The 241,488-nt window shown below is 35.6% G+C and overlaps 1 protein-coding gene and 1 pseudogene across 9 annotated transcripts; both read left to right on the plus strand.

Moving 5' to 3' along the window:
• Positions 1–7,959: 7,959 nt before the first annotated feature.
• On the plus strand, positions 7,960–235,069 carry BIRC6 (baculoviral IAP repeat containing 6). Of its 9 annotated transcripts, none has more exons than XM_055327045.1 (74): positions 7,960–8,293; positions 31,913–32,094; positions 34,543–34,680; positions 42,036–42,229; positions 44,773–44,884; positions 46,755–46,837; positions 51,405–51,627; positions 51,705–51,865; positions 57,557–57,615; positions 62,456–63,850; positions 69,213–69,362; positions 71,927–72,152; positions 73,598–73,758; positions 74,852–74,941; positions 75,409–75,540; positions 78,305–78,483; positions 79,463–79,596; positions 80,141–80,302; positions 80,397–80,528; positions 81,390–81,487; positions 83,562–83,709; positions 84,521–84,654; positions 90,246–90,392; positions 98,761–98,948; positions 99,758–100,081; positions 100,317–100,416; positions 102,553–102,767; positions 102,955–103,163; positions 103,588–103,934; positions 104,578–104,797; positions 105,483–105,616; positions 106,333–106,470; positions 107,997–108,124; positions 112,019–112,150; positions 113,159–113,374; positions 114,182–114,365; positions 114,625–114,780; positions 117,609–117,742; positions 118,385–118,538; positions 119,937–120,053; positions 122,796–122,950; positions 123,460–123,586; positions 125,825–125,935; positions 127,349–127,482; positions 130,081–130,208; positions 134,623–135,185; positions 136,350–136,525; positions 137,987–138,083; positions 138,223–138,417; positions 139,196–139,396; positions 142,828–143,107; positions 143,975–144,231; positions 144,478–144,586; positions 147,590–147,811; positions 148,989–149,769; positions 151,484–151,627; positions 152,067–152,196; positions 156,407–156,538; positions 157,735–157,902; positions 158,996–159,169; positions 160,079–160,275; positions 161,695–161,995; positions 164,130–164,347; positions 168,851–169,015; positions 169,885–170,053; positions 194,894–195,104; positions 208,958–209,103; positions 209,741–209,851; positions 212,294–212,511; positions 214,149–214,310; positions 217,271–217,348; positions 223,073–223,261; positions 228,285–228,419; positions 234,204–235,069. In XM_055327045.1, exons 1-74 carry the CDS (start codon positions 7,960–7,962, stop codon positions 234,381–234,383), a joined length of 14,634 nt encoding a protein of 4,877 aa, XP_055183020.1. In that variant the 3' UTR covers positions 234,384–235,069. The 9 variants fall into 9 exon arrangements, 8 of the variants coding, with proteins under 8 accessions (XP_055183020.1, XP_055183021.1, XP_055183022.1 ...); XM_055327046.1 differs by having other exon boundaries at positions 106,333–106,443; XM_055327047.1 differs by having other exon boundaries at positions 90,246–90,380; positions 106,333–106,443.
• Positions 115,800–117,171, plus strand: LOC129510799 (60S ribosomal protein L4-like; annotated as a pseudogene).
• Positions 235,070–241,488: the final 6,419 nt, after the last annotated feature.

Genomic DNA, 241,488 nt, shown 5'->3' on the forward strand with positions numbered 1-241,488 from the left:
ACTAAGGAGAGTAATTTTTTAAAAACAGTACCTACAAGTATGTATTTACTTCACGGAGTCTGGTCTTTGGCACTAGAAGCAATATTTGGAGTGGTATTATTATTATACCGATGACAATATTTCTCTAATATAAATCATCATTTTCACATTCCACATATACACATGTGTAACAGTCCTATCTCTGGCCTTTTTCCAGACACTAGCATACCACTAATGTGAAACAAAACCATCTGGAAAAACTGGGGGGACTCTAATCACTTCTCAGTGTTGAGAAGCAAATGTAGAATATTTTCTCCTTACAGTGAATGTCTTTTATCTTTAAAAAACTGTAATAAGGGGCACCTGGGTAGCTCAGTGGTTGAGCGTCTGCCTTTGGCTCAGGTTGTGATTCTGGGGTCCTGGGATCCAGCCCCACATCAGGCTCCCCACAGGGAGCCTGCTTCTCCCTCTGCCTATGTTTCTGTCTCTCTCTCTGTCTCTCATGAATAAATAAACATCTTTAAAAAAACTATAATAAAATGCACATGAAACTCATTTTAAAGCTTTAAAATAGGGGATCCCTGGGTGGCTCAGTGGTTTGGCGCCTGCCTTTGGCCCGGGGCGCGATCCTGGAGACCCGGGATCGAATCCCACGTCAGGCTCCCGGTGCATGGAGCCTGCTTCTCCCTCTGCCTGTGTCTCTGCCTCTCTCTCTCTCTCTCTCTCTCTCTCTCTGTGACTATCATAAATAAATAAAAATTTAAAAAAAATAAAAACACCATTTAAAAAAATAAATAAATAAAACTTTAAAATAAAAAATAAAAGTTTAAAATAATATACTTTTTTATTTTTTTATTTTTTAATTTTTTTAAAAAAGATTTTATTTATTTATTCATGAGAGACACAGAGAGAGAGGGGCAGAGACACAGGCAGAGGGAGAAGCAGGCTTCATGCAGGAAGCCTGACATGGGACTCAATCCCAGGTCTCCAGGATCACTACCTGGACTGAAGGCAGTGCTAAACTGCTGAGCCACCTGGGCTGCCCAATTTTTATTTATTTTTAAAAGATTTTATTTATTTGAGAGAGAGCGTGCAGAGGGAGGACACGAGGGGCAGAGGGAGAGGGAGAAGTAAGCTCCTTGCCAAGCAGAGCAGGCATGGGGCTCCATCTCAGGAACCCGGGATCATGACCTGAGCTGAAGGCAGATGCTTAACCAAGTGAGCCACCCAGGTGCCCCAGACTTTAATTTTTAGAACTGTTCTAGATTTACAGAATTGAGCAGAGAATCCTCATATATCTCCTCCCTAGCATTCAGTTTCTCCTATTGTTAACATCTTGAATTAGTATGGCATATTTGTTGTAGTAAATGAACCAATACTGGTACATTATTATTAACATAAAGTCCATGGTTTACAGTAATGTTCCCTCTCTGTGTTGTATAGTTCTATGGATTTTGACAAATGCATAATGTCTTTCATCCACCATTACAGTATGGTTTAGTTTATGAATGCATAAAGTAAGGGAGTGAATCAGTTTCTTGTTTATATTTTTTTCACCTTTTACACAAAAAAATTCTTAAAAATATTTTAATGCATTATTTTGAAGAGATAGATATTTGGTACATTTTATGGCTCCCAGAGCATATATTTAATTGGCGCATGTTATGGAAGGGGGAATTGGAAATTGAATGAAAATATATGACTTTTGGTCATGTCAATCTGTAAGACACACAGTAAAAGGATATTATGCTCTGGTTTTTTTTTGTTTGTTTCATTTTTGTTTTGTTGTATTTTTGTTTTGTTGTGTTTTTTGTTCTTTTTTGGTGATGTGGCTTAAATGCAATAGTTTCTTTTTGGGGACATATTTCTGCCAATTAAAGACTAGAAGCACACAATTTTTTTTAATACCATAGAGAAGATGCATAAAAAAAATCTTCTGATGTTTTGTAGCCATAACTAAATTATGGTTAAAATGTGCACTATTGTGAAAAGGAGCAAAGTAGGTTTGATTTTTTTTTGTCATTGTTTGTTTTGCTTTGTTTTTTTAAGAGATTAAAATGTTTCTGGATAAGGAAAAAAAAAAGGTAGTTTCATCATCCTAAAATCCCATCATCCACCTAATCACCCCTCCCTCTTCCCCATAAATCACTGGCAACCACTTATCTTTTTATTGTTTCCCTGGCTTTACCTTTTCTAGAATGTCATTTAAGTTGGATCATACAATTTATAGTCTTTTCAGTTTGGTTTCTTCCACATAGTAATATTCAGTTAAGGTTCTTTCACATCTCTCATAGCTTGCTAGTATACTTCTTTTTAGCATTGAACAACAATCCATCATATGGATGTATCACAGTTTGTTTATCCATTAACTTGTGGAAGGACATCTTAGTTGCTTCCAGGTTTTGGCAATTATGAATAAAGCTGGTATAAATATTCATGTGTAGGCTTTGTGTACACTTAAAGTTTCAACTCAATTGGGTAAATACCTAGGGTGTGATTGCTTCATTATAGGGTAAAACTATGTTTAGCTTTGTAAGTAACTGCCAAACTGTCTTCCAAAGGGGTTTTGCCATTTTGAATTCTTACCAGTAATAAGTGAGTGTTCCATACCCATACCAGCATTTGGTATGGTCAGTTTTTTGGAGTTTAGCCATTCTAATAGGGGTGTGGTGGTACCATCTTAACTATTTTTAAGTGCATAGTTCACTGGCATTAAGTACATTCATGCTGTTGTACAACCATCACCAGTGTCCATCCACAGAATTCCTGTCATTTAGCAAAACTGAAACTCTGTACCTATTAAACAGTGCCTTGTTCCCATTATGCCTTGTCCCTAGCCTCTGGTTTTCTAACTCCATGAATTCTACATTCTATCTTTACAAATTTGACCACTCTAAATACCTCATGTAAATGGAATCATATAGTATTTGTCTTTTTGTGACTGGCTTATTTCACTTAGCATAATGTCCTCAAGGTTCATCCATATCTTAGCATGTCATTCCTTTCTTTTACCGGCTGAATAATGTTCCATTATTATTTATCCATTCATCATCACAGATAGACACTTGGGTTCTTACCACACTTTAGCTATTGTGAATAATACTGCTGTGAACATGGGTTTACAAATATATATGAGACCTTATTTTCAGTTATTTTGGGTATATACCCATAAGTGGAATTGCTGGATTATATGGTAACTCTTTTAATTTTTTGAGGATCCTCCATACTGTTTTCCACAGTGGTTGTACCATTTCACATTCCTACCAAGAGTGTACAATGGTTCCAATTTTTTCCTTCCTTCCTTCCTTCCTTCCTTCCTTCCTTCCTTCCTTCCTTCCTTCCTTCCTTCCTTCCTTTCTTCCTTCCTTCCTTCCTTCCTTCCTTTTCTTCTGAACGTGTGAAGGCTTTATTAGGAGATACAATCTTAGGGCAGCAAGAGTGAGGGGAAAAGGAACAAGAGGCAGGAGAGTAGAGAAAGCAAATATAAATTGTTGCATTAGCAGGCTGTTAGTTTCATAAGGAAACATAGATGACTTGTCATTCACATAGTATATGTTTCAAATGGGTTCTTTGGAACCAGGGCGTTTTCAAACAGTCCATTAAGGAGAGGAATTATCAGCCAACCCCTTTCCATCTTCTATGCCTTAATGGTCAAAGTCGGCCACGTGGTACATTAACTCCCCTGCACTTCTTGGTGGTGGAGTGTAGCTTGCCCAGGCAGCTACTGCAGAAACCAAATACCACACCTTACATTAAGATGCTTCATTACAAAGGTTCCAATTTCTTCACATCCTTATCAATACTTACTTTCTGGTTTTCAATTTTTTCCTTTTCATAGTTGCCATCCTAATGAGTGTGAAGTTGTATCTCGTTGTTTTGTCAGAGAGTAAATTTTAATGATACATATGGGCTGTCAGTATCAGCCTTTCCATTAGAAATCATTAGAACTTCATAATTTTCTGCATTGAGATAAAGCAAATCTGCCTATAAACTTCTGGGCATTAGGGTGATAATTTCTTTTTCTTTTCTTTTTTTCTTTTTTTTTTTTAGTTTAGAGATTCTGTTATTATCAACAAACTTTTATTCCCTCTAAATTTAGATTCCTTTATTACATCAGGCATTTGTTTTAGGCAACGTTTGTATATGGCTCAGTTGTGTGTGTGTTGTGAGTTTTACTAGCGTGTGTTATAAATGTGCCCAAATTTTATATTTGGCATGACCTCAGTTACCCATTCAGTGTCCCCTTAGTATTTACCAGGGAATCATTAGGGAGAGTGTTTATTCTGTAAGCTCCAGAATCAGTTTTGGTCTCTCTCTGCTCTTATGGAGCTGCAGACACACACAGGCTTCTGTTCAGCCAATCATCACCTGTAGTTGTGGGTCAGTCAGGCCCTTTGAGACTTTAGTTTCTACTCTTCTTCATAGACTGCCTCCCACCACCAATGGCTGCCCAAGGTAAAGATGGGTGGGTCTGAGAAACTGCTCTCTATGCTTTTTATTTCTTTTTCTTGCCTTGTTGCAAGACTTCTGGACTTATAAGTTCCAGAGTTTTTAGTTCTTTGAAAAGTAGTAGTGAAAATAGATGTCCTTGACTTGTCCTTGATTTTAGAGGGAAAGCATTCAGTCTGTTAAGTATGCTGTTAGCTGTAGGTTTTTGTTTTGGTAGATGCTTTTTACCAAGTTGAGGGAATTTTCCTTTATTTTTAGTTGGCTGTTTAGTTGGCTGTTTTTTTTTTTTTCTTTGGATGGATGCAGGGTTTTGTCAAATGCTTTTTCTGTATTGGGCCCCCTTTCCAAGTCCACATTTGTGATTCCAGCAAATTCCTCTTTCTAAATGACTGTCATTGGGAATTTCTACTTTCTTTTTTTTTTAAGATTTTATTTATTCATAGAGATGCAGAGAGAGAGGGAGAGAGGCAGAGACACAGGCAGAGGGAGAAGCAGGCTTCATGCAGGGAGCCTGACGTGGGACTCAATCCAGGGTCTCCAGGATCATGCCCTGGGTTGCAGGCAGCGCTAAACTGCTGCGCCACTGGGGCTGCCCTCTACTTTCTTTAAGCAATCACCACCTATGCCCAAAATGGTTTGGCTGGAAGCCCTCAAAGTCCATCACTTCAAAATAGACTATTCATAAAAATCAGTGTATTTTTCAAAGTTAGAAGTATTCATTCTCAATTCCACATGCAGAAAGAAATCAACACAGTTGATGCTGAACTTCACTCAGCTTTTCCAGTTTTTATGGTAATTTCAATTTAAGGAATCTTAACCTGAGTCCTGAAACACTAAACTGCAGGTTTTTTTTTTTTTTTTTAAGATTTATTTATTTATTCATGAGAGAGAAAAAGAGAGAGAGAGAGGCAGAGAAACAGGCAGAGGGAGAAACAGGCTCCACACAGGGAGCCCGATGTGGGACTCGATCCTGGGACTCCAGGATCACGCCCCAGGCTAAAGGCAGGTGCTAAACTGCTGAGCCACCCAGGGATCCCCTAAACTGCAGTTTTTTGAGATCTCAGTAAGCACTCAACAAAAATATGTATTCACAAAAACAAGCAACAAGTTACACTACAGAGTGCTCTTTGAAACACTGTTTTTTCAGGAATCTATGGTCATAGGAGTTTGTGAAATATTGGTTAAGGAAGGTTAAATAGGATTTTTTTTTATCATAGAAGGTCTCAGAGCTTTTGGTATGCTTATGTGTATTATAAATCTCCAAGAGGAGAAATATAGGGCTAGTTGTTTCCTACATTTGATTATGGTAGTGTTTTATTTCAGAACATCTTCTGGGTAGCTTTGGAAAATGCTGGTTTACAAGTGAGAGCAGTCTAAATTCATAGAGAGAAAAGACAGATATTTTTTTCCTAATTAAAAAAAATGTATCACGGGCTAACAGATAAAACTGCTTCAATTCTTTTCAATATGGTATAACATTGAAGTATACTAAGTTTAAATTTAGTGTTCAGGTTATTAGTTTGTTTTCTCTATCAATACAATGGGGGACTTGATTTGCATTTAAGGCCTATTCAGGTACCCTTTCAGATTAATGAAAAAGTTTGGCTCAACTTTAAATAGTAGTTTTTAGTTTCTGCTTGTGTCCTAAGATGTAAAACACTTTTAGAATGACACCTCCAGTTACATTTAGATTTGATTATTTGCATACTTTATTTACCTCAAGGCACTGAAGTTTTGAGCAGGAGGGTTAAGTTAGAAGTCTGGATTCTAGAGTCAAACTGTCTGAGTTCAAACTCTAGCTTGCTGTTAACCCTTCCTCCTAAGCTGGGAGACCTTGGACAAACCTTAACCTCTCAATGTGTCCATTTTTAGTTTTCAAGTACTTTGATAAGTTTTACAATTTACAAGTCTTGTAACAAACCTAAGTAGGGCAAATAATTTTATCATTTCCAATTGACACTTGGTGGAACATTCTCAGGATGTGTAAGTAACTTGCTCAGGTTCATAGATAGAACTGATAAATGAAGCCGCAGTGACTCAAAATCAGATATTCATGTTGACTTTAATACTTGGGTATTTTTCCACTTTATTATATGTTGCCACCCAACATCAGATAAAAATGGCATATTTGCCATTCCAAAGTGGAATGGATAGATTAGATAAATACAACTTTACATACAAAAAAAAAAAACAGGTTTAGGAGGTAGTTGGGATAATGTATATGAAGACTCCTGAAGGAAGTGTGCAGGAATGTGGGTGGACAATTAACTTTCATTGAGCACCTACTGTGTATCACATGCTACTCTACACATTTTACATGACTTTTAATCCTCTCAACGGTACGTTAGTTGTGTGTTGTTGTTGTTGTTTTTTAAATATTTTACTTAAATTCAATTTGCCAACAGGACTTTAGGTTTTAAGGAAGAAAAATTTAGGCTTTTCAAGATAATCAAATGATCCCCAGAACATACAGTTCTGTATCCTGATTGTGGTGCAGCAATCCACACATGAGAAGAGGACAGAATTATATCCACAATACATAAATGTCAAATCCCTGCTTTTGATATTGTACTAAACTTATGTAACATATAACTGTTGGGGAACCTGGGTAAATTGGACCTGTCTGTTCCAACTGTGAGGAGCACGGGTCAGGTATTTTATAGACGTCCTTCAATTTGAGTTTGTCCATGTTTTTTTTTTTTTTTTTTTTTGATAGTTGGATAGGGATTATGGTTTTGGGGGAGGCAGACCACAGAGGTCTGTACTGTCTTTGCAAGTGTGACTCTAATAACTACTTTTAAATACAAAGATTGAAAACGCATTGCTATTCTTCAAAGGCGCACGACTAGTAAATTTACTTGACTACAGTCCTTTCTGCCCCCCCCCCCCACCTATTCACAATCCACAAACTTGAATGGGATGCGGATAAGGACACTAAGCTAAATGATATGCTTCCAGCACCTCTTCTCTGGCCCTTCTGCTCGACAAAAAAACCCAGATCTGGGTATGACGTTGTGCATCGTCGTCTGGTTTCTCCCAGTCCAGACCACAGGTTTCCGTCCGCGGTCCTGCAGACCAGGGCCGCGGCCCAAAGCCCGGGGTCTCCCTCCGGCCGCAGCCAAGCAGCTGCGCGGCGCCCGCAGGGCACCGTCCCGGCGCAGCTGGAACCGCCGCAAGGGCGCCCACGCCAGCCGGCTCCGCGCGCGGGGCTCCCACGGAGCCCAACCCCCACCGCCGGGAGCGAGGGCGCGAGGCGGGGCCCCGGCGGCGGCCACGCCCCAGGCTCGCGGGGGGACGGCGGGCGGGAACTGGGACCTTGCGGACGCGGAGCCGGCGGGACCGGAGGCGCGTGGCACGCGCGAGCCCTCCCGCGCATGCTCCAGCCGCCCGCTGCCCGCCCCCCTCCGCGGGCCCCGCCTCCTGCGCGCCCTCCGAGCGCGGCCCCTCCGGGCGCGCGGCCGACGTCCCGCGTGCGTGCCGGCGCCTGACCTCACTTCCGGCTAACGCGCTCCGCTTGCCCCCTGGCCCCGGATGGTGACTGGCGGCGGCGCTGCACCTCCCGGGACTGTCACTGAGCCGCTTCCCAGTGTGATTGTGCTGAGCGCAGGCCGGAAGATGGCGGCTGCGGCTGCGGCGGCCTCGGGCCCGGGCTGCTCCTCGGCGGCGGCGGCGGCGGCGGCGGCGGCGGCCGGGGTCTCCGAGTGGCTGGTGCTGCGGGACGGCTGCATGCGCTGCGACGCCGACGGGCTGCACAGCCTCTCCTACCACCCGGCGCTCAACGCCATCCTGGCCGTCACCAGTCGCGGGACCATCAAAGTCATCGACGGCACCTCGGGGGCCACCCTGCAGGCCTCGGCGCTCAGCGGTGAGTGTGCGGCACGCCGGGCGGGGGCCGGGCCGCCGCGGGAGGAGCCGGGCCCGCGGGATGCCGGGGAAGGAAGCCGCCCAGCCCCGGGGCCCGGCCTCCGGAGGAGGGGAAGCGGCGTGACGGGCGTGGGGTGGCGAGCGCAGGGCTGGGGGCTCGGGCCCGGAAGCCGATGGACGAGGGCCGTGGGGCTCGTGGGGCTTTCTCAGCGGCTGCAGCTGGGAAGAAACGCCTGGCGAGTCGGGGAGTGGTGGGAGTCGCCTTTCGGGCCTTGAGCGTCCGGTGTAGGTTGGTCCTCCGGGGGAGGTGGGGAGGCCTCGGAGCTCGGCACCCGAGCAGGCCGGGCCCCCGTGTGGGTCCTGCGGAAGGGGCCGCTGCTGCCCTCTACTAGGTCGGAGAGCTTGGGCCCGACGGGGAGCCCGGTGGCCGGAGGCGAGCGGCGGAGCCGGCAGCCAAGCCCTTCCGTCTGGGGCGGAGAAGCGGGTACTCGGCTGTTCCAGGACCCGCAGGTGCAGGGATGTACCGCGGGCTTCGCGCGGGGGGTGGGGGCGGGGGTGCCCCTGGAGTGGGGGTGGGGAGGGAAGTAGGCGGGCCGGCTGCCTGAACTGTTGGTCGACGGCTTTAGGACTGGCGGACGCCGTGGAAGACTAGACCTTGTCCCCTAGCTCGGGGCTTCCAACTTCTGCCCCCCGGTGATGAGAAACTGAGGGCCCGCGCGGTGTACGAAACGTAGATTCCCTCGGGTTCCTGGTGAGGTCGAACTTACGGCCCTCTCTCCTTGTTTTACCACAGCGAGCCGAAAAGTTAGGATTCGGAGGTATGGGAGTCTCTCCGGTGGAGGAGAGCACTTCGGGGAGGCGTGAACGCTGTTCCAGGACGGGACTTGATGCATTAGGTGAACGCTCTGTGTACTGGAGTGCAGTGCTTTGGAATTGCCCTGGCCAGGTTTTCTTGGGCCGAAGATGACATTTCATTTGCGGTTAAACGATGTGTAGCTGGACTTAGACGTTCTAAGTTGAGATTGAAAAGTTAATATAGTTGTTAGACTCGTGCACAGAGATCTATAGGACTGCCCGCATTTGGCCAAGTAAGCTAGTTCTGTGGCTTACCAGTTCGCTTATATGTTAACGTACACAGATACAGGTCGCGATTCTAGTTGACTGTGTAATCAGGCATGTCAGAGTTGACAGCACTGTAGGGATACAAGGATAAAATAAGGAATTTAACTTTTGTTGATGTGAGAGTTGTGAAAGAAATGGGTTGTCGATAGCTACAGAATGTAAACCTGGATCATATCTAAGATAAGTCTAAGAGAAAGTTTCGGATTGTAGACTTGTACTTTTTCTTTTCTTGGTTTAGTAAAGGTCGGGGCGAGTGGGGGGGGGGCGGGGGGCGGGGTGGTGTCCCAGATGTAACAATGAGCGGAAACTACAATTTGGACGTAACAACTTGTCACTATGTATGAGAGGGAGATACTGATTGGTAATTGGATATCTTTCTTCTTAAACTCACCTAAAATATTTCAAATACAGAAAGGTGTTAAAGAATAAGATGAAAAAACATGTAACTCTGACTGTGAAATAAGACATTAGAAAGTTAAAGCCTTCTCTGTAATTCTTGGATGGCAGTCCTCCAGTCCTCTCTCCCTCTCCCCCATGAGCATTCCCCTTAATTTGGTTTTATTGTTTTCACACATTTTATGTTTTTCGTGTATGCTTGTATCTTTAAACAGTATCTAATACTGTCTTTCATGATTTTAAACTTTGACTAATTGGTACCATAGTATATGTATTTGAGTTTTTTGTAAAAAGCTATATTAATGGAAGTTTTAAAATGTTTTTGATAGAAAGGAGTCTACCGGAGTGTTTATGCTTGGAGCCTATGAGAGAAATAATGTGTTTTAGAGTTATAAGTGGTTGGGGAAATTGGACATGTATGAATGTGTCTGTTGTGAAAGGGAAGAAAACAGTCACTCTAGTGGTAGATTTCTAAAAGAGAAGGTTTTAGGGTTTTAATACGAGTTTCAAGGTACATGCATAGGACATCATTGATTTGGGATAACTTGCCTGGGATATGTTGTGGAATTTGTTAACTAGAAAAGTATGGGATGGAATACGATTGCAGATGCCCATGCACTGATGTTTGAATGTGTGATTAACAATATGTAGGAGTGATACTGTACATAGAAAACCCAAAAGCCTCAACCCCAAGATTGCTAGAACTCATACAGCAATTTGGTAGCATGGCAGGATACAAAATCAATGCCCAGAAGTCAATGGCATTTCTATACACTAACAATGAGACTGAAGAAAGAGAAATTAAGGAGTCAATCCCATTTACAATTGCACCCAAAAGCATAAGATACCTAGGAATAAACCTAACCAAAGAGGTAAAGGATCTATACCCTAAAAACTATAGAACACTTCTGAAAGAAACTGAGGAAGACACAAAGAGTTGGAAAAATATTTCATGCTCATGGATTGGCAGAATTAATATTGTGAAAATGTCAATGTTACCAAGGGCAATTTACACGTTTAATGCAATCCCTATCAAAATACCATGGACTTTCTTCAGAGAGTTAGAACAAATTATTTTAAGATTTGTGTGGAATCAGAAAAGACCCCGAATAGCCAGGGGAATTTTAAAAAAGAAAACCATATCTGGGGGCATCACAATGCCAGATTTCAGGTTGTACTACAGAGCTGTGGTCATCAAGACAGTGTGGTACTGGCACAAAAACAGACACATAGATCAATGGAACAGAATAGAGAACCCAGAAGTGGACCCTTAACTTTATGGTCAACTAATATTCGATAAAGGAGGAAAGACTATCCACTGGAAGAAAGACAGTCTCTTCAGTAAATGGTGCTGGGAAAATTGGACATCCACATGCAGAAGAATGAAACTAGACCACTCTCTTGCACCATACACAAAGATAAACTCAAAATGGATGAAAGATCTAAATGTGAGACAAGATTCCATCAAAATCCTAGAGGAGAACACAGGCAACGCCCTTTTTGAACTTGGCCACAGTAACTTCTTGCAAGATACATCCACGAAAGCAAAAGAAACAAAAGCAAAAATGAACTATTGGGACTTCATCAAGATAAGAAGCTTTTGCACAGCAAAGGATACAGTCAACAGAACTAAAAGACAACCTACAGAATGGGAGAAGATATTTGCAAATAACATATCAGATAAAGGGCTAGTTCCCAAAATCTATAAAGAACTTATTAAACTCAACAGCAAAGAAACAAACAATCCAATCATGAAATGGGCAAAGGACATGAAGAGAAATCTCACAGAGGAAGACATAGACATGGCCAACATGAATATGAGAAAATGCTCCGCATCACTTGCCATCAGGGAAATACAAATCAAAACCACAATGAGATACCACCTCACACCAGTGAGAATGGGGAAAATTAACAAGGCAGGAAACCACAAATGTTGGAGAGGATGCGGAGAAAAGGGAACCCTCTTACACTGTTGGTGGGAATGTGAACTGGTGCAGCCACTCTGGAAAACTGTGTGGAGGTTCCTCAAAGAGTTAAAAATAGACCTGCCCTACGACCCAGCAATTGCACTGTTAGGGATTTACCCCAAAGATTCAGATGCAATGAAACGCCGGGACACCTGCACCCCGATGTTTCTAGCAGCCATGTCCACAATAGCCAAACTGTGGAAGGAGCCTCGGTGTCCATCGAAAGATGAATGGATAAAGAAGATGTGGTTTATGTATACAATGGAATATTACTCAGCCATTAGAAACGACAAATACCCACCATTTGCTTCAACGTGGATGGAACTGGAGGGTATTATGCTGAGTGAAGTAAGTCAATTGGAGAAGGACAAACAGTGTATGTTCTCATTCATTTGGGGAATATGAATAATAGTGAAAGGGAATATAAGGGAAGGGAGAAGAAATGTGTGAGAAATATCAGAAAGGGAGACAGAACATGAAGACTCCTAACTCTGGGAAACGAACTAGGGGTGGTGGAAGGGGAGGAGGGCGGGGGGTGGGGGTGAATGGGTGACGGGCACTGAGGGGGACACTTGACGGGATGAGCACTGGGTGTTATTCTGTATGTTGATAAATTGAACACCAATAAAAATTAATTTATTAAAAAAAAACAATATGTAGGAGGGTTTATGGTAAACAAAAGGATTACAGAAAAGGTTTGAAACTAGCAATGGACAAAATCTGAAATGTCTTCATTTATGAGACTCACAGCTATTAATAATAACTATCAGAGGTTTTATAGAGTTTTGTATATGTCATCTATTCAGGTGATTGGGGAGGAAGTGCTGCTTTTTTTTTTTTTTTTTTTTTTGGTCTTGTCTGGAATACGTATGTATTTTATATATTTGTTGAGGTTTGCTCTTAATTAATAGAGGGTGACAGTCCTATAAATAGAATGAGAAGGTGCCAGTAGTGACCATGGCTCTAATGTGACCCCTCTTTCCAGTTAAGGGGGCAAGGAGCAACTTTTTTAATACTCCAGAGGAAAGACATCTTTGTGTAAAGGGAAAAAGCATGGTATAACCATAATAGTTTTAATGGGTGATAGTGTGTCTTCTGAATGGGTTCAGGTTTTAGGGTTTTGGGTAGCTTTTTAGTGTAGATTGGACATTGAAGGGTGGGAGCAGGACTTGTGTGTGTATATATTCAATTGGGTGGAAAAGGTGAATTTTTGACTGTCCACTAGTGTGTGTCTTCACAGTATCTGTATCTGTTACAAAATGTTTGTAAATATACTTTCATTAGATTAAAAGCTATCAGTACAACATTGGCTAGGCAGTATTTGTTCCCTTTTAGCCTTTAAGAGTTAAGATTTCTGAGTCTCTAGGCTGATTCTGTGGCCTGGCATTCTTTGACTTCCATGATTTGGTCTCTACCAGTCTCTCTAGTCTTATCACCCTATTTAGTTTTGTGAACTGGTTCATTTAATTTCCTTTCCTAGCTCAGTAGTTTTGCTCATTCTTGGAATGCACCAATTCCCTCCAGACATATCTTAGCTATTTTTCAGGACCTAGAGCAGATCTTAACTTCCTGATTCTTTTAGTCTGAAGTGATCCACTGAACCCCTACGCACATATTGTCCTCTTAACGTCTATTTTGGTAATTTGGCAGCTTAGTGTGTTTGGTATATTTTCTTTCTTGAACTATTTAAATTCCATTTTGTTTAGCTTTTTGTGAATATACAGTGTCCGTTTAACTATATTTAAAATTCCTTGTGGGAAGAAACCTGTCCCCTTGCTTATATCCCCTTATTTTCCCTAGTACAAAATATTAATAAATATTTTTGATTTGTGTATATGTGCTAGTGAGTATGTTAAATAGATGCTTCTTTACATCCTGCCTGCTAAATACACCTTTGTTTTTTTCCCCTTTCTTTTCTTAAATAGATTGTATTTTTAGAGCAGTTTCAAGTTCACGGTAAAATTGAGCAGAAAGTAGAGTTTCTACATACCTCCTGCTCCCTGTGCACACACAATCTCCTTTCACTATCAATGTGTTTGTTACAGTCAGTGAACTTGCATTAACACATCATTATCCCCCAAGTCCATAGTTGACATTAGGGTTCACTCTTCGTCTTGCACATCCTATGGGTTCTGACAAATTGATATACAGAATAGTTTCACTTTCATAAAAATCCTCTTTGTTCTGCCTGTTAATCTGTCTCTCTCTCCCACCCCCTGCCATTCCCTGATCTTTTTGACTGTCTCTATAGTTTGGCCTTTTCTGGAATGTCATATAGTTGGAGTTATACAGTATGTAGCCTTTTCAGTTTGGCTTCTTTCACTTAGGAATATGCATTTAAGTTCTTGCAGGTCTCTTCATGGCTTTCTAACTTATTGCTTTTTAGCATTGAATAATATTCCATTGTCTGGATGTACCACAGTTCATTTACCCATTCACCTGAAAGACATTTTGGTTGCTTCCAGGTTGTGGCAGTTATGAATAAAGCTGCTATAAATATTTGTGTGCAGATTTTTGTGTGGACATGACTTTTTAGTTTATCTGGGTAAATACCAAGGAGCACGAATGTCAGATCATGTGTTAGGAGTATGTTTAGTTTTTTTTTTTTTTTTTAAAGATTTTATTTATTCATGAGAGACACAGAGATGCAGAGAGAGAAGCAGAGACACAGGCAGAGGGAGAAGCAGGCGCCATGTAGGGAGCCGTTGTAGGACTCGATCCCGGGCCTCCAGGATCATGTCCTCGGGCTGAAGGCAGCGCCAAAATGCTGAGCCACCTGTCTGACCTATGTTTAGTTTTTTTTTTTTTAAAGATTTATTTATTTATTTATTTATTTATTTATTTATTTATTTGAGAGAGAGAGAGAGAGAGAGAGAGAGAGAGAGAGGCAGAGACACAGGCAGAGGGAGAAGCAGGCTCCATGCTGAGAGCCCAACGCGGGACTCGATCCCGGGACTCCAGGATCGCGTCCTGGGCCAAATGCAGGTGCCAAACCGCTGAGCCACCCAGGGATCCCCCTATGTTTAGTTTTATAAGAAGTCTTCCAAAGCAGCTGTGCTATTTTGTTTTCCCAGTGGTAGTGAGAGTTCCTATTGCTTCTCATCCTTCTCAGCGTTTTATGCTTTTGGTTTTGGATTGTGGCCATTCTAATAGGTGTGTAGTGGTATCTCATTGTTTTAATTTGCAATTCCCTAATGACATTTGATGCTGGACATCTTTTCATAGGCTAATATGTGCACTTTGGATTTTTAAAAATTATTTATTTATTTATTCATGAGAGATACAGAGAGGGAGAGGCAGAGACACAGGCAGACGGAGAAGCAGGCTCCATGCAGGGAGCCGGACGTGGGACTCGATCCCGGGTCTCCAGGATCACACCTTAGGCTGAAGGTGGCACTAAACCGCTGAGCCACCAGGGCTGCCTGTGCGCTTTGGATTTTAAAAATCAAAATAGTTCTACATACACCTCTTGACCATATTGTTGATATTACTAGGTCTGTTCCTCTCTTTAGCTATTGTTTGTGCCTGCAATTTAGCATAATTGGAAGGAGCCTGGTTTTGGAGACAGTTGGCTCAGGTGAGGATTCCAATATCTTCTTTGCCTCACCTCCCGATTTAAATGTGTAGCCTTGCCTGGATTCCTTAACATTTCTGTTCGTTTCCCTATTTGCAAAATGGGGATGATAATTATACTAATTGTGAGGATTAAGTGTTAATACACAGTTCTTAGAACTGTGTGTTCAGTGTTCAAAAATATTTCTTCTATTGTAAATCTTTGTAAATACTTTTTGTTTACTTAAACCTTTTTGATATTCTGTGTTAAATCTTTTGAACTTAATCCTAAATTTGAACTAAGGAATTTTTCCTATTTGGATCTAGTTTTTGCTTCGATGTAAGGGTAAAGTATTGCTAATTTGTTCAGTCCTTCCGTTTTTGATTTAAGTGATCTCTACACCCAACATGGGGCTTGAACTCATGGCCCCGATATCAAGAGTTGAATGCTCTACTTACTGAGCCAGCTAGGCTCCCTTGTTAAGTAGTTTCTTATTTAATTATTGGTAGTAGTGTTTTCTCTTACTTTCTGAAATAGTGCCCTCCTCCCCAAATGTAGTACATTTTGTATTTGCTTTTTTAATAAACTGTTTTGAGGGCATGTGGAAAGAGAATGGGTATTTATATTTTAAATATTTCTGAATTTTGAATTTTAGTTCACTTACTAATTCACTCTCTAAACTTCCTGAACTTCAGCTTCTTCATCTGTAAATTACGATTAACATTTAATAGGATGGTTGTGTAGATTAGGTGGTAAATGTGTTAAAGTGCTTTAATGCTGCTTGGCATATGTACACAGTGAATGTTCTCTTAACCCTCATGGGTACTTACTATTGCCATGCTCCTCACTGTTACTTTATTTTTTTATTTTTTACTTTCTTAGATTTTTATTTATTCATCAGAGACACAGGGAGAGAAAGGAGGCAGAGACAAAGGCAGAGGGAGAAGCAGGCTCCTCGCAGGGAGCCCACTGCGGGACTCAGTCCCCAGACCTGGGAGTCACACCTTGAGCCAAAGACAGGCGCTCAACCGCTGAGCCACCCACGCATCCCACCTCACTATTACTTTAAAAAAAATGTTCACTGACTTAGTGTGTTTATATGCAGAGGACAGATAATCATTGAAATGCACATGGAAATGGAAATGTTGGTGACAAATACTATCTCTATTTGGATAAATGTCTTTCAGTGTATTGGGTAGCTAAATGTCAGAATGATGTTAAGGCTGTTGTATTACTAGTTCTATGTATATACGGACTGTTTATGTAGTATGTGTACGTAAATAACTGAGGATGTATATGTGTGGATATTAATCAGTAGATGTTGTAGCATATGTGTAAAAGGAAATCATGTCTCTTCAGTTTCTGAAGTGGCTTCCAGATTTCTGTCACTGTGAAGAAACTCCAAAGCTTCTCAGTGTTTATAGAGAATTATTCTGGTTTCATATTTTTTTATGAATATTTCCCTTTGACATTGATTTGATTTGAGTAATTTCCACGATGGTCACTGTATTTATTCCATTCCAGTTGCAGGAAAGTTCACTTTCGGTGGATTTTTACTATTTTTTGATATGAACTTTTTGTACAGACTTAAAGCCCAGAGCCGCCTGCTCCAAGAAGTCTTGGGAGTATAAAAACTTGTTAGGTTAGACTGCATAATTTCCAAAAAATATTTTTTTGGGGGATAAAACTCATTTATTATCACTTTGTTAGAGGTATAAAAAATATGTTTTTACTGCTTCTGAATTAGGCATGCATTAATTTGGATAAAATGTAAAATCTTCCTCTAGGTCTCAGTTTTGAATTTTTTTTTTAATTTTTATTTATTTATGATAGTCACAGAGAGAGAGAGAGAGAGAGAGAGAGAGAGAGAGAGAGGCAGAGACACAGGCAGAGGGAGAAGCAGGCTCCATGCACCGGGAGCCCGACGTGGGATCCGATCCCGGGTCTCCAGGATCGCGCCCTGGGCCAAAGGCAGGCGCCAAACCGCTGCGCCACCCAGGGATCAGTTTTGGAAATTGTAAATGATTCAGACCACTTCTTATTTCCTGACTTACCTTGGTTCAGGCAGCCTTCCTAGTCTCAATTATTCTTTTATGATAGATGATAAACACCATATAGAGTTGGGATTTCAGTAGTCCTAGAAGATAGCTGTCTCCTCAGTGCATCTGAGTTCTTTATAAAAACTTAATTGGGCAAATCTCTTTGTGGGCTGAGTATAAACTATGTTGCAGTTGACAGATTTTAGTAATACTATGTGTTGACTTATGTCAAAGATTTGCTGTTTTACTTTTTAAGATTTTATTTTTTAATTACTTTTAAAGATAGGTTTATTTATTTGAGGTGGGGGAAGGGTACAGAGAGGAAGGGACAGTCTGAAACAGACTGCTCGCTGAGTATGGAGCTTGGCTCATCCTCATGATCCGGAGATCACTACCTGAGCTGAAAGCAAGAGTTAGACGCTTAACAAACTGCACAGGTTCCTCTTAATATTTTATTTTTAAGTAATCCCTACACCCAACGTGGGGCTTGAACTTGTAACCCAAAGATCAAGAGTCTTGTGCTCTACCAACTAAGCCAGCCAGGGCCCAATTTGCTGTTTTATTAGCAGAACGTTGTCCCACAGTTAATTAGAGTGAATTTGTATTAAAATTAAAAAAATATTTTGCTTTTTTTTTTTAAGATTTTATTTATTTGAGAGTGAGATAGAGCAGTGAGCACTGGGAGAAGCAGAGAGAGGAAGAAGCAAACACCCTGCTAAGCAGGGAGTCCCACTGGATTTATCTTGGTCCGAACATCAAGGCCTGAGCTGAAGACTGTCGCTTAACCAACTGAGCCACCCAGGCACCCCTATTTTGCTATGTTTTTAAGATTCTCAAGATTTTCCAAAAAAAAATTTTTTTTTACATTTACCTCTCCAAGTTTTACTATTACCTGTTCAAAGATAGTGTTTTTTTCTTTTTTCTTTTTTTTTTTTTTTAGTATTTTATTTATTTATTCATGAGAGACACAGAGAGAGGGAGGCCGAGACACAGGCAGAGGGAGAAGCTCCCTGTAGGGAGCCTGATGTGGGACTCGATCCTAGGACCCTGGGATCCCGCCCGACCTGAGCTGAAGGCAGATGCTCAACCACTGAGCCACCCAGGCATCCTGAAATGGCAGTATTCATACAGTTTTCCATGTATGTGGAAATGTGACTGGGTAAAATCTAATGGACATACATAATACTTTTGTATTATAGGAGAAATATAAACTATGTAAGTTAATTGATTTTGAACTTAAATTGTTAAAAGCAAGGTAATGAGCTAGTTGATTGCTATTTATACATTTATTGAACATTTGCTAGGCACAGGGGGACAAAGTAAGGCAACATTTTGGCTCTTGAATGTGCTTAGCGATGTGTCTAGGTAAATCATTTTAGCATAATGTTACAAGTACTGTAATTCAGATAGGCAGAAAGCTGTGTGAATAGAAGAGGTAGTTTCTTCAATCAATCTGAGGGAAATAGAAGACTTCTCAAAGGAGGTTTTTTTTTTTTTTTAAATTTTTTATTTAGTTATTCACAAGAGACACAGAGACAGAGGCAGAGAGACACAGGTAGAGGGAGGAGAAGCAGGCTCCATGCAGTGATCCTGATGTGGGACTAGATCCTGGGACTCCAGGATCACCGCTGAGCCACCAGGCGTCCCAAGGCAGTTGCTTTTATGGTTTATTTTGAAAGATGAGATGGTGGGAGGGAATGTTACTGGGGATCATCATCTTAAGATAGGGTACTTGCTGGGCAGCCCCGGTGGCCCAGCAGTTTGGCGCCGCCTTCAGCCCGGGACCTGATCCTGGAGACCCGGGATCAAGTCCCACGTCGGGCTCCCTGCATGGAGCCTGCTTCTCCCTCTGCCCCCCTCCCCCTGTCGTGAATAAATAAATAGAATCTTTAAAAAAAAAGATAGGGTACTTGCTTGTGTGGAGACATTTTAGTCTTTTCAAAACATGGTGAATTTAAGGAACAAAGAGAAGTTTTTCAAGGAAACCAGTTGGGGTTTAGGGTGTATGAGGGGATGGTTAGAGTTGAAGCTGAGAGATAAGCAAGGACAAGATCATAATATGTTTTGTTAAGAAATTTGACTTGATGTCAATGGTAGGGAGCCATTGTAGGTAATTACATCATCAAATTTGTTTTTAGAGAGGTTTGAAGCTAATGCCCAGGTGTGAGAAGTGATGAGAGCTTTGTGTAAGTTAGTTTGAAAGATAGGAACAACATAATTTTTAGTGAGTATGGGGTTGAGAAAGATTGACAAGGTGAAAAGTACTCATGTGTGGGTTCTTACTTTGGGTAACTGGGTGAATGGTGTTTATTAACTGAAATAAGTAATATAAGAAGGTGTGGTGAGTAGTTATTGTTGGAGAAGTTGGAGCAAGAGGGAGATAGTGATGTTGGTCCTGGATTTTAAGATTAATTTTAAGATTCTTGAAGGACATCCAAGGAGAGATGTCCAGAAGGCATTGGGAATTCAGAGTTGAAGCTTGAGGATTTGGGAACACAAATTAGGAAGGCATTGGCAATTATAGAGAATGCTGAGCCTAGTGGTTAAGGATATTGGTTCTGGAACCAGACTGCATTTCATTTCATGATTCACCACTTATTTGTGCCTTTAGGCAAGATGTTTAACTTTTCTTTGCACACCTAACTTGTTGGGATATTGGAAAGTTTAAATAAGCTGATAGGGATCCCTGGGTGGTGCAGCGGTTTGGCGCCTGCCTTTGGCCCAGGGCGTGATCCAGGAGACCCCGGATCGAATCCCACGTCGGGCTCCCGGTGCATGGAGCCTGCTTCTCCCTCTGCCTGTGTCTCTGCCTCTATCTCTCTCTCTGTGTGTGACTATCATAAATAAATAAAAATTAAAAAAAATAAGCTGATAGACATAGGTACTGCTGAATCTACCATAGGCACTCAAGAAGTGTTACTTTTGGTTTGGTGTTCTTAATTATTTTTTTGTGTGTGTTCTTAATTATATAGTTCAATTCAACAAATGTTTATTTGCTATGTGAAGATAATAAGATGAATTTGAAATCCTCCCTGCCTCCCAATTTGAAAAGTTTTCTAGAAGAGGTGACACCTTGGATCTTGGAAGAAAAGGAGTTAGCCAGGATACCTGGGTGGATCAGTGGTTAAGCGCATCTGCCTTTGGCTCAGGGCGTGATCCTGGAGTACCTAGATCCAGTCCCACATTGGGCTCCCTGCATGGAGTCTGCTTCTCCCTCTGTCTGTGTTTCTGCCTCTCTCTCTCTCTCTCTCTCTCTCTCTCTCTCTCTGTTTCTCATGAATAAATAAATAAAATCTTAAAAAAAGAAAAAAAGAAAAGGAGTTAGCCAGGCAGAGGGAACAGCATGAGCAAGAGTAGAGGCATGAAGCAGGTAGTATTTGTTATAAGCATGTTGGTATTAGAATTCAGAGTACAAGGATGGGAGTGATGAGGTAGCCTGAAGATCTTGGATTTGGTCCCTCTGATCTATGGCTCACATATATATATTCCAGGGCAAGAACTCTTAGTTTAAGGTAAAAAATTTAGGGACCCATTATTACAAATGAGCTTTGTTCTTAGTGTCAGTTAGTTGGAAAAATATTGTGAAAGGCTACTACTTTGAAGTAATTTTTGTTTTAGACTTATTACTACGTAATTTGCAAAACACTACAACACCAGGGGCACCTGAGTGGCCCAGTTGGTTAAACATCCAACTCTTGGTTTCAGCTCAGGTCATAATCTCATGGGTTGTGAGATGGAGCCCCATGTCTCTCGGGCTCCCCTCTCAGTGGAGAGCCTGCTTGAAAAATTCTCTCCCTCTTCCCCTCTCCCCACTTGTATGCCCACACACACTATCTCATTCTCTTTCTAAAATAAATAAATAAATAAATCTTAAAAAAAAAAAAAAAAACATAGGGTGCCTGGGTGGCTCAGTTGGTTGAGCATCTGTCTTAGGCTCAGGTCATGATCCTGAAGTTCTGAGATCCTTACTCAGCAGGGAGCCTACTTCTTTCTCCCTCTGCTTGCAGCTCCCCCTGCTTGCTTGTGCTGTCAGATAAAGAAATAAAATCTTAAAAAAAAAAAAAAAAAAAAAAAAAAGCAAAAACCCACTACAACACAGTGGGTTGGCATTTCCTCCTGCTGGTTTAGCTTTGATATTTTTACAGGGCAAATCAGTCTGTTAAGGCCCTTCCATCTGTCCTCCAACTTCAAAAATTTTTTTGCTATCCTCTCCTCACTTGTTCTTTTTGCCTTTGTGGGTTTATTTAATGCCCTCTTTGTTTCTTTATTATCTTTTTAGTGAGACTTGGGAGGAAGTAGAAGTACATGTGCACCCTTTATAACCTTGTTGTTTAACTGGCAATTTGTAGTTACAACTATACTTAAGGTGTTGAAAATTTGGTACTTTGTCTTTAGAGGTGTTGGTTGTAACTAACTACAAATAGACTATAAACAATAATAGAGTTCTGTAATATAGTTTAAAAGAACAGTGGGGAGTGGGTGGGAGGTACCTTTCTGATGTGTGCATTATACTGTTCATAGCCTCATGCCTTTGGCAAGGTAAGTTTGCAGAGTTACTTCTTTAAAATGGACTGGTAATTCTTGCTTTAAAAAATAATTTTAATTAATTAATTAATTAATTAATTAATTAATTACTTTTTTTGGTAAAGTAGGCTCCACGTCCAGTGTGGGGCTTGAACTCACAACTCTGAGATCAAGAGTTGAATGCTTTGTTGACTGAACCAGCCAAGTGCCCAGACTGGGTAATTTTTGTTTTTTTAAAGATTTTATTTATCTATTCATGAGAGAGAGACAGAGGGAGAAGCAGGTTCCCCGCGGGGAGCCCTATGTGGGACTCGATCCCAGGACCCTAGGATCACGCTCTGAGCCAAAGGCAGATGCTCAACCACTGAGCCACCCAGGCATCCCTCCAGACTGGGCAAATTTTTGCCCAGACTACTTAATCACTTGATAATGAATATAGAAATATCTTTTTAAAGTGTAGGACCTCAAATGTGAAGGAAATGAAAAAGTTAAGATAAACTCCTTGGGTATAAAAAAGAAGATAATAGGGATCCCTGGGTGACGCAGCGGTTTGGTGCCTGCCTTTCGCCCAGGGCGCGATCCTGGGGACCCGGGATTGAATCCCACGTTGGGCTCCCAGTGCATGGAGCCTGCTTCTCCCTCTGCCTTTGTCTCTGCCTCTCTCTCTCTCTGTGTGACTATCATAAATAAATAAAAATTAAAAAAAGAGATAATAGAGTTACAAATAAAAAGAATGAAGTAATTGCCATATAAAATAGTTTGTGACAAGGGTAGTCCTCAACGGAAGTAATTGTCTCATTTGAGTATGTTAAATCAGGGATGTATTTTAGGGGAGATAAATATGCTTACTCTTTGGTGGAAATGATAGGAATATTAGAATGGGGCAGATAGGAGTGTTTTCTTTGACATTTATTATGTGTGCCAAGAATTTAAGTCCTCATGATTTATTTCTGTACTTTGTTATGAAGTAGGAGAGTAGTAAGACTGGGGAGATGCAAAGGGCTTAGGTTCTCAGCCTCGGTTGCTCATTAGAACTTCAAAAAAAATTCTGCTTGAGTCCCAGTATTTTTTTTTTTTTTTTTTTTTTTTTTTTAGATTTTACTTATTTATTTGAGAGAAAAAGAGAAAAGGATTAAGTGCACACGTGCTTGAAAACAAGGAGAGGAGCAGCACAGGAAGAGGGAGTGAGGAGTCCCATGTAGGGCTCGATCTCATGACCCTGAGATCATGACTGGGAGCTGAACTCAAGAGTTGGCTGCTTAACTGACTTAGCCACCCAGGCACCCTTTGGGTCCCAGTGTTGTTCTGACTTAAGTGATTTGGAGTAGAGCCCAGGCATACCTTTTTTTTTTTGGAAAGTATTACATCATGCTGGATGATTCTAATGTTCAGTTAGGTTTAGAGGTTCAAACTTCATGACTAAGTTTGTTTGGTAAGTCTGGGATAAATGAGAGAGTAATTTGATTTGAATTGAGTAGTATTCTATATAGCCTTATTTTTTTTTGGTAAGAGAAACCTCTGAAGTTAGTCTGCTACTAAAATCTACCCCAGTGTGTGTGTGTGTGTGTGTGTGTGTGTGTGTGTGTGTGTGTGTGTTTTGTGTGTGTGTTTTAAAGATTTTGTTTATTTAAGAGAGAGGGTGCTAGAAAGCACAAGCAATGGGAGTTATGGGGGAGAGGGAGAAGCAGGCTCCTGCTTGGCAGGAATCCTGACGTGGGGCTTTATCCTAGGACCATAGGATGACCTGAGCCAAAGGCAGATTCTTAATGGACTGAGCCATCCATGCACCACTCCCTCCCCCATGCGTTTTAAATTTTATTTAGTGAATATATATAATGAAATATACTTGTAAGCAGCAGGGATATATCAAGGACCAAATTGCTGCTGCTTTCTAGTTTGTCCCTTTCTGCTATAATTCAGTTTTGGTTGATTTTTGAACCAGCTAAGTGCTCTGATACTTGTTCACCAAAATGCCACTATAGCCAAGGACAGTGATCTCATACTGGGTGCAAGAGTAAGGTAGTGGAAAATGGGACTATGAAGGCTAGAGATGGCTGGAGTTTTCTGTACCAGATCAAAAGTAGTTTCATGCTTGAACTGTCTTGTTGTGTCAGCAGATAAAGCTGTGAAAATACTGTATTTTATCACATTATAGTTTAAAAACATTAAAAAGTTCTTCAAAACTATAGAAAATGATTCTTTTATTCAAAACTATTTATTGTGTGTCAAGCACTGGTGATACAGCAGTTAACAAAGTCCTTGCTTTCCTAAAGCTCATGCTTTAGTGGGAAGAGCTAGATGTATTACACACTAATATTAAGTGGTGATCAATGCCATAAGAAATTAGAGCTGGTATGAGATGGTAATGGGTAAATTTTTGAGGTGGTCTGGGAGAGTCTCTCTGAAGTGGTCCTTGAGCAAAGATGTGAGGAAGCAGCAGGGCAGATACCCAGGGAAGTTTCTGTTGGAACTGTTATTGTATCTTGCAAAAACAGCTAGATGGATTTCCATCATATTTGGATGGAATTTGACTTGGACTGACTTAAAATGTAGGCTATGTGAGGAATGATGAAAGGTCTGTGTGACTGCTAGTCTGGGTATATGTGCCATCGGTATTCAACAGAGAACAGTAGTTTCAAACATGAGCTCCAGATAGAAAATCATGGATTATGTGCTTCATATTATAGAACTGTATTCCTTTATGGCTGAGTTCCTTCTCTCATGAACAACTTTGTGTAGCACCAAATTTGTGTATAGATGGTTAGGGTTATCTTGAACAACATCAGATGGGGAAGGTAGCTTCCAAATTTTACTTAATTATAGCCAGCTCAGAATCCTGAAGGAAGAATGTAGCTTTTGTGTTCCAAGGTGTTTGAGAGATTTAACTGTGACAAATTGAATAATATATGTGAAATAGGCCTCAAAATTTCTTGCAGGGAGTAGGTCCTTAAAGATTGAGTCCCATCCATGGAAACTTCATGATGATTATGTTCATCAGTTGATGTCAGATGCTTAAGATTATAGTAAAATAGGTGATTTGGTGGAACTTTCAGATGCAGTGAATAGAGGGAATTGGAACTTGCAACTCTGTCTCTTTTTTTAAGATTTTTTTTTACGTAATCTTTACCTTTAATGTGGGGCTTGAACTCATGCTCAAGATTAAGAGCCATGTGCTCCAATGATTGAGCCAGCCAGATACCCTGGAACTGGAACTCTTTAATTCCAAGAAGTGTCTTGTCTTTTGGAGACCTTCTTTCATGGCTGGACAGATGTTAGTTCTCGTGCCTGGAATAATACTATCCCCTGCTTCGCATTTCATCCATGTGTTACCCTTTTTTTGTGGCCTAGCTCCTGAACTTTCCCATACTTTGCTTTGCTTTGCACTGAGTTTTGTTTTATAGTAATACTTGCTTTGACTTTGAGTAATATAGTGTACTTAACAACTTTTTTTTTTTTAAAGATTTTATTTGTTTATTCATGAGAGACAGAGGCAGAGCAGAGGAAGCAGGCTCCCTGTGGGGAGCCCGATACAGGACTCGGTTGGAGGACCCCAGGATCATGACCCGAGCTGAAGGCAGATGCGACCACTAAAGCCACCTAGGTGTCCCCCAACTTTTGTTAAGTGATTTTTAAATCTCTCTTTTTTTAAATTTTTATTTATTTATGATAGTCACACACACACACACACACAGAGAGAGAGAGAGAGAGAGAGAGAGAGAGAGAGAGAGAGAGAGAGGCAGAGACACAGGCAGAGGGAGAAGCAGGCTCCATGCACCGGGAGCCTGATATGGGATTCGATCCTGGGTCTCCAGGATCGCGCCCTGGGCCAAAGGCAGGTGCTAAACCGCTGCGCCACCCAGGGATCCCTTGTTAAGTGATTTTATTTTGGTTACTTTATTTGTATTTTGGTTACTTTATTTGTATTTATTTGGTTACTTTATTGTATTTTAAAAACTTTGTATGAACACTAATTTTGCACCCTCTTTATTGACCTTTTTTTTTAAAGAATTTATTTATTTATTTATTCATGAGAGAGAGAGAGAGAGAGAGAGAGAGAGAGAGAGAGAGAGAGAGGCAGATTCAGGAAGAGAGAGAAGCAGGCTGATCCTGGGACTTCAGGGTCACGCCCTGGGCCAAAGTCTGGCGCTCAACTGCTGAGCCACCCAGGCGTCCCCTCTTTATTGACTTTGAATGATGTTTGTATATACTGTGTTTTAGGAAAGTATTTTAAGAATTGAACTCTAATGTTATCTCTGTGGAAATGGAATTTTATAGTGTGTCCTTTCAGTTTGCAGAGATAATGTAATTCTGATAATGTTTTTGCAACTTTTGTTAGGATAGCACATGAATGGTGACTTGATAAAGAATTGACTATTTCCTGAAGTGGTTATTAGAATTAGCTGATTTTAAAAAAACACAGCTTCTTACCTTTGAAAATCTCCGTTTAAAAAGTGATTTACCAGTGGTTGAGCAGACATCTGCCTTTGGCTCAGATTGTGATCTTGGGATCGAGTCCTGCATCAGCTTCCCTGTGGGGAGCCTGCTTCTCCCTCTGTCTGTGTCTCTGCCTCTCTCTCTGTGTCTCTCATGGATAAATAAATAAAATCTTAAAAAAAATTTTGATTTACCTTATAATAGGACATCAGATAGACCAAGGAAAAGAATAGTCACCTATGATTTGGTTACTTAAGTAGTCATTGTTAGCATTTTGGTGTGTAATAATTTATTTTCCTTTTTTTCTATTGTTTAATTGATTTTCTTTAAGAAGATTTTTTAAAAGATTTTATTTATTTGAGAGAGAAAGAGCATGAGCATTTATTTGAGAGAGACTGTGCTCGTGCCCGTGCACTAATGGGGGAGAGAGAGACAGAGGAAGAGGAAGAAGCAGGTTCCTTGCTGAGCAGGGAGTCCCAACACAGGGCTTGATCCCAGATCCCTGAGTTTGTGACTGGAGCTGAAGGCAGATACTTAACCTATTGAGCCACCTGGGCGCCCCATTGTTAAATATATTTTTATAGAATATATAAAAAAAGAAAAAAATATTTTTATAGAATATGGATTACAGGGCAGCCCTGGTGGCTCAGTGATTTAGCGCCGCCTTTGGCCGGGGCGTGATCCTGGAGACCTTGGATCGAGTCCCACCCCGGACTGAGTCCCATGTTGGGCTCCCTGCATGGAGCCTGTTTCTTCCTCTGCCTGTGTCTCTGCCTCTCTCTGTCTCTCATGAATAAATAAAATCTTAAAAAAAAAAAAAGAATATGGATTACAGTGATATTTTATAAACTGTTTTCCTCATACTTCGTTAATAGGGTATTATGGATATTTTCCCATGTGTTCTTTCTTTTATAATATTTTATATTATTTATTTATTTTTTAGATTTGAATTCAATCTGCCAACATATAGTATAACACCCAGTGCTCATCCCATCAAGTGCCCTCCTCTGTGCCGGTCACCCAGTTACCCCATCCCACCACCCACCTCCTCTTCCGCAACCCTTTGTTTCCCAGAGTTAGGAATCTCTCAGGGTTTTTCTCCCTCTCTAATTTTTCCCACTCAGTTCCCCTACTTTCCCTTTTAATCCCTTTCACTATTTCTTATATTCCCCATGTGAGTGAAACCATATGACAAATACTATGACTCCACTTATCTGTGGTACTTAGAAACAGTTTCATAGAAACAAAGTAGAGTCTACTTTGCTGGATGCTGGGGATTATGGAAATGGGAAGGAGGAGTTAGTGCCTAATGGTTATAGTATTTAAGTTATGCAAGTTTTATCATTCTATGGATGGATAGTGGTGGTGGTTGCACAAATGTGTAAATGTACTTAATGCCATTGAACTGTGCACTTTAAAAATGGTTAAAATGCTGAATTTTATGTTATGTTAATCTACCATAATTAAAAATAATTCAAAAAATCAAATGGCCATGTTTATTGGGGCCTGTCTCTGGATTCTCTTCTGCTCCACAGATCGGTATGTTTATCCATTTGCCACTACCACACTTCCTGGTGGTACTATAAGTTTTATAGTAGGTCTTAAAAATCACATAATGTAATTTGTCCACCTTTATCAGAATTGTTTTGGATATTCCAATTCTTTTTTGTCTTTTCAAATAAATTTTAGAATTACTTTATATCTAAAAAATCCTGCTGGGATTTTCTCTTTCTCTCTTTTGTTCTTTTCTTCCTTCCTTCCTTTCTTTTTTTTAAAAGTAGACACCGCATCCAGTGTGGAGCCTGATGCAGGGTTTGAACTCACAACCCTGAGATCAGTAGCTGAGCCGAGATCAATACTTAACCAACTGAGCCACCCAGATACCCCTCCTGCTGGGATTTTGATTGAAATTGCACTAAATCTGTAGAGTAATTTGGGGATTATTGTCATCTTTCCTATATTGACTCTTCCAATCCCTGACCATGGTTTCATTAGGTCTTTGATTTCTTTCACCAGCCTTTCATACTTTTCAGCATACATACTCTATACCTTTTCTTAGATATGTAAGTATTTTGTTTTTAGAGGTATTGTAAACTTGTTTTTACAGATTTCAGATTTCTAGTATATAGAAGTACAATTGATTGATTTTTGTGTTTTGATTTTACTATAACCTTTTTTTAAAAAGATTTTATTTATTGAGAGAGAGAGAGCGCAAGAGCGAGCACGAGGGGGGAAGAGGGGGCAGAGGGAGATGGAGAAGCAGACTCGTTTGGCTCAGGTCATGGTCCCCGGGTCCTGGGATCAAGCCCTGCATCAGGCTCCCTACTCAGGAGACAGTCTTCTTCTTCCTCTGTCTTCCTCAGGAGACAGTCTTCTTCCATCTATTAATTTTATGCAGTTTTTCTACTCTAAGCTGTTAATATGGTAGTTTATATTGATTAATTCTTGAATATTGAACCAGTTTTATAGTCTTGGGATAACTTTACTTGGTCCTGCTGTATCATTCTTTTTATATTTGCTAAATTCATTTTACTTTTATTTTGTGGAGGATTTTGCATCGATATGCATGAGGGATGATGGTATGTAGTTTTTATGTGCTACCTTTTTTTTTTTTAAAGATTTTATTTATTTATGATAGTCACAGAGAGAGAGAGAGACAGACAGAGACACAGGCAGAGGGAGAAGCAGACTCCATGCAGGGAACCCGACGTGGGATTCGATCCTGGGTCTCCAAGATCGTGCCCTGGGCCAAAGGCAGGCACCAAACCGCTGCGCCACCCAGGGATCCCTATGTGCTACTTTTTTCTAAATTTGGCATCAGGTTAATGCTGGTCTCATAAAATGAGTTTGGAGGTATTCCCTTTTCTGTTTCTTGGAGAATTATGTAGAATTGATGTTACTTCTTTCTTAAATGTTTGATAAAATTCACTCCAATTAAAAATACTTTCTGAATTATCTGCACCTTGTTTATTGACCTATGGATTATTTAGGAGTATCTTGTTTATCTTCCAGTATTTCCTGTTATATTTCTGTAACTGATTTTTACATCACGGTCAGAGAACATACTTCTAATTTTAAGGTCTGTTTTATGATGCAGGATATGATCTATTTTGATGAATGTTCTCTGTATATTTGAAAAGGATTTGTATTCTGTTGGTGGTGGAATATTCTAAAAATCGTATTCCTTGATGGTGGTGTTCAGTTTCTCTATAATTGCTGGTTTTTTATCTGCTAGTTCTCTTAGTTACTGAGAGAGGAATGTTGAAGTCTCCAGCTGTAATTTGGATGCCTATTTCTTCTCAGTTCTATAATTTTTGGTGTGTGTGTGTGTGTGTGTGTGTGTGTTGAAGGAGTGGCACAGGGAGAGAAAGAAAGAATCTTAATTAAGCAGGCAGCCTTCACCACTTGGGGCTTGATCTCAGGAACATGAGATCATGATCTGAGCTGAAATTAAGAGTTGGAGACCCAGGCACCCAGCTGTATGTGTTTTGAAGTTATTTTTTAGTTGTATACATATTTAGGATTGTTTTTTCTTCTTTGTGAACTGGCCCTTTTATCATGTAATGACCTCATTTATCCATGGTGATTTTCTTTGCTCTGATCTTTGTCTAATATAAATATAGCTACTTCATCTGTTCTTTGATTAACATTTGCCTGAAATATCTTTTTTCCATCCTCTTTACGCTTTTATTTATTTTCAATTTTTTTAATTTTAATTTTTAAAAGATTTTATTTATTTGAGAGAGCGTGCACGCATGAGTTCTGGAAGATGCAGATGGAGAGAGAATCTGAAGCAGACTACTTGCTGAGCACAGAGCCTGTCTCAGGGTTTGATTCCATGACCCTAGCTGAAACCAAGAGTCAGATGCTCAACTGACTGAGTGACTCAGGGGCCCCTAATCTTTTTTTTTTTTTTTTAAAGTAGGCTCCACACCCAATGTGGGGCTTGAATGTACAACCCTGAGATCAGGACCTTGAGATGAAATCAAGAGTTGGACACTTAACTGACTGAGCCACTTAGGTGCCCTTATTTTTAAATATTTTTGAAAAGATTTTATTTATTTATTTAGAGAGAGTGTGTGTACAAGCAAGAGAGGAGGGACAGAAGGAGAGGGAGAAAGAATCTCAAGGAGACTCCGTGCTGAGCATGGAGCCTGTCTTTTGGGCTCAGTCCCATGACCCTGAGATCATGACCCCAGCTAAAATCAAGAGTTAGATGCTGAGCCTACCCATACATCCTGTATTTTGTTTGTTTTTAAATAATCTCTACACCCAGTATGGTGTTTGAACTTACAGTCAGGAAATCAAGAGTCACACACTACCTACTGAGCAGCCAGGTGCCCCTTACTTTTGTCTTTAGAAGGGTAAAAGTTTCTTGAAGACATCATAGAATTGGATTGTATATGTGTTTTTCAATTCATTCTGACAGTTGGTCTTTTAATTGGCATACATATCTAGACTCTTTAAATTGTTGATATTTTGAATTAGCTTCTTGTCTGTTACTGTTTTTTTATAAGACTTCTGAAATTCCACTTTAACTTATTCTGAGAAATTTTATGGTTTGTATATTCACTGACTTTCTCCATTAAGATACTATTCTGATACTGACTCAGCAGAAACTTCAAGGAACATTGATCTTCAGTGACAGTTGACTGCTTTCTCAGTGGGGATTCAACTAGGGGCTTTACTAGTTCTCCTAGGTTATAAACATTTTCCATAATTTTATCTCAGACATAAAAGCCCTCAAAACTTGTGTGGTAATTACCTAGAAATTGGCCATAGTGACTTTATTGTATTTTCAGAAAATGACAAGTACTGAATTATTTAAAATTTTTTCCCCGAACACTTTAATTTTGAAATAGTATAGAACAAAGAACTTCCCTATACCTTCTACCCAGTTCTACTAATTTTAAATTTAAATACTTTACCACATTTGCTTATCATTCCCACATATATACACACATATTACTTTTGCTCTATTGAGTATAGGTTATATATATCATACCCCTTTACCATCTCTGTTTCTTTTTTTTTTAAGTTTTATGTACTTAAGTAATCTCTACACCTAACGTGGGGCTCAAACTCAAGACCCCGATATCAAGCATCCCATGATCTTCCACCTGAGCCAGCCAAATGCCCCTGTTTATTTTTGAGAACAATTATATTCTCTTCCTTTTTTTGAAAAAGGTTTATTTATTATTTGAGAGAGAGAAAGAGAGCAGGGGAGGTGCAGAGGAAGAGAGAATCCTGAAGCACAGAGTGTGATGAAGGGCTCTATCCCAGGACCCCACGATCATGACCTGAGTAGAAACCAAGAGTTGGCCACTCTATTGACTAAGCCACCTGGGCGCCCCTATATTCTCTTTTCAAGCAGCTCTATAGTTGTTAAGTTCTGACAGTTTGACAATAATACTTTAATCTGATCTATAATACATATTACAAGTTTATCAGTTCTAATAATGTTCTTTGGAGCAACTTTTTCCATTGCAGGATTAAATACTGTATTTAGCTTCCATGAAAACATTTATTTTTAATGGACTATTTGTCTTTAAATCTTAAGTGTTGAATTTTTGTTCTTTTAACAGCTAAACCAGGTGGACAGGTGAAATGTCAGTATATATCTGCGGTGGATAAAGTTATATTTGTGGATGATTATGCAGTAGGGTGTAGGAAGGACCTTAATGGAATCTTGTTGTTAGACACTGCTCTGCAAACGCCAGTTTCAAAGCAGGATGATGTGGTTCAGCTTGAATTACCTGTTACAGAGGTAAGTTGAAATAAATCAATGTACTTTTTTACTTAATATAATCTCAGACCTATTAGGTTGTCCTTTCAGGACATTTTATATGTACCCCTATAAAAATGGAGAATTGAGGATTGACTTATTGATCACATTTAATTCCTCTGTATTGATGCTTATTGAAGTGGTTTTAAAGTGTGAACCGTATAGGTCGAACTGTAACAGAGATACCAAAATATAATGGCTTCAACAATATAGTTTTTTTCAGTAATAGTACAGGGCTAAGTGTAGGGGTAACTCTGATTATTTCAACACTTAGCTTCCATCTCATAAATGCATGACAGCTGTTCCAAGTGTCATTAGTATTTCCCAGTTATAGTGAAAGGGGAGGCAAAAATCCAGGGGAGCACACTGGTATGACCCCTCCCTCTCTCTCTTGTTTTGTTTTTCTCTTGTATTCTCTCCTGTCTCTCCTTCCTTTCCACTTTCCTTCTCTCCCTTCAGTCCTTCTTGCTGTCTCACAAAGTTTCATATACACTCTTTTCATGTTCATCCCATTGGCTAGAATTTAGTCACATAGTCACGTCAAGCTGAGAAGATTGGAAAAGAGGTAGTTCTTTTTTTAAAAAATATTGGATGGAAGGGAGGAATGAAAATCAGTGGAGACCAGTAATCTTTGGTATGTATCATGTCTTTTAACAATCCCAGTTTAAAATTTTAGTTATATATATGTTTCTATAGTGTTACATATTCTTTACTTAATTCATAGTTCCACTCTAATTTAAAATCTTTAAGTGTGCGTTGATGTTCATATAGTGTAATTTGAAAGTACGTTTTTCAAAGTTACTGAATTTTAAATCATCCTAAATAAAATATAAAAGATTATAATGCTGTGCTCTCTAATAAAGTGAGATATTCTTTTGTCTTCGTACCAAATTGTTAATTATGAATTGTTTTGGATTTGGTGGTATGGTTAGTTGATAAAATCAGCATAGCATATTTCTCATTTTTAGGACATGAAGATTGTCAGTGTGTAAATATAAAGTGCAGTATAAATGTTTTTATTTTCTTTTTTGGAAGGCTATATAAGAAAAAATGATACTGACATAGATCCATTTAGATTTCACATTTAGTGTCTTATCAGAGTTGTCTGTTATATGTTATTGTTCAAAGTATCTTGCTGGAAGTTTGAGTTCTGAAAAGAGAGAGAGTAGCCCTCTTTTTGTCTTCAGAATATTTGGATCTGGGGTCATGTCTAAAATTTTTGGATAGGGAATTAGTTTTAGTTGTAGTGAACATTTTTTCCTCCTAATATGAGGAATATATACTGGCTGATAATTTAATCAGGCTGATATTTTTTTTTTTAAAAGATTTATTTACTCATGAGAGACACACAGAGAAAGAGGCAGAGACATAGGCAGAGGAAGAAGCACGCTCCTCACAGGAGCTCGATGCGGGACTTGATACCAGATACCAGATCCGGGGATGATGACCTGAGCCGAAGGCAGGCGCGCCCAGCCACTGAGCCACCCAGGCATCCCAATCAGGCTGATATCTTAATAAAGGATATATATATATATATATATACATATATACACATACACACACACACACACACACATACATATGTATATATGTATATATATATTCTACAATGAAAGATGGTTCAAACTATTCAAGTTTTAAAAACTACAGAATTACAATAAGATATTGGAATATTTATGATGAAATAGACTCTCATGAAGTATTCTACTGTCTGAAATTTTAGGTTTTTACCTGGCTTCTACTACCTTCTCTACCTTGTTGGCCATTAACATCTGTTGTTGATTTTCTGTTTACGTAAATAATTACAATTCTTTTTGTTCACATAACATTATTTGTGGACCTTCCACCATCCCAAACATCCTTTACTGTACCACATAGTTTGTCATTGTCTTGATTGAAGTATGAGGTCCTAGGTTTGGTTGGATCAGTATGGATGTATTCTTTTCCAAATGTTAACCATGCATTTCTGTTAAGGTAGTTCTTTCTGAATATCTGGGTAATAATACAGAGGGCTCTTTTATATTACCTGCTGACTTAGTGAACCTCTTATGGTTTTGCATAATTTGAGTTTTTAAAACTCATTGAAGGATTTCACATTTATCTCTTCAGAGTTTTACCTTTCGTTTTTGTTCCAGGTATTAGCTTGTCCTGTTTTTTCTATCTTGCTTTGGTTTATAATAGCTTCCATGTATTAAAACTTAACTCGGTGGTACTACACTGAATATGTTGCTTTATCTCATTTAATTTTGTAACAGCCCTTTCAAATCAATATATAATTAATTATATATGACTAAGTTTGATTAAAAAAGTAAAAGTAAACTTTAGTTATAATACCTGTCAGAGCCATTACAATTTAAAGTATTTGAATAAGTATCTGAATGTAAGAGTTTTTGTTGTGTTTAATTTTCTGTGATCATCTTTTTTATTTAGGCACAACAGCTCTTATCAGCATGTTTAGAAAAGGTAGATATTTCTAGTACGGAGGGTTATGATTTGTTCATCACACAGCTCAAAGATGGTTTAAAAAATACATCTCATGAGACTGCAGCCAACCACAAAGTTGCTAAGGTAAGAAGTTTAAAAAAAATTACCTTGTTTGGATTTTAATAGAAAGAACAACTCCATACTTTCACTTTTCTCCTTTCCCCATTCTTGACCTGCCCTGGGAAATATCGTACTTCTAGATTTTTCTCTTTTAGAGAACAAAATGTGTTTATAAGTCACCTAAAAGTTGAAACTATTTTTACTGAAATCTAACTTCAGTTTGTGGGAACTATTTGCTTACTTTGTTCCTAAAGCTTCTGTACTTGGTGGTTCTGTATTGGTCGAGACGCTGTTGAAAGAACTTCCTTGTCAGGTGATGAACTTCATGAGAAATGGAACATATCGTTGGAAATGGGACCATTTGGGCTTATGTTGAAATAATGTTTTGGCGGGCATGACTAGGATGTCTGTGTGAGATGGTGCTTTGAATTAAATCCTTGGATATTTTTTATTGATTTTTCTTTCTTTTCTAAATGTAATAAAACATATGGAATTTTTATACCAAAGGATGTAAGGTAGAAGGTAAACCATCTTCCTAAAAATAATTTTTGATTTTATAGCTTTTTTCTTTTTCTCTCTCTCTCTTTTTTTTAAGACTATTCACTCATTCATGAGACACACACACACACACACACACACAGAGGCAGAGACACAGGCAGAGGGAGAAGCAGGCTCCACGCAGGGAGCCCGACATGGGACTCGATTCCAGGTCTCCAGCATCACGCCCCGGGCTGAAGGTGGCACTAAACCACTGAACCACCTGGGCTGCCTGCTCTCTTTTTTCTTAAGTACAAATTGTAACTATACTAAAATGTGATGTAGTGTCATCTGTTTGGACTGCTATAACAGAATACCACTGACCGGGTAGCTTATATACAACAGAAGTTTATTGTTCATAGTTCTAAGGCAGGGAAGGCCAAGATCAAGGTGCCAGAATGGTTGTTTTCTGGTGAAGTCCTTCTTCCTGGTTCCTACTTGGCTCCTTCTCACTGTGTCCTGACATGATGGGAAAGTCAGGGGATCTTTCTGTAGCCTCTTTTATAAAGGCATTCATTCCATTCAGAGAGCTCTATTCTCATGACTTAAGTACTTCCCAGAAGCTCTGCCTACTAGTACCCGTCACCTTTGAGGGTTAGGATTTCTACAGATGAATTTGGAGTGTGGGACACACACATTCAGACTTACAGCACATTCCTAGCTTTATCTCTTAAGAATGTATCTTGAGTGTCTTTCATATTAATCCTCAGATCAGCTGTATCCTTCCTAATACTGAATTTTTAAACATAGATTTACCATGATATTAACTATTCTCTTAATGGGACATTTTATTTAGTAAAACAGAAACCATACTATGCTTTCCAACAAAGAGAATTTATTGTAAGGAATTGATTTTAACATACGTTTGAGAACTGAAGAAGTGGAAAGGAAGCCCTGAGGAAGCACAGAGATATTAAGCCTAGGAAGCAGCTGTCACCTAGGTCTGCAGAGCAAGAGCTTAGGGTTGTCAGCACCAACAAACTTAGTAGGCTCTGTGAGTCTGGGCTTCTCAGGGAGCTCCTCAGGCTTCTCGGGGAGCTACTGTCTAGCTGGAGCTTGGGGCTCGGAGCTTGAGCTGAGACATGGATCTCTGAAGAGAGATGCTGCGTGGCTGGTGTTAATAATACCTCTGAGGAGCTGTACGAGACTGGTTCTGGGAATGCTAAGTAAATAAAACATGGAAGACTAGAAGAATCAGCTGCTACCACCAGGTCCTGTGCTGAATCAGCATTGACAGCAGTGATGAGTAATAGCTGGGAGAAGTCTTTTCTGCCCTCATCATGCTTTCCAATTTTCATCCTGTGTTCCTTTTGTTGGAACTGACAGCCAGGAAACTGGCTGGCAAAGAAGTAGTACAGTTTGCAGAGTCCCAGCCATAACATGATAGGGAAGAGAAACAAAGGATCAGTTTGGAGCTGGGAGAGAATAGTTTTTTAATTGGCGCAGCGTACCCTTTGGCTACTCAGCATCTCCATACATACTTTCTGTGCATATTTGAACTTTTTATACAACAAAAATACTATGTTTTCATGTTTTACAAATGAAGATTCCCTCTCCCCATCCCCCAAAATGAAAGATGAATAGTTCTAATAGGTATTTTATCTATCCATAGCTAATACTAATTACTGAAATTTAGTTATTTTTAGGTTTCATTGTTTAGATAATAGAACTGTGCTACTTAAAGATTAACTACATCCAAAATTCTTGCATAAAATAAGTCTGTATGTCTGTCTGCATCTGTGTGTCTGGATCTAAATCTACATCCTCCATCATGTGTAATAAGAAGAGAAGAAAATATTCATAGCTACTATATCCCTCAGTTCTATAATGGTCAAAAGGATATACTTGATAATTTATAGCTTCCCTCTACTTCCAACTTCATATTTGTCCTCAGCACCTCAGCTGTCAGATGTCTGCATGGTGGGGTGACCCACCCAAGTCTTCACTTTTGCAGGATCTAAATCCTCAGTGATGCTGTTTTAATTTTTGTAATCACCCATTTACTGTTACTATTGGACATGGGAGGACTTAGAGGCACCGTAGAGAATCCCTTGGTTTCTTTTTTTTTTTTTTAAAGCTTTTATTTGAGAGAAAGAGTGTGTGCGCACAAGCAGGGGGAGGGGCGGAGGAAGAGGGAGAAGCAGACTCTCCGCTGAGTGGGAGCCCAACATGGGACTCTGAGGACCCTGAGATCATAACCTGAGCCAAAGGCACACGCTTAACTGACTGAGGCACCCAGGCACTCCCTTCATTTCTTATTAAGTTCTCCTTGCCCCTGTCAGTTAGCATCAATCCATTTTCCTCTTGTTTGTCAGTTTTAATCATACCAAGCAGTAGAATAACTGCTTTCTTTGCGTGATGATTCAGTGACAAGAGGAGCCCAATATTGCTGGGTAGCAGCTTCAACACATAATTCAATGGAACCATTGTACTCCTGATAGAACACTCTCCCTTGGGATGTAGGACTGCTAGGGCTTAAAGCTTGGGGAAAAAAAAAATCTTTGAATGGAGTATTAAATATAATAGCGACCCTTTTGGGAGAAACCATTAAGTGATTTGTGTTGAGTCTAAGCATATTCATCATTCTGTAAGGTAGAACCTCTCTTCCAGTTAGTACTGAAAATGAGACTTCAGTAGGGCACTACACTTTTTCGTCAGGCTCGTTGGATGATAACCGGTTAAGACCAATCAGCTTCATGGACAGAATTCCATTGCTGTGTTTTTCTTGTTTTGTTTAGTTTTGTTTTTTGCTGTGAAGCGCTTTCTTGGTTAGAAGCAAAGTTGTGTGGAATACCATCATAGTGCATAAGCCATTCTCTTAGTTCACAGGCAGTGGTTTAATAGTATCGCAGAAGTGTTGTAGACAGAACAGGTAAATGCATACATAGAACACATATTTATTATAGTGAATGCAAGTTGATGCCCAATCCATGGCTGAAAGAACCCAGTATAATCAACTTGTAATTAGATAGCCGTCTGTTCCCCCTGGAAAACTGTGTCATATTAGTGGCTCAGCTTTATTATCTGCTATTGATAGATTAGGCAATCAGTAACAGCTGTAGCCTGATTAGTCTTGGTGACGGGAAGTTTGTGTTATTGGACCTGTACATACCTCCATCTCTGTTTCCATGGCACTTTGCATACAGGTCCATTGAGCAAAGCATTGGTGTAGCTATGGAGAGGGTAAGTGACACTCATACAATGTGTATAATTTGTCCATTTCCTTGGAAGTAGATGGCTTTTGATGAGCATTTGTGTATCTTGTGAAAAATATTTTCACATACCTTGTTTATTTTGTGAGGTCTGTCCTTAGACCTTTACCCTTAACTGCAATCCTAATCTTTCCAAATGCCTGACCATCTGGCCAAAATACTAGATACTGTCTGTTTATCAGTGAAGATCTTCATTTATGGGCAATTCTCAACCCAGACAAAGAGAACAGCCTCATATACTGGTTAAAGTTCTGCCCACTGAGATTTACCTTCACCACTGTCCTGATTGGGATTGTAATGGTTGAAGCCATCACTCTAGGGTGGTACCAGCCAAATGTGCAGAACCATTTGTAAATCAGAGCCATGGATTTTCTTCTACAATTACCTCGTAAGGAGTTCTCTGTGAAGCCGTCAATGCAGAATGAGAAAGAGGAATTATTACAATAGTAGGTATTACAGAAGTCTGAGTTACATGCTTATTCAACTTGTCCAAAACTTACCTTTTGGACTTTCTCAAGATTTATCTCTTGTAAACCACTCAGTGAAAGAGACTTGTCTTTTGTTCCCAGGATTACGGTTTGGTATGTCATATAACATCTTGTTTCTGACAGACAGCTCTGATTGCACAGGTGTTTTTTTTTTTTAATTTTTTTTGTAAAGATTTAATTTATTCATGAGAGAGAGAGAGAGAGAGGCAGAGACACAGGCAGAGGGAGATGCAGGCTCCATGCAGGGAGCCTGATGTGGGACTCAATCCCGGGTCTCCAGGATCATGCTCTGGACCAAAGGCAGGCGCTAAACCACTGAGCCACCCAGGCATCCCCTGCACACATGTTTTTTAAAAAAGATTTATTTGTTTTAGAGAGAGTGAGAAAGAGAGTGGGAGAGGGAGAGAAGCAGACCTCCCTAATGAGCACCCAGCCTAACATGGGGCTCTGTCTCATGACCGTTAGATCGTGACCGGAGCTGAAACCAAATCGGATGCTTAACTGACCAAGACACCCAGGCGACTCTGATCACACAGACATTTATCTCATGGATTGGTACTAATTTCTGTCGGGTAAGAAGAAGCCAGAAACTTTCTCAACAGTTATTTACAGGGGAGGGCATGGTTTTACCCTAGTATTGTGCTAGTGATTGTCCCAGTTCAGCTTGCCAGACAGGCCTTTCAGCATCTTTACCTACTGTACACACTTCTGGTGTCATTGCCTATGCTCACTGGTAAAAGTGGCAGAATGTCTTGTGGTTGAGCCAGGTCCTACTGCAGAGCTTCCTGTTCTGTGCCTGGATTCTTTGATAATGGAGTTAGAATAGCATACTCAGATATGCTAGATATTGGGTCCAGAATCCAACTAGGCCCACCAAGCATTGTGCTTCTCTTTTTCATTGTTTGCCTTTATAAGTCATAGCAACTTGTCTTGCTGCTGACATGCTCAGACCAAAAGACTTCCAGAAACTTCACAGCTATTGTGGGACTCTTAGTTTTTCTGGGCATTATTGATGCTCTCTGGCTTGCATATGTCTTACTAAGCAATGTAAGTACCTTGCTACTTCCTCCTCATCTGGACCAGTCAGAGTAATGTTGTAGAGCAGTGTGGTGATCTACAGGATATTAAGTTGATCAAGCTGTCTCCAGAATAGATATGGTAAAGAGCATGAACAATAATCCCAGGGTAGGACTGAAGATTGATTGTTACAGCCAGATAAAAGCAGTCTACTTTTGGATGGTTGTTAAAAATTAGCATCGAGAAAAAAGTATTTCACAGAACTGTAACTGCCTACCAGAAACCAAGGGATTTGTTAATTTGCTTTAGTAAAGAAACCTCATCTGAAATAGCAGCTGCACTTGAAGTCACCTAATAGGTTATAATCCACAGTTTTTCTTTCGGATCCATTCACATTTTGCATAGACCAGACAGGCCAATTAAATTAAGGTGAGGTAGTTTGAATTCCTCTATCTTTCAGGTCTCTTAGCATGACATTAATCTCAGAAATTTCCTCAGAAGTGTGGTATTGCTCTGGTTTAGTAGGTTTGTAGAGAATGGAAATTCTGGGGGCTTCTACTTGACCTTTCTTCCTTTAATAATTCCTAAAGAGGACCAGAGAAGCAATGTGGAAATTTTTGTAGTTGCCTGTTTTATATCTCTTTCAATTATGCCTTTTGGAACTTGACAAATAACTACAAGATAGGTACAGGGATCCACAAAGCTCACTGATACAACTTTGGCCCAAAACTCTATTATTAATCACTTGACCATCCTAAGTCTGCACTTTAACTAGTGAACCACAGTGATTTTTTTACATCAGTTTCAATGCTACTACTTTGTAAAGCCTGAAAGATCACAATATTTCCTATTTCCCAGTGGACAATGACCGTAGTGAATGTCTGCAGGTGCCTTTGGGGACGGCTTGGAGTATGGTTTACAGTGTATAATGGGGCATTTATTGTAGTACTACCCTTTCTCAAGTGGATTCAGGTAAGAGTCTTTGGATCTATGAATGGGTTATTTCTAGAAACAAAGAGGATTTTATTTTTCTCTTTATCTCTTTCTCTTTAGCAATTCAAGTTATGCTTCTGTCCAAAAGTTTTTCTAGTTAGGTGGATAGATAATAATTTAGTAGGCTGCCTAGAATGTGCTAGACAGATTAGAAAACCATAGGTGAGCAGGGACAGTATACAAAAATGAAATTATTTTATAAACTTATTTTCTCTGGTAGAATAATACTTAGCATATTTGCTTTCTAACTTTAAAAATAATTTTAATGCTAAATAATTGTAGTTCATATTTGTTGAATGCTTACTGTATGAAACATTGTACCAATTTTCACTTTAATTTTCATAAGAACATTATGTCAGTAGGTGTATTGTTTTTCCTCATATTACAGAAGTGGGAGACTGAAGTTAATTTGAGCAGGGTCGGGATCCCTGGGTGGCGCAGCGGTTTGGCGCCTGCCTTTGGCCCAGGGCGCGATCCTGGAGACCCGGGATCGAATCCCGCGTCAGGCTCCCGGTGCATGGAGCCTGCTTCTCCCTCTGCCTGTGTCTCTGCCTCTCTCTCTCTCTCTCTCTGTGTGTGTGACTGTCATAAATAAATAAAAATTAAAAAAAATATATTTAATTTGAGCAGGGTCACATTGTTGGTGGTGAAGATGGTCTTGAAATCCAAGTCTGTGTGACTACAAGATCTGTACTTCTAGTTACTTTGTATATAGCAACAACAGCAAATACATAAGACTCTGCTAAACTGAAGTAAATCTTCATATGCCTATGAGTATGTACAGTATCACTACATTGTACAAGCAAATTATGTTGAGGGGAGAGATTTGAGTGCCTAGTTTGTGCTTTCTATTGTAAGTGTGCTGGAGGAATATGAAAAATAACAGGTGATTTTCGTTATCCTAAATTGTTGATGCATCTGTGAGAGGATGTCTACCATCAGGTTCTAAACTGTCTTTTTCTAATTGAGGTTTCATTTTTCATATAATTGCAAGTTCCTGCCTTACATGGTAAATTAATGGAGTAAATGGACGCAGGCCTGATAAATAGCTTTTTATTTTATGATGTATAAGTTATACTTTTGGTTTAAACTGTTGACATTTTCCTTTGCTTACACTCCCAATTTATTTCAGTGGGCCACGGTTACATTTCATCTTCCTCATCACGTGTTGAAGTCCATTGCCAGTGCCATTGTGAATGAACTCAAGAAAATAAATCAAAATGTTGCTGCCTTACCTGTGGCATCCTCAGTGATGGACAGATTGTCTTACCTCTTACCTAGTGCTCGTCCAGAACTTGGAGTGGGGCCAGGCCGTTCTGTGGACAGGTATAACCTTTCTTATAAGGAGATGTGACAATGAAATGGAATTGATTAGGTTTTTGGATTAACCAAGAGTAACAAAAATTTAATTATGATTAAAAATGTATTTCAGAATGTTTTTGAAAACCATCCAGATTCTCATATCAAAATATTGAAGTGAATTAGTACTTGAATTCCTGTTAAACAATTTCTCTTGGTGCTTGGAAGGGACTTAAAGGGGTCATAAAACTATTTTGAAAATTCCAGCTCTGTACTCAGTCAATATTTGAGTCCACTTAAAAATGTAATTATTCAATAGATAAGAATTATTTTGCCTTGATGAAATTTTGTGATCTTTGAGATGAATTTTCATAAATTGAAAAGCCATGCCAGAACCTATTTATAAGAGCCATGTATTATTTCCCACTTAAAAAAGGAAAAGAGTTAAAAAATCATTTAGGGCAATTTTGAATTAAGATTTTTATGCTGCCCACCCTGGATTTAAACAGTGTATCACAGTAATCATACCTCAACCATTATTTTCTTCAGTAGAGATTCATTGAAGTCCTGCTTCGTGTAAAACTGATGAAAAAGCCAAATAATACGTTTATTTAAAAACTGAAATGATTTGCCATTTGAAATAATATTTACCAGATCCTTACTAAAAGTATTGAAGTTTAGAAATGCTTATGAGGAAATATTAAATTTAGCAGTTTTGATTCAGTTCACTTTTGCCTTCCCATGTAGCATTTCATATTTTCAGTGGATGTGAATTATAACTTCTGTGCTTTTTTTCTGAATTACATTTATAAATAGTACATACTGATGTTAGCAAAGCCCCTACTGAATAAATAAAGTTCTATTAAGTATGGCTCATCTATTAGTTTGCAATATTTATTGGCTTAGTGCTGGGTAAACTGAGACTTTTGCTTAATCAGTTGCCTATTTGTTGTTGAGTGACTTCTATAATTATATAAATATTTGGGAAGGGTTTTTAATATTCTGTAGTTATATTGCATTGTCTGTCTTTTGGGTAAAATGTAGAGACTATAATTTTTAATCTGAACAGCAATCACGTGATATGTGGTATGACTGTCATTAAAATATTCCCTAGTATATGTCTGGAGAGGGGGAAAAATGTACCTGAAATAAGTATTTCTTTTCCTAGAGCTATGCCTATCTTGAGATTATAAAACAGCCCTTCAGAGCTATTTTCTTTGCAAATAGTAGCTGGGTTTCTAAAGAAATCTCTGCAATCTGTTGTAAATGTCTTATTTTAGGATACATTTACTGGATAGGATATTGTGTTTCTGGAGGTGTTTAAATATCTCAAAATACTAATTTTGGTATAGACTTTGGTATTTGTTTCATTAAAAGTGAATTTGGGAACCTCATTAGGACATTTATGAACTCAGGTTTGTTAGAGGTTTGAGTTAGGGTCTGTTCGATGCTATTGCTTTTTTGTTTAGTAATTTAAGTAAGTGGACAATTGTCTGTTTCACACAGATCCTGAAGATGTCTATAGCCTGTAAACAGATAAGGCTTTTCTTACCCAAATATTTTGTTCTTTTCAAACCAGAACACAACTATGAATTAAACTAAGCTCGCTAGCAGTATTATAGGAAATTGTGTGCTAATTAAGGGAAGAATTTAGAGAAAAGTATTTTTTTGGTCTCACTGTGATGACCTTTACCACTTTCTCCCCCTGCTGCCTCCGCCCCCCCACTTCCTATTATTGATAATTTGCACTTTTGTGTTAGGAAGAGTAACCTTTGTTTACTGGTCCTTTCTTTCTTGAAGCCATTTGGACTTTTTCTAAATTTGGTATCATTCTTTAAAAAAATACTCTAGGTCGAGAACCTAGCTGGCTGGGTTGGTAGAACATGAGAGTCTTGATCTTGTGGTTGTGAATTCAAGCCTCACTTTGGTCATAGAGCTTACTTAAAAAAGTAAATAAAAAAATTTTTTTTAAAAAGCAACTCATTTAAAGAAATACTCTGTAGGTTTACTCAGAGAGTGCTAATGTATTTTATATTTTAATATGAAAACATATGAAGATTTCCCTTTTTGATAATTCCCTGGAAGGTACACCTTTTTTAGAAAAGGATTTCTCTGGAGAAAGAACAGAAAGAAGATTGCGTTCTACTTAAAAAAAAAAAAAATTAAACTGGAAAATACTTTCTCATCATGGTTTAGATAAAACCACTGTTCCTTTGATTGTGGTTTTATTCATTTATGCAAAACTTGGCACATGATGAAAGCATATGACTCTCTGTCTTTATGTCTACAGATTTTCTGTTCTTTGCTTGGTAATTATGCAACATTCCTTAATTTAATCTACCCCTGGAATTATCAGTTTGAGCCATCAATCAGGTTTCTTTTTCTCTACAGTGTGTAAGAGAAATTCCTAAAAGTGATCCTTCTTAGTTTAAAATACATATTTGAACTCAATCATTAGACCATTCTCAATTTTTGTTGATAATCCAGTAAAATTTTTCTTGACTGTTAAGTAAGAGTGTCACTATAATTTGATGCCTAACTTTGATTACATAAAGTATGTTTACTTTTAGATCGTTGATGTATAGTGAAGCTAACAGACGGGAGACATTTACCTCATGGCCTCATGTAGGCTATAGATGGGCACAACCAGATCCCATGGCTCAAGCTGGATTTTATCATCAGGTAGAAAAAACTCAAAAAACATTTTTTTTTTCAGTGTGCTTTTATAGTCTTAAGTAAAATCATCAACATTTTAATACTTTCTCAAAAACTTATGCAGCCTTGCTATGTGCTTGTGTGTATGCATTTATGTGAGTTTTGTTTTATTCTTATATTTTTAAATACTGACTGGGTATTTCCTATAGCATGTATTATGTCCAGAAAGGAAAAAAAAATGTTATAAGTAACTAACCACTGAGTTAGTGCTTCATAACTATTTTCTTTCAGAAACAAGGGAGTATTCTTTACATTTGCTTTTGAAAAGTGTTAGTTTTGGATGTGTGTTAATTTCCACTTCATAACAGAGTAGTAAATTCTGAGGGTAATGCAACAAAAGTAACACATTGCAGTTACTCCTGAAACTCTAATTTTGGTTGGGATACAATTTACCCACATACTTCTGTATAACTATAGAAGCAACATTGCAGGTGGTACAGGGCAACCTGAATATATACACTTTGAAGATCTGATTAAGAAATTGCACAGAGGGATGCCTGGGTGGCTCAGTGGTTGAGCGTAGGCCTTTGACTCAGGGCATGATCCCAAGATCTAGGATCGAGTCCCACATCTGGCTCCCTGCGAAGAGCCTGCTTCTCCGTCTGCCTATGTCTCTGTCTCTGTCTCTGTCTCTGTCTGTGTCTCATGAATAAATAAATAAATCTTAAAAAAAAAAGAAATTGCACAGAAAGAGGAATGATTACTCAAGGAAAATATATTTATCTAAGAAAAGAGAGCGTTAGAGTATAGGGATTTGTGTGACCAAAAGATGAGAGAGAGACATTATAGAGAGCTTCATTGAGCTAAAAATGATTTCAGATGGGTATAATATACTAATTAAAGGAGGCTTTGCCTGGGTAATATAGAATGGCTTACCAGTAAAAATCTAGGAAATTTAATATTTACATATCAGTTTATATAAAGCATGCTTATTTAACTTTCAATCCAACTAAACTGAAATATATTGAAGTAACTATTGTAAAGAATCCACAGAGTGATTATTCCTTAGTTAATCTTGAAGTGTTTGGAATATCTTAACTAAAATTAATTCAGAAACTCATAATATTTGACTATTTTATTCATAGTTTGTCAGATGTCCAGTTTTAATTAGGTTTGTTTGGAGGCTGGCTAATACTAGAATTATTAGTATTTTTTATTTTCCTGACTTTAAAGTTTGAATATGGACCCTTTTCCTACTAATTTATCTTCATTGCTATTTGATATTTGCTACAACAGTCTCTGTGAAGTGACGCCTCAGTATCTTTTCTGTTGTTCATTGTATTCCGTCTTTGCAAAGAGATAAAATCAATCAGATTTCCTGGAATCTTCTGCCCGCATGAGGGGCTGATTATTCTTAATTTTAAAAAATATATAGTGAATTTATATCTATAGGCATAGTTGGTGCTAAGTCCTCAAAAATATTAATGTTTCAGAGCTATATTTTGGTTCAGATTTGGTATGTTATTTTACATATTTTATGACATTTTGTCACATGTGTTTTAAGATTACATGAATTAGGTTCACTAGTTTGCTTTTCCTTTTTACTTGACTTTCTCGTTTGGTTGTATGAGATTCACTTTTGTTTTGTTTTTAAAAGATGTTACTTATTTATTCATGAGAGAGGCAGAGACATAGGCAGAAGGAGAAGCAGGCTTCCCACAGGGAGCCCGACTTGGGACTTGGTCTCGGGTCTCCAGGATCAGGCCCTGGGCTGAAGGTGGCTCTAAACCGCTGAGCCCCCGGGCAGCCCTATGAACTTTTTTTAGAATACTTTTTGTTAAGAGTAAAAGATTTCTTTAACATTAACCTTTTCTGTCTTTATGAATTTTCATTGCAGCCTGCCTCATCTGGAGATGATAGAGCCATGTGCTTTACTTGTAGTGTATGTCTCGTTTGTTGGGAACCTACTGATGAACCTTGGTAAGTTTTTATTTTTTTTGGAGGTAATAGCCTAAGTTAATCCTATAAGTAGCTTTCTAAATTCTCATCTAGATATAATAATATTCTTGCCTTTTTACTATCTGTAGTTTTGTCTTTGTGCTAAGAGATTGAGATAGCACTATGTTGTCGCATCACTTGGCATAGGAACTAAGGTCTTTGACCTCCTAAAATCTATATAGGAGAAATGCCAAAGAATAGAATTAGGTCCTGAAACCAGAAGGCTATGATGAGTAAGTTGATACAGCATGATTAACTTCAGCAGTTTAATCTTGGTCTATTGCCTGTCTGTAGGGAATCCACAGACAGAGCCTTACGATTTACGTTTTTAACTTTGAAGTAATTTTAAGGAGTGTGTGGTAATTTTGAATTCTAATGGGTGAAAGTTCAGAATTTGCTTTTTTTTAAAAAATTATTTATTTATTTATGATAGTCACACAGACAGAGAGAGAGAGAGAGGCAGAGACACAGGCAGAGGGAGAAACAGGCTCCATGCACTGGGAGCCCAATGTGGGATTCGATCCCGGGTCTCCAGGATCGCGCCCTGGGCCAAAGGCAGGCAGGCGCCAAACCACTGCGCCACCCAGGGATCCCTAGGATTTGGATAAACATTAGAGATCATGTATTGAAACGTAATTTTTACAAATAACTGAGACCTTATTAATAAAAACAGTAATAATAATAGTGAATATTTGTTTAATGCTATTTATCATGTAGCATCCTAAGCATTTTATTTATTTTTAACTCATTTAATTCTCACATTAGCCCTATGAAATAGGTATTATTATCTTCATTTAATAAGAGGGAATGGAGAATATTCCCAGTTTAATCCTTATAGTCACTCAGTGAGATAGGAATTACTATCCTATTGTAAATAAAGAAAAAATTTGCCAAAGGTCATATGGCTAGTCAGTGATGGAACCAGGGTTTGCTTTTAAGATATATCCATAATTTATTTTGCAGTAAAATTAGTTTCAGGTCTTTGAATGTTAATCAGCTGATCGTGAATGGGGTGAACTAGCTGAAGCCGATTTAGTATGCACGTGGATCCCACTTAGAGTGGGGTTTACTGTATGAAAAATTGAACTTGTGTCCCTCTGAACTGAGAGTTGAACATGTGCAATTTCCAGTTTAGGTGAAGGTTCTGTTTGGAACTCACTCTTTTCCCCTAGAAACTATTTGTATATATAGAAATCATTTTAATTTGTATCTTTTAGTTTCTCAGACTGATCCTCAAACAGTTATTTAACCCATCCCTGAAAAAGTATACCATGATATTACAGAATGTAACTTTTTTCAGAAGTTTTTTTTTATGTGTGTGGGAAATTGATTCAAATATTCAACTTGGGCTGTTCAGAACCTATCTTTTCTTGACATGGTCAGGGAATCAAGAATTCTCTTCTTGCCCTAGGATTCAGGATTCTTCAGATTTAATTAAGCAATTGGTAGCATCTCTGAGGGCTTGAGAACAGTGTTCTAAGTGGATAGGAGGAAACTGAATTGAAGAGAGCTGGGGAGCTGAGCCTAGGTACCTTCTGAATCTGTAAGGGGGAAAAGAAGGAACCCTTGGAAGTGGACAATGGAACTCTCCTATTTTGATGATGGGAGTCGATAGAGCTACTTTGGAGGGGTATTGAAGATTTTAAAAAAATAAAATGAACACGTAGTATTATCTGGCAATTCCACTAGTATTTATTTACCTGAGGGAATGAATTCCTCTTGTATGCTAAGAGGCATAAAATGGACGGTAACTTCAATGAAAAACTGGAATCATCTTAAATGTTTGTCAGGATGGAATAGTCAAATAAAATTTGGTATGCTCATATAATCTATTATCCAACAATTAAAAGGAGTCAGTAGTTTGCTGTCTATTATTCACTGTCAGTAACATTTGGTAATGTTATTAAGAAATCTCTTGTAGGGATCCCTAGGTGGCGCAGCGGTTTGGCGCCTGCCTTTGGCCCAGGGCGCGATCCTGGAGACCCGGGATCGAGTCCCACATCGGGCTCCCGGTGCATGGAGCCTGCTTCTCCCTCTATGTCTCTGCGCCTCTCTCTCTCTCTCTCTCTCTGTGACTATCATAAATAAATAAAAATTTAAAAAAAAAAAAAAAAAAAAAGAAATCTCTTGTAGAATGACTCATATAGTAGTACTTTTATTTAAAATGAAAAAATCTGTATTTTCTTATATGTACATATATATAAACTTAGAAAAATATCTTAGAAGTATATGATTTAAATTTATAAAAGGTATTTGGAGGTGGGAAAAGAGATTACTGGGATTGGATATCATAATTGAGTGGTATTTAGCTTTATTTTATATAGTTGTGTGTCACTTATGTAAATAACATTTTAATTAAAAAGTTAAAACTCAGGGAAGAAAGAAGGACGGAAAGAGGAAAATAGCCTAGAATTTAGTTGGGAGAGAAACCAGTCAAAATATGTGCTTGGGATGCCATTTAAAAGCAATTATGTAACACATCTGCATATTGCAGATTGTCCAGGGTTTATATGGGTACAGGGTAAGTTGTAGGTGCTTGTAAAAAGAAAGACGTACACCCTAAGGAATGGCATTTTTTTAAAGATTATTTATTTATTCATGACAACACAAAGAGAGGCAAAGACATAGGCAGAGGGAGAAGCAGGCTTCCTGCGAGGATCCTGATGCAGAACTCAATTCGAGGACCCCAGGATCACAACCTGAGCCAAAGGCAGAAGCTCAACCACTGAGCCACCCACGTGCCCCCAGGAATGGCATATTTTATAAGCATAGTTTCCCTTTCTTTGCCGTGGCAATACACAAAAAAGGGCTCTTTTTTTTTTTTTTGTAGCAGCATCCTGACTTCAGATAATGCCTTATAATAACAGTTAGTGAGAGTAAAAAAAGAGAATAACCAGAAAGAAAAAAAAGTCACAGAGTTGGAGAGATAATTTTTAAGTGTTGATCCTGCTTTCAGTATTTGAGATTATTATTTTTTTTTGTAGCAGCATCCTGACTTCAGATAATGCCTTATAATTACAGTTAGTGAGAGTAAAAAAAGAGAATAACCAGAAAGAAAAAAAAGTCACAGAATTGGAGAGAGAATTTTTTTTAAACTTTTATTTTATTTATTTATTTTTAAATTTTTATTTATTTATGATAGTCACAGAGAGGGGAGGGGGCAGAGACATAGGCAGAGGAAGAAGCAGGCTCCATGCACCGGGAGCCCGATGTGGGATTCGATCCCGGGTCTCCAGGATCGCGCCCTGGGCCAAAGGCAGGCGCCAAACCGCTGCGCCACCCAGGGATCCCTGGAGAGATAATTTTTAAGTGTTGATCCTGCTTTCAGTATTTGAGATTCTTTTTTTTTTTTTTTAAAGTTTTTATTTATTCATAGAGACACAGAAAGAGAGAGGCGCAGAGGCACAGGCAGAGGGAGAAGCAGGCTCCATGAGGGAGCCTGACGTGGGACTCGATCCAGGGTCCCCAGGGTCAAACCCCGGGCTGCAGGCGGCACTAAACTGCTGCGCCACCGGGGCTGCCCTGAGAAGATTCTTAAAGTCATTATACTAGTTTTGATCTTGATGAGAAGTCCTAGTGTTTTATTTTTATTAAACATATTAGAATTTTCTAAGTAAAATTTAACATTTCTTTTTGCTCAATAAGTGTTTATATGAAAGAAATAATGTACAGTCTATGAATATTATCTTGCTGCATTTCTTTGAAAAGAAATTTTGTTTAGAAGTTTTTGTCTGGTCCTGTAGTGAATGTATAAGATGTATTTCTTTGTTCATAATATAGGTCATTTTATACATACTTTATAGATCTTTTGCTTCCAGATCTATACTAAAATTATTTTGTGGTATGAATGACATATTGAGTTTTCCTAGATGTTATTTATAATTGTGCCTTTCATAAATATCGATATGCATATAATTATATAGGATTAATTTTTAAAAGCTGTATTGAAAAAAACTATTGAGGTATCTTTGACATGTAAAAATTATAAATATTTAAGGTATGCACTTCATATTTTTGTATATATACACACTAAAAAGACCACCAAAATGAAGTCAATTAATATATCCATCCACCTCTACACAGTTATTATTTAGTGTGTGTACATGTGTTAAGGTCTAATTTAAGATATGTCCTCTTCTCAAATTTCAGGTATGTAATACATTATTACCTGTTGTCACCATGTGTTGTATCTTTATGGAGAATTTTAAACTGAAACCAAGTAGCTATTTATAGTTGTAGGAATCAGTGTGAGGGAATATCAGGGCTTTACACAATTTTATCAGTATGTGAATATAGTGTAAGTCCTACTACAGTACTTCTGTTTCATCAGAGACTGATTTTATGTGTGGTCCGCTAAAGGGAATAAAAACTACTAAAGTGAGTGGTTGAATATGTTAGAGTGATTTTGGTGAGATTGAATGGTGTGGAGTCTTTTTCATAAAGCATACTTTGTTTTTTAAAAAAATAAAAGACGATCCTGAAGTTCTGTCTTGATCTACAGATTTAACAGGTTTGTTGTTCAGTAAACTTTTCCTTAATCTATGTAAAGGTCTGAACACGAGAGACACTCCCCGAACTGCCCATTTGTGAAGGGTGAGCACACACAGAATGTGCCGTTGTCCGTCACTCTTGCCACAAGTCCTGCACAGTTTCCCTGTACGGACGGAACTGATAGAATATCTTGCTTTGGGTCAGGGAGCTGCCCTCACTTTCTCGCTGCTGCAACAAAACGAGGAAAGATCTGCATATGGGATGTTTCCAAACTTATGAAGGTACATTTTAGTTTTAAGTAACAGGTTAGTAATTGAGGAAAAAATCTGTCTTAAACTTAGGCTTTTCATTTGTTTAGGTGCACTTAAAGTTTGAAATTAATGCATATGACCCAGCAATTGTACAGCAGCTTATTCTGTCGGGAGAACCAAGCTCAGCAGTTGACTCAAGGAGACCAACTTTGGCGTGGCTGGAAGACTCCTCTAGCTGCTCAGACATACCAAAATTGGAAGGAGATAGGTGTGTGAATTTTTTTTAGTTGCATTTATAAAAGTTATGTGTTTTTCTAAATTTTATATTCTCTTAATTCTACTTAAAGAAGCAGAAAAAATTACTAGGTGAAGAGAGTAGAGAATAAATATTTCGTTATAAAATCTGAAAGAGCTGTGTGATACTTGAAAAATTTTTATTCAGCAATGCCATCGTCTGTAAGATGTACTTTATTTTCTGTCTCAGTCTTTGCCAATTGGAAAGAATTGCTGCACTGAAAAATAAAGTCTAAATAAGGAAACAAAATCCCTGGATTAAATTTACCGTTTGCCTTCTTCTAAATCTTTTCCTAGAGCAGTTGAACCAAGTGATTTTGGTTTCCACTCAAATTGTAGTGGAATTACAATTTTTTGTAATTAGCACCTCAAATTGTAGAAGTGTTGAATAGTGGAATAACCCATGACTAGGGAAGATGACCTGATGATTTAGAGCAGTTTATCTGTAGTCATCAGTGAGTTGAGGCATGATGATTACTGCTGTAGAGATATTTTGGTAAGCCATCTTTCATTCAGCTTGTCTGACAATCTTGATTTTTGTAGCTGTATTTGATCTTTGTGGGGGCAAGAAGGTCAACGTATAATTTTACTTTAACGACTCGTCTCCCAAGACACTGCAGTTATAACTCTGAACTGGGCTAGGATTACAGAGCAATATATGCAGTATTCTCAACAGATAGAATGAAGGGTTCCATAAGCCACTCAACTTGTCTTAAGCAGTAGAAACTACTCCCTTTGAAGATTCTGAAAGTAACAGTGTGAAATGGAGCCTACTTAACTGTGATCAGATGTCCTGATGCTGAGATTATCATTTCAGTTGCATGGGCTTCCTATGTTCTGATGTGTGATAGACGCTATACCACAGTCAGTAACTTAATACTGTTTTACTTCACAGTCCCTTTGGTGGCATGTACTTTCATTGAGAACTAATGTAAAACTTGATTAGTGCAATTTAATTCATTAATGGAAATAATGGAGAATTCACAGATTAATTGGAAAGTTCATTTCTGTCTAGTCTTTCTTGGTTAATGATATGTATAAATTACGAGTAGGTAAATGAATGTGGTCTCAGTTCTGGAACAGACTGAATTAAAACTTCATGGCTGTTCTTATTATAAATCCCTGTGAGAGCTTGATGAAAAAGCTGCTGAGCTGCTGTTGTCTGAGTTTTGACCACATTTGTCAATAGGACTAGAATGTAAGTGTGCTTGAGCTCTGTGATTTTCTTAGAAGTTAGTGGAAAATTAATAGAAGATAATGAAATTGGTTTGTGCTTCTGAACACTGATTTTATTTTTTTAAGGATCTATTTATTTTAGAAGGAGCACGAACGGGAAGGGGAGAGGGAGAGAGAATCTGAAGCAGACTATGCTGAGAGCAGAGCCCACCATGGGGCTCAATCTCATGACCCTGAGATCATGACCTGAGCCGAAACCAAGAGTTGGTGCTTAACTGACTGAGCCTTCCAGGCCACCCCTGAACACTGTAATTTTTAAAAAAGATTTTATTTATTTATTTGACAGAGAGGGAGCATAAGCGGGGCAGCTGGAGAAGCAGGCTCCCCGCCGAGCAGGGAGCCCTATGTGGGGCTGATCCCAGGAACCTGGGATCATGACCTGAGCTGAAGGTAGATGCTTAACTGACTTGAGCCACCCATGTGCCCCCTGAACACTGATTTTGTTTTTGTTTTTTTTTTTTTTTTAATTTTTATTTATTTATGATAGTCACAGAGAGAGAGAGAGGCAGAGACACAGGCAGAGGGAGAAGCAGGCTCCATGCACCGGGAGCCCGACGTGGGACTCGATCCCGGGTCTCCAGGATCGCGCCCTGGGCCAAAGGCAGGCGCCAAACCGCTGCGCCACCCAGGGATCCCTGAACACTGATTTTGATTAGAACTTTTGTCTTGGAGTTTAGTATTAGTGGATTAAAAATTAAATCATGACATACTTTTAAGATTACACACATATCACACACACACAGGTAAAATGTACCCAGTGTTTCAGGTGGACAGGTATTATATGGGAAAGTGTGCTGGAGCTGAGATACGAATCTCTGCATACTCTTAAGAGGTAGTCTTTCTAGGGTAGAAGGACCCTTTTCTCCTAAGTAAATGATGTCAATCATACAGAAACAGTACTCTTAAATTGGAGTGATAGAAGGAAGCTAAAGAGTGGAAGTACCATCTCTAACCTCAGTCTCCCTCTCTGGCTTTTCCCTCCCCCAAAGGTAGCAGGATTTCTGCAGTGAATATAGTGAACCAAACTAATATGATTTTGTGGCACAAGATGCAACATAACTTGTTTTAAAATATACTGTGTGGGTTTCATTAGCTTGAATAATAATAGGTTAATTGAACAAATTAAAGCTTAGCCAAGAAATTTATTTATTTATTTATTTATTTATTTATTTATTTATTTATTTATTTATTTATTTATTTATTTTCAGCCAGGAAGTTTAATTAGCAGCATAGTATGCTTATGGATTGTTTATGATCGTTTCTACTTGAAAGGCAACATTTGTTGTTGTGTTGAATTTATTCAGGGAATAATAGTTATTTGAGAAGGAAGATTATTTGGGAACACATTTCATTTTAGGAAATTAACATTTTTATCTATTTGTATGTTTTTCAAATTGGTAAAAATTTCCTGTATTAAAGTTTGAAATTGTTTATAGTATTGATACATCAAAGCTAAAGTATCCCTGTAATACTAGTATCTTCAGTTTTCAAAAACAGATAATCCTAAATAACCATTTAAAATTTATTTGTAATACCTTGTTTATTTTGCATGATTATTACTCTGCAAAAGGTCTTGCACATGTAAAAGGCTTTAGTAAATCTGGAGTCTATTAAATACCTAATGCATGCTTAATGTAGAAAAATTGGACAATACAGAGAAGTGAAGAAACATAAGAGTATCCATAATCACATCCAGTTAACATATATATAAATTTTTAAATATGTATTTGTTTTTAAATTCATATTTAAGTTTTATTAAGGTATAGTTACATATCATAAAATTCACCCTTTTAGCATACAATTCAATCATTTCACTCATGATTTTATTATGAAATGGTATGAGAATTGTTCTATCATTAATTTTTTGAAAAAAGATTATAGTTTGAAAAACTTTAGAAAGAGGTGTTTTTTTTTTTTTTTTTGTCTTCTGCCCGTTAAGGTGATTACTGGCAACCTTTTGTAACATTATTTGTAATTTCATATCAAGATACCTAGAATCCTACTTTAAAATACACAACTAGTTGGGGCGCTCTGGTGGCTCAGTTAATTAAGCATCTGCCTTGGGTTCAGGTTGCGATTGATGGAGCCCTGAGCCCTGAATCTGACTCCCTGCTCAGTGGGGAGCCTGTTACTCCCTCTCCATCTACCTGCCATCCACCCTGCCTGTGCTCTTTTTCTCTCTCTGTCAAATAAATAGATAAAATACACAACTTCCTGGTGTGCCTGGGTGGCTCAGTTAAGTGTCCAACTCTTTTTTTTTTTTAATATTTTATTTATTCATTAGCGAGAGAGAGAGGTAGAGATGCAGGCAGAGGGAGAAGCAGGCTCCATGCAGGAGCCTCATGTGGGACTTGATCCCGGGACTCCAGGACTATACTCTAGGCCAAAGGCAGGCGCTAAACCGTTGAGCCACCCAGGGATCCCTAAGTGTCCAACTTTTTTTTTTTTTTTTAATTTATTTATTCATTCAGAGAGAGAGAGGCAGAGAGAGAAGCGGGCTCCATGCAGGGAGCCCGACGTGGGACTCGATCCCGGGTCTCCAGGATCACGCCCTGGGCTGCAGGCGGCGCTAAACCGCTGCGCCACCGGGGCCGCCCCTAAGTGTCCAACTCTTGATCTCAGTTCAGGTTTTGATCTTAGGGTTGTGAGTTCAAGCCCCATGCTGGGTTCTACATTGGGTGTGAGGTATACATACATACATACATACATACACACATAAAGAGAGAGAGAGAGAGAGAGAGAGAGAGAGAGAGAGAGAGAGAGAAAGAAAAAGAAAGAAAGAAAGAAAAGAAAGAAAAGAAAGAAGAAGGAAAAAGATATACAAAAAGAAAGAAAGAAAAAAAGAAAAAAAAAGAAAAAGACAAAATGACAGAAAGAATAAAAAATATATAGTTATTTTATTTAAACCTTTTTAAAAAAAAAAACAAACCCTTTTTTTCTTAGATTCTGGGTAATGTTTGATTTTTTCTTAAAGTGAAAACCCTCCCATACTTGAGGTCTGTTTTGTCTTCTTGGTTTGGAGTTTGTCATTCTGGATAATTCCCAGTGTTTAATATTTCCTGTTGGGTTTTTTTTTTTTTTTTGGTTTATTTTTCCTCATATCTTTATTATTTCTCTGAAATCAACTAATTAGCATTTAAATAGCTTAAGGCTACTTCGCAGTGAATCTTGAACTTTTGCACATTTTTTTTGTTTTAAATTATAGCACAGAATAGTTTTATGAAGTTATTTCCACCTGAAAAATTTAGTTTTTAAAAGATTTTATTTTTTTGAGAGAGTGAGAGAGCACAAGCAGGGGGAGCACAGGAGAGGGAGAAGCAGGCTCCTCTCTAAGCAGGGAGCCCAATGTGGGGCTCAATACTAGGACCTTGGGATCATGACCTGAGGTAAAAACGGATGCTTAACCGGCTGAGGCACCTAGGTGCCCCTCCATTTGAAAAATTTAAAACAGCAGTTTGTCCAAAATGTCCAACTGAGTCCTGTCCCTGCCCTTGCTCTATATTCCAGTATTCCAGACATTTTTTTTTTTAACAGAGATTACTAACTTATATTTCATTTAAAATTGCATCAGTGCCTGGTTATTTCAGTTGTAAATGAAATATGTTGTTTCAGAACAGGAGAGTTAATACTACTTTCCCTCAAAGTGCATCTTTTTATTTTTTTAATTGAGGTCATCAGAACATTAGAACTGCTGTAGAATGCTGTAGAAGTGTTGATTGTTAGAATACAGACACAGCTTAATATTATATATTAATATTAATAATATAGAGTAATTTTTTTTTCTTGTCTGATAACAGAGAATGAGGATAAAGATGGATGCAAAGACAGAGGCTGGCAATTTCTTGACTAAGTGAAGAGAAAAGGAGGGACTTCCGTCTCTTTAACCTCCTCTTGTAATAGTTTCCCTGCTTGTCAAGGAGTTATCAGCCCTTCCAAAACAAACAAATAAAACCCAAAACGAAAATGAAATGTGTGTATGTGTATGTGAGAGAGTATATGTACATATACACATTTATTTGATTTTAGGACAACTTTCCTGAATTCAGTAATAGTTATTACAGTTTTACTACCTGAAGCTTTTACTTGATTTTATTAGCTGACAGTCTCTTTTATCCATTTATTTACCCAGACTATTCCCAGTCATACCTTAAGAGTCTTTAAATCTCTGCAAATTTTATTATAGATTCTTAGAGGTTTCCACACTCTATTTCAGATAGATAATTATTTTATGATTTTAAGTTAATTGATTACAAGCATTACCAGTCAGTTACGATCTGACTATATGTTATTTAAGCTAGTTTTAATAATTTTATATGGTACTTACATATGACATGCAGAGCAGTGGTTTTTATAACATACTTTTTTCCTTGTCTCATAATATGCGTATGTTTTTTTTGAAATTCAAATTATTTTTTACTTTGTCTTTAAGTGATGATTTACTGGAGGATTCAGACAGCGAAGAGCATTCCAGATCAGATTCTGTGACAGGTATGTTAAAAATGTTAGATACTCTGTTTTTTTAAATCCTTGCATTTATACAGTTACAGGTAAGGCTAAATATTACTTTAGTTCTGAAGTTCTTAGTTAATGCAAACTCTACATTTTTACTAAAACACAGAGAAAACTCAAATGTTAAATGTTAGAGATCTTGAATTAGTATATGTAGAGTCCCATACTTAAATTTTAAGTGGTACTTATTTGAGCCAAACAAGTGAAGTGACAGTTTTACTAAGTTTTTGTCACAAATGTCAAGAAATTGACATTAAGCCCTTCAGAATGTGTTCAGTATATTTGCGTGATTTATTCTATTATTAAATAAAAGTATTATTGAAATTAAAGTTCTTTATTCCCAAAATAAAACAGGTGAAGAGAGAAAAAATTTTATTTTATTTATTTTTTTTTGAGAAAAAATTTTAAAGTATAAAATCAGACATTAAGGCATCAAGTAAGTGCTGCCTTACTCATTATCTTAAATGTTAAAATGAAAGCATGTATTTCATATTTTAATGTACTTATGTAATAGGCAAGGCTAATCGTACATCTCAAAATAGTTTTTCTATATCAGAATTCAAATTCTGCATTTATTATAGGCAAAATGCATTTCCCAGTACATAAGAGTTATGTTAACCTCTGTGAATTAGAATTTTGGGGACTGATTAAGATAAAAAAGCACAGTACCTGGGAAGTAGCCATATTTTTAAAAAGTGACTGTTATTAAATTGTGGCAATTTTGTAATGTCATATCTCATGAACTGAGGACATATATAACTTGTTAAATCTCTGGGGGAGAAACACACATGGCTTTGTGTGGTAGAGTTTTCAAAAATTAGAGTATAGAATAGCAGGTGCTCTCTAAATTCTAAAATGTCCTGAAATTTTTTTAAAGCCCCCAAACAACGCTGGAGTGATTTGGGGTTAAACCTTGTTGTCTTTTGAAGTAGTTTTTAGCAAAGAAAAAAAAATTAAGTAGGAAAATACCCTGAAAATATACAGATGTATAATTAGCTCTAGAAAAAGAAAAAATAGATTCATTAAAAAAATTAGTCTGATGAAGAGAATACTCTTTTGCCATTTTGCTGTCCTTTTGCAAAAACAGAAAGGGGCTACATTTGTATTTCTTAATCTGAGAAAGAATAATAAACTGGTCACAGGTTACCTGGAGACCTATTTAGAGCTTGAACTCTTCAGCTAACCTACTCTTTGGTCTTGTCACTTAAACTCTCTGGGCCTCAGTTTTTCTTAGTAAAGTGTTTGAACTAAATGTTTCTTTTTCTGCTCTTAAAGTTTTTGATTCTAACCATAACCTTGTATGCTGTAGTTTTGCTCTTTTTTCTGGGTCCAGTGATCTCAGTAGGTATTTTTTGTAATTATACCTATTTCTTGTCAACTTCCTTATCCCTTTTCTAAGGAATGTTGGAAAATGTTAGATACTCTGTCTTTTTCATCTATGCCTAGTTGCTTTTCACATTCCTTTAGATACTATAGTCCTGTTTACCTCACTTCCCTGTTTCTAGAAAGTCACCATGTATTTTTGTTGATGTTTTCTGTGATACCTCATTTAGGGTTGGGATTGTTGTCCTTATGTAGTATTAAAAGATGGCTATGGAAAGAAGAAAATCCTCTGGTTCAAAATTTTTAATTCCTTCCTTTTAGGATTTAGAAGTAGTTCATTCATTTGTAGTAAAATATGTACGGTAGTCCACCCCACCCAGTGGGGTTTCACTTTCCACAGTTTCAGTTACCTCCGGTCCCCTGTTATCCTGAGCAGATGACCTTCCTTCTGACATGTGGTCAAAAGGTCAGTAGTAGCGTAACACTAGGACACAATGCCTATGTCATTCACTTCACTTCTTATTATGCAGGCATTTCATCAACTCGTCCCATAGGCATTTTATCTCACATTGTCACAAGAAGAGTGGGTACAGTATAGCAAGATATTTTGAGAGAGAGACTACACTGGCATAACTTTTATTACAGTTTATTATAATTCTATTTTATTATTAGATATTGCTGTTAATCTCTTACTCTGCCTAATTTGTAAATTAAACTTTATTATATGTACGTATACAAATAAAATGTAGCACATACAGAGTTTTGTACTATCTGCAGTTTAAGGTGTCCACTGGGGATCTTTGAATGTATCCATTGCCTATATAGGGAGGGAACTACTGTATATTCTCAGTTAATTCTGTTGTATTGGTAGTTTATTGGTGAGTTTATGGAGGCTTGTGATGTGAATGGGAGATGCGTTCTATTCCTGAAGTATCTAAAATAAGTCGTAGATGCTATTTCAATACTTACAGTTACCAACTCTAGGTGATTCCCATCAAAGTGAATGATACAGTCTGAAGGATTGTGGAATGTATTTCTTAATTTCAAAAATGTTGAAGAGTAAGAGACTTTTACTGTTTTCCATTTGAAGGTTATGACTTTTGAAAGTATCTAGATGATGTCAGAAAGAAAAGTTTGATTTTGGGACCAGATAACTGAATTAAGGATAAATATGCTTTGTGTGAAGAGTGGGAAGAATGTTAGTTTGAAGAAGGGTTCAAACTGAAATTTGATAGTTTTAGAAAAATGCTTAGGTAAAACTAGTTGCTCACCTCAGGAATCTGGGCTGATAGAACTGTTGGCGTACACTACCTAGGTAAGCAGAGTAGAGAAGTGATTATATGGACAATATGTGGAATGATTATGTGGATAGTGTCCTGTAGGCTGTTTGTAGGTATATTGTGTAAATACTTGTTTTGTAGTTCAGTAGGTTGGAAAAATTCTGAGATGGGGTATTGGGTTTCTTTACTGCAGTATTTGACAGTTGTCATTATGTTTTGTCAGTTTTCCTAAGTAGAATGTACAGCATAGGCTGTTTCCTAGGTGTTGCTTAAATTGTTGGGAAGAAGCAGAGTAATAATGCCACTTGTCATACTTCCCTTCTTAATGAATAGTTCCACTGTTTCTGCCACTAACTTTGAATATTTCTTATATGTGTTTTAGTATATGTAATTAGTGGTTATTTTGTTATTATCTATCTATAAATACTAAAATAGCCTTTTCTTGGCAATTTCTGACCATAACTTAAAAAAATCATTTATATAAGTTTGTTTAGCCCAATAAATAGTTGAGCATCCTCAAGATTTATTACAGTGTATTACATGCTGTCAAAATCTTACTGTCAACTTTTAATTTTATTATTCTAAATTAGTTAATATTTATATAATATGTTAAATATTATAATATTTACAATATAAATATTTCATGGCAGTATATACAGGCTACATGTGAATGTAGCCAAATGAGTGGTTACATAAATGTAACTGGTTGTAACTGGTTCAATGTAACATTGAAATGTAACCAGTTTCATTAGGACAATTAAACTATTGAGTGTATAATTAAAATATACTTTATTTTAACTGGAAATGGTTTCAGTTTTAGGTCATAATAGTGACATATGAAATGAGAAGATTATCCTCAGAAAATAGGGAATTCTAGATAAAGCTGTCAGTGAGCATTTTAAAGAAATAATGAAAGAGTTAACAAACTGTGTAAATAGAACTTTTAGAACATCTTAAGTGTATGATGTTCCATGAATCTCAGTTGCACATTACTTGGGCAGCTTTCAAACTTTCATGCAGTTGCCTTGAGTTATTTTATATTTATTTCTTTTACTCTCTTCTGTATTCTTATCTAGAATTGTAAAGCCAATTCCAGTGTTTTTTTTTTTCCAGAAGAAATACTTAGACTTACTGTTGCTAATAATGTTGTTGCCCGACTGATAGTATTTTTTGCTTTTGGGAAAAAAACAAAATTGGTTCAGACCTTCAGTTCAGTATCAAGAGATTATACCTGGTTTAGGGGTTGAGTGACCTCTGTTGCAAGGTTTTGTGTAGACAGACATGGCATGCTTGGAGTGCTGAGACTGAGAAATGACTTTCGTACTCTTTGTAAGGGGACAGATGAATGATTTTTTTTTTAATTTTTATTTATTTATGATAGTCACAGAGAGAGAGAGAGAGAGAGAGAGAGGCAGAGACACAGGCAGAGGGAGAAGCAGGCTCCATGCACTGGGAGCCCGATGTGGGATTCGATCCCAGGTCTCCAGGATCGCGCCCTGGGCCAAAGGCAGGCGCCAAACCGCTGCGCCACCCAGGGATCCCCAGATGAATGATTATTAAGGGGTAATGTAGTTGACTTTAAATGAGCTATAAATTAGCAGATGATACAGAAGACACTTATGCTTCACTTTAAAATGGCAAATTGTGGGAACTTTTTCTTCCTAGTTATTTTTTTTCTAAGCTGAGTTTAGGATTACATTGCGTACTATGATAATCAACTGATAATTAGCATGGTGGGGTGGGAGAGAGGAGAGGATGCTATGACTCCTTCTAAATGGTAAAAGAAAGGGAAATGACGTTTCATGGATATTCTATAAAGTGCATAAGTGACAATTATAATGGTATTGAGTATTTTTTGGTTTAGAATTGAAGGGCAGAAATCCTGTTAATTTATTTTTTGAAATTCTGTTATTTTGATACTAATAATCATTCTCCCAAATTAGAGGATGGGGGAGTTTTGCTCATAAATTACCAGGAGAATATATTCTAAATTGAAAATGATTTTGAGTCTCTTGAATACTTCAGTGGTTTTTCGGTGTAGATTTGTCTCAGATTTGATTAACTTCTCTTTAAAATACTTTAAATTCTTCCACTTACATAATTATAATGCACTGATTGGATGAGTAAAAAAAAGAAAATTAATGAAAGCATAATACTAAAGATTTGTGATTTGCATTTTCACAGCCAATTCTAATGAATATTATTCCTTTTCAAAGGGCATACATCACAGAAGGAAGCCATGGAAGTGAGCCTTGATATAACAGCACTCAGCATTCTCCAGCAGCCTGAAAAACTTCAGTGGGAGATTGTGGCAAATGTGCTTGAAGATACTGTTAAGGATCTTGAAGAACTTGGGGCAAATCCTTGCTTAACAAACTCTAAGAGTGAAAAGACAAAGGAAAAGCACCAGGAACAACACAACATTCCCTTTCCATGTTTATTAGCTGGAGGTTTATTAACATATAAATCTCCTGCTACCTCACCCATTAGTAGTAATTCTCACAGGTCACTGGATGGTTTAAGCAGAACTCAGGGTGAAAGTATATCAGAACAAGGGTCAACTGACAATGAATCCTGCACTAATTCAGAATTGAATTCTCCTCTGGTAAGGAGGACTTTACCCATTTTGCTTCTTTATAGCATCAAGGAATCTGATGAGAAAGCAGGAAAAATATTTTCACAGATGAACAATATCATGAGCAAAAGTTTGCATGATGATGGTTTTACAGTTCCACAGATTATTGAAATGGAGCTGGATAGTCAGGAGCAGTTATTATTGCAGGATCCTCCTGTGACTTATATTCAGCAATTTGCAGATGCAGCAGCCAACCTTACCTCTCCAGATTCTGAGAAGTGGAACTCTGTGTTTCCCAAGCCTGGGACTTTGGTTCAGTGCTTAAGGCTGCCAAAGTTTGCAGAGGAGGAGAATCTTTGTATAGACTCCCTAACTCCTTGTGCTGATGGAATTCATTTGTTGGTAGGACTGCGGACATGCCCTGTTGAATCCTTGAGTGCAATAAATCAAGTAGAGGCCTTGAATAATTTAAATAAATTAAACTCTGCACTATGTAATAGACGGAAAGGTGAGCTGGAATCAAATCTTACTGTAGTGAATGGTGCAAATATTAGTGTAATCCAACATGAATCACCAGCAGATGTACAAACTCCTTTGATAATTCAGCCTGAGCAGAGGAATGTTAGTGGCGGATATTTAATACTTTATAAAATGAATTATGCCACTCGGATAGTGACTTTAGAAGAGGAGCCAATAAAAATCCAACATATCAAAGACCCCCAGGACACAATTACCTCGCTCATTTTGCTTCCACCAGATATATTGGATAATCGAGAAGATGACTGTGAGGAACCTATTGAGGAAATGCAGTTAACCTCAAAGAATGGCATTGAAAGTGAAAAAAAGGCTGATATTTCTACTCTTGGACACCTGGTAATAACCACTCAGGGAGGATATGTAAAAATACTAGATCTTTCAAACTTTGAAATTTTGGCCAAAGTGGAACCTCCCAAAAAGGAGGGCACTGAGGAACAGGATACATTTGTTTCTGTCATTTACTGCTCGGGCACAGACAGGCTGTGTGCGTGCACCAAAGGTAAGCTGTTGGTTTGTTTGGTTCTCTTACAAATCTTATAAAATCAGTGTATATGGCATTCATTTATATGCATACCTAGTATGAATTTTAGATTCATATAGATGGAGATAAATTTATTTTTTTTAATAATGAAGTGGTAAACTTTCTACTGTTTTAACTTTTTAAAACTTTTTTCTACTGCCCTAGGTAAGGATTCTAATTGTAAATAAGTTAATAAGTCTCTCAGAAAGTATCTTCTCTGCTTTAACCTCAAGAAAATAACCTGCTGTTGTTTCTGTGAGTCCTCACTCTGCATCTGCTCAAATGTGTGGCCTTGGGCAAGTTACTTTAAACTCAGTAAACCTTTGTTTATCTATAGACAAGGATAAGAAGGCCTGTTATCAGGCTTCCTAGAATTAAATAATGTATGTAAAGTTTTTGGCACAGAGTATATATACTGGTTGTTATCTCCTTCTGAAATAATATTTAGCAAATAATTACTAGTTTTGCCAAATAAATATTTCTTGTCTGATTTACTCCTAGCCTTTGGCTGATGGTTGAATCACCTTGCAACATCTGAGGCCCCATACAGAGGAACACATAGTGTGCATATTTTCCCTCTACTGTTCTTATTATATATTTCAGTTGGAAAGATAAAGCAGTTTTTGAAAAGGATTACTGATAAAATCAGGCAAAGTGAATAGTTTTATTGATAGTTCAGCAGGAATGTAGGACCAGGAGATACTTGAAGCCCAGATAACTATAACCATTGATTAGGAGAGGAACTGAGTGTGAGGAAAGTCCTACATCTCATTCATGGTTCTTGGGAGGCATTAACTTGAGTTTTTCCTTGCTTTAAAAGATTGCAAGAGTTTGGCTAAGAAGGGTAGTGGTGAATATAGTGTTTCAGATTGCCTTCTTTGAAATACATTTAAGGAAAATAAGGGGAAGAAAAATCTTCAAATAACATCAAACCCCAGACAGATTAATTTAAAAAAATGAGCAATGCAGAATAACTTTAGACTAATAAAACTTTGGAGTAGAGTTATAAAATTTAGAAAAATTTTAAAATACTATGTGGTGTGAAGGATAATTTGAAGTTATTAATCATGTATATGCCAGTTCATTGTGGTGATAGCTTTACTTCTGGTAATTCTTTTAGTCATCATGCCAACTTTATGAGGTATTTACTATTATTGTCTCCATTTTACAGATAAGGAAACTGAGAGTAGGAGAGGTGAAGTAACTTGCCTAAGTCACAGAGCCAGTAAATGACAGAGTCAGAATTCATACCTGGGCATCTGTTGTCAGGGTGCTTAAAGTACATTATATTGCCAGAATGTAACAAAACATGAGACTTGTAGGAGCGCCTGGGTGGCTTATTGGTTAAGCATCTGATTCTTTTTTTTTTTTTTTTAAGATTTTATTTATTTATTCATGATAGACACAGAGAGAGAGGCAGAGACAGAAGCAGGCTCCCTACATGGGACTGGATCCCTGGTCTCCAGGATCACGCCCCGGGCCAAAGGCCGGTGCCAAACCGCCGAGCCACCCAGGGATCCCAAGCATCTGACTCTTGATCTCAGCTCAAGTCTTGATCTCAGGGTCGTGAGTTCAAGCCATGCTGGGCTTGGAGCCCACTTGAAAAAAGAAGATTCGTTGAGTTTTAAAGAATGTTATTTTAATGTGAAAGATTAAAAAAAAAAATGAAACTAATTTAATATGCCATGAGCTATCCAGAATGGAACTGGATTGGAAACCTGAGTGACCTGGCCCCAGGACACATCTGTGTAAGATACTAGTATTTTCCAGAAATACAGTCAAGGTTTAATCATTTTAATTGTTTGATGAGATATGCTTTTGTGAGACAGAGAAGTAGTAGGGTTTTTTTGTTGTTGTTTTCGTTTTCTAAGAATTTATTTGACAGAGAGCACAAACAAGGGGAACAGCAGGCAGAGGGAGAGGGAGAAACTAGCTCCCCTTGGAGCAGAGATTCCAATGACAACTCAGTCCCAGGGCCGTGGGATCAGGACCTGAGCCGAAGGCGGACGCTTAACTGACAGAGTCACCCAGGCACACGAGAAGTAGTATTTAAATAGATTAATGTATCCTTGGAGTTTGGACAACAAAAAATCCTGGGAATCAATCTCATGTGATAGGAAATTTATCCAGATGGATCAAAGCACAAGAAATAAAGCCCGAGAAGTTAACCACTTTGAAAATTATCCCCTAGCTCTTCAACCATTGACCGGTCAAGATGCATTTGAAAGGATGAGATTAGTAACAAAAAAGAGAAAAGAAAAGTTGATGTTTTAAAATGTACATATGATAGTCCATAAAGTAATTGTAAACTTTTTAAAAAGGATTACAGACTATGATTCAAATGGACATGACATTTCCATGACAAGTCATAAGAATGCATTCAAATAGCTAACTCTTTTTTTCTCATAAAGATCATTGAGCCTTTTGATAAAAATCTAACAACTAATAAATATTGTAAGGTAATTTCAAATAGTATCAATACTATACTAAAGATAGAATTGATGCAGCTGTGTTTGGTTAAAGTTCGGAAATAGTACATACATACATACATATACGTATATACCACCAGCCAGCCACTCCAGAAATGTGGGCCACTTTCTCCACAGCTGGCAGAGGGCTGAGGAATGGGGGATGGCAACTGTTTCCTTCAGGCCACTTTCATGAAAGATCAGCAGCCTTTCCCTTTATCAGGCATCGTCTGGTCATTGTTTCCTGTTAGACTTCAGAGTTCTGAAATAGTTGATTTCAGTCACTTTTTAGTTCAGTAGCTGACCTCTAGAACTTCCTGTCTAGAACTTCCTACTCCACCATTTGGCGTGACATTACTGTTGCTTTTGTTGAGATATATATATATATATATTTTATGTTCTGTTCTCTGTGATTTTGTCACAAACCACTTTAGAATAATAATTACTGTATATAATTTTTGTCTTGTAAAAAATTTACAAAGAAATGAGATAAAACATAATTCTGTTCACCTACTTTACTCATTTCATCACCTACAGTACTCATTTCTGGTGCGAGAGAGAGAAGGAATTTGGTATTGCTTTCTTTATCTTAAGGACTTTCTGTAGTACTTCTTACAGGACAGATTTCCTAGCAAAAAATTTTGTTTATCCTGAAATGCTTCTATTTCACATTCATTTTTGAAGAATAGTATTGTATAGAATTATTGGTTGACTATTTCTGTGCATCTCATTCAGTTGCCTTTGGCCTCCATTGTTTCTGGTAAGTCTGATGTTAATTTGCATTATTGTATTGCACATATACTCGTACACATGATCTGTCCCATAGATCTTTGAGATACTTTTCGTTTTTAAAACTCTTTTTTTTTTGTTTAAATTCAGATTGGTTAATTTCTTATGCTCAATTTTTATTTTATGGATTCCTTCTGCCATTTCAGATGTGCTTTGAGCCTCTTTTTAAAAAATATTTTATTTATTTATTTATGAGAGGCACAGAGAGAGGCAGAGACACAGGCAGAGGGAGAAGCAGGCTCCATGCAGGAAGCCCAATGTGGGACTTGATCCTGGGTCTCCAGGATCAGGCCCTGGGCTGAAGGAGGCACTAAACTGCTGAGCCACCCAGGCTGCCCTGCTTTGAGCCTCTTTAGTGAACTTTTCATTTTAGCTGTTTTATGTTTCCAGAATTTCCCTTTGTTCTTTAAAATAATTTCTAATTTTTAGTTGAGATTCTTGTTGAGTCATTTCCACCATTTGTTCCTTTAAATCTCCATACCTGATTTCCTTTTCTTCTATAAAAATATTTACAGTAGCTTTTTTGAAGTCTGTGTCTGCCAAATCTAAATCTTGGGAACTCCGAGATATTTCTCAATGACTTTGTTTTACTTAAGCAGGGGTCACTCTTTCTTTACATGTCTTAAAATTTTTAATTTAATACTGGACATTTTAAAGAACATTGCAGAATTTTAGACTCTGATTTCCCCTCTTTGGAGGTTGTTGTTGCTTTGTTTGGTAATCCATCAGGACTACATTCGTGAAATCCATTTCTTTTACAGTATGAAGTCACTGATGTCTCTTCTCATTTTTTTTTCTGTTTTTTTTTTTTTTAATATTTTATTTATTTATGAGGGACACAGAGGGATGGGCAGGCTCCCTGCAGGAAGCCTGATGTGGGACTAGATCCCGTGACTCTAGTATCACTCCCTGGGCTAAAGGCAAGCGCTCAACTGCTGAGCCACCCAGGGATTCCCCTTTTTCTGGTTTTAATTTTTAAATCTTGTTTCTTATTTGTTGCCTCTGTGTCCGCTTAGCATAGTATTCAACCAAGATTTTGATAAGTGATTGTGCCCAAGTAACTTCACCAGAGAGGCTGTATTCAGGTGTGTCCTGGCTTTTATTTGCTTTATTTTTATTTTCTGTTAGGTCCTCTCTCATCTTTTCTGAATATGCATGGGGCTTAGTTGACAGGGAATATGTGGATGGCTTGAGTCCCATCTCGTTTTGCTATACATGTGTACAACCTCTGCTCATTATGGATTATGTCAAGAGTTTAGCAAACTTCCTATGTTTTTGTCACTTTTTGTAACTTTTTATTAAGTTTGCTTGCTCCAGGCAGGGTCATGACTTCAGATTGCACCTCATGTTTGTTGCCACTGAGTTCTTTAAACTGATGGCTCTCCAAATCCACTGACCGCCCCCCTCCCTTTGACAGTAGCTTCCCATCTACCTGTCTTTATTGCTTGCCCCATCTTGGTTGAATGATAGTGTGTCTCACTTTATAGTTGCTTTTCAGGAAGAGGAGTTGACATCTTCCTTATTCGGTCATATTGGAAGTGAATCTCCAGATATTTGTGTAGAATATTCTTTTATCCATTGATTTTTCTCTTTAAATATTTGCTAACTTTGCCTTCAGTTTTTTCCTATGAGAAATACAAAAAATAGAAACTCAATATCATTTCATTTCATTGTGAATCCTTAAATTAAGAATCTTTGTTCATTTTTGTTACTCCTGGGATATTTAGTGCATCAGTTTCCTCCTCTGTAAAGTGGCCACAGTAATAGTCCTTACCTCAGGGGTTTTTGTGAAGACTAAATGAATTAAGCATTTAAGATAGCGTCTTATGTGTAGTTTAAACTAGGTAAATAACTTTTCATATATGTTTATATATTTGTCATTTTCTGTATTAAATTTAATTTTCAATTTGTGATTCCTTGTCAATTTAATTTCTATGTTCCGGAAGATATGTCACTTTGGCAGCCCTGTTTATCTGCTTGTGAGTGATATTAAAATAAATTAAATTTCTTAACTAAGTAGTATGCATTTGTATGTTTACCCATATTCTATGTACCTGTGTTGATTAAATTTTACTACACTGTAGGTGGTGAGCTTCATTTTCTCCAAATTGGAGGAACTTGTGATGATATTGATGAAGCTGATATTCTAGTGGATGGATCTCTTTCTAAAGGGATAGAACCATCTTCTGAAGGTTCCAAACCTTTATCAAATCCTTCAAGTCCTGGCATTTCAGGTATGATGCTAAGTATGTATGTATGTATTTATTTTTATTTTTACTTTTAAAAGATTTTATTTATTTATTCATGAGAGACAGAGAGAGAGGCAGAGACATAATAGGCAGAGGGAGCAGCAGGCTCCATGCAGGGAGCCTGACGTAGGACTCGATCCCAGGACTCCAGGATCATGCCCCAGGCCGAAGGCAGATGCTCAACCACTGAGCCCCCCAGGGATCCCGATACTAAGTTTTTAAATGAATCTTAAAAACACAAATTCTTGTGATATTCAAAATTTTCTTAGTCTATCTTAGATAATTTTAAAAATTCTTTCAGATTTTACCGTCAGCTTTTGGTTACATTGATGAGGGACTCCATTTCTCTGTTGCCATTCTTTCACTAGGATTGTTTTATTTATTATCATTTTTTCAGTAGTTGGAAATTGTTGTAAACATTAAAAGGTTTTTTTCACTGATGATCAGTTGGCCAGTATTGGTGATGTTACCTAAGAGGTAAAAACATTATTTTGGCCATTAAGGAGCTTTTGTTCTAGTTTGGGAGGGAGGAAAAACATGAAATAGAGGAGTTGATCAAGTATAAAGTCAGTGGAGTGGCTAATACTGATATTACTACTGGAATTGAAAAGCTGGAAAAATATTCTCTTACTATGGTATATTCAGATCCTCACTGCCCTATTGTGCACCATTAGATAGACTTGTTTTTGTATGTTGTTTACTTCCTCTCTTTCTATGTTCTGTACTGCCCTCCAGAACTGTTTTTTCAGAAGTATAGTTTAAGTGTTACTCCTGCTTAAAACTTTTGGACTTCTATGAAACAACTCCAGTCTTCTCAGTGTTTGTTACAGTAAACGTTTTATGATTTAAGTGATTCAGTATCATGCCCTTTCCATGTCTCACTGAGTTCTCTTTCCCTACCCTTTATGACTACACTTAGTCTTTTAGTGCTCCCACAGTACCGTTAATGTTATACTCTTAGCCCTTAATACATTTTATTCCCTACATCTAGCATTTAAAAGGTTAATAAATCTTTAATGAAAAGTGTGTTTAAACTCAGATGTTTTCCAAATAGAAATAATACATAAAGTTGGTATTTGATTTTTATGGACCCTTAATATTTGGGCATTTGATCATTTTTCTTTGCACCAAGGCAAACCTTTAGTGATTATTAGTATAATATATGCTAACTTTAGTGCCTATCAGTATAAACATGCTGTTTTATATATCCGGGTTTTTCAGCCTCAACTCTATTATTGATATTTTGGGCTAGATAATTCTTTGTTGTGGGCAGAGTGTCCTGTGCTGTATTACCAGATCTCTGGCTTCTACATGCTACAGTCCAGCCGCACAATCACCTCCATCCATGTGGCCTTTGGGAGGCAAGATTGTCCCCTGATTGAGATAAATTGACTCATGTCTCATGCTATAATAAATCAAGACTTGATTATTTTGGTTATCTATCCAGCCGCACAATCACCTCCATCCATGTGGCCTTTGGGAGGCAAGATTGTCCCCTGATTGAGATAAATTGACTCATGTCTCATGCTATAATAAATCAAGACTTGATTATTTTGGTTATCTATACAGTTTGGTTTAAAAAGCTAACAGTGAATGTTTCTTATTTTATAGGGTATTGTTATAACAAGAGAATTTTCATATGTAGTCCATAAATACTATTGGATAGAGAAAAGAATTACATTATAAGGAAATAAATAATGTAAAGATGGGATATTGATATACTGTACTATTAACACAAACAATATTTAACAGTTTTAGTCTGATTTCAAAAGCTTTGAGAAATGTGGTTTGAAGTATACATTTAATAATTCTTTTGAACTTAGTGTAAATTTTCTTTGTGAAAATATTCTAAACCTATCAGATTTCATATTTTAATCTTTTCATAAACTTTTGTTAATTGGAACAGGCACAACAGCCTTTGTTTAATATTAGAAATTTCATATATATGAACACATTTTCATAAGAGAGAAACTAATCTTTCTGAAGCAGATTATTACTCTTACAATATTGGTATGCATACAAGATATTCTTAACTATCACAGAAGTAAAATAGTGCTGGTGAAGCTTTTGGTTTCTAAGTATTTATCTGCCATCAGTGTAGCTTATGACTTCTAAAAAATTACTTTTTTATAAAGTAACAAAGGGCAAATGTTATGTATTTATTGATGTTTAGCATTTTGTTTTGTAAATAACAAAGTCTAAAAGTTACTTATTGATTTGATACAGTTTTAGCTTGCATTTCGGGACTACTTTCATCGCCCTTGCTAACTTAGAGCTGGTGAAAGCTCAGTCAGGGCTCTTCTGATAGGTTTGAGTTTGGGTTTCTCCAATAAGGAATGACCTCTCTATAATATAAAATATTCAAGATGGATTTTTGTTATGGCCATTATGTAGTTAGTGCTAGTTACTTTATTTGCATATAGATAACTGAGCTCACATTAATAACTCTAGGATATTTGGCAAGTTTTGTAATTGACTATATAAAACACATGAATGAAAACTACTATTTTTAAAAACTTACTTCAAATTCTGTGTTCACTATTATTAAGGAGTTGATTTATTGGTGGACCAGCCATTCACCCTTGACATCTTGACATCTCTAGTGGAGCTAACCCGCTTTGAGACTTTGACTCCACGGTTTTCAGCTACTGTTCCTCCATGCTGGGTAGAAGTTCAACAAGAACAGCAGCAAAGGAGGCATCCTCAACATCTGCATCAGCAACACCATGGAGATGCTGCTCAGCACACTAGAACTTGGAAACTACAGACTGACAGGTAAGACATTCTTCTAAGGTATTTCATTTTAAGTCCATATTTGTTGGTGGCAACATGTAATTCTTAGATATATTATTGCTTCTCTTAACTTTTGTATATTACTAACTTTGTTCTTTTCATTCATCACCTTAATTTTGGAAATTTCTATATTCTTGGTTGTAGGATAAAACAGAGTAATCCACCATTGCAGTTAGTTTGGACATTCAGTTCACAAGTTTATTTAACAGATATTTATTTCTTTATTTATTTTAAAGATCATTTTATTTATTTTTTTATTTAAATTCAGTTATTTAACATATAGTGTATTATTAGTTTCAGAGGTAGAGTTCATTGAATCATCAGTCTTATATAATACCCAGTGCTTATTACATCGTGTGCCCTCCTTAATGTCCATCACCCAGTTGCACCATTCCACCTATTTAACAGATACTTAAATGCTTGTTTTGTGTAGGCACTCTTGTAGGCAATAGTACTATGACTGTCACTGGAATTTACATTCTCTTGGGGATAGACAGTAAGCTGATGTCTACTATGCCACATAGTCATAAAAGCTATGAAATATGATAAGTATCTTTTTAGGCCATGTTGAGAATTTTAAGTGATGTAAGATTAGGAAGATATTACAGGGCTTTGGATACAGGAATGATAGAATTTACATCCTAGAAGAATACAGTAAGACTGCTGTGATGACAATAGATTATGAGTGGTTGTGTATATTCAAAGGCAGTGATAGAAGTGAGGGTTCTAGTTTGGATGATATTGCAGTTTGTTTTTGGTAGTTTGGACCATGATAATAGTTGTTGGAGGTAGTGAAAAGAGTGGTCACATTCTGGATATAATTGGAGTAGAAGGAATAGTATATGCTGATGCATTGAACATATTGTGTGAGAGAGAAGAGTCCAGGATGACTGAGGTTTTGGATTGAGAGGATTGAAAATTAGAATTACTGAGATGGAGTAGGCAATTAAGTTTGGCTTTACTTACAGTAAATTAGAAATGTTTGGTAGATGTTTGAATGAGTCTGGAAATTAGTGGAGTGTGGTTTGGAGATTTTTATTTTTCAGGCTTTATATAGAATTTAAAATCAGAATAGACATGTCTAAGAAATACAAGAAGTTCTTATTTTAAAATGCAGATTCCTGAGACTTCACTCATAGAGACTGAGGGTAGGACTCCGGAATCTGCAGATAATTCTGATGCATAATAGTCCACTGTAAGGAACAGGGTATATTGGGATGTTCAGTTCCCAAGATTGTTGTCAATTTCTAATGTAAGCTCTGCTACTGACCTAAGTTTAACCTCTTTTTGGGAGCTGATCCCAGTGAGAAGCATTGGGTTTTGTTGAGGGTGCAAATCAGAGTATGAAAAGTGTTAATTAATGATAATGTGGTTTTGGCCAAAGAAAGACTTTTGCTGTATTTACCATTTACTCCTTTATTTGACAGCAACAGCTGGGATGAACATGTGTTTGAATTGGTTCTACCTAAAGCTTGTATGGTTGGACATGTGGACTTCAAATTTGTATTGAACTCAAACATCACCAATATTCCACAGATACAAGTGACACTGCTGAAAAATAAAGCTCCAGGCTTAGGGAAAGTCAATGGTAAGAATGAATCAAAATTTATATTTGAAGGTTTCTTAAGAAAATGAATTTTCAACTTGACTGTGTAGGTTTCATGTCCCTCACCTGCCTTCCCTTTCCTCTCCATTCTGTCCCCTACCCCCGTACTTCTTTTCTGCTCTATTTTTTGTGGTTTTGTTAAGAAAAGTTAATTTTAGAGGTTTTTCAGTAGCTCAGGATTATATAGGATTGCATAAACTGGAATAATTTAATTATGCTATTTGGGAAATTCAATTAGTTTCTTTCTGAATTAGTTTCAGTTTTATCATTCCTAGACTTATACGTTTTTCTTCCTAAGTGGAGACTTCACGGGAAAATAACTTTGTTAATGGAAGTCACGTATTCTTTTAAGATTACTGGTGAAACCCAACCTTTCTTTTTTTTTTTTTCCCCAACCTTTCATAAAATACAGAAGCACACCTGGAAATCCATCCAACATTATTTACTTTTCTTACAAGTTCAGAATTTGATATATTGAGTTATTTAAATAGATTGTATACATTTAGTATGTTGGGAACTAGATGTTACTCATCAGTGTTTTCTCCTTAATAGGTTCGTTTAAAGGGCTGGGGATAATTTCACAGTAAAATGGCTGTCCAGGGAGTAGAAACAGTGAAACTTGAAAGATTTCTTATTTTCAAAATACATATGTGTTTGTGTATATGTGTGTGTGTTTGTATGTGTGGTGCATTCTTTTGAATCTTGGCAGATTCAGATTTAATTGGATCTAGGGCTTAGGCATTGGTTTTTTTAAACTTTGCAGGTGCTTATACTCTGCAGCCTAGGGTAAGAACTTATAGTTTAGTTGCCAGCAAATTATTTCTCAGGTGAATATTTTAGTACCACTAAAAGAGAGAAGAGTGTATGAAACAATGGAATCTAATTTTTTTTTCTTCTTCTGACAACCATTTTGTATCATCTGTGATTAAAAATATCACAGTAGTTCCCATTTTAACAGAAAATTTTAGAATTTCAGGCACATAAATTATTAATATTAAGCAAAATTAAGTTTACTAATATTTTTATCCTCTAGAAACAGCAGTAGATAGGCAGATCACCTTTCCTTTGTCTCCAGCTCTTAACATTGAAGTGGAACAAAATGGGAAACCGTCCCTGGTTGATTTGAATGAAGAAATGCAGCACATGGATGTAGAGGAATCACAGTGTGAGTTAAATTATAGAGCTGTTGTCCATGACAGTAAAAGGAGTAGTGATCCAAATGCATCATGTTGGGCAGAGATTTCCTTATGGCTTGCAAAAACGTGGTTTTAAAAACACAATTAAAAAATAACCTATAATTCTGCTTTGGCAATATGCTTTAACTTTCAGCTCATCTTTGTGAACACAGCTGTGCTAATACTTGCATTCTTGTTTTTTAATATCTTGGGATTTAAAATCATGTCATGGTTTTATAATTTTTTTTTGACAATCAAGGTGAATGTAAATAATATGGGAATGGAAAGCAACATATATCAGATCTTTGATTATAGTTCCTTAGCATGATAGTGAATTCTTACTTGAGTACATTCTAAGTATGGTATTTTGTGTGGCAGTATTATGTATGGGATGGATATTTGCTTATTTCATGTTTTTAAATTACAAACTAAAAGAAAATATATTTTTTCTTTTTAGGTCTTAGATTATGTCCATTTTTAGAAGATCATAAAGAAGACATTCTCTGTGGACCAGTATGGCTTGCTAGTGGCCTTGATCTATCAGGGCATGCTGGGATGTTGACATTAACAAGCCCCAAACTTGTTAAAGGTGAAGTAACATATTTTACAAAAGCAGAGTAAATAATGCCACAATTGTAAAAATAGATTAAAAGAAAGTGATCTCAAAAAAATAAGATTTTGTTTTGTTTGGGATTTACATTAACATTTCCATCAGTTTCCTGGTAGCTTAGATCATTTCCTCTCAGAAGTGACTTTTTTTTTATTCCTAAGATTTTTATTTATTTATTTGAGAGAGTGCGCACAGAAGGGAAGAGGGAGAAGTGGACTCCCAACATGGGCTCGATCTCAGGACCTTGAGATCATGACCTGAGCTGAAGGCAGATTCTTAACTGACTTAGCTACCCAGGCTCCCTGAAGTACTGTGTTTTTATGTTAAACTTCTGATACTACTGTCTGTGTTTTGGAGGTTTAAGTGCTTTTTAAGAAAACATGAAGAAAATGAATATGATAACTTAGTGTGACATAGCAGAACTTTTTTGAGTAACCAGGTGACATGTCCTGGCATGGTTGCCTTTCCCATCAACTCAGAGTCCTGTGTCTTTAGTATTTTCTATTGTTATATGTTCTCTTAACAGGATTGTTACAGAAGAGTTTTGATAATATCAAATGTAATTATTTGAGTGCCTCACATAAACACATTAATGTATATTTTAAAATAATTGGCTATTATATAGAGGATTGATGTTGGAGTTGTAGGGCTCTTATATATAATGGCTTTTGTATCCTAAGGGTAAATTTAAAAAGCCAACAAACAAAATATCTGGCTGGATTATTAAAAGTTATTTTAGAGGTGGAGTAGGATATGCAATCCTGTCTCAAACCAGGAAAATACCTGACCATCTAAATAACAACTACTTTAATTTGTGTACATTCTCTTCATATTAGTTGTCTACATTTACACATTTACCTTTAGTTGCAGATGTAATATATATACAAGTTTTGATGTGCTCTCTTGACTATATCTTATTCATTACGTTTATGAGATCCTCTGGTGTTTATGCCACATACTGGCATATAACAGTGAGCAAGACTAATAAAATCTCTCATTTTTTTTTTTAAGATTTTATTTATTTACTCATGAGAGACACAGAGAGAGAAGCAGAGACGTAGGCAGAGGGAGAAGCATGCTCCCCATGGGAAGCCCGTTGCGGGACTCGATCCCAGGACCCTGGGATCACTACCTGAGCCAAAGGCAGATGCTCAACCACTAAGCCACCCAGGTGCTCCAAATCTCTCATATTGTTGAGAGTATAAGTTACTTTTGCTGAATGAGAGTATGAAACTTAAATTTGTATGTGAAAATAAAGATGTTGGCTTTGCCAAAATGGAGGATGGAATTAAATGATGCATTTCAAAAGACTCAATTCAGGGATACCTGGGTTCCTCACATGGTTAAGCATCTGCTTGTGGCTCAGGTCATAATCCCAGGGTTCTGGGTTGGAGCCCCACAGGCGCTCCCTCTTCTTCTTCCCGTCTCCCTCCACTCATTCTCAGTCTCTCACTTTCTCTCAAATAAATAAAATCTTAAAAAAGGACTCAATTTAAAAGTATTAATTTTTCTAGAATTTACCAACAACGATGTTTTTTTCTTAACCAAATTATCCAAAAATCTTTGGAATTGGAATAAATACTAAAGTTTTAGAGGAAAAGGACAATGTGGATCAAAGAAATTTGGAAAAAGGAAACAGAGAGGGAAGATCTTGTCAGATACCAGAACATAGAATAATAATACAACAATAAGAATATAACAGTGTAATGCTAGCACAGTAGGCAGGCAAGTCACTGGAAACCAACAAAGGTAGCTTTTGTAATTAGAGAAAGATTTAATACCTGTGAGGTAACAGTAGGCTGATGGTTTGTTTACTGGTGAGTGTATTATTTTCAGGGTCTTTTTACAATATATTTTACTTAAAGATTGTGTGGTGTGATCTCAGTTTAGTTAAAAAAAGAATGTAGGGATCCCTGGGTGGCGCAGCGGTTTGGCGCCTGCCTTTGGCCCAGGGCGCGATCCTGGAGACCTGGGATCGAGTCCCACATCGGGCTCCCGGTGCATGGAGCCTGCTTCTCCCTCTGCCTATGTCTCTGCCTCTCTCTCTCTCTCTCTCTCTCTCTCTCTCTCTCTCTCTGTGACTATCATTAAAAAAAAAAAAAAGTACTAGTGGTAATAACCAGTATTTATTGAGTGCTTTCTTTGTTCCATGCACAGTTGTGTTTAGTTGCCTTTGAGGTAGGTACTGTTATTCCCATTTTACATTTGAAAGAACCAAACCACAGGAGATGAATTTGTCACATGCCTAATAAATGGCAGGACCATTATTCAAACCCAGGTAGTAACTCCAAAGCCTGTCCTTTTTCATCGATGTTGCTGATTTTTATGTGTGTATGCACCTATGTATGTGTGTGCATGCATGCATAAAAAGACTGGATGGATTCACATAATGATACCATTATTATCTTTGGGTAGTGCCTTAAAGATAGTGTTTTCTTTGTGTTTTTCCATAGTTCACAAAATGTCTGTTATTAAAATGAATAATTTTGTTGGGGAAAAATATGCAAAATGTTTGTAACAATTAGTCATAATTTTCCATCTTGTAAAACTCCTGTGCTTTTTGTTCTTTTGCTATGAACATATGAAGGTTATTTGATGATTATACTCAAACAATATAATTTGAAAATTCCGATTAAGTGTATTATTCTTTTTATGGAATTATTTAACTTGCTCTATGAAGATGAAAAACAATTTGATCTTTTGATGATCCAGTTATTTTTCCCATTCTTTCCTGCTCCTTTAGGTATGGCAGGAGGAAAATATCGTTCCTTTTTAATCCATGTCAAAACAGTGAATGAAAGAGGAACAGACGAGATCTGTAATGGTGGTATACGCCCTGTAGTAAGACTTCCATCCCTAAAACACCAGAGTAACAAGGGTTATTCACTTGCTTCACTCTTGGCAAAAGTTGCAGCAGGCAAGGTATGAAGCAGTGTCATTTTGAACCACAACAATACTGTTATAAACATTATGGACAAGATTTGACACACAATTGGAAGTAGTATGACCCTTCATTGATTTTTCAATAGATATTTGGTTTGTTTATAATTTTTTTTGCAGTGACTTTAAAAACGTAATTAATATATTTTGAATTAACTTTAAGCAAACGTTTATAAAGTATACTCAGCAGAGAGTAATTGTTAGCAGATATTTCCCTTTATAATTATTTTAGGCCGTAATATTTATTTAGGTTTTAGAGTTTTATGTCTATATCCTTTACTAGTAACTTACCACTTTTTTTTGGGTAAACATTTGGGATGATGCAGGAAGAGAAGTTAGGGAGTAATGTTAGAGATAAATCCCAATTTCAAGGTTGATTTTCTACAAGTAGCTGTGTACCATGCAGTCTCTTCGTAGTTGTCTGATCTTGGATTTTCTTGAACTCCAGAGATTTTTGTTTCTCTATCATCATTATTCATAAGCAACAATAGCAATATCAGTAACATCAATCATCTTATATTTGTATAGGTCTTCCAATTTTTCAAGGACTTCTGTGTACTTTATCTGATTTAATCCTCAAAATAACTCTGAGGTAGGCAGAGCAGGTGCTACTATTATATCCATTTTTCATACTGAGAGTGAGTGAACCGTAGAGATTGGGGAGCGGTCATATTTCATATCGCTTATAAGTGCTATGGCTGGGACTGGTCTCAGGACTTTGGCTTTCTAATCTTTAACCATTGGGTTATTGCCTTTGAAACAATGACTGTTTTTTTTCCCCCATTATAATTCTGGGGGAAATGAGTCATTTCCTGAATACAAGGGTAAAAGCCGTCATTTTAATTTGATATGTATGTTTTGATAGTCATAATTCAGTTATTTTCTTTTTTAAAAAACTTTAGTAAATAATCTTTTAGTTTCATTTGTTTGTTCATTGAGTTGTTTGTTTTTGTATGTTTAGGAAAAATCATCTAATGTTAAGAATGAAAATGCAGCTGGTACCCGCAAATCTGAGAACCTCCGGGGCTGTGACTTGCTGCAGGAGGTCTCAGTCACCATTCGAAGATTTAAGAAAACTTCAATTTCTAAGGAAAGGTAACCTCATTTTTTTCTCCTGTTCTTACAATAATAAACATGCAAAGAAGAATTCCAACAAAATACAACACGCACATATAATATTTTTAAGCCTTTTACTTGAAAATTTTTATTTCCTTTCCATTTCACTTTGGTATTTATAATCCTAGTGAGGGTATGAATTATCTTTCTACTTCATTGTTTTATTCCTGGCATTTATATAATGTTTAGAGTATATGAGGAATATGGTATTTGTAGAACAAGGAAAGAAATAAATATAATTTGAAGTTTTCATTTTTTGTCAGAAAATAATACATTTTTGTAAACTTAATTTCTTTTAAAACTTTTTACAAACCAAGTATTGCTTAATTGCTGTTTTAAGTCTTTTAATACCATAACATTAATTGGTCAGCATTCCACTGTAAAATTTAATTTTCAGAAGAATATTTTTGATTGTGCTATTCATGATTCAGAATGAAACATATGACCAACCAGGTTGTGATAGCTTTAGTCTGACTGTTCTGTTTTGGTTGTTAATGGATTTATATTCTTTTATATTTTTTAGAGTGCAGCGATGTGCTATGTTACAGTTTTCAGAATTTCATGAGAAGCTTCTTAACACTCTTTGTAGAAAAGCAGATGATGGCCAAATCACAGAACATGCCCAGAGCCTTGTGTTGGATACCCTTTGTTGGTTAGCTGGAGTACATTCAAATGGACCTGGAAGGTTAATTAAGATTTTACTTACCATTGATGATTGCACTTTGGATGTTATAAATAGAAGTTCAAGATGAGTCTAAATATCTGCTATTGTTTTGCAGCTCTAAAGAAGGAAATGAGAGCCTGCTTTCAAAAACACGAAAATGTCTTTCAGACATCGTGCGTGTTTGCTTCTTTGAGGCAGGACGAAGCATAGCCCATAAGTGTGCCCGATTTCTAGCCTTGTGCATTAGGTTGGTGTTTCTTTGTTGAAAGTCCGGTTTGAAAGAAAAAAAAAGGTCTGATTTGTAGGTGCACCTGTGGTTTGGCAGGTGATGGCAGTGTTTGTAGTATAATTTGATACTTAATGTGTAATGAGAATTTTCAAAAGTTGAGGAGGATTATTGAGATTTTAAGAAAGAATTTTAGGCTCTTAGGAGAAGATGTCAAATTGCATAAGCTTTTTTTTTTTTTTTAAAGGTTTTATTTATTTAAAGTGTGCTCGAGTGGGGGATGGCGCAGAGGGAGAGAGAGAATCTCAGGCAGATTCCTTGCTGAGCGTGGATTCAGGGCTTGATCTCACAACCCTGAGATCATGACCTGAGCTGAAATCAAAAATTGGACACTCAACAGACTGAGCCACTCAGGCACCTCTTAATAAATGTAGTCTACTAAGCTTCTTTGCCTTAATAGTGGTTTGGGGAGTTTGATAAGGGGAACCCTTCTCCCACTTTTATATTCCCTGGTTGTCTTTGGATTCTTCACCTAAAGTCTTATTCCCTGTTATATGACAGTCTTATCAGGCTTGTAACATCGTGTAGACCTTTTTTCTGGATCCTGAGACTTAAACCATCTAGTAAATGTTTAAAAACTGATAGTATTGACTATATGTATATGTGCTTGTTAGCCCTTTTTGGTAAAGAACACAGTTACGCAGACCTTTAGTATAATCATTCCCTCTTATCTTTCTGTGTATATATAGGGCTTTAGGGCAAATTTTTTCTTGTAATCTGTGTGAATGCATTTTAAAGGGTTTTCTTAGGTATTCCACAACATTTAGGATTGAATGTAGATATTGAGTGATATATTTACAGTTTTTCTTTTAAAATTTTCAGTAATGGCAAATGTGATCCATGCCAACCAGGATTTGGATCTGTTCTGTTGAAGGCCTTACTTGATAATATGTCATTTTTACCTGCAGCGGCAACTGGTGGTATGTAAAATTAGTTTAATCACAAATAGCAGTAGTCATAGGAAATACCTTGCAGTGTATTTAGGATTATTTTGTAAGTATTTTTTCCTTGGTTATTCCCTCTTTTTTCTGTAGCTTCTCTAAGGGGTTGATGAATTGTGATTTTTATCAGATGGGCAGACACTCTGTTCAGTAATACTGCTTGGAAAAAGTGGGAGAGTTAAGTAAATAGGAAATCATCTTAATTCATACATTTTCTATATTTCATTCAAGTTGTTGAGTTGTTTGGTTTGTCACTGAATATAGATCAGATATCACAAATTTGCTAAAATGCCAGCAAGTGCCAGAGAGATGACATAAGTAGAAGAATGGTCCATGTATGTATTGTGTGTGATTGGTAGGGAGATTGGCTAACTAGAACTCTCTAAAAGGGACCAGTAGGTTTTTTCAGCACCCGAAGACTATAGAAATGCCATTCAAGAATGAATGTAGTATTAAAAAATAAAGGGGGAGTGGAATGAATGTAGTTCTTGAGTAACACTTTACAAAGCAGTCCCCTAAAAATAGCATATATATACAGTAATGAAGATTTTAAAAATACTGTTAAAGTATTTTTAATGCTGTTTTATGCTATTACCATAAGGAGCTACTGATTTGTCCTCTAAACCTAATTTTTTGTAGACTTTTCTTTCTTTTTATTTTTATTTTTTAAAGATTTTATTTATTCATTCATGAAAGAGAGAGAGGCAGAGGAACAGGCAGAGGGAGAAGCAGGCTCCATGTGAGGAGCCTGATATGGGACTTGATCCCAGGTTTCCAAGATCTCGCCCTGGGCCAAAGGCAGGCGCTAAACCGCTGAGCCACCCAGGGATCCGTAGACTTTTCTTACTAGTTTTTTATTTAATAAATAATCAACTTATTCAACAAAGATTATTTCATAAGGATTTGATCTTTGTGGTATTATAGAATAAAAGCCTGCTCAAAGTTAATTGATAAATGGTTATTGTATAAATACCTTAATTTAGATAAAGAATCTGTTTATATTTACCTTGGACATAAATTAGATGTTTTGGACCCTGTTCACTCTTAATAATCTTGGAGTTTAAAATAGTTTTTTAAGGATATTCTTAGGGATAGGATGTGTAAATTCTGAGGTTTACTTAGATATCTCTTATTTTCTAAAAGTTTTATAGTACATCATGATGATCATCTTTTTTAAATTTATTTTTTATTGGTGTTAAATTTGCCAACATATAGAATAACACCCAGTGCTCATCCCATCAAGTGCCCCCCCTCAGTGCTCGTTACCCAGTCACCTCCCTTTCTACCACCCCTTGTTCGTTTCCCAGAGTTAGGAGTCTCTCATGTTCTGTCTCCCTTTCTGGTATTTTCCACTCATTTTTTTTTCCTTTCCCCTATAATCCCTTTCACTATGTTTTATATTCCCCAAATGAATGAGACCATATAATGTTTGTCCTTTTCTGATTGACTTATTTCACTCAGCATAATACCCTCCTGGTCCATCCATGTCGAAGCAAATGGTGGGTCTTTGTCATTTCTCATGGCTGAGTAATATTCCATTGTATAGATAGACCACATCATCTTTATCCATTCATCTTTCGATGGACGCCAAGGCTCCTTCCAAAGTTTGGCTATTGATGATGATTGTCTTTTAAACTATGCTGGTCCTTATCTAATTGGCACCATAGGGTAGCTGCACTCTATTCACTTGCCAGCGTGTTCTTTGTACTTCCTAGCCATCTACTGTTTTTGAGAATTTTAGTATAAACCAAACAGTATTTCAGGAAGGATGGCTGGGGGGCCTGACATCTCTGTACTTTTCCAGCTATTCTCAAATGTCCCTCAGAGTCATTTCAGGTTATTGAAAACCTAAATGCCTACATTGACTTGATATACTTCTTAAAAAATATATTTGAAATTCTCTGTCACTGTCTTCTTAGTGCCCTCCAAGGAATTAATCCTTCCTTGTAAGTTGTTTTATGAGGGAACTTATTGATAAATATGTAATCTGAAGTTCTCTTTGTTAGAGAACAATGAGGAAAAGAAACATTGATTTGTTTTTTATTGTTTTCAGGTTCTGTGTATTGGTATTTTGTCTTACTGAATTATGTTAAAGATGAAGATTTGGCTGGGTGTAGTACAGCGTGTGCATCTTTGCTTACTGCTGTGTCCAAACAGTTACAGGACAGGCTAACACCAATGGAAGCTTTACTTCAAACAAGGTATTTTAATATACATAATGACTACCAATGGGCCTTTCTGCTACCAGCTTTGCACAGAACTGTTAATGTATATATTTATTAGCAAAATTATATTTATGCATTTCCTTTTTCTAAATAGTAGCCTAAGATTTTTTTCCACTATTCTCTCTGAAATAGTTCCTTTTAACAATTTTGAAAGTCACTAAAATTGTTAGAGGACTGATTGTATTAAGATACTTAAAGTGGTATTTTCTTGCTGATTGAAGAAGCGTTTAAGATAATTTGTTTCTCTATTGTTTGAATTTTGTAGTTGGAGTAATATAAATCACTTACTGGCCTTAATCAGTATTCTTCATCTGCTGATTGATTTTTCTAAAACTTCAACATAATCCAATAAATAGCTAAAGGTTAGGTTTGAGTTCTTGACTAATCATCAGTGTTTGAAGTATTATTTTATTTAACAAGATGATTTTGTGATCTTCTTCAATGACAAATCTCAATCTTGATAAAATTTAATCAAGCCCTTTGTACTTTCTGCCTAGTCAGTGTATTTAATGTTGGAGTTGAGAGAAGGGTACTTGGTTATCTCTTCCTTGCTTCAATTTGCAGATAAAGATTCATTCTTGTTTTATTATTTGTTGAATCTGGACCACTTCTTTTAGAGTATAGATTTCTGGGGAACACAGCTGAGATTCACTGAATTTAGTGGGTTAAACTCTGGTTAGTGTTTCCTTTTGCCCTGTGTCACACTGCTTTCAAAACTAAGTAAATAGGTAATATGTTAATTAGATGGCTGACAGGAAAATTGTTAGGACATTATTTTATTTTTCAGATATGGACTGTATAGCTCACCGTTTGATCCAGTCCTTTTTGATTTGGAGATGAGTGGTTCTTCTTGTAAAAATGTATACAACAGCAGCATTGGTGTCCAGTCAGATGAAATTGATTTGTCAGATGTCCTTTCAGGTAGTAACACCTTTTATTAAAGAAACTTTTGAATTTTCAATCTTTAGTTTAAGCTATCATTGATATAACAGATTGTAGTGACTACGTTGTCTTTAAAATTCTTTAGAACTTAACATCTGTGAATCATGAAACTGTTAGCATTTATTTCATAACTTCCCCCTCAAAAGAATATTGAAGTTATTTTTGGAAAGGTTGTGAGTTTGCTTTTTGTTTGTTTTTTTGTGTGTTTCATTGCATGTCAGTACAACTTTAAAGCTCATAAACTATTTAAAATTTAATTATTTGTTGTAGCCTTTTCACTTTTATTTGGTATGCCTTTCATGTTCACAAAATCAAAGAACGTTTTATTTCATATTTCAGAAAATAAAGTGAATATATATATTATAAAGATGCAGAAAGAAAAATATAATTTTCTATATGTAGCATACTCAAACTTTGTACAGTGTTACACGTATTCTTGTATACATTTCTCGAAGAATATGCTTTTAGTATTGAATGTTTAACCATTCAGTGCTATAATTTGGTGTTTATTTAGTTTTGTAATTTAAAATAATGACTATTATTTTCTCCGATCCTACTGAACTTATTAGGAGTGTTGCCAGTAAACCACAATGTTAGAATTTTGAGTTAGCATATTAAGATAATTATCATATTAAATAGAAGTAAATGTGGGGAGTTAATTTCAGTTTCTTTTACTTTAAAGTAGATTATGAATTGTAGAAAACAAAAGAAAAATGAAATACAGAAATATAAATGAAATACAAAGTTCCTTAATTCCAGCCTTTTCACCCTCTTAGATTACCTTCGTTGACAGGATGTTTAGCTCTTTAGACTTGTTTGCTACACATGTTCATGAACATTTTTAATGAAAAAGATAGTACTGTTACTTGCTTTTTAATGGCTTATGTTGCCTTGGGTAAAAGTGATACCTCCTCTGTTTCATGACTTAGGCTCTGAGTACTTTATGCTGATCTCTCTCTATCCAAGTGACACAGCAATTTATTAATTTGCTTAAAAATTTTTTTTAAAGATTTTATTTATCTGAGAGAGAGACAGTGACAGAGATAGCGACAGAGAGCATGAGCGGGGAGGAGAGGGAGAAGCTGGCATTCCACTGAGCAGGGAGCCCAATGTGGGGCTTGATCACAGGACCCTGGGATGGATCACGGCCTGAGCCAAAGGCAGATCCTTAATTGACTCAGCCACTCAGGTGCTCCAACATATCAATTGATAGGAGTGAAAGTTAGGGGAGAGGTTAGAACTAGGTATATAGATACGTTCTGTATATCTTAGCATAGAATGAGATACATTATGGAGAGAGTATAAGGAAAAGATCATAAAGTTCAGGTCAGTTCAGTGAGTTAAATACACAAGAGTAGCATATTCAGTAAACAAGGGACTTAGAAATCATGACCTAAGTCTCCGTATGAATGAACTTATTTTGTGTCTCAGCATTAATCCTTGTCCAGCATTTCTTTTCTCACTTAATGGCATCACTGGCACCAAATCAGAAATCTGAATATCATCCTTGATGCCTCCTCATCCTCCACTTTGAGGCTGTCAACAGATCCTCTTTGTTTTTACACCATCATATATTTCAAATCTATTCCCTTACCTCCTATGATTACAGGTAAGCCAGTCATCTTGAATCTGGACTACAGTAATAGTATTCTAACTAGTCTTTCTGCATTGCTCTTGTCTCTCTTGAGTACATTCTACACATGCAGTGAGTTCAGTTGGTTTTGGATACAAACCTATTCACTTTCCCTCTTTCCTTAAAATACTTTTCATGTCTTTCCATTACTCTGCAGTCCAACGTCTCTGTTGCAGCATGTAAAACCTTGAACGATTTGGTCCTCTTTCCCTTTCACCTAGTCTAGTACCATTGCCTCTGTTAGTCTCCATTCTCTGGCTCAGTGATTCTCAAAGTTTGGTCGGTAGACCTGCTCAGGGTCCCTGAGGTGCTTTCAGGAAATCCATGGGTCAACTGTCTTTGTGATACAGCAATATTATTTGCCTTTATTACTGCATTGAAATTTTGTACTAATTCTGCAAAAGCGTGATGTTCTTTTCTCTGCCCTTGGCAATGAAAAATATGCCAGTTTCACTTAAAAATGTCCCTGATGAGGCAGTAAAAGTTGTTGATTTTATTAAGTTTTGAACTTGCCAGTACTCATGTTTAAAGTATTCTGTGATGAAATGGGAAATAGGCATGAAGCACTTCTGCTGCACACCGAAGTACCTTGGTTGTTTTAAGGAAACACACTTGAGTAGTTATTTGAGTTACAAGTTGAACTAGTTGCTTATTTTAATGGAACATCATTTTTATTGCAAGAATGGCTGGCCTGCAAAATATGTTTATTCACACTTGATTGTTCAGTCGATATTTTTTCAGAAATGAATAGGAAAAGTCTATCAGTATCCATCCAGTTGATAGTGTTTCTTGACAATGTTAAAAGAGCTTTAAGCAAAAATTAGTATTTTGGAAAACTTGCATTGTCCACTAAACTTTACAGCTTTCCAGTATATAACAATTTTTCTGATGGCCTATGGTGATATTACTGAATGTAATTTTCTGATACTATATAATGAAGTGTGTTAACATGTATATATAGTGGTCACCCATATTTTCCAAATGGGTAAGAGATTCCTTAAAAGTTCAGGAAGGCCAATTAATATTAATGTAATGGAATCTGAGAAGTTCATCAATAAGATTTCAAAGACCAAGGGCACCGGTTAAGCATCTGACCCTTTGTCTCAGCTCAGGACTTGATCTCAGGGTTGTGAATTCAAGCTTTGCTGTAGGTTCCTCACTGGGTGTAAAGCCTACTTTAAAAAAAAAGGGGGTGCCTTAGTGGCTCAACTGTAGGCATCAGCCTTTGGTTCAGGTCATGATCCTAGGGTCCTGGGATCGAGCCCCGCATTGGGCTCCCTGCTCAGCGGGGAATCTGCTTTTCTCCTTCTCCCTCTGCCTGGTGCTCCACCTGCTTGTTTTCTCTCTGTCTCTCTCAAAGAAATAAAAATAATCTTAAAAAAAAAAAAAGATTTCAGAAACCACATTGCAAATAATCCTCAAAAATATTACCACTTACCAAAGGTTTTGAATATGTAAGACTATTAAAATATTCCTTTTCCTATCACACATATCTGTGATAGGCTAGATTTTTTTTTTAAAAGCTATACCCAAACAACGTGCTGCAGTGCATTGAATGTGGAGATAGGACAATATAGCTACTCTCTTTGATAAGCCAGATTTTAAAGAATTTTGCAAAAATGTAAAACATTGCCACTGTCACAGTTATTTTTGTCTGAAGGCAGTTATTTTTCATCAGAGTATGCTATTTATATCTAATGAGTTTATTACTATTACATGAGTCAATGTTTAAAATATTCTCATCCTAAGATTTCTGCTATGATGAATATCTATATATATAACCAACATAAATGAAGGTTCTTTAATAGTTCGTAATCATTTTAAAGCTATATAGAGGAGTGTTTGGGTTGAGAAATGTTCCTCTGGCCACATAGTTCCTTCATGTTCCATGTGCCATGTTCCTTCTTACCGGAGAGATTTCACCCATGTTATTTTTTTTCGAGGATTCCCCTGCCTGAAATAAATACATAAAAATGTCATGCTTTCCATAAATCTCATTACCTCATCATGGAAGCATTCTATTACTTTGTGACTTTTGACTGCTTTCTCTTAGACATACTAGTCCTTTGAACTTCTTTTAAGTAAAACATAGCAGTTTTTAAAAAGTTTTTATTTAAATTCCAGTTAGTTAACATACAATGTAATATTAGTTTCAGAGGTATAATTTAGTGACTCAACACTTATATGTAACACCCAGTGCTCATCACAATCAGTGCCCTCTTTAATACCTCACTTATTTACCCTATTCTCCCACCCACCTCCTCTCTGGTAATCATCAGTTTGTTTTCTAAGAGTCTGTTTCTTGGTTTGCTTCTCACTTTTTAATACCCCTATGATCAATTGTTTCTTAAATTCCACACACACAAAATCATCTTGCAATCATATGATGAAGACTGACTTCACTTAGCATAATACTGTCTAGCTCCATCTGTGTTATTACAAAAGAAAGATCTCATTCTTTTTATGACTAAAATACCACATCTTCTTTATTCATCAATTGATGGACATTTGGGATCTTTCCACAATATGGCTTTTGTAGATAATCTGCTGTAAACATTGGGCTGCATGTATCTCTTTAAATTAGTATTTTTGTATTCTTTGGGTAAATACTTTGTAGTGCAAATGCTGAATTATAGGGCAAGACCTTTTTTTTTTTTTTTTAAAGTTCAGTTATATGATTAGTTGTGTAGGTTACTACCATAACAGAATAGGTGTTTTCATGAGAAATGTATTTTGTTTTTTCATGTGTTTCCTATATCTGGTGGAGTAAGTGCTCAGTAAATACTTTTTTTAAAGCACATGTTAGGTCCTGTGTTGCACTGATGAAATGTTTGGAGAGCAGAGTTATGATTATTTAGTCTTGCATTTAATTTAGCCCTTCAGATGTTAATAGTTTTTGTAGCTCCCTATTCTTTCCATCTCTGATTTATGTTTAATTTTATCTGTTAAAGAATTCGGTTTAAAACAGTGCTAATTCCAAAAAATCTGAACAGTATTGGAAATAACCCCTTCCCCCCATACCTCATAACACTGTTAATTCTTTTGTCCGATCTTCTTGCTGTGGTTTTATGGTTTCTGTATTTGTGATCATCTAAATTTTATTTTATTTTTAAATTTTATTTATTTTTCAACTATGCTTGCTAACTTAAATTACAGTTGACCTTTTAATAACATGGGTTTGAACTGCATGGGTCTGCTTATATGTGGAATTGTTTTCGATATATACAGTACTGTAAATGTATTTTCACTTCCTTATGATTTTCTTATTAACATTTTCTTTATTCTAGCTTACTTTATTATAAGAATACAGTACGTAGCACATAAGATGTGAAAGTTATGTTAATCAGCTGTTTATGTTACCTGTAAGGCTTCTGGTCAGCAATAGGCTGTAAGTAGTTAAATTTGGGAAGTCAGAAGTTATATGTGGATTTTTGACTGTGCTGAGTTGGCACCCCAAACTCAGCATTGTTCAAGGGTCAGATATATTTTTATGATTATAAAGTTTTAGGCTTCATTCTAAAATTGATAATATATATAAAATATAAATATATATTTATAGGTAAATCTTGATAATATTTTAAAATGTTTTAGTTTTTGTTTAGTGTCATATTTATACAGTTGATGTGAAAGAATGTATTCTGATTTTATGCATACTTAATAAATTGTGTAATTAATATTAGTAGCCCATTCATTATTTTTTCCTCATTTAAAATCTAAATCAATTGTTACTATTGCATTGTGAATGGCCACTAAGTTGCTTTTCTGCAGCTCTGCTTTTGTAGCATGGAAACAAGTATCTTCTGTTTGTGAGTTTTCTTAATATGTCCACTGTAGAAGCACTGTATAAGGGTTTTGTGTATACATCTTCTTAATTTTCCATGTGACTATTACGTTTTAAAAATTAATTTAGATAGTATAACACTTGTCTCTTTCACAGGAAATGGAAAAGTCAGTAGTTGCACAGCTGCTGAAGGTAGCTTCACATCTCTCACTGGACTTCTGGAAGTTGAACCCCTGCACTTTACTTGTGTGTCAACTAGTGATGGCACCAGAATAGAAAGGGATGATGCAAGTACGTTTACTGGTATATACCTTCTTTTATTATACACTCTTTTTATTATATATTTTATGCTGAAGTAAAAACAAAGCAATATATAAGTAATTAAGTATCCATTTATATTAAATGTAACTTCCTTTTGTGTCATGTTAAATAGAAACTTATTAATAGCGGGAAATCATAAGTAGTTTTCCATTATGTCAGTTCATAGTTTCCCTTTTTTTTCCTTTTAGAACACTATCTTAAAATCCATTTGTGTGTGTGTGTGTATGTCTGCATTTTTAGAAGCTTTTAATATGAAAATACTAAATATAACAAAAGTAAAGGGAAAAGTAAAATAGGCTACATTTCCTTTATCTAGCCTCAACACTCCTTAAGTGTTGACCAGTCTTACGTGTAGTTTTGGCATCATAATGTTATTTCTTGCATTTTTAAGGCTCACAGTATATTTAAAGCTCACATTATAAAATATCTTGGAGAACGTTGGGAAGAATAAAGAGGGAATATTATTTTTCCAGCTATTTTAAAGCACCTTCAGATATATGAGCCACTATTTAAATGTGTTGAATATGTAGTATTGTTGGTGTCTTAAATGAATCAATTGAACTCTTAATTTTTTATGTACTTTCTTATATATATATGTTCTTTTCCTTATATCTTAGGATCAGCGTTTATTTATAATTCTGTCTTGGCACAAATAATTGTAATTTTTATAATTAAAAACATTGGATATGATTTTGTCTTTATACTAACAGAAGAGTTTGAATATTGTCTTGAATGAGTTCTCCTGGCAGTTTTATGTTTGTGGATTTCTTTTTGTTTTCTTCAACAGTTTAATAGAAAACAGTTTGTGAAGCCACAAAACATTTAATCTTAAGAAGGATTTTAAAAAGGAAATTAGTGGTTCTTTGAGTGGCTTTTTTATTCAGAGTCGTCTTCTATATTCCAATTGTGGAAGTAACCTCTAAGTGAAATCCTTGACTTATGTAATTTATATGAGAACTTTCAATTAAAATCTAATATTTCTCTTATATAGGAATGACAGAAGGATGAAATTTTGTGTTTGCTTTCTTGGATTGTCCTAGTCATTTTGTAGAGACATACATGTAAACTGGAATAGGAAAATGCAATGACAAGAAATTGAAATTTTAGAGAATTTCTTTGTTATAAATCAGACTCTTTCTTGGAACTGTTTTCAAAGTAAGGGTCTAAAATTCATGTGTTTGTGAGTAAGTGATGCTTTCAGGGGTATAAAATTAGATGACTGATAGATGATTAGGTTTGAAAAAAGAAAGTATTTCTTCATACTCCCTTTCCTTTCCTGTGAAGCAAGCAGTGGAACCAGTTTCTTATATTTCCAAAGATAGTATAGCTATATAATCATATTTGTATTTCACCTACACTGAAACTACCACCAGCAGAGGAATTTTTATTAAATGTTTGGGCAAAGTCTTGACTATTATCATAAGATGCTTAAAGGTGACTCTAGTCTCTCTACTTCTTATTTACTTTTTTTGAAACATGTTAATTGTGAAATATAATGCTCTTAAGAAAAAGTGCAGAAAACATTTGTATAATCCAGCAGTTTATGACCACCAAATCAAGAAATAATTTCTCCAGCACTCTAAAAGCTATTTTCATGTCCCTTCTGCTAATTTCTCCCTTGCCCTCTAAAAGATAAACTTTGTCCTAACTTTTAGAGTAATCATTTCTTGGTTTTTGTTTGCTTCATTTTATAACCACATAATTAATGCATTTCTGGTCGCTGGTTAAAGAAAGGCTTTATAAATCTGCTTTTATGTATTTTTTGGTCTGCCTTCTGTTCAGCATTATGAGTGTTAAATTCATCTTTATCAGTCGATGTAGATACTTGGTCTTTTTCATTGTTGTTTTAAGATTCTGTGAATGAAACAAAATTTATGCGTCTGTTGACTAGTGTACTATTGACTGATATTTGGATTGTTCTACTGTGATGCTTTTAGTTCTACTGGATATACTGTTTTCTTGGATATGAATGTAGAGGTTGATTTGCTGCTTCATAGGTTTTCCATATATTCAAATTTAGGAAGTAATATTAAATAAATGTACTTTTTAATTTCTAAATGTATGAAGATTTTCCTGTTATCTTGCTGTTGGTTTTTATTTAAATTGTTATAGGGTCAAAAATTACTCTGTCCTGTACACTGTGTTGGGAATTGTAGAAGATAGATTTTTATAAATATTCCATGAATATATGACAATAATGTTTACTCCCCACTTGTTGGTGAAGTTGCTAATTGTGTTCTTCAGATTCTGTCTTTATTAACTCCTTGGTTGCTTCTAGTTCATAAGATCAGTCAGTTAAATTCTTGTTACTCTATCTGTGGAGGTGACTTTGAGTTTCATCAGTCTGTATTTTATGTATTCTGAAATCACCATACAGATTTAGACTGTTTGTATCTTTCTTGTGAATTTAATCTTTCATCATTAGGAATTATCTCTTTATCTGTGCTAGCTTTTTTTCCTAAAATTACTTTATTTGGTATTTATATACTTCACATCATCTTTCTTTTGGTTGCTATTTGTATGATAAACATTTTTCCTTCATTTTACTTTGAGCGTTTTCTTTCATAAGCAGCTTATGGTTGTTTTTTTTTGGCTTTCAGTTGGCGTGTTTATTTACATTTAATGTAATTACTGACATATCTATATTTAAATTTGCTATGTTTTTAATATACAGATATTCCATTAGATGTCTCTTTTTGCCAGTTAGATGTTTCTCTCTTACTTTTTTTTTTTTGGTTATTATATTTTTATTTGGACTGTTTTTCTACTTTTTCTATTTTTAGCAGTTATCTCAGAGATCACAATACATACATAACTTGGTATTCAGAAGTCCAACTGCCTTTTGTACTATATGTAGTGCAAATATCTAGCATATTTGTCACTTTCCTGATATATATGGTCTTGTGGTTTTATACCTTAATTTTATGTGTATTTTAATTCCCAGATACATTATTATAGTTTTTTATATTTCAGTATTCATTTAGATTTATCTCATAATTCCATTTCATTCCTCTGTTTTCTTTTGTACTGAAATCAGTATGATTTTCTTTATTGGAAAAGTATTCTGTATGGTCTCCTTTTGTTTTTGTCTACTGATGATGAATAAGCTTCATTTTTGGAGGAGGGAATTTTCAGCTTTTTAAAAATAATTAGATGAACAAACCATACAGCTATTATCCAGATTCCAGTATTATTGATATTTTTCACATTACTTTTATCTCTCCTAGCTGAAAAAGGAATCCTAGATATGATATCATTTTTCTCTCTCTCCATATATATATAATATATAACACATATATAACCTTAAACAATGTGGATAGATTCTATAATAATTGATGCCATTTTTATTAATATAAACTATAATTAATCCTAATGCATTTTCATCATAACCAACTAAATTAGCATAATCAGTTCCATGTTGTGATCTGTTTTCCATACATAATTAAATTTATCTGAATGTCACACCAATAAATCTCACATTTCGCTTATTAGATCCAGAGGTGTCCTCTTCATTCTCAAAGTATATTTTGACATGTTACAGAATTCTAGTTATTATTTCTGTGATATTGCTATATTCAGTTTCATTTGTATTTAACCTGCTTAGGATTCATAGGGCTTCTTGAATCCTTACTTGATACCTTCCATCAGCTTTAGAAGATCTCAGCTGTTAACTGTGCAGACATTGTTTCTGACTTGTTTTCTGTGTTCTCTGTTTTGTGTTTCCAATTTTATATGTTTAAGATGTACAATTTATTGGTTTGATGGATTTATGTATTATAGAATGATTACCACCATAGCAATTCCATGTGTGTTATACTTCAGTATAAATGATACAGTTCTCCATTTTTTAACCTCTCCGCTCACTATGGGTATTTTCTTCTAATTCGTCTTAGTTTACTAATTCTCTCTTCTGTGTTATTTATGGGAAAAAACTATCCTTTTCCGACTCTATTGCAGTGTTACCACTGTTAAAAATCATGTCTCTGCTGTTGGCATGAGTCTGTTTTTGTTCCATTGGTCCATTTGTCTAGCCTTATGCCAATACCTAATTGTCTTAATTATTGTAACTTTATATTAAGCTTTGAAATCTGATAGTATATGTTCACCAGGGCGTTTTTTTCCTTCTTTTTTTTTGGTAGATTTACAAAATTGATATAAAGTTTGTTGTGCATCATTATCACTGTCTAATTCAAGAATATTCCCACTACACCATAAAGAGATTTTGTAATCATTAGGCGTCACTCCCAATTCCCATTCCCTTCCATTGCCTGGCTATCAGTAATCTATGTTGTGTCTCTTTGGGTTTGCCTACCCCATACATTTTATATAAATGTGGAATTGTATTGTTTGTGGTCCTTTTTTGTCTGGCTTCTTTCACTTAGTATAATGTTTTCATGTTTCATCCATTTAGTGTGTATCAGTACATACTTCTTTTTTATGACTGAATTGTATTCCATTGTATGGATATACCATTTTTATAACAATTTCTATGTACCTCCTTTTGTTTATCTACTATTAACAGGCATGTTACTTCTTTTTACCTGTTCAAATATTGCTGTGCAGTATATTTGTGTACAGTTTTGTGTTTTCAGTTCTCTTGAGCATATACATAGAAGTGGAATCATTCATTTTCACCATTTTTCTTTTTTTTTTTTTAAGATTTTATTTTTTTATTCATAAGAGACACAGAGAGAGGCAGAGACATAGGCAGAGTGAGAAGCAGGCTCCCTGCAAGGAGCCCGATGCGGAACTCGATCCCGGGCCCTGGGATCACACATGGAGATGAAGGCAGATGCTCAAATGCTGAGCCACCCAGGCGCCCCCACCATTTTTCTTCTTCTTTTTTTTTTTTTTTTTAATTTTCATTTATTCATGATAGTCACACAAAGAGAGAGAAAGACGCAGAGACACAGGCAGAGGGAGAAGCAGACTCCATGCACTGGGAGCCCGACGTGGGATTCGACCCCGGGTCTCCGGGATCGCGCCCTGGGCCTAAGGCAGGCGCCAAACCGCTGCGCCACCCAGGGATCTCCATTTTTCTTCTTAAAGAATGTTTTTCTTAAAGATTCTGTGTGTTTTTTATTTGTTTTTCCCCTGCTTTATCGGGATATAGTTGACATATAATATTGAGCAAGTTTAAGGTGTACAATACAGTGTTTTGATACATTAATGTATTATAGAATGATTACCACCATAGCATTAGCTAATACCTATGTCTTATCATGTAACTACCAGTTCTTTTTCTGTGGGGCGAACATTTCAGATCTACTCTTTAACCACTTTCAAGTGTATAATACAGCATTAATATTATCAAGATGCTATACATTAGATCTCTGTATTTCCATTTAAATTTTAGAGTCAACTTGTTAATTTATGCACCAAAAAGCTTATTTTTTTGAATTTAGAATTTGAATATAAACCAGTTTGGGAGAATTGACATCTTAATATTAAGCCTTTTACTTCATTAACATGGCATATTTAATATATTTAAGTCTTCAGTTACTCCAGGAGATGTTTTTTAGTTTTCAATGTTGGTGTTTCACACATCTTTTTTAGATTAATCCCTAGCCATTTGATTTTTTTAATGCTATTGTAAGTGATCTTTTTCTTAATTTTATTTCCATTTTTTTTGTTGCTGGTATAAAGAAATGTAATCGATTTGTGTATATTAATCTCATGTGGTGACACTGCTATATTAGCTTACTAAATATAATTTTATAGTTTCTTAAAGACTTTATGAACACAATCATGTTATCTGTTGAGTTTTTCTTTCTTTCTTTCTTTCTTTCTTTCTTTCTTTCTTTCTTTCTTTCTTTCTTTCTTTCTTTCTTTTTTTTTTTTTTATAAAAGGTTTTATTTATTCATTCATGAGAGAGAGAAAGAGGCAGAGACACAGGCAGAGGGAGAAGCAGGTGCCATGCAGGGAGCCCAATGTAGGACTCGATCCTAGGACTCCAGGATCACGCCCTGGGTTGAAGGCAGGTGCTAAACCGCTGAGCCACCCAGGGATCCCCTGTTAAGACTTTTTCTAATCATTCTTTTTTTTTTTTCTTTTTTTCTTCTTGTTCTTGTGCTTTCTAGGGCTTTCTGTGTGATACCGAATAGAAATGGTAGTCTCATCATTTTTATTTTGTTCACATCTCCATTATTTTTATATCTGGTTTTTAAGGCACTTATATAAAAATAGAAAAAGATATTGAAAATTCAGACTGGTCAAACGATTTTAAAATTTTGTAGTAGTAGGATGACTTTACTTCTTTTGGATTGTTTATGTCTCTCAAGTGTTTCTGGTGACTTAATTCATTTTCCCATAAGTGTTATTTAGGCATGGGATTTTAAAGTGAGTAAAGGGCTAAACTCTACATGGTTAATATTGAAAATTAATTATCCCAAAGGTACTAGTACAATATCAGTAAGTGTAATAATTATCCCTCTACAGTTGGAATTAATAGCTGTTTCATTGGTGGACCATTAGATGAAGTGGATGGATTTCATTTTGGGGCACATAGCTTATGTGAGTTATGATTGCTCTTTCTTTGACCATGCTTATATAGTTGGATTCTTGGAAGTTAAATGACGTGTGGTGTGGCTGTTCTGTATTAAGTGTGTTTTGTTTAAGTTGAGGACACTTTTAATTGTAAGAGGCTATGGACAGGTTCATTTATTGCTATCTTCTTGATTACAGCTTAGTTTTTTAAATAGTTTTATTTTTTTTTAAATCCTGGCACGGTATAGCATTGTTAGATGTTAAGATAGGCTGTCAAGATACCCGAGCGGTTTTTTTTTTTGTTGTTTTGTTTTTGTTTTTGTTTTTTTGCAAGGTGAAGATGCAAAGATAAAAGGAGTTGATATAACTTCCATGCTTTGCCCTTCCATTGGTTTTGGTTTCACATAATCTGTGGTTCCACCTCTAGTTCTACCACTATGAGCTCAATTTCTTTGAGCCATTAACTAAGAAACAGAGTTCTAGTATTTGCTTCCCAGGGTTGTTCATCTGTTGAATAGGTAATTAATTAAAACCATGTCACATGGTAATTCATTCTAAACATTTGCTATTATTGTAGTGGTTATTCTTCCCCAATATAACTTTCTAGTAAAGGCCTGTTATAATATAAATATTAATGCTGTTATTGAACTTGGTCTTTACTTCTTGTTTTGTGCTGACTTGTTTCATTAAGTTGTGAAATTAAGCTTTTATTGTACTTTTTTCTGTAATGTTTTCAACAAATATTGGTAAATATTTAATGGGGAGAGTGATTTTTATAATGTATATTTGAGTAACATTGAAAAGGAAAGTCAAAGAAATTATTCAACTTAAAGGATTTTGTAGAGCCTTTAATGATGATAATGTTCATGGCTAAGCAGTATGTGCCAGACTTACCTGACATGGGTAAAATTGGATATGTTTCTCTCCATATTAGTGTTCTGGGAAGCATATGGTAGGAAACTTTGCGTTACATATTCTGCATGGGACAGACTTGGTCTAGCCTGTGGTTGGTTGGTTGGTTGGTTTGTTTATTTATTTTTAAAGATTTTATTTATTTACTCCTAAGAGACACAGAGAGAAAGAGAGAGGGGCACAGAGACATAGGCAGAGGGAGAAGCAGGCTCCGTGCAGGGAACCTGATGTAGGACTCTATCCTGGGACTCCAGGATCACACCCTGAGCCAAAGGTAGATGCCCAACAACTGAGCCACCCAGGTGTCCCTAGGCTGTGCTTTAAAATGAAGAAATAAGTGTCATCAGATTTTTAAAATTACGTTCTTTTTCTTTTTAATATTTTATTTATTCACGAGAGACACAGAGATAGAGGCAGAGGCATAGATAGAGGGAGAAGCAGGCTCCCCGCAGGGAGCTCGATGTGGGATCATGCCCTGAGCAAAGACAGACACTCAACCACTGAGCTACCCAGGCGTCCCTTAAATGATGTTCTTATATTGAAGGGCTTTTTGGAACTCTTTGGGGGAGTGAGAGGGAGGTATTGCTATAGTAAAACTTAATAAAGCATATTTCAGTTTATTCATTATGTTTGAATTATATAATAAGATTACTCTCATTTTGTGTTATTTTAGCCATAAGAAATGAAATTTCTTATATGCTGAAAATATTTTTAAGCTCAAAAAGTACACTAATTTTTCTTTGATTTAGAAGTAGTTTCCCGATCCCTTAAATTCAAATACTATTACTGTTAATCAATATACTTTTACCATTAAGATTCCTCTATTGATACTCTATAGATTCTTATCTTTTAAAATGAGACTAGAGTTTTAATGTCCAGATAATATACTTGGAATATGTTTCTGTGTGAACCTTTTCCTCATTCCTTTTCTCCCCCCTTGTCTTATGCCAGTGAGTTCCTTCGGGGTTACTCCTGCAGTAGGTGGACTGTCATCGGGGACAGTTGGGGAAGCTTCGACAGCCCTGAGTTCAGCAGCCCAGGTAGCTTTGCAGTCTCTCTCTCATGCAATGGCGTCAGCCGAGCAACAGCTGCAGGTGCTGCAAGAGAAACAGCAGCAGCTTTTGAAGCTTCAGCAACAGGTTGGAGACTCTTTGGCTCTTTGTTCATGCTGTCTCTAAACTTCAAAAGCTGAAAAAGTACTGTAAAAATGACCCATTAATTTCGTAAAGGAAAGTAGGTTGACTGATCTGAGCTAATCAGTTTCTACAAAAATGGAGGTAACGTCTTTGTGATATATCTAAATTTGATAAATATCTGAGGGAATATAATTGATATTTTTGGGAGTTATCTCTAAGTAAAAATCCATCCTGTTTCAACACTCTTGGTCAAATGTTAGTTACTAACTGTAAAAATACTAATTGTATTTTTCGAACCTGAGAACCTGAAACATTTTAGAGATGAATTGAATTCACATGGATTAAAATTTAGTAATAATGGCAGATGTTTTGGAGATTTCAGTGCTTGCTTCGGCCGCACATATACTAAAATTGGAGATTTCATTGTGGTCTAAATGCAACCTGTGCATTTGTAGGTGACATTGTATCAGGTTAGGCACCATGAGAATATACCTCCTCCTGTTAATATTTTGCTTTGAGGAGAACTTTGTTTCCTTATTACATCTACTTGTTCTTCTTTTCCACCTTTGCTTTGTGGAAGTCCTCGTTCCCCCAAACACGAGAAATTGTATATCAGATATTTAATGATGTTTAAATAGTGAAGAAATACTCAATTCATGTTGAGTCCATTTTTTTATTAATTTCAGTTTTATTTAACTAAGATCTAGTTAATCAGATCATCTTTATCTTTTTAAGCTCTTCCTGTGTAGTATTCCCCACAGTTTGGGCAGGCAAGACTAGTCTATATGTTGTGGCTTTTACTTCTTTTACAGAAAGCAAAGCTGGAAGCCAAGTTACATCAGACGACAGCTGCAGCAGCTGCCGCGGCATCGGCAGCCTCAGCAGTAGGTCCTGTTCACAACTCTGTGCCTTCCAACCCGGCGGCAGCCCCCGGCTTCTTCATCCACCCATCTGATGTTATTCCACCCACTCCAAAAACAACACCACTTTTTATGACTCCACCACTCACCCCACCCAATGAAGCAGTTTCTGTTGTGATTAATGCCGAACTTGCACAGCTTTTCCCAGGCTCAGTTATTGATCCCCCAACAGTCAATCTTGCTGCACATAACAAAAATTCCAACAAGTCCAGAATGGTAAATTATATTTTAAATAGGTGTTCGCTTAGACATTTAAAAATATTTTGATGTATACACTAACATGAAAAGGCAAAATTTTCTTATACAAGCTTAAAACATTAAATTAGATTGTTTTGTAAAGTATTACAAAATATACATCAGGAAATGAGGCTTGTTAATCTGATATTACAGTTACTAGTTTGTATAGAGCAAGAGTAATATCAATATAGAGTTATACTTTTTTCTTTTCTAGAATCCACTTGGTTCTGGTCTAGCTCTTGCAATTTCTCATGCTTCACATTTTCTTCAACCTCCACCCCACCAGTCCATTATTATAGAGCGAATGCATTCAGGTAATCTTTGACTTTCTTAAAATACTGTTTTTTGCCTAGTCTGCCAGTCCTTTGAGTCTTAATATTATGTAGTTTGATTTTCCTTTGCAAATAAATCCCATTTGTTCCTGGGTAAGTACATTTTATTAAGAATAAGCACTACATAAGGCTCAGCTGTGTGCTCACCACGTTGAATGCAGAAATGCTGATGGGTAGGGTAGTTAACTCTGACTAGACCTTGAATCTGACCTATACGTGAATCATGCCTGTTGAACTGTGATAGACATAAGTATCTATTCCATTATAGCTGCTCAGTCATCATTACATTAGAAATTACACTTTAGTATTCTTAAGACCAGCACTCTGCTGTTGAAATCATTTCCAGAAAATAGCAGAGAGAATTACTGTTGATTTTGAAAACTGAGTAAGATTAATAATACTGCATGGTCTCAATAACTGAAATTTTACCAAAGTTTATAGCCATATTTTTATGCCAGTGATCTGTGACTGGGATAGGTGCTTTCAGTTAGAGCATATTTACTAGTAAACTACAGGCAATTTAACCTTACAATCCTGCCAAACTGTTAGCTCCAGGCTTGAGCTGCCGCAGAGTTCACCAGAATCCGTCCATGTGATTTATAGAAGAGAATAATATGAATATAATGGATACTGTGTTACCTCTCATCACATGAATAGTTGAACCATATTTGCTTTATTGCATTGGGCTGTGTCTTCTTTGGAAGAGAGTTTTTAAAAAATAAAATTCTTAATGGTCTTTTCTGTTCGACTAATACTCCATTGGTATCACCATTGGTGTTTGTAACCATGTAAATGGTTTAGAGTGTGATTTGTTGGTGTGCAGTGTTATGAAATATGAGCAGTTGTTTACACTGAAGTTTGGTTTTTATAAATGGAATTGACTGTAGGATATAGAATTACATTCTTTGTTATTTAATAGTTTTTCTGTTTAGGTAAGTATGGGTAACTACCTTTTTGTTTTAAACTAGCTTCACTGAAAGTAGCACAAGTTCTAGCAGTTTATTTGATCCTTTCACTGTAACATGCAGCTGTCAAGGTTATTAGGTGCTCCTCACCCCAACCTGGTAAAGAAGAAAAAGAATTCTGTTATTAATGATTCTGTTATTGTTTCACTAATTGGGTTTATTCTGAAATGTGTATGAGATGAGAGATGCAAAACTGTTCTTTCTTCCATTCGTCTCAGTAGTATGAACATCTCAGCCATGCAGAGTATGATTCTAATGGTTACATAGGGGCATACTGCCTCTTTAGCATGGCCCTTGAGAGTATGCCATCAACTTCACCTGGTACTAAACTGAAGTGACCGTGGTGGTGTTAGGACCTGGGCAAAAACACTGTTTGAGTTAAGCTGTGTCTATCTTTACTGGAGGATCTTCCCAAGAGATTTTTTTTTTAAAACGATTTTATTTATTTATTTGAGAGAGAGCCTGAGAGAGAAGAGAGAGTGAGCACAAGCTGGGGGAGCAGCAGGCAGAGGAGAGGGAGAAACAGACTTCTCCCTGAGCATGAAGTCCAATGTGGGGCTCGATGCCAGGATCCTGGGATCATGACCTTAGCTAAAAGCAGATGCTTAACTGACTAAGCCAACCAGGTGCCCTAAGAGATTTTTTTTTTTAGTGGTAGTAATTGCATATGCTTTTTACCTTGTACTTTTACTTTACACTGTAACCGCAATGTGAGCTCTAACTCTGGAAGAAGAAGACTTGATATAGCTAAAATCAAGCCATACAGTATGATATTAATGCATCTTGTTGGGAGTTTTTATAAAAATGACCAGATGACTGGAATATCAGATACTTTCTGAATTAATCTGTATACTATTTTTGATAATAAAATTTTTCTACTCTAATGTTTTAAATTAAGCTTGTCTGTACAATTGATTGCCATCATAGTAACAAACTTACACTTACATATTTTTTACTTAAGTCTTAGCATGGATTGAGATTTCAGAAAATTTTTGAGGGCTACTTATTTACTTTCCTTCCCATTTATTTATAGTTGAATAAGTTGATTTCCTATTTTAATATGAGTGTTCCCAACTGTTTTTTAATCTGTCTTTTGGTTAATTGAAACAATGATATTTTTTTTGTCAACTCTGCTCTCTCTCTCTCCCAATAGGAGCAAGGAGATTTGTGACCTTGGATTTTGGCAGACCAATACTGTTGACAGATGTATTGATTCCCACTTGTGGAGACTTGGCTTCCTTATCAATTGACATTTGGACATTAGGAGAAGAGGTGGATGGGAGGCGACTGGTAGTGGCAACTGATATAAGCACCCATTCACTAATTCTGCATGATTTGATACCACCGCCTGTGTGCAGATTCATGAAGGTAAAGAACTTAAAGACAATGAATTGATATGCTTTCTCTGTTTCTGCTAAGCTATGCAAGATACTCAGACATATATTTAAAAAGTATAACGATCTTTTTAAATATGTTGCTCAGAATTGTATTTTTGCAGATTGCTGTGTATGTGTATTAATGTTTTTTTTGTTTGTTTTTGTTTTTTTAATTTCAGATCACTGTCATTGGGCGTTATGGAAGTACAAATGCCCGAGCCAAAATCCCACTAGGATTTTACTACGGTCATACATATATCTTGCCTTGGGAAAGCGAACTGAAGTTAATGCATGATCCTTTAAGGGGAGAGGGTGAATCTGCAAACCAACCAGAAATTGACCAGCATTTAGCAATGATGGTTGCTCTACAAGAGGATATACAGTGCAGGTTATTAGAAAATTGCAGTATATTTTAATCTTACTGGAACCCTTTATTTTGTATGTGTTACATATATTTTTTCAAAAAAATATCTTTGCATAGATATATAGAAAAGAACAAAAGAATGAAGCATCTGGTTGGCTCAGTGTTGTGAGTTTGAGCCCCATGTTGGGTGTAGAGATTACTAAAAAATAAGTAAATAAATAAACTTTAAAAAAAGAAGAAAAGGAGGTTAGAAACTAGAATGTTACAATAATATTTCATAAATTAAAATATTGTGATTAAATAATTGGCTTCATTTAGTATTTAATAATCGATTAATTCTTCTTAATGTTAACGTGTTTTAGAGATTCAGTTTTTAGTTTATGTTTGTACACATAGATCAAAGAGAACGTTGCAGGAATTATTTTGTACATTTATTTTTTACTCACAGATATAACTTAGCTTGTCATCGACTAGAAACTCTTCTGCAAAGTATTGATCTTCCTCCTCTCAACAGTGCTAACAACGCACAGTATTTTTTGCGAAAACCAGACAAAGCAGTTGAGGAAGACAGTAGAGTTTTTTCTGCCTATCAAGACTGCATTCAGCTACAGCTTCAACTGAATTTGGCTCATAATGCAGTGCAGAGGCTCAAAGTAGCTCTTGGTGCAAGTCGGAAGTCGTTAAATGAAACGTCAGATCCAAAAGATTTAATTCAGACGTCTTCCACAGAGCAGTTGCGTACCATCATCAGATATTTATTGGACACTTTGCTCAGTCTCCTTCACTCTTCCAATGGTTTGTATTTGGAAATGTGTTTGATATGATTTTTTTGCATATTTTGTTATCGTGTTAATATTTCCTGATTATTGTTCATTTTGATATTCTTTCTAATGTATTTATGAATACTCACTCCGCCCCCTCATATTTCTCCTTTTTTTAAAAAAATGGATTTTTGATTATTTTTTGTGAGTATTTATGAATACTCCGCCCCCCCATATTTCTCCTTTTTTTTAAAAAAATGGATTTTTGATTATTTTTTTAAGTCTTTGCTGTTGATGTGGTGTATCATTTGTTGTTGGCAAAATATTAATATTGTTATTGTGAAACTGTTAATAAATTGCTAACAATACACTATGATTTTTCTAACCGAGAGCTATTGTTAATCATTACACATGCATACACATACATACTCAAATATCTGGTACACCCAATGCCACATAGAAGAAATATAGTTGATTCAAATGCTAGCTTTTCTCCTCCTCCAGTATTTAACACTTAAAATTCTACATGTGAAGAATAAATAAATGAATACCAAAATAAATAGAATTTAATTGTGTATTGATTGCTATTGAATAAGAAACTGTATTTAGGTATGCTGATACTGATACTACAGCATACACTTAAATAGGAAATTTTATTGTTTTCTGTTTTGTAATAGGACACTCTGTTCCTGCAGTTTTGCAGAGCACATTTCATGCCCAGGCCTGTGAAGAGCTTTTTAAACACTTGTGCATCAGTGGAACCCCAAAGATACGGTTGCATACTGGTCTTCTACTTGTTCAACTCTGTGGTGGTGAAAGATGGTGGGGTCAGTTTCTTTCTAATGTTCTTCAGGAATTGTACAATTCAGAGCAGCTTCTCATCTTTCCACAAGATAGGTAGGTCAGAAAATATTGGAGTTGTTTTTTATTAGTAATTTCTACTTTTCACAGTTAGAGTTCAGATTTTGAAATCCTGTGTATGTGGATACTGAGCAGAGAAATGAAGCATGTCTTTCCAGGGTTTGGGAATGCCCAGTGAAGCACGCATTGAAGAAAATTATACATAATACAACTAAACTATATTCTTTAGTTTCCTCATTTGCATCTGTAGAGTTTATAGATCTGTGTTTATAAGTATTTCCTAATAGATTGTTACTTTATGTATTATATGTATTCATTTGAGACTATGATAAAATTTTCTGGACTTTTTATGGATATAGTTAGGAAATATAAGAAAGAGTTTGAAAAGAGCTAATTTTAGCATCATAGCTCCAGATAATAAATCATGCTAAGAACCACATACCCTGTCATTTGTCTATTAAATTTCAGTGTGAGGACCCCTGGGTGGCTCAGTGGTTGAGCATCTGCCTTCAGATCAAGTTGTGATTATGGAGTCCTGGGATCAAGTCCCACATTGGGTTCCCTGAAGGGAGCATGCTTCTCCATCTGCCTATGTCTCTGCCTCTCTTTGTGTCTCTCATGAATAAATAAATAAAATCTTGGAAAAAAATAAATTTCAATGTGAATGTTTTTTAAATGAGCAAATTGATTCATAATGGTATTTTATTTACATCTCTTTTAGGGTCTTCATGCTACTTTCCTGCCTTGGTCAAAGATCACTTAGTAATAGTGGAGTATTAGAAAGCTTGCTTAATCTTTTGGATAATTTATTGTCACCTCTTCAGCCACAGTTACCCATGCATAGGAGAACTGAAGGTATTATTTAAAGTGGTTTTCTTTAGTATAAATATAAGATTTACTTAAATATTGTTTTTATAAAATAACTAGTGTGAAGTATTTTAATATTAATTGCTGCAAGTTTTGTTAATATTTTTATGCTGTAGAGTTTTTAGAATGTAGATACTCGTGATTGACTGTCATGGTTATTGCTTTATAAATCTATTACCTTTTCATTATTTGAATTTTGAACTTGGAAACTTATGCATTTTTTGGGAGGGGAACTTTCATAACTAAAATCAGACTCTCAAATCTCAATTTTAGACACAGTTGCTTTTCTGGTCATTCATAATGCGTTTCATTTGAGTAAAGAAATTGTTATTGGAACAAAAACTTAGGACTTAGTTTAAAACTATGGAAAGTTGAGAGATTTTTAAATTGAGTTACCTAGAAGTCTGAGAATAGGACCTTATGCCTTGTTTCCTGGTTTATAAATTATAATCTCTTGGATTCAACCTGTAATCAAGAATCTATTTTCATACCATAAAATATTTGTCTTCCATTAGGTTCAATGTGTGACTCAGTTGGTGGCCATAGGTCCCAATTTTGAAGCTAATTATAAATAAATATTAATGTTAGTAGTGATAAGGTAATCTTGAATTTATAAAATGCTTTATCTCATAATTATCTTCTCAAGACCTTATTAGAACTCTTAGAGTCATCTGGTTATTTTTTCTGCTGTCATCTTTGTATAGGAGTATTAGATATTCCCATGATCAGTTGGGTCGTCATGCTGGTGTCCAGGTTGCTGGATTATGTGGCCACTGTTGAAGATGAAGCAGCAGCTGCAAAGAAGCCTCTGAATGGTAAAGACAGGGAGAGGTTTCTGACAGGTATCAGAAGTTTATAATAATCTGTTGGTGGGGATTTTGAGTGACTACGCGGTTGTTCCAGAACTGGCTATTGGCCTGGAAGTTCCAGCTGTATGTAATTTATGTAAAATATGAATAAAATTTACCAGGAATCTGTTTTAAGGATAGAATTTATTTTTGAAGGATTTTATGGACAAGCCCCTTATGACTTTTTAGTGTCTAAATGCAACCGTGTAAAAACAAAAAACAAAACAAAACCAAATAAATAAATAAATAAATGCAACCATGTCTTTCATGAGGTTTTTCTCCATGCTAATTTAAACACTTTCTAATACCATACATATAAATGAATTTATGAATAGGAAATCTGTGAAGAGTTCTTTATTTTATTATAGTGTGTCATTATATTTATCATATAGTTCTAATTATAAAGGGCTTTTATGCGTAAATATGGAAATTCTCAGATTTTATTTTTTTGAGTTTCAGTCTTTTTCCATAAACACATGAGACGTAGAAATATTTAAGAATTAAAGGAAGTCCGACTGCAAGACAAATTATTTTCTTCCTTTCTTCCAAGCTAACAACACTTTTATAAAGGTTTTGAAATAGCTATACCTTGTATCTAAATATAGTCATTAATTGCTATAAATTTTGAATTTTACACATTGTCAGTATTCTAGCATTAAGAAAGGTCGTCCTTTGAGGCATTTTATAGACCCATCCATCAGTTGTTTAGGGTGCACATTATATTTGGGAAAAGAGTGGGGAATTTTTCTGTATAGAGGGAATGTATCTTAAATATTTAGAATCCGTGGGTCAGCTTACTCATTTAAAGGATATAGATACCTCTATACAATTACATATAACTGCAATACAAAGTTGGAATATTACGGTTTTGGAAGTCATAGTTTTTATTTATAACATTCAGTTACTGTGGAAACACATTGATGGAAGACATTTTTTGTAGGTTTTGAAGAATTTGAATTAATAAATGGATAGTAGAGAATAGGAAAAGATGTCTTTAGGTTAAGCAGACATGAACAAGTAACTGGAGATGGGTCAAATGTGATGTTGAGCAGAAGAATGATACTAAGTCCAGACATATTTTTTAAAGTGAGAGAAAGTAGAGTTTCACAGCATGATTTTTAAACTTATTTTTGCATTAAGTCAGATTATTGAATATCCCGTTTTTATGTCCTTACACAAAAGCATGGGTTTGACATAGGCATTAGTGAACCATTTGTTAACAAATTGTTCGAATTGAGTTACATTAGAGCTATATTGTACAAAGATTAATCTTAAACAACTGGAGAAAGATAGCTGTTATCTTAAAACATTGGAGACAGAGAAAGCTCCGATCTTGAAGTCATTTAGGGTCTAGATTACCTTAATAGGGTTAGATATTACTAACAGTTTATAATGTCTAATTTTCTTTAAAACTGCTTTGTCATGATTGGCACATTTACAAATTCGTATTTTCTGGGTTTAGAAGGTACTTTAAAATCATATTTAATAGAGTTACTAATAGAGTTTTCTTGCTTTTATAGGTAACCAGTGGAGTTTTATTAATAATAATCTGCACACTCAGAGCATAAATAGGTCTTCCAAAGGCAGCAGTAGCCTTGATAGATTGTATTCCCGAAAAATTAGAAAGCAGCTAGTTCATCATAAACAGGTAATTTTCAATATGTCTTTTAAATTTTAATGTTCGAGAACATTGCTTTTGAGGTTGCATAAGACAGACTTGTTATCAGATCTTAGGTATGATATTTAATGAGGTACTTAGGGAAGTTGTTTGACAATTTTGAGACTGAGCTTCCTTATTAGTAAGATGGCAACAATTTGTAGTTTCTGGATTTTTGGTGAGATCTTTAAAGTGTCTACCTCTTCCCATCTCACTACCATTCTAAGTGAGAGGCCATAATTTTTCTTTGTCTAGTCAAAAGGTGTCTCTCTCTATTTTGTCACAGTCAAACCTTATCCTTTTTATAAACATTTTTACATTTAAATTCAATTAATTAACATATAACGTATTATTAGTTTCAGAGGTAGAATTCAGTGATTCATCAGTCTTCTGTAATACCCAGTGCTCATGTGCCCTTCTTAATGTTCATTACCTAGTTACCCTATCTTCCCACCCTTCTCCCCTCCAGCAACCCTCACTTTGCTTCCTATGATTAAGAGAGTCTCTTATGATTTGTCTTATCCTACCATTTCTTTCTCAAATTTTTAATAGCTTCCAGTTGGCCCATGCTTGATGGTCAAAAGTCCTTAAGATGGCTTTAGGGCATCTACCATGGGGTCCCTCTCTATAACTTTCAGGTTTGAATTTTGGTCTAGCCAGATTGAATTTGAGTTTATGAAACACCAATCCCAGTTTTCTCATATATAATTTTTGTATGTGGTGAGTTTCCCCTACCCCCCACCCTGCACCACATAGTTTACCCTTTTGCTTAGATAACTTACTAGGCATTAGTTTATATTAACTTCCTGAAAGAGGTCTTCTCCGGTTTTGAAATTAGAATAGTACCCTATTCAATATATTCCCCATGTGTTCTATATTTTTTCTTTTATTGTATTCATCATAAATTTTGGGAGGATTCTTTTATTTTGTTAACATGAACATGAAATTCATGCATTTTGCTGTGAGTAAATGATTTCTTAAACTGTTGTTAGGAGTCATGCAGAATGTTATACCTGGCTTTTTGCTCAAAGTGATATTTTTGAGATTCATCCATATTGAGTATATCCGTGGTTCTTTTTTTTATTCTTGACCACTGTTCCATGAGTGTTCCAGAATCTGTATCCATTTTCCTGTTGATGAACCCTGTAGTGTTGGTTTTTTCTTTTTGAAATACAAATACACATTTTTTGTCTTTCTGCTTATCGTGCAGACACTTGCATGTACATACTCTCTTTCTTTCACAGAAGGTCATGTATTAGAATGTGGGTTTTATTGTAGGACACCTGTGCATATATTGTTTTAACTAGTCCCATGATCCCTCCTAGAAAGTGTACATAAAATTTGATAAGCATTTTACTGTGTAGAGGTGAATTGATAGCTGCCATCAATTCTTATGAGACAGTACTTTATTATTTCTACTTTTTTAAAAGGGTCTTTCTCTTATGGTATATACAAGGTTAAATATTATATCCTTCATACGAACTATGGAGCCTAGTTTGTTTTTCAATAAATATTTGTATAATTGATTTAAACTGTAGTGAGAGTTTATATGAAAGTCCTTAGGATCTGGCAAGTTTGTGAAAGCTTTAGACTTTTTAAAAAACATGGGCTTAGCAGTAAATTACTTATTTTTGCTTACAAGTTTTTCAACTGTGAGGTAACTTTGATCTTTGGCAGGAAAAATGATCTTAAACTTTTCAGCTTTTCCCTCAACTCTTTTTTTTTTCTTTTTTTTAACTCTGAACCAATTTTAGGTGGTAATAATTTTCATCCTTTCAAATTTAGCTAATTTTATTGGATATGTTTGTTTGCTGTATTTAAGATATGAAGATGGAACATAGAGTAAAACCCGATAGATTTTTCTTAGTGAAATATTATTTTAGTCTTCACCTTGAAGGACATTATTGTGACAATGGCAAAACTTAAAGTGGGATGTGAGGCATAATTGGTAGTAGTGTTGTATCAGTGTAACTTCTTTGATTTTGATGGTTTTACTGTGATTTGCAGAAGGATCTTGTTTCTGATTAAGATTGTGGTAGTTTTGAAATAAATTAAAAATTGTATTTTTTAAGTGCCATGTGTTTATAATAGAACTCTTAGAATTCTTTTCTTTTTAAATTAATTAATTTTTTAGATTCTATTTATTTATTTGAGATAGGGAGAGCAGCAGAGGGCAAGGGAGAAGCAGCCTTTCCAACAGGCTCTCATGTTGGAGCAGGGATTCCAGCCAGGGGCTCGATCCGAGGGCCTCCTGAAATTATAATCTGAGCCAAAGGTAGATGCTTAACCAACTGAGCCACACAGGCACTCCTAGAACAGTTTTCTAAAAATACTGATTGGTAGCAGTTCTTACACATGTGTTGATTAGTAAATGTGCATGCTGTTTTTAATTTAAGATACATGTTTCTTCATATGTGGAGATTATGGCCAAGTGAATATTTCTTTATGTTAATTTTTATCATAACAAAAATATCTATCAAAAATGGAAAATAAGGAATATTCTTCAAAGAAATAGTTTAAGTTCTTAACTAAATCATTCATTTATAATCCTGGCCTTTACTTTATAGGGACTTTCTGTTTAGGATAATGTTCTGCCTTATACAGGGATGTGGTTAAGTCATTCAGTGGATTTTTAAGGTCCTCCTGTGCAGACATCGTTTTTTCTTTGTTTTGATTCATTGCTACTGACTAGGGCTAGGGATTGGATAAATGGGATAGGAGGGACATGGATAGGCAATATAAAAGAACTGCACGTATAGTGGTGGTTCATGTGTCAATATGTACCAAGGGCTAGGGATTGGATAAATGGGATAGGAGGGACATGGATAGGCAATATAAAAGAACTGCACGTATAGTGGTGGTTCATGTGTCAATATGTAGGATAGGAGGGACATGGATAGGCAATATAAAAGAACTGCACGTATAGTGGTGGTTCATGTGTCAATATGTACCAAGGGCTAGGGATTGGATAAATGGGATAGGAGGGACATGGATAGGCAATATAAAAGAACTGCACGTATAGTGGTGGTTCATGTGTCAATATGTAGGTTGAATTAATACACAAACAGAGACATACCCTCAAAAGGGTAAAAGTGAATCTGGAGAAATCTGAATAAAATTGGTGAATTTCCCCATATTGTGGTATTATAGTTTTACAAAATGCTGTCATTGGAGGAAATTAGGTAATGTGTACATGAGATCTATCTTATTTGTTATAACTACATATCTACAGTTATCTTAATAAAATTTTTAGGGATCCCTGGGTGGCGCAGCGGTTTAGCACCTGCCTTTGGCCCAGGGCGCCATCCTGGAGATCCGGGATCGAATCCCACGTCGGGCTCCCGGTGCATGGAGCCTGCTTCTCCCTCTGCCTGTGTCTCTGCCTCTCTCTCTCTCTCTCTGACTATCATAAATAAATAAAAATTTAAAAAAAATAATACAATAAAATTTTTAATTAATGAAGAACATAGACATTCTGAAAAATGTACTACTCGCAGGGATTGTCATAAAAAAAGTAAGAGTACTATGCAATAAAAATATTTCCCCCATATATTTAAAAATACTTAATTTTTCTACAAAATATATCTACCAGTCTCATTAATGGCTTACATAAGAAAGTCTTCCACTTATTTCCATTTCCCATAGGTGAGGAATTAAGTCTTAATTGTAATTTGTAGAGATCAGTCAAGATTTGGAAATGACTTACCAGCAACACAGTTAAAACTAAATCTTTCAGAGAAGTATTTATTCCATTAGTTGGTTGTATGAAAACTGAAGTATATAATAATTTACTTTGTCATTTTTAACACTGTTAAGTAGCTTAACCTAAGTTAGCTTAATTTAGGTTGAAAATATTAACTTTCCTTTTTTTTTAATTTTTTTAAGCAACTTAACCTATTAAAAGCTAAACAGAAAGCTTTGGTGGAACAGATGGAAAAAGAAAAAATACAAAGTAACAAAGGATCATCATATAAACTTCTGGTAGAGCAAGCAAAACTAAAGCAGGCTACTTCAAAGGTATGATCTATGCTTCTTAATGCAATTATTTTGGGAAAGTCACTTTCACTTTTAATATTTTTAATTGAGTATTTAATATCTTTAATAATTAATAAACTTAAAATTTTGTTTTTCTTATCAACAGAAAGTTTTATTCTAAAACTTTTTTGGGGGAATGTAGCTTTTAACTCAAGGAAATAGATGATAAATGTGGACTTCTAGTATGTTTCCAGTGTGCTTCCTTTCAGTGGATTGTGTGCCAATAAATTGAAGCTAAAAGATTCAAGCAAATGTAGTTTTCTTAATGTGTTCTAAGTGAAAATTAAGTCCATCGATTTTCAAATAAAATTTTAAAATAGAGCTTAATGTCTTTTTTAAGTGGGAGAGGAATAACACATACAGCAGCCAGTTTTGTTTATTGTGTTCCTCTACATATGAAGTTATAGTTGTTCCATCAGATTTTGAGACAATTAATATTCTATACTTAATGTTACATTATATAAATTTCTTTATCATCCACCTTTATGAATTATGTTTAAGATGTCTTGATAATTTTTATTCAGGATGTTAGATTTGACCTAATCTAGCAATTTCATTTTTCTGAAATTCTATTATGTATCCTATACCTTACTCTGAACAGGACTTTAGATATATTGGTCAGTATAGCTTTTAATAATTTTATTTTGAATCTTATGGTTTATCTAAAATTTTGTTCTTTAGAAGTTGTGAATTTTTTAAGTGAATATTTTCATTCCATAAATAATTTTATACTGGGGCAGCCCGGGTAGCTCAGCGGTTTAGCGCCGCCTTCAGCCCAGGGTGTGATCCTGGAGACCTGGGATTGAGTCCCACATCGGGCTCCCTGCATGGAGCCTGCTTCTCCCTATGCCTGTGTTTCTGCCTCTCTCTGTGTGTGTCTCTCGTGAATAAAAAAAATAAAATCTTTAAAAAAAAAATTTATACTGAAGAGGAATTTTCATTCAATAAACATTATTTACTGATTTAAATATTGTCAATTTCTCTCTGTAGCACTTCAAAGATTTAATTCGGTTACGTCGGACAGCAGAATGGTCCCGTTCTAATTTAGACACAGAAGTTACAACGACAAAAGAAAGTCCAGAGATAGAACCACTTCCATTTACCCTGGCCCATGAACGTTGTATTTCAGTTGTGCAGAAACTTATTCTATTTCTCCTCTCCATGGATTTTACATGTCATGCAGATCTCTTACTGTTTGTTTGTAAGGTAAGTAACCTAATAGGCATAACATATAATTACTGACTTAGAGGGTAAGAAATAGAAAGAATGTATTCTTTTTAATGTATTTAATTGTTTTTTTTTATTAAGAGTAATAATAGTGCTTTTAATGGTTTTTCTTTATATAAGTCAGGTTTTTTTTATTGTGCCTTGAAAGACGTAAAAAAAATTTTTTTTTTACTTATATCTTAGGAGTTTGATTTCTTAGGAGACATGATTTATATTTTAACCTAGTTAAAACTAAATCTAGATTTGAAATGTATATAAGGTGGGTCTATCTCCAACCTACCTTTTTTCTATTAATAAAATAGGAAATATGCAAATAAGTGTCAAATTATGGTAGTGAAGGGACTTTAATTCCCCGAAGGCTTTCTTGTAGCATATTCATAATTTATAAAAAATATTTTTATTCTACCAAGAATTTTTTTTTTAAAGATTTTATTTGTTTATTTTAGAAAGAGTGCTTGCATGTAAGTAGGGGAAGGGGCAGAGGGAGAGAAGCTCAAGCAGACTTCCCACTTAGCATGGAGCCTCAAGTGGGCTGATCTCATAACCAGGCCCATGAGATTGTAACCTGAGCCAAAATCACGAGTCAGACATTTAACTGACAAAACCACTCAGGCGGCCCCACTATTCTACCATATTTAATGAGATTTTAATATTTGCTCATGAAAATACATTCCTTTGTGTTTCTTCTCATTATTTTGACACCAAAAACATATCAACTATTATTCCAATAGTTTGTTTTTGGAGAAAACATATGTAATTGCTATAATTTTGTGAAATGTATTGCAGGTTCTTGCACGCATTGCAAATGCCACGAGGCCAACTATACATCTGTGTGAGATTGTGAATGAACCTCAACTGGAAAGACTACTATTACTTTTGGTTGGAACGGACTTTAATAGAGGAGATATATCTTGGGGTGGTGCTTGGGCTCAGTATTCCTTAACTTGTATGCTACAGGATATATTAGCAGGTTTGTCTGGATTTATTTTTCGTAGGGTATGTCCAAATTAGCTTGTCATAGCTTAAATAAGTAACGTTTAAAAGAAGCTGTAACCCCTCAAAGTGTAATAGGTCTATTTAACGTTACAACAGTAGCAACCATTTAGAATTACAGTTGATAGAGCATATATGCTGTCATTCTCTATACTGGAAGAAAAATAGATTTCAATATGTTTTGGAGGTCTGTTAATAAATTATTAAAACAATTAAGACTATCTTCTTTTGTACAGGAGAGTTGCTGGCTCCGGTAGCTGCAGAAGCCATGGAGGAGGGAGCAGTAAGTGATGATGTAGCTGCAACAGCCGGTGACTCTGATGATTCCCTGCAGCAGTCTTCAGTTCAGTTGCTAGAAACTATAGATGAACCTTTGACACATGATATAACGGGTACATCCTTAAACTATGTTTTATGTAAGATAGCCTCAGCACTCTTTTTCTTTTAAATGAAAATGTATTTCAGAATTAAGAATTTTAGTGATGTAGATAATTTTCATATTTTTGTCTTAGGACTTTGGCCTTAGTAACCATATTAGTTAAATATGTTTTGGTTGGTTTGATGCTCTGAATTAATGCTTGTTGTAATAAAATGCTGTCCTTTCATAATGTCCTAATTATTTTGCTATTGTTGAGATTTGGCTGTATTTAAGAAAATATAATCTAGAAAACTGTTAAAGATACACATTGGTGAAGATAGCAAAGTTAAAGTCTCTTATTCTTTAAGATCCAGACTTTTCAGGGTACTTTCTCTTTTCTTCATTTTTTGCCTTTTTAAAAACTGTATGTGTATCTTAGCATGTACAGTCCTTTTCTCCTTACTTTTTGAAGAGTATATTTTAGTTACTAACATGTATGTTGCAGGGGCTGTGGTCGTTTCACCAGTTTGTCATTTTTCAGTTTTATGTTCTCTCATAAGTTTATTCTTTTTACCTGATTTTCCCTTATCTGGAATAGACTTCCTTCTCTTGTTTGCAAGATGAACTTCTTACCTAAGATTTGCATAAAGCTTGCTCTCCTCCAAGAAGCTTTTTCCACCACCACCCCCAGCAGTGTTAGACTACCTTTGGTGCTGCTTTCCACACTAGATAGTCTTGAATAGCAATCATCATGCTGTAGTTGATTTAATTTCTGTAGTGTATCCTCACCTCTGGACTTTGATTAATTTATTGGAGAGCAGAAATTTGTTTTATTAATCCTCACATACTCAAACCCTAGTACAGGCTGGCATGTGTTAGGCGTTCTATAAATGTTGGTTGGATAAGAGGGTAAGAAGGAAGGGAAAGTAAGATTTATAGTAAGGCATAGAAGTGTGGTTAAGAACTTTGAGAAATCTGAGAACAAAACAATTTCTAATTTCTAATTCAGAATAAGAAAATAAGATATTAACAGCTTTTCCTCTAGGAGCTGCAGGGTTGAGAGGAGCATGACCCTTTCCTACCCTGTGATGGTGTGTGCTCATCCACTGATATCTGTATACTCTGAAAATTGGGAATCATCTGGCAAAATGTTACTTTGCCTGCTGTGTTCAAGGGTCCCATTTGACATGATATTGTGAACTTTGTTCATATCACCTTATGTAAAAACAGCAGATAGCTGGCAGTGAATTGACAAGTCATCAAACCAGTGCTGAGTCTTGGGGTACTAGCAGAGCTCAAATTCCCAGAGTTCGAGGCAGTGGGACTCACAGTTCTGTCCAGGATTTTTTAGAAACATGTATTGTGGGGCCTGCATGTTTACACCAAACAAAACCTGACATTGTTGGCACTGGATAGTGAACACAACATAGAAGCTATATACCATCTGCTCTGCCCAGGGTGCCTTGACCTTACTAGCTCTGGTCATGTCTAAAGGTCATCATATTGAGGAGGTTCCTGAACTTCTTTTGGTTGTTGAATATAAAATTGAAGGCTACAGGAAGACCAAGGAGACATTTTTGCTTCTTAAAAAACTTAAAGCCTAGAATGATGTCAAAAAGGTTGATGATTTTCAGTGAGTGAGAACTGGTAAGAACAGGAACAAAATGAAAAACCGTTGTTGTATCCAGCACAGGGGGACTCTGTATCATCTATAAAGAGGACAGCAGTATATTCAAAGCCTTCAGGACCATCCCTGGAATTATTTTACTTAATGTAAGCAAACTGAGCACTTGTGACATTTCTGCATTTGTACCAAAAGGACTTTCTGCAAGTTAGAAGATCTGTGTGGCACTTGGCATTAGACTGCCTCTCAAGAGTAACTACAACCTTCCCTTGCACAGGATGCTTAATACAAACCCTGGTAGAATCTTGAAAAGCCCAGAGATCCAAAGAGCCCTCGAGCACCATGCAAGAAGATTCATCGCAGGATCCTGAAGAAAAATCCACTGAAAACCCTGAGGAGCCTGTTGAAGCTAAACTCCACTGCAAAGGCCATAAGCCAGAACACCATTCTTCGTCTGACGCTAAGTCACAAGCTGTGAATGGTTCAGGCAGCAGCAGCCTCAGAAGCCAAATCAAATGAGAAAGAGGTTCCAGGCAAGAAGCCTGTAATAGGGCAGAAGGGAAAGAAGGCTCTTAGTTGTTACTGTGAAGGATGTGAAGAAGCAGAAGAAATCTTTTATGGGGAAAACAAAGGCTGCAGCTACTAAGAAACCAGCAGCTATGAAGAAGCCTGAAGAAAAGAAGCCTACCAATGAAAAAAAGCCTGCTGCATAAAAGCTTACATTTGTTTATTCTATAATTGTCCAATCATTTTGGACAGCTTATTTTGAATAAAAACTTACCAAAGGGAAGAAAAAAAAAGGTGAATAGCAATCATAGAACTTAAATTTGCTTTGCTTTTCACTTTAATACTGGGTATCATTTTCTGAAATATTTGATGTAATATAGTGCCTTACATATTAGAGGTAGGTAATAAGATGAGTAATATCCATTCTAGAAATGGTTAATGATTATTTTTAGTAACAAAGTTTATGCAGCCTGATTCAACAAGGGCTAATTCCATGGTCTTTTTTCCTAGGAAGTCAAATATTACTGCATTCTGTTTTTAATTGCATGTTCTAGAGTGATACATTTGTATACTTAACTATTGTTTAATTGTACAAAAATTTAGAGATTTTTTTTATCAGTAGAAACATGTTACATACAAGTAAAATAACTTTCTCTGTAATTAAAAGTAATATATTGGTTAAATTTTATGTTACATGTTCTCTCAATAAAATCATTTTGAATTATTTGAAGGTGCACCTCCTCTTACTTCTTTGGAAAAAGATAAAGAAATTGATCTTGAGCTACTTCAAGATCTAATGGAAGTTGACATTGATCCTTTAGATATTGATTTGGAAAAAGATCCTCTTGCAGCCAAAGTTTTTAAGGTATGATATGCTATTCTTTGCAATTAAAATATTTCATTTTATACTTTGGGTTTAATCATTTAAAACAGGAAAGTATACATATTTATCACTAAATGCAATCCATTAGTCATTGTTCTCAAAATTCATTAATTTGCAAATAGGTCCTATAGCAGTTTTTAAAAATATCAATAGAATAGGGGAAACTTGTACCCTTTTATTAATGTAGCCACTATTATTGTCTTATATATTAGTAAGAACCCATAATAGGCATGGGGAAGTTTAGCAGTATATTACTAAATTTCAAGCAGCATTTAAGCTCACCTAAGCTCAGTTCATTTCAGATTCTACTTTTGTGTTAGCTTCATTTTCTAAAGTAGAGCTACCCTTAATATTTTATATTGCTTCTTTTTGTTTATGAGTTTTCTTTTTTAAGGATGCTAATTATCTGTCAACTTCTAAATAAAGTATTTTTAAATTTTGGTATATGAAGAGAATATTATGGAACTATTCTTATAGATCATTAAGATCATAAGTATGTTTTGGTGATTTAAAGGATAAGGGAGTATTTATTTTGTAGCCTTATTTGAGTTTAGAAAGTGTAAATAATATGTCACTTTTAGTGAAGAGGTAAAAATAAACCACATTTTTTCCCCCTCTTTTAAGCCAATAAGCAGTACATGGTATGATTATTGGGGTGCTGATTATGGCACCTACAATTACAACCCTTACATTGGAGGTCTTGGAATTCCTGTAGCAAAGCCACCTGCAAACACAGAGAAGAATGGATCACAGACAGTTAGTGTTTCTGTATCTCAGGGTAAGTGTGTGTTATATTTTAAGAGAACGAGCCTGAGTGTATGCTGAGAGGGTTTAGTTTCCCATGTGTGCCATCAGAATGACAAAGCTATGTATTTTGTAAAATGTCCCTCAAAATTTGTGTTTATGTACTATTTCCTCATGATTAGATTGTGGTCATGTTTTGTTTCCAGAAGTATCTGAAATGTAATGCTCAGATTTTTATATTGCATGTTAGTTGGCTTATGGTTTAAATTTGTTCAATGACTGGTGATTTGATTTAAGGAGCTGTCTGCTAATCCATTGTAAAGTTACGCTTTTCTCAAACACAAAAAAAAATTTGTGGATTTGGGAGTGGTCCTTGGAAAGTATTTTTTTTTTTAAATTAGTCTATTTATTTTTAAATAGACTCATGGCTTCCTGTTTAATTCAGTGGGTCATAATTTGTTGTTGTTTATTTGTTGCTAAGTTTTTATTAAGGTAAAATATAAATAACATAAAATTTACCATTTTAATCATTTTTAAGTATACAGTTCCATGGCATTAAGTATATTCACAGTGTTTTCATGATTTATTTTGATGTTCAAATTGTACCAGATTTGACCAGTGGGTTCTTCTCCTTTAGCTTATCTATCTTTTTGATACATTCTCATCTTTATTTAAGCACTTCCTTATTTCCTGGCAGGACAAGATGCCCCAGGCTAATCATTTCCTTTTCCTTCCCCAGACTGGGAATTAACTACTTCCGCAAGAAGGGTATTTCAAAACCTTTTAGTGGAAGAATGTGATTAAGCAACCAAGATTTGGGTGCTAGGTATACTTAATTCCATTTTGGTGGCTGTTTCTGTGCTCTCTTGGTGGATAGATCTAGGGCATGTGTGTATGTGTGTGGGGGGTGGCGGTGGGTGGGTGGGTGTATATTTACACACATTTGCATCTATGCTTCTGTATTTGCCCTTTTATCTAGAATGCCTTTAGTTCATGTCAGTTTTTCTGGCTATAATCTAACCCTGTGGGCCTCATTTTATTTTTAATCAAAAAATTTTTTTATTCAAATTCTAGTTAGCTAACATACAGTAATGTTACCTAGATTTCATTTTAACTTTCTCCCTTTCTATATTTATATCTCTTTTCTCCAACAGCGAGGAACCTATTTCTCATTATTCTTAACGAATTTACTTCTGTTAGCATTCCTTCATTTCTTGGATCTGCCTCTCTCTATAAAACCAGTCTCCCATTTTTAGCCTCCTTTGCACAGATATTGGTACCTGCTGTGGCTGATAATCCTTGACAGGTTGTTCTTATATGAGGACATACTCATCACCCTGTTTTGCATTTGGATGTCAACATTTTATTGTAGGAAGTAGGACATGAGAAATAATTATCAAATAGCTCTTTTTCTTTTAATTGCTTTTTTTAGCCCTAGATGCTCGCCTAGAAGTTGGACTTGAACAGCAAGCAGAACTTATGTTGAAAATGATGTCTACCCTGGAAGCAGATTCCATTTTACAGGCATTAACAAATACATCTCCTACATGTAAGTGAAAATCACCATTCTCAAGGTTATTGCAACAAATGATTTATCTCTAGATTATTTTAAAGTGCATTTAGTGAGGACAGATTTTTAAATTCCATATGTGGTGTGAGTCTGAGTGGGCTAAATATATAGCATCTCTCCCTAAGTTCATAGCAAGTTGAGAGAGAAGATAAAGGATTAATAAATTGGGAAAGTGGAAGGGGAACAAAACAGTTCTATGTAGTAGTATGTTTACATTCAGTCCAAAACCTGTGTTGTTATTGTGTTGTATGGTTAATGAAATTCCTAGAGTTGTCTGCTTAGCTAGCTGCTTACGAGTTCATTGCATTACATCCACATTTATGATAAAGTGGATTTTTATTTTATTCTTTATTTATTTTTAAAGATTTTATTTATTTATTCATGAGACACCGGGGGTGGGGGGCAAAGACATAGGCAGAGGGAGAAGCAGGCTTCACACAGAGGGCTCGATGTGGGACCCGATCCCGGAATCCTGGGATCATGCCCTGAGCTGAAGGCAGACACACAACTGCTGAGCCACCCAGGCGTCCCAGTAAAGTGCATTTTCAAATATAGCAGTCACCCCCTTTTGAGGAGATGGAATGGGATGCTGGAAACCACAGATAGTACTGAACCCTTTATATATCATGTTTTTTCTCTTTATATATATATATATATACATATATATATATATATATATATATACCTATAATAAAGTTTGATTTATAATTTAGGCACAGTAAGATTAACAATAATAGTAAAATAATTCTATACTGTAATAAAGATGTGAATAGGGTCTCTCTCTTTCTCAATCACCCTTCTGGTGGTGATGTTTGGTGACAAAATACCTGCATGATGTGATGAAGTGAGGTAAATGATGTAGGCATTGAGATGGAGTTTAGGCTACTGTTGACCTGTCAATCAAAGGATCATCTGCTTCCTAACTGCAGTTGACTGCTAGTAACTGGAGCCAGAAACCACAGAGAGCAGAACTACAGACAAGGGGACGCTACTGCAGTAGCATCTTTATCATCCTTTAAGACTAGGATAGAAGAAATGTATATAGGCCTGATTGAACTGCTAAATTGAGAGGTTTTACTACCTAATTATCTACATCAAAGGAAGGCAAATGTTTGATATAAAGGACCGGAGATTAAATATTTTAGGCTTTCTGAGCTGTACAGTGTGTTGGTAACTACACAAATCTGACTTTGTAGCAGACCAGAGAATAAATATTTTAGGCTTTCTGAGCTGTACAGTGTGTTGGTAACTATGCAAATATGACTTTGTAGCAATAAAGTAGCTGTAGACAGTATCTAAACCAATGGACATGGTTGATACATAAACTGTTACACTGTCAGGAGGCCTTCTTGTTTTGATCATCAGGCAGTAGTTTGCTGAAATAGAATGCTAGACTTGGGTAGATTGCCTCCTATCAGACGGGCACAGTTAAGATAGTTAGCAGCCTGTCTCACAAAGACAAAAGATTAAGGAGCTGGGCTAGGGAGATAGTGATGTCTTTATTTTTCTTAGGCCGAGAAATTACTTCACCTTCTCTGGAGCATGGTGAGTAAAAGGGTAGATGTACTGGTTAGAATCTAGAAAGAGCATCTTGTTCTTCTTCCCCTATGAAGGAGAGTTTACAGTGCATTAGAGAAATTTGAGTTTTTAGACTTTTCTGTGTCAAATTGAATTCTTTCCGCTTTGCTGGTGTCATTTCTTATCTTGGGTTGGGAGATAGAAAAGTGAAAACTAAAGAAAAGGTCAACCAATCAAAAGATAACAATATTGATCCACTAATACTGTATCTTATCTGTCAGTAATGGAGGGATCTCTTTGTTGGGCCAGCTCTCTATGACCACAAACAACTCAGTACTGACCTCAGTAGCTCTTTTCTTTGTTAGACATTTCTTGTTTAAAACAATTTATTAGAAGATGCTTTTGTAATTTGTATCTGTTTCTCTTAATATTGTGTCTTTTGATTATTGTCCTGTTTAGAACTGTGCCCCCCCTTTCCTATAATAACTTTTTAAACTTATGTAAAACTTTTCTTAGAGTTCATATATTTCTTGGCTCCCCATGAATATATATGCTCATTTGTTAGTTTGGTGTATGACTTTGACATCAGAATTTTTTAATGATTCCCAGATAATGTTAATGTATAATCAAGGTTAAGAATCAATGGGCTAGGGCAGCCCCAGTGGCACAGTGGTTTGGTGCTGCCTACAGCCTGGGGTGTGATCCTCGAGATCCGGGATCGAGTCCCATGTCTGGCTCCCTGTGTGGAGCCTGCTTCTCCCTCTGCCTATGTTTCTGCCTCTCTCTCTCTCTCTCTCTCTCTCTCAGTAAATAAATAAAATCTTTAAAAAAAAAAAAAGAACAGGCTAGAGTCTAAATTATTCTAAAACTACTTTCTTAAGAATTAGTCAAGATTCTGCTTTTTCTTCCTTTTCCTCATTAAATAGGGAAAAATTGAAAATAAAAATTGCTAGAGAGTAAGGCTTTATTACTTTGATGAACAAATGCTGTGAATTGGGGAACTTCTCTCTTTGATGATTATCTGTTTGACTTTCAGGTAATGTTGTAAACATTAACAGATTTTCAAATAGTATAACAATGAACCATTCTTAGGAATGCAATTAAAAAGTTTTTAAAGATTTCACTTACCTATACATACTAATAGCTAGTGAACATTTCTCCTGATACTTTGTGTATAAAGTCATAATTGTGTTTAATTTTCAGTATCACAGTCTCCCACTGGAACAGATGATTCACTTCTAGGGGGTTTACAAGCAGCGAACCAATCCAACCAGCTTATTATACAGTTATCATCTGTCCCAATGTTAAATGTTTGTTTCAACAAACTTTTTTCCATGCTTCAAGTCCATCATGTTCAGGTATGATTTCAGGAGAAATGGTATATTTTCACACGTTATAGCCAGCCTAGTAAGAGATGAAAATAACTGGGGAATCTTTCTCAACCTGACAGGGGTGATTTATTCATTATCTCAGATGGAAAAATATTGGAGATCCTTTGATAACCACAGATCTTCAGTGATAGGTTATTTATAATTTTTATGATTTTTAAGATTTATTACTGTAATTCTAGTTATATGTTATACACACACCTGTATTTAAAGACTTGAATCAACCTATTTTAATTTAGCAAACTATATGTATTAGGTAAATGATAAATTTTAATTCAGTTTAAATTTTGTTACGTCAAGAATTTTAAGATGTGTTTGCTTGCCAACTGAATTGAAGTAACCAGAGGAAATATTTAATAGAAAAATTAATTACTCAAAGGGATTCATTCATAAGATTTTTCTTTAAATAGTATTTCATTATATAATAGATACATTCCCCCCCCCCCCATCCCCACCCGTCAATTTTCATTCTTTTTCAGTTGGAATCACTTCTCCAGTTGTGGCTCACATTGAGCCTGAATTCTAGTTCATCTGGAAACAAAGAAAATGGAGCAGACATTTTTTTATATAATGCTAATCGAATACCTGTCATTTCATTAAATCAGGGTAAGATTTATTAGAAGGAAAATTATTAACATAGATTAAATAAACTAAAAAGGCAATGTTAGGTTAATATTACCAAATTTTTGTTTGTCATTAGGCTTATAGTGTTTTAGTGGGGGGGAAAAACCCTTTTTTTAATTGATAATTTTCAGGAGAGAACAAAATCTTTTTCTCTGGTTTGTATTACCTTATGCCTGTGTGTAACTAAAATTTGCAGTGTTAATCTTTGTATTGCCAAAAAATACGTTGTTCATAAGCTGTTCTGTTGCCACTGGTGTTTCTTAAAAATGTGAATCAGCGCTAAGGGAATTGATAAGTTGGAGAAGGATGTCCATTTCCTGTGGAAGTAGCATTAGTTAGCTTTTGGGTGTTTTTTTTTTTTTTTCTTTTGACAAGTGTGGGAATGTGGAAATAATGGGAGTAAAATAATATCCTTCTGCAGAAATAGAGGTATCCTTTAGCTCTTGCTGCAGAAATCTTTTTATTTTAGTTATATTTTAAGAAAAGTAATGATCATCTGTTTCTGATGCTTTCTTCTTAGCCAGAGGTGCATGTTGTATCTTGTATGGCTTTCATAGGCTTGTCTTTCAATCTTAGTGACAGCTCTGTACAACAGAGCTCACAGACTGTGGCTCACAGTCTTACTTAAATCTGTGTTTTGTTGGCAAGAACCAGCCCAGCTTTAATTAATAGGTTTTCATTTCTTCCATTATACTAATAATCATTATAAATTATGCTCCCATTGTTATTTTCAATTTTGTTAATTGTGAAAACCATTATACATAAACAAGAATTGATGAGAAAGAAGTAAATAACTGTTCCTTATTATCATCAGATACCTGGTTAGTATTCAGATTTCCAGTTGACTCAAGTATTAAAAATTTTTTTAAAATTTGAAATAGAATCCATATAAGATCCATATATTTTCATTGTTTCTTTAATCCCTCTTAATCTGTATAGGTTCCCTCCTTGTCTTTTTTTTTATGCCCTTAACAAAGTCATTTATCAAAGAAGTTTGGTCATTTGTCTTTTAGGATTTTCTGCATCCTGATTTTTAGTGATTATATCTCCATGATGTCCTCTTGATTTCCTATGAATTAGTAGTTAGACCTGTATTAATCTGATTTTTTTAAAAAGGCAATTTCATAGATTGCCTTTCTTTTTACATTGTTTAGAATTTGATGCTCAGTCTTAAGAATTCATAATAATCAATGCCCTTAATAATTCATTAAAGGTTTCAAAATGCGCAAAGTCTGATTCTATCACTATTTTAGTTGAAATATTTCCATAAAAAGAAAATTCCTTTCATAGGCTATTATGTCACCACCCTCTCTTGTACATTTGTATAATAGTGGCAGGGAAAATGCGAGAACTTTTTTTATTAAAGTTTTTGTATTGAATTGGTTCACAAGCAGTCTATGTGCATGATCAGTTAGTTTCTTTAATAAATATTTGTATAAGTTATGGATTTTAAAATATTTTTTTGAGTTATAATTGTTGTGCTTATTAATGGTAAATTTTGCCATTTGTGACCAGTAAGATGCTCCTTTCTTAGCTGTTGTTTTTATATTCACCCTATGATTTTGTTAGTGTTTAATATGATAAATATTTCAGTCTGTGTTTATTGCAGCTTGAAATCTGGAATCAGCCATTTTTAAAGGGTGTTTGAAGGGCACAGTCTGGGCATTGTATTATTTTTGTACATTTTGACTTCGGCTTATCCAGCTGCCATGAGTACTTCCTACTTGGGCCTTGCAAGTGACCTAATTATTCTAGCTTGTACTTTTGTTGTGAAGTTGCATTGGTTTTCAGTGGTCTTACTCCATCCCTGTTTTTCCAATATCCCCTATTATTTTCCGGTTTTGGTCTTGCAGAATGTGAAGATATTTAGTAAAAAAAAAAAAAAAAAAAACTATGTTACAGTAGAAGTACCTGTAGTTGGAAAAGGACAGCACATTATTGTGATAACATTTTATGTGTTATGGGCTGAGCTTTAAACTTAGCTATAAAATATTATTAACTCTTAATGTTTTAGTGATGTTTAATGGTATTTAATATTATTAATATTTAATAATATCCAAATTAATTTAATTAACTTCATTTCTATGTTTTGAGAACACTCGGTAGTTGATTCAAAGAAATAGTGTCATATTTTAAAATTTATTCATTTTATTCTTAATTCTTAATAAACATTTGGTTTTCCTTACTTAAAAGTTTTTCCCCTTTCTCTTTTCTGTATAGCATCAATAACTAGCTTTCTCACCGTGTTAGCTTGGTATCCCAACACTTTGCTCCGGACATGGTGCCTTGTGCTTCATAGTCTAACACTCATGACAAATATGCAGCTTAATTGTAAGTTCAAAAATTTATTCCTTTAAACCTATTTATTCCTTTAAATTTCTGACCTGTACTTCTTTATTCTTACTATCAGATTCTTAAGTTTTTCACCAAAAGTGATACCATTGTGAAAAAATTTTATACTTATTTGACTCTGTCTCTTCTGAATTTGTTCTTATATATTTATCTTAGGCTTTGTGCTTCCTTACTTTGATAACATACTCTCATCTGCCAAAATCACCAGGTGAAATCATAGTTTTACTTTCTCAAAGCTTACTACTTATTAAAAGTGATTGCTTTTAGAGTACAAAATAAAAATAAAATGTTTGCTGTTTTATATTTTTCTTTTTAAAGTATCTTTGCCCTCAAAAAATGATTATTAAATTCATGAACATATGATTTAGTTTACCACTAAAAGCTGTATTCATAGAATTATAATTGCTTTTTCTCAGATGTGATAATAGGTTTTCTACCTTTCTCTTTTTCATTGTAATTAAGATAGATATTTATGTAATTATAAATAATTTCTGCACCTTTTGATTAAGGAAATTATATTGCTTTCTATGGCTTTATGTATCTTGAAGTCATGAAGCTATCCCTTCATTATATTCTGTAGTGTGTATTAATTTTTATTTTTCACATTTAAGTCTGGGTTTTACCTGGCATTCTTGAGATTATTGTGATAGAGATGAAAGTTGGCAGTAGACAGTAAGGCCTAGCCATTTATGAATTGAAGTCTTCATTCTGTCTATAGGTATGATAAGAAATGGGTAGATTTCATCCCCATTCTGTTTCTGGTTAATTTTATTAAATAGCTCTGTCACATTGATAAATGTCAACTTAAGTCATTATTTAGCATCAAAGTGCTGTTCCTTTTTTTTTTTTTCCATTTGGAATGTTTCCAAATATGAGCTCAAAAACATCACTGTCTCATATTCAAGATAGCTTTAACTCAAAGGATATTTTAATCAGTTCAGAAAACTGGTGTGTTACCTGTGTATCATTTAATAGTGTGCAACCTTTATACTACTGACATGTAAAAGTGAATCGTTTTTGCCTAGATTGAACTTGGAAAGCAGGGTTAAGATTTGCCCAAAAAGTAGATCTCTGTTTCTGAAAGAGGGAAATTATTACCAAGAATAGGCTCACCAAAAGGTCAGCAAGAATTTAATTCTTTTCCACTTGACTGTATTAAATAAGATGCATATTAAACCAGCTGTTTTTTATAGTCCCTTTAGAAGTTAGACAAGATAGATGAAAATAATGAGTCCAACACAGTCAGTACAGTAGTGATTCAGACACTTTTAATAAACTAGCTTAGAAATAGGTGAGTTTTCTTGAAACTAAGACATTTTAAAGACTGCATTTCTGTTGTATTAGGGTCTATTTGTTAAGAGCTTTTTTCTTTTTTTAAAAAATGTTTTACAGCTGGTTCGAGCAGTGCCATTGGAACTCAGGAGAGTACTGCCCATCTGCTGGTTTCAGATCCAAACCTGATTCATGTATTAGTGAAATTTCTTTCTGGCACCAGTCCACATGGAACAAATCAACATAGTCCACAGGTAAGATGACTTCTGAAACCTAGTGATAGGCTCAGACTATTCAATAAACATATTACGTTTGTAAAGAAAAACTTAATGCACCTAATACGTAAAATTGCTAAGGTATTAAGTGATACTATTTTATGTATCAATGTAATATAATATCTTTTGAATGATACATAATTAGTGATAACTGAAGCATAGCGAGTAGTAAATTTTTTCTTGATTTTTTTTTTACTGTATTTTTATGAAGGTATACATTTTTGGCATTAAGTTTGGATAATTTAAGAGGCATTCTGAAGAAATATCTGTAAGGGTAGCATTTCAGAAATTTGGAATTAAAACATTTTTAAAGGGATCCCTGGGTGGCGCAGCGGTTTGGCGCCTGCCTTTGGCCCAGGGCGCGATCCTGGAGACCCGGGATCGAATCCCATGTCGGGCTTCCGGTGCATGGAGCCTGCTTCTCCCTCTGCCTGTGTCTCTGCCTCTCTCTCTCTCTGTGACTATCATAAATAAATAAAAAATTAAAAAAAAAACATTTTAAAAAATAATGACCTTTACTAGCAAGATTGATAATTTAACTTAATCATTTTATAGTATTAAATATATTATTTAACAAAAAATAAGTGATATTGCTCAGAGCTTATAAACACTTTTAGTCTTACTGTAAACTCCCTTTATGTCAAATAACTTCTTATTACATTAGACTGCTTTTTAAAATATTTCTACATTTTCTTTTTATGTAAAATTTATATTTAATGTTCACGGTGTCTTTTTAGTGGAGGTGATGCAACATTATCATCTTTTAAACATTATCAACTTTTAAACTTACCATCTTAAATTATTCTCTGGATTTGCTATTAGGCAAATTCTCATTTAGGTGACTTGTCTGTAATAGTGGCATCCTTTCTAATGTTTCATATATTCAGTAAGTTTTTAAGAGGCTTCTGTGTGCTAGGTCCAGGTATCATTCTAGGTGCTGGACATAAAAGTAGTTACCAAGGCCAAGAATTCTTGGAGCTTAAATTCTATTGGATACATTTAGTCAGTGCTCTCATACTGCATATACTTTGATTCTGCAGATCATAAAGAAACAAATGAAACAAGGATGAAAATAAGAGAAGAAACTATTGTAGTTAGATGGGGCCAGAGTTTTATTGGAAACAGGCATATTATCAAGTGACTATTGTACATAGAGATTTATGAATTTGGAATGTGAAGATTCCTGGTATCATTGATTCTAACTTTATTATTTTACATACAAGAAAAGATGCTTTATTTGCATTGCCCACAGTTATACGACTTATTACGAGTAGTGCCAGCTGTTGGAGAGCATGCTATTGCATAAAATGGAGATTTCTTTTCTTCCCACTTTTGATTTTTTTAAAGGCATAGTAAGGGATCCCTGGGTGGCGCAGTGGTTTGGCGCCTGCCTTTGGCCCAGGGCGCGATCCTGGAGACCCGGGATCGAATCCCACGTCGGGCTCCCGGTGCATGGAGCCTGCTTCTCCCTCTGCCTGTGTCTCTGCCTCTCTCTCTCTCACTGTGTGCCTATCATAAATAAATAAAAATTAAAAAAAATATTTAAAAAAAAAATAAAGGCATAGTAAGTTATTGAAATTCAGACTTTCCTCTGGTATCTTAATTTTATATAGGAAGCTTGATTAAGAATGCTATGAAATTAAGTTTATCTAACTACAAACAGTGTGAAGAGTTATATTAATTTTATTTTACCAAAACTCCTCACAGGTTTTGTGATCATAGCAAATTGGGATAGAATAAAATCATATAGAGAAGTGTTACAAAACATTCCAAAACATACCTCAGATTACTTTGTATGGTTCTCACCATCATTTCTTTCATTGATGACAGTCAAGTTTGAGAAAGCATTTTTTTATGAAATGGTACGGGTTTGTTTTTACCTTTAGAGTTTTTCTTTGTGGTTTTATTTTTTTCATTCATGTTAGTATTTGCTTGCTAGTCATTAGAAGCATGACTATTTGTGAATCACTTAACCTCTTTGAGTGCTTCTGTTTTGAAATAGGTAATTAATAAGATGGTTTGTGAAAATCAGTGCAAAAGGTTTTTTTGTACTTTTGAAATCATTATGAATGCATTTCTTGTGTAATTCAGGTGAATTTTTTTGTCTTGTTACATAAACCTATAAATTCTAAACCATAATGATAAAATTACTGACACTAGAATTTATAGTTTTCAGTTTAAAAGAAATATATTTAAAAAGTTAATTGGGGGATCCTGGGTGGCTCAGCGGTTCAGCGCCTGCCTTCCGAAAGAGCGTGATCCTGGAGTCCCGGGATCGAGTCCCACATCAGGCTCTCTGGATGGAGCCTTCTTCTCCCTCTGCTTGTGTGTCTGCCTCTCTCTCTCTCTCTCTCTCTCTCTCTCTCTCTCTCTCTCTCGGTCTCTAGTGAGCGAATAAATAAATAAATAATCTTTTTAAAAAATCAAAAAAATAAAAAGTTAATTGGTTTTTTGATATCACTGTTAATATTTTCATTCTTCATATGAAAGGTTAAAAGAGTATAGTGCTTGACTTGACAATACCATTTATAGAATTATTCATTTAAAAATTATTGAAAAGTTTTCATTTCTCTTCAGGTTGGTCCAACAGCTACACAAGCTATGCAAGAATTTCTTACCCGATTACAAGTGCATCTTTCTTCAACATGTCCTCAGATATTCAGTGAATTTTTGCTCAAGCTGATTCATATACTTTCTACAGAAAGGTAAATTTCACTGTATACATTTATTCCTTATATAAAAGTAATATGTGATCCTTCAGAGAAATTCCCCCTTGGTTGGAGGTTTATCTTGGAACAGATTAGCAGTGTAGTAGGAATTAAGGGGGAAGGATTTATCCATTTCTCTCCTGACTATTTTCATTCCATTTTATTATAGTTCTGATTCTTGAACTCTATGAAGAAAACATAGTGTGTCAGATCTCTGCTTGCTTTTAATGCTTTCTTCATAGATTAGTGAAATTTACTTGAAATTGTTTAAATTGTTCTAGAATACAGAGAGAGTATTAAAGCTACCAAAGATTTTATTTGAAACCAATTTGTAAGAAAACCTGAAAAAAAGAGCTAAAGAAAGAAAATTACGGAGCGCCTTGATGGCTCAGTCATTTAAGCATCTGCCCTCTTGGCTCAGGTCATGATCCCTCGGATTGAGCCCCTCATGGGGCTCCCTGCTCAGAGGGCGTCTGCTTCTCTCTCTCCCCCTAGTAAATAAATCTTAAAAAAAAGAAAAATTACATGTCAGTCTCATAGAGAAATCCTAAATAAATTTATTAACAAAATCAGGCAGCATGCTAAAAGAATAAATTGTGACCATGGGGGGTTTATTCTTAAAATGCATGAGTGGTTAAATATCATAATACATATCATATTAATGAATTATTATCTTCATATTGTAAGACATTTCATAAAATCTGACATTACTTTCTGATGAAAATTTCCTTTTTAGAGAGCAAGAGTGAGAGATTGTGGGAGTGGGGTGGGTGGGAGAGGCACAGGGAGAGGAAGAGAGAATCCCAAGCAGGCTTTATGCCAGTGCAGAGCACAACATGGGGCTTGACCTCAACCCTGAGACCATTACCTGAGACAAAATCAAGAGTCAGACGCTTAACTGACTGAGCCATCCAGGTGCCCCATGTTTTCTATATTTTTTAAGAAAGTCTCTGGTATCCTGAGCAGAGCTTTTAGGTAAAATAATTATATGACTGAAAAATAGCCAGTCCTATTATAAAGAGGTCATTCAATTTTATCAGGTAAGTGTTTGCAGATACTTTCTATTAGTCTGTAGATGGTATTTTCATTTTCTTAATGGTATCCTTCAGAAAACAAGTTTTCTATTTTGATGAAGTCTTACTTGTCAGGTTTTCCCTTTATATATTATTTTTGTGCCATAAAAAGAAATCCTTAAAAAAAAAAAATCTTTGCCTAATCCAAGGTCATATAAATGATCTGCTCTGTTTTCTTCTAGAGATTTTATAGTTTTAGTTTTTAGGTTTATGTTGCATTTGGGTTAAAGTTTATTTTTTTGCCTGTGGATGTCTAGTTCCCATGCCATTTATTGCAAAGACTGCTTTTTTCATTGAATTCTCTTTGTATGTATTTTAAAAAATCAGTTGATCATAATTGTTTTGCTCTGTTTCTGGACTCTCTTCTGTAGAATTGTTGTCCCTGTCTATAATTTTCCAATACCTTATTGCCTTGATACCTTCATAGTTTCTTGAAATCTGGTAGTCTAGATTTTCCAGCTTTATTCTTTTTTAGAATTGTTTTGGCTATTCTCATTACTTTGCTTTTCCATATAAATTTTAGAATACATTTATTGATTCTTGTCTGCACTGCCCAAAATAAAACAAAACAAAAACCCTGCTGGATTTTAACTGAGAATGTATAGATTTACAGATCAATTTAGGAAAAATAATTTAGCCTCTTTGGATTTTTCTTTGTCTACAGTCACGCGGTCAGTGAATGAAAACAGTCTTACGTCTTCATTTCTAACAAGTATGCGTTAGTCCCCAAACCCTGCCCTGCCTCCTTTCTTAATGCCCTGGTTAGACCTGCAGTATGATTGATTGAAGTGATTCAATTTGCCCTTTTATTTTTTTTTCTCACAGAAGTAGAGATCTTTCAGAAGTAGAAATATCATTAGATGTAGCTTCCTTTGTGATGCCTGATACCAAATTGAGGTTTTTTGTGTGTTTTTAACTTGCTAAGGTTTTAAGAAAATCTTGTATTAACTCTTGGATTTTGCAAAATGCTTTCTCTACATCTTTTGAAAACAATCATACGTTGTTTCTTGTGTAGTCTATAAGCATGGTGAAATTACATTGACTGCTTTTTTTAAAAGTGTTGATCATTATATATTCTAGGATACACTCCTACTCACTTGGTCATGATGCAGTATCATTTTCATACCTTAGTGAATTGAATTAGTTAGCATTTTGTTTATTTTGAATAGGGTTTATGAGGGATGTTTGCATTTTTCTTTAATGTCTTTTTTTTTTTTAAGATTTTATTTATTTATTCATGAGACCCACACAGAGAGAGGCAGAGACAGAAGCAGGCTCCCTGCGGGAAGCCCGATGTGGGACTCGATCCCTGAACTGGGATCACACCCTGAGTCAAAGGCAGACGCTCAGTTGCCAAGCCACCCAGGCGTCCCTAATGTCTAGTTTTTATGTGAAGTGTCTGTTTTTTATATCAAGGTAATCCTGAACTCATAATTCGAGGTGTCTCTTTTTTCTGCAAGAGGTTGTGTGAAAGAAAAAAAAAAAAGAGGTTGTGTGAAATCGGTCTTATTGCTTACATAAATATTTGATATTACTCACCCCTGAGTAATACGGAGTCTGGAGTTTTCTTATAGGGGAAATGTTCAATTTATTTCACAAGTGAATGATTATTCAGGCTTTTTTTTTTTTTAAGGATTTTATTTATTTTTTCATTCATGATAGACATAGAGAGAGGAGGCAGAGACACAGGCAGAGACATAGAGGGAGAAGCAGGCTCCATGCCGGGAGCCCAATGTGGGACTTGATCCCGGGACTCCAGGATCACACCCTGGGCCAAAGGCAGGCGCTGAACCGCTGAGCCACCCAGGGATTCCCCTATTCAGTCTTTCTGTTTCTTTTTGAGGGACATTTGGCATTTGCATCTTGAAGGAATTTGTTCATTTCTTCTATATGTCTTTTTTTTTTTTTAAGATTTATTTATTTATTCATGAGGGACACAGACTGAGAGAGAGGCAGAGACACAGGCAGAGGTAAAAGCAGGCTCCTCACAGGGAGCCCAATGCGGGACTCAGTCTTGGATTCCGGGATCATGACCTGAGCCGAAGGCAGGTGCCCAAGCGCTGAGCCTCTCAGGCGTCCCAATATATATGTCATTCTTGCTAGAAGTTTATCACTATAACTGATATTTTCAGAGAAGCTTTGCGTTGCAATTCAATCCAGTTCTGAGACTTTCCAAAGTCAGCATCAGACTCACAGGGTTTAAGTCTCCAATTCTGTAAGACCACCCTCATTTGAGAGGACACTTGTAAGTCCCAGGTCCCAGGCTGCCACACTTCTGTCACATTTGGGCACAAACCAAGGAGTTCTCACAGTAGTCTCTTCAGTTTTGATAATTTGTGAAAATGACACAGAACCCAGAGAAAAAAAACTTAAGTTACATTTACTGGTTTGTTATAAAGTATGTAACACAGGAACCGCCAAACAGAATAGATGCATAGGGCAAAGTGTATGGTAGGGAGTTGGGGCTGTTGGGTGCCTATAAATGGCTTTGAACACCAAGGGTTTTGTGTTATTACCTTCATATACACCAGGATTTAACAAGTCGTTAAATATTTGAATGTTTCCAGTGTCTCTTCTCAAATTCTGCCACGGGAGAGCCAATGGTCCTTGGAGGTGCCTATCTTTTCATGGATTTCAGGCCCTCCAATGGGTTTATGTGGCTTTATAGTTAGTTTCACTTTCTTTTGTTAATTTGGGGGCACTATTCTCTCCACTTTTTTATATTTAGGCATGAGCAGTACTTGAGGGCATTCATTCATTCATCCATTCATTCATTCCGTAGAGATACAGAGGGAGAGAGGCAGAGACCTAGGCAGAGGCAGGAGCAGGCTCCATGCAGGGAACCCGATGCGAGACTCAGTCCCGGAATTCTGGGATCATGTCCTGAGCCAAAAGCAGATCCTTAACCACTGAGCCACCCAGGCGTTCCTAGTTGAGAGCATTTGATTTTGATGCACAAGAATTATTTGACTGAATCTTAATTTTTGAAAATCATAATCAATAGAGAATGTTTGAAATAGCCCCATTTGAGGATATGAAAAACCAGAGCTTATTCTATGAGGAGTGTTATGTGATGCTAAAATATTTTAGTCTGGAGTTTCAAAATCACCTCTTTGATTTACTTGTCCTTTAATTTTCTATTTGGAAGGGAAGTCATTTTTGATTTTGTGTAAAAGGAGAAGAAGATAAGAATGACTTAGGAAGAAATGGAAACCATTTGCTGCAAAATGAAACAATGAATACCAAGAGTTTAATTGCTATTTTAGCTTTCTTGTGTTGTGATGGTTACTTTTCAAAAAGTTAAGCATAGATTTTTAATCCTCTCTCTTTTTCTGCAGGGGTGCTTTCCAGACAGGCCAAGGACCTCTTGATGCCCAAGTAAAGCTCTTAGAATTTACTCTGGAACAGAATTTTGAAGTTGTTTCCGTTAGTACTATTTCTGCTGTAATCGAGTCTGTCACCTTTTTAGTGCACCACTATATCACTTGCTCAGACAAAGTAATGTCTCGAAGTGGATCTGATAGCTCGGTGGGTGCTCGAGCTTGCTTTGGGGGACTCTTTGCCAACCTCATTCGTCCAGGTGATGCAAAAGCCGTTTGTGGAGAAATGACAAGAGATCAACTTATGTTCGATTTGTTAAAACTGGTTAACATTTTAGTACAGCTGCCTCTTTCAGACAATAGAGAATACAGTGCAAGAGTGTCTGTGACCACCAACACAACAGACAGTGTTTCAGATGAAGAAAAAGTCTCAGGAAGCAAAGATAGTAATGGAAGCAGTGGTAGTATTCAAGGATCACCTGCATATATTGCTGACTTAGTGTTAGCCAACCAGCAGATTATGAGCCAAATTTTGTCTGCTCTGGGCCTGTGTAATAGCAGTGCCATGGCGATGATAATTGGTAAGTATTTAAGAATATTTCATCTTACATTGTTTCAGGAATTGTAGCTCTTTTCTTTAGCAACATATTGATTCATTTTTTTTATTACCTTATAGTGTAAAGCTACTTTATTGCAAACTTCTTTGCATGATGCAAGTGAAAACTTTTATTGAGTGGCTATCAATAAGTGAAATTGTAATTAGGAAGGATTTTAAATGTGAATTTTTTAAAAATTGGAAAGTACTAACCAAATGACTAGCAGTTTCTTAAATTAAGAAAAAATCAGGGATCCCTGGGTGGCGCAGCGGTTTGGCGCCTGCCTTTGGCCCAGGGCGCGATCCTGGAGACCCGGGATCGAATCCCACATTGGGCTCCCAGTGCATGGAGCCTGCTTCTCCCTCTGCCTATGTCTCTGCCTCTCTCTCTCTCTGTGTGTGACTATCATAAATAAATAAAAAATTAAAAAAAAAGAAAAAATCAGTCTTATAAGTAAAGTACTACAGTTTATAGTTGTACATCTCTAATATTTTAATGATGAAGAATTTCACATTAAATTTTATATTAGGGAACCAGTAAGGTTTATTTACTCACATTTTCTTAAGTGAAATATAAAATTTTATCTGAAGTGTAACAGTTTCTGTGACACATATATCAGTGTAAAATTTCTAAACTATTGCTTAATTTTTCTGCTTGCTTGAAAGCTAATATGTTAAGTTTTTAAAATAATTAAACTTCTGTAACTTGTGACAAAATTCATTCTAGTCTACCTTAATTCTTTGTGTAAAGGAAACAGTCATCATATCTTTTTTTTTGTAATTAGATGAAGTACAGTTACATACCCACATCATTTACTTTCTCTCCCGTTTCCTTTCTTCTTTATATATAGCTAATATGTAAGATGACGTTCCTCAGTTATACAACAGAGCAGCAGCTTTTTATTGTCAGCAGCAACAGAGATATGTAAGAAGATATCCAAAAATATGCTTTACTGAATGCTGTGATAAATAACTTAGTTTCTACTATATGTATATGTTCTACACACATGTACACACGTATATATAACTGTTACATATCGATCCTTCAGTTGGTTTCAGGAGAAATGACTTTTTAAGCCTCTATTTTAATTATTATTGGTTTCTAAGGGTATATGTTTTTGAAAAGGTGTCATCTTTTTATTTAAACTAGGAGCAAGTGGACTACATCTTACCAAACATGAGAACTTTCATGGTGGGTTAGATGCCATATCGGTTGGGGATGGATTATTTACCATACTGACAACTCTCAGTAAAAAAGCTTCTACAGTCCACATGATGCTGCAGCCAATTTTAACCTACATGGCCTGTGGATATATGGGCAGACAAGTAAGTTCAACCTAGCAACTATTTCAATAATGTAAATAACTTCTAGCAATGGGAATAGAGAATTGTTTGTAGAACAGAGAACCAGGGCTCATATCATGTATTGAAAAAAGAACAGCAGCATCAGGTAAGAACTATAGACTATTGATAGAAATTAAAATGTAAAGTTTCTAGAGTTGATATTGTCAAAAATGACCACAGTGATATGAGAGTAAAACATTTAACATATTCTTAAATTTTAGATATTTTCCCCCATTGTCTCAAGAAGTAGGTTTTCTTTTCCCCTAGAAATAGCATAGTTGAATATGAAAATGTTCTCTGTAGATGTTAAATATGAAAATCTAATGCAACTTTTTTCAAGCTATGTTGCATGTTTCTTTCAGCTAAAAGAGATTTGTATACTTTAGGAAGAAAAGTAGGTTATGGTATACCTGGGTGGCTCCGTGGTTTAGCGCCACCTTCAGCCCAGGGTGTGATCCTGAAGTCCTGGGATCGAGTCTCACATCGGGTCTCTGCATGGAGCCTGCTTCTCCCTCTGTTTGTGTCTCTGTCTTTCCCCCCTCTCTGTCTCTCATAAATAAATAAATAAATAAATAAATAAATAAATAAATAAATAAATAAATAAATAAATAAATAAATAAATAAAAATAAACCTAAAAAGAAAGAAAAATAGATTAGAATATTATTGCTTTTTATCTTTCTTATAAAATGAAATTGTAGGAACCAGTGTGATTATTTTAACTTTAGCCCATTTACAATGTTTTCAAATATGTTTGGTTTTAAAACGTACTTTTCTCGGGCATCTGGGTGGCTCAGTTGGTTAAGCATCTATGTCTACTTTCAGCTCAGATCATAATCCCTGGGTCCCCAGATTGAGTCCCTCATCAAAGCTCCCTGCTCAGTGGGGAGTCTGCTTTTCCATCTCCCTCCGCTCCTCCCTACGCTCTTACTCTCTCACTCTCTCTCAACTGGATAAATAAGATCTTTAAACAACAAGAGAAAAACATACTTTCTTGATGAGTATTTTGTATGTCAGTGTAAAATTATTTTCTTATATTTTTATTGCACATATATGTATATTTCTCCATGAGTAGATAAAAAGATTGAGAAGAATCAATTTTTAAATGAAAGTAGTGTCTAATGGAAGATAAAATCAGTGCACGTTAATTTAAGATCAAAAATGATAATAGTAGGTATAGACAGATGCTTTAGAAAAAGACTCTGAATTCAGAGAGGAGACTACACTTCCTTTCTGATTCGGGTAAGATTTCTTATGTATTTTGGCAGATATGTTCTATTTAGTGGTTTAGATTAAGACTACCATTTTAGAATAATTAACTATAGAAGAATATTATACTTAATAAGTTTAATTGTTCTAATTCACAGGATATTAATAATTATGATTTTAAAGGTATGATACACATGTGGGTTTTTGTTTTTGTTTGTTTGTTTCTTTGTTTTTAGGGCTCTCTTGCTACTTGCCAGTTATCTGAACCATTACTGTGGTTTATTTTGAGAGTATTGGATACTAGTGATGCCTTGAAAGCATTCCATGATATGGGTAAGATAAATTCCAAAAAATGTCATTTAAGTATCTTCATTTGACAGTGTATGATCTCATTTTTGTAGTGTTCTCCAAAAGATGAGTCAGTGTCAAACTATCTAAAGATAATTTCATTTGACGTATTTTGTAAATTTAGGTGGCGTTCAGCTCATTTGCAACAATATGGTTACTAGTACAAGGGCTATTGTAAACACTGCAAGAAGTATGGTATCAACTATTATGAAATTTCTTGACTCTGGTCCAAATAAAGCTGTTGATAGCACTTTGAAAACAAGAATACTAGCTTCTGAGCCTGACAATGCAGAAGGGATTCATAACTTTGCACCTCTGGGTAAGGAAACAATTACTAAATCTTATTGGTATGAATGTATATAGTTTATTAACTGGTATGAAGCAGAAATAGTCGAAGTAAGGTGATTATGTTACAATAACACCAATTACAAACAATTGATTTTAAAGATAGTGGTTTTTGAAACTTACTGTTGATTAGGAGGAAGCACTTACTGGTTCCTTAGCAATCACATTTGTTTTTATTGCTAGCTTAAATAGTCTAACAATTTGTAAACTAAATAGCAAATTCTCATGTCAGTTTTCCCTGTAAATGTTAATCAGTTTAAAGGACTTGTTCCTTCTTATTTTGGGCGATTTTTTTTTTTTTTAAGTAGCTTCAGATTTAAATAGTTACTGCTTTTCTGAGTTTACACAGTTTCTTTTATGTATTTCTTTTTATGTTTCTAAATCATGAATATTGACAACTAAGATAAAGGTCATTATGTTAAAGTTGAAGGTTGTCTTGAACATTGTAAATTGTTTGAGAATTGTGCTAGATTTGTTGTTTCTACTTTAGTTTTCCTTCAACATGTGGTACGAAGAAATTAGGCTATAATTAATAATGAACTTGTCATCTTGCAAGTTGACTAGATGTCCTGATGTTTTGTGACTACTGTGACAAATCATGCTAAATATACTAATAAGTACATTTGTAACATCGTACGTTCAAGGTTTTAGCTAAATTTTCTAGTTTTAATTATTATGGTTTGAATGGTTCTTGATGCTTTATTTGGTTTCTTCTACAAAGTTTTTTATTATATTTAAAATATCTTCAATAGGTACAATTACATCTAGCAGTCCTACTGCCCAACCAGCTGAGGTGCTTTTACAGGCCACGCCACCCCATAGAAGAGCTCGTTCTGCTGCTTGGTCCTACATCTTTCTGCCAGAGGAGGCTTGGTGTGACCTTACCATTCACCTTCCTGCAGCAGTGCTTCTGAAAGAAATACATATCCAACCTCACCTTGCATCTCTTGCAAGTGAGTAATATTTTTTTGTAAAGAAGCATTATGAAAATAAACTAATCAAGAAACATTTAAGAATAAGAAAAATATTCAGGGCAGCCCAGGTGGCTCAGTGATTTAGCACCGCCTTCAGCCCAGGGCACGATCCTGGAGACCTGGGATCGAGTCCCACTTCAGGCTCCTTGCATGGAGCCTGCTTCTCCCTCTACCTATGTCTCTGCCTCTCTCTCTCGCTCTCTCTCTCTCTCTCTGTGTGTCTGTCATGAATGAATGAATAAAAAAGAAAAGAAAAATATTGAGCAAACAGTGATACCCTTAGGTATGATTCCCCCATTGCTTAATTTTGAAGTTTTTTATATAATATTCAACATTACCACCAAATCATTTCCCATGAAATGAGTTAGCACGGCTATTCCCCTCAAACAAATAGAATGTTTCATGAAATCCAGATACATATATTTCAGTTATATATAATTTTGCCTTCCCTTTCCCCCCAAGTTAAGCTGTTAAAAAAAAAAATAATCACCAGGTTAGGTGATTAAGTTGAGGTGAGGTAGTTTACATACCCATAGATAGCAACCTTACTTTGTCTAGCCCTGTCCTCAGTGCTAGTCCTGTAATGTGAAATTAGCTTAGATTTATTTGTTAGATAATACAAATTATTATTATTATCATTACCCTTCCCATTGTAAGATAATTACATGTTAAGAATTGTTATTGTAATAGTTTGAATATTTGTGATTTTCAGAAAAATTTTTAAAAGATGTTTTATTTATTGAGAGAGAGAATACGTGCTCACAAGCACAAGCAGGGCTGGGTTCAGGGAGAAGCAGACTCCCTGCTGAGCAGGGAGCCTAATGCAGGGCTCCATCCTAGGACCTATGTTTGGGAACATGACCTGAGCCAAAGGCAGTTGCTTAACTGACTGAGCCACCCAGGCACCGCTGATTTTTAAAATTTGTACCATATTGAGTATCATTCATTCGATGCTATTTTTCTCTGAATATATTTTGTTGTCACTTTGCAAGGTAAATAATTCAAAAGAATTTTTAGAAAGCAAGTTTTACATTAAGAGGAGCAAGAACTCTTTCAAGTATTTATAAAGGAATGTGAGAACTGTTTTGCATTTTTGATCCCCAAATACTTTCAGTAGAAGCAGTGATTTTTACAGAATTGTTGAACTGTCACATTCATTTATGTTGACTGATTAATTTTAATTGTTATCAACAGTCATTCAATAATTGGATGAAGAAGTGTGGGAAACTTTGTAGATCCCTGGCATATGTGGAAGAATAAATTTTTCCACTCACTTGGAAAATTAACTACTGTTATTTAATATAGTTGTAGAATTCACACTTCTTAGATAAAAACAGATATAATACATGAATATAATGGCAAGAGGAAAATGCAGGAATTCATAGTGTTTTAACAGATCCAAAATAATTATATTACATGGTAAAAATGTAAGTTGATATAAGATGTAGAGGAAAATCTAAGATAAAGACAAGATTGCTTTTATTTAGAAGGAGTAAGAGTGATCCATGTAAATGGTGGCTTTAAAGTGAGTCTAGAATTTACATAGGGAAACTGAGAGGTTACAAGGAAGAACTCTGTTCATTTTAAAAAATCACTAGGTTTGGGGTGCCTGGGTGGCTGAGCTTCCACACCTTGATTTCAGCTCAGGCCATGATCTGAGGGTCATGAGATTGACCCCTGCATCAGGCTATACATGGGGCTTGGAGCCTGCTGACGATTCTCTCTCCCCCTCCCCCATTCCCTTTGGCCTGCACTCCATCCCACTCTGCTTACTCACACTTCTTTCTCTCTCTTAAAAAAAATATCACCAGGTTAGGTGCTCTCTACTATAAATGTGCTCAATAAAACATTTCAGTTTTATTATTGGATTGGAGCAGAAATTGAAGATATATTTTGTTCCAGTGGAAATAACATAGCCTTTAGAATCAAATATGGACTTGAATATAAAATGTGCCCTGGTGCTCCTGGGTGGTTCAGTTGGTTGAGCATCCAACTCTTTTTTTTTTTTTTTTAAGATTTTATTTATTCATAGACAGAGAGGGGCAGAAACACAGGCAGAGGGAGAAGCAGGCTCCATAGAGGAAGCCTGATGTGGGACTCGATCCTGGGTCTCCAGGATCACACCCCAGGCTGTAGGCAGCGCTAAACCCCTGCGCCACCGGGGCTGCCCATATCCAGCTCTTGATATTGGCTCAGGTCATGATGTCCCAATTGTGGGATGCGGCCCATGTCAGGTACTGTGTTCAACACAGGAGCCTCCTTTAGATTTTCTCTCCTTTTTCCTCCTGCTCACTCACTCACTCTCTCTCAAATAAAATCTTAAAAACAATGTGCCCTTTGTTCATGTAGGAGTTTGAATTACTTAATCTCTTTGTCCGTTTGTGTAAAATGTGGATACTTGTCTTAAAAGTGAAGATTAAATTTCAGAATTGATATGACTTGTCTAGTTCTCAGTGTAAACCCAGCATGTAATTGGCATATAGTATAAGTTACTTCTTAGTTTCACAATTGAAATTAAAATTAAAATCAAAGATCAGTTTAGTTGATATGTTTATTATGTGGGCTTCCGTATTATGTTAGAAATAATTTTCCCATATTACTTCCTTGAACCTACTTAAATTTTAGCAGAAAATAATTTAAAATCTTTTAGATGTTTGGTTAAATTTTGAAAGGGACTTAAAATACTAGCGGCAAAGCAGGTTTTAAACTCAGCTGTATTAAAAATCATTGCAATATTATAGTAGTGAAATAATGATCTGATAGAAAAGCACTTTGTTTTTATTATATTCTTCTTTCCCAAATGACTAAACAGTAAACCATGGCCTCTTAATCAGATGTCTTATATTGTTGGTGATAATTATGAGTAAAGTAGAAATAATAGAGCAATTGCAAATTTGGCAGTCTTTTTTCTTTTTTTTTTTTTTTTAAGATTTTATTTATTTATTCATGAGAGATACAGAGAGAGGCAGAGATATAGGCAGAGGGAGAGAGCCATAGCAGGCTCCATGCAGGGAGTCCGATGTGGAACTTGATCCTGGGACTCCGGGGTCATGCCCTGAGCCAAAGGCAGATAGATGCTCAACCGCTGAGCCACCTAGGTGTCCTGGCAGGTTTTTTTCTTGTAGAGACTCAAGTGTGTACATGTGGATTACACACATTTTTTGGTGAATGTCAGAATTTTTTAATATATTATTTTTGTTATATTATAGATCTCGTATTTTCTGTTGGAAAATAGTTCCAAAATCAATTATGGTGAAAGTTAGTGACAAAGTATGATGTGGCACATAAATTTTCTTTTGCAAATTCATAATGAATATAACTAAAAGCTGCTGTTTTACTGGGATTTCCACTAAGCCATGAAGTCCAGTTCATATTTTCTTTAGTAATTTTTCAATATTCTCTTCCTACAGCCTGCCCATCATCAGTGTCTGTTGAAGTGAGTGCAGATGGGGTAAACATGCTACCTTTGTCCACTCCCGTTGTTACAAGTGGTCTCACCTACATAAAAATTCAGCTGGTAAAAGCTGAAGTAGCTTCTGCTGTCTGCCTTAGACTTCATCGCCCACGAGATGCCAGCACATTAGGCCTTTCACAAATTAAATTATTGGGCCTCACTGCTTTTGGTACCACTTCTTCAGCGACGGTTAATAATCCCTTTCTTCCATCTGAAGATCAGGTATCCAAAACAAGGTATGTTATGTATCTCATTCTTAAAGTAAAGCTTCTGAGCTTTTTATGAAGTTATTTTATTCCATGGTTTCTTTTTTAGAGCATAGGAAGTTTTTTGCTCCATAGGTAACTTATATAATACCATAATTTTACTATGTATAATAGAAATGCTAATTCTGTAGAACTTGAGCCTGGTTAAAATTGAGATTTATATGTTTTTAATTCTTGAGATAATCTACAGTGGCATATGTGGGTATAGGTTTCTATTCTTCAGATCACAGTCTAATATAAGAGTTTCCAAATACCCGTAACCAGGATACATTAGAGCCATACAAATTGACCGTGTAAGACCATCTTACCGTGTAAGACCTAGTCTTAAATGGTAATTCCTAAATGCCAGTGAGTAGAAGGGTTAGATTGGAACCATACAAAATGGACCAAATTAACCAAGACCCGAACATAGCCTTTAATTCACATTCATTTAGTAAATTTTTATAGTTGAAAATTTTATAGACTGATTCTACTGAAGGTTTTGCCTGATAAGAAAATTTAGGGGTTTTGTTTCATTCTCAAGCTGCCAAGACTTTATAGTTTTTCACAGCTGTAATTCTATGCAATTTGTATTTAAACACACACACATATATATAAACATTTCTGACTAATTAAAATAAAGGCAAGCACGTAGTATCTAAGTGCAATTAGTGATTAAGCATTTTTATTTGTTATGGAGGATACTTACTGTGTTTAAATTTCTTGTTGATCTTATAAGCATTTTTTTTTTATACAGGTTGGTAGTTGTGAAACACATCATGCTGATTTGTTTTATGTTAGAAATAATTTGAGCTACTTAAATTTATCACATAAGCCATTTTGTGTTGTATATTTCAGTATCGGTTGGTTACGGTTATTACATCATTGCCTTACTCACATCAGTGATCTGGAAGGAATGATGGCCAGTGCAGCTGCACCTACTGCTAATCTACTACAGACTTGTGCTGCCTTATTGATGTCCCCATACTGTGGAATGCATTCTCCTAATATTGAGGCTGTACTTGTAAAGATTGGACTGCAATCCACAAGAATTGGCCTGAAACTTATAGACATTCTTCTGAGAAACTGTGCAGCATCAGGCAGTGATCCTACAGGTGAATAGTTAACTTTGATATTTTAATTTTTACCTATCTGCAAAATAATGACAGTTGGATTATGTGATCTTTATGATTAAATCTGTTTCTGAAATTAATTTCCATTATTGCTTTCAATATTTTAGGAGTTGGTTTGTTATTGTTGTGATTTATGGAAGAGTTATTTTTAATTAATAATTTAAAATTAAATTTAGCAAATATTCCATTTGCTAATTGTGAAAACTTCCTTTTGTTTCTTTTTGGAAGATTTGAACAGCCCTTTACTTTTTGGAAGACTGAATGGACTCTCTTCCGATTCTACGATAGATATTCTTTACCAGCTTGGAACAACTCAGGATCCTGGAACAAAGGACAGGTATATGTTGATCTTGTTTTTTGTTTAAGGACACACATACACACAGTCACATGGTAGTGAACATTATTTGTAATACTTTCTCCTTAAATTGTTTCATAAAAGTGTTGAATATATTATACCTTTAACTGTATTCTTTACATGATACAACGTCTAGAAATTTTCATGAACGTTAAATATAAATTTTTACATGTTTTAACATATTTTAAGCTAATATGAGCTCAAATAGAATTTTTAATCAATATTACATTTGATGAATGGAACGAAATAAAATATTACATATTTTTACGTGAACCAAATTGTGATGAGATCTTTGTAAGCTGTAATGATATCTTAATCATACTGTCGTAGGTGGTATTTACTGTGTCTAAATACAGGAATAGCATGTCCATATTAGGTACTTAATCTATAGTGACATGATAATAGTGTTTGTTTTGATTACCTATTATTATATATAATATTCATTGACAGGTTTTCATTAGACTCTCTACCTTTTTTCTCTTTCCTATCCCAAAGTGAAATGCTATCATACCAAGTAAATAACATCTGAATAATTCACCTAGATACCTAGTGATATTTTAGTATAGGCAGTTTTAGATGAGTTTTACTTTTGTAGTTCTTCCTTGAGGTCTTCTGTCTTCAAATGGATAAGACCTCCCAAGTATTTTTGAAACTTGTGGGGTTTTTTTTGTTTTTTTAAAGATTTTTAAATTTTCTCATTAATAAGTATTAATGAGAGAGAGAGAAAGAAAGCAAGCGAGTGGCAGAGACACAGGCAGAGGGAGAAGCAGGCTCCATGCAAGTAGCCTGACGTGGGACTTGATCCTAGGTCTCCAGGATCACGCCCTGGGCTGAAGGTGGTGCTAAACCTCTGAGCCACCCGGGCTGCCCAAAACTTGTTTTTATTGCTAAATTTTTGAGTGATGATTTGGCATTCTCTTGTTTTATATGTACCATCTATATCAAAAGAACATTACAGAGTACATGACTCTATAAACAAATTTTAAAAAATCTGTTTTCTGAATTATTTTATTTTGTAATTTTGATTAATATTTAAGAAAATCATTTGATACTTTATTAATTTGTTTATAAATTATTAATTATGTAGGTACTTAACTCATTTTTTTTAAATTTTTTTTTAATTTATTTATTTATGATAGTCACACACACACAGAGAGAGAGAGAGAGGCAGAGACACAGGCAGAGGGAGAAGCAGGCTCCATGCACCGGGAGCCTGATATGGGACTCGATCCCGGGTCTCCAGGATCGTGCCCTGAGCCAAAGGCAGGCGCCAAACCACTGCGCCACCCAGGGATCCCCTTAACTCATTTTATAAGTATTTACTGAAGAGCTGCTAGATATTAGAGTGTCCAAGTTCATTGAATCCAGCTTTTGTCTTGGCTTGGGAGACAGAATACCATCACTCCCAAGGCAAGATTTACATAGATCAGATTTGGGGAGTATATAGTAGAGTGTCAACCATAGAAGATGCCTGGCAAATATTGGACTTTAATCATTGATATGTAATAGTTTTTATTCATTTTAGGCTAGTTGCTTTTATATTTTCTAATTAAAAATGTATAAACGACATTTACCAGGTAAATTTATCTTCGTAACTTCAAAATATTAAATAAGCTGACTTCCATTAAGCTTTATCCTTTACGTAAATTAGTTACTATGTTTAAAAATATGGAATTTTTTAAAAAATATTTTTTGATAAAAGAAATTTGGCCCAGTTTGAATCATAATGATTATTCGGGTTAAAAAGAATATAAAAAATAGGTTTTAAGTATTTTTCTGGACCAACTTTCTTAAAATCTCTTACACTTGATTCTTTAATAGTTTTATGGTTTTTATCATAAGAAAATGACCCTAAACAAAGTTGTTTTTACTGCATAATACTTTTTAAAACATAACTGTTTTAGAACTGACATAATAACAAGATTGTTGGCTTCTGTGAACTGAGAAAATTTTGCCCCTCTCTTCTCTTTTTGACTTATCTTTATTTCCTGTCATGTGAAGTTTAAAGGGTCTTGTCCTTCAGGGCAGAAAGGAGGATTAAGTGGCATATACCTTCCTTCCCCTATCTTTTACCCTGAAGCAAAGAATCTTGTGATCTAAACCAGAAATTTGAAAGCAAACAAAAATATAAAAACCTTGTTTTAATAACTCAATTATAAATCTTACCCGGTTTTCTGTATTTTATATAAACTCGAAAGCCTTATTGCTTTAAAAGGTGGTGTTCTGTCAGTAGCCCCCAGCTCCAGGGGTAGGATAGCACTTGAAAAAAAGTACATATATTGGGACTATATTCTGTTTTCAGAGTTAATGGGGCTGGGTGGCTGCTGCTAGTATTTAATGGTTGGGGGCCAGAGGCATGACCCATGCTGTAGTGCATGAGATTCTGCACAATGAAGAATTAGCCCCAGATTACTGCTCTAGGTTGTATGGATTTGTTACAAAATATAAGAAAATTTACAAAAAACAGTGAATTTGTTAAGTGTTATATCCTATAATTCTAGATATTGATAGTATTTTTAATAAATGAATTATTAATCAGTGTTTATTTGCAAAATGGTTGTTATTTCAAACATTTTCATCAGTTAAGATTAGTAAGATTATAGGAAAACTGGAACTACTGTATTCTTTCTGCTTATATAAATTCCTTTTCCTTCCTATTTTAGTTTAAAATTTATTAAAAACAGTATATTAGGGGATTCCTGGGTGGTGCAGCGGTTTGGCGCCTGCCTTTGGCCCAGGGCGCGATCCTGGAGACCCGGGATCGAATCCCACATCAGGCTCCTGGTGCATGGAGCCTGCTTCTCCCTCTGCCTGTGTCTCTGCCTCTCTCTGTGTGTGACTATCATAAATAAATAAAAATTTAAAAAAAATTAAAAAAACCGGTATATTATTCTCATATACACATTGCTTACATGTAATGATGATATTTATCCATATTAAATGTCAGTGGTATAATTGGTTATTTGAATTCATTTTCTTTTTAAGAATCCAGGCCTTATTAAAATGGGTCAGTGATTCTGCAAGAGTGGCTGCTTTGAGAAGAAGTGGCAGGATGAGCTACATGTGCCCTAACTCTTCAACAGTAGAGTATGGTCTTCTTATGCCATCTCCTTCTCATCTTCATTGTGTGGCAGCCATTCTGTGGCATAGTTATGAACTGCTTGTAGAGTATGATTTACCAGCACTGCTGGACCGAGAGCTCTTTGAGTAAGTATGATTTTTGAAATCCCTTTTTCCCCAGTATGACATCTTTAGAGGTTTTCACTTGATGAAACAGTATTTATATGCCTATTTGGAGAATAATAATACTTTGAAAGTTGTAGTTATGTATAATCAGGTATAATTTTGAAATTAGGTGTCACACAAATTTATCTTCATGTTTTAAGAAAATAAATTCACGTCATTTCATGCTTTTCCCAGCTAAAATCTAGAGTGTTTAATGTATATGTTCCTACAGTTGATAGTGTTTATTCTTTTTTTTTGTAAATTTACCCACTAGATTTTTTTTTTTTTTTTTGGTAGGCTCCATGCCCAGTGTGGAGCCCAACATGGGGTTTAAATTCATAACCTTGAGATCAAGACCTGAGCTGAGATCAAGAGTCAGACTTTTAATTGATTGAGCTGCCCAGGCCACTCCTCACCAGAATTTGTTTTTAATCTTTAATGTACAATTATGGAGAAAAAAAGTATAGCTAGAGATTTTTAAAGAGTTACTGCTTTAGAGAGTTTTTATGATTAGTTGTTTTTACTACTTTCTAGATATCTGATACCATTATTCTTTTGGTAGTTTCCACTTACCCACATTTCTTTACTATGCTCAGTTAAGGCTTTGCTGAACTTACTAGCTTATAATTGCTAACTCTGTAACAGAATATTATATTTATTTCTGAGAGGTTCCATAACTCCTAGAAGATTAGCCTTTTGTCCTTTAGCCTGTCATTTTTATATTTGACCTTTTCAGTTGGCATAACTCATGAATTATTAATGAAACTCCCTAATAGCTTTTGATTTGCAGATGTGAATTTAAGCCATCAATCATGTCACGTTCAATCTAAACATTTCTTTTGTATAGTTTGTCATTATCTCTTAATGTGGCTTTTTTTGAGGTCACACAGAGAATGGTAGATCCATTTTAATACCGATCTCTTGATTTTCTATACTCATTTCACAAGTCTAATCTAACTTCACCTACGTAAAAGCTTAAATAAAATATATCACAATCAGTCTTCCTGAAATCTTATGTCATAATATTTTATGTTAAATAAAATGTATAATTTTATAGATTTTATAATTTTAAGGAGTATAGGTTGGTTTCTAATATTTGTAATGAGGTCTTTCTAAAGATACATATATAATGTTAATCTGACATCTTTTTTTCCTCTAGGTTGCTTTTTAATTGGTCCATGTCTCTTCCCTGCAATATGGTTTTGAAGAAAGCTGTTGACAGTCTGCTTTGCTCCATGTGTCATATACACCCAAGTTATTTTTCTTTGCTCATGGGCTGGATGGGTATTACCCCTCCTCCAATGCAGTGTCACCACAGACTGTCCATGACTGATGATAGCAAAAAGCAAGATCTTACTTCATCCTTAACAGATGACTCTAAAAATGCACAAGCACCTCTCGCACTAACTGAATCCCATTTGGCAACCCTTGCATCCTCTTCTCAATCTCCAGAAGCTATCAAACAATTATTGGACTCAGGTTTGCCTTCTCTTCTTGTGAGGAGTCTGGCTAGTTTTTGCTTTAGTCACATTTCTTACTCAGAAAGCATTGCTCAGTCAATAGATACTTCTCAGGACAAGCTCAGGCGGCATCATGTTGCACAGCAATGTAATAAGATGCCTATCACAGCAGACCTGATTGCTCCTATTCTTAGGTTTTTGACAGAAGTTGGCAGTAGCCATGTTATGAAAGACTGGCTTGGTGGGTCTGAAGTCAATCCACTATGGACGGCACTTCTGTTTTTATTGTGTCACTCTGGGTCCACTTCTGGAGGACATCATTTAGGTGCACAACAGACTAGTGCAAGATCAGCCTCTCTCTCTTCAGCTGCTCCAACAGGATTGACTACTCAACAGAGGACAGCAATTGAGAATGCGACTGTTGCATTCTTTCTGCAGTGCATTTCATGCCATCCTAATAACCAAAAACTGATGGCCCAGGTAAGATTAGAAAAATTGGCTTATGTTTTAGTCATCTTATTTTAATATGCTGTTAAGTAACACTAATGAAATGAGTTGAGAAAGGAGTATGTAGCGCGGGTGATGATGAAGTTTGGGGTTTGGCACATTAAAGGTTCTGAATTTAAACCATAATTAAAGTATTGATGATAACTTCTCCGTCTTCTTCTCAACCGTCATATATTCTTTTTTTTTTTTTAAGATTTTATTTATTTATTCATGAGAGACACAGAGAGAGGGGCAGAGACACAGGCAGAGAGAGAGAAGCAGGCTCCATGCAGGGAGCCTGACGTGGGACGTGATCCCAGGTCTCCAGGATCACTCTCTGGGCTGAAGACGGCACTAGACTGCTGAGCCACCGGGCTGCCCAAAACATATTCTTTTTGATAAGATAATGGGCAAATTCATGGCGATTCTAGCTGTAGTTGATACATTCCTCCTTTTAGACTCCCATCCTCTTCCTCCAACTCCAGTAAAACACTTTAGCTGCTGAAAAAGGATTGACCACTTGAAGGTGGTTAACAAGCATCTCATCTGCAGTGAGGCTTTGTATTTTTTTGTAACTGGATTGCTTCAACTCTTGGTTTGCTTTTGATGAAGCAGACATTAGGGTAGTTTTCAGATAGGAGACTCCTGACAAGGAACCTTAAAAATGGAAGAGGTTATTTTACTGTAGTAAGTCCTTGGGGCCAAAATCTTGAAAGCTAGAATTATTTCAGAAATACTTATAGTTGATTTTTGCCAGGTTCTACTCCTTTCTAGCTGTTTGATTCTCTCGCGTTGTTTAACTTATAAAATGAGAATGGTAATACCTGCCTCAAAAAGTTTTTTGAAATAATTAAATATCGTGATATATATAAAGTAACTGCATAGAGACTGAGATGTGGTAGACCCCAATAAATAGGAATCAGCTTTTTTTCTTTTTTTTTTTTACTCCCTAATTTACAGTGCTTATTCAGGACAGCCTATCAATATCTAAAAGGGGGACACCTGGGTGGCTCAGTGGTTGAGCGTCTGTCTTCAGCTCAGGGCATGATCCCAGGGTCTGGGATTGAGTCCCACGTCAGGCTCCCTGCATGGAGCCTGCTTCTCCGTCTGCCTATGTCTCTGCCTCTCTCTGTGTGTGTCTTTCATGAATAAATAAATAAAATCTTTAAAAAATATATCTAAAAGGATAGCTATAATAATTTCCTTTTTTTTGCTATAATAATTTCCAAAAATACTCAATGATTTTACATTATTGAGAAGAGTAACAAGATAACCTTACTATCTCAAGTAATTGATTACTGTGAAACTATATCTGCTTAGTGTGCCTAATTAAAAGGCATAAATTACCAATTTTAATCAAAGTCATGGATATGAATATATGAAAATTTATTTTGTGCCTCTGGGTAGCATGAAAACTTTGTGACTTGTTGCTTTCTGGCTTAATTTTAATTTCTTAGCTTCTTATTAAGGCTTTGTGTTGTATTTCTAATACCCTTTTTTCCATCGTTTTTATTACATTGTAACCACATTGATAGTGACTAAAGTTAAAGATTACTTGGTTATACTAGGTATTTATTATGTGCAAATCCTGTATTAGTAATTTCCCTTATTCACAGAAATTTTTTCTGGGGATAGTCTTTTATTCTTGGAAGTACAAAACTGCAGGTTAATAGTGCATATAACTTTTTAAATCTCCTTTACTTGCCAGGTTCTCTGTGAACTTTTTCAGACATCTCCTCAAAGAGGGAACCTTCCAACATCAGGGAACATTTCAGGGTTTATACGTAGATTATTTTTGCAGTTGATGCTGGAGGATGAGAAAGTGACAATGTTTCTTCAGTCTCCTTGTCCAGTGAGTATTTAACAGTTAAATTGAATATTAATAATTAGCTGTGTGCAAAGATATTTTATAATTTCATACCAGAGCCTGGAATTATCTCTATATCTTAATTTCTAAAATAGCATATAAAGAATAACCTTTATACTTAATGATAGGACTTAAAAATCTCTTTTGGATAACACTCCTTGTGGTGAATAGCCTAATAATTACACCCTGCCATGAAATGTATAATTTGATTGGGGGAAAAAGTGATTATCTGGTAGAGTGGTGCTAATACAAAAATTGATCAACAAATCAAATGGCAAATACGCGACATTTAAAAATATATACGAAATAAACCTTTTATATTTTGTGTTCATTTAAAATTTTTTATTCTTTTATGCTTTTGAAATGGTTTTATAGTGATATATGTTTCAGAGAAATCACTTCTTGATTTCTTTTGAATTTTCAGCTGTATAAAGGTAGAATTAATGCCACAAGCCATGTCATCCAGCATCCAATGTATGGAGCGGGCCATAAGTTCCGAACACTTCATCTGCCAGTCTCAACAACATTATCAGAAGTTCTTGACAGAGTGTCAGGCAAGTCAGATTTAAGTATAGTTCCCATAGTTCTTTGGTGTGATGTGTGTGATGTGGAGTTACAATAGAATGGACAAGGAAATGTTGACAAGCCTTGGGAAGCCATTGGTGGAATTTTCTCATAGTAAACCATCTGTCTATCTTATATAATATGATTTGCAGGCTGTTAATTGGAATGACAGGACTCTAATAAACATTTACTAGATCTCAGAAATGACTGGTCAAGAGATGAAAGTGAAATAGGTAGACCTGACTGATGACCTTATTGTGTATAATAGTGAAAAAAGTAGAGAGAAATTTTCACTTAGCTTCTTGCCTGTATTCTAAGATGATGATTCTAAGCCATTCTAATAAGATGGATGCCTTTAAACAGCATACAGCTTATGAAATAAACAAGTTTTTGATGGCAGAATCCAAATCAACTGTAGATAGTTTTATTTTATTGCCTCTCAGAAATCCTGTGAATAAAATCAATGGATGCATTGAGTAAGCATCTTCTGTGTCTAAGCACAGTAATCAGCCTTTGGGTGTTAAGAGTAAGCAAGACACACACTCTGCCCCTCAGAGTATTATGATCTTTTGTATGCGTCAGATTAAAAAATAAATTTAAGAATGTTTACATTCTAATACAAATGTAAGTATGTTTCTAACTGAATGCAGTAGAAGGGAATAATACCTAGGCTTACAACAGCAGAAAGTTAGGAGTGTCTCAGAAAAAAGCTTCTATTAGTGGGAAATAGAAGTCTAAGCTTAGAGTAAAAAACTGGATTGTAGAAATTTTGGAGTTGTCACGATACATAGTAAGTTAAACCTTGTGAATGAATGTGATTGCTATGAAAAAATAAGGTATTAAAGAATCTTCTTTGGTTTTAGTCACTGCATCTAATGCAAGTGTGTACATAATACTTTTCTTTTTATATGTTATACAGTAAAATGTTAGAACACTATTATAACTGTATAACATTCGTTCTTGAAAAGGTCTCCCTTACCCTCTTACAGCTGAACTTTTTTTGAAAATTTAATTTTACAGACTTTTTCTCTATAATAGTCTTGAAATTTTTCCTACTACGTGATGAAGAAAAAATGAATAATTAAATAAAAGAAGGAGAGGTGGGGAAGAGTACTGAAGTTCATTTATTGAGTCTTACATTTAACTTGATCATGGAAAAGTAATAGACATTATTACAAAATAACTGAAATTATTTTTCTTTATCTTTACTATAAAGGAATACTGTTTTCTAAAATGTCTTTCAGTCATTAAAAATTTAAAGATTAGTTCTCCCCCACACAAAAAATAAAGATTAGTTCCTTTTATTACCTACAAATTTAAAAAATAAATTGATTGCTTTGTAAGAATACTACTCTTAATAAAAAGTCCAACTGAGTCATCTGAGCAAACATCAGAAATTTGCAGGTGCTTAATGTAACCTCTAATTAGCAATGCTTTGGTCTTTTAAAGCATGTTTATGATCTTTAGCCATATTTGATGATCTATTTCCATGTGTATGTATATTTCATCAATATGTGTAAAAACAAATCCAAAATTACAATAATTTTACTCGCTTCCTAAAGTTTCTCACTACGTTGCTTTCACATAATAAATGTTTTGTGTCAGTATTTTTGCTTTTACAAATTTCTCTCATTACTTTTAAGCAATTTGATTGTAGTTTTCTTCTTATGCTGTGAGTTTGTTAACTTTCTTGAATCTGGGTTTATAGATTTCATCAAATTTGGAATTTTTTTTTTTTTTTTTTTACAAATATTGTCTCAAATATTTTCTGTTGTCCGTTTCTCTTCTCTCTTTGGGTAATTCCAGTTACACATTTTTATTAAGCCTCTTGAAGTTCTTTCACAGAGCTCACTGAAGCTCTGTTCATTTTTTCCCCCAACTTCTTCCTCCTCTGTTTAGAATTTTTGGATAATTTATATTACTTTATCTTAAAATTCTGTTCCTCTGTAGTGTTTGTTAGAAGTTCTTTTGGTTCTTTTTTATATCTTTTTGACCTTTCTAAAGTATATAAGCTTTTCTCTATTATCTTAAACACACTGATTGTGTATCTTGATTATTTTTCCTCATTATGGATTGTATATTATGGCTTCTTTATTTGCCTGAAAATTTTTATTGGATGTCAGGCAATGTGACTTCTACTTTTTTAATTTTGGGGGGTGCTGGCTATTTTTGTGTTTTAATATTTTTTTATCTTGTTCTGGGGTAAAGTTATATGAACTGAAAACAGATTGTTTCTTTTAGAGCCAGCTTTTAAGTTTTATTAGGTAGGACAAGAGCTGCTTTTAATCTGGGACAGAACTTACTGTGATAGTGGAAGTTTTTTTTATAAACTTATCCTGTCTAGTACAGTAGCTCTTAAGCACATGAAATGTGTTTGGCAAGACTAAGGAACTAAATTTTTAACGAATTTAATTTTAAAATGGTGCTATTTTGGAATAGAAGTAGGATACTACATTTGAAAATGCAGGTCTAGGGCTACTTTAGCTTTACTACAGAGGTAATACCCTTCTGAGAACCCCGTTAGGATAGGACCTAGGCATTGGGAACACACGTTACAACCACAATTTTAGACCCTGGGGCTGGTCCCTTGTCACAGTTGAGAAGTACTTTCCTTGGCCTTTGGTGGTTTCCTCTTAACCATATGCACTGAAAACCCAAAGGAGACACTAGGTCTCCGGAGCTCACGCTCTCTGCACATCTCTCCTCCCAAACAGTGTAACCTGAAAACTGCAGCCAGCTGCCTTTATCTTCCTGGGCTCCCAGTGCATGTCCTCACCTTGAGTGACTCCTGAGTTACATCAGTCTGTGGCCTGGGAAATATAGGCAATGAGCTGGAGCAGTCAAGGGCTCCCCTCATAGTTTTTTCACTTACTTAGGTATCAATCTCCTGTCTTCCTGACAGCCGTTGTCTGAAAACTAATGTATTTTCCTAGTTTATAGTTATTTCAGGTAGGAGAGTAAATCTGGTTTTTGTTGTTTTATCTTGACCAGAAGTGGTTATTCAAACTAGAACAATTTTAAACAGAATGTTGAGAAAATTTTTTCTTAGTGATATCTTTTAGTATTTGGCATTTACTGGGATAACAGTATGTTCTTAGTACCTAATGATCTTTACTGATTTTCCTGATTATGCTATCAATTAATTGTGTGAATTTTTTATTATTTAAGTATTTCATTCTGACTTCTGTATTTTGCCATTTGGAATTGATTGGTTGTTTCTGTAAGAAAATAAATGTATTGTTGGATTATATATTTATTGTTTTTAGTATTTACAGAATTTTTAAATTTCACACAAAAAAGTACTCTTTAAAGGCAGTTTGCAGTTAGGAGGAACTCCAGAAATTGAGATCATAGGGATATTTTCAGACAGTCAAATAAAGCTAAAGAGTAGGAGATAATACAAAGCATACTATTTTATCATTTGTTTCACCTTTATAACCTTATAAAGCAGCTTTAGATAATAACTGTTAAGTTAGAAAAGTACAAAGAATCGTATCCATTTAGTGAATAACTAGTATTAAAACAGTTAAAAAATAGTTCATATAGGCTTTTGAATTTCTGGTGTCCAAATCAGATCATTGATCTCATGATTTTTTTTTAAGATTTTATTTATTCATGAGAGAGGCAGAGACACACAGCAGAAGGAGAAGCAAGCTCTTTAAAGTATCTAAGTTTCCTAAGTTAAAAATAGCAAAACAAATTTTCATTAGTGAAATTTGTTCCCTTCTACTCCTGTTTGTAGAATAAAAAAATCTAACATAGTTGCTTTAAGAAGAGTCCTGAGCTTGTGTTCCATATTTGCCTTTAATAGGTTAGATCAGTGACTCAGTTTTGAAAATAGTATTCTTTCTTGATACGCCATGTTGTAAGGACCAAATTATGTGTTGGTGGCAAGTACATTGAACTGTGCCTAAAACAAAGGAAATTAAGTGGTAGTAGTTTTTCATTGCCTTGAGAGGTAATAACCACTATAATTTGTGATGTTTTCTGGAGATTGGAATTTAAGTATTCAGGCTTATGAGCAGTGGTGATTCCCTTACATTACTCTCAGCAGGCTTTACCACATCAGTATCTTCTAAATGCGTTTACATTCCCTCCTTATTAGTGATAATATCTTGTGTAATCTTTGTTTGAAATATTTATAGCTTCCTTCTTAATGATTTTGAAAAGCAGTGTATTTTAGGTAATATTTTCTTACAGATACACCAAGTATCACTGCTAAACTAATTAGTGAACAGAAGGATGACAAAGAAAAGAAAAACCATGAAGAGAAAGAAAAAGTTAAGGCAGAAAATGGATTTCAGGACAATTACAGTGTTGTTGTTGCTTCAGGTATGCTTTCTGTTTTTTATAATCTTGATTTTGTTTGGGTTTTTATAAAATACAACACATATTTATAGGAACTTCATGTAATAACTATTAATGCCAAAAAAAAAAAAGGTGACTCGTAATGAAATTTTAATACTGGAGGGAAAGATATTGTACTTGAAATCCGTTACTAACTGGCAGTGTAATTATTACACTTATTTTATGTCCAAAACATACTATATTTCATCAGATACTGAACATTTGTGAATTGTTTAAATACTCCATTTAAGCGTAACAGCATACAGAGAATTGTGCTAATACTGTCAGGTGAAGGTAGACTTTAGTCTACCTTCACATTAGTATGTCTGAGTATGGCTAGTATGGCTGAGATAACTGATCATTTTGGAGGATATTTTATTTAACATCAGTGATATGACTTTAGTTCATAAAAGGCTTTTTGTTTTTAAAGATTTTATTTATTTATTTATTTGAGAGCAAGTGAGGAAGTGAGACAGCATAAGGGGTGGGGGAGGGGCAGGGAGAGAGGGAGAAACAGACTCCCCACAGAGCAGGGAGCCTGTTGCAGGGCTCCATCCCAGGACCCTGAGATCATGACCCGAGTCACCCAGGCACCCCAGAAAAGAAGGTTTAGCCTATATTTTAATCCTTAAGTAGGAGGGAGATCTCTATATTGGTGGAATTTATTCTATCACAGAAGAATTAATGCAAGATTTCCTATGCATACTTGCACAAAAATTCTTTCTAGTAAGTGGGCAGCCCATTACAGTAAGTAGGCACTCAGAACAATAAAAGGTTTTTATTTATTTATTTTTGAGAGAGAGAGAGCGCGCGCAACCTTGAGGGGGGTTGGATAGAGGGAGAAGTAGAGCAGGGAGCCTCATGCGGGACTTGATCCCAAGACCCTGGAATCATGACCTGAGCCAAAGGCAGATGCTTAACCAAATGAGCCACCCAGGTTCCCTGAGACCATAGAATTTAGCATTATTTTTTACTTTCTTAAAGATAGTCACAAACATGAAACAAAAATTCATGATGTGTTGTGAAGGGCAAATAGAATTGGGAGATCAGATATAAAAATGAGAAGAAATCTTTCTCTCTTTTCCCATTATTAAGGAATGTGATGCTTTTTAAAAATATTGTAGAAATACTCTTTTATTTCATGAGTGTGGCTAAATATAGAATTTTACTGATTCTTGTAGGGCTGAAATCCCAGTCTAAACGGGCTGTGTCAGCTACACCACCTCGTCCACCTTCCAGGAGAGGGAGAACAATGCCTGATAAAATCGGAAGTGCTTCTTCAGGAGCGGAGACTGCCAACAAAATAATTACTGTCCCAGTGTTTCACCTGTTCCACAAACTCTTGGCAGGTAATGTTCACAATATGTAAAAATATAAAAAATTTTGAAGACATGTAACCACCAGACTCCTCTTTAATCCGTTGTTCTTGATAAGATAAATGATTTAGTGAAACTTTGTCCACACAGTTTCCTCTAAGAAAAATGAGATAAAAAGGAGTAACCTTTTACATATCCTTTTTAACATCATAATGTTGCATATTTACTGTTTACTAGGTTTCTAAATTTTGCTGTCAGTGTGCTATAAAATCAGTAAAAATAATGTTTTAAAGAATTCATAACAAGTTATATAGGAATCAGCGTGAGGCAGATTTTGAAGAACTGATTATAGTAGTAGAAGTTTTTGCCATACCTTTGATAGGCAGTATTGTCTTCCTACCTGAAAGATATTCTTTGAAAAGTATACTTTTCATTGGTCAAGGTGATACCAAATTTATATCCATTTTTGTGCTTCATTATAATCCAATTGCCAACTAACTTTGAATGGATTTTCCTTCTTAGCTTTATGTTCTTGCTTTATAGCAGAGATTAACAAACTATGGCTAGTAGACTTGGTGCCTCTATCTGTAAAAGTTTTATTGAAATACAGCTATGCCTGTTTGTGTGTTGTTCTTGATTTGTCAGAGATTAACAAACTATGGCTAGTAGACTTGGTGCCTCTATCTGTAAAAAAGTTTTATTGAAATACAGCTATGCCTGTTTGTGTATTGTCCATAGCTGTTTTCATGCCACAGTGGTAGACTTAGTAGTTGCAACACGGATTGTATAGTCTTCATTGCTTAAATCATTTGCTATCTGGACTGTATGGAAAAGATTTTGCCAACCCCAGATTTGTAGGAATGTCTATTTCTTTGTTTCTTGTTGTGGCTCAGAATATCTTGGTGGGATTTTGTTAGTAATACTTTCTGTAGACCAAAATTGTTCTCGTGTCAGAAATACATTTCTGTAAACTTTGCATGTGCTCATTTTAAGTTGTTTTTAAATTGGTGTCTGAATCAGAGGCTTAATGTGCAGTTCAGTAAAAACAGTAACTAATTGACTAAATTAGACCAAGTAAATGTCTCCCTCTTGGATTCCAGATTTAACTTAGTTATGTCATTTTTAGGCCAACCATTGCCAGCAGAAATGACACTTGCCCAACTTTTAACTCTCCTATACGACCGAAAACTTCCTCAAGGTTACCGTTCAATAGACCTGACTGTTAAATTGGGATCTAGAGTTATCACAGACCCAAGTCTATCAAAAACAGACTCTTTTAAAAGGTTACACCCTGAAAAAGGTATGTAATGATGTTTCTTTAAAACTATAGTCTGTGATCCAAGGAAGTAGGAATTTCTGTAGCTAATGACTTAATTTACCTTTGTTTTTATTATATTAAGTTAATGAAGTATTTTTCTTTATGATGGAATTTTTTGTAAGTATTAAAAAATCGCTTTTATTTTCACTAGAAATTAATCTTAATTTCTCTTAATGCATCACTTATTTTATAAGCACATGTGTTGATTTATTGTTAGCCTTTTGCATTCTTCAGTAAATTCTAGTGTTTCAAAAAGATTTCAAGAAGTTTTGCTGTTTTCAGTAGGATCATTTGGGATTTTAGTGTTTATAGAATCTGGTTCTGTGTAAACATACTAACCTTTTGGTTTTTCTTTGTGAGTGGTTCAAAGTTAAATCAATATGGTATAATTTTTAGTTTTCAGTACGAGAAATCTTTGTTGGTATTCAGTTTTTTTGTAATGGGATACTCAGAACATGATGTGTATATATATTAGCATTTGCTTTGAATCTCTGTGGACTTACTTATTTTTACATACAATATAATTTACAAATATGCCCTAAAGGACAATGCTTCTCAAACCTAATATGCATATAATTTACCTACAGAACACTTCTAAAATGCAGATTCTTATTCTGTAGGTCAAGAGTGGGACCTGAGAATTCTACATTTTCAAAGCTCTAGGATGATGCCAGTGAACATACTTTGAGTAGCAAGACTATAAGAAGCAACATCAGAAATCATTAAAAAAAACTATTGTGGCATCTGGCTCTAAAGCTTTATCTGCATAACCTAAAATATTTATGTTCTTTGTTGAGTGGAGAGAGATGACAAGAAGATCTACTTTGTAAATGAAAGATTATTATAAAAAGAGATCCTTTCTTATCTGTTATTTGTAATTTATTGTTCTAGATCATGGAGACTTACTTGGTAGCTGTCCAGAAGATGAGGCTCTCACTCCAAGTGATGAATGTATGGATGGGATATTGGATGAATCTTTACTTGAAACCTGTCCCATTCAGTCACCATTACAAGTTTTTGCAGGAATGGGTGGACTGGCTCTTATTGCAGAAAGACTACCCATGTTATATCCAGAAGTAATTCAACAAGTAAGATAAAATTCCTAATCAAATATATCATTCCACAGCAAAGCCCTTTGTTCTTTTTTCCTTTTTAAAAAACTTAGTTCTGTTAACCTTTTGAGTTACAGTCTTTGAGCATCATATAAGTCTTTCAAAGGTCAACCTATTCAGAGCTTTGTGAGAATTAGTTGGTACCAAAGAAATGCTGAAGACCGAGCACATTTGCCAAAGTCCTTACACTGAAGCATTACCTTGATTTTATGGTCATCACATTGTAATATTTTATTTCTGTGCTTCTTTAGGTATATTAATTATGGCTATTACTGAAAACGGGAGAGTTAGATAGTAGTGTATACTTCTACCCAAATGCACTGTCTTTTTGATTAGCTTTTTTCCCTGTTTTAGGTGCATTTCCATTTCAGGTAGTTTTAAAAGCAAACTGCTTTAACCTCTTAACTGTTAATTAATGTTACTATTGATGTAGGTACTTTCAGTGCTCTTTTATTAATGAGGGAGGAGTGTGACTCATGGAAAGTTGTAAATACAAAGCGCTTGATTTTATTGAATGAAGTAGGGGAATTATTCTCTGTAATTTCATGTACTTAGTGTATATATGTGTGTGTATATATACGTTTCCTAACAAAGGACCACAAACTGAATGGCCTAATGCAACAGAAATGGGTTCTTTTATGGGGTAGGGAATCTCTAAGTCTGAAATGAGGTTGTTGCAAGACCCATGGGCCCCGTGCAGGCTCTGGGGAAGAATCCGTCTCATCTCAGCTGCTGGTGGTTGCTGGCACTTGGCTATCATTGGCCTGTAGCTCCTCCAGTCCAATTCCTGCCTGCATTTTCACACAGCCATCTGTCTTGTATGTCTCTCTCTTTATAAAGACAACTGGCACTGATTAGGATCCACCCTGATCTATATGCAGGGAACCCTAGAGTTCTATACTGTTAGAGATTAATAAATGAATGAATGAATAGAGAAGAAGGGAACATTTTTACTTACAGTTCAGGGCCAACTAATAAATGTAGAAGGAACGGTAGAAAGTCACTATTTGGCAACCACTGTAGTAATTATTGTTTTAGGTAAGAATTTTTAAAGTGCTAATTCTAACTGAAGTTTGGAGGAAAAACAAGATATTTACATAGTCTTAAAGACTGTCTACAGATTCTTAACTGATAGAAAGGATAAACCAGCAACTTTACCTAGAAATAAATAAATGTATGGATGTATGTATCTAACTTTAAAGTAGAGGTACTTATCAGATACCACCATACTCATGATATCATTTAATTCCTGATGATTGGGAGCTTTTTAAAAACATGTCCCTTTATTGGTCCTTTTATTCCTCTATTTTGAGGAGATCATTTAAAGTCAAGTCTTTAATTTGAACCTGATGTTGAACTCACAAATAGCCAAACAGATATTTTCTTTTTCTTTAGGTGAGTGCTCCGGTAGTAACTTCAACCACTCAAGAAAAGCCAAAAGATAGCGATCAGTTTGAATGGGTGACAATTGAGCAATCAGGGGAATTAGTTTATGAAGCACCAGAAACCATTGCAGCTGAACCTCCACCTATCAAATCAGCAGTACAGACTATGTCTCCCATACCTGCCCATTCTTTGGCTGCTTTTGGATTATTTCTTCGTCTTCCGGGCTATGCTGAAGTGCTACTGAAAGAGAGAAAACATGCCCAGTGCCTTCTTCGACTGGTATTGGGAGTGACAGATGATGGAGAAGGAAGTAAGTCTTTGAAATTATTAATGAAATTAAACATAGGTAGGTTGTGTAAAAGTTATTCAGAGCAGTGCCTGTTATTCATCATTTCTTTCATAGTAAAACTGCTATATGATTTGTGTTGGTAGTTTCATTCTAATGATACATACAGCAAGGCCTAAAAAATCTTCAGTTTCATTTCTTTATTCATACAAAATGTATTCACTGGTTATAAAACTGCTGGTTACCATCAGAGGCAGTCAAAAATGAAGCAGCTCTTTAGATCCTGCCGTCATGTAGCTAATGTTCTCCAATAGTAGCAACAAGCAATATATATAAGCATACAAAAGACTTGGGAGAGGTACAGTATTATCAAGGCTCAGAGGTATGAAACTGTTTCCTTACTGCTATATGAATACAGTGGCATAGTAATTTTTAGTAGGGCCTAGAAGGACAGAGTCTAGGCTGAGACGAGCTAGAAAGATGAGTTGAGCAGTGTTTATGTGCTTAGATTATATGAGAGAGGATAAGTTAGCACATGACAATTTGCATAAAAAGCACTGAGAGCTCATTTGAAAAGCTATTATTGATAATAGATCATGAAGTATTATTAAGAACTTCAGATTTTATTCTGAATAGGAATGAAGATCTATTAAAATGTATGAACCAAGTCATGATATCATGACAGTCTGTCTTAAAATGAATCTGGAAGGAGTGTTTAGACTAAATAGAAAGTGGAAAATAAACTTACATAATAATTATTTTCTAATATAATAATACAGGATAATAATAAAAAGCTATGGCAGTTGTTTCCCTTGGGCTGTTAATTTTAAGGGAATATTAAAGAGTCCTAATATAGGATAGCCTAGCAAGTAGATTTTCAGTTTACCTGTGATTCTTCAGTTAATGACCATTCCATTTGAAAATTAACGATTGTTCTTAATTTTAAAGTCACATGGTTTTGATTAGAGGTGAAATCTGTAACATGCCAGTTAGAATATTAAACCCTTACAAGTGTATTTAATTTAATAAAACTATGTTAATTTATTTGCCGATCCTGTAACTCTGAAGCTATTGAATATTCAAAGTACATATATTACCCCCCCAAAAAAAACCCCACATTCTTTTCTTTTGTATTTTCATATTGATGGAATTCTTTAAAAATGGTAACATTATTTTAAATGTTTTTGTAATAACTTACTAAATTACAACTTCTGTGTACTAAGTAATCTTAGTTGTTTGGTTTCATATATAAATTGTATACACCTGTTTCAATAGATCAGAAATTTTTTTTAAAGATTTATTTATTTATTTTAGAGAGCAAAAGAGAGAACAAGAGCAAGAAGGGCAGAGGGAGGAGGAGAGAGAATCTCAAGCAGACTCTGGATCAGACTATTAATTGAGCTAAAACCCAGGCACCGCAGATCAGGAATTTCTAATTACTTGATCTGGGGGTTTTTTTTGTTGTTGTTGTTTTTTGTTTATAATTTAAGTAGATAGAAGGGTAAATGGTATTTTGGCACTCTTACAAAATGATAGGTGTAACCCTTAGCAGAAAATTGCCTTTAATGCCATTTCAGCTTTTTTTTTTTTAGTGAATATTCAATGACTGTTTATTAAAAAGTATAATTCTGATATCCATTTCTGAGGTGGTTGTCTCATCCACCATTCATATAGCAGTAGTTTTTGGTTTTGGATTTTTGCATTTAGCATTCGTTTCTAACTAGATGTAATAGAAAACTGTGTTACAGACCAAACAAAATAGTTTTACTGTTTTGTTACCTTTTCATGGTTGAAACTACTCCCAAGGCAATCAGATTATCTTTATACTGTTGTGAGGAACTTTCAATGCTTCTATTTTAGTAGTTAGGTTTTAGTTTAATTTCTGGTTTATAATAATTTCAACATAGTCTATAACTATTAATTAACATATAAATATATTTCAACTACTTTTGTTTACATATATGATCTCTTAGAGTTTTTTCAGACACTTATTAAATTTTCAGGTATTATTCTATTTGTTGTCTTCAGGTTGTTTTTAATAAATTTAGTAATATATTTCATGTTGTCTGTTATGTTATCACTATTAATTTGTAACCCTGTATATTGTTCTTTATTATGTTCTTAAATAGTTTTAATGTTGTCTTTCTTTTTAATCTAGGTCATATTCTGCAGTCTCCATCAGCCAATGTGCTTCCAACTCTTCCTTTCCATGTCCTTCGTAGCTTGTTTAGTACTACACCATTGACAACGGATGATGGTGTGCTTCTCAGGCGGATGGCATTGGAAATTGGAGCACTACACCTCATTCTTGTCTGCCTCTCTGCTCTGAGCCACCATGCCCCACGAGTACCAAACTCTAGTCTCAACCAAGCAGAGGTGGGTTTAGTTTTAATTATTTAGATTATGAAAAAGTTAAGTTTAAACATGGAGTACAGAATAGGGTTTTTTCCTGAAATAATATTTCAGTGTACTCCTTTTTTGCTTGTAAAACAAAGGATATTTATTTATTTAAAAGATTTTATTTATTTATTTATTTATTTATTTATTTATTTATTTATTTATTTATCCATCCATCCATTCATTCATTCATTCATTCATCAGAGACACAGAGAGAGAGAAGCAGAGACATAGATATAGGCAGAAGAGGCAGGCTCCCCACAGGGAGCCCGATGTGAGACTCAATCTCAGGACCTCAGGATCATGACCTGAGCCAAAGGCAAACTCTCAACCACTGAGCCACCCAGGTGCACCTAAAACAAAGGGTATTTAAAAGAGAAACTGTGAATTGTTTTTTTCCCTATTAGGCTCTTTTAAAAACCATAAGTAAACCATCTACTTGAAAAACAAAGATTTAGTAGCTTGAGAAGCTTTCCAGAATATGCTGAATTTATTATACCCTGATCTCTCATCCTTTTCTTTCTTGGACTTTAGTGTATCATAGTATTGAATTGGAGCTTCTAGCCAGTTCAGTAAGACAAGGGAAATAAAGAAAAAAATAACCCTCATTATTTCAAGATGATTTGATTATGTTTCTAGAAAACCCCCAAATAATTAATGAGTTTAATGAGGATACAGTATCTAGGTTCAGTATTTAAGTTACGTCTGTATACCAGAAAATAACCTAAAAGAAATTTTTTAAAGATATTTTTTAGAAAGGCATCAAAAAGAAAATATCTGTGAATGAATCTAAAAAAAATAATTGCAAGACATTTATGCATGAAATATGTGAAGTTTTTTATAAAGAAATACTAATCTTTAATAAACTGAGGTCTGTGCTCATGTGTATTTCCGTGGGCACAGAAAATACAACAGTTCAGTAATATTTCTTATCAGACATTTGGATGGCTCAGTCGGTTAAGTATCTGCCTTTGGTTCAGGTCATGATCTCGGGGTCCTAGAATTGAGTCCTATATTGGGCTCCCTGCTCTGAGGAAAGTCTACTTCTCTCTCCCCCCCGCTCCTTTTCCCTCTCCATCTCTGCCTGCCACTCCCCCTGCTTGTGCAATAAATTTTCTGTCAAATAAATTTTTAAAAAATAATATTTCTTATCAAAGTGATCTTTATGTTTGATGGAATTTCAGATTTATTTTTGAAGGAAATTGACAAGCCAATTCTAACATTTTTGGGGAATATGCAAGGGGTCAAGAATAGCCAAGGGAGTTTCAAAGAACAGCATACCTAGTAGGTTTATGCTATCATGTATCAAAATTTATTATTAAGCTGTGGCATTAGTACAAGGATAGACTAGAAGCCCAGCAAACAATAGAGACTTAAATCCCTTTGTGTTTGGTTATCTGATATGACAACAGTAACTCTGCAACATAATGGAGTAAGTATAATCTTATCATTAATGATTTTGGGGTCAGGTAAATATTCTTGTGGAACAAAAATGAATCTTTAAACCTCAATGTATGCTATATGCAATAATTAATTTTAACTAATGATAGATCTATATATGTAATACAAAATATAACAATGCCCTTTTACAAAAACCAGAGATACCTTTATGATCTTAGAGTAGACAAAGATTTCTTAAAAAGAATATTTTTAAAAGCACTAGCCCATGAGGGAAAAAAGCTGGAAAAAAAAAGCAACTGTGTTAAAATTAAGAACTTTTTTTCATCAAAATCACTAAGAATAGAGAAAAGGGGATCCCTGGGTGGCTCGCCAGTTTAGCGCCTGCCTTCGGCCCAGGGTGTGATCCTGGAGACCCAGGATTGAGTCCTATGTCGGGCTCCCTACATGGAGCCTGCTTCTCCCTCTGCCTGTCTCTCTCTCTCTTTCTGTGTCTCTCATGTCTCTCTTCTCCCTCTGCCTCTCTCTCTCTCTCTCTCTCTCTCTCTCTCTCTCTCTTTCTGTGTCTCTCATGAATAAATAAATAGAATCTTTAAAAAAAAATAGAGAAAAGGGAAGTCACAGAGTGGGAGACTATACCTTAAATATATATGAGAGGCTATATTTGGGTATATCTGATAAAGAACTTATATTCATAATATTTGGAGAGCTTCCAAAATTACAAAAAGAAAAGGCAGAAAACCTAAAAGAAAAATAGATGAAAGGTTAGGCTGGTACTTGTATAAGAGGGGATACCTAAATATACAAAAAATGTGAGATGATGATATGTTTCTTAGTTATCAGAAAAGTACAAATGAAGACCTTTAATACACTGTGATTACACACCCATCAGAAGGTGTAAAATTCCAAAGACCACCATGCCAAATATTGTCCTGTCATCATTTGTCATAATATAAAGTGACTAGGATAGATAAAATAATGAGACAGTAGAAAGGGTAAGCAAATTGTCATCTACTATAAAACAGAACACTATAAGGTAATGAAAGTGAATGGCTACAGCCAACTACACGTAACAGCAGTGATGCATTTCACAACCACAACTAAAATGCCACAACATAGTAGACTATCTACACAGCATGATTACAATTATATGATGTTCACAATTAGATTGAATCTATAGTGCCTAGAGTTTCATGCTTAGGTAGTAAACTTATAAGCAAAGAAAAGTAAGGAAGTAATGTGTATAAATATCAGGATTATAATTCACTTTGTGGAGAAATTGAAGGTTTGATGAGTAGGCAATGGAATAGGAGCAGTTCTTATGTACAGTGATCTAATTCTTGACCTGCACAGTTATAAGTTTTTGCAGTTCATTAAACTTGTTCTGTGATTTTCTGTGTATATGTTACACTTTATAGAGTTTTTTTAGACAAATAACTTTTCATCAATAATGTTAATCTGTTAACTATGGTAATGAAATTGTCATTCATTTAACAGTTTATCTTATGAAATGTGAAAGATGACATTTTCAGTCATAGATCCATAAAACCAAATTGCAGATCAATTTATGAAAGTATTGTTCGTGATTTTTTCCTTAGAAAATATTTCCATTAAAAGAAATGAAAAGGGCAGCACTGGTGGCGCAGCGGTTTAGCACTGCCTGCAGCTCAGGGTATGATCCTGGGGGCCCGGGATCAAGTCCTATGTCAGGCTCCCTGCATGGAGCCTGCTTCTCCCTCTGCCTGTGTCTCTGCCTCTCTCTCTCTGTCTCTCATGAATAAATAAATAAAAATCTTAAAAAAAAAAAAAGAAATGAAAAATATTAGTATTACTCTTAAATTACCCTTGTAATTAATTGTGTAATTAAGATGACCTAATCTTAATTCGAATTAGTTTTGAATGTACATGATATATTTAACGAAAATTCTTTAAAAGAGAGTTTTATAAAATTAATTTTACGGTCCTCAAAAATAATAATAATCGACCTTTATAGAGTTTGAGGTTAATAAAGCCAGTCGTTCTAAATAATTGCTTCTGTCTCACATCATTTAATATGTCCTCTTTTGCCAAAGGAGATTTTTCTACACATCACATCTGAATAAGAAAGAAATTGAGGATTATTCCTTCTAGAAATAGAAACAGTCTTGCTTACTATAATTGAAAACATGTGACACCATTATAGAATTCTCCTAAGATATGCTTGTACTAGATTCATCCTAAGGGAACTGACTCATATCCCTGTTCCTTTCATTGTTTTCTCTATTTAATTTAGAGTAATTGTCATCTTTATCCCATCTTTTACTGATATTTTAAATTTTTTATTTATTCTAAAATAAAGCATTTGTTCTCATTTTTCCCCTGCCCCTAGCAACTACTAGTTTGTGTTTTGTCTCTGTATTTACCTACTCTGGGTATTTAATGTAAATGGAATGGTACAGTATGTTACCTTTGGTGTCTGTCTTCTTTGACTTAGCATGTTTTTGAGGTTCATCCACAAAGTAGCATGTATCACTACTTCATTACTTCTTATGGCTGAGTATATCTAGTGTGTGTGTGTGTGTGTGTATCACAATTAGTTTATACATTTATCCTTTGATGAGTATTTGGGTTGTTTTGACCTTTTGGCTATTAAGAAAATCTCACTGTGAAAACACACGGACCTATTTGTTTATCAGTTTTTGTTTCTTTGGCTATATATCTAGGAATGGATTTACTGGGTCACATAGTAATCTTTTATTAAATTTTTTGGGATCCCTGGGTGGCGCAGTGGTTTGGCGCCTGCCTTTGGCCCAGGGCACGATCCTGGAGACCCTGGATCGAATCCCACGTCGGGCTCCCAGTGCATGGAGCCTGCTTCTCCCTCTGCCTGTGTCTCTGCATCTCTCTCTCTCTCTGTGTGTGACTATCATAAATTAAAAAAAAATAATAAAAATAAATTTTTTGAGGCGTCTTCAGACTATTTTGTTTAGCAGCTAAACTATTTTGTACTGATAAATGTTTTTGAGGGTAAATAAAACCAAATAGAAATTTTCATATATTTTCATATATTTCATATAAAATATTTCATATTTTTTTTCTTATAAGCCACAGGTATCAAGCACTCATAACCCTACATCAACAGAAGAACAGCAGCTGTACTGGGCCAAAGGAACTGGCTTTGGAACAGGCTCTACAGCTTCTGGATGGGATGTGGAACAAGCCTTAACCAAACAGAGGCTGGAAGAAGAACATGTTACCTGTCTTCTGCAGGTATATTTACAAAGTTGATATTTTCAGTGATAACAGTTAAATTTTTTGCATTTGTATAAAATAGTTAATTTTTAAATTTTTGTATTGAGTTTTAAGTATTGACTATCCAACTCATGCTCAGCTACTTCTGTAAAACATTATGTTCCTTGCTCTCAGTACATTTAAGATACCACTATACAAAGATTGTTCTTCTCTACTTGTGACTATAAATTTCTCCCTCTCAGTTAGCTTCTTCATGGAGAGGAAAGTGACAAGGGTGAAATTCTCCAATAACTGGAAAATGTATACCATTTTAACTTCTTCTAGTCATCTTTTCATCTAAAGTGCTGTATCTGGACTCTTAAAAAAATTATTGATTTATAGCTTCGTTTTTCATATTGTTTTATGACTTTTCTAGAATCAGGCAAGTGAACAAGTATGGAAAGTCCCACAGCACCAATATGAGAAGGGAAAGTGTTTAAATATTAGCTTTAGTCCCTGCATCAACTAATTGACTAAAATAGGTCAAATCTTGGAGCCTTATTTTCTGCAATTCTATAGTGATAGGCACATTCTAGTATAAAATTCTTAAGATCACTCTCAAACTGTAAAGTGGATCTAGTCAATAAAATAATATCAGAACTGCTGCTAAGTTTTTAAGTATGTGTTCTTAGCTGGATTATTTTCTATATGTCTAGCTGTAGTGTACCATCATATTAAAAGCACACCCTTGTCTTTTAAAAATCTGAAGAAAAAAATATCTTGTTTTTAAAAGAGAGACATTGACTGACTTGAAAATATAAACTCTTGGTACTCTGAATAACAAAATGTGGACTTTTAAAGTGTGTGAAGCTAAAATCCAACTTAAAGCCAACAATTTTTATTTTTAGGTTCTTGCAAGTTATATAAATCCTGTGAGTGGTGCAATAAATGGAGAGGCCCAGTCATCTCATGAGAGTCGAGTTCAGAACAGTAATGCCCTTCCTTCTGTACTTCTAGAGCTGCTCAGCCAGTCTTGCCTCATCCCAGCTATGTCCTCTTATCTTCGAAATGATTCAGGTAAATTACATTCTCCTTAGTCCTTTGTTAACTTATTTTATAATTTATTAAAATAATAAGATACAATTGAAGTATTTGGTATTAGCCTTCCCCAGTATATGTAGATATGAGATTAATGGATTTATTTCTTAATTATTCTGGAGATACTTAGTTGTTTTTAAGGACTCCTAAATGGATAACTGTGTTGTGACCTGTCCTGGAACACAAAATCAAAGTTTTCATTATCCCTTTGTTTTAAGCTCTGAATGTACTTTTTTAAAAAAAATAACGTATAACTAGAAATAATGGGGCAAAGACTGGCAACTTCATGACCATATTCTGAGCTAAATATGGTTGATTGAACTTCTTTGCATTTTAATGTTTGTTTATCTCAAACACTATACAATATCAGATGATGGTAATTTGAAGAAAGGCAGATAAATAAATTATTCTAATCCATAGATACTTAATAAGAGTACTAGCTTTTACAAATTCAATAATAAAAGTACTGTAAGTACTTTGCCAGTATGCAACTGATAATTGAAACTAGTTTATTTTTACCTTAGTTGTGAAATTAGTCCCAAGAATTGGTATTCTTTTCCTAAATAATAATTGAAAGTTGTATTTTGTTTACACATATTACCAAGGAAAACAAACAGTTAACATCTCCTTTTAGCCAGGAACTTTTAGTTTTTTATTTTTATTTTCAACAATCTGCTCTGCTTATTCTGTCTTTATTCATATTCTTACTTATGAAAATAGACATTTACACATTTAAATAGACTATTAAGGAAGACTAAGAAAAGTAATGGGAATAAGTCCTGAAGTCTATTTGGTGCTTGGAGCAGTTTAATGCACAGTTGGATGAATGGAAAAGGTATTTCTATTTCAAAAGTGGTAGCTGCCTCTTATCTTCTATCATGGAGATGATTAGGCTTTAAAAGCATATAATTTTCTAGTTACCTGAAATTTCTTCATAAAAATGTTGAAGTGATATATTATTTAGGTTGATTTTTTTTTTCTTTACACTGACCTGTTTCATACGTCACATTCATCTTTTTTTAAAAGTAGGTGTGAAATACACAGTATATTTTGATTAAGTAAAATATTTAGAGAGCTAGAAGTACTTAAACTGTTGTAGATGTTGATGCTAAAATTTAATATTGGACTGTATAGAGAAATTGAATAGTAGAGTGAGATAAGATTTTTATCTTCACATTATTAAAATTATTTTATTAATCATTTCACTTTGAAAATTTATATCCTCAAAATTTTTAAAATTTGTCTTGTTCTGTAATTCAGTCTTTATATTACACTGAGCTTTTATGTTTATTATGGTTCAGGGTCAAAGGAAATCCAGTATTACCTACTTTTACTGTTTAAAATGTATTCATTCATGTAAGGTACATTTTCTGGTAAGTGTATATTAATAAGTAAACTGTGATTTATTAACTTTGGTTTTAGTAACCATGTGGAATTACAGAGACTTTGATACTGTATCTTGGAACTCTTTTAGAAATTTAATATGACAAATCAGAGTTTGATCTTTGTGACTATTTACCAGTTAAAAGGTGTGTGTGTGTGTGTGTGTGTGTGTGTGTGTGTGTGTGTGTGTGTGTTTTAGCCCAGGGTTTAGCTTTATGTGCTTGAATCTGGTACCTTCTTCTGTGGTATAATTGGAATTGATATATTCATATTTGAGTGTGGTAACAAATTATTTTGAAATAATACTGTAAGATAAATTAAAAGTGACTTAATTGAGATGAATAGGTCAGATCATTTGGCAGCACGCCTCTTAAATGATGTTTTCGATGATCAGAGAAAATTATTCTTGAGTTTGTGATATATTCTGGTCTTTAGTTTGTGAGAAAAGTATGCTTACATAGAATATTCTAAATATGAATTGTTTTTTAGGAAAATATAGTTTAATGTTGTATTGGTAAATATGTTACTTATAATCTCTTTTGGTTAAAATGTTTTCTAGAGAGCATTTTAAAATCTAAACAAAGTATTTAGTCATTTTTCCTGGAAGTTGGTAAAATTCCAATTTTAGAAAATTAATCTGTAGTCCATTTTCCAGTTTTATCATTTGCTGATAGACTGCTATTTTTGGCAGTTTTGGGTGGTGGGATAGGGTAAAGTATCTAGTCTAGAATCTTCTACATTATTTGTCATATTTCTTCTCTTAATCTGAAACAGTTCCCAGCTTTTCTTTGTCTTTCATAATACTGACATTTTTACAGGACACACCATTTATTTCGTAGACTGTCTGGCAAGTTGGTATTTAAGTGTGAGAACAGTGCTAATAATTTCACTTGAGACATTATATTCAAGAGATGGTTTGTTGACATCACCAGCAGGTAATATACAAAAACACAGGTATGACGCAATAGGCTCTTTTAAGAGCTGTAGTCAAGTAGTGCACATTTTGTTTCTGTGTTTTTAAACAATAGGCAAACAAGACAAAATATAGAAACATACAGTAGTGTATGCCCTACTTTTTTCATTGGCCTGCCATTGACTGTTGAATGTGGTTTCTTAACTACCTTCCCACCTCCTTTTTGTCCTTTTGCAGTTCTAATGTACTAGTTAGGTACTTTGAAATCCTATAACTTTTCTTCTTAATTACTATTAAAGATTGACATGAATACCAGAATTTGCTCCTTGTTTCGTTTCTTTTCTTTTCTTTTCTTTTTTTTTTAAAGATTTTATTTACTTATTTATGAGAGATGCAGAATGAGAGAGAGAGAGAGGCAGAGGCACAAGCAGAGGGAGAAGCAGGCTCCATGCAGGGAGCCCAATGCAGGACTTGATCCTAGGACCCCGAGATCACGACCTGAGCCAAAGGCAGACACTGAACCACTGAGCCACTCAGGCGTGCCTCCTTGTTTCTTTTAATGAAGACTTCAAGTTCTTAGAAGGCTAGCTTTGTAGCAGGTTAGCTATAAATCTGTTTTATTTTGGTGGAAGTTTAAGAATTGGCCAGAAATTTTAAGCAATTAACAATATGCTGGCCATACTGATAAACAGTAATTGCACACAGTGATTAATCTGCACTTTTAACTGTGAACATCTTTGCATCAGAGGTAAAAAGAGAGTACTCGCAGTTGCAAAATTATCACCAGCATGAAGAGTGCATACTGACTACTTAGGGGAAAGGACAACCTGTGTTCCATTATTGAGTTTGTAACAGTTCTATAACTGAGACACTGATCATGTTCTCCAAAGAGAGGTACTGGTTGTATTGAGTCATGATACCTGTTACATTTGGTTAATAAGTAATTCTCAACATTTTTACTTATAGCATAGTAATGGCTTTGCATTATTTACCCAGTATGTTATTTTTAGATTAATTTGTAAAATTTAAAAATTACTGGATGCTCTCTTATGTGTATGTATCTGGAGCTTCATACAGACTTATTGTTAGGAGAAAATGCTAATATTTCTTTTTCTGTGTGAATTAACTATTTCAGGAGGAATTTTTAATAACCTAATAGCAGTTTTCCTACTATAACCTTTTCATATATTGGCCTCTCTCTTGGAATGAAAATGCATGGAGACGAAGATGTAGAAGCTTGTTATAAGTGAAAGAATGGAGAAATTTTTGGAGTATTTGGTTTGGCAGCATCATAGGGGCAGTATAAGTCTTCATATTTAGCTAAATTAATCAGATTTGTCAAATGTTATAGCATGGTTCCAGTTACTTAAAACAGTTGAATATGTTTGAAGCTTAAAAAGTTCTTTTTATGCTAAGTAAAATAAAGATTCCTGTTAGTGTTCTTATATGGTTTTGTATATTAGATTAACATGAAATCAGTGACATTACTCTGTTGGTCAATTCTATGTACCAAGCAGTGTTGTGTATGTATTTTTAAATTTTTCTCGAAAGAACTTAATTCAGTGAGCTAAATTTATAAGAGAGTTGTTAGAAAAATTATAAAACAGTAAATCTGAAGCCAGAGCTTCAAGGTGGGTAATTGAAACAAGTCAACTAAATGTTTTATTTCCAGTATCAATTTTTAAAGAAATCCTAAAAACTCTTTAAAAAAGTAGTTAGGTAGATAGGAAAATCTTTGTATAAAGAATATGTTCATTTTAACTTCTTTTTCAAATTGCCATGTTATTTTGAAAGCTGTGTGACCCTTATAAACAAGAATCATTTTTTCTCAAGCCATGGTTAATTAACATTTATGTTAGTTATGCTCTTTAAGCATGCAGTTTACCCTGCTGGCCACTAGATGGGGATCCTATTTCATTGCTAGCAATATTTGGTTTAAAAAAACGTTAATGAAGGTAGAATGTTACTTTTAGGGTTCCTCACCCTTACGTTGTCTTGGTGCCATTTTGGAAAATGACATGCTCCTATTTTCAGAAAGCAGCATCATTAAGCACATTAAATTACTTGCCATTAATTATCAAAGTGTTATAAAATCTCTACCATTTTAGTGCTGGTTTCATAGCATGGAGGTAAATATAGTTTCAGAAAGGAAAATTTGAATTTTCCTGTTCAGTCCCTGCCAATTTACAGATGAGGAAGGGACAAATGACAAAAATAAAATCCAAAGAAATTTATTCATTTCTCCAGGCTTAACTGTTTAGCAGTAATTTGGCCATTATTAAATTCATAAATTAAAAAAAATTTTTTTAAAGGATTTTGTTTATTTGAGAAAGAAAAAGAGCAGGGCCCAAGGGGAGGGACAGAGGCAGAGAATCTTAAGCATTGGAGCTGACATCTCCATATCAAGACCCCAAATTCATGACTCGAGCCTAACCCAAGTTAGACCCTTAACTGACTGTATGACCCAGGTGCCCCACAAATTTTCAAATTTTGAAGCAAGATATAAATGTTTTTTTCAGTATGGAAAAGAGAAGTAAATAAACATGCTGTGTTAGAAACAGGTAGAAATGAGAAGACAAGCACAGGACTTTTTTGTTGGGTACATTATAGAGTACCTACCAACTTGTCTAGTTATCTTAGCTAAATGATATATATTTGTATTAAAATTTTTTCATCTTCACAGTATTGGTTTGATAGTTCCATAGCTAGCTAAAGTGGGACAAAACCCATTATTGCAAGCTGTATTACACCATCTGATTTCCCTCACACTGGATTTTACATGTATAGAATTCTTTTTTTTTTTTTTTTACATGTATAGAATTCTTATTGTATATTATCTTTGGTTATATTTCTCAAAAAGTCAACTCAAGTTTAATTTCATGAGTTATCCTATTTGAAAATAAAGTTAATTTTGTTATGGCAAATGTCTTAATTTATGTTTTAATATGACCACATTCTTTAAAACCTGAAGTTATTACTAAAAAGTTAATTTAATATACAATTGTACAAGTAAAGTAAATGTACAATCTTTTCTTCCTACCCCCAACCCTGTACCCATCTTTTTGGTCTTAAAGGCAGCAAATTCAGGAGGGCCTATTGTTCTTTGGGAGCTTGGAGATTAAATTAGGGTTGTACCATGAAAAGCTATTAGTTTGGGATGCCTGGGTGGCTCAGTGGTTGAGCGTCTGCCTTTGGCTCAGGATGTGATCCCAGGATCTGGGATCGAGTCCCACATCGAGCTCCCTGCAAGGAGCCTGCTTCTCATTCTACCTATGTCTCTGCTTCTCTCTCTCTCTGTCTCTCATGAATAAGTAAATCTTTAAAAAAGAAGAAAAGCTATTGGTTTATCAATAGAAAATATGTAAATCATCATTTTTGAAAAGTTATTTTGTTGATATACATTGCCTGGGAACAAATAAGTAGAAATTATTGAGCCATTATGACATAGTACTTAACTTTATATCTTAACAGTTTTCTTGGTAATAGTTTTTTGAAATTTTTGAGTTGTATTATGTATGTTTCTTTGCACTATTTTAATAAACAGTCTATCAGTAAAGGGTTAAAATTTTAAAAGATTCTTATGCTAAGTAGAGTTGCATGTCATTTGGTTTTTAATCCCAAATTGTGTTATAATATGGCCCCAGTTTTCTTGAAAATTAGATGAGGAGGGCAGCCCGGATGGCTCAGTGGTTTAGCACCGCCTTCAGCCCAGGGCGTGATCCTGGAGACCTGGGATTGAGTCTCAAGTTGGGCTCCCTGCATGGAGCCTGCTTCTCCCTCTGCCTGTGTCTCTGCCCCCGCCCCCCCCCCTCTATCTCTATGTCTGTGTCTATCTCTATCTCTCATGAATAAATAAAATATTTAAAAAGAAAAAAAAAAGAATTAAATGAGGAGTACAAAAATATTTGGTCTGCTTGCCTGCATTTAGTGTATTTATTTCTACAGAAGATTCAAAAACAGGATACTACCAGGACCTATCTACCATTTCATTCTTGGTAAAAGAGTACAGGGTGCCGTATTTTGATCATGTTAGTATCCACTTGGGGTGTCTTGCCCATCGGCGTTCATCAACAAATGTTCCTTTTATCTGGAATTCTTACATATATCAAGGCATATATGGGAATATATTTCTTTGGTATAGAATACATCACTCTGTTAAATAATTGTAAATTTTAAAGGAGGGGGACTTGGTTGCTTTAATTAAAATTTAAATGGGCTTCCATTTGATATGATTTGTACAATTTTGTACGGATAAAATATCTGCAATGTCAGAGATCCCTTCTTTGATTAACCAAAGTAAAGTGATCTTTCCCTTCCTATTAGTTGCCAGTGTACCTAATGCTTGTATTTTTACTTCTTCCATTGTAGTCCCATTATAGTATAAATTTGCTTAATGTAATTCTACCTAACCAACTTTCCAAATGAAATATAACTCTCCAATTCTTCTATAAACAACTTGACTTGTATATGTATATTTCTCTTCTCAATAATTAAATTGTAAATCTATTAAAAGTTGTGTTTGCTTTCAAATGTATGCTGCTTGTATTGCTACTATATGATTAAATATTACACGAACTAGATGTTTATATGATAAATAGAGGAATACTTTAAAAAAACATAATAAAGGAATTGGCTAAAACAGTTAATTAGGTTTACATTGAGAAACTATAAAATATTTCAGAGACAAAAAGAGAGAGAGGAAAAAACGAGATCCCTGGTGGAATGCCCTTCTCGCTGGATAGAACAAGTTGGCCCTGACTTGTGTAAGAAACATATGTACCTTGATCTTCTGCTGGCAGTATTTGATACTTTGATGTGTGTTTCTCTGTATTTATTTTTCTTGTCTAGTTGCTGACTGAACTGCCAACTTACGTCACAGTTCACAATATCTAGGTATATTAGTAGAGAAAATCAACACATGAATCCCCAAAACAATTTGTTGGCTAAGGTTTGGTTGAGGAGTCTAAACTCAATAAATTAAATAATTGGAAAATTGCAAGGAAGATTAAATATTGTATATGAATTATTAGGTGCAGAAGTTATTTTTATCAATATATTTGTATGGAACTCATTGATATTTCCATTATAGCACTTATATATGATAGAGTTAGTGCTAACTATGTATGAAATTCATAGCTCTGCTGTAAAACACCTTCTAATTGTTTCTAATGGATAAATATCATGATGCTTACTTAAGATGTCCTTTCAGTAATTTCATTTGCAAGAATCTTAAATGCAGAGCCATGTTTTGTTTTTAATATGTAATACCAAAGAATAGTTTTTGAAAAGTTTATTTATGTAGTTATGTTGTAATGAGAATTTAAGGATATTCTGGTTAAAAAAAAATTCTTTGTCTTTTCTGTACCTAATGTTAATTTCAGCCTTTTTTCTTTAACTGTATTTTACTCAAGTATAATTTCTACAGCTTCATCTTCTAGAGGGGGAAATACAGTTTAGTTAGGAAGGATTTTGTAAAAATCAGATTTATCAGATGAGTACAAAAAAATTGACTATTTATTGATTTATTTTTGTTGAAGAACTGTCTTTTAAATAAATTTGTTTACCAATTATATTAAATTTGTTATGTGATTATCTTTCAAGATAGGCACATTTATCACCTTACTTTGTGGGTTTGTTAATTGCAAATAAGTAGGGATTAAATTTTAGTATTCAAATACTTGAAAGGATATATAATTCACAGAGAAATAATTTAAGGATCTCTGATTGCTTTGTTTTTGTATATGTGTCATAGAGAATGATTTTATGTTTCAAGTTAGGCAAAATAAGGAGATAAATTCCTTAATTGAAAATTAAATATTTGAATAATGAATTTGTTTAGTTTTCATGTTAGTTTTAAGTTCACTTAAATCAACATTCTATAAACAAATATTTTACTAGATTGAGTTGAGGTTTTTACACTTTGGGTGAACTTCTATTTTGTTTTTGTTTTTTATTACTGAAATTCAGTAGAGAAAGCCAACACATGCTGAAGATTGATCAGGAAAAAACTGGATGCTTTTTCCATGTAGCTTTAATGTAATCTTACAGTTGCATACCAAAAAAATCATTATAAAGCATGCATTTCTTTTGGGATATATATAAATCCAAAAGAAGATGTCATTTTGAAAATATTCAGTGTTTATTAATGCTGACTAAATATTTTCTGTATATTTTGTTAGTCTTCTTTCCCATTCTGACTAAATTTTCCTATCCTATATTAGGTAGATTGTTAGTTGGCTTAAAGAAAACATACATTTAAATGCAACTGGTTGTAAATAAAATGTATTCAATATGTATATTTAGAATAACGTGTGTGGCATTTTTGCTTTTGTGTCTTGTTTGTTTTTAAGATTTGATTTTCAAGTAATCTTTACACCCGATGTGGGGCTCGAACTCCTAACCCTGAGATTAAGAGTTGCATGCTCCACCTACTAAGCCAAGCCAGCCAGGTGTCCCTTGTGTCTTGTTTATATTACCAAATCTTGTATGTTTTCTGGCACTAAATCTTTGTTGTTTATATTTATTGCTGCGCTTAGAGCAAGGCACTTACCTTAGAATGTGTGTCATAATCTTCAGGAAATGTACTTTTAAGGGATCTGCTTAGAAATCATTCTTGTGAGAGCTGAATATTTTCCTGAATGCAGCCCCATGAAAAAAACCACCAGAGTGTTACATAGACATACACAAAAACAATTAACAAGAGATGAAGTGCCGTCCCAGTAATGCCTAATATGGCCAAAATAGACCCTTCTTTTTCTCCCTTTTTTTTTTAACGTCTTTTGTTACAGTAATGACAGAAATACCCATTTTCCCTGAACATCTCTTGGTCTAGAAAAAAAGAAAACTATGAAACAGATCTCTAGGAAAGATATCTTTCAACATGTAGAAAAATAGTAAATAAATTTACCATATTTTCCTTGGATAATTTTTCAGTAGGCATTTCTATTTTAGTCTGTTGACATGCAAAATGATAGATGAGTTATTTTAGTAGAACTTCAAATCTATTACCATTTTAACAGTTCAACAGAAGAGAAAATGTAATGAAAAGGCAAATATCAGATTCTGCCATTTATATATTATCCTGTATTTAGTAGCTATAAATTTATTTTTGAGTTTTTTATGTATATGTAAACTGACATATTTAATGTGAATTACTGTCATTTTGTCTGATATGCACATATAATCACATTTTAATGAAATTACTAAATGTCAGTGTTTTCAAATAAAAGAGATGTTTTCCTTACTCTTCATTGCATCAGGAATAAAGTGTTATCAGATATCCTGCTTTAGTTCATGGTAGTGATGAATGGATCTTATTGTGGAGAGCTTCTATTTGTATTCAGAGAAAAAGAAGTGAATAAAATTTGAAAAGGCTTCATACTGAAGATGGCAAATGTTTTCAAGTCATCCAGAGGGAGGAGTCTTCTCCATTAGGAATCCATAGTAAATTTCACTGTAACTATTCTGTATAAATTGATAGCTTCTGCCAGGAATAAGCAAATGGTAAATGTGTTTCATTTTTTCTTAGAATTATTTTAGCTTTTATACATGCTGAACGTATACAAGCTTCACACACACGCAAAAATGTTAACATTTATGGTTATTTCTTAGGAATTTTTTGTCTGATGAATCTTAAAACTCTTCTGTTTCTTTTGAGTTATTTGAATGTCTTTTTCTCTGTTAAAATATAGTTTCAGGGACACCTGGGTGGCTCAGTGGTTGAGCATCTGCCTTCAGCTCAGGGTGTGACCCCCGGGCCCAGGGATCGAGTCCCTCATTGGGCTCCCTGTGAGGAGCCTGCTTCTCCCTTTATGTCTCTGCCTCTATATGTCTCTTATGAATAAATAAATAAAACCTTTAAATATATATATATAGTTTCAAGTATAGAAAATGAGAACTTTAGTACTAGTTACTACTTTTATTTTTTAATTTAATTTTTAAGATGTTATTTATTTATTCATGAGAGACACAGAGAGAGAGAGAGGCAGAGGAAGAAGCAGGGTCCCTTTGGGGGCCCTGGAACCCAGGAACATGACCTGAGCCGAAGGCAGATGGTCAACCACTGAGCCACCCAGGCAGGCACCCCTCATTACTACTTTTAAATTAGAAAATTTCTCTTACTGGACTAATTATAGTGATATCACACACTTGTATCCATAGTTGTTGAAAATTCTAAGGTCTGTTTCGGGCATTGCATAATTCAGCAACCAGGAAATATCTGAGCATCAGGAAGATAGTGACTTTGCTTGCATGTAGTAAGCAGTCACTGAACACACACTGTTACTTCTGAATAGAGGAGCAATAAGCCACCCTTGCAGACATGGTGTTGCAGAAGTGTGGTCCTCCTCCTCTTTCTCTATCAGCTGGTCACATTTAATCATAACAGTGAAGCACGTGCATAAAAAGGATCAAAGTATCAAGACAACTAAGGGTTTTCTGATGCAACTCTTCAGGGGAAAAATAGGATTAAAGAATTCAAGATTGAAACGTTGCTCTGTTCTGTGTTTTAACAGGCAGGTTTTCATTAAGAGTTTATTTATTGACTCCTTTTGTTCACTGACCACCCATCCATGTTAGTTTAAAAGTGCATATCTGAAAAAGAGAACATAATTTAGCTTTTCCTTAGTTTTCCAAATTCTCCTCTCTGGTTATATTTGGAAATATTTTTTTAAAAAACACACAAATAATGCAAAATTAGATATTAATAACCATGTTCCACATTCCAGACGTAAGTATAGATTGCCGGATGTGTTCCACGTTCCAGACATAAGTATAGATTGCCAGATGTGTTAATAGCTCTTAGATTTCGACATTAAGATGAGCACACTTGTTTATATAACTAATTGTTGCCAGGAAAAATGCAAACATACAAAACCTTGACATTTTAAGTGCAAAATGCATAAGAAAGGATGCAGCAATGAGATTTATTTAAAGTTCTTTATAAATCAGACCCAAAGGTTTTTTTGTTTGTTTGTTTGTTTAAGATTTTATTTGTTTATTCATGAGAGAAAGAGAGGTAGAGACACAGGGAGAGGGAGAAGCAGGCTCCATGCCGGGAGCCTGACGCGCGACTCTATCCCGGGTCTCCAGAATCAAGCCCTGGGCTAAAGGGGGCGCTAAACTGCTGAGCCACCCGGGCTGCCCAGACCCAAAGCTTTTATGTCTCACACTGTTTGGACTCTCCTCAGTCTCATTGTCCATTGCTTATTTTCCTGTCTCCTCAGCTTTTGCTTCCATTCCTTATATGAGGAGAAGATACTTTATTTTCATAATTTAAGATTCCCAGTTGGCCCTTCCTACTACTACTAACTTAATTAAATGAAATAAATGCCATTTGAATAGGAGGAAATACCCAGTTTCATTTACTTAAAAGAGGTATTTTATTTTCTCTATGCCCATTTATTTTTAGATCCAAAAGAAATTTCAATTATCAATCATACAGTACTAGTAAATTTTTCCTGTCTTTTTCCCTGACTCCTCTTAACATGAGTTTTAGCAATCCAGGCTGTCCTCAGCATTATCCCTAAATTGGACAGGTAGCTTCTCATTTTGTGGTTTTCCCTGCTATTCTTGATAACTTGCAACCATTTAACTACTTTTTGGAAATCATTGTGTCTTGAATTAGTAATATTCTTGTATAATTTTCTCTAAAATACTATAATTTTATGTATTTACTTTTTAATTTAATATACCTTACTTTTCTTTTAAAAGCAGTTGTAGGTTTACAGAGTTCCCATCTACTCCCTCTCTCTTCTCCTCCTGATGCCCCGTTACTTGTATCTTGCATTAGTGTGGTACATGTTACAATGGATGAAGTAATAGTGGTACATCATTTTTAAATAAGGCAGTAGTTCATAATAGGTTCACTCTGTTTTGTGCAGTTCTGTGGGTTTTGACAAATTTGTAGTGTCATGCATTCCACCATTATAGTGTCATACAAAATAGAGTCCCTGTCCTAAGACACTCCCTGTTCTCTCCCCATTCATCCCAGCCTCCCTCGCCTCCCCTGAAACCTCTACTAACAACTTACCTTTTTACAGCTCCAGTCTTTCCTTTTCCAAAATGTCACATAGTTGGAATCAGGCAGTATATGACCTTTCACACTGGCTTCTTTCACTGTCATTTTTTCACTAAGCAGCATGTATTTGAGGCTCTTCCATGTCATTTGGTGGCTTGATAGCTTGGATATTCAACAGTTTACTTATATGTTCACCTTTGGAGGGCATCTTGATTGTTTCTGGGCTTTGGCAGTTATGAATACTGTAAACCTTCATGCACAGATTTTTGGTAGAATTTTTGTCCCATTGATCTGTTTGTCTCTTCTTTTGCCAATACTACAGTATCTTGATTATTATAATTTTATAGTAAGTCTTAGAGTCTGGTTGTAGCGGTTCTTAGACTTCTTTTTAAATATTGTCTTGGCTATTCTGAGTGTCTTGCCTTTCTGTATAGGTTTTAGAATCCTCCAATATCCACAAAATAACTTACTGGAGTTTTTATTGGGATGATTTGTGCTCTGTTCTGTTTCTCTTTGTATTTTAAGTAGAAGCAGGTTGGGAAGAATAAAAAGTGCAGTACTTTATTAAATGAGTTTATAAAATGGTACAAATGGAAATTTTTGGATAACTGGCTACATTTATATCATTATAAATTCTAATGTTTCAAATATTTAAATGTAGAAATGGAAACTATTCAGAATTTTAATGGAAGAAGGAAGACTTTTCTGAAGCTTCACTCTTTTGCTGATCCCACACTGAAAGAGGCTGTATAAGTATTTATGTCTATGTTTTCATGTGTTTGAAAATTAAAACAACACATTAGGGAAAATGTTTATAAAATTTATTGTTTTCTTTTTCTCATGTGCAAAGTAATAATATAAAGCAGTTGAAAATAATCATATGTGAATAAGTACTAAAAAGATAAAGGTTTTCATGACAGTTTTGTTGAAAGATAAGTTACTATACAATTCACCCACTTACAGTGTCCATTTGATGATTTGAGGCATATTCATGGATAGGCACAGCCATTGCCACAGTCATGTAGAATATTTTTATCTCATTCATTCATGCATTGATTCATTCATTCATTATTATTTCTAAAAGAAATCCTATACCCTTTAGCTGTCATCCTGGTGTCCTCTCACCACCCCTTAGCCCTAAGCAACCATTAACTTTCTTTCTATGTATAGAATTGATCATTGTGAACATTTGATATAAATGGGATCAAAAGAGTTTTTAACTGGCTGCTTTTGCTTATTGTAATGTTTTCAAAGTTCATTGATGTTCTTATCAGTACTTGATTTCTGTTTATAACAATGATATTCCATCATGGCTGGATATCTACCACATTTGGCTAATCCATTCATCAGTTGACAGACATTTGGGTTCTTTGCACCTTTTGTGAGTAATGCTTATACATTACAATAATAGGCATACAAATATCTCTTTCTGTTCTTCCTTTCAATTCCTTTGGGTATGTACCTAGGAGTGGAGGTGCTTGTTTACATGTTAGTAAGTTATTACCTGAGCTTAATTACAGTCATCTTAGTGAGTCTTCAGTGGTAGGTATCTCATTGTGGTTCTGATTTGCATTTCTCTGAAGACTAGTGATCTTGAGCATCTTCTCATGTGTTCATTGGCCATTTATATACCTTCGCAGAATTATTTATTTGAGTCCTCTGTCCCGGGTGGGGCCAGGACAGAAGGAAGCATCTAACTCTTAGCAATACCTACCTAGAACCTAGCCACAGCAAGTAACCAATGGTAGGATAACAAAAGCTGAAATCTCCCACTTCTTGGGAAGATAATCTTCTATTTCCAGCTAGGGGGAGATGGAACCCTGATTCTACCAGTCTGGAGTGGATTTTCTTTATTGCTGATCTGAAAAGAGGAAAGGAGCAGGATTTTGGTTCAATTACTACAGACTCTTTCTTTCTTTGTCTTAGAGTTTCTTGAATAAATTTTTTCTCAGTTTTTTGTATGCTCTTAGGGCCATTTCCAGAGACCCTGAGTGGTGGGTTGTTTTTTTGTTTTTTTGTTTTTTTGTTTTTTTTTTTTAAAGAATTTTTATCAGTTTTACTGCAGAGCAGGTTAGGTCCACTGAATTCATGCTATCATGCCAATTAGGGGGAAAAATTGAAGTGCCATAAACGAAGTAAAATTTTTAAAGCACTCATACTAATTAAATATTCTGTACCTTTAGAGTGGGTATTGTACATCCATTAATTTCTTGAAAGTAATTTTAGCACCTATCTAAATATACAATATCATGTGCTTTTCCCTTGTAAGTTTTATTAAATATTAAACTATATACTTACTCTTTAGCCAAGTATTCTTGTTTCAAAATTCAAAAGCTTTAAGATGATATCATAATAAATAGTTGTCTTCCTACCTCTGTCCCATAGCCAGTCAGTTGAGCTCCCTAGATAAAATCATTATTACTAATTGTTTATATTTTTATAGAGATCCTGTGTGTGTATAAAGCAAGTAAATATGAATACATCTCATCTTTTTTATTGTTTTGTATTATATTTTACCAAAATGGCTCTATAGCATACAACCCCATTTCTATTTCCTGCTTCTCCCCACCCTCAAATTACATACTTTGGAATTTGTTCTAATACATCATAGAGCACATCTTCATTTTTTGACCACACAATTGATATTTAGTAATTATATCATCTCCATACTGATAAGCACAAACTGATTCCTTTGCTTTTATAATTTTGGTAACCTTGATAATTTTATTGTTAGGATTGATTTTTAGAATTACTAGAACTGGTGATTAAAAGTGTGTGTCTTTTTATTTTTTTTGTTTTGCCAGATTTTAACTTGTACTCCATAGATGTTAGCCAGTAGCATTGAGTAGCCATTTCCCTACATCTTTATAAAAGCTTGATCCTGATTTCCTTCCTTCATTTTATCTATATATACATGCATACAAACATGCATAAATTTTTTTTTATTTTTTTTCCAAACATGCATAAATTTTATACATATATACACATTTTCCAATTGTGGAACGTTATAGCTCTGTTACACATAAGTGTTGTAGGATTTATTTCCCAAAAGACAAAGGCTGTCTACTACATAACCACATTATAGTAATCAGAATATAGAAAATTAATAATCTAATACAACCATCTAATCCTCTATTTCACAAATATTTTTCGTATTTCACATCTATTGTCCCAATCATGTCCTCTATAGCAAAGAAAAAAAATGGCTTTTTTCCACCATTTAATCTAGGATCATATGTTACATACATAACCTCTTTCGTTGCCTTTAATCTGGAACATTTCTCAGACTTTTTGCCCTTTATGACTATGACAATTTAATAATATCTTTTATTATTGAAAAGTTCAAAGTACGGAAAACTAGTGATTGTAGCATAATGAACCTCCATGAGCTCCATCACCCAGCTTCATTTGCGGTTAAAGCTTGGCCATGCTTTTTTATTTATATCCTCACTCAATTCTTTACAGACACACACAAATATATAAACATAGTAGATTGTTTTAAAGCAAATCTAAGGCATCATTTTGTGCATGCCATGAGTAACTTAAGCAATCCCTCAAAGCACAAAGAAGAAAGTAAAAATAGATTACCTAATCTACCACCCTCCAGAAATGGCTATCAGTAGCCTTTAATAATTGTATGTATATAGCTAGAAGTATGAACAGGCATCTAGGTTTGTTATAGAAGATAAAAGTATGGAGCTACTTGGAATTTAAAAAGCTTAGCTATTTCTACCAAAATGGAGAAGAGAGAAAGACTAATGTTGGAACATGAGTTTATTAGCTTAGCCCTTATAACTTTTATATGGGCAGGAATGAATAGAAATTTTATGTGGAAATGTTTTTGCCAGTCTTAGCTTTTAAGCCAAACAGGCTTTGTATGATTTATGAACTATTTTTGGTTTGTTCTTACCAGAGAATTTTTCTGCCTTTAGGGAATTCATTAGTCAAAATATCATTGTATTATTTGTTTCTTTTTGTTACTTTGTCCTGCCAAACAGTTTGAAAAGGTGAGCATTGGGCTAATTAATTGTCTCTAAGAGTTTACTTACTTTTTAGATGCATTAATTATAAAATTTGTAATCTATGGCAATTAAAATTCAATTGTAATTGTTTCTGATTATCCAGGGCATTTAAATTTCCATATGCATATTAAAGTCATCTTGTTTTTTTTTAATATTTTATTTATTCATAGAGACAGAGAGAGAGGGGCAGAGACACAGGCAGAGAGAGAAGCAGGCTCCATACAGGAAGCCTGACGTGGGACTTGATCCCAGGTCTCCAGTATCACACCCCAGGCTGCAGGTGGCGCTAAACCGCTGCACCACAGGGGCTGCCCATCTTGTTAGTTTCTACCCCCAACAAAAGTCATTTGGCAAATTGGAAATTTGTTTGTAATTATATTTAGTCTTTACATCAATTTGGAGAGAACTGATAGTATGGAGCCTTCTGATCTATGAACATTGTATATCTCTGTTTAGCTTTCCTTTAATGCCTCTCAGTAGTATTTATGTACTCTTAAATTTATGTTAAGTTTATCCCACTTCCATTTTTTATGCAATTGTAAATGGTAGTTTTTAAATTTTTCATTTTCCTATTAGTATATTAAAATACAGTTAACTTTTATTTATTTACCTGATATCCCACTACCGTGTAAAACTCACGAACTAGTTCCTCTAGATTCTTTAGAATTTCTGTATAAGTAATCAAGCCATGTACATTAAAGACATTTTTATTTCTTTCCAATTTGTATGCCTTTTTCTTTTCTTGTACAGTCTACATGCTGTTGGAGTTGTGACTTTGGGAGAAAAGTATTCATTCTTTCACCATTAAATGTGATGACTGAAGTAGGGATATTATAGAACCTGTTTATCAGGTTGGGTGGTTTTCTTCTATTCCTGTTTTGGCTGGAGTTTTATCATAAATGAGTTTTGAATTTTGTTATGCTAATCTGCTTGTAATGGCTTTTCCTTTTTTGTCCATTAATATGTTACATTACCTTGACTTTTCACATTTAAGTAAACCTTGCATTCTTAGAAAAAATCCCACTTAGTTGTGTTTTATTGTATTTTTTTCCCATGTTTGTGAGAGGTATTGATTCATAGTTCCTTTTTTCTTGTGATGTCTTTGTCTCATTTTGGTATCAGGTTAATTTTGTCCTCAAAAATGAGTTGTTTCCACTTCCTTTATTTTCTGAAGGATATAACAAGATTAATAATAAATGATTTTTCTTTTAGTGTTCGATAAAAATTACCTGTAGGGATCCCTGGGTGGCGCAGCGGTTTGGTGCCTGCCTTTGGCCCAGGGCGCGATCCTGGAGACCTGGAATTGAGTCCCACGTCGGGCTCCCGGTGCATGGAGCCTGCTTCTCCCCTATGCCTGTGTCTCTGCCTCTCTCTCTCTCTCTCTCTCTCTCTCTCTCTCTGTGACTATCATAAAAAAAAAATTACCTGTAAAGCCATCTGCAGTTTTTTAATAAAAAGAGTTCTAATTAATTCAGTTTCTTTAACTGGTAAGGGGCTATTCAGATTTTCTATTTCTTTTTTAAAAACCAATTTGGTGGTGTTGATTTTCTCTGCTGTTTATCTGCTTTCTACAATGAAAGCATAGGAGTGGTTATCTGAAGCTGGCCATAGGAGAAAAGAGGCCTAAGGAGAAGTGTTTGGGATGATAGAATATCCTGTATCTTCATCTGGACAGTGATTACACCAGAGTGTTTATTGTCAGAAGTCATTAAAGTCACATTGGAAATTAGTTCATTTTATTGATTGTAACTTATGCCTCAATAAATTGATTTTAAGACTTATAAATAGGGACTCCTGGGTGGCTCAGTGGTTGAGCATCTACCTTTTGCTCAGGTCATGATACCAGGGTACTGGGATTGAGTCCCACTTCAGGCCCTCTGCAGGGGGTCTGCTTCTCCCTCTGCCTGTGTATCTGCCTGTATGTCTCATGAATAAATAAAATATTTTAAAAATAATAATAATTCATCTGAAAATTATTTCATGGTTTTTTTGCCTACTTACAGTTTTTTGGTAACAAAGTGACAGAAAATCCTGACACTCAGGGCCCCTGGCTGGCTCAGTTGATGGAGCATGAGACTCTTGATCGCAGGGTTGTGAATTTGAAACCCACATTGGATATGGGGATTACTTAAAAATAAAATCTAAAAAAAAAAAAAAAGAAAAGAAAAATCCTGACACACTTTCAAGATTCCTGAGAATTAAAATAAAGAGCTAAGTTTTTCATTTTATCATGTGAATGCAGTAGAAAGCTAAATTTGAGACCATGCTGTAAAAATCTATTGATAAAAAAATTTAAGATTATGAATTATATAATATTAAAGCTTAAAGGCAACTAACATTTTTTTTTTAGTGTGCTTTAAGGAAACTGTTAGGATGAATTTCCAGCTATACTAATTTTTTTCACTGTGCATGAAGTACTTTTTCTTTCCGTGGTAGTTAATCATGTTAGTGCTTTTTCTGAAATTGTGACCTTTGAGTGGCATTATATTTTAGTGCTTAAGGATGTAGACTAAAGAGCTGGACCATCTGCTTTTGCATCCTGTCCTCTCTACTTCACTGATTATGCAGCCTTGAGCAAAGTTTTTATCCTTTCTGTGCTTCACTTTATTCATGTGGAAAATGAGGATAATATTTACCTCATGAAATTGTGAGAATTGAGTTATTTAATATACATAAAGTGCTTAAATAGTTCTTGTGTGGCATGTGTGCTCCCAGTGTTACCATAATCACTATTTACCTTTGAGACAGTAGTGTTCTGTTTAGAAGCATCCAGTTTTCTTTGTTTGTAAAGCATCATGAATATGCCCTTAATGTGTAAATTTATTTTCTGGTAAAGCAGAAGCAGCAGAAAAGTAGTATTAGACTAGAAGCCCAGACATTTCATTCTTTTGTGTCCTTTTTTGGGTACTTAGGAAAAAAAATTAGTGCTTGGTGTTAGTAACCTGTAATATAAAAGGCATTATTGAAAGTTTTATAGCAATACCAATTAAATACCACTAATTATTAGCCCTAATTAAGATCACATGTCATTTAAATTTATATCTAAACTTATACAAATCTTACATGAAGCCACCTTTAGAGGTAGATTACCTCTAAACTAACCAGAGTTAGTTTCTGGTTTTAGTGACTTATTGATAATGTAATCAGAATCATTTCCTGTATTATTTAGTCATCTTTCGATTTTAGAAAGGAAAAGGACTACATTGCTTATAATTCCTATTATCCTTTGGGGATTAGTAATCAGTGTACTGTGGTTTATACCTTTATTCTTAGAAACTGATGAGTAAGAATAATGTTTTGCCATTTGGAGATGTGCTTTTTCATTTTCTTTAAAATTTCCTTTATCAAATTACTTCTTCATATTCTTTGGACCAAATAGTTTATAATCAGAATATTTTAGGTTTAATCCAACAGGGTTATTGTCTTTTAATAAAAACAGTGTTGTCTCAGGGAACCTAGGTGGCTCAGTTGGTTGAACATCTTGGCTCAGGTCATGATCCCAGGGCCTTGGGATGGAAACTTCTTCTCCCTCTCTCTCTTCCACTCCCTCTACTTGTATTCTTTCTCTGTCAAATAAATAAAGTCTTAAAAAAAAAAAACACACGTTGCATCAATTATTTTGTTGTAAGAACAAAATTGGTGTTTATTTTTAATCCTATTGATTATCCTGGCAAGCGTCTTGTTATGAAACCTCTAAGACAGGTTTTGTGTGTGTGTGTGTGTGTGTGTGTGTGTGTGTGTGTGTGTGTGTATGATAAACTCCTATCACTTAATGTTTGGAGCCACTTTAATATGATGTGGTTTAGCATATAATTTAGTTTGCTACTTCTCTAATTGGAGATTATATATTACTAATTACTTATAAAAAGCCATGCTTTGTTTTATTAAGTTTAATTTTTCCAACAATAGGATGTTGCAGAGCAGTGTAGGATGGATTATCTGGAGTTAATAGTTAATGTAATATGGAACATAAATTACATTCATAGAACTCTATTCAAAAGAATGTTAGGAAAAACACTGAACTCTGAGGAAAGTCTTTAAGTATACATTACTTTTTTTTTTTTAAGATTTTATTTATTTATTCATGAGAGACACAGAATGAGAGAGAGAGAGGCAGAGATACAGGCAGAGGGAGAAGCAGGCTTGCTCCATGTAGGGAACCCGACGTGGGACTCAATCCTGGGTCAGGCCCTGGGCTGAAGGCGGCGCTAAACCACTGAGCCACCCGGGCTACCCCGTATACGTTACTTAATAACATTGGAAAGCAGAGGCACCTGGGTAGCTCAGACACTTAAGCCTCCGCCTCTGGGTTTCACCCTAATGTTACCCCCTCAACCCTAGTCCTTCTCTCTACATGAAAGTACCATTACTAGTTTATGATTAATATTCTCAATATTCTATACCTAACTATACAAGTATATCCAGTACATGTATATATCACTGATTTTGAAACAAACCTGAAACAAAATATTCACGCTCTTTTGAATATAGTCTAGAGATTCTTTTACTCTGTGCAGTACATACAACTCCTAGAGATATACCCATCTCTTTGGGTAGAGCAGAGCCCATATGCCCGTTATTTTTGAATTACTAAGTCATTGTTCCTTTTAGTCTATGTGATATCTACTACTCCCAGAGAAGACCTGTTTCTTTGGGTAGACCCCATATACTTCACAAATACCACATATTTTTCAGAATATAAGGAATTTATTAGTTTTTGGAGGTGGTGTTATACAAGAGAATTTTCTCTATGATGGAAACATTTTGTATCTGTGTTGTCCAGTATGGACTCATGTGACTGTTAGTCACTGAAAATGTGGCTAGTACAATTAAGAAACAGAATTTTTAATTCTTTTACATTTGAATTAAATTTAAATAGCTCTGTGTGTGAACAGTGACTACTATTGAACAGGAGGCATCATGGTTTAATGAAAAAGCTCTAGAGTTAGATGTACCTCACTGTCAGTGTTGGTCTTGCCTATATTCTATTTAGCTGCTCATACAACTTACTAAATCTTAGTTTCTCATACACACAATGGGAGCCATAATTCCTTCTCCAAACAGTTATACACACAAAAAAAATAACGTTGTTTAGAAAAAGGATGAGACATAAATATACCTAAGTGATATGCCTGGTAAAGGAGTCGAGAAGTTGAAAAATGATCCAAATAGATGCAGCCTTGGGGCAGTTGGCTGGCTTAGTTGGTAGAACATGGGACTCTCAATCTTGAAATTGTGAGTTTGAGCCCCACACTAGGTATATAGCTTACTTTAAAAAAAAAAATTAAAAAAAAGTAGATGATAGCCTTCCTTATCAGGAATCTTTTATGATTTGTCAGGGTAATCAGTGTGAAATGTTACTTGTGTATGCAACATTAATGTTTATAAATTTATCTTTTCCTCTGCGTATTCCTACATAGGAATTCCTACATAGTTCCCCAACCATAACAAGTATATTTGAGTTTCTTTACATAGTTTGCAACTTATGTCACTCAAATACTGGTGTAGGAGATCTACCATATTCTTTATAAATACTACATAGGATAGAGTCATTTGGATATTATTGTGTATTTAACCCTTTAATCTATTGGTCTTAGAATGCTTCCAACTTTCACTATTAAAATCAGTATTAAGTATTTTTTTTTATCTTTTTTTAAGTAGGCTCCATGTCCACCATGGGGCTTGAACTCATGACCCTGAGATTGAGTCACATGCTCAAAAATAAAAATCTTTTTTAAAAAAAGAGTTGCAGGGCACCTGGATGGCTTAGTGGTTAAGCATCTTCCTTCAGCTCAGGTCTTGATCCTGGGGTCCTGGGATTGAGTCCTCCATCAGGCTCCCCACAGGGGGCCTGCTTCTTGCTCTGCTTATGTCTCTGCCTCTCTGTGTCTCTCATGAATAAATAAATAAAATTGTAAAAATAAATAAAATTTTAAAAGTTACATGCTCTCTCGACTGAAACAGTGTTATATTGATCACCTGTGTTTTTTAGGTAAATAGTAACAAGTGGTATTGCTAAGTCATAAAATATGAGCATTAAATAATGCCAAATTGGGACTCCTGGGTGGCTCAGCAGTTGAGGTCTGCCTTTGGCTCAGGGCATGATCCTGCTGTCCCAGGATCAAGTACCACATTGGGCTCCCTGCATGTAGCCTGTTTTTCCCTCTGCCTCTTTCTCTGTGTCTCTCATGAATAAATAAATAAAATTTTTAAAAAAGAATGCCAAATTGGTTACCAAGTTGCATATCTACCTGTTTATATAAGTCTGGCTTTCTTGTATCCTCACAAGCATTAATGTCAGGTTTTATGCCTATTGATTAGTAACTTTGGGTTTTAACTGAATTTTCTTGAAAAGTAGAGTGTACTATGTTATACTATAAAATTATAGAAAGTAGTAATATTAGGGCCATGGGTTGGAAAAGAGATTTTAAATATAACCAAGTATGTATGAAAATTTTATATATGATTAAGATAGAAGGTAAAATTTCAAATAAGGCAAGAACAAGCAGTCATACTTTTCTACCGCTGTCCTCTGCATCACTGTTGGAAGGTGTGAAAATGAGGACCTACTCCTCCATCATTCTAAACAGCCTCCCTATTTGTCTTCAGACCATCACAACTAATTTTATTGTTTTAATCAGTTGCCACATGAAGTTCAGGATTCCTATGCTTCATCCCTCCATACTCTAATCCCAGTACTGGTCCCTCCTTCAATTCTCCTTCCCCATTTCAATCTTTTGTGTAGTAGAGTACCTATTAGCATCTGAAGAAAATTTTACTCATTTGTCCTTTTCTATTTAGAATGTAAGCTACACTAGGAGAGGGATTTTGTTTATTTTCTTCACTGCTGTATTCTCATCCTATCTAGCAGCATGTTTTCAGTGAATATTTATGGAATAACTTTATTTAATATCTGGTATTGGAAAAAAATTGTTAAGGGGACCTGGTTGCCTCAGTTGATTGAACATGTGACTCTTGATCTCAGGGTCCTGAAACCTGAGATGTTTACAAAAACTCCTTTTAAGTAATGTAGTAAACCTTTTTCTTACCAGAAACCCCATACTGGGCATAGAGCTTACTTTAAAAAAAAAAAAAGAAAAGAAAAGGAAGGAAAAATGTTGTTAGCTCTTTATCTTAACACAATTCACAAAATCATGTTGGAAGTTGGAAAAAACCCACAAAACCTAACAAAAGAACTTATAAAAACCTTAGAAGTAGTACATTTTCTTAGAGTAGGGAATTCATTCTTGGATGCATGTACTTTTAAGAAAACACTTCATTTGAACTAGTAATTATTACAAGTTAGTATAGGGGCATCTGGGTGGCTCAATCAGTTAAGTGTCTGCCTTTGGCTCAGGTTGTGATCCCACAGTCCTGGGATCAAGCCCTGCATCAGACTCCCTGCTCAGTGGAGGAGCCTGCTATTCCCTTTATCTCTGCCTGCCACCCCTCCTGCTTGTGCTCCCTTGCTATCTGTCAAATAAATAAATGAAATCTTTAAAAAAATCTTAGTTAACTCTTTTTTTCTAACAAGTTGATCTACTGAATTATATACCTTTGATAAACTATGATCATATCATTTTATTTTGCCTGAGCTATAGTGGCTTTGTCATTTCAATTTAATTTTGAAAATAAAATTCCATTTCATTACTAATGAATTTTGGCTATAAAGTATTATGTGGGCTATTTAGTCTTTTTGTTTTGTTTTGTTTTTTTGTTTTTTTATTATTTGTTTATGATAGTCACAGAGAGAGAGAGGCAGAGCCATAGGCAAAGGGAGAAGCAGGCCCCATGCACTGGGAGCCTGACGTGGGACTCGATCCCGGGTCTCCAGGATCGTGCCCTGGGCCAAAGGCAGGCGCCAAACCGCTGCGCCACCTAGGGATCCTTAGTCTTTTTTTTTTTTTTAAAGATCTTATTTATTTATTTATTTATTTATTTATTTATTTATTTATTTATTTGAGAGTGAGCAAGAGAGCACAAGCAGGGAAGAGGGACAGAGGGAAAGGGAAAAGTAGACCCCACTGAGCAGAGAGCCAGATCTATCTTTCTTTATTTCTTTTTTTCTTTTCCTTTCTTTCTTTCTTTCTCTCTTTCTTTCTTTCTTTCTTTCTTTCTTTCTTTCTTTCTTTCTTTCTTTCTTTCGATTTATTTATTTGAAAGAAAGAGTGAGTGAGCGAGCAGGGCACCTGGGTGGCTTAGATGGTTAAGTGTCCAGCTTTTGATTTTGGCTTGGGTCATGATCTCAGGGTCATGCGATTCAGCCCCATGTCAGACTCTGCATTTAACCAGGCATCTGCTTGAGATTCTTTCTCCCTCTGCCCCTCCCACTTGCTCATGTATGTGCTCTTTCTCTCTCAAAATTAATAAAATCTTAAAAAAAAAAAAAGATCTGAGTAGAAGTTATATGGCTGTATGGACTTGGCTTTTACATTGTAATTGTACATGTTCTCATTTTATGCTTTCCCCTTTACCTCTTACAGTTCTTGACATGGCAAGACATGTGCCACTCTATCGAGCTCTGCTGGAATTGCTCCGGGCCATTGCTTCTTGTACGTCCATGGTGCCCCTACTGCTGCCTCTTTCTACAGAGAACGGTGAAGAGGAAGAGGAACAGTCAGAATGTCAAACTTCTGTTGGTACATTGTTAGCCAAAATGAAGACCTGTGTTGATACCTACACCAACCGTTTAAGGTAGTATACTTGGTTCATTTCTCTTGATTGTGCTTCTACCAGTCTTTTTAAAATAGCTTTGTGTTTTTTAAATGACATATGTTGATTAAGCACACATGCATACAAGCAAGATCTAAACTACAAAGAAAAAAATATCCACCAAATCCTACAGAAACATTTATTCACAATGGCTTATCAGACTTCTCCTTGTGTAGTCTTAACAGGTATAGGTTTGGAGTTTATCTTAAATTTTGTTATATTATACCTAGTATAGAGATGCATGCTCATTTTAGTCAGTACTGAGACCAAAGACACGTTTTAGCACCAATAAATACATACTAGCTGACATATTCTTAATACTGCCGTTACTCATTGTAGATCCTGTATTTTACTTAATCATCTATTAGTGGACATTTGGGTTATTTTCTGTTTATAACCTCAGACATACATCTTTTGAAGCTTGTACAAATCCCCACACAGTAGATTCATAGAAATAGAATTGTTGGGTTTATGGATTACTTCTGTTTCATTTTGATATATGATACTGTTCATGCTATAATCTTTTTTAGAAGTGAGAGGATTCAGTTGTTTTGTTGTATTTATAGTAACGTTAATATTTATCTTCTTGGTAAATTTGTTAAATGAATTTTTGGCTTAGGTTTATACCTCATTAGATTCAGATGTTTACAAAAACTCTTTTTAAGTAATGTAGTGAAAATTGTTCTTAGCAGAATCTGTTCAGTGGTTGTCATTTAATGAAATTTTGATTTTTAAGGTATTTATACTGCCAGTGGAAATTTATTCTTTTGGCAGTGGTCTTTTGAGTCAGATAATCTTCTTTATCATCTTGACAATGTATTTGTTCTACCTATCTTCACTTATTTTTTTTATTGAAATACTAAAATTTGAGAAACACGATATACATCAAATGATGGCAGAGAATTGGTCACTGAAAAAGTAATTTTTTTCTTTATTCTGCTGTAGTAATTTTGTACTTATTTATTTTTGTACCATCACTTTAAAAGGTTGTGACTCACTGCCAGGCAGTTAAGAATTGTAAATTGGATAAAAGATTAAAGAAGAGCCAGTTGATAGAAACATAAAAGCCTGTAGGTTCATACTACTCTTTTACCAGGGAAGGAATATGTAAAGGTATATAATCTTTGATGGAAGATTATTTGTGTTATAGAGAAGAGAATATTATGTATGGTCCATCATTCATCACGGCAAAAATCTTAACAAGAAATGTAGGTGGCTGGCATACCTAAAAATAGTGTCATGTCATAATTGAACTGAGAGTCTAATCCTCTAATTGAGCTAATGTCTCATTGAACATCCAGTCTGTACCCTGGCAATCTCTGTTCCTTACTGTATAATAAACATATTTCTTGACAAAATAATATAAAATATACAAAGCTTTGAAATTGCCCTTGTGTATATTTTTAGGGGAATCTTGTCCTGTGTTTCTGTACCTCATCTTTCTGCGTTTTGAGGTGTATAGTACTAACTGATAACAAAATTGAAAATATATGAAACATTGAGTGTTTTTTCCCAGGAAAATTTTATTTCTTAGATAAAAAAATTGTGTGAAGATGTGGAATGTAATCATAATTAACTTTTATTAAAAATAATATCACAAATTTATGGTGGTATGTGACCGTAAGACCATTAAAATAAGAACAACTCTTTATATTATATATTTCCTTAAGTTATAATTTCTGTTGGATCCTGCAAAAATGGTGTTATACTGTATTGAATTCTAAGGTAATTATGGAAGATACTTATTGCAGTGAATGGACTTTGTGTACGTAGAGCACCTTTTTTGTTGCTTTTCCTAAGTTAATATATTTCCTGTTTCCATAATATATGCAGTATAATTTTTTAAAAGTAAACTTGACTTCTGTATAAAATATATTGATGATTCACTATAAAATACAATTTCAGATAGAGGGTAGCTGACTTTCATTTAATTGGAGCTTTTTGTTTTCCTCCTTTTCTACTGGAAAAAATTACTCTTGACATTCTTTCCTTCTTCAATAAGAAAAATGGCACTTCAGGCTTCTAAATCCTGTACCAATGAAACATACATGTAAAGATCATAATGATTATTCAGTTTGTTTTATTTTATCTTTACAGTGACTGTACAGTAACCTTTTAATAATTTGTTTTAGTGATAAAGTAACAATGTTAGTGAGTTTTACCATAGGATTTGAATATTCTTAGGACTATTCATGATATGTATTATATTTTACAACCTGTGTTAGAAAAGGAAACCATCAAAGACATACATGTTATAACATCTCTACTTGCCTTTCAACATTTGGTACATCGAGAATTCATTTTCCACTTCACAGAGTGAGAGGATAAAATATATTATCTTCCAGCCTATCAGGACTAAAGATGTATTTCTTTTCATATTTTCATTATAATAGAACTCTGATAAAGAGATCAGCATAGTCCACTTTCCTTATAGACTTAATACCCACAGAAATTGGCTAAGTTTAATTTTAACACTGTCTGAAAGTATAAAACTTCCCCTCCCCCTACCTGCCTACCCCAGCCCATCTGTATTTTTTTTTTTAAAAAACCCAGGATACTGTTGAGAATGGTCAAGGCAAATATGTTCCATTCATTGATCATTTCTGGGTAAGCCTTGTTGTATTATCAGGGTTTAGAGGTATGGCCTTGAAAGTAATGTATAGGTGTATTTCAGCTCAGAAAATTTTTACATTATTTTTATCTCTGCCCTCAGTAATAAATGCAAGGGTGAATAAAGTACATCTTTTTAGTATAGTTTTTCTTTTTTCTTCTTAAGGGAGAGCTAGTACTTATTTACTAATTATATACCTTATTGGCTTTTTTTCCTTTTTAACTTCTCATTTGTTCCTTTTTTTTTTTAAACCAAGCATACACAAAGGGCAGTAATTTTCCCTTCAAATGAAATTTTAATAAGTTTAACCATTTGGTTATCTTAAATAAAAAATAGATTTGCTGTGTGCTCTGCAAAAGGTCTCTAGTTGATAATTGTGGTTCATTTCATTTAAATTATGTCTTCTTTATATCTTTATACAATTTTTATCTTCTTATTGTGGATGAGAGAAATGAAATGTTTTGATCCAGTGCTGAAGGGAAGTTTACTTTCCTGCTGGTAATAACCTGATTGAGATTATTCTGTCACTAATTGATTTTGACCTCAAAATTCAAAGAGTGAAGGAGATTATGACTCTGCCCCCAACCACGCTAGAAACTTTCTGTAAGAGGAAACAGAAAGATACTGTTAAGAAACTGTAAAGGCAGATAATTGACCTGGATATTGCCAGAGTTGTGTGTTAGAAGTTTGTGTTTGGGGCACCTGGCTGGCTCAGTCGGTTAAGCGTCTGCCTTCAGCTCAGATCATGATCCCAGGGTCCTGGAATCCAGCCCTGTGTTGAGCTCCCTGCTCAGGGGAGAACCTGCTTCTCCCTCTTCCCCTGCTTATGCTCTCTCTTGCTGTCTCTCCCAAATAAATAAAATCTTGAAATCTGTGATTGTATTTAGATAGTAGAGAGCTGGCCTGGTCACAAGAGCCTGTCTGATTTGTTCATTTAGCAGATTGCTTATTGAATGTTCATGAGAGCATAGCAGGAAAATTGGATCCTTTTTCTAAGGGACTGACAGATAAATGAGGTAAACAATAACTAGACAGTTTTAATTACACAGTACATGGCATATTAGAAGAATAAGATATTACTGAAGAATCAAACCTGATTTGGAGACCTAAAAAATAAGAATTAGCTAAATAAAGTAGGTCATTCATTGATATACCAAACTGAGAATAATGTTAGCAATGAAAGAAAGTATCACATATTCAGGGAAACCTAAAGAAATTTTGTATGACTGGGTATGGTAGATGAGTGGGAGATGAGGCTGAAGAGGAAAGCAGGAGTTAGAAGTTGAGAAAGGGTGTATTTATGGTTACTTACTCTTAAGTGTGGTGATGAGCTACTGAAGGGATTTCAGAGATCAGATTTCATCACCCAACTTTATCTATATACCCTAAGCCTTGAGCAAGAATGACTGCTTAGAGGAGGAACTAGAGTTGTTGCCACAGTGGCACAACCCCACAGGAATGCCTTTTATGCCTAGTAGTTCTATGATTAGTGATTTTTTGCTATTATGTGTATGAGATATAATTATATATTCATCTCCATCAATGTCCACACATACATATATCTAAAAAATAGCTTCTGAATTTTAAGTTTTGAAAAAATAGACTCTAAGATGCGTTTCAAATGCCATTCAATTATAATTATACCCTAACAAAATGATGATTTCTTATGGGATAGTTTGATGAGTAATGTAGTACTCTGGTGGGGTTGATATTTGATGTAAACCAGAGCACTAGAGAATGAATGTAGTACTTCTGGTTTATAATATCCCTCTTTTCTGACTTAAAGTTGACCATTCCCTAGGCAGTTGTTAAATATTTACTGTACATTAAACTTCCTAAAGTCAATACTATTTTAATATTCTTTTATTCATGATTCTATATTTTTACTATCCACCACCTTCCTTAACCTCTCCTTTCAAGATTCACAATATGTAACTGTATAGAGCTGATTTGAGTCTAATGGTTAACATAGACAAATTGATTATTATTGCTTTTGACTGATTGTTAGTAAGCATTAAATCGTGATAACGTTCCCTTTTGGAAATACAAAAGAATAGGCAAAAGTATCACTTCAAAATAGAGAATTTTATATTCAACATTTTCCAACTGAAATAGACAAGATTAAAGGTAATTAGTCATCAGAAATTTTTTTGGGATTTGATTTTTTAAAATGTAGATGACATGTTTTGTCCATTAATTGTGTAGCCATCTGAAAACAGCTGTGCCTATAAGGTTAAATGTAATTTTCTACTTAGGCCATTTTCTTCCATGATCTATCACTTAAAACCTAAACAGTATTGGATTGGAGCATTTCAGGATGCTTTCATCCAGAAATTTTGTATTTCTTTCTTGTTCCTTTGACATTTTTTATAATAATTTCACCAAAAAATGGGGAAATGGCTAATTAAACTATCAATATTGGTTCTATTTAACTTTGCCTCAGTCATTTAAGGTAGCTTATTACTTTATTTCAGAGACATTGTTCAAAAGCCACCTTAGTAATCGCTTTGGTAGAAAGAACAGAGGACTTCCAAAATGATAAAGAGAAGAGCTCCATTTCCTTTGCTTGTCCACTGCTATCCTAGGCGCCTGTGAAGATCAAAGAGTTGAATATTTATGCACACATAAATACAGGGCTTACACTCTAAGTGGAATTAAATCCCTTGTTGATGATTACAAATTTTCCTAATCATAAACACTCTTGTCTTTCTGGTAATCCTTTCTTTCTTGACTAATGCAGAAAAAAATTACTGGCTTCTTGTTTATTTTATTCATAAAGTCTTAATTTCTAGCTTTTTCCCTTCAGTTTTGTGGTTTAATGACTTTTGTGTTTAATACTTTTTAATATTTAGACCTACAAGCAGTGGAAAGAAATAGTTCCTCAGGGACCAAAAGAGCTAGAGAGATGGTGAGGAAACGCATTGAGAACAAGAGAGCACGTTTATCAAATAGAAGGCAAAGATGCATGCAAGGTGTCAGCAGAGTTACTTGCCAAAGACAGACTGTGATAGGTATTCATTGATGCATTAATCCAGAGTCACTGCCACTTAATTTTGTACCAATTATAGGGGGTCAGAATCTGATGAAAACAAATTTTCGTAACTGTCAGATTGATGACTTCGGCAGGCAGAACTCCAGAGTATTCCTCGCATGCCTTTTGTTCTGCCAGTGTGAAATAATTTTGATTAGTATAGTATTTGTGTTTCGGCCTCTGTGCTTTTATTGATTTCCTTTCTTTTTTATTGAGAATTACCCTGGAATTGTGCCTCAGTTATGCTCCTTGCTTAGTGGAGAGCCTGCTTCTCCCTCTCCCTCTGCCTGCTGCTCCCCTTGCTTGTGCTCTCTGTCAAATAAATAAATAAAATCTTTAAAAAAGAAAAAAAAGAGTTTAACCTTAAAAACTTACTAATAGGTTATAAATCTGGCATGTCACTCCCCAGTCTCTTGATGCCTATGATGCTCATTATTAAAAACAAAATTTTTATGAAGAAAGACAAGTCCATTGCCCTTTATTTCAGATACACCATCGCTACCTCTTATCAGAATAGTTCATTGATCACTTAGGCTTCATGTGTGTAGAATGGCTAGAGGCTTAGCTGGTTCTTGAAAAACACTTTGATCAAATGCCAAAATACAACTTATTCTACTATTTAAGGGATTAACAAAAAAATTATAAATTGATTTAATACTCCCGTCTCCACAGTATCACATAACAATATGAAATGATTATTCCTTATCAGATTACATCATGTGAGCTTTATGTTTCCAGACAGTCTCCACTATCTTTATCTCAAACAGTATTTCAAGCATTCTGAATTGCAGAATTCGAAGTATCTTGCTGAGTAAGATTTGGTTTGTAACAAATCCTTCCGTGCACACTGCAATAAGTAAGCTGTCCCATTTTATCTGTAGATTTTAGAGCTATAAGGAGACTTTTTTTTAGAGAATAGATATTTTTAAATTAGCAGCAAAGAGTGATTTAAAATATATTAGAATATCTATAGGTGGGATCTCTGGGTGGCTCAGCGGTTTTGCGCCTGCCTTCGGCCCAGGGCATGGTCCTGGGGACCTGGGATCGAGTCCCACATCAGGTTCCCTGCATGGAGCCTGCTTCTCCCTCTGCCTGTGTCTCTGCCTCTCTCTCTCTCCCTGCCTGTGTCTCTGCGCCTCTCTCTCTCTCTGTCTCTCATGAATAAATAAATAAAATCTTTAAAAAAAGAATGTCTATAGATAAATGGTAATAATTCTAAGTTTTTTAAAGTAGTAGACTTTTAATTTGCACATTCTACTTTTTTTCTACTTTTTTACTCTTCCTTAAATATTATGAATGACAGCCTTTTCATATGAAGACTTTTTGATGTTACTCATTTTACCAAATGCACTTTTTAAAATTTAAATTCAATTAACGCATAATGTATTATTATTTTCAGAGATAGAGGTCAGTGATTCATGAGTCTTATATAACACTCAGTGCTCATTACATCATGTGCCCTCCTCAATGTCCACCACCCAGGTACCCTATCCCCCCACCTCCCTCCCCTCCAGTGACCCTCAGTTTGTTTCCTGTAATTAAGAGTTTCATTGTCTATGATTTTATCTTGTTTTATTCTTTCCTCTCTTCCCCTATGATCCTGTTTCATTTCTTAAATTCCATATATAAGTGAGATCATAGATAATTGTCTTTCTCTAATTGACGACTTACTTTGCTTAGCATAATATCCTCTAGTCCCATCCATGCCTTGCAGATGGCAAGAATTCATTTCTTTTTTTATGGTTGAGTAGTAGTTCATTGTATATATATTTGTCTCATCTTCTTTATTATAAGAGGACTCTTTGGAACTCAGGTAGTTCGGATCCTTCTTTTTATAAATGAAATGAAGGAAAATAAGGTCCATAAATACTGTGATTTGATCTGAGTTCTCTGATGCTTAATGACAGACCTGTGATAACTCATATCTCCTATGTCCCAGTCAAATATATTTATCCACTAAGTTAAACTTATCTTCCAAAGAACAATTCAGTTTGTGCATCAGTGAATAATTAGAAATTGGGGAGGTGGATTTGTTTCTGAAGCAGCTTTAGATATTCAGGATATATAATTTTTTAAATGTTGACAGTGAAGTAAAGTTATTTTCTAATTGAAAATTTTGTTTTTAATAATTATAAAAATATATTTAATAATGCAAATTCTACACAGTTTTTCTGATACTTCCCGTTACTCATCTTTTTTCATTACCCTGAAGAATTTTCAGAATTTTCAAGTCATGATAGGCCATTAAAAGGCAGCATATTTCATTAGATGTGCATAGCATTTGAGTTGTGCCTAAGTAGTAATTACTAAATTACTGAAGTAAACCTAAGCCTCACTGTTTTTTGGTCTCTCTAGTACATGAGCAGGGAGCAAACTTTTTTATGTATTTGTAGGTGTTGTGGGTGGATGCTTGTTGCATGTTGTGGTTTCTATTGCTGTGTTTCGTGTTGGTAGGGTATGATAGACGGGTTTGGGCGATCGGTGGGGGGTGTTGTTGGGGGACGCGTGGGGGAGGGGGATATTTTAGGTGGGGGGTGCTTATGGGCATATTTGTGGGTTGTGTTGAGGTGTTTACTTTTGTTTGATAACGGGGGGGGTTATATTGCCGGCACCGAGAACCACTTATTACCGGCGGTCTGTGTATGAGAAGGTCGGGGTGGGCTTGGTTTTGGGTGTCACGGTTTATGGCGTGTTGCGTGTATCTCCATGGTCTAGGTAAGTTTTTTGGGGCAATCTTGGGATGGCGCTCTGTATGCTGTTGCATATGACTAATTGATGGTATGTTGCGATGGGGGAGGGTCGTGAGCCACTGTGGAGGGGGAACAGGAGATGCAATGGGGTGAGGGGAGAGCAGTGATAGATAGGGAACGGCCACATGCGAGAGGAGAGAGAGCGGGAGAGAAAGATTTTAGAGTTCTTTGTGTTAGGGTGTTTAGATAAGTACTTGATATTTAAAGAATAAGCAGGACGCCTGAGTGGTTCAGTCCATTAAGCCTCCAACTCTGATTACCTCTCAGTTCATGATTTAACCATTGTGAGCTAAGTCCCACGACAGGCTCCCACTCGATCTCTCTAAAATTAATCTTTGAAAATGAAGACCAAGTAAAAACAGTCCCCCATATATGACCAGTTATTGATCCATATTTTATTTTAGACTTAAGCATGAAAGAACTCGAAAACAACACACTTCCATTAATAAAGGGATGCGTAACATCATACTTTAAACTTTTATATAAGTATAGACTGTTATACACACACAATCATTTCCACTTGAAATATAATTGTCTAGTGTGAAAATTCATTCTGTTGCCCACAAAATCGTGAAGATGTTACCCCTTCAGCTTTTACATATCAGTCCTGGTGAAATTGAATTTCTGTTCACTGTTCCAACCTGTGTTATCTCAAAACACAGAGTATAGCCATAGTAGTCTGGTTTTACTTTTGAATAAATGTGACACTTCATAGCTTTTTTGGAGCAGGAACAAAGGCAATTGTTTAATCTTATATGTGGACTTTTCCTGCTTGATTCCGGTAGGCATATAATCATGTGTACTATATTTAGTATTTGATATTCCACCATAAATTTGAAAGAGGGACTTGCTATCAGTCAAATAATCTGAAATGCTAATGAGGATGCAACACAAATGCCTCTATGCTGAGTTTAAGGTGCTCTGGACATTGCACTCCTCTTAAACAGCATTGAAGTGTGGCCTTCCTTTATTGCTGGTTTCCTTAGATATCTCAAAGTGTCTTCCTGAAGAAGTTCATCATATTTAAAAGTAACTGAATTCTCTTGTAGAAATATCCAATTCCTTTTTGTCTAAGCAATAGGATTTAGTTGACCTCCTTTTCAAAAGGCATATTTTCTATCAGATTTTCTTACTATAATTGCTTTAAGCTATTTCTTTGAGGGCTTCAGTCAGTTAACAAAGAATTTCAGTTCCAGCCTCCTACTTTTGTTTCTGTTGGAAAAACATTTCCTAGTTCCTCCTCTTTTTCCTCTACTTCTAACGCTTACAGAATGAAAGAGGCCTAGTTTCATAGCCAGGAAGCATTTGTTGTAACTATATATATATATATATATATATATATATATATATATATATATATATATATATATTTTAAGTTTCTTTGTTGATGACCTTGAACAGGTTTAGTAGTCCATCAACCTTTTACTCAGTGATGGAGATGGCAGTGCCAACATTTGTTTTTACTATGTTTTATTTGCCTCAGTTGGATTGTCTCTTGATGAAGCATATTATTTGTGGCTATTCCACTCCATAGTAGTACACAGTACCTTCGTTTTGTCCTGTGATGTTTAACCTAAAATTTATATTTTTATTTAATCTAGAAATCAAGATTTATTATTAAAACCCTCTCATACCTCTCTTTTGAGTATTTCCTTCTCTTATTGTGCTCATTTATACTTCCCAAGATAGGATTTTAGTTTGAGTTTCAAATCATATTGAAAACTAAAACTGGTACTTCCATTTGGAAAGAGTTTAAAAACAAAAGGGAATCAGCTAAAAATTAAGTTTTTACAGTGGAAAGCATTCATCTTACAGAAGTCTTTGCTCCATTTACTGGTGCATTTCAAGAATATTTTCATGTTTTCTGAAGATAATTAGAAGCAAATAGTTCTCCACAGTAATATTTTTTAATCTTTCTGCTTATTTTTAATCTTAATTTGTTTTAGACTTTAATCTCTGGCAAACAGCTTTAGAACTACGGAGTGTTATGTGACCCATTGGTATACAGCAAAATATAGAAGTTTCATTTGCTTATAGTTTTAGAATCTTCTCTAAGATGCTAATTCTTAATAGTTCTGGAATCTGGACATTTTCAGCATATTGTCTACAGATTACTTCTTCAACATGGCTCTGCTTTTTAAATGTTTGTTTCAATTGTGTGATAGTTTTGACTTTAGAATTAGGAGTGCAGGGAATGGAGATGATCTTTCCTAAAGCTCTACCAAGAAAATGGCTATATTAAGCTGTTTTCAGTTTATAGATTATAAAAGAATATAATTCCGATATTTTGCATTTAGTCTTAACAAAAATCCAACTTATTTTGGGTGATAGTGTTAGCAGAGGCAGGTCACTATAACTGAATGTTGAGTTATGGGGTTTTTTTCTTTTGTTTTTACAAGAAAGATTTACCCATTTTGCTCACATCCTAGTTCAGATTATATGTCACAGAGCCAAAATTTGCTTAATTTGTTAGCCGTTTAGTTGGAATTCACAGCATAGTGGAAAATGTTTGCAGATAATTCTGTGCAATAGTAGAAACTTCAGTTGATTCCTCGTATTTCTTCAGGGCAGTGATCACAACCAGATTCAACGTATGCACAAAGCAGCGGATACCATGGTAGCGGCCGTCGCTGATTGCTTTTACCATGTTGGATCCATTGTCAGTCTCAAAGACCTACTTCCAGCTAGGTGCCTTGAACTCAAATAGCTTTTCCCACAGACTTCAGGATGTGAGCTAAGGTATGGCCTTTTTTCATGAGCTGGGCCTACATATGGGTTGACAGTAACCTGCAACTTTTATAGAAAAGAGAAAACTACTGGCTGTAGTTTTTAATATTAGACAATGACTAGTTGTAGTCCTCATTAGGCAGGGAGTGTGTGTTCTTCGTATATTTGAAGTACTCTTGCCTTTTGGACGGTATTCCTTTTTCTCCTGTATGTGTTTGTCAAGAAGATGATTCACATAAAAATTTCTCATTTGAACCTGGTGTAAAGGTCTAAAATACCTGTTTTATGAGTTAACCATTATCTTCCAAATGAGATATGTAAGATCATTTCTTTCACACGTTTGATATAAAAAAATATTTTTTAATCTTTTGTAGATTTTTGTACTTTTTAAGTATTTTTCTCATTTGGTGGTCAAAAAATATATAAAATTTACCATCCTGACTATTTTAACTATTGTAATAATAGGAATGCCTCCTACTAATCTTTTAAAAACTGGAATTAGGAAATTGGTATTCATGTATAGGGCTTGAAATTTAGAACGAGTACTTTTTCCAAGGATAACTTGCTCTAAATTGCATTGATGCAGTTGACTCTCCATGCCAGACATTCTTATTTCTTCAAGGAAAAAATACCCTAATTCTGCAAAAATGAGCTTCACTTCCATATCTTTCTTCTCTGCTTGGCAATATGTGCTTCTCAAGTGAAATCTTCATTGAGCGTACAATGGATCAACTGTTTGATGACAGGTTTTAGGAAATCATCTTTATTACAGCTACAGCTATAACCATAACTCTTCTGTTTTTTCAAACTACTTACTATTATTTTCCTATTATGGTCAATAGCCCTATTAAGAATTTTTTAAGCTCTGGTATTAGAGGGAGAATAATTTATAATTGGCAGGAAGAGAGAATCCTTATAAATTCAAAAGGAATACTATCAAGCAGCGTATAGCTGTTGGTAAATGTAGAAGTTGAGAATCTGTTTGAGCTTATCTACCAAAATTATATGTTTATTAAGAAAATTATCAGACTCACTATAAGCTATAATCTCAACTTTATTTCATAGCTTTAAAGATACAATATCTTATTTGATTCTAGCACTTAAAATGCCTAATATTTCAGTCCTAAAATGTTCACTTACTATATTGCCCTTACATATACATGCAAACATGTATGTTCATATACACTTGTACATATACAGAAGTTGATGACTGAAATGATGTAATATATAACCTCTATCAAATGGTCCTAAGTGGCAAAGGAAAGTTGGCCATATGTTCTCTGTGACTGCTTATACCAGGAAAAGTAGGAAGAGCATAGGAGAAAACACAATAACCCAGTGACACATTAAGTCAAGTCATCTTGCCATGTTAGGCAATATAACTTCCAGTTAAAAATATCTGTGGATACTTGTTTTTTCACACACTATGGCAGTCAGTTCAAAACACTTGCATAATACTATACATGTTTACCCTTGCTACCCACCTGAGTGGTGGTTCTTAATTTACCTCTTATTACTCCTTAACATTAAGCACTGAATTGCTTCTGAGCAGATTTTTGTCTTTGTGCTAAAGAACAGTTCATTTATATATAAATAACAATATCATTTTGTTAAGAACTCTTCTACCTTCTGTTAGTCTTTGTATAGTTCTCTAAGGCTCCATGCCCACTTTGTGAAATATGTTTTAATACAATTGCCAAGTTTCGTTGGTTAGGTATACAACTAGAAAAGTAAGTAATGTGTAGTCTAGGTCATACCTTAGCATGAATATTTTAAACACCTTTATTTATATGTGATTTCAGTTTGTATTAAGTTAATCTATTTAATGAATTGACGAAGATGTAAATTTTAGTATCTAAGATGTAAATTTTTAGTATCTAAGCAATAGTGTAATGATTATCTTGTAAATAAGATGTGCTGAGAGTTGAAATAGAAAAAAGGATATTGATATTCACTTGTTATCTTCAGTGACTCTTAAAATTCTGTATTCAACTAGAAAATTTAAAGAAACATTTTGATGCCTTATACACTGAGACGTTGTGGTGCATCCTATTATGATATAAAATTTGATATAAGGTTGGGGTACATTTTAGATCCTGAATAGGGAATGCCTCTAAAATCATTATGCCCTAAAACTTAGTGTTTAAATATAGTTCTGATGTGTAAAAGCACATTATATTAAGATAATCTAGCAGTGAACCTGCATTTTACTTGTTTATTTTTCCCCTTGGGGTTTAATACATTTACTCTGAGTGAAATACAAATAGTATTAATGTGAAAAACTACATATGATACTATGACTCCCAAGTCTTAGAGGATACACCTCTGTCACTTTTAGATAATAGAAGTGATTTCTGTGCTTTTAGGTATTTATAAGTACTTTAAGTGTGTTTTTAAAAGTGTGGATCCAAGGACATATCAAGTATCTGGGTCTTTTCACAGTATTTCTACAATGTTTATTTCTTATTTTTATTTATTTTTGCATATGAAGAGAAAACCCACCCAAAATTTAATTATACTATGCATTATTGTATGACTTCAAAAGCAACGAGTCTAGTTTAAACTACTTTCAGCTATATATCATATATGTGTCAAATGAAATACATACTATCCTTTTGATTTTTTTAACCACATTTTGATTTATGGAGGTACTTATATTTCAATCCTAAAATCTTAATTTTCCTTGCATTTCTTTCCATATTAAAAAAAAATTCAGATCTAAAAGGGAAAATGTTAAAACAGGAGTAAAACCAGATGCATCTGATCAAGAACCAGAAGGACTGACACTGCTGGTACCAGACATCCAGAAGACTGCCGAGATCGTCCATGCAGCCACTACCAGTTTGCGGCAGGCCAATCAAGGTACAGTACTGCTGCTTTTGTGCTGCTTTTCTTTTGTTCCAGAGATGTTTACTTTAAACTGCCTCTTTTTCCTCTCTGCTAATGGTTTCAAAGCAAGTACCTTTACCTAAAAATTGGTTGTTAGGTTTTCAAATTAATCATGAATAGTATCTAATTTTAAAATATTTATTTCTATTATATATGATTATTAAGACTAGATTTGGTAGGCTGACAGCATGCATGATCAATTTCTTTTCCTTCCTATTGATAGTCATGAAATTGAAAAATGCCCTCCTATTGGATAGGAAAGAATACATTAAGACAATGTGAGAATTTAAATTAGTATTTTCATATCTTATCTATAGGATATATAAATAAATCTGTATTATATATTTTATTTCAGCTGTTTTGCGTGATTAGATAAAACTAACATTTTAAGAATTTAAGGTTTGAAGTTGGTGAGGGTTTAAGCCTATTAGTTACATTTATGAAATAAAAAGAAATCTTTTATTCTTAAATGGTAACAATAGGAAGATAATTATAAAGAGTTGGGTAACTTTTTGGAATTCAAAGTTTGAACTCTAGAAGTTAATTGTTTTTTGTTTTAATCTTTCATAATGTATGTTTATGTTATTTATCTTGAAATATCAAATAACAGAAAAAAAACTAGGTGAATATTCAAAGAAGGTGGCTATGAAACCCAAACCTTTATCAGTATTGAAATCACTTGAAGAAAAATATGTGGCTGTTATGAAGAAATTACAGTTTGGTAAGTTGAAATTTTAATCTTCATTTCTTGAGATCTCATTTCACATTGTGTAACACTGCTACTGAAATGTATCCTAGTAAATTAAAGATTTAAAAATTTGCTTGCACCCTGAGTTATATCATATGTATTTGTGTGCTCCTGCACTGCATATATATTGATATATATGTGCACACATGCAAAAATGTTTACCATCTTTTTATCTCTGAATTTATATCTATATTTTAGTTATATTTGGAAATCATGATTCTTTAGAAACCTAGGGGAAAAAAACAAAATCAAATGTTTGACAAACAGGCAGTAAGTGACTTTAAGAAGTCTCCATTGCTGTATATCCTGGCGTAAAAGTAGCTAAGACCTAGGATTTCGGACTAAGTCTGTTACTGTTACCATTTTAGAATTCCAAGAGATTTGCCTTTGGAAAACATAGTTACATAGAGTTTACTTGTAGCCTTTCCAATTCTAAAACTCTTGACAAGTAAAGACTGAAGTAAAGAGCCTATCAATCTCTGCCGTAAGGTGCTAGCCTATAAATAAACACAGAATTCAAAATTCTGATGACCATTAGTAACTGTTACTGTCTGTGCCTCTTTTCCACCCTTGAGAACCAGCCAAAAGAATTGGGCTATATGAAAAAGAACATTAAAGCAAGAGTAAAAATATATAGATTTTTGTCATACTGCCTTTGAAACTTTCATATAAATCATTTAACTTTTGCTCTACCCTACCTCCTAAGTTTGCAATAAAAATCACATGCAGTAATATATCTGAAAATGATAAAGCACTCAGGCAGAGCTTTGAAAGGTCTTGTTCACCATTTTAAGATTGGAAGAATTGAGGTGAAGTACATATGCTGTTATTCAGAAAGAATGTAAGTTTTGCCAAGGAATTCATGTTTTTGGATAATTGTGCCAGACATTGAGAGGTTATGACCATTATGTTTAATAAACACTAGAATTGGGATCCTTGGGTGGCTCAGCAGTTGAGCGTCTCCCTTCGGCTCAGGGCATCCCCAGATTTAGTTTCCTATTTATCATTTAACCCAAACAGTCTAGCATAGAACTTTGTACTTATTAAGATCTTGGGGAGGGATCCCTGGGTGGCGCAGCGGTTTAGCGCCTGCCTTTGGCCGAGGGCGCGATCCTGGAGGCCCAGGATCGGATCCCGCGTCGGGCTCCTGGTGCATGGAGCCTGCTTCTCCCTCTGCCTGTGTCTCTGCCTCTCTCTCTGTGTGTGTGTGTGTGTGACTATCCTAAATAAATTTTAAAAAAATTAAAAAAAATATCTTGGGGAGATTCAGTGCATTAATGATAATTATAATAAAAGACTAAAATTTTTCCAGATATTTAGAATTATATGAACATAAGATAAAAAGTTACTGTTGCTTCTAATGACAGTATTTCTTCTTGTATGTCGTTTTGATTTAGTGTTAAATTTATATAAATCTCTTTGTTGTAACTAACTGGTTAGGGTGGAATAATCTGAACTAGAAATGAAGTTCACATCTATTTTTTTCTTTCTATTGTATACAGAGTTTTTAAGTAAAGAATAACTTTAAGTCTTTTCTAAATCCGTCTCAATAGATGGTTAAGAATTAGCCCATTATATTTTCTCAAAGTACTTAAAAGATTACCCTAATAATCCTCTTTTTATTCCATTAACTTAAATTCCAAAAGTAACGAAAGAGTAAGCTTCAGCCTAGGACGTTTGTTTTCTGATTCCAGAATCAGTGGAAATATATAACTACCTATTCTTGTCTTAAAATTGAAATGTAATAATGCTTTTTGCCATTTAGTATTCTGAATTATTTTGGCAAAAATATTATATACCACTCATATTAAGAATAATTGTCTTCTGCTTTACATTGTCATAGCTACTTGATATAACCTATCAGTGTGTTCACATTGTACACAAAAATCATTTCCTTGGGATGCCTGCCTGGCTCAGTCCATAGAGCATACTCTTGATCTCAGGGTTGTGAGTTCAGGCCCCATGTTGGGTGTAGAGATTACTTAAAAATAAAGTCTTTAAAAAACAGTCATTTCTTGCTTTTGCTTCCATTACGTAGTCCATCCATTCAACAGTAGGTGTGACATAAACATGCATAGTTCCTGTTTTTTCACAGTCTTCTGCATTTTGTGGGGTTTTAAAATTTTTTTGATTTGCGTATGGTTGACACACAGTGTTCCACTAATTTCAGGTGTACAGCAGTGACTCATGATCTCTGGATCTTCTGCTGTGCTCCCCACAAATGTGACAGCTGCCATCTGTCACCATACATCACTGTTAATAGTCTCACTGACGGCACTCCCCGTCCATGCTTCAGTCCTCTCCATGTGGGGTGGAAGAAGGGCTAGAGATTTATTTGCGATTGTTGTTAGTATAAAAACTATCCTCCATTCCTAGTGCTTTTTTTTTTTCAGTGTTCTTTTCTTCTTCTTTTAGATACATTTGAGATGGTTTCTGAGGATGAAGATGGGAAGTTGGGTTTTAAAGTAAATTACCACTACATGTCTCAGGTGAAAAATGCAAATGATGCAAACAGTGCCGCCCGAGCCCGCCGCCTTGCCCAGGAAGCTGTGACACTGTCAACCTCACTGCCTCTTTCATCCTCTTCCAGTGTGTTTGTGCGCTGTGATGAGGAACGACTTGACATTATGAAGGTAGAACATACAACTGCTTCTCTTGTCTCTCTAGCTGATGTCATTATTCAAATATTCTTACAGAGCACTAACAATAACATGAATTTTAATAAAAATTCTGTTGACCATTTTGGACATTCATGAAAAGAGTCCTTTTTTTAATGTTAGAGTATGTGTCTGAGACTGCTCTTCAAAATAACAGTTCAGAAGAAAATACCAAAATACCTTTCTTGAGTAAAGGCTGTATGCAGTCTGTAGTTTTAAGAGCTTAGTATCAAAGGATTTAATGTTGGTCAGTAGATGAAAGTGTTAAGATTTCTTCCTTGTCACCTAAGATATTTGTCTTGTGTCTTATACTGTTAGTCTTCAAGATTATCCTTTTTTTTTCTTTCCTTTTCTAGGAAATTCATATATTTACAGAACCATAACAACTGTGAATTAGTAATGGTAGTACAGTAATAAATAACTGCACCTTTATGTTTTAACACTGTGGTGACCTGGCCTTAATTCTAAGTGATTGCTACAGCAAGAAAATTAGAAAGATTTGACACGTGACAGGGACAGGAATGGTGACAAACCATTTTTTACATTTGTTATTTAATTCTGGGTTCCATAGTCTGTCTTCTTAGATACACAGCTGTAACTATTGACACATTGATTTGAAGACCTATTTTGCTTTTTTGCCTGCTTACTTCTTTGTTTTGCTCTTTTGGATAATTTCTTAGTAGAAATCTCATAGACTGCCTATTTGACCACACTCTTACCTTTTCCTTGTTACAAACAATAGCCACTTATAGAATGATTGCTTCTGGAAGTATTGTATCACTAAATGGACCACATAAGTTCAGACTTGTGCCTGTGTCTCTGTTAAACCTTATGATGTACCTAAATAAAAAAATCCCAACATGGAGTCCCCAACCATAAATCAGAATTGTCACCGATTGTCTAGTGCCACTTGCCTTCACACAGCTATTCAGTACCAGAGGCTTTGCTGCTCATGCCTTGCACAATTAGTATCATTGACTTAAACAAAATTCATTAAATAATTTTGATACTCACTTTTGGGTTCTCTGCTTTTTTTTAGACTACTAATAACCCTATGGGAAACACCTACTGTTCTCTCAAAACCTTTTTTTTTTTATCATAAATTGTTACATGAGAACTTTTATTCTTGTTATCTACTTGTCTCATTATCCCAAAGAAAAATACTTAAAACTAAGTTACTTCTCAAAATATTAACTTATCTGAAGATGTATTGCAGAAAATTACCCTCCTACCTTGTGGATGTGATAATGAGTATGTGCAAAATTTCAAATTGTTGAATACTATAGGAAATATCATGAAGGAAAGCTCTCAGAAAAATAGTAACTTAATATTAAAAGGTATTTGATTTAATATTAAAAGGCATAAGATGTTATGCCATCTTTCTTTTAATAGCCCATTTTCACCAGAACTAAATAACTTTAATCCTAATCTAACACCATTTCCTACTCATGTTATTTTTAACTTTTAACCTCATCTTTAACACACTCTGGTGGAAATGTATATAGGATATAAGAAGGTTGTTCTTATTTCATGTTGGATTGTGTTTTTCTAAATAGCAAGCAGTGTTTAGGAATAGTGACATGGACTTTTGTGTATTTGTATATGCATACTAGGTTCTGATAACTGGTCCAGCGGACACCCCTTATGCAAATGGCTGCTTTGAGTTCGACGTATATTTTCCTCAAGATTATCCCAGTTCACCCCCTCTTGTGAATCTAGAGACAACTGGTGGTCATAGTGTGCGATTCAATCCAAACCTTTATAATGATGGCAAGGTAATGTAATTTTGGCCTTTTGTTTCTAATGCCAAAGTGTTGAAACCAAAGGTTCTTTGTAATTTAAACAAAAACTTTCTTTTGGTTATCTCTTTCTGAGAGTTACGTGGCTTTCTTCGTGCTTCTCTTTCCTATATGCAAAGATTAGCCTGAGGAATGAGAGAGAGAAGGAACCAAAAAAGGCAGAGAAACAACAGTGTTGAGACGTACTTAGAGTCTTAAGAAGTTACTGAGGGACTAAATTACTCAACATATTCCTTGGCCAGTTGAGAGCTTTCTTCACTCAGGAGGTAGTAGAGCCAAGTGTCTGTCTTTGCCTCTCACCTTTTTTTACTTTCTGTATCTCCAATTCCAGTTATCTTTTCACAAGTACTTCAGGATAGTTGAATGGCAAAAGCATGGTCTTGTCAACTCTGTATTCCTTTTTTGCGTATCATCACTTTTTTTTGCTTTCGTAGCTATCCATGTTTTTCATGATACATATAATTGCAAACTTATTTTTGACAATTTTGTTGAGATGTTTTATATTTTCTTACAAATAGGAAGATGCATTCTAAAAAAAAAGGAAGATGCATTCTATCTAAAAGGGAAGTTGACAAAGAGGTATAATAAAAAGCATTTCATACGGCAGTAAAACTTTTAAAACTAGATTTAAAAGAACAATCATCACTTTTCAAAGTAATTTTGGGTAACTTGATGGAATTACAGCAGTGAATTCCATGCTGGAAGTATTTCATGTTTAAAAATGACTAGAGGGATCCCTGGGTGGCGCAGCGGTTTGGCGCCTGCCTTTGGCCCAGGGCGCGATCCTGGAGACCCGGGATCGAATCCCACGTCGGGCTCCCGGTGCATGGAGCCTGCTTCTCCCTCTGCCTGTGTCTCTGCCTCTCTCTCTCTCTCTGTGTGTGACTATCATAAATAAATAAAAATTAAAAAAAAAAATAAAAAAATAAAAATGACTAGATGGTCAGAAAAAATTTATAGACTTCACAAGGAGACACTTCTTTGATGATATGAGAGAAGCAAGTTTTTGAAGTTGATCTGGTTTATTAAAGGTAGATTAAGTTTTCCCTTGTTTTTGTCTTCATCATAAACTTAAATCATAAGACTGGGATTTGTTTTGTGAGTTTATTGCAGGAGATTTAACCAGAGATAAATAAACCTTACTTTAGTGGAAGAGCGAAGAATAGGTATTTTTTGACTGAACTGAAAAGAAGATATGGCAATGTTGGCTTTACTCAAGAGAGAGACTAGAATCTGAATAGAATTTAAGTGTAAAATATTAAAGTTTACTTAAGAAATTACTTCCTTAAGACGTAATGGTATAGGGGCACTTGGGTAGCTCAGTTAAGCATCCATCCAACTCTTGATTTCTGCTCAGATCATGATCAGGGTCATGAGATTAAACCCTGATTTAGCTTCCACACTGGGAGTGGAGCCAGCTTAACATTCTCTCTCTCTCCCTCTCTCTAAAAACAAAACAAAACAAAAACAGACTTAATGGTATAGGGAAGCAGATAAGGGCCTGAGAGTTGAATATCCCGAATTATATAGTCTTTGCTGTATTGTACACTGGTAACATTTAACCTTGGATTCTAGATCTATAGATAGAGGTAAGAATACCTGCCTTCATAGTCACAGGAATGCTCTAAAAATCAAATGTCTGACAGTACCTTAAATAATAATATACAGAGCTATTCAGATATAAGTCTTTTTAAATTATTAATACAACTGGGGATCCCTGGGTGGCGCTGCGGTTTGGCGCCTGCCTTTGGCCCAGGGCGCGATCCTGGAGACCCGGGATCGAGTCCCACGTCGGGCTCCTGGTGCGTGGAGCCTGCTTCTCCCTCTGCCTATGTCTCTGCCTCTCTCTCTCACTGTGTGCCTATCATAAAAAATAAAAATTAAAAAAATTTAAAAAAAGCATTTCACTTTAAAAAAAATTATTAATACAACTATATCCTAAATGAATTAGTGTATTTTGCATTATTTCAGTCACAGAGTAATCGCAAGAATAGCAAGGAGATGGACTTCTCTGCTTTATTAAGGACCACTTATTTTCCAAATCAGTTGCCTATTATATGAAATTATTAGTTTACAAATATAGATAAAATGTCCCCAGTTCTGTTTTTTCCAGAATGACCTCTTGACCTCTCTTTGGCAGATAGTTTGAGTTCATTCTTGCTGTCTGAGTGAACAAGTATCTATCTGGGTTGTAAAGTTTGTTCTGAGGAACCCAGAAGATCCTCAAGGGCTTTTCAGGAGGCTGATGGGGTCCTCCCCTTCCAACTTCATGTTTATGTGAAGCTAGGTTTTATCTGTATACTTCAACCAAAACAATATGTTGTAACAATTGAATATAGAGGCAGATAGGGAAATCAAGATTTCTTCTATTAAGCCATATCCATTTTGAAAACTTAAAAAAATTTGAGAGAGATTTTTTTTAAGATTTTATTTATTTATTTGAGAGAGAGAGGGAGAGAGGGCACAAGCTGCAGGGATGGGCAGAGGGAGAACCAGACTCCCCACTGAGCAGGGAGCTTGACTTAAGGCTCCATCCCAGGACCCTGATATTATGACCTGAGTCCAAGGCAGACGCTTAATGGACTGAGTCACCCAGGTGCCCCAAGGGCAGTCTTTTTAATGTAAAATGGTACTACTTTTCCTCCTGAAACTTTTTTTTGGTTTGGCAAAGAGTTATTTTTCATTAAAAAATACATTCTTTGTATTAACATGTAATAGTTACTGATTCATTTTTCATTATGAAGGAATTATAATGCCATACAGATCTTGGATCACATCTGAAGATGCCAACTTGTTCTTATTGACTCTTAGTGTTTTGTTGGGGTACATAAAACAGATACTCTGACGTGATAGCATTTCATTTTTGCTTCTAGTTGCAACAGTTTGCTTTTAAAAAGCACTCAGTTCTGTTTATGCTTTCTTCTCTTCTTCCTCAGGTGTGTTTAAGTATCTTAAATACGTGGCATGGAAGACCAGAAGAGAAGTGGAATCCTCAGACCTCAAGCTTTTTGCAAGTAAACACATTTCTCTGAGTTTTACTTAAAAAATAAAGAACTATCTATGTTTTTAAAAATTTATTTTGGTGACCAAGAATAAACATAGTAAACCAAAAAAAGCTATTCTGAATAGCTTATAGGTGAGCAGTTAATACAGTGGAGTCTCGTCTGAAATTTAGAATCTTAAGACATAAGATGAAAGTTGCACTTTTCAAAATTATGTTTAAAAAAAAATCCAAATAAATAAATAAATAAATAAATAAATAAATAAATAAATAAATATTTAAAAAATTCCTAAGTTGCCCTTATGCTATGGTGCAAAAAGATAACGTAAGACTGATAATTTTCTCCTATCTCCCAGTCACTACCGGGCTTCAACTCATGTGAGTAGAATTTAATAAACTACTAGTAGTACATTTTCTTCTACACATAATATGATTTTTCTGTAATCTCGTTAATAATGGGACTCATCTGAGGCTCTGAAGCACTGTCCTAAAAGTCATAAAACTTGGGATTTGTAGTTCTTATTTTGCAGAGCATTTGACACACACATTTCATAGTCTTAAATTTTGGAAATTAATTTCCACATATCCCTTAGCACATAATATGTTATATAATATCCCATCGAATGCTTTTTGTTGATGCTTTAACTTAATTCAGAGTCTCAGCAAAGAGATAGGTAAGCATGTTAATAATATGAATTAACTTTTTTCCTTGTTTATTGAGGAAGCAGAAATAAATCATTATTGCTCATAGTAGTTCAAACTCACAGTTAAAGTTTAGTGTTTAAGGAGTGCCTGGGTGGCTCAGTCAGTTAGGCCTTCAACTCAGGTCGTGATCCCAGGGTCCCTGGATGGAGTCCTGCATTGGGCTTCTGCCTCTACAGGGAGTCTGCTTCTCCCTCTCCCCCTGCCTGCTGCTCTTGCTTGTGTGTGCGTTCTCTCTCTCTCTAGCAAATAAATAAATACATATATACATACAGGAAAGGAAGGAAAGGAAGGTAAAAAGAAAAGAAAAGAAAAAAGAAAATTCTTTCGGATGTCACTTTTTTGGTTTTCTGAAAAGGCTTTGCAGCATCCTCATGAACTAAGAAAATAGTACCAATAATTTTTCCCTTTTTGTTAATGTCTAGACCAAGAAAAAAGAAGTTACATGATTCATGCAGAGAACTGTTTTCTTACAGTTACTAGAATATTCCTCCCAAGTAGCTACTACTACATTTTAGAAATGATTATTTGATTCTAGTCCAAAAACTTTGAAATATTTTTTATATGTATTACTCTTGTCAGACTAAGCTTATGATGAGTTTTACTACAAAAGGAAATTCAGAGATATTCTGTTTTTCATGAAGTAAATAGAGTTAGCTGAGAATTGAAGTTTTTGTTGAATTTATATAATTTTTTTTTTTTATGATAGTCACAGAGAGAGAGAGAGGCAGAGACATAGGCAGAGGGAGAAGCAGGCTCCATGCACCGGGAGCCCGACGCGGGACTCGATCCCGGGTCTCCAGGATCCCTGGGCCAAAGGCAGGCGCCAAACCGCTGCACCACCCAGGGATCCCGAATTTATATAATTTTTGAAATAAATTTATAATTAATTTTCAAGGTTTCTTAGTTTAAAATTTGATTTGATTTTTAGGTTTTATATTGCCTTATACCTAATATATACAGAAAATCTTGTCAAATAACTTAAGCTCAAGGGTATAAATCTTACAAGTTTGGAAACTTAAGTACCCATACATAAAAATTATCCTTTCTATACATTTCTTTTAGGGGTTTTCTTGTCATATATATAGTTCACAGAGCGAGAATTAACATAGTAGATATATCATTTGTACACTTCTGTTCACTTAATATCAGAGCATATCCATTTTTCCGAGTTGTATTTTTATAATTTCTAATTGCTATTAATAATCTTTTTGAGTTCATATACTATAATTGAACTGTGACTCCATTATTGACTAAATATTTTACTTATAATTTTTTTAGTTTTATAAATTATACAGCAACTATATGATATTCTCTTTATTTTAGATAGTTTCCTGAATCTAGGTTTTCAGATCTGTTGCAAATTGACTTGGGCAGGAGCAAGTAGGTGCTCTCTTTTCTGTGGAAAAAGTGAATAGCCTTGTCTTCCTCCAGATCTTAGGGGGAAGACTTTCAGTCTTTCTCCATTGAGATCATATTATCTGTGAGTTTTTCACAAATTCTCTTCATGTGGAGCACATACCTCTTTACTCCTGGTTTGTTGAGTATTTTTATTATGAATGGATGTTAGATTTCGTCAGATGCTTTCTCTGCATCTGTTGAAATGATTCTACTATTTTTGTTTCTTTAGTTTATTAATACAATGTATTATATTAATTTTTGGATGTTAGACAAGCCTTGCATTCTGGGATAAATCCACTTGGTCTCTTGGCATATAATTCTTTTTTTTTTTAATTTTATTTATTTATGATAGTCACAGAGAGAGAGAGAGAGAGAGAGAGAGAGAGAGGCAGAGACATAGGCAGAGGGAGAAGCAGGCTCCATGCACCGGGAGCCCGACATGGGATTCGATCCCGGGGCTCCAGGATCGCGCCCTGGGCTGAAGGCAGGCACCAAACCGCTGCGCCACCCAGGGATCCCTAATTCTTTTTATATATTACTGGATATATATACTGAGGATTTTTGCATCTGTATTATTTAGAAATATTAATCTTTTGTGAGGTTTTATTAACATTATACAAGAAACATGCATGTAGGCAGGAACACATTGCTCTTTATCCTCTGTTGGATACTTTCTTCAGGGGCAGACTAGAGAGGCTCAGGGAAAATTATTTAATTTCTTCTTGGTTATATTTTGGGGGCCACTGTTGTTTTGCCTTTTTATTTATCACATGGGCACAAAGGATAAAAGCACTTTAGGGCAGCCCAGGTGGCTCAGTGTTTTAGCACTGCCTTCACCCCAGGGCGTGATCCTGGAGACCCAGGATTGAGTCCCATGTCAGACTTCCTACATGGAGCCTGCTTCTCCTTCTGCCTGTGTCTCTGCCTCTCTCTCTCTCTCTCTCTCTCTCTCTCTCTCTGTCTCTCTGTCTCTCTGTCTCTCATGAATAAATAAAATAAAATCCTTTTAAAAATAAATAAATAAAAGCACTTTTGCCAGAATGAAAGTATTCCACAGAAATTTTTTGAAGGTTATATACAATTTAAAACAACGCCAGGGGATCCCTGGGTGGCGCAGCAGTTTAGCGCCTGCCTTTGGCCCAGGGCGCGATCCTGGAGACCCGGGATCGAATCCTACATCGGGCTCCCGGTGCATGGAGCCTGCTTCTCCCTCTGCCTGTGTCTCTGCCTCTCTATCTCTCTGTGTGACTATCATTAAAAAAAAAAGTTTAAAACAACTCCAAACTATTTTGAACAGTGGCAAGCTTTAATAGAATTGCTTGGTTTCTCTGTAGTGAGATTCTTAAAGAATCATGGTTATTTGTATAAAAATATCACATATTGTATTCTTAGGCCATAGGTCTTATATCCAGCAGTAACATAGTAATAATAGTCTTAACTATTAGCACAATTTAAAATCAAAAGTCTTATTTATATTATATACATATATTCATATTTTTATATATATTTTATATCTTTTTTTCTTAAAATGGAAAGTTATGGAAATCATTCACTGTTTTATAGTCCTCCTCATTAAACACATAGTTTTCCAGAGTCAGGTACTTAACTATTTTAAAAGGCTAAAAGCATTTTACTAATTGTTTCCTTTACACCAAAGATGTTATTATTTCTTAAAATGTAATTTCTTGTTGCAAGTTAATATTTTGGATTATAAACTCTACTTTCCTATGCTTGAAATATCTATAATAAAATTTTAGATGCAACATGAAAATACAGGAAATCAAAAGTTTAATAACTCTTAAATGATGTGGGGCAGAGGGAGGCATATATAAAATCAGTGTATATTCTAAAAAATAAGTCACAAGAATGGATAGTGGTAGGAGTATAGTGACCAAATGAATGTATAAAATTGTAGGAGACTTACTGCTGACTACTTAAATGGCCTGGTAGAAGACCACACAACAGGGTTAATTTTTTTGTTTTGACACAGATAGTAAAAGGAAGCTGGTACATGGTTTTTTATTTGGTCAGTTCTGAACTAATTACAATGGAAACTTCTTGCACTTTTGTGGATGCTAATATAAAACTAAAGAGGAGAGGGACTGTAAATTTAGCCCATGAATAAAGGTCTGTAACTCATGACTTTGTTAAAGGATCAGAGGATTGACTAGGAGTTAGTGACCCTCCATTACAGAATGAAAATATAACTGTTTATTATTAACTTAAGTATAGCTATATATACAACATACTATGTTATGTAGCAAATGTTTTCCAGTTAATTACCAATTCAATGTCTGTTCATGTTCTGAGAAAACATTTTAGGCAGATGTAGCTATGATAAACAGTATTTTTTTGTTTGATCCAGGTAGTACTTTTAAGTTTCGTTGATCAAAATGGAACTCATGCTGACCGCTTTTTTGCAGGCATCTGTTACATAGGGTAAAAAGACTTTTATTTTCAGAGTAGAAATAATTTTGTTTTGTATTTTACTGTCTTCTGGATGCATGCTTTGATTTTTACTGAAAGAAAGAGTAGCTACTGTGTATTAATTAAATTTATTTAGTGAGCACTACTACTTTGCTGCCACAAAAGTTTATTTAATTCTCACAGCCAATTTTTATGTAGGTGCTATCTTCATTTTACAGATGACCGAAAAAAGTTGTGAAGGGTTAAGTTATTCTGTCTACTGTGGTCTCTGACTTACATATTATACATTGTTCTCAGAGCTAGATAACTTTTAATATTAAAAATCAAGTCCTTTTAAAAAAGAGAAATTTTTTCTTTTCAGAGATTTATTAATGTACTGTTTTTTCATTCCCAGTTTATGGCTACAGTAAAGTGTGCCATGAAATAAAATGACTGAACAAGTCAGATAATCCAATGCTCCAGAAAATTCCATAAAGTAAACATTATGGCTCCTATATTGTTGAGTTCACTGAAAAAAAAAAATAAAGAAGCATTTGTGTACTTCCAAAGTGGTATATGTTTTAAAATGCACGAGCACCTGAGTGGAGCAGTTGGCTAAGCAGCTGAATCTTCATTTCAGCTCAGTTCATGATCTCAGCGTTGTAAGATCAAACCCCACATTGGACTCTACACTCAGTGCAGTCAGCTTGAGATTCTCTCTCCCTCTCCCTTGGCCCCTCACACTTGTAATGTCTCTCTAAAATAAATAAATAAATCTTTTTTTTTTAAAAAAAAGGCAAATACGAGATACCTTTTAAAAAGTATTTTCCTTGGAGTAAAAATAAAGATTGCCTCATGCCTAGTTTTTTTCTTACAAGTGAATATTAAGAGTGCATGGTTAGCATTATGCTTTTTGAGAATCAGGGCAGTGCAAGCACAATAATTTTTAAATTGGTGTAGGATGTTTATAAACAAATGGGGTTTTTTTAAGCAGTTTCAAGAAATATCTTTATTTTTTTCAAGGATTCAAGAACATAAAATATACAAATACTATATGAGTCTACTGTACCTATTTTAATTTTACTTTTAATAATACAGTATTTCAGTGTCCTAATGATTAACACCCATCTTATGGTGATAAAAATATATGGAGAACATATTAAAAGATACGGTTTCCTAGTAATAAAAATGTCCCATTATGGCTTGTCTTTATTTCTTTGTTCCTCAGGTGTTGGTGTCTGTTCAGTCCCTTATATTAGTAGCTGAGCCTTATTTTAATGAACCAGGATATGAACGGTCTAGAGGCACTCCCAGTGGCACACAGAGTTCTCGAGAATACGATGGAAACATTAGACAAGCAACGGTTAAGTGGGCAATGCTAGAACAAATCAGAAACCCTTCACCATGCTTTAAAGAGGTATGTTCAATAAAATTAATGAAACACTTTATTAAAGACATTATAGAATATAGTTTGTTAGTATTGTACTTGACTATATTTAGACAATCTGTGGTATACTAAACTATACTTTTTAATCATAAAAGATAAGTAATAATATAAATAGAAGCGAATTTTAAAACCCCCTACTTCCTAAAAGGCATCTGACTATATTTGGGGACAATTTTTAAATTTCTTATTTTTAACAGTTAGCATTCTACTAGCAAACTGTCTATCTTATTAAAATAGTCCTCATAAAAATAACTCTTTTTTATTAGAGGTAAAGGTACTTTCTACATTTGTCTTGCAGATAGAAATTTTTTCCTTAAACTAATATCCATGTGTGAATATCGAAAAGACATCTTCTTTCCTTTAGGATAAAGTTGGGCTTAGTAAGTTTCTGAAACCTGTCTTCATATTCACAAGTACTTTTTATTTCACCACATCCTGAAAAGGGACTGTTCCTGTGGTTAGTTGTCTCTCCACAATCTTCCTAAAATATGATTGTATTCTTCATCCGTGGTATCAAACTACTTTATCACATCTTACTTTAACTGTATTGTGAAACATGTTTCTTTTTAAAAATTGCTTCTCTTCATCATCAGTTTCTTAAATTGTACTAGACACTCAACATTTTAGAGGAAAAATTGGCATGTTATCTGCCAGCAAATTGATTTTTAAGCTAACTAAGCAGTTATGTGTGGCTACTGTGTAGCATTGTACCTGAAATCCTCCTTATCAAATAGCAATGATGAGTATACTTTGAAAGAATGCAAAAAGATAATTTCTTCTTTCATTTTTGTTATTACTAAATGAATTCACACTTTGAATGATAAAGTTGGATTTTTATTTTCACAAAGGCTTGAAATTTACCTTGAAATGCTATGGGAAATCACTTTTCTTCATATTACTGGAAATACAAACAAGTATTTCTTTGTGCTCTGGAGTGTATTCTGCCCCTTTTCAAGCTTGAGTTACTTATTTTAAGTAATTCATTTTGCACCCATATTGAATGTCAGCTGTTCTTAGGCACTACGCTAAGGTACTCAGAACTCAAGCGCACTGAAGAAATTCATGCTATGAAAGGAGAATACAAGTTTTTCAAGGGCAGAAACTGACCTTCTTTTAACCTTAAGATTCAAAGAGTGAATCCAGATATATAAACTACTTGATAAGTCTACTAGATTGTACTAAAGTTATTTTAACACTAAAACTGGACTCTTTTTTTTTTAAGATTTTATTTATTTATTCATGAGAGAGACCAAAAGAGACGCAGAGATAGATATAGGGAAAGAGAGAAGCAGGCTCTGTACAGAGAGCCCTGTGTGGGACTCGATCCCGGGACTCCAGGATCAGGCCCTGGGCCTAAGGCAGGTGCTCAACTGCTGAGCCACCCAGGCGTCCCAAAACTGGACTCTTGATTCTTCCTTCCTTCTCTCTCTCAGTAAAAGCACCATAATATAAGCCCTAAACTTTTACCACCTGTGACTTGATTCTTTTCCTAACATAACACATTCAGTGTAATGACAAATCCTGTTGGGCTCCACTCTTCAAAACATAATCAAAACCGGTGGTTAAAACCATCTTTACCATGACTGACCTATTTCAAGCCACCATTACCTCTTACTTGGACCGTTAAAGTAGTTTCCTCACTGGTTTTCCTGCTTCCAGTTTTGTCCCTCTACAGAGATTCTCCACACTTAATCTCATCATCTCACTCCACTGACTTACCATTATATGAAGAAAAAACCCAAAGTCCTTACCATGGCCTACAAAGCCCTACCTTGTCTAGCCCCTGTCTTCTTATTCTTCAGCATTCTAGGAATTTAAAGGCTTTTGATACTGGATGTTAGGATGTGCAGCAACTGGAACTCTGATGCACTTCTGACAGGAATATAAATCAGTATAGCCTCTTTGGAAAACTCTTGGCAGGATCTGATCAGCTCAATATACGCTGAATGACTAGCAGTTCCACTACTTGGTATGTGCTTCATAGAAATTTGGTACATATTGAGTATAGAGAATGTTCATAACATTATTCATAACTGTCAAAAACTAGAAACCGTTCACTTGCCTATCAACAAAATCAATAGACATAAGAAGCATAAGTATAGGGCGCCTGGGTGGCTCAGCGGGTGAAGCACCTGCCTTCAGTTCAGGTCATGATCCCAGGGTCCTGGGATCGAGTCCCACATCGGGCTCCCTGCTCAGCAGGGAGTCTGCTTCTGCTTCTCCCTCTGCCCCTCCCCTCTGCTCATCCTTGCTCTCACTCTCACCCTCTCTCTCTCTTTCTCTCTCACATAAATAAATAAAATCTTAAAAAAAAAAAAAGAAGCATAAGTATAAGAAGCCAGGCATAAAAGAGTAATTTTCATTTTCATGATTCTTTTTATAAAAAGTTTAGAAATGAGTGAACTAACATGCTTAAAGAAGTCAGAATAGAGAGACACCTGGGTGACTCAGTCAGTTAAGCATCCAACTCTTGATTTCAACTCAGGTCATCATAATCTCAGCATTGTGAGACCAAGCCCTGAGTCAGTCCCCGTGCTCAGTGGGGAGTCTGCTTGAGATTCTCTCTCTCTCTCTCTCTCTCTCTCTCTCTCTATCTCCCCCCACACCTTCAAAAAAATTTTTTTAAAGAAAAAAAGGAAGTTAGGGTAGTGTATACCTATGGATGAGAATTATCGATGAGAGGTGGCACAAAGGGGACTTCTGGCATACTTGATAATGTTCTGTTTCTCATCTGAGTAGAGATTACATTGGTGTGCACTGTGGGAAAATGCATCCACTTGTACATGTGATTTGTGTACTTTTCTGTATATGTTGAACTTCACTTTTAAAATGTATTGAAAGAAGCATGTAAGTATTTATACTCAGTTGATGTATAATTTGTTGGTTCATACATAAACATTTTTTTCTGGAAGAAAAACTGTTAACATAAGGAACTCACAGTTGGGGGGTGACTTTTATAAAAAGCAGATAAGTTTAATTTGAAGCGATCATTTTTCTTTCTTAGAACCTAGCTCACCTAGCTCTCAAGGGGCACCCCTGTCATGAATGCTTTCCTGATTTTCCCAATCACATGTGACCCTGAATTCCCAGGGGGTTTTTGGTCTTGTTTTTGCTTTTCTTTGTTTTTTCTTTATCTTATTTCATTTCATTTTAATTCTAGTATAGTTAACATACAGTGTTAATAGTTTCAGGTGTACAATATAGTGATTCAACAATTCCATACTTTTTGTTTTTTAACTATCTTTTTTGGTGTGCTCACCTATCTGGTTCTGTGGTTGTTGTGGTTCTTCGTGTCAGGTTATGCCTTACTTTTGTGTCCCCATAGGCATCAAATGCGGCAATTGTTAAATGTAATAATAGGACCTTACTGCTGTTTTACATCCCTTCCCAATTTTTCCTAATAATACTTTGTAGGTATTACTGCCCATTTTTAGGGAAGATAAGCTTCTTGGAATATAATGGTTCACCTAGGATATAGAATAGTATTTTTTTTTTAAGATTTCATTTATTTAGGGATGCCTGGGTGGCTCAGCGGTTGAATGCTTTTCGCTCAGGGCATGGTCCTGGAGACCCAGGATCAAGTCCCACATCGGGCTCCCTGCATGGAGCCTGTTTCTCCTCCCTCTGCCTATGTCTCTGCCTCTCTCCGTGTGTCTCTCATGAATAAATAAATAAAATCTTTTAAAAAAAGATTTCATTTATTTGAAAGAACAAGAGAAAGAGCACAAGCAAGGGGAGTGGCAGAGGGAGAGGGAGAAGCAGGCTCCCCTCTGAGTAGGGAGCCTGATGCGAAGCTCCATCCCAGGGACCTGAGTTAAAAGTAGATGCTTAATGGACTGAGCCACCCAGGCACCCCCAGAATAGTATTTTTTAACTGTTACAATATTTCCAAATTGGTCTAATTTCTCACTTAAATTTGTCAGTAGACTCCTACTGCTTATTACACAGGAAGAAATTCTGACTTTTCCAAGAGAATTTTTAAAAATTCCATATGCAAACCACAATGACTACCAGGAAGGTTAACTTTGGAGTGCCTGGGTGGCTCGGTCATTTAAGCCTCTAACTCTTGGTTTCCATCTCAGGGTTGTGAGATACAGTCCCATGTGGGGCTATGCACTGAGCCTGGAGCCTGCTTAAGAGTCTCTCTCCCCTTCTCCCTCTACACCTCCCCCATCCCCCACAAACATCCACTTGTATGCAAGCTTGCTCTCTCTCAAATAAATAAACAAGACAAGTTAACTTTATAAAATACAATCCAACTTGTTCCCTCTCTCAAATAAACACTTTATTTATTTATTTATTTATTTATTTATTTATTTATTTATTTATTTATGATAGTCACACAGAATGAGAGAGAGAGGCAGAGACACAGGCAGAGGGAGAAGCAGGCTCCATGCACCGGGAGCCCGACGTGGGATTCGATCCTGGGTCTCCAGGATCGCGCCCTGGGCCAAAGGCAGGCGCCAAACCGCTGCGCCACCCAGGGATCCCCCCTATCTATTTATAAAATACAATCTTAACTATAAATTAACCAGAAGATAAAATTAAGAAAGTAATAATAGTGCCTTTTTTTATGGCTCTGTTCTTCTTTCTGTATCAATATCTTTGACATTTGTAATGTCTTTATTTAGGTATTTTTGTAGAGTTCTGTTTTAAAGGTAGAAAATTTGACAATACTTTCCTAATTATTTTCTCCCGGCTATTTATTTACAGTGCTTACCTTGGTATTGCATTATATATGTCTTTATCCTTTCTGTGATATGATTAGCTGTTTGAATGTCTGGTTGCTGTAGATCTGGGCATTTCAACACATGTCTTCTGATATCATTAGCCTGATTCTTCCTTGTTAATGTAAAATTCACTAAATTGAGTTTTGTGGAGACAAAATGATTGCAATTGTCTTTTAAATTTCATTTCTTTGTAATGCCACTTATTTTGTCTTCTAAATTCTGACCTGAACCCATTTTGTTCCCTTGGTTGTTTTATTCTGAAGGTTATACACAAACATTTTTACTTGAAGAGAGTTGAGATCATGGCACAGTGTGAGGAGTGGATTGCAGACATCCAGCAGTACAGCAGTGATAAGCGGGTAGGCAGAACTATGTCCCACCATGCAGCAGCTCTCAAGGTGAGTGAGCCTTCCTAACAGGAGCCCCAAGGAGGCTTTGGTCAAAGAGTCCTATATTCATTGGTAGAGCCGTAGTCACCAGCAGTAAAGGAATCAGAAGGATTCAAAGAAACATTTATTTTAAGTTCAGAGGCCTAAATTACTACCCAAAAGTCTGTAGAAAAGATAGATTAAATTTGACAGCAAGTTGACACTTCCTGAAAAGGATGTTGACAACAACGTGTGCTCTGTGAATGAGTTTTTGTTCTTTTCCCTTTTCTCTTTTGCAGTTTACTTTTCAATCTACCCAAGGTCCCCACCACCAGTTCTCCACACCAATGACTCTGGCTCCCCTCTCTGTTCCCATCTCTCCCCTGTAGGACTTTACCGTCACTTTATCTCTTCTGTGAACTTACTGCCATTCGGTTGCAGTTTAAGTTTCATTTTATGGAAGCCTGCCTTGCCTTAGATTACTTGAGTTTAAGCTTGTATAACACTGTCTATCCATGAAAATACTCACTTGGGGAACTTGGCTGGCTCACTGGAAGAGGATGTGACCCTTGATTTCAGGGTTGTGAGTTGGAGCTTCAAGTTTACTTTTTTTTTAAGTTTAAAAAAATTTTTTTTAATAATTTTTTTAAAAAGCTCTCATTTCGGGATCCCTGGGTGGCGCAGCGGTTTGGCGCCTGCCTTTGGCCCAGGGCACGATCCTGGAGACCCGGGATCGAATCCCACGTCGGGCTCCTGGTGCATGGAGCCTGCTTCTCCCTCTGCCTATGTCTCTGCCTCTCTCTCTCATTCTGTGTGACTATCATAAATAAATAAAAATTAAAAAAAAAAAAAAGCTCTCATTTCACTGATCTAAATGTTTGTCTTTTCTACCACAGTTTTCATTTGTAGAGTGCTCTAGTTCCTTCTCTTCTCATGCTCTTCAGTTCTTTTAGTGTATTTTTTCTTCCCCCTTCTAAATGATTACATACCTGATGGATTACATTTTGGCCCTCAGGGCCATTTTATTCTCTTTCTCTCTCAGTTGTATCTGTACCCTTAACTTTGGCCATTTAGTGTCTTTCTTTTTTTTTAAGTGTAGTTGACATAAAATTTTTATGTTTGCTTCAGGTATATAACCTAGTGATTCCACATTTATATATGTTACAAAGTCACCATGATAAGTCTAGCTCTTTGCTTTAAAGGCCATTCGCTTTTTTTTTTTTTTTTTAAGATTTTATTTTTTTTAAGCAGTCTGCACATGCAGCATGGGGTTTGAGCTCAGAACCCTGAGTTCAGGAGTTACATGCTTCTCCAGCTGAGCCAGCGAGGTCCCCCAAAAGCCATCTCTCTCTGTCTCTTTCTCTCTCTTTTTAAAATTTATTTATTCATGAAAGACACAGAGAGATAGAGGGAGAAACAGGCTCTGTGCAGGGGGCCTGATGTGGGACTCGATCCCAGGACCCCAGGATCTCGACCTGAGCCAAAGGCAGACTGTCAACCACTGAGTCATCCAGGCGCCCCAGCCATTTTCTCTTTAAACAACTTTTCCAACTATTACCTGGTTTTTGATTTTTCAGAATTATATTATGGCATCTTTACTTGGATGCTCTGTTATTACTTAAGTGAAGGTCTCAAATTAGAATTTCTCTTCCCTCCAGTCAAGTTTTCTTCTCTTTTTTTTTAACTGAAATATAGCTAATGTGTAAATTTAAGATATAGAACATATTAACTTGATACATTTTATATAGTGTAATATGATTATCATTGTATCCATAGCACCTCTGTCACATTGTATGATAATCATATCTTTATTTTGGTTGGAACAATTAAGATATAGACTCTTACCAAGTTTGGTAATTGTAATATATTATTGTTTATAATCACTGCTCTGCTCATTACTCCAGTACCTATTTGTAGACTAGTTGCAAGTTTGTACACTTAAACAGCATCTTTCCCATTCTCTCACCCCCATGCCCTAGCTAGCCACATTTTACTCTCACTTTTATGAGTTTTTTTATTTCATTTATTTCAATTTAATTACAGTGTAGTTAACATATAGTGTTATATTAATTTTGGGTATACAATATAGTGATCCAACACTTCCATACAACACCTGGTGCTCATCACAAGTACACTCCTTAATCCCCATCACCTATTTCATTGAGCCCCCCACCCACCTCCCCTCTGGTAACCATCTGTTTGTTCTCTATGGTTAAGAGTCTCTTTTCTCTTTGTCTTTCTTCTTTTTTCCCATTGTTTGTTTTGTTTCTTAAATGACACTTGAGTGAACTCATATGGTATTTGTCTTTCTCTGACTGGCTTATTTTGCTTAGCAGTGTACTCTAGCTCCATCCATGTTGTTGCAAATGTCAAGATTTCATTCTTTTTTTATGCCTAAATAATATTCCATTGTGTATATATATGTCACATCTTCTTTGTCTACTCATCTGTTTGTGGATACTTGGCCTGCCTCTGTAATTTGGCTCTTGTAAAGAATGCTGCAGTAAACATAAGGGTATATATATCCGTTCAAATTTAATGTTTTCATATTTTGGGGTAAATACCCAGTGTAGTATGATTACTGATCATAGAGTAGTACTGTTTTTAATTTCTTGAGAAACTTTCATAAAGTTTTCCATAGTGGCTGCACCAGTTTGCATTCCTATCAACAGTGCAAGTGTTTCTTTTTCTCCACATCCCCACCAACACTTGTTATTTCTTTGACTTTTTTTTTTATCTTAGCCCTCCTAATAGGTGTGAGGTGATAGCTCATTGCGGTTTTGATTTGAATTTTCCTGATGATGAGTTATGTTGAGCATCTTTTCATGTGTTTATATATCTTTGGAGAAATGTCTGTACCTGTCTTCTATCCATTTTTTAATCAGATTATTTGTTTGGTATTGGGTTACACACGTTCTTTGTATATTTTGGATACTAACCCTTTACTGGATATGTCATTTGCAAATATCTTCTCCCATTCAATAGGCTGTCTTTAGTTGTGTTGGCTGGTTGTTGTTTTTTGCTGTGTGGAAGCTATTTTGTTTGTTTAAGAGGGGGAGTGGCAATGGAAGAGGGAGAGAGAAAATCCTAAGCAGGCTCAATGGCCAGCACAGAGCCCAACACAGGGCTCAATCTCAAAACCCTGAGATCATGACCTGAGCTGAAATCGAAATTGAGAGTCAGACGCCTAATTGATTGAGCCACTAGGCACCCCATATTTTTAATTTTAAATCATTTTTCTCTATCTTAAAATCTTCAAATATTATTCAACCCCTCTTTCATGTAGTTTACTTGGTCAGTACTAGATCTTATCAGTGATGCCTTCAGGGAACTGCTGGGAACTCGCCCCCCCCCCCATTATTTCTTTTTATGTCCCACAGCTTTATCTATTTGACCAGGTTCCTTGGACTTAGTTTTCCCCCTTCTAGTTGTTTCTGTAGTCCATAACCAAATTGGTCTTCTCCAAACCTATGTTTAGATATCTCCTTTCTTTTATACACAAAACCTTAGTGGCAAAAGTCCACTTTCTTTGGCTTTGTTATGTCATTTGGTGTCTTGCTTATATCTCAGATTCTTTTATTCTGTTATTTCTGTGTCACTCTGGCCTAGAAATATCTATCCCTGAATCAGTCCCAATTTACATAATTTCAACTACATCTTTGCTGCTGAGTGCTACTTGAGAAGAGTAAGCAGCTACTTAGCTTAATAATTCCACAATAAAAGCATAATATCCCACCTCAGCTAGGCCCTTATAATCATCATATTTTTCCCTCTCCTTCCCTAGTTAATGTGTTCTTCTGTTGTCCACAGTGAAAGAGAAATTGGGGTAGAGAAACAAATTAGCAGCATGTTGGGATCCCTGGGTGGCTCAGTGGTTTAGCGCCGCCTTCAACCCAGGGCGTGATCCTGGAGTCCTGGGATCAAGTCCCGTGTCAGGCTTCCTGCATGAAGCCTGCTTCTCCCTCTGCCTGTGTCTCTGCCTCTCTCTCTCTCTCTCTCATGAATAAATAAATAAAATCTTAAAAAGAACAAATTACCCACATGTTAATATATTTTGAAATCTTACAAATGTCTACAAGTGTGTAGCTGTTTTTATCTTTATAGAGGTCTTAGACATCCAACCCAAATTTAGGTTCTGTGAGGTCAGAGATTATATCTTCTTTAGTCTATTTCTTGCTTTAACATGGTCACTGTTGAACACAGTGCCTCATACGTAAAAAATGTTCTGTAAATGTTGGTTAATATTCAAAGTCATCTATTGACTATAGCAAATTGTCAAAGCCCTGGTGTGATTGAGATCATTTCTCTCCCAGTAGAAAATTATAAACCAAGACTTATTATTTGTAGAACTGTTAACATCCCTACGTCTGTATCTCAGTGGTAGCATGTGGTAGAATGCAAAACTATGTGAGCTCTCTGGATCCTCTTCTTCACTGGTTTAAATTAGGAAAAAAAGGTGAGGGGGGCACCTGGGTGGCTCAGTCAGTTAAGCATCTGACTCTTGATCTCAGCTCAGGTCTTGATCTCAGCTCAGGTCTTGATCTCAGGGTCATGAGTTTGAGCTCTGTGTTGGGCTGTACATGGGCATGGAGCCTACTTTTGAAACAAAAATTAGAATGTTTAAATTGTTTCTAAGTTTTTTTTCTGAGCATTAAGTGAAATAATTAGTGTAAAACAATTTGCAAATGTTCTACATAAGACCTGGTACCGGGGATCCCTGGGTGGCTCAGCGGCTTGGCACCTGCCTTTGGCCCAGGGCGCGATCCTGGAGTCCCGGGATCGAGTCCCGCGTCGGGCTCCCGGCATGGAGCTTGCTTGTTCCTCTGCCTGTGTCTCTGCCTCTCTCTCTCTCTCTCTCTCTCTCTCTCTCTCTCTCTCTCTCTCTCTCTCTCTCTATCATAAATGGATAAATAAATCTTAAAAAAAATGAAAAATTTAAAAAAAAAAGACCTGGTACCTGATAAATACTTGTTTACATTCAGTAAAATAATGGTGCGGGTTTTTTTTTTTTTTTTAAGATTTTATTTATTTATTTATTTATGAGAGACAGAGAGAGAGAGAAAGAGAGAGAGAGAGGGAGAGAGAGAGAGAGAGAGGTGGAGACACAGGCAGAGGGAGAAGCAGGCTCCACCACGCAGGAAGCCCGACGTGGGACTCAATCCCAGGACTCCAGGATCACACCCTGGGCTGAAGGAGGCACTAAACCGCTGAGCCACCTGGGCCTTTATTTTCATTTATGAACTTTCTGTCAAAAATATTTAGGCAGAGGCAGGATGTATTCTAGCTTAAAAGTGTATAAGGGGCACCTGGGTGGTTCAGTTGGTTGAGCATCTGCCTTTGGCTCAAGTCATGATCCCAGCCTGGGATCGAGCCCCACATCAGGCTCCCTTCCTCGGTGGGGAGTCTCCTTCTTCCTCTCCCTCTGCTGCTCCCCCTGCTTGTGCTCCCTCTCTCTCTCTCGGTCAAATAAGTAAATAAAATCTTTAAAAGTAAATTTAAAAAGTGTATACATCACACATGAATGGTATCTTATAAATCATTAGCAGTGCTGTTCCTGTTACTGAGATGGGACACGGGTAGGGTTTGTGAGCATGCTACTCTGGCTTTTCAGCTATATCAATTATTTTGGAGTTAGAGATTTTTGCCTATGTTGTTCACTGCTTCTTACAGTAGCTAGTATAAGGAAGGTGCTCAATAAATATTTGTAGGCTTGATGCTTTGGGTTTTGTTTTAAACTCAGTTCCTCCCTCAAATGGTGTTATGTTAGAATGCCAGAGTTTATAATTCTAATATCACTTATTTTCCCCTGTTTAGCGTCACACTGCTCAGCTCCGGGAAGAGCTGCTAAAACTTTCCTGTCCCGAAGGCTTAGACCCTGATGCTGATGATGCCTCGGATATGTGCAGTGCCCCAGCAGATGCTGAGGAGACTCTAATGCATGATCAGGTCAAACCAAGCAGCAGTAAAGAACTCCCCAGTGACTTCAAATTATGAGCTGCATTGACATGGACTTCATAGACACAAAGGCTTTGAAGCACAAGCCAAATATGTCAATATTTGTATGTAAGAAACTAATTATGTAATAGTTATTGAAACTGAAACTATACTATGCCCTTAAGGAGATCCAGTTTAATTCAAGGTGATCTTTTATTTACCTGTACAAGAGTGTAAACTTTTTTGTGCTTTTATTTTTCAATTGTGAGAACCACTGATTGGTATGTTCAACAAATTTGTGTATACAAAGAAATGGATAAATCACTGATATATAAGGGAAACTACCTTAGGAAAGAATGTTTACTGAATGTTTATTTTATTTTTTTTTTACTGTAGAGTGAGGGGTTGTTAACAAAGAATATATATTGGTCATTCTTACAACTACTATTTAAAGTCAGCAACTTTTCACTGAATTTGATAGATTTTATGTTTGGCCATATCTTCATGCTCATCTTTGATTTCTGAAGACCTCCTACATACACTTAAATAAAAGTTAAATGGACATACTCCCTCTTTTTTGATTTACTGGTACATTTTCTAAATGAAAAATATGCCATAAAATGCATTATAGCTGGAGACTTGCACTTGTATGGATGAATTTATTACATTCAACGTATTTAATTTTATGCCTTCTAATTCTAAGATGCAGAAAAAATAAATGAACATGATTTTATTCTATGCCAACATTTGGGCCTGTGAATGTATCCGTTATTTGAATTTAAATATATGAGAAGGAATGGTCAACTTGAAAAGTCACTCTAAACTGATTTTTTCCTAAAGGGCTCCGTTTTTCCTGGACTCTGGTTTTATTACTAAAGTCACATGTATGTATTCAAACATTGAGGCTCTGTGGAGCAGAGAGGATACCTCTCTGGTGCTGTTACAGTACATTCTGTACCTGCTATATAGGCTAATTTTCATGCAAATTCTTCTTAGAGCCAAATAAATAAAGACTTAGGTGTATTAGTATGTCTTGTTTCTAAAACAGTTTGCCATGGTGTGAAATGCTATTTCTACAAAGAATTGGACTCTTTCAAGACCTAAGCATGGGAAAGGAAAGGATATTTTTCAAAAACCAATTATCACAAAATAAAAGCTAAGGTGATTTTTGACAATATTTATATAAAATGAAGTGGCATGTGGGAACCTTGAATCTGGAGCTACCAGAAGGAGAAGCTATATTCTGAAGAAAGAGCTGCTCTCTGAAGAAAAGGGGGAACTAGTGTGATGCTGTCTGACATACAAGGCACAGTGCTCCCTAAGCATGGATGAAGGAGGGGACAAACTGCATGGGACCAGAAAATGCAAAGTTCTAAAACACTTACTGTTAGGTGCAGTGGGTGGTAAGCTACATACACCAAGGATGACAAAATAGAGTCCATTTCTGAGAAAGAAGAGTCCATTTAATGCCATCCACACACATGCCAGCTAAAATCTAGGTATGAAATGATCAGCAGTAAGAAGTAAAATACAGTCATCTGTCTTCCAGGTTTTTGGTTTTTGTCTGTCAGGGTCCTGTCAGGGATGGATGATAAAAGCTACTATAGCAAGTATACTGTTTGCCTCCAGCTTGGAATTTTATTTTTAATCATTAAAATAAGGTTGGGTCATTTTTTCCAATTCACACCACTAGTCTTCAGAAAGCTTTACAAGAGGAAAGTAAACAGTACCAATACTATAAGGTCCAGTTCATGTTTTTAAAAAACCAATATCTGGGATCCCTGGGTGGCACAGCGGTTTGGCGCCTGCCTTTGGCCCGGGGCGCGATCCTGGAGACCTGGGATCGAATCCTACGTCGGGCTCCCGATGCATGGAGCCTGCTTCTCCCTCTGCCTGTGTCTCTGCGTCTCTGCCTCTCTCTCTCTCTCTCTCTCTCTCTCTCTCTCTCTCTCTCTGTGACTATCATAAATAAATAAAAATTAAAAAAAAAAGGAAAAAAACCCAATATCTTAAAGTCTAAATTTGAGACTGATTACTCTTTAAAATGGTTCCATCTTGGATCCTGACATTATGCCAGCAAACATTTAAGCACTCACTCTGGTAGTAGGTACAGGTACCTGCACTTGAGGGTGGAATGACAGACATGGAAACATAATGTCAGTATAATCAGTAAGTCCTCTGATAAGAGTTCTTTACAGGCTACTATTGGGAACACAAGGGAAGAACACTCAGCTCAGGCAAATTGTCAGTGGGCATTGAGGCAATATGGTCAAGAAAGGCTTCATCAAGTAAGATAAGATATCTTGAGTCTTGAAAGATGAAGATAAAAAAAGTCAGGTAAGGACACCTGGGTAGCTCTCAGTTGGTTAACTGTCCGACTCTTGATTTTGGTTCAGGTCATGATCACAAGATTGTGGGATTGAGTCTCTCATCTGGCTCCATGCTCGGCGCAGAGTCTCCTTGAGATTCTCCCTCTCCCTCTCTCTCTCTCAAAAATAAATAAGTCTTTAAAAAAAGAAGTTGTTAGCCAAGCAGAAGTTATTACAGACATAAAAGAACAAAGGGAAAACTTAAGTTAATAACATAATTGGGTTGTAAGAGATAATGTAGGATAGTCCAATGAAATGTAGACTGTGATGTTAGATAGGAGAGCTTAGATCATAAAAGACTGTCTTGTTCAGAAGCTTTCCACCCTGTGGGTGAGGAAGATGAGGGGAGCAATCTGGTCATACTCTATTTTAGAGGATGATTCTACCAACTATGGGGAGGCAATACGCTTAGGTTATTTCTGTCTTTCTAATTATAAATAATGCTCTAGTTAACATGATCAATTCCTTTATTTCTTTATAAAAGCCCTCTAGAGTCCAGGTGGTAGATCATCAACTAGGACAAAGAGGTAGAGAAGAAGAGTGAGGAAATACATATTTTTTGGTATAAGAATAACTGCAGCATGTTTACTGGCTGAGGAACCTGGGGCAGTGGTTGGGTGGTAGAGAGATGGAGAGGGTAAGCATGAAGGCCTTGGAAAAGGATGGAACACAGTCAAGACAATTGGTCTAGTCCTAAAACTATCCACTATGAAGTCGTCTTAAAAGTACCAAAAATAAACTGCTTAGATATCATTGTAGCATTAAGACCGGTATCTTCAAAGTTAGACAAATGTAGAAAGCACTATAAAACTTTTTTTGATGTCTTACAATTTGGTTTATTGTAGGATGAGATGGGTGAGAGTGGGATGTTCTAGCCCATTGCCCACTGGGAGCAGCAGTTTTCTCAATGTAATTGTCTTCTTTGTTCTCATTAGATTTTTTCCTTATTTTACACAAGTGGATATTTGGAGTGAAAAAAGAGCACAATCAAAATGCTACAAACATAAAATGCCAAAAAAATAACACAAATTGACAGACACATCGTTTTTTGGTTTTTGTGGTTTTTTAAGATTTTTATTTATTAGCATGAGCGGGGTGGGGAGGAGCAGAGGGAGATGGGAGAAGCAGGCTCCCCGCTAGGCAGGGATCCTGAGCTAGGGCACAATCCCAACCAAGGCATCATGACCTGAGCTGAAACAGATGCTTAACTGACTGAGCCACCCAGGTGCCCCCAGATAAAACTTTATAATCACTTTTTTTTTGAGTTTTATTTATTTTTTTAATTTTATTTATTTATGATAGTCACAGAGAGAGAGAGAGGCAGAGGGAGAAGCAGGCTCCATGCACCGGGAGCCCGACGTGGGATTCGATCCCGGGTCTGCAGGATCGCGCCCTGGGCCAAAGGCAGGCGCTAAACCGCTGCGCCACCCAGGGATCCCTATAATCACTTTTCCTTACATATTTTCACTGTCAATTCTTTTTGTGCTGTTATTTTTTCACCTCTTCATAGACTACAATTTTTATAATATTTTATGACTATTGAGTAGGAGTACAATTCATTATTTCTTCCAGCATGGTTAATATTTTTTACTATTGATGGTAGGGATGGATTAAACATACAACCTCACTCACAGACACATACGGTGTTTACAGTATTCCAACAGGTTTGTGTCCCATCAACCCATTATTTCTAAATTTCGTTATTCCCATTAGAAAAGAACCAGGGTGCCTGGGGGCTCAGTCGGTTAAGTGACTGCCTTCAGTTCAGGTCATGATCCCAGGCTCTCTACTCTCTACTCAGCGGGAAGTCTGCTTCTCCTCCCTCTGTCCCTATCCCCCTACCCCTTCCCCTTCTCATGCTATCTCTGTCTCAGTCTCTCTCTCTCAAAAAAAAAAAAAAAGAAAGAAAATGGGGACACCTGGGTAGCTCAGTCCATTTCTCCCTCTGTGTTCACATGCTTCTCAGTCAGTTAGGTGTCTGACTCTTGGTTTCACCGCAGGTCATGATCTCAGGGTTGTGAGATCCAGCCCCACGTCGGGCCCTGCACTGGGCATGGAAGCTGCTTAGGACTCTCACTCTCTTCCTGTGGCCCTCTCACTCATGCTCTCTCACTCTCTCTCTCTCTCAAATAAATCTTTAAAAAGGGGATTTTTTAAAAATCCCTGGGTGGCTCAGCGATTGAGTGTCTGCCTTTGGCCCAGGTCATGATCCGAGGGTCCTGGGATCAAGTCCCACATCGCGCTCCCTATGGGGAGCCTGCTTCTCCCTCTGCCTATGTCTCTGCCTCTCTCTGTGTGCCTCTCATGAATAAACAAATAAAATCTTAAAAAAAAAAAAAAAAAGAAAGAAAAGAACCATGGTGCTTTTGTAATCTTTCTTTAACCAAGATATTTTAATCCTTTGGCTTATTTGAATTTTTGTCTCTTCTAGTGATTTAATTTTTAAGTACTTTTTAAAAAAGATTTTATTTATTTTACAGAGAGCACAAAAGCACAAGTAGGGGGAGTAGCAGGCAGAGGGAGAGGAAGAAGCAGGTTCCCTGCAGGCAGCCTGATGTGGGACTTAATCCCAGGACCCCGGGATCATGACCTGAGCCCAAGGCAGACCTTTAACTGACTGAGCAACCCAGGCACCTCAATTTCTAAATACTTTTATAAATGGCCTCCTTTCCTATCAGTTAAAAAAAAAAATTTGAAGCAGAAAAGGCTCGAAGTGTTCTGTTTCTACGAACACAGTGATGAGCAGACGGACACAACCCCTCTGCTCACCGTGCCCCAGGTCTGGGTGGAAAAACAAGCTCTAAGCAAGTAATTCAAGGTGCCTGGCGCCCAAAGACCCACGGGGCGCCTGAGCGCAGCTGCATCTTCTCCCGTGGGAAACCTGGTCCTGTGTCCTGTCGGTCACGCTCCTTTCCAGGCCCGTTGCGATGTCAGGGACGCGGCTGAAATCACTGGGCGTATTCTTTGTAAACTTATCCAGGAATTCCCCTGGAACTGCCTGGGCACCGGACTCTTCTGGTCACTGTCTGGCCAGGAGGACTGCAAGTGTCCTCTTGCGTCCCGCGGCCAGGCCATCGGAGTGAGCCCAGCGCTCTTCTCGGGAAACAAGGCCTCCGTCTGCTGACCATCAAGATCCGGCCCAGCTTCCCCACCGAAAGTCGTGACTTCATTGCCCTTTCTCAGCCCTTCTCCATACGCCAAGCCCTCAGGGAGAACGTCCCTTACAAATACTCGGCTGAGAAGCTGATGCTCATCCACCTGCACTTTCGCTGCAAACCTAAAATGAGATGCGCTTCCAGTCTTTGTGGGCTGCGCATCATAAACCTTGTGTAACAGTCGTATTCCTGACAGGAGTCGGTTCCCACTGTGGCCAGGCATTGATGGGGATTTAATCTCACAACTTTAGCTATCTGATTGTTGGAAGAACTTTCCATAGACATCTTCTGACTGTACATTTCAAGCCTGGTTTTTCATCCATCATCACCAAGAACCTCTGGTGCGGAGCCCCACAGGACTTACTCATTTTTCACCCTAGGGCTTTCAACTTGTATTTTGTTCCATCATAGGTCAGCACAGAGAGCTGGCTATAGGTGTATTCCTGGAAGCCAGGCCTACGGGTCAATGGTTAATGATACCTTAATTATCCATAGAAATGACTGCAAACTGCATAAATCTATCTCATTAAACCCAAATCAAATATATCCCCAACTCTGCAGATCCCCCAAATTATCACAGCCACTCTAATGCCATGTGATTGGAGAAGTATATCTGAGTGGAAGGCCAGAGAGACTTAACAATTGACCTGAAAGTATCTTACCTAAAAAAAAAAAAAAAAAGTACCCATTTTAAGTGCACAATCAATGGCTTTTAGTATATTCGCAGATATGTGCAAACGTCACCACCCCAATTTTTTTTAAAGACTTATTTATTTGAGAGTGAGAGAGAGAGAACGAGCAGAGGGGAGAGGCAGAGGGTGAGGGAGAGAAGCAAACTCCCCACTGAGCAGGGAGTCCAATGTGAGACTTGATCCCAGGACCCTGGGATCATGACCTGAGCTGAGGGCAGACAAGCCATCAAGGTGCCCCTCCTATGATGATCCTTTAAAATGATGTTAGTGGAATCTCCAGATTGTCAAAGGATTTTGGTTTTTTTGTTTTGTTTTTGTTTTTAAAGATTTTATTTATTTATTCATGAGAGACACACACAGAGAAGCAGAGACACAGGCAGAGGGAGTAGCAGGCTCCACGCAGGGAGCCGGACGTGGGACTCAATCCCGGAACTCCAGGATCACGCCCTGAGCCAAAGGCAGATGCTCAACCGTTGAGCCACCGAGGCGTCCCTGTCAAAGGATTTTGAGACCACTAATCAGTACCTGAAACAAAAAGACAAAGCTGAATGTGTTGCTTACTAATAGTTTGCTGAGGTTGCCATAACAAAGTACCCAGACAGAAAGGCTTGACCAACGAGATCAAGGTGTTGGCAGGGTTGGTTTTTTTCTGAGGCTTCTTTCTGTAAGCTTGTAGGTGATTGTTTTCTCCCTCTGTGTTCACATGGTCTCTGTCTATGGGTTCACATGGTCCTAATCTCCTTTTGATTAACAGCAAAGCAAAGTTTACTTTATGATAGTATTAAGGCTCCCAAAAAGGGAGGGGATCTGAAACAATTGCCCTTTTTAAAAAATTTAATTAATTAATTTACATGGGGAGGAGCAGAAGGAGAGGGAGCATCTCAGGCAGACTGCACTGAATGCAGAGCCCAACTGGAACATGACCTGAACCTAAATCAAGAATCATATG

This window comes from Nyctereutes procyonoides, unplaced genomic scaffold (genome assembly GCF_905146905.1).
Source record: "Nyctereutes procyonoides isolate TBG_1078 unplaced genomic scaffold, NYPRO_anot_genome, whole genome shotgun sequence".
NCBI classification, from domain to species: Eukaryota; Metazoa; Chordata; class Mammalia; order Carnivora; family Canidae; genus Nyctereutes; species Nyctereutes procyonoides.

Bases quoted from the DNA above. Each gene is read 5' to 3' on its own strand.
- BIRC6 (XM_055327045.1), top strand. From the start codon at position 7,960: ATGGTGACTGGCGGCGGCGCTGCACCTCCCGGGACTGTCACTGAGCCG. The intron at 63,851-69,212 runs GTAAGCTGTTGG...ACTACACTGTAG, and splicing joins GCTGTGTGCGTGCACCAAAG to GTGGTGAGCTTCATTTTCTC. The intron at 100,082-100,316 runs GTAAATTATATT...TTTCTTTTCTAG, and splicing joins ATTCCAACAAGTCCAGAATG to AATCCACTTGGTTCTGGTCT.